Here is a 287,685-nt window from a genome sequence, read left to right as displayed (position 1 = left end):
AAACCCTCCCCTTTGCTGTTGATTGACAGGGATTTTAAGAGAACGGCATATGACGCAGAGGAGCAGAAGTATCAATCAAGGGGGAGGGGGTTGGTGAGGGTTTAGTGCTCACAATACATGACATGTCGTTATTTCTTGGACACGCTGAATCTCATTTGCATACGGCGAATGGAGAAATAAAACCTACTTTTTCCAAGTACTAACAGGTAAGTTTATGCTGCTTTACACCTTAGCTAGCTAGCGGTCTGGGGTGCTGACAGACTCCCTTTAAGCTGATCACAAAGTTGCCCCCTCCTGGGTCCATCAGCTTTAATCTGTGGGTACACCAGGCAGTAAGTTTTCAGTCTTTCTGCAGCGCCACCACAGGGGAAATTAAGTATTACACTGTGCCCATTCAAATCAATAGTGTAATGCAGGACAGGTCCTCCAGAGCGAGAGATTCTCTTTGTAAGGGCCAGTTCACACAGAGTTTTTTTTGACGTGGAAACCGCGTTGGAAAACGCGTCAAAAGACGACCGAAAATGCCTCCCATGAAGTTCAATGGGAGGCGGAGGCGTTTTTTTCCCACGAGCGGAAAAACCGTCTCGCGGGAAAAAGGAGGCGACATGCCCTATCTTCGGGCGTTTACATCTCTCACCACCCATTGACATCAATGGGAGGCAGAGAAAGCATATTTCACTGTGTTTTTTGCCCGCAGCGCTCAATGGCCGCGGGCGAAAAACGCTGTGGAAATCGGCCTCAAAATTCAGTTTGGATTTTCCGCCTGCAAAAAAAAGTGTGAACCCAGCCTAACCGTTCTCCACTCTGGCCAAGAAATGAGGATCCCCACTATCAGTGGCCCCCGGCATGAGGGGGCCCGTGTCGCCCGCCGGCACAGGCCTCCACCATGGCTGGAGGCTCCGCTAGCAACCTCTATGGCTGCTACAGCGCGACGCCACTGAACAGTACGGCAGAGCAGGGAGGTATCTCCCCGCTCTGCCATTAAACAAAATACATGTATCCCCTATCCACAGGACAGGGGATACATGTGTGATTGCTGGCATTGATAGGGAGAACGGGGGACAAAGTCCCCTGAAGTTCTCCATCACAAACCTCGGACTTCCGGGGTCTGTGTCGGCAGCGCCGTAGGAATGAATGGAGCGCCGGTCGTGCTTGTGCGCATGCGTGACCAGCGCTCCTTTCATTTTTATTGAGCTGCGCAGACGCCGGAAGTCAGAAGGTTAGTCATGGGGGACTTGGGGGGGACTTTAGGTCTCCCGTTCTCCCTATCGCTGCCAGCGATCACACATGTATCCCCTGTCCTGTGGATAGGGGATACATGTCTTTTGTAGGGGACACTGTAGGTCACATTTTTTTGGGAGGGGGGACGCTGTATGGCGTTCCCTACAGGGGGGGCCCTGTATGGCGTTCCCTACAGGGGGCGGGGGGCCTGTATGGCGTTCCCTACAGGGGGGGGGGGCCTGTATGGCGTTCCCTACAGGGGGGGCGGCGGCGCGGCTGTAGTATGGTGTTCCCTACAGGGGGGGGCGGCGCGGCTGTAGTATGGCGTTCCCTACAGGGGGGGCGGCGCGGCTGTAGTATGGCGTTCCCTACAGGGGGGGGCGGCGGCTATAGTATGGCGTTCCCTACAGGGGGGGGCGGCGGCTATAGTATGGCGTTCCCTACAGGGGGGGGGCGGCGGCTATAGTATGGCATTCCCTACAGGGGGGGGCGGCGGCTATAGTATGGCGTTCCCTACAGGGGGGGGCGGCGGCTATAGTATGGCGTTCCCTACAGGGGGGGGCGGCGGCTATAGTATGGCGTTCCCTACAGGGGGGGGGCGGCGGCTATAGTATGGCGTTCCCTGCAGGGGGGGGCGGCGGCTATAGTATGGCATTCCCTACAGGGGGGGGGCGCGGCTGTAGTATGGCATTCCCTACAAGGGGGGGGGGCGCGCGGCTGTAGTATGGCATTCCCTACAAGGGGGGGGGGCTGTAGTATGGCGTTTCCTACAGAGGGGGGGGGGGAATGTATGGCGTTCTTTACAGGGGGGGGGGAATGTATGGCGTTCTTTACGGGGGGGGGGGGGGGGAATGTATGGCGTTCTTTACAGGGGGGGGGGAATGTATGGCGTTCTTTACAGGGGGGGGGGATGTATGGCGTTCTTTACAGGGGGGGGGGGAATGTATGACGTTCTTTACAGGGGGGGGGGAAATGTATGGCGTTATCTACAAGGGGGGGGGGCTGTAAAAAAAGGCACTATCTACAAGGGGGGGGGGGGGGTGTTGTGTGACACCCAGTCAAAAGTTTGCTATGGAGCCCAGTATTTCCTAGTTACGCCCCTGCCCACTATTAATGGGGCAAGGGGGGGGGGGGGTCATTGATCTCAAGATCCATACAGAAGACAAGATGTGGAGAAACAATTCATATGGTCGTTAGGGAATGATTTAATGATTAGACACTTTCTGGCACAAAGTTTTGTATGACAACATTGCCACTTGGCACCAGGGTTAAAAGTTTAACATTGACACTTGGTATTGTCATCAGTAATGCATAACTTGTTCCTGTACTATCGCAGACCTTGGGTATGTTCACACGTAGCGGTTGAGGTGCGGATTAAAATAATCTTAAAAAGTGTATGTGTTTTTTGATGCAGTTATTAGCATAGAACAGAAAAAAAGTTCTGTTTCGCCTGAAATAAATAAAAATTAAAAAAAGGTACAGTCAATTACCGCATCGCAAAACTGTGTGCAGTCTATTGAGCTGCCGGTTTTAACTGCATATGTGAATATCCCCTCAACGGGGTTCGAACTGGAGAAGTGTGAGGGTTTATAACTTGTGTAACACATTCAATAGACTGTCAGAAAACCCATGTTTTATTCAGAATTTTTCTATTTTAATGTTAAAAAAATAAACCAACCAGTTGTAGACCGTAACAATGTAATGTAATAAGTGATTTCGATGATGCATGCGTCCCCTGGGGGTTACATGCGGGCTCCGTTGTTGAATGAGAGGGTTACACACATCTGCGGCCATCTCTCTATTCAATCGCCGCCTAGTCAGGGGATTGTTATTCCAGTAAGACTGAGCCGCCAAGCTTTCAGACATTTATGGAGTATCTTGAGCATATGCTTTAAATGTATATGTAGGAAAAACCCTTTAAGCTGGATTCACACACACGTTTAGTCACGTTATTTGGTGGTGTTTTTTTGGCGTGTTTTGCCCAAAAATGTTGTGTTCAGATGTTAATTTAAAATGTAGATTAAAATATGAGAAGGCTACGTTACACAGGTATGCTTTATGGCATTTTTGTAGTATTATTTTTTTTGTTACGCCCAGTTATGCGGCCGAACGGGTCACAGCGAGAGACGTGGTCAGCTGCATGACTGAACACGCCCTTTAAGTAAGCCGTGGTTGTCCAAAGACTTGGTGAACACTTTGGGGGCCTGCCTAAGCCGTTCCTCACCGCCAATCAGCAGCACAGATCGATCTATAGGCAATGCTGATTGACAGCAACTGACCCTTAGGGTATGTGCACACGGTAGCAGGCATTTACGTCTGAAAAGACGCTGTTTTCAGGAGAAAACAGCTGCCTCGTTTCAGCCGTAATTGCTCCTCCTCGCATTTTGCGAGGCTTCTCTGACCGCTGTAAATTTTGAGCTGCTCTTCATTGAGTTCAATGAAGAACGGCTCAAATTACGTCTGAAAGAAGTGTCCTGCATATAATGTATATAAGTGTCCCGCATATAATGTATAGAAGTGTCCCGCATATAATGTATATAAGTGTCCTGCATATAATGTATAGAAGTGTCCCGCATATAATGTATAGAAGTGTCCCGCATATAATGTATAGAAGTGTCCCGCATATAATGTATAGATGTGTCCCGCATATAATGTATAGAAGTGTCCCGCATATAATGTATAGAAGTGTCCCGCATATAATGTATAGAAGTGTCCCGCATATAATGTATAGAAGTGTCCCGCATATAATGTATAGAAGTGTCCCGCATATAATGTATAGAAGTGTCCCGCATATAATGTATAGAAGTGTCCCGCATATAATGTATAGAAGTGTCCCGCATATAATGTATAGAAGTGTCCCGCATATAATGTATAGAAGTGTCCCGCATATAATGTATAGAAGTGTCCCGCATATAATGTATAGAAGTGTCCCGCATATAATGTATAGAAGTGTCCCGCATATAATGTATAGAAGTGTCCCGCATATAATGTATAGAAGTGTCCCGCATATAATGTATAGAAGTGCCCCGCATATAATGTATAGAAGTGCCCCGCATATAATGTATAGAAGTGCCCCGCATATAATGTATAGAAGTGCCCCGCATATAATGTATAGAAGTGCCCCGCATATAATGTATAGAAGTGCCCCGCATATAATGTATAGAAGTGTCCCGCATATAATGTATAGAAGTGTCCCGCATATAATGTATAGAAGTGTCCCGCATATAATGCATAGAAGTGTCCCGCATATAATGCATAGAAGTGTCCCGCATATAATGCATAGAAGTGTCCCGCATATAATGCATAGAAGTGTCCCGCATATAATGCATAGAAGTGTCCCGCATATAATGCATAGAAGTGTCCCGCATATAATGCATAGAAGTGCCCTGCACTTCTTTGACGAGGCAGTCATTTTACGCATCGTCATTTGACAGCTGTCAAACGACGACGCGTAAATGACAGGTCGTCTGCACAGTACGTCAGCAAACCCATTCAAATGAATGGGCAGATGTTTGCCGACGTATTGTAGCCGTATTTTCAGACGTAAAACGAGGCATAATACGCCTTGTTTACGTCTGAAAATAGGTCGTGTGAACCCAGCCTTAGGGGTTTGCAGAAATTCATGCAGTTGCTGCAGAAACAACCCTATTTAGATGTATGGAATATACTTTTAAATCGCAGAAATTTCTGCAACAAGTTTGCTGTGTGTGAATTCACCCTGAGAGGGTCCACATGTGGAGGATCTTTTAGCTGTGAACATGCAGATTCACAGTGCATTTCACCTTTGCTACATTGAAAGGGGTGAAATCTGTATCAAAAATGGACATGCTATGGATTTAAAAATTTGCAACACAAGTCCAATTCCACGCAGAAAAATTCTACCGTATGTTGATATATGTTAAATGTCATCCACTTTGCTACTGTATTCAACGGTGTAATCAAAGGCAAGAAGAAAAATGAAATCCACTTAAGTGGTGCCGTTCCTCTGTAGATTACCTTGGATGTTCTTTACACTTCCATTTGGTTGAATTGGGTGATCAAGAAAAGCGGGTAATCCGTAGTATAAAATTCAATAGGTTTATTACAGTGTTTTTAAAATAGTATAGCTACGCGTTTCAAGACCGGACCGGTCTCTTCCTCAGGCTAAAAACACAATTCAACCAAATGGAAGTGTAAAGAACATCCAAGGTAATCTGCAGAGGAACGGCACCACTTAAGGGGATTTCATTTTTCTTCTTGCTTTTGATTATATCGCCAACGGAACCTTTGTGGATCTCCATACGAATCACCGGGCTGCAGTATCGTACATCAGGGCGTTGTGCTCCGAGCACAACGTCTCCAGGTGAGCATAACTTTATCATCTCTATGATCACTTCTCAAATCCCCTGAGATGATGCACTATGTGCGCCGTGTATTTTTTGTTTTTTTCCTAAACAGTTGTATTCAACTGTGGACCCAGCCTTGTTCTCTGCCCAAAGGTCCATTTCAATTTGACCCGGGCTAGCGGTCGAAGCACGAGCAACCATCTGTTTAACTATTCATTGGCATCTTGTAGACCCCACTATTTTACACCAAGCCGTTTTGATGTTCTGTTTTGTATTACACTGAATATGCGTCTTTTTCTGGTTCTTAAAACTTAGATGTAGACTTGATTTGCATTATCATGGAACCTTCTTTACAGTCATCAAGGGCTTAGACAGAAGGAATGATCCAAGTCTCTGCAAAAATATATTTGTATAAATTACACTCAGGCAAGTTTTATTTTTGTTTTAACTTGTTATGAAGACTAAACACATAAATCAGGACCTGCAGATAAGGCTTCGTTCACATCTGCACCAGGATCACGTTCCGACGGAGCTTTCCATCGGAATGGAGCCCTGACTGACACAAACCATAGGTTTCCGTTTCCATCACCATTGATTTCAATGGTGACGGATCCAGTGCTATTGGTTTCTGTCGTTTTGATGGGATCTACGCTATTGATTCCGGCAAAACGACAAGCGGAAACCATTAGCATAGGATCCGTCACCATTGAAACCAATGGTGATGGAAACGGAAACCTATGGTTTGTGTCAGTCATTTGGTTTACATTTGTGTCACTAAGGGTCCCGTTCCGACGGAAAGCTCCATCGGAACGGGACCCTGGCGCAGATGTGAGCGAAGCCTAAGGGTATGTGCACACACACTAATTACGTCCGTAATTGACGGACGTATTTCGGCCGCAAGTCCCGGACCGAACACAGTGCAGGGAGCCGGGCTCCTAGCATCATACTTATGTACGATGCTAGGAGTCCCTGCCTCGCTGCAGGACAACTGTCCCGTACTGAAAACATGATTACAGTACGGGACAGTTGTCCAGCAGCGAGGCAGGGACTCCTAGCATCATACATAAGTATGATGCTAGGAGCCCGGCTCCCTGCACTGTGTTCGGTCCGGGACTTGCGGCCGAAATACGTCCGTCAATTACGGACGTAATTAGTGTGTGTGCACATACCCTAAGAGGATTGGAGTGGAAAATGCACAATGTTGAAAAGGACTTTAGGGTGCAGTCACACGTGGCTTATTACGTATGCAACACCCGGACCTCCTGCATTTAATCAGAACTGGCGTAAATGCACCATAGCCTTCTATGTGTGGTGCGTCCATAATATTGGTACAAGAAAGCACCCGTATTACGCTCATCATCAGCGCATGCACAGTAGTGCCGATTACAACGACGGACATATTGTTTGTACTGCGCATGCGCCGACTAAGATGCAGGAACACACGCGTGTGTTCCCTGCACTACGGGGTCAGGCGTGAACTCGCCAAGTACGCTGCCTGGCCCATGTCAATCACATCCAGCAGTGAGGGGGGGGGTTGGGAGTTGGACAGGGCAATAACGCGCTAGCGGTTTGGTGCAACGGACACACCCTCGAAGCACCGAAATGCTAAATTGCATAAATGTAATGTGTTTTTAATGCAAAGCAGGCACCCTGGGGAACAAGGAAAACACATTTAAAATTAGTTCAGCATGAACTATATTGGCATACTGCTAGTTCAACACGAAGTTCTAGTGACGGACTCCGTCTAAGGGTATGTTCACACGATGAGAGGCATTTACGTGTGAAAAGACAGACTGTTAACAGCTGCCTCGTTTCACACGTAAATGCTCCTCGCATTTTGCGAGCCGTCTGAGACGCTCGTAAATCTTGAGCTGTGCTTCATTGAGTTCAATGAAGAACAGCTCAAATTACGTGGCAAAGAAGTGCACTGCACTTCTTTGCCGAGGCAGTCCATTTACGCGTCGTCGTTTGACAGCTGTCAAACGACGACGCGTAAATTACAGGTCGTCTGCACAATACGTCGGCAAACCCATTCAAATGAATTGGCAGATGTTTGCCGACGTATTGTAGCCCTATTTTCAGGCGTAAAACGAGGCATAATACGCCTCGTTTACGCCTGAAAATAGGTCGTGTGAACCCAGCCTAAAGCAGGAAAGTTACGTGAAATTTTAATTATGAGCTGCTGTCCATGAAGACCAGTCAACAGAATGCAGGTGCCATTTATCGTCCGTGTCCTCTGAATGGAGATCAGTACATTCGGGCTGTCTCGATGCTCATGCCATAAGGCAACGGCCAGTAATGAAGTCAGTGCAGGTTACAGGAGGGCCAGAAGTAATAAACAAAGTATGGGGTGTATACAGGTGTATACAGCGGATGGAGAAATGTTGATCGGCTTCATTCTGGAATCTTGTGTAACACGTGATCTCATCTACCTTTAGGCATCTTAATAAAGATTTTCCATAACCTACACCCAGTCATTGCTCATGCTTCTTCAAATTACATTTTACAAATGTCCTTTTTCAATTATCTTTATTTAGCCAGTGAGACTTTCAGACTACGACTGTCATGATATTTTTTTAGTAACTGCATTTACATCTGAAATTACGGAGCTGTTTTCAGGAGAAACCAGCTCCGTAATTTCAGACGTAATTGCATGTACTCGCGTTTTTTCGAGGCGTCAATTACGGCCGTAATTTGGAGCTGTTCATTGGAATCAATGAAAAACGGCTCATATTACGTCTCAAGAAGTGTCCTGCACTTTTGACGAGCCGTCTTTTTTACGCGTCGTCGTTTGACAGCGAAGCGTAAATGACAGGTCGTCGGCACAGTACGTCGGCAAACCCATTCAAATGAATGGGCAGATGTTTGCCGACGTATTGTAGCCTTATTTTCAGACGTAAATTGAGGCGTAAAAAGCCTCGTTTACGTCTGAAAATAGGTCGTGTGAACCCAGCCTTTGTGTTAAAAAACTTGTAGTGAAACCATCAACAAGCAGGTTCCTGCCTCTGATGGATTTTATGACTTTTAATTTTACAAGTCACAGTAAAAATGTCACTATTCATGCAGAATTTATAGTTAACATACCTGGTGCCCTACTGTTCAGTGTTGCTGCAACGGTTTGTTCCAATCCCAATCTCCTTTTTATGTATGTAAAATGGCCACGTACTTCTCATTCTGCCCTATACACAGTATGCTTTGTTAGTCTGAGACAAGCCCGTCTGCCCTCATGACTACATATTACTACCACATAGTGACTGAATAATACCCCCATACTGTTACTGAATAATACCGCCACACCATAACCACATAGTGACTGAATAATACCCCCATACTGTTACTGAATAATACCTCCACACCATAACCACATAGTGACTGAATAATACCCCCATACTGTTACTGAATAATACCGCCACACCATAACCACATAGTGACTGAATAATACCCCCATACTGTTACTGAATAATACCCCCATACTGTTACTGAATAATACCCCCACATCCTAACCACATAGTGACTGAATAATACCCCCATACTGTTACTGAATAATACCGCCACACCATGACCACATAGTGACTGAATAATACCCCCATACTGTTACTGAATAATACCGCCACACCATAACCACATAGTGACTGAATAATACCCCCATACTGTTACTGAATAATACCTCCACACCATAACCACATAGTGACTGAATAATACCCCCATACTGTTACTGAATAATACCGCCACACCATAACCACATAGTGACTGAATAATACCCCCATACTGTTACTGAATAATACCCCCATACTGTTACTGAATAATACCCCCACATCCTAACCACATAGTGACTGAATAATACCCCCATACTGTTACTGAATAATACCGCCACACCATGACCACATAGTGACTGAATAATACCCCCATACTGTTACTGAATAATACCGCCACACCATAACCACATAGTGACTGAATAATACCTCCATACTGTTACTGAATAATACCGCCACACCATAACCACATAGTGACTGAATAATACCCCCATACTGTTACTGAATAATACCTCCACACCCTAACCACATAGTGACTGAATAATACCTCCATACTGTTACTGAATAATACCGCCACACCATAACCACATAGTGACTGAATAATACCCCCATACTATTACTGAATAATACCGCCACACCATAACCACATAGTGACTGAATAATACCGCCACACCATAACCACATAGTGACTGAATAATACCCCCATACTATTACTGAATAATACCGCCAGACCATAACTACATAGTGACTGAATAATACCTCCACACCATAACCACATAGTGACTGAATAATACCCCCATACTATTACTGAATAATACAGCCACACCATAACCACATAGTGACTGAATAATACCTCCATACTGTTACTGAATAATACCCCCATACTATTACTGAATAATACCTCCACACCATAACCACATAGTGACTGAATAATACCCCCATACTGTTACTGAATAATACCGCCACACCATAACCACATAGTGACTGACTAATACCCCCATACTGTTACTGAATAATACAGCCACACCATAACCACATAGTGACTGAATAATACCCCCATACTATTACTGAATAATACCGCCACACCATAACCACATAGTGACTGAATAATACCACCATACTGTTACTGAATAATACTGCCACACCATAACCACATAGTGACTGAATAATACCCCCATACTGTTACTGAATAATACCGCCACACCATAACCACATAGTGACTGAATAATACCCCCATACTGTTACTGAATAATACCGTCACACCATAACCACATAGTGACTGAATAATACCCCCATACTGTTACTGAATAATACCGCCACACCATAACCACATAGTGACTGAATAATACCTCCATACTGTTACTGAATAATACCGCCACACCATAACCACATAGTGACTGAATAATACCCCCATACTATTACTGAATAATACAGCCACACCATAACCACATAGTGACTGAATAATACCCCCATACTGTTACTGAATAATACCGCCACACCATAAACATATAGTGACTGAGTAATACCCCCATACTGTAACTGAATAATACTGCCACACCATAACCACACAGTGACTGAATAATACCCCCATACTGTTACTGAATAATACCACCACACCATAACCACATAGTGACTGAATAATACCCCCATACTGTTACTGAATAATACCACCACACCATAACCACATAGTGACTGAATAATACCCCCATACTGTTACTGAATAATACCGCCACACCATAACCACATAGTGACTGAATAATACTACCTATTCTGATACTGAATAATACCGCCACACAGGGGCGTAGCTAAAGGCTCATGGTCCCTGGTGCAAGAATTCAGCTTTGGCCCCCTTAACACCACAAGACCCCTACACGTGCCTATGCCCAGCCGCCTTGCCCAACAGCCCCTATGTATGCCCACACAGTAGAATTCCCCCCACACAGAAGAATGCTCTCCATAGCTGCCTCCATTTCAACAGGGAGGGTGAGTATCCTTGCTCTCCAACAAAGAACTGGCCAGCCCCTTACCTGGCCCTCCCTTATCTACCCCCCCCCTATCCCCCACCCACTTTACCTGACTGACCAATCAAATGGTGGGCCTTTCCTGCCGAATGACCCCCCTTTTTACTCCAGATGGGCCACCTACCCAGCCCACCTCCACCATGCCGGCGCCGCAAACCATGTGGCCACAGCCATTTTAACCTTAATGGTGGCTAAAGGACACGCATAGCGAGCTCGTCGTTCTTTCTCGTCTGTATGCAGTGTGTTGAAATAACATCCGTGTGCGGTCCGTGTTTCGCGCATCAATTACATTGAAAAAAAAAAAAGTTCTTGCAAGTGCATGAAAAACAGATACCACACGCAAAGCACAGCGATGCAAAAACACAACGCACATGGTCAGATTTACACACGTTTTTATGCACGGAAATGTGTCACGCTCGTGTGAATGTAGCCTTAGGGGGTCAGGTGGCTGGATTGCACGGTTAGTGGGGTGACGCAACTGGATTGATGTGGCTGGATAGCACTGTTATTGTGGATGGACTACAGTTAGGGGGTGGTGTGGTTGGATTGCACTGTATGGGGGTGCGGGGTTGGATTGTACTGTAAGGGGTGCGGGGTTGGATTGCACTGTAAGGGGGTATGGGGTTGGGTTGCACTGTATGGGGGTATGGGGTTGGGTTGGATTGCACTGTATGGGGGTATGGAGTTGGGTTGCACTGTTAGGGGGTGCGGGGTTGGATTGCACTGTATGTGGGTATGGGGTAGGATTGTACTGTAAGGGGTGCAGGGTTGGATTGTACTGTAAGGGGTGCAGGGTTGGATAGTACTGTTTGGGGGTGCGGGGTTGGATTGCACTGTAAGGGGGTGCGGGGTTGGATTGCACTGTTAGGGGGTGCTGGGTTGGATTGCACTATATGGGGGTGCGGGGTTGGATTGCACTGTGAGGGTATGTTCACACGTAGTCAACAAAAACGTCTGAAAATACTGAGCTATTTTCAAGGGAAAACAGACCCTGCTTTTCAGACGTTTTTTTACCAACTCGCATTTTTCGCGGCGTTTTCGCAGCGTTTTTTACGTCCGTTTTTGGAGCTGTTTTCATTGGAGTCTATGAGAAAACAGCTCCAAAATCGTCCAAAGAAGTGTCCTGCACTTCTTTTGACGAGGCTGTATTTTTACGCGTCGTCGTTTGACAGCTGTCAAACGACGACACGTAAGGGTATGTTCACACGGCCTATTTACGGACGTAATTCGGGCGTTTTTGCCCCGAATTACGTCCGAAAATAGCGCCGAAAATAGCGCTGACAAACATCTGCCCATTGAAAGCAATGGGCAGACGTTTGTCTGTTCACACGAGGCGTATATTTACGCGCCGCTGTCAAATGACGGCGCGTAAATAGACGCCCGCGTCAAAGAAGTGACCTGTCACTTCTTTGGCCGTAATTGGAGCCGTTATTCATTGACTCCAATGAATAGCAGCGCTAATTACGGCCGTAATGGACGCGGCGTTCAAGCGCCTGCACATGCCGGTACGGCTGAAATTACGGGGATGTTTTCAGGCTGAAACATCCCCGTAATTTCAGCCGTAACGGACGCCCTCGTGTGAACATACCCTAAATAACAGGTCGTCTGCACAGTACGTCGGCAAACCCATTCAAATGAATGGGCAGATGTTTGCCGACGTATTGGAGCCGTATTTTCAGACGTAAAACGAGGCATAATACGCCTCATATACGTCTGAAATTTGGCCGTGTGAACATACCCTTAGGGGGTGAGGGGTTGGATTGCACTGTATGGGGGTGCGGGTTTGGATTGCACTGTATGGGGGTGCGGGGTTGGATTGTACTGTATGGGGGTGCGGGGTTGGATTGCACTGTTAGGGTGTACGGGGTTGGATTGCACTGTAAGGGGGTATGGGGTTGGATTGCACTGTATGGGGGTATGGGGTTGGGTTGCACTGTTAGGGGGTGCGGGGTTGGATTGCACTGTATGTGGGTACGGGGTTGGATTGTACTGTAAGGGGTGCAGGGTTGGATTGTACTGTTAGGGGGTGCGGGGTTGGATTGCACTGTATGGGGGTATGGGGTTGGATTGCACTGTATGGGGGTGCGGGGTTGGATTTCACTGTATGGGGGTGATTTGTTATGGGTTAATGTGTCTGGATAAAACCGTGCCCTCGGGTGCCGGAGCCTCTTTCCCAAGACATGTTTTCCAAGAAACCGAAAGTGACGTGACGTAAAGTCAGCTGGAGGCGGAGGGGATCCCGCATTACCACTGCCCCAGAAGTTTCTGGACAAGTGCGCCCCGCCACCAGCAGAGGGCGCTGTCACACCGAGGAACATACGGAAGACATCACCGAAGTGTGTGAGACCGGAGAACAGGCTGTCCGGGAGACCGTGAGAGCGGCCCCGCTCACCGTATAACACTGCCGCGTCTAATATACCGCGCCAGAGCCGCTGCTTCCGCTCCCTTTACTGTGACAGGCCCACGGGGGGCCTCGGGCTCTCCTAGAAATGCCGCTTCTCTTCCTGGAGCGCTTCCCGTGGCCCAGTCTACGGACATATACCGGCCTGAGCGGCCTACTGCTGGGCCTCAGTCTGTTGAGCGCCTACCGAAGCCTGAGCGGGGAACTGGACGACGAGGAGGAGGAGGGAGCCCCGGGGGAGGCGGAGGAGCGCACGGGGCAGCTGTCAGGAGACGCCTGGGAGGTGGTGGTCGAGTTAGGCCGATACCTGGTGTCCGATAGCCTGGGAGTATGGGTGAGTGTCATGTCCACCTGTGTATATCTATGTATGTGTATACATGTATGTCCGGCCTGTAACCTGTATATACTATGTACCCTACACCATGTACTCTACATATACCATGTATACACCATATACCGTACATATACCAAACATATACCATGTATACACCATATACCGTACATATACCATGTATACGCCATACACCATACATATACCATGTATACGCCATACACCATACATATACCATGTATACGCCATATACCGTACATATACCATGTATACGCCATATACCGTACATATACCATGTATACGCCATATACCGTACATATACCATGTATACGCCATATACCGTACATATACCATGTATACGCCATATACCGTACATATACCATGTGTTCGCCATATACCGTACATATACCATGTGTTCGCCGTATACCGTACATATACCATGTATACGCCATATACCGTACATATACCATGTATACACCATATACCGTACGTATACCATGTGTGAGCCGTATACCGTACATATACCATGTATACGCCATATACCGTACATATACCATGTATACACCATATACCGTACATATACCAAACATACCATGTATGCGCCATATACCGTACATATACCATGTATACGCCATACACCATACATATACCATGTATACGCCATACACCATACATATACCATGTATACGCCATATACCGTACATATACCATGTATACGCCATATACCGTACATATACCATGTATACGCCATATACCGTACATATACCATGTATACGCCATATACCGTACATATACCATGTATACGCCATATACCGTACATATACCATGTGTTCGCCATATACCGTACATATACCATGTGTTCGCCGTATACCGTACATATACCATGTATACGCCATATACCGTACATATACCATGTATACACCATATACCGTACGTATACCATGTGTGAGCCGTATACCGTACGTATACCATGTGTGCGCCGTATACCGTACGTATACCATGTGTGCGCCGTATACCGTACGTATACCATGTGTGCGCCGTATACCGTACGTATACCATGTGTGCGCCGTATACCGTACGTATACCATGTGTGCGCCGTATACCCTGCGTGTTCCATGTACGCCCCCTGTACCCCGCGTGTGCCATGTCAAAGTGACAGGTCAGAAGTTTGGATTGGGGGGTCCTGGGTTCAAATCCAACCAAGGACAACATCTGCATGGAGTTTGTATGTTCTCCCCGTGTTTGCGTGGGTTTCCTCGGGGTACCCCAGTTTCCTCCCACACCCCAAAAACATACTGATAGGGAATTTAGATTGTGAGCCCCAATGGGGACAATAAAAAAGGAGACCTCTGTACAGCGCAGCGTAATATGTTGGCGCTATATAAGTAACTGAAATAAATAAAATAATAAATAGAAGCAGCTGAAGAGCTCAGGTGAGGCTCAGCCGCTTCATGTCTGTTCGGCTTTTTACAGAAATAAATGTATCGTGTACGGACTCAATAGAAAGTCTATGGGCCTGTCTCCGATACATCGGCTTTCTGGAAAAAGTTGAACAGACACGAAGCAGCTGAGCGCTCATACAAATGCTTCAGCTGCTTTGTTCTAGCGATTGCTGGGGGTCTCCGTGCTCGGACCCCCACCAATCCAAACTTATGACGTCAATACGACATGTCAGAAGTTTGTCGAACATTTAGCTACACTGTAATCACTCTGGGGCACCCGTCTCCTGTCACCAGTGAACGAACATGTCCAGATAACCGCTTAAAAAGCAGATGAATTGTCTTCCCTATATACAAAATACCCGCAAGGGCAAAATAACATAAATAAAATAGTCTGTTTTACAAGTAATAAATTCTTAGAAATAATGAAGGATAGGACCCAATTACGAACATGTGTATTTAGACATCAGAGGGAAAAGCTAGCCATTGCCACATTGATGGCTGCCGTGCGGTAACGCATCCCGTAGTCATGTCTGCCTGGCCTCCTGAAAACAACCACTTACTAAGTGATCCCTCAAGTTCCTCCATCTACGAAATGGAATAATTGGTTTACGTACAGCCGTTTCAGACGAAACCGGATCGGATTCTAAACCAGGTATTCTGTATAACTTGTCTAATCTTGTTGGCTATACGACTAGGCTGGGAACAGAACACAAATCTCCTATTGTGAATGCTCTGTTTCGGGATTGTCTAGATCTATTGAGCGTGCTCTGATCCGGAGATCATGCACGATCTCTGGCTTGATTAATCTGGTCTATCGGATAACCTATCCAGAAGACGGTTTTTCGACTCATCTGCTTGTTTGATAAAATCTGATTTTGAGCCATTTATTCTTTGCTATAAGGTAAAGAACATTTAACGTGTTTTGTCGATAAGCTATCAAAATGAAGAAGCGTCATACGCGCAATTGATTTCCGATAACCTCGTGTTGTCCAATTAGGTTGAGGAATTCCACCCAATGGGAAGTGAACCTCCTATCGAATGTATTGTGGTTGATGTAATCCACAAAAGACATAAACTGGGATTTAATCCAATACATCGCAGACAAAATCCTTACATACAGCATTCTTATTGGTCATGTCCAAAAATCTCCTGACCATAGAGACCCCAAGCTTACGTGGTTTCCGTTTGTCACCGTTGTGTAAGGGTTCCGTCGTTTTGCCGGAATGAATAGCGCAGTCGACTATGATATTGATTCTGTGACAACGACGGAACCCTCATACAACGGTGACAAACAGAAATCATTTGCACCGGATCTGTCACCATTGAAATCAATGGTGATGCACACGGAAACCTATGGTTTCAGTTTGGATTCCGTTGATGGGTTCCCTTGCCTGAAAGCGTCGACGGAATCCATGTACGGAGTCCAGGCGCAGATGTGAACTAAGCCTTAGGCCCCATGCACACGAACGTGTTTTTGCGTCCGCAATTCCCACGGGAGAATTGCGGACCCATTCATTTCTATGGGCCCATACACACTTCGTGTTTTCACGGGTCCCCGCATGTCCGTGCCGCACAAACTCAGGACATGTCTTATTACAGCCCGCAAATTCGATACGGACATGCCCATAGAAGTCAATGGGCCCGTGGAAAATGCGGGTACACCTCCGTGTGTCAACCGCAGTTTGCGGATTTGCGGAAGTGTTGCTAGGCGACGACCGGGAATGAGTTCTGTCGTCATCCTGTTTTACCTAGGCTTTTTTTTTTTATCCGCATTTTGCGGATTACATACGGATGAACTGCGGAGGATATTTCATGGAACACGGTCCTGGAATTTGCGGACCAGAAAAACACTACGGTCGTGTGCATGAGGCCTTAAGGGGTTTTTGCACTGGCGATTATCGAACAGACAAGTATTCACAGAACGCTCGTTGCCGATAATTGACCTGTGTAAACGGCAGCGATCAGCAGATGAACGAGGAAACGCTCAATCATCTGCTGATCGTATAGTTTTAAAAAAGTTAAATATTATCGTTGTCGGCAGCACATCCCCCTGTGTAAACAGTGAGCTGCACGGCCAACGTCATGATAATGTATAGGGACGAGCGCTCATTACTCGTCCCCATCCATAGCTCCTCGTGACAGAAGCAAACGAGTGCTGATCAACGATGTCTCGTTTTAGTCTGTAATAGGGCCTTTAGGCCTTGTTCACACGGCGCTCCAAAAAAAAACGCGTAAAAACCGCTAGCACTTTTTTGAAAAGTGCTTTTTAAGGTACAGACGTTTGTGGGCGTGTAATTAGGACTCCCATTGACTATGGGCTTTAGGCGCGTTTTACGCACCAAGAATTGACCTGATGTGGCTTTTTTTACATGACTCGTTTTTTTTTAAACACGTGAGCGTAAAAAAAACAACGCATCGTATGCACTACAAGGCGTTTTTTCATTGATGTGAATAGGAAGCTTAAAGCAAGCATTTTTGACGCGTTTTTCAGTGAGTAAGACGCAGCAAAAAGGCGTGTCGAATACACGCCGTGTGAACAAGGCCTTACACGGGTTTGTATCTCTTGCACTTTGCATTTGCACAATGTCCTGTGTGAGTCATCGGAGTACATTGTGTATGTTACATGACGCCACCTGAGTTATCCCTGAGCCCCTGGAGATTATCATATATCGCGCCCTGGAGTTTGGTCACTGGAAAGGCTTTTTAGATTAGTGCTATGCTCTGATTGGAGCGTCCGGGATCTGTCTAGAATGCGTTGAGGTCAGACCACATGATATCTGAGGTACTGGAGCCAAGATCAGACACGTTCATCACGCTTATTGCTCTTATGTTCTTGTGCAGTTTTCCACCTGGGAATTAAAAAAAATTATTATAAAATAATTTTACATCTGGATTCAGACGTTTTTTTCATTCAAACTCCGAGAATATTCAGTGTGAACGTGGTCTTTTAAGGGACCCTGTCCAATAAGTACCTAAAGTATCACTGTGTAGAGACAAACACTATTGATAAGGGGAATGGTAACTCCCAGTTTCCAATGTAGTCATATATTTCCAGGAGGAATAACAGAGGAACAACCCTACACAAAGTTCTAAGAAAACCTCTATAATTTCATGACGAAAATACCTGTAGCCACCTCTTTCGGAAGACTAATAAAATTGGAAGGTCTAGAGTTCAATTTGGATCACGTCTAAAACATAGTTCTATGTCAGGGGTCAGCAACCTTCGGCACGCCATCTGTTGTGAAACTACAATTCCCAGCACCCAGCATGCGCTGACAGCTAAAGGCTTTATTTCTCCAGCCAACGGCTGCCAGGGCATGCTGGGAATTGGAGTCTTACAATAGCTGGAGTGGCGAAGGTTGCTGACCCCTGATCTATATAATAAAAAAAAACGACGTCACCAGACTGTACCCCATAGTGGAGACTTTGCATTTGTCTAAAAAACTCCTATTTTTTTTTTTCTATGGGAGTTACGGAAACAGCGTAGCTCAGCTGTTTCCGTATTCCTGGCCACCTTATTACTCAGTTGCCTGAACCCATCAATAGCGGGAGAAGGTACAACAGTGGTCAGGGTTTCCCGTTCTAGAGGCCCACATCTATCAGACATTTATGGCCTATCCTGTGGCTATGCCATAAATGTCAGAGGTGGGAAAACCCCTTTAAGCACATTAGTGACTCCAAAGAAACCTCCTCTATAGGAACATCAAAAGTGATGTCACCACAGTTTTAAAGAGTTTCTCCTTTTTGAGCGGCGTCTTTCTGATGATAAACTGATCCAAGGGTGTCAAATTGCTTTGACCTGCTTCGATCGGGTGTAATCTGTAGAGGGATGTGGCAGCAAGTGTTACATTTTCCTGCAGTGCCACCACAGGGCAAATAAAGCATTACATGGTGCCCATTGAACTGAGCGGTCTATGTAATTTTCGGACAGGCTGTGTCCTCCATAGAGTAAGAGACAATGTTTGTGGCTGCTCTCGGCTCACTTACTAATGATGGTCACGGATGAGAAATGTCCCTCTCTTAATGGGGTTCTCTGGGACTGTAACATTGATGGCACTCCTACATCACATTGCTTGACATGTAGACTGGCTGCTGTGCCTATGTAAACCATGAAGGGGATGTGCTGTGGCTTCTTCATTGTGTTGAGCGACGAGTTTCCCGGAGGTCGTTCCACCACTTGTAAAACCATCAATGTTCAAGCCCCGATAACCCCTTTATTTCAGAATTCCCTAACAGAGTATTAAATGTATTTTTTTCACCACCATTAGGCCCCATTCACACGAATGTGAAGAACGTCCCTGTGCTGCGCAGCACACGGACCCATTGATTTCAATGGGGCCATTCACTGCATGTCCTATATTGGTGCGTTTTCACGCACCTACGCGCCCATTGAAGTCTATGGATGCGTGAAAACCACGCATCGCACACGGATGCACATATGTGTACAGTGCGTGATTTGCGCATCCATTAGATTGAAAAGAAAAATAGATGTGCATTGCGAGTGTGCGAAAATCGCATGGCACTCGCAAAGCACACTGATGCATAACGCAACACACACGGACCCGATTCACGCGCGTGAATCTGATACGCTTGTGTGAATGAGGCCTTAGACAGGAAGAAGCTTCTGTAAGTTCAGGCAGAAAAGTCATATTTTTTTTCACAAGATGCAGATTTGATGCAAATATTGCATGTATTTTTAAGCCAAAATCTGTAACGGAACATAAACAGAAGAAATATATAAAGGAAGGCCTTCTAGGTCTGTTCTCCTGGATCCAATTCTGGTTTTGGCTTAAAAAATTCACGCAAAATCTGCAACAAATCTGCTCTGCGTGAACCAGGCCTGGTCCTGTAACTGGTGTCGGAAAGGATCAAATCGCTCATGCAACACAGCGGAATAGCCATAGTGAACTATTTTAAGATGCTCTGCCTTAAAAATAGCCCCTAGTGTGTGCAAGACGTGACCCGTGCTGCTGGCTATAGCTTTCATAGAGAGAGATTGTTGTATGGTTGGTTCCATTTTCTAAACCACGTAGCTCAGCGATCTCGACTTTTTCCGTAACTCCCGACCACCTAATTAGGAAGTGGCTGGGAGGTAACGGGAGCCGAGCAAGCTAGAACAGGGTTTCGGGTGCCCCGTTCTAGAGATAGAGGTGGGACCCGCATTGATTGGACATTTATGGCATATCTTGAGGGTATGCCATCGTTGTTCAAGATGGGAAAACCCCTTGTGTGGACTTTGTTAATAGACACCCTTATTTTTTATGCCCTATTGGGGATATGGATGTCAGAGTTTTCACCTCTAAGCCGGAACGTAGAGCTGCTTCCCCACTCTGGCCAACCTGGCTCGTCCATACATTACATGATCAGGCTGTTCATTTGAAACGTATGGCTAGATGTGGCTTCACCCTGCGCTAGTGGCTGATTTGTAAGCGTTTAGACTAGCCAGACTGTTTACCCTGCCAGCTTCAATTTAATATGGGGTTGTGCTGATGACGGTATGTGAAAAACTGGGAGATAATGGCGGTGAGCACGGTAATGGATAAAATTTGTTGGCGTTACCAATGATTATCAGAAAAGATAATCGAGGGAATGACCAGATCCATTTATCAAAGTGAACACGTTAAGGGTACATGGCATGAAAAAGATGGTGCCGTTAGGCCTTGTTTACACGGCGCTCCAAAAAAATCGATGTGTAAACGCACTTTTTAAAGTACAGGAGTATATGATGCGTTTTTCAGCATGTAAAGCGCGGCAAAAACTTGTTGAATACACGCTGTGTAAACAAGACCTTAAAAGCAAGGGTTATGGCAGAGGTACCCGTTCTCCTTTTTGTTTTTTAAAAGGCTTTATTTTCAATTTTGACGGTACAACAATATTATTCACAACAACTATCGTCAACCTATAGGCAATGAACCAGGCAACAACACTTATAGGAGTCGAGGGAATTCAAAGTGGACATTCATAAACTCCAATACCTCCGACCAAAAGGGCAATGTTCTAGGACATGACCACACACCATGTAGAAATGTGCCGACATCTGATCGACATCTAAAGCCGCTATCTGAGGCAGAAGCTCCCACTCTCTGTAGTCTGACCGGTGTGTAATATATCCGGGGCAAGAAGCGTGATTGTATTAGGAAATCTCTAGCACTTATAACCAAATTTAAAAAAAAAAGAGCTCCACATCCCTCCACTCCTCCTCCCTCAGATCAGAAATATCTCTTTTTCACCGCGCCCAGGCCCTATCAACGGGCCTATGTCCATCGGACAATAGCAGCGTATAAGCCTGTGTGAGAACGTTAGGGAGGTCTGGGGTACCAAGAAGGTCCTCAAGTTTAGAAAACCCCAGCAGTGGCTTTGGAGAGCCAAATTGGGCAGCACAATCATGTCGTAACTGGAGGTAGTGGAAGAAGGCCCTGTTTGAAATATTAAATCACTCCTGTAGGTTAGCAACATACACAAAAACAGAGTCTGCAGAGTATGACTGACCCAAATACTTGACCTACGACCACATCGCCACACTCGGCAGCGATCCAAGATGCGGCAACCAGGGATTATTCCATAGGGGAGTTCTAGGGGGGTGTAGGGTTATCGTAGTGTCCCGTATTTCTGGCTCCAGTCTGGAGCGGGAGTGATGCGTGACATGGGGATTTAAATCTAAAGAGGAGATTTGTGAGACTCTCGTAGGAAGCCGAGGCTGCGTTACTTAGGTCTATATCATTGAGCAAGTGCCAATTGCAACTCCAGGTAATACAAATACAGTTTTGGTGCCACCATCCACCCCAGATGTTTTAGGGGCCTGTAGTAAACCTAGAGTGAACCCAAGCATACCGCCCTGCCAGAAAAATGACCGTAAGACACTGTCAAGCTGCTTAAAGAATTGTTTATGTAGTATAATTGGGCAGGCTCTGAATAGGCACAAAAACTTAGGTAAATATATCATTTTGAAGAGATGAATCCTACCATATAGTGAAAGATGAAGGTTATTCCAGGTGTTGAGCATAGTAGAGGCTACCAAGGGGGTCAAATTAAGTTCACGGTACTGACGTAGATTAAGGGAAACCCTAATTCCAAGGTATTTAAATTGGGAGACGATTTGTAGCAGTACCGATCAGCTCTGCCGGGAGTTATATCCAGAGAAAAGGGGGAACATAACCGATTTAGACCAGTTCACCGATAAGCCAGAAAAGGCCCCAAATGTGTCAATTAGTTGTAATAGAGAAGCCAGAAAAGAACCATCATCCGCCAGGTACACCAGGGTATCGTCCGCTTATAAGGATGTTTTTTCGGTAATGCGTCCTCTAGAAATGCGCTGTATGGAGGTAGATTGGCGTATGGCCATCGCCAGGGGTTCCATAGCCAGGGAAAACAGCAGAGGGGATAGTGGGCAGCCCTGACGAGTACCACGTTCCAAGGAGAGAGAATCCTTATTTTGTTTTTTTTACATGGATTGCATCAAGTTCTCTATACAAATGTGATGTCTCTTCTCCCCGTTCAGGTCCTGGTGAACACCGTGTGCTGCCTGCTGATGCTTGTTGCTAAATTAATTCAACATGTGGTGTTTGGTCCATTACGTGTCAGTGAGAGACAGGTGAGCAGCGTGTAAATCTTACCTTGTCACTGTCCTGAATCTGTCTGAGAATTAAAGGGATTGTTCGGGAACTTATAAAAATGTGCAGAAAAGTGAATAAAAAAACCAAAACACAAACCGATATTAAACAGTTCATTCCCACGCCGCTCCGGTAGTCACCGCTGGTCTTTGTTGACTTCCTTCAGTGATGTCGCGCATGAACGTGGGAATGATTGGACAAACGCTCGTTCATCGGCTGATCCGCTCGATAATGCAGCAATTAGTATAGTCGTTGTCGGCAGCGCATCTCCCATTGTAAACAGGAAGACGTGCTGCCGACAAGATGTATGGGAACGAACGATTGTAGTAACGATCACCTGTCCCCATACATAACCCAGCGTTGCTCCTTGTGAATGGAACAAAAGAGCGCCAGTCAACGAGCTGCCTCGTTGATGGGCGCTCGTTTTCACGGCTCCTATCCGGTCGTGTAAATTACCTTTACTTGAGAACATTCGCAGAAACGAGGACCCACATAAGTGCCACATGGCAAAACCTTGTGAAAAAGAACAGCATTGCTGCACCTGAGTGGGTCACCCCAAGCTCCGGGTCCCATAACAGTCGCTATGCCCACCCTAACCAACTCCAGGCGCAGAAGACGTCACTGCGTGGCATCATCAATGCTTGTTTGCAGTGTTGTTTAGCTGTCCATGTCGGCGGATTTCTCCATGCCTCACTGTCTCTTGTCTTTGCAGCATCTGAAGGACAAGTTTTGGAATTTTATCTTTTACAAGTTCATCTTCATCTTTGGGGTCTTGAACGTGCAGACGGTGGAGGAGGTGGTCCTGTGGTTCCTGTGGTTTGCAGGCTTGGTCTTCCTCCATCTCATGGTGCAGCTGTGTAGAGACCGATTTGAATATGTACGTACAGCAAACATAAGGCTTGATGTAGGCAAAGAACACTGGCTCCTCAAATAACTTCACTTTTTTTCCCACCTACAGTTGTCGTTCTCTCCCACCACCCCAATGAGCTGCCATGTTCGTGTTTTAGTTCTTCTCTCCGCCATGCTTGGGGTGTGCTGCTGCTTGGCTGTGCTGTGTCTGTTTGCTGGATATGCCCATGGGATGCACACGCTGGCGTTCATGGCTGCCGAGGCAAGTATAGTAATCATTCGTATGTAATATGATTCAGAACTAATTATATCTGTGGTTATAGGTTCTTATTAAAATAACTATTGCGATGAAGGACATTTATGGCGCACGACAATGGCCTCCATCCTGTTCCTCTTCAGCCAATTTGAAACGACATCTCCTAGCATGCTGTGACAACCTGTGGCATGCTGGGCGTTGGAGTCTCACAACAGCTTGAGAGTATGTACTCTGCCTGTGCGCTACATTATCTATTAGGGTATGTTCACACGCAGTGTTTTCGGCCCATAAACGTCTGGAAAAATCGGAAGCAGAACACCTCCAAACATCTGCCCATTTATTTCAATGGGAAATACGACGTTCTGTACCGACGGGGCGTTTTTTTACGCCTCGTGTTCGGAAAACGGCGTGTAAAAAGACGCCTGTGAAAAAGAAGTGCCTGTCACGTCTTGGGACGTTTTTGGAGCAGTTTTTTATTGACTCCGCTTCAAAAACAGCCAGAAAAAACGCAGCGAAAAACGCTAGTTGCACAAAAAATGTCTAAAAATCAGGAGATGTATTCGCTTGAAAACAGCTCCGTATTTTCAGACGTTGTTGGTTAAGCGTGTGAACATACCCTTACTCTTTTTGGAAAGTTACAGAAACAGCCGAGCGTTGGCTTTTTAGCCAGCGAATGGGACTACTGTTTGCATGACTGATTGGGGCACCTGCCATTGAATCCCTAAAAGAATTATTTTTTTGGATACCCTATGGATTAAAATTCCTTTTATCAGGTGTGTTTTTGTAAACTGTGCAAGAAAACGTTTTATCTGGTTGCAGACGCTTGACGTCCGTGCTTGTCATGAGCGGATGGACTTTGGCGCGGCATGACGAGGAAAGATGTCATGCTGATCGTGCGGGCACTTTAAGTGTGCCAGTCTGGTCAGGAGCGGGGCAATGGATGTGGTACACAACCAGAGCCTTGCTCTAAGGCCTTATTCACACGAGCGGATTTCACGTTCGTGTTACGCGCGTTAAAACAACGGACGTCACACAGTCATATACAATTCAATGGAGACATTCAGTGTTTTTCGCGCAGCGTGTGTCCGCTGTGTGAAACTCACTGCATGTCCTATACTTGTGCGTTTTTTGGACATCGCGCACCCATTGAAGTCAATGGGTACGTGAAAATCACGGACAGCACACGGACGCACGTCCGTGTGCCATGCGTTTTTCACGCAACAGCTGCTAAAGGAATGATGATGAAAGAAAAACACCTCCTTCAGTTTATTTTGCTGATGTAAAAAATGCGTGACCTACGCGTGTAAAAAACGCAGACACTGTACACGGATGTCACACGGAACTGCAATGCAAGAAGAACGCTGCATTCTTTTTGCGCGCAAAACGGACCCGTTCGTGTGAATAATGCCGAATGGCGGAGATAAAATAAACCGCTGATCTCTGGCATTAACCCTTTGAATGCTGCGAGCAAAGCTGATCGCAGCATTCAAAGGGAAAATGAGAAGGGGGGAACCACCCTTTGATGTTATAAAAAAAAATATATATCAAAATTAAAAATCCCCCTATAGGATAAAAAAAAATACACACAAATGCAGTTTTACAATAAATAAACGTCATTAGGTATTCTTCCCGAAACATAAAATAATATAGACATTTGGTATCCTCGGGGTTAAGGTTTCGGTGTTTTCTTGTGGATCCCCGTATTTATTGACAACGTTTGAAGACCATCCATAACCATTCCGTCTCTTGTAATGAGCAGTGACATCGGCTGCCAGCCTGTATGGCCCTAATGCCGTGATGTCACACGTACTGCAGTTCTGTATTGATGAATTATTACATTTATTGTCTCTATTGCTCAGCGGACTGTGTTATGAGGGTGTAATAACATTATAAAACAATTAGACTTGTACTCACCATGTGATTCCCGATCAGTCATGCCAATTACACCATTCAAGGTTTTTAATTTACAATAATAATTTTCTTGTATTCCCATCATTTAGTAGCTCCGTCTCCTGCCAAATGTACCAGTGCTCTCATTATGGTTTCTTACTATTTTATATTTTTAATTCCGTGTATAATAATAGATGTGACAGACTGACTCTTGGACGCTCGGTGTCCTCCTATAACACGTGTCTGTTTTCTTCCACTAGTGTTTGCTGGTGACCACGAGAACAGCCCATGTTGTGTTACGGTAAGTAGTCTGGTCTCCTCCTCCTCCTCCTATATGGCTGATATCGGACAGTTGGTGCCGTTTCATGGTTTGTAGCGTTCTTCTGATTACATTCTCTATCATTAGTCCGTTAATAATCTGCTGTTCTCGCCAGGGGAAGCTGCAGGCGGCTGAACATTTCTTATGAAGTGGCCGCAGCAGGAGAAAGGAGTTTTTGCAGAGTTATTACTTCGCTGTGCTGGCTTATAGAGGGGTATACCAGAGACCCCCCCCCCCCTCTATAATGTCCTTTTTGGTTTATAGGAAATCTAGATTTAAAAAAAATTATAATAATGTATCAGTGTGTTTGGTGCAACTTTGTCATTACATCTTATTAAAAATAATTTGTACTTTTTGAGATATAGCTGCTTTGTATCCTGTGTACAGAGCAGCTGTATCTTGCGCTGAAACCTGTATCCGTTAGGTCAGCGGGAACGACGGGCTCCGTGACCGGGTCCTGGGTGTCTTTAACACGCAGGGTTAAGCGGTTAACAATCACATCTAAGTTCATAAGTTAGTGAGGGTTCGTTTCTTGCAGGATAGGGCTTAATAATGAAATCACAGAAGGCAGACCTGAAGAGCCTGCGCTATATTGTCGGAGCGCACAGCCGCCGTACATTTACAGCGTATGGCGCTAAGGCGTTTAAGAAAAACGTCTTCAGCTTTGATTGGTGTAGCCGATAGACGAGGCGAATGCAAATCCTTTCACCACAATTGCGCTGTCTTTTTTTGCGATGAATACAATACATCTCCGCACAGTTCTGTTTAGTACAATAAAATCAGACCACACATGTTTTATTTATTTTTTGCCAGCTATGTGATTCACCTTTGGGACCTAAATCATGAAGGAACATGGGAAGCCAAGGGCACTTACGTATATTACACAGATTTTGTAATGGAGCTCAGTCACCTTTCTATGGACCTAATGCATCATATTCATATGTTGGTGAGTGTCTTATATTCTTCGCATTTTAAAATGTCCCACCACTAATAAAGCGGCCGTATGTAGAAAGACGTATGGTGCTCGCAAATTGCTTATTGACGTTTTTTTTTCTCTAGTTATTTGGCAACATTTGGCTTTCCATGGCAAGCCTAGTCATCTTCATGCAACTGCGTCATCTTTTCCATGAGCTACAGCGCAGGCTACGCCGGCACAAAAATTATTTGAGAGTTGTTGGAAACATGGAGGCTCAGTAAGTTGTTTGTTTGTTTTTTCTTGTATTTTAAATGTGGAGATGTCCCTCAGGATGCTTTAGGGTCAGTTCACAGAGTTTTTTGACGCGGAAACCGCGTCGGAAAAGGTGCCAAAAAACGGACGAAAATGCCTCCCATTGATTTCAATGGGAGGCGGAGGCGTTTTTTTTTCCCGCGAACGAAAACAGTCTCGCAGGAAAAAGAAGCGACATGCCCTATCTTTGGCCGTTAACGTCTCTGACCTCCCATTGACATCAATGGGAGGCAGAGAAAGCGTATTTCGCTGTGTTTTTTTCCCGCGGCACTCAATCGGCGTGCAGGCAGAGCAAAATCTGCCTGCAAAAATCTCTGTGTGAACCCACCCTTAGGGTATGTTCACACAACCTATTTTCAGATGTAATTCAGGCGTTTTACGCCTGAAAAGACGGCTCCATTACGCCTGCAATGGGTTTTACGATGTTCTGTTCCCACGAGCCTTTATTTTACGCGTCGCTGTCAAAATACGGCGCATAAAAATGACGGCTCGTCAAAAGAAGTGCAGGACACTTCTTGGGACGTTTTTTGGAGCCGTTTTTCATAGACTATTGAAAAACAGCTCCAAAAACGGCCGTAAAAAACGAAGCGAAAAACACGAGTTGCTCAAAAAACGTCTGAAAATCAGGGGCTGTTTTCCCTTGAAAACAGCTCCGTATTTTTAGACTTATTTTGTTAATCGTGTGAACATAGCCTTATACTCCAATAGATTAGGCAGTGCTAGAAAATCTGTGTAAAAGCTAACAGGGGAAGCCACAGGCAGAAGGTTGAAAGAGCAGAGACTAAACATTTATGTGAAGCCCAGGTGACTCTGTGACTAGCTTCTAAAAATTGCTACTTTAACTCTGACATTTTCTGGAGAGAAAGCCCAGCATGTAGTTATAGAACAAGAAGCATTCTCAGTACAACTTAGTTTTCACTTCTGAGCAAAGATGTGCTTTAAAGAATACCTATTGTTAAAGAAAAAAAAAAAAAATCACATTTCCTCTTTGACCGTGTGTGTGTGTGTGTGTGTGTGTGTGTGTGTGTGTATATATATATATATATATATATATATATATATATATAATGTATATCTCTATCGCTAATTATTCCCATATGGTATTAGTCCCAAATGCATGTAGCAATATATAGCCAATTAGAGAAAAAAAAACCACGCACAACATTAACTTTTTGCAAGGATGAAATACTTTCTTTTTATTGATTGCTTATTTAAAAAAGTGTTCAACAACAAATACGTAAAAAATGTCATGAGAAACAGAAAAGAATGGATGCAAGACTAAAGTTAACCCCAAATACAAATAACGGTAAATATATGGTAAATACAGCAGTTAGAAAGTACAAGTGAATGGCTATAACCCTGTTCATCTAAAATAAGTGTCACCCATGATGGGAATAATGGCATGAACAGGATAAGAAATCCAAAGAAAAAGGTCCTACCATAAAATGAATAGCCAAGCTGGAAGCGACGGCCAAGGAGAGTATCAGGGAGTCCACCGCACCCGACTCGCGTTTCGCAAGGAATGCATCGTCTAGGGGTGAATAGGCGTCTCTAAGAACATGTGTCTGACATGTTTTGGGGTGTTTTTTCAACCCTCTGCGTGGCTTCTGACAGTGCACATGCTCTATCCGTACCGGTTGTGTGGATAGGCTCTTCCTGGTGTGATGTAAGAATTGTACTGTTATCTCTTCACCTGCTGCTTCCCCTGTCCTCTCCCCCTCATGATGTTTCACTGTAACACTAAGAAGCTGCAGCTGCATCCCCCGTCTCACTTTTTTGCTTTACTGTTAACCAATTTTTGGGGGTTGAGGTAGTTTGTGGGCATTTACAACTAAATTCTATCAAATAGTAAATGTCAATACATGAAGTTCTGTTACAGATGCTGTGCCTTTATAATGCTATTTTTACTTTAATAGTTTTGCAATAGCCACTGCTGAGGAACTAGAAGTCAATAATGACGACTGCGCCATCTGCTGGGATTCCATGCAAGCTGCACGCAAGCTGCCCTGTGGGCACCTTTTTCACAAGTGGGTGGTATTGCAGCTTAGCCACATTTTGCTTAAATGTTTTTTAGTTTTTTTTTTTTCTCCTAAAAGCTTTAAAGAGGCTCTGTCACCAGATTTTGCAACCCCTATCTGCTATTGCAGCAGATCGGCGCTGCAATGTAGATTACAGTAACGTTTTTATTTTTAAAAAACGAGCATTTTTGGCCAAGTTATGACCATTTTCGTATTTATGCAAATGAGGCTTGCAAAAGTACAACTGGGCGTGTATTATGTGCGTACATTATGTGCGTACATCGGGGCGTTTTTACTACTTTTACTAGCTGGGCGTTCTGATGAGAAGTATCATCCACTTCTCTTCAGAAAGCCCAGCTTCTGGCAGTGCAGATCTGTGACGTCACTCACAGGTCCTGCATCGTGTCGGCACCAGAGGCTACAGTTGATTCTGCAGCAGCATCAGCATTTGCAGGTAAGTAGCTACATCGACTTACCTGCAAACGCCGATGCTGCTGCAGAATCATCTGTAGCCTCTGGTGCCGATGTGTCCTCGCTGGTCCGACACGATGCAGGACCTGTGAGTGACGTCACAGCGTGATCTCTCGAGAACACGGCTGTGTCTGCACTGCCAGAAGCTGGGGGGCGTTCTGAAGAGAAGTGGATGATACTTCTCGTCAGAACGCCCAGCTAGTAAAAGTAGTAAAAACGCCCCGATGTACGCACATAATACACGCCCAGTTGTACTTTTACTTTTCAACACGCCCACTTGGACTTTTGCAAGCCTCATTTGCATAAATACGAAAATGGTCATAACTTGGCCAAAAATGCTCGTTTTTTAAAAATAAAAACGTTACTCTTATCTACATTGCAGCGCCTATCTGCTGCAATAGCAGATAGGGGCTGCAAAATCTGGTGACAGAGCCTCTTTAAACTCCCTGGATAATAAATGTCTGCCGGTGTCTCCCTCCACAGCTCATGCCTCCGCTCTTGGCTGGAGCAGGACACGTCATGTCCGACTTGCAGAATGTCTCTCAATATGACTGATGGCAGCCGACCTCGTGGAGAGCAACCGAGAGAAAATATAGATCAAAATATGATCCCGATAACCGTGACAGAGGGACGACCCCGCCTCAATCATCACAATCACTTCTTCCACTTTGATGGTAAGAATAGTTCAGTTATTTGGTGAGATGCAAAAATTATTATTTAAAGGGGGTTATCTAATCACTCGTATTATGACTGATTTTACTGGGGAGGGTCTCCAGGGACAACCCCTTTAATAATCCGCTGATCATTTCTCTTACAAATACAGGTTCAAGGTTTGCAAGTTGGCTGCCAAGTTTCTCAGTTGAAGTGATGCACACGACAAATATTCTAGGAATTGCACAAGCAAGTAACTCTCAGCTAAATGCCATGGTATGTATGGAAGGCAAAGATCTGGCTTACCATATTTGTTTGGTGCAATACAATTTAGTTGTAAATTATAAATTCACAGTCTGAATGATGACCTGTCATGTGGTGTTGGATATAAGATACGTGCTCCTATCTTCACAGGCTCGGCAGGTTTTAGACATGTTTCCTCAAGTACCGTATCACCTGGTCTTGCAGGATCTGCAGATCACTCGCTCTGTGGAGATCACTACGGACAATATTTTAGAGGGACGCATTCAAGTGCCTTTTCCCACACAGGTGAGTGTTTTTAATAAAAGGTTAATGAAAATCAGCAAATTTTATTTTTTTCCACTGTATAGTATACTGCTAAATTCTAAATGAGGAAATGCTAACGCTATGGAAGAAAGTAAGCCGAATTTCTTTATCACGCAGAGGCCTGATGAACCCAGGCCTGATGGTTCTCCCGATGCTAATGAGCAACAAGAAAACGATGAAGATCTCCAGGTAAGTGATAGTGAAAATGTACCTAACTTTTCCGGTTACTTATCAGAATAAGCTGTCATATGTGTACATAAGGAATAACTCTATTTCTGGCCATTATATCCTGCAATTTTTATAGCAGTTTTCCCCTCTGCAGGCTCTATCTCTAATTCTCAGTTTTTCTCTGAGCTAGTGAGTGAAGCCTAACGGCTATCATGTCTTCTATAAACTGCACACATAGAAAAGAGGAAAATCCTGCTCCTATCTATCACATATATAGAAGCAGAAGAATGGAGGAGATTACACACCAGTAATTAGCAGTGTAGCTGAGAATCCAGCACTGGGGTGAGATATAACACTTACTAGAAGCTGCAGCAGTGTCTGTCTCTCTCAGGGTATGTTCACACGAGGTTATTACGTCCGTAATTGACGGACGTATTTCGGCCGCAAGTACCGGACCGAACACAGTGCACGGAGCCGGGCTCCTAGCATCATTGTTATGTACGACGCTAGGAGTCCCTGCCTCACTGCCGGACAACTGTCTCGTACTGAAAACATGATTACAGTACGGGACAGTTGTCCGGCAGCGAGGCAGGGACTCCTAGCGTCGTACATAACTATGATGCTAGGAGCCCGGCTCACTGCACTGTGTTCGGTCCGGTACTTGCGGCCGAAATACGTCCGTCAATTACGGACATAATGACCTCGTGTGAACATACCCTCACTCTGCTCCTGCTCTCCTTCTCCCCCTCCCATCTCCATATACTTATATGGTAAGCTGTAACCAGTACGACAAAGCAGTAATATTAGAGTGAGGGAACAGTTGGGGGAGGGGGGCTGATAAGTGGAGAAAGTGACATTTCACGCTAATAAGATATTATATTCCTTTGTACTGTTGCTTTATTGAAAAGTTATTGACCATTGAACTTTAAGCATTCATCTGCTTTATCTAGATTTAGGGGATACATACAGGTTTTATAGCAGGTATATTCGTGTTACCCAGTGTACACTTTGGTGTCTGTTGTCCTCTTTTAGACTGAACGTATGGCATTAAATTTGACACCAAGTATGGAGGAATATGGAGACTTCAGTGAAGCAGAGTCGCAGCCCACCGATGCAGAAGACTTTGAGGCCAGAGGCAGCCGGTTCTCCAAGTCTGCAGAAGAGCGACAACGAATGCTAAGCCAAAGGAAGGAGGACATGGTGCAGCTGGCTAGAAGGTAGAAGATGAGCACATACATATAGAGCGAATACATTATCTCTTCTAAGTTTAGGCGGTCTAACGTCTGATATAAATTTGCCAATATCTGATTGAGCTGATTAAATGTTGGATTATGATGCAGTCCTCTATAAGATGCCTAAGGGTGGTTATCATAGTAGAATGCCCACTGTACAGCCCCCTAAACTGCAGTTCAGGTAGGAGGTTCTGTAAGTCCTCTGAAAAAGACTTGTGGGCAGCGTTTCTGGAGGAGTGCCCGGTCAGTCATCGACGTTCCTCCAACCATTGGTACCGAGCAATTCTACCAGTAATGCAGGGCTCTGTTTCAGAAGCCAATGGCTACTAAGTCTCAGGGGCCTCTAGGTCTGCTATGTTAACTACCCTTAGGCATGTTAAGATGTCTGTATATAAAGTGTCACTCCCTCGTGACAGTGGCACCTTAAATATTGATAGTAGAACATAAATTATTGTACTGACCCTAATCATTCTCCTTGGCAGAGTCCAAGTTGTTAACCCCTTTCATGCATTATCACGTATATGCACATTGTGGTAAGAGTCCCCTTCTTGCATTATGGTGATCGCATGGGCACAGAAGCTGTGCCCACACTATCACAGGGGAGGCCTGGCTGTGACTGACAGCCGGGCTTCCGCTATGGCAGCCAGAATCCTATTGCAGGCGTTTAACGCCTTAAATACCACAATCCATAGCGACCACAGCATTTAAGTAGTCTGACAGAGAGCGGCCGCTGATAGGTCCCAGTCTGCCATGGCAACCCAACAAAGGCCCCCAGGACTGTAATGCCTATTAGGCCATTCCAAAGATCTAGTGGGACTAAAAAAAGAAATAATTTATATATAAGCGTAGTTGTGTGTGCACAAGCCTTAGGACCTCAGACTCCAGTCCCACATATATATTTCCAAACGAATATGCAGCACCACACAGGACTCCAAAAAATACACATATATGGTATTGCCGCGATCGGAACGATCCGAACGATAAAGTTAACGTGTTTGCGTTGGTTTCCTCAAAAACACAGATAGGAATTATTTAGATTGTGAGCTCCAATAGGGTCAGTGAGTAAGGACAACCTCCTGTACAGCGCTGCCAAATATGTTGGCGCTATATAAGTAATGGAAATAAATAAATAAATACGAATTTTAAATCACGTGGTGAACGCCGTCCAAAAAAAAAGCACAACAGAATTTATTTATTTTTTTTAATTCCCTTCCCCAAAAAAGTTAATAAAAGAGTTTTATATGTACTAAAAAAAAACGGTTCCATTAAAAAAAATACAACTCGCCCTGCAAAAAAACAAGCTCTCATATGGCTATGTCAGTGGAAAAATCAGTTATGGCTCTTGGAATGTGACAATGAAAAAAAGAAAAGAAAAATTGAGGTGATAAAAAGGAAAAACATTTTGCTCTGCGATTGACACAAGTAATCCATGAACACAAGTAGCACCACCTAGTGGCAAAGTCATGTATGTGTTTGTTTCCGATTAACTTTCAATTGTAATCAGAGGCACATATATGGTATAATCTTTCCTATTTTTCTCAATTGTAAAAAGAATTACACCGTAAATGTGCCACGAAGATGCTAAATAATCGGCTAAAAACGTTCTGTTACGCTTTGCAGTAATTCCCATTCCTTGTGCTTCATATAAGAGTATAAACTAAAGGCTTGTGTAATGTTTCTTTAGGCTGTGTTCACACTGTGCAGGTTTTCCAGACAGAAAAAGTTGCATCCTAATGCAAAGTGGGTACTAGTCCTAATGAAGGACCATAGAGAACCAATCTAACGTTACAGCTATTTCTGCTGCATACAATGTGTACATACATTTCCTTCTTTCTTTTGGTGCTGTTCTACCAGACGCTATCTGAACAGGACTTCGGACGATGGTTCCTCTACATCATCAGAAAATGAGATTTCGGACTCAGTCGCCCTCCGCCGGCGTATGTTGGCAGCCGCTGCTGAGCGCAGGATTCAGCTGCAGCAGCCGCCTCAGTACTGACTGGAACACGCGCATCACCTGGCCTTGCTCTTCGTGCACACCATGCACACAGACTTGTTCTGACCCAGCACCTTCTTTAAGAGCTGCTCCAGCTCCACGGACAGAATTCAGCTTTTGTAGTCTCTATTCTTCTTCTTCTTCCTTGCAGGCCTTGTTTTTAGAACAAGAGGGGGCTGATACCAGGCTCTGCTGAACTAGATCTTTGTTAGATCTCTCCACAAAGAAAACTTATGACCGGTCTCAGAGGGGGGGAAACCTGACAGTATTTTAAATAGAGGAAGAAGCCTCGGGGGTCTATAGATCTTAAAGTAACATATTATTAAAAAAAAAACACCCGTCCTCTTCTTTATGCATTTCCTCAGCAGCAAGTAACATTTTGGCAGTGTTCGTAGATGAGGACCGTGCCGTCTGTACTCATGGCTGTCCCATGACGATGGCATTTGTTTACAATGTTTGCAGATTAAATATGTTTAATAAACCGCTACATCCCGCTTTGGTGAGAAAAGAGAATCTTGCACGTCCGTTAGATCCTGAGCGGGAGTAATGGAGATGTAATGCTCTATAATGAAGACTTGATGGATCATGATCTGCCACACCATCGTGTTTGACGAGTTTCTGTGCTTTATGGCAAAGTTTAGTGCAACGTTCTGTCATGTTGGTAGGGGCAACTTATGCAAGATGGGGATAGCACAGGTGTTCTAGATTGCAGGTAAGTAGCGAATAAGGAGTTGGTTTTTGTGCATTGCAGCTTCATAGAGACTTGGCCCTGATGAATGTGGTTCTGGATTCTGCATGGACTATTGCAGAACATGATTTGTGTCATTCTATCCAAAACATGGTATTTTTATAGTTTTCCCAACAGGCATTGTATATTGTCGTATTTGTTACAGGAGACACAAGACGTATATTTAAAGGAACACACCAGGCAGAAATGATCAACTTTGTTGTACTTAATACAGGGTATGACACAGGGATTCAGAGAATGAAGTCCTGTCATGCACCCCCCCCCCCCCCCCCTCAGACTGCATTAGGCAAAATGCAGGGTACCTGTTCTGCCCAGAGTGTTCCTTTTTAACTTGCTGTACTCCTGCGGTGCGGCTAAGGCTACGTTCCCACCTGTGGGTGTTTGGCTTTTGGCATCTCAAGAAAGTGCTACGTTACTGATCTAGTTTTGGGTCAGCAGTTTGTTGTACCTCAAGACCGCGGCAGACAGCATTCTCCCCATTAAATTGTCACCTGTTTTTTTTTTTTTTGTTTTTTTTTTTTCAATGGGAAGCAGAAAAAGAAACAATGGAGTTGTGGGTAATCAAAAACGAAAAAAAAAAAATGACAAATACTTAAATTTCACTAAAGAATGGTGTCAGATTAGAGCCAGATATCGGTTTTCTTCATCAAAATCCCTCAGAAAAGTCATAGACTGAAGTTCGCCAAACACAAGCGTGCACATAGTCTAAGCGAGCAGCAATGAGCGTTCACGTTTATGGAACGTGGATGTGCGCTGGAGACGGAGCCTGGCTGCTAGGAACAATTTTTTTTTTTTTTCCGATGCCTTTGCCCTCACAGGATGACTTGTGATTTGGCTACTGCAATTTCTGGATTTTATTCTTATAAAAATAAACTTTTAATCAGTGTTAATTGTTTTGTTTTCAGTGACATTTATGTTACAGTTTATGGATTCCTCAGCTGAGGGGTTTTCTCAGTTTAATGTGATTAAAGCTTCATTATTGTTTAATGAAAACGTACGCAATTACTCACCATTTTCAAGATTTACGCTTCCGGTCAGTGAATTGGAACATTCTTGTTTACATCCAAAGGCTGAAGACGCATCTGCATCTAATATCTCTCACAGCTGAGTATTTGCTTCAATTGTATAAACTTTTAGCAATACTCTGATCTATCTGTCATCAGCAGCACAAATCTGTCTCGTCTTGATCGTTTGCCTTCACTGACATATTTGTAGCAGTCGATCGTCTTGGAGTCCAAGGCTAACTAAGGCTTCGTTCGCATCTGCGTCGCTCCCGTTATGACGTTCCGTCAGAGCTTTTCGTCAGAACGGAACCCTGACTGAAACAAAGGGTAAAACATAGGGTTTCCGTTTGCATCACCATTGACTTCAATGGTGACTGATCCGGTGCAAATGGTTTCCGTTGTGCAGGGGGTCCGTCGTTTTGACAGAAGAAATACCGTAGTCAACTTGAAATCGATGGTGATGCAAATGGAAATCTATGGCTTCCGTTTGTTTGTCAGGGTTCCGTTCTGATGGAAAGCTCCGACAAAATGCCTGAACGGAGCCCTGACGCAGATGTGAACGAAGCCTTACAGAGAATTATCTATACTTCATTGTAACAGATCGTAATAAGCACTAGGTCTGTACATGCTTTCGATTTGCTTGTGGCTTGTTTTTATTGGGGGTGCACCTCTGTTTAAATGATATATATGAGGAAATGTTTTAGTGTCTAGGAAAATATCTAAATACTATAACAATAATGTAGGATTTTCCTTTATAGAGAAGCTCTGGCTCTAAATATTTAGGAATTGAATATATATGAAGTCCCTACAATAAGGAAAAGTGGGGAATTTCTAGTTCCTTCTGCTTTAACGACCCATCACCAATATACAGGTTGCGGTTTAATGCCGTTTTTGTTTCCTAAAATGACCTTGTATGGAATAACTATTTATGCAATTCTCTAATGTATTCATTGATGGGGTTTACCAGTCCTAAAAAAATTGATGACCTATCCTCCGGAGAGAATACCTGATCGATAGGGGTCTGACTCCTGATCGCTGTTTTGAAGGTGGCGGTTCACAGTATTACAGCCTTCCCCCATTGAAGACGGCTGTAATACTGTGAACCGCCGCTACTAGTGTGTCGGCGATCCACAGTACGAGCAGGTATGGAAGGCTTGTACGAACGCCGGGGCCACTTCAAAACAGCGGGTCGTTGGGGGATGTCAGACCACCACCTATCCGGTATTGATGGCCTATCATTTTAAAGTTGTCCCAAAGGTGAAGCATCCCTTTAAATACACTGAGATAAAGAACATTTACCAAGTGTGTGTTCCATAAGGCTGGGATCTCTCATTGAGGTTTAAATTGGCGGTGAGAGCCCAGCCTAAAATGAGATTCCTCTTCTATAATGTGAGTTCGATATCAATATGGCGAGACATTGTACAGCTTTCCTGTACGTTTTGGATGCAGAATGCTTTGGAGAACTGTCCGCTGCACAAACCTCATTCCCAATGCATTAGATGTGTGCAAATTCTTATTGTAAGTTTACCAGCTATTAGAATATGTTATACTGGTGACAGATGCCCGGACTCATTACTAATATGTGTTCAGATGAGAACGTTGGAGTAATAATGATCACAATATGGTGTCTTACTCATAATAAGCTGCCTCGGCTGTATCATACTATTTAAAGGGAACCTGTCACTAGATTTTCAGCCACTACAATGTGGTTTACACTGCTGGGGAATAGCTTTCTATACATGCCCCTATCAAGTGTCTGTTTTAGCATTATGTATAAAAAGGAACTGCTAATACAGTGCATGCTGAATGTAAATATCCAGAGTAGAGCCATGTGGGCGGTTCCAACTTCCTGAGGAGTCCTGCTGGGGAGTCCTGGCTTGATTGACGTCCCACAGATTGGGAGTCATCATTACAAGCCAGCTCCATTGTATGTGCAGATGAAACAGAGGCTAGTACACCACCTCGATTCACCATGCCTATGCTGGAGCTGGCTTGTATGAGGTATCTCGTCTGAGGGATGTCAATTAAGCCAGGACTGCATGACTCCTCAGGAGATTGGAACCGCCCACATGGCTCTTGGGTAACAAATTCATTGCGCACATTTTTATTTTATTTTTTATATACACAGGCATGTTTAGAACATTGTTTTTCCCCCGGCAGTATATCGGCATTGTAGTAGAGAATCTAGTGACCGGCTCTCTGTGTTCATTGTGCAAGGTTTGTCAATAATACTTCTAAATGCAGGTGATTTGGGCACACTGAAATCTCATTTCCCTCCAACCGTCTTCATGCATCGCCTGAGGTCATGGTGATAATTTTATAGCAGGAACTGTGCTTACCCCACTGGGTCAGAAGTTGATACGTGTTGTAGTGTGTATAAGAAAAATGTTGCAGGTGACGTGCGTCTTATTCGTGTAATGCATCTTTAATATTTCAAATCTGTCAAGTTTTGCCGAATAATATGCATCAAAAATTTATTTTAGACAGGCGCCATTTTTGGTGCGTTATACTGACTTTTATTCACCACCGCCATGAATTGTACCAAATGTATTATGTAGCATGCAACATGTCTATGAAAGCGGCACCATTCTTGTCCTTGGGCTGTATATGTATTCACTTGAATGGGGCTGACTTGCAATACCAGACATGGCCCATGGACAAAAGTTCACCAACCTCAGTCTATTGTCCTGCACGAGCTCCACCTACCCACGCTACTGCTTAAAGGGGTTGTCCCAGAATAATGAAAAAAAAAGAAAATTTGATATAATCCAGTGCATGACCATCTCTATCTAACAAAGTTAGAGCTGGTCCTGTATCTTACATGAATCCGTATACCTCCCCATTCATTGCTCCGCTAGATTTTCAGGGTGTGTCCTTAATGCTGCGGCTCCTCCCCCTCCTGGTAGCTTGTATAGGCAGATCGTTCTGTTTCACTGCCTCTGCCCCCTCTCTGGAAGCTTTAGAAATTACATGTCTTTTTTTTCGAGGGAGAGCCCATCCCTACATAACTGAAAAAGAGGGAGAGCCTGCAACTTACACACACTGAGAGGATGAGCAGAAGAGGAGAGAGCACAACCCTATAAGTAAGCAGGGCTGTAGGCAGGCTCTCTTCATCTAAGCAGACTGCTGACAAGTGTTTTTTTAAAACGGAGTTTTATTCAGAAACAACTTGTGCTGTGAATGGAAAGCTACTCTGCTTGTCAGTAAAGTAGTAGAGAAAACATTCTCTATTGGCTGGTGGTAGTTGGAGAGTGGAACTGAGCATGTGCGTCCACCGTCATTCAGCAAAGTAGGAGGATGTGCACATTACTATAAAGATTGAACACCAGGGGGCGCCATTATACTGAAGTAAAGGAAAACTCGCAACTGGAGCATTTTGTAGCATTGGGTAAATTGCAAAACAAATACATTTTTATTATGCTGAATTATATTGTATTAACCCCTTCCCTCTTTAGCCACTTTTGACCTTCCTGACCGAGCCTCATTTTTCAAATCTGACATGTGTCACTTTATGTGGTAATAACTCCGGAATGCTTTCACCTATCCAAGCGATTCTGAGATTGTTTTCTCGTGACACATTGGACTTTAAGTTACTGGCAAAATTTGCTCGATATGTTCAGTATTTAATTGTGAAAAACACCAAAATTTAGCAAAAAATTGCAAAAATTAGCATTTTTCTCAATTTAAATGTATCTGCTTGTAAGACAGGCAGTTATAACACACAAAATTGTTGCTAATTAACATCCCCCATATGTCTACTTTAGATTGGCATCGTTTTTTGAACATCCTTTTATTTTTCTATGACGTCACAAGGCTTAGAACTTTAGCAGCAATTTCTCACATTTTCAAGAAAATTTCAAAAGGCCATTTTTACAGGGGCCAGTTCAGTTGTGAAGTGGCTTTGAGGGCCTTATATATTAGAAACCGCCAAAAAGTCACCCCATTTTAAAAACTTCACCCCTCAAAGTATTCAAAACAGCATTTAGAAAATGTCTTAACCCTTTACACATGTCACAGGAATTAAAGCAAAGTAGAGGTGAAATTTACAAATTTCATATTTTTTTGCAGAAATTTTTAGTGCAATTTTTTTTATAACACAGAAGGTTTTACCAGAGAAATGCAACTCAATATTTGTTGCCCAGATTCTGCAGTTTTAGGAAATATCCCACATGTGGCCCTAGTGTGCTACTGGACTGAAGCACCGGCCTCAGAAGCAAAGGAGCACCTAGTGGATTTTGGGGCCTTATTTTTGTTAGAATAAATTTTAGGCACCATGTCAGGTTTGAAGGGCTCTTGCGGTGCCAAAACAGTCAAAATCCCCCAAAAGTGACCCCATCTGGGAAACTACACACCTCAAGGAAATTATCTAGGGGTACAGTGAGCATTTTGACTGCACAGGTTTTTTACAGAAATTATTGGAAGTAGGCCGTGAAAATTAAAATCAACATTTCTTCAAAGAAAATGTAGGTTTAGCGACTTTTTTTCTCATTTCCACAAGGACTAAAGGAGAAAAAGCACCGTAAAATTTGTAAAGCAATTTCTCCCGAGTAAAACAATACCCCACATGTGGTAATAAACGGTTGTTTGGAGACACGGCAGGGCTGAGAAGGGAAAGAGCGCTATTTGGCTTTTGGAGCTCAAGTTTAGCAGGAATGGTTTGCGGAGGCCATGTCACATTTACAAAGCCCCTGAGGGGACAAAACAGTGGAAACCCCCCACAAGTGACCCCATTTTGGAAACTACACCCATTGAGGAAATTATCTAGGGGTATAGTGAGCGATTTGACCCCACAGTTTTTTTGCAGAAATTATTGGAAGTAGGCCCTGAAAATAAAAATCTACATTTTTTCAAAGAAAATGTAGGTTTAGCTTATTTTTTCTCATTTCCACAAGGACTGAAGGAGAAAAAGCACCACAAAATTTGTAAAGCAATTTCTTCTGAGTAAAACAATACCCCACATGTGGTAATAAACGGCTGTTTGGACACACGGCAGGGCTTAGAAGGGAAAGAGCGCTATTTGGCTTTTGGAGATCACATTGAGCAGGAATGGTTTGCGGCGGCCATGTCACATTTGCAAAGCCCCTGAGGGGAAAAAACAATGAAAACGCCCAAAAAGGGACTCCATTTAGGAAACTACACCTCTTGAGGAATTCATCTAGGGGCGTAGTGAGCATTTTGACCCCACAGATGTTTCATAGAATTTATTAGAATTGGGCAGTGAAAATAAAAACAATCCTTTTTCTTCAATAAGACGTAGCTTTAGCGCAAATTTTTTTCATTTTCGCAACAAATAAAGGAAAAAAAAGAACCCAACATTTGTAAAGCAATTTCTACCGAGTACGGCAATACCCCATATGTGGTCATAAACTGCTGTTTGGGCACACGGCAGGGCTCAGAAGGGAAGGACCGCCATTTGGAGTGCAGATGTTGCTGAATTGGTTTCTGGGCGCCTGTGGGCCCAAAACAGTGGAAACCCCCCAGAAGTGACCCAATTTTGGAAACTACACCCCTCAATGCATTTACCTAGGGGTGTAGTGAGCATGTTAACCCTGCAGGTGTTTTGTAGAAATTAGTGTGAACTCGATGTTGCAGAGTGAAAATGGGATTTTTCCCACAGATATGTGGACAATATGTGGTGCCCAGCTTGTGCCACCATAACAAGACAGCTCTCTAATTATTATGCTGGGTTTCCTGGTTTTAGAAACCCCCTACATGTGGCCCTAATCTCTTGCCTGGACAGTCGACCAGGCTCGGTAGTGAAAGCGTACCATGTAAAATTGGCTAATTTGGCGATTTACAAAGTATTGGTTCACAACTGCAGAGGCTCAGATGTGAAATAATAAAAATAAACCCCTGGGAAGTGACCCCATTTGGAAACTGCACCCCTCAAGGCATTTATTAAGAGGTGTAGTGAGCATTTTCACCCCACAGGTCTTTTCCATAAATGAATGCGCTGTGGATGGTGCAAATTAAAAATTTATATTTTTCCCTAGATATGCCATTCAGTGGCAAATATGTCGTGCCCAGCTTGTGCCACTGGAGACACACACCCCAAAAATTGCTAAAAGGGTTCTCCCGGGTATGACGATGCCATATATGTGGAAGGAAACTGCTGTTTGGGCACACTGTAGGGTTCAGATGGGAGGAAATGCCATTTGGCTTTTGGAGCGTGGATTTTGCTTGGTAGTAGTTTTGTTTGGAGTCTTACTGATGTTTCCGTTTATAATGTAGGGCATATGTAAGCCGGGCGGAGTATATAAGGGGCATAGTCAGGTGGTATAATAATGGGGTAAAAAAAAAACAATAATCCATAGATGTGTGTTACGCTGTGAAGCAATCCTTTCTGCACAGGCCGGTGTCGCACTGATATATGGCATCCTTTATTATCCCCCTTTTGATCCACACTCCGCGCCTTTTGTAGTTTGGGGAATTTTGCTGGGAAGGGTTGTCCTGGTATAATACGGGCACCCTCGCTTCCAGCGGATATGTTTGGGCCCTCCCTTTCCTGGTTCCCTAATTTTAGGTCCTTGATAAATCGCCTCTTCAAACAGAAGAAATGTTCCCCTCGGGCACAACTGCATATTTTTTTATTACCTGACTTATTGGAGCCATAACTAATTTTATTTTTCATAGACGTAGCGGTATGAGGGCTGGTTTGTTGCGGGACGAGCTGTAGTTATTATTGGTACCATTTTGGGGTACATGTGACTTTTTGATCACCTTTTATCCTATTTTTTGGGATGCCAGGTAAACAAAAAAACGCAATTCTGGCACAGCTTTTTTCGGTTTTTTTTTATACAGCGTTCACCATGCGTTATAAACTACATGTTCACATTATTCTGCGGGTCAGTACGATTCCGGCGATACCTAATTTATAGAACTTTTTCATGTTTTACAACTTTTTGCACAATAAAATTACTTTTGTAAAAAGAATGTATTTTTTCTGTCGCCAAGTTGTGAGAACCATAACTTTTTAATTTTTTTGTCGACGGAGGTGTATGAGGGCTTGTTTTTTGCGGGACGAGCTATAGTTTTTATAGGTACAATTTTTGGATACGTGCGACTTTTTGATCACTTTTTATTCTAATATTTGTAGGGCAAAGTGACCAAAAAACAAACTCTGGTAACGTTTTTTTACGGTTTTTTTTACGCTGTTCACCGCGTGCAATAAATAATATAATATTTTGATACCTCCGGTCGTTACGGTCGTGGCAATACCAAATACATATGGTTTATTATTATTTTTCAATAATAAAGGACTTGATAAGAGTAAAAGGGGATTGTGTTTTATTTGATTACTTGAAACTTTTACTGTTTTCAAACTTTTATTTTTTGCACTTTTTTACACTTTTTTTTTATACTTTTTTTACACTTTTTCTCAAGTCCCACTAGGGGACTTGAAGGTCCAACGGTCAGATTTTTTTTTTTCTAATACATTGCACTACCTACGTAATGCAATGTATTAGATCTGTCAGTCATTCACTGACAGCAAGCCGATTAGGCTTCGCCTCCCGGCGGGGCCTAAATCGGCTTCCGTAATGGCAGAGCAGGAGACCATTGTGTCTCCTATTGCCATAACAGCAGTCGCCAGTCCCGATTGCCTGTCAGGGCTGGCGATCTGCTAGTAACCGCTACGATGCAGCAATCGCTTTCGATTGCTGCATCGAAGGGGTTAATGGCAGGGATCGGAGCTAGCTCCGGTTCCTGCCGTTACAGGTGGATGTCAGCTGTACAGTACAGTTGACTTCCACCGCTGATGACGCCGGATCAGCTCCTGACCCGGCGCCATCTTGCCGGCAGCTACGGAAGCCGATCAGGCTCCGCCGCGGGGCGGATCTTGACCGGCTTCGGTGCTAGGCAGACCGGGAGGCCAGTATTAGGCCTCCGGTTGCCATTGCAGCCACCGGAACCCCGGCAATTTCATTACTGGGGTTCCGATGAGCTGCAAACACCTTAAGTGCAGCGATCGCGTTTGAGCGCTGCACTTAAGGGGTTAATGGCGGGGATCGAAGCTAATTTCGGTCCCCGCCGTTACAGCCGGATATCAGCTGTAAGATACAGCTGAGATCCGGTGATGATGGCACCGGCTCAGCTTCTGAGCCGGTCCCAAACATTCGGCGTACATGTACGGCAAGATGCGGGAAGTCAATGCTTTCCATGACGTACATGTACGGCAAATGTCGGGAAGGGGTTAACATTTAACCCCTTAATGACCAGCCTATTTTAAACCTTAATGACCAAGCCATTTTTTACGTTTTTCCATCGTCTCATTCCAAGAGCTATAACCTTTGTATTTTTGCGTCGACATAGCTGTATAAGGTCTTGTTTTTTGCGGGACAAGTTGTATTTTTTAATAGCACCATTTTGAGGTACATATTATTTATTGATTAACTTTTATTAACTTTTTTTTGGGGGGGAATAGAAAAAAATCTGAAATTTCGCCACTCTTTTTCGCGTCTTAAATCTACGCCATTTACCGTGTGATATAAATAACACTAACTTTATTCAGCGGATTGTTACGATTGCAACGATACCAAATTTGTATAGTTTTTGTATGTTTTACTACTTTTACACAGTAAATGCTTTTTTTTTCAAAATTATTTGTTTTTGTGTCTCCATATTTGAAGAGCCGTAACGTTTTTATTTTTTTGCCGATGCGGTTGTATGAGGGCTTTTTTTTTTTGTGGGAAGACTTGTAGTTTTTATTGGTACCATTTTGGAGTAGATACGACTTTTTGATCACTTTTTATCACATTTTTTTTTAAGCCAGGATTCACAGAAAACAGCAATTTTTCTATAGTTTTATTACATTTTTTACGGCGTTCACCGTGCGGGTTAAATAATGTAATAGCTTTATAGTCGGGGTCGTTACGGACGCGGCGATACCAAATATGTGTAACTTTTTAACTTTACTTTTTTTTTTAATAGTAAAGCATTTTGTAAGGGGAAAAGCTGGGTTTTTCATTTTTTTTTAAAATTAACTTTATTAAACTTTTTTTTTACTTTTTTACTAGTCCCACTAGCGGACTTTAATATGAGATTCTCCGATCGCTATTATAATACACTGCAATACTTTTGTATTGCAGTGTATTACTGCAAAACGGACAGGCATCTGCTAGGTCATGCCTGGGGCATGATCTAGCAGGCATTCATTAATGGCAGACCTGGGGGCCTTTATTAGGATCGTATTAGTATCGTATTAGGATCGTATCGCCGGGTGTCGGTGGGAGAGAGAGGAAGCTCCCTCCCTCTCTCCAAAACCGATGCGGTGCACGCTATTGTGCACCGCATCGGAGGGGTTAAACGGGTGAGATCGATACTTATATCGCTCTCGCCCGGCAGAGCAGGGACGCCCCCAGCCCTCGGCTGCCTATAGCAGCTGAGAGCAGGGAGGTTTGACGCTCCCTGCTCTGTTTACTTTATCCTGATGCAGTGCCGTAAAAAGGCATATGCATCAGAATAAAGCCCGTTAGTGACCGCAGTTAAAAGGCGTATTGGCGGTCACTAACGGGTTCATTCTTCGACACCCCCCTTAATAACTTATTACCTTCTTTTGGACTTTTGTTTGTCATCAATAGGCAGCGACCTGGGCTTCTGAACAAGAAAATCCGTAAGGGGGAAGATCAGTAGGTAAACTTAGACTCCGTACCTTTGCTTATCCAGCACAACTATATTGTGATATGAAAGTACAATCTGACAATCTGTATCTGTGTGTTTTTGCAGTGTGACTGCGGATTTAAAGGGGTATCTTCAACACGCATTTAGGGGTGATTCACCGGTATTGCAGCCTTTTCTCCCATTAAATTGAATCGGAAAAAAGGCTGCAATACCTGTAGATCACCATATCGAAGATTCTCAGTGAGCTAGGAGAAATGAAGGGGAAGCAGAGCTCGTACGAGTTATGCGGCCCCTTCAAAAGAGCTGATCGGCGGGGGTCCTGGGAGTCAGACCCTGACTCATCAGTTATTGACGTTCTATCCTGACGATAGGCCATTTTTTATTGGCTGGAAAACCCCTTTAACCCCTTAACGACCGCCCACCGTCTTTTGACGTCAGGCGGTGCAGGTACTCGGTCTACCACGACGCCTTTTGGCGTCGCTGTAGTAGAGGGGGTTTAGTGGCACCCTGGTGAAGTCTGCACTAAAAACCGGCTGTAAGTAACAGGTCCGGTTCTTAGTGCAGCCATCAGGACCTGCCGATTTCGTCGTAACATCATGTGACCGCTGTGACAGCCAATCACAGCGGTCACATACTGTTACTGTGTACAGAGCCGCCGGGAGTGTCTAAATGACAGCTCCTGCTCTAAGAACGAGCTGTTGCTAGGAGCTCTGTTCTTAGACCAGTGATCAGGAGCCAATAGTATTGGTTCCTGATCTTTTGTGTTCACTATGAGATCCAATCATAGTGATCACTACTGTAAAATAAAAGTAAAAACATGTATCTGTTTCTCCTCACTGTTCTAGCTGTGGAGAGAAACAGATACAAGTGTGTCAGTGTCCCCTACACAAAATCACTTGTTCCTCACACACAGTTTAAAAAAACAAAACATTTTTTCAGTATTTTATAGTATATACATATATATAAGTATATTTACTGTATATACTAAGAATCGTACTATAAACTACTTTCTTTTTAGGGTACGCTGTTAGACGGCGTAGGGTGCTGTTCTGGGCTTGGGTTTACGGTTTGTGTTGGGCGTAGGGTTTAGGTTTGAAAAAAAAATTATTTAAAAAAATAAGTTTAATTCCTTTAGTGTTCTTAGTTGATAAAAAAATTTCAACCACTAGTTCCATTTATTATTTGCGGTTTAGACTGTATTATCATTATGGCTGCCAGAAGATACAGCGTTGAGGAAGCCTATCAGATGCTATGCTCAGATACGGATTCTGCATCTGAAGTTGAGCTTTTACTTGAAAGCGACAGCGAAAGTGTCGCTTCAATGGATATGAGACCCAGCACCAGTGATATGGGAGACGGCGCAGTTGCCACAACGTCCGTTCAAAGTGCAGCCCCTGAAATTGCACAACCCCACCAAACCGATTTAGTGTGGGAACCCACAAGTTTATTTTTTCCCACCATAAATGACTTTATTGCTACTCCTGGCATAAGTCCCAATGTCAGTAATTTTTCACCACTAAATTATTTTAATATTTTTATTACGGACCAAGTTTTGGAACATTTTGTGCTTGAAACAAATTTGTATGCCAGGCAGTACATTGCCAATAAGCCTTCGTCACCTCATGCCAGGTTGTGGAATCCCACAAATGCAATGGAAATAAAAAAAATTCTGGGCCTCACCTTTAACATGGGAATTATAAAAAAAAACCCCTCTATTAGGTCATATTGGGCATCAAGCCCTATACATGCCACCCCCATTTTTTCTGGCATTATGTCACACAGTAGGTACGAAATACTTATGCGATTTCTCCACTTTAGTGACAACCTACAGGCACCCCCTTCCAGCGACAGAAGCCGTGACCGGCTGTATAAATTAAGGCCTTTGCTAAATTTTCTTAATTCCTCCTTTTTAGGAGCATATACCCCTGAACAAAATTTAGCAGTGGATGAATCGCTAATGAATTTCAAAGGGCGTCTCTCATTACGCCAATTCATACCCTCAAAAAGTGCAAAATACGGGGTAAAGATCTACAAGTTATGTGAAAGCACTACTGGCTACACATGTGCATTTAAGATCTACGAGGGTAAAGACAGTGAATCCACCAGGGTGCCCTCCAAATATTGGTACCACTGGTAAGATTGTGTGGGATTTAATTGGCCCTTTCCTACACAAGGGGTATCATGTATACACGGACAGTTTTTATACCAGTGTGCCATTGTTTAGCGCCCTTCATTATGCCAACACCGGAGCCTGTGGCACAATACGCAGGAATCGCAAAGGTTTCCCACGTCAACTTGTGGATAAAAAACGACGAAAGGGGGAGTCATGCGCTTTTCAAATTGAGAAGATGGTGGCTTTAAAATTTCGTGACCGCAAGGACGTCTACATGATCAGCACTATCCATACAAGTGCAACAGCAACTGTTAGAGAACGTGGGGCCTCTGCAGATAGACAAAAGCCTGTGTGTGTCATCGGCTATAACAAATTCATGGGTGGGGTAGATTTGTGCGACCAGATGTTACAACCTTATCTGGTTAAAAGGAAAACCAGAACGTGGTATAAGAAAGTGGCAATACAGGTTGCCATGCACAATGCATTTGTCCTGTACAAAAAAATCAGCGGGCAGGGCGACATTCTTTGAATTTCAGGAGGAAGTGATTGAAGATCTCCTATTTCAATCTGCAGACCAGAGAGTAGTCCATGAGTCAGAGGATGTACGCCGACTTGTTGAAAAACATTTTTTACACCCCATCCCTTCAACCGCTAACCAAAAATACCCCAAAAAACGGTGTCGGGTCTGCAGCAAACGAGGACAGCGAAGTGAGTCAAGATATTATTGTTCCGCTTGTCCTTCCAATCCCGGTCTATGCAGAAGTCCCTGTTTTGAAATCTATCATACCGTCGCACATTACTAATTTTGTTTTGTGAGTTATAAAAGTTAAAATGCAGGATTTATTTTGGATTTTATTTTTCTGTACACCTCTTCTCCTTTTTTTTTTTTTTTTTTTTGGGAAGCAGCTTCGCTGTATATTTAGGAGATGCCAAAATTTAGGGTTCTTTTAGAGATTTCTTTTTTTTATCACTTTTTTTGGGAGGGAGGGAAATATACTTTTCTAGATTGAGTCATTTTGGGATATAACCCAGTTATATAAAGTGGAATAAGGCCCTGAAATTCATTCAAGATAAAATTGTGCCCTGAAAGCTTTTTATTTCCTTTTCCGTTATGACTATGTCCTGCCATAAATAGCTGTTACTGACTGGGGATACGGCATCATTTTTTCTTTTTATTCTGAGGATTTCTAATAATCGAGCTGTTCCTTATCAATACACTATGGGCTTTATTACAGTTTTGTTCGGGTTTTTGGTGGACCTCTTACACCCGACAATACTTCTACAAATAGCGACATTAATTTGGGGAGTAGCCTCCGGGTGCTCCCTCCCTTTTGGGTCCTGCCGTGTGTCCAGGAAACACATTAGGGCCACAATGGGGATATTTTTGAACACAGGAGAAACAGGGTGATACATTTTCTGGAACATTTCCTTATTCTCATGTCCTCTGTACAAGAAATCTGACCTTAAAATGACACATTTGTGAAAAAAAGTGAAATTAAATTTTCTTTCCACCTGCTTTGCATTAATTCCTGCTAAAACTGTGGGGTCAAAATACTTAGTACACACCTAGATGAATACCTTAAGGGGTCTAGTTTTCAAAATGGGGTCATTTATGGGGAGTTTCTATCTTTTTGGCAGCTCAGTGCCTCTCCAAATGTGCAGTGGTGTCTAAAACACTCCCTTTCGGTCCCTGCTGTGTGTCCAGGCAACGCATTAGGGTCACAAAGGGGGCATTTTTGAAAACAGGAGAAACAGGGTGATAGATTTTGGGGTGTGTTTCTTCATTCTCATGGTCGCTTTACAAAGAAATCGGTCTTCAAAGTGATACTTTTATGAAAAAAGTTAAATTATATTTTTTTACGCCTGCTTTGCATGAATTCTTACAAAAAAACTGTGGGGTCAAAATACTTACAACACCCCTTAATAAATACCTTAAGGGGTGTAGTTTTCAAAATGGTGTCACTTGTGGGGGTTTCCACCATTCTGACACCTATGAGCCTCTGAAAACCTGGCTTGGTGCAGGAAAACAAAATGTACTTCAAAATGTATAAAATCATTACTAAACTTGTAAGTCTTCTAAATTGCTCAAAAAAAATATTTTTTTTCAAAAGTGCTGCCAAAATAGAGTAAAGAGATGGAAATATATATTTTAATAAAAAAATTGTACAGTATGTATGTACATATGTGACATATTGCAGTTAAAAATAGGGAAAAATGATAATTTTTACAAAATGTCTTAAATTTTTCTATTTTTTAATTAATTTCCGCAAATCGTATCAGTCTACTTTTACCACTAAAATAAAGTACAACATGTGACGAAAAAACAATGTCAGAATTACTTGGATATTCAAAACTTTCGCAGAGTTATTCTCTGATAAAGTCAGACATACCAGATTTAACAAATCTGGCTTGGTCATTAAGGCCTTTTCAGGCCCGGTCATTAAGGGGTTAATGCGGGGAGGGTCTCGGGTCTAAGTGAACACATAGGGGGAGATGTATCAAAACTGGTGCAAAAGAAAAGGAGTTGTTGCCCATAGCAACCAAGCAGATTCCACCTTTTTTAATTAAGAGACCTTTTGTAAAATTAAAGCAGCAGCTTGGTTGGTTGCTATGGGCTATTTATTTGCTAGAGTGGATCTCCATTGCATTACATGGATGGCCAAATGTAATTCTTCGTTCCCCCTGTGGTGGCGCTGAAGGGGAAATAAACACTTGTTGCAAGGTTTTCCCACGGGTTACGAGGGTTTGACCAAAGCAGAGGAGCACTTTCGACGATGATGGATTTTAGTTTTTATTATCAATCACAACTGACACCTTTAGATCATGGATCTCACATTTTGATAATTTTTCGGTCATTTCTAGCATAATCTATAATTAACCTTTTGATGGAGTTCTGGAGCCTTCAGTAATGTTTTTCATGTCTTTTGGTAATTCCTTTGATCATGGCATAGTGAGCTGCTTAAATAATAAGGTTCAAGATGTAGTGAGGTTTATATTCCACAAAATTCTAACTCCCAGAGATCAACTGTTATTGCCATGGGAAGCCGGATTTGGCTTTACTTTATGGGAAATGTAGAGCTGCATACCAGCCATTGAAATTAATAGCTGTCCATGTAATTATTGAATGTACTGGGTAAGCCTGAGCGACTCAGAGGGGGGTCCAGAGTGGGGGACCCCTCTGATGATGTCCATATACTCTAATAGGGCGTATGGTTAAAGGTTGTCTTCCCGAGACAACAGCTTTTATAGCCCTACATTTAGCATGTACATTGTTAAAGCCCCCGACTTACACGCTACACGTGTCCATAGGGCTCCATCAGAATCGTTTTGGTCTCGGTCAGACCGGTATTTGTCAGTATACCTTCTATCTTTTTTTTTTTTTTTTTTTTTGGAGGATGGAATAGCGTAGTAGGCTATGCTTTTCTACTTTTCATGATCCCAGGAAAAAACACGTATACCGCGCGGTATAGTTTTTATATGGCAGTCTATGGGCGACATATGTCACGTGAATACTTTTAACGTATAAGTCATGGGCTTTCCAATTGCCTTTCATGACGTTTACGTTAAACTGATACCTTTATAGTCTATGGGCAACATATGCGTTAAACGGAGGCCTAACAGTGGCATCATCACCTATAGACTATAATGGCATCCATTTAATGTATATGTCGTGAGTTCATGATGTATTTGTTTAACGTAAATCATTAAACTATGGTCACATGTGCCACTGTTAAAGGCTACGTAAATCTTTGAGGCTTTTATTATTTTTTTTTTACTAAAACGTTGTACCTGTTATGAACTTAGATGTGATCGATAGTTGCTGGATCCTGCGTGTCACCGAAAGCCATCAGTCCCGCTGATTCGGGTTTCAGCGCAAGATACAGCTGCTCTTTATCCAGGAAAGACACGAGCTGGATCTCAGTTTTAAAACATTTTTCAATTAAAACAGATTACAAAGTTGCACTAAACAGTAAAATAAACTTTTTTTAGTTTAAAAAGAAAAAGTCTTTAATGGTTTATATAGGCTGTGACAGATGTCTTAAAGCCTATGTTTAGCGTATATATTGGGAGCTTTTCCCGGAGTATACGTTAAACCTACGCCAAAAATGTTATCTACACCGAGCCTAACTAATGAAACCAGGTTAGTAGTGTGATGGATTCACTAAGGGTTTGTTCACACAGTGTTCCACAATCTGCGTTCACCAGGATTTTGGATGCTGAGTGGCATTTTTTTTTTTATCGCAGTTTTTTTTTTTTAATAACCGCTCACTGGAGGTTTTGGAGTGAATGGAGCGGCGTTCGGCGTATCTAAATATGTCCAAAATCTGTGCTGATTAATTTCTTAATCTATCAGTATAGGGGTCAGAGCTTTGTGTTTTTCAGATATAACGCATCAAGCTCCCTCTAGTGGTGGCTACAGGATGTCGGAATGTTGTGTTGTAAATCTGTCTATGTAGGGGATTTAAAGCTCTATATCAGAAAAAACAGCACTATAAGGGTACGAACACAGCATATTCAGGCTGATACGCTGCGTCAAGCTGCGCAGCGTATCCGCCCTGAACACCGCAGGGAATGCCATCCGAAAAATCGCACCACATTGGTGTGTTCTTCTGGTGGAATTCCAGCAGCGTAACACCCTGTTCACACAGGTTTTTTTTTTTGCAGGAGGGAAATTCTGCCTCATTCCTTCAGGTATTTTAAAGGAACAGTGTCACGAAAAAAATTTTTTGAACATCAGTTTGATTTTAGTCTTTTATTAAAAACTTTTATATTTATTTGTGTTTTACTTTTTTTTATTTTACACTTTTTCTTCCCTATGGGGGCTGCCATTTTTAACGACACATACAGACATGGAGTACGGCAGCTCCAGTCCCATAGTGAATGCGAACGGGGCCCGTTCCTTCCACTATGGTGTACGCCGTCTGTGTAGGAACGGTGCATGCGCCGCTCCCACACAGTCAAAGTTGAACTGTGTGCCGTCCGGCGCCATTTTCCTGTGGACCGGAAGTCGCGGCCGGACAGTAAGATTACTACTTCCGGTCGCGGCTTCCGGACTTGTGCACATGGAGCAGCGGCAGCAGACGGAGCGGACGGACCGGAGGGAGCGGCGGCGACTGGAGCAGGTAAGGGATTTCTATGTATGTTCGTGTTTGTGTGTGTTTACTACTGTATGTAAACCTACTACACTGTGTGTTAGCTCAAAAAATGGCGACACACAGTGTAGGAGATTTGACCGTTCAATCCCCTCCTTTCTCCCGGCACTAGCCAGGATAAAGGAGGGGGGGATTCTGAGAGCTCACTAGAGCGAGTGAGTTTTTCCCAATTTTGCAGCATAAAGCAATGTGGTTGCTTTACCACATGCAATGCTGCAATTTTGGGAATTGCTCCATCTAGTGACCAGCACTGGGAAATATTATAGATTAGAATCGTGGAAAAAAAAAAAAAAAAAATTAGAACAATGTTTAATCAGCATTGTGAGAAACTAGACATGGACCGCACAATCCACAGTATATACGTTGATCTGAGCCGCTAGGCATAATTTAGAAACATGAACATGAGGTTCTTTGTAAACATTTTGATCAAACTGTATGTCAGTTGGCCACTGGGGGCGCATGGCAAGGTGAGCTCATTCCATCTGTTCACATGTTGTGGTGCTGTATGGTGGTGTCTGTTGCTGTAGTGCTGCACTTGTGGGGGGACGTGGCCCAGAGCCAAGGAGGCTTGGCACGGTCTGAAGGCATGGGTGCTTTTGGGCTGCTGGGTTGCTCCCTCTGCAGGAGCGGTGCTGCGGTGGTGGTAGCCGCCATGCGGTGCTGCAACCGCTAGTGTAGGGACCCACTTTAAAGAGGTCGCCGTGAAGTGGCAAGTGGGCTTATACAGTTTGATCAAAATGTTTACAAAGAACCTCATGTTCATGTTTCTAAATTATGCCTAGCGGCTCAGATCAACGTATATACTGTGGATTGTGCGGTCCATGTCTAGTTTCTCACAATGCTGATATTGTATAGTCTATCCTCCTCATTTCCTTTGTTTTACTTGGTACCAGCACTCCACGCATTTGAAAAAATACCCAGCTGATTTTAATTCCAGAATGACCTCATAAGTGTTCCTGCTCTTGCTTGTGCTCAGTTGGCCACTGGGGGCGCATGGCAAGGTGAGCTCATTCCATCTGTTCACATGTTGTGGTGCTGTATGGTGGTGTCTGTTGCTGTAGTGCTGCACTTGTGGGGGGACGTGGCCCAGAGCCAAGGAGGCTTGGCACGGTCTGAAGGCATGGGTGCTTTTGGGCCGCTGGGTTGCTCCCTCTGCAGGAGCGGTGCTGCGGTGGTGGTAGCCGCCATGCGGTGCTGCAACCGCTAGTGTAGGGACCCACTTTAAAGAGGTCGCCGTGAAGTGGCAAGTGGGCTTATACAGTTTGAGCAAAATGTTTACAAAGAACCTCATGTTCATGTTTCTAAATTATGCCTAGCGGCTCAGATCAACGTATATACTGTGGATTGTGCGGTCCATGTCTAGTTTCTCACAATGCTAACAATGTTTAATCACCTACACACTAATTGTTTAACTAAAAAAAAAACAAAACATTTTTTGCTAACAACACATTCCCTTTAAGGCTGGGTTCACACTGAGTTTTTTGCAGGCAGAAAATCTGTCTCAAAATTCCGGAATTTATAGGCAGATTTTGCTCTGCCTGCATGCCGATTTTCGCGCCGTCTTACGCCCACGGCCATTGACCGCCGCGGGCAAAAAACGCAGTGAAATTAGCTTTCTCTGCCTCCATTGATGTCAATGGGAGGTTAGAGACGTAAACGCCCGAAGATAGGGCGTCACTTTTTCCCGCGAGACGTTTTTTCCGCTCGCGAGAAAAAAACGCCTCCGCCTCCCATTGAAATCAATGGGAGGCATTTTCGGCAGTTTTTGTCGCATTTCCGCGTAAAAAAAACCTGAACTTACCCTAAGGGAGATTTTCACCTGCCGGCAGAACATTTGCCACGTGTTTTACCTGCGGCCATTGAGCGCCGCAGGCAAAATAAAACATGATCTCTGTCCCGCATTGATGTCAATGAGAGGTTAGAAGCGAAGACGCCCAAAGAAAGGGCATGTTGCTGTTCTTTCCTGCAAGCGGTTTTCACCATTGGGGGAAAAAAACGCCTCCGCCTCCCAATTAAATCAATAGGAGGCGACTTCAGGCGTTTTCCGACTTAGTTTCTGTATCAAAAACAGAGCCAAAATACTCAGTGTGAACTAGCCCTTCAGCAGCGCCGTAAAAATAAAAACGTTCATACTTACCCCCTCTCTCCTGCCCTGTGCGTGGTCCGGACTGGAGAGGAAACAGGGAACTCTGGGTAAATACATATAATTTTTAATTTTTTTTGTCTTGCGATTTCTGCGGCGGAATCGCTGTGATTCTGCCGCAAGTGTCGCAACACACCCTCCTTTGTTGCGTGTTTAAGCAGCCCATTGAATTCAGTGGGGAAAACCCGTAACAGAAGAGCTGCCATTCCGCAGCATAAGGCTATGTTCACACGGAGTATTTTGCAGGAGGAATATCTGCCTCAAAAATACGCTTTCTCTGCCTCCCATTGAAGTCAATGGGAGGTCAGAGGCGGAAACGCCCGAAGATAGGGCATGTCGCTTCTTTTTCCCGCGAGGCAATTTTACAGCTCGCGGGAAAAAGACGCCGACGCCTCCCATTGAAATCAATGGGAGGCATTTTTGGGACGTTTTTGCCGAGTTTTGCGACGCGGTTTCCGCGTCAAAAAAACTCGTCAAAATACTTTGTGTGAACATAGCCTTAATTGGCATGCTGCGGTTTTTGCGGCTTTTTTCCGCTGTGTAGGGGTGAGATTTGTTGAAATCTGACCCACACTGCTTCTACTGTAATACCCTGCGGATTTCCCGCAATGAATTAGTTGCGAAAAATCTGCAGTGTTTACGCCGTACGTGTTCTTACCCTTACTATATATTAAGAAAAGAATCTGCACAGTTTTGACAATGATATGGTCTGGGGGTAATGGACTTGGCTGGTTCCTTTCTTCATGTTCACATTATTGTGTCGTAGATGTATTGAAGGATATGACCAGGTATATGGCGGCTTAAGCTTTCATACAACATGTGGAGGTGTGAAGTCCTGAAGCATTTGGTTTCCAATGAGCAGGACGATTTGTTGATAAAGACGAATATATAATCCCATTTTCTGGGTGTACCGCAGGGTGTGATTACACCCATCTAGTGAGGAATGCCTAGTGCCACTTCTCTTGCCGTGTGCAGGGATGTGTGATGCCAAGGCAATTACTGTTTATCTGTTAATGACCTATGTAAAGGTTTTCTAGATCTCCTTAAGGTCCATCTTGTGTCTTTCCTGGGATTGCATAGCCGTCTTGAGCTTTTCATCTATGAATGCAGCGCCGGGATGTGTACAGAGCCGGTCAATCCATTGCCGAACAGCATTATGTGAAATGATGTGCTTGTTTCTACAGCAATAGTAAAAGAAGAGGTTCCATTGTGGTAGGAGACATTCTAACAAAGACCACGTGGTGGAAAATGTGATTTATTTATTTTTGAGACAGTGATGGTTTAGAGCCTTTTGTTGAGTTACATGGACAATTTTAACCATGTGTCTTCCATGATGATCATAATTTTACAATTTTTGTTTTTTTAAACACTTTAATGTTAAAGGATATGTAGAAGTGTATTATAGGATTTTAAGCACGTTTTAAATTGGGTTTTATTAAAAACAATTTTTACTTCTTGAGATATAGCTTCTATGTATCCTGTATGCATTGAAGCTGTATCCTGCTGTTGTTGAATCCGTCAGGTCAGCAGGACTGACGGCTTGACAGAAAGCTGGTCCTGCGTCTTCTGACACGCAGGATCCAGCTGTAATTGATAACATCAGGGTCTTCCATGTCAGAGACCCACAGACCCGCTCTCAGCCGAGCAGTTAATCCTGCTGACCGGACTGATTCGGCATTGACAGCAAGATACAGCTTCTATGTATACAGGATACATCAAAATGCCTTAAGAAGGGACATGCACTTTATTTTTTTGAGGCATATTTTTACACCGGTTTTTCAAACAGCAGCGCAAAATTAAAGAAGCACTCCACTTTTTTTTTTTTTTTTTTTTAATTACACCCCCCCCCCCATTTGTACATAGGTGTTTCAGTGGGGTGCTGTGTGCAGAAATACAGATCCCCGCATCTTGTCGTTTTTCGGTTCCAGCACCGCTCACATGATGTTCCCTCTGACTTGTCTGGAGTCACTGTGCTTTTGAGTAAACTGGAACTCAGGCCCTCGATGCATCTCTATAGGAGCCAGAACGAGGATCCGTAGGAATGAATTGAGCCGGACTTCCAGTTTTCTGAAAAGCAGCGATTCCAGACCAGGTCAGAACGAAGATCACGTGATGCAGGGATCAGTAAGGATTTCTGCAAACAGCACCCCACTGAAACACCAATGTAGAAATGGAGGGTGCAATAAAAAAAAAAAAAAGGCAGAGTGCTTCTTGTATGAGCTACACAGCTTTTTACCATTGAAAACAAGGGCAGGCTGTTTGCAGGTATTTCCATAATGTATTTTGGAGTGTTTACGCTCTGAAATATTCCGGAAAACAAGCCATGTGAACTTGCCCTACTATTTGGTTTAACTTACCTTGACAAGGTGTCCATCACCTTTGAAGGATGTAGAGAATTATCATGAACCCACCAACTCTACATCTAATTTTATATTTTCATTCTGATCAGATACACTCAAATGGTTTGCAGCTTGATATTTATCTGCAGCGGCGTCCGAGCACAGAAAGTGGATGATGAAATGTATTCAATATAAATCGTGATCCCGTTCTGTCACGGACACAGAAACTGCTGACCCGATTTTGGTAAGGGATGGATATCGCGTTTGGAGATTGATTACCAAGCATTGATTGAAAGGGACAACTCTCATTTTCTCCTAGGATTGGTTTCTATGTATATTGTCCCAAATGCATAACCTTTAAAAGCTATTCACACTTGTTAGTTTCTCCTCCAGTCCTTCTAAACAAACCAAAGCATCATATCCTGGCCTAGAAAGAACAGAACTGGTTGTTTATGATTAGAACAAGGTAAGGGCCTGTTCGCATCGGTGCTGGTTTCCGTTCGTCACCATTCCGGCAGGTTTCCGTTTTAACGACAATCAATAGTGGAGTTGACTGCGCTAGTGATTCAGTCGGAAAAACGGAAACCTGCCGGAATGGTGACGAACGGAAACCATTAGCGATGTTTCCATCACCACTGATATCAATGGTGACTGAAACGGAAGCTGTGGTTTCAGTTTGACTTTCCGTTGCGCGGTGCACTCGGCGGAAACCTCCGACGGAATTCTGTAACGGAAAGCCAACGCTGATGTGAACAGGCCCTGACTGAAAGGTTGAACGGAACAGATTAACGGAAGCAAAGTTATGAGGAAAGATTAAAAGAATAAAAACCTATTTAGCCTTGAAAAAAGACGACTAAGGGGGGGACATGATTAACTTATATAAATATATTAATGGCACATACAAAAAATATTGTGAGATCCTGTTCTATGTAAAACCCCCTCAAAAAACAAGCGGCCACTCCCTCCGTCTGGAGAAAAAAAAGGTTCAACCTGCAGAGGCGACAAGGCTTCTTTACTGTGAGAACTGTGAATCTATGGAATAGTCACCGCAGGAGCTGGTCACATCAGGGACAGTAGATGGCTTTAAAAAAGGCTTAGATAATTTCCTAGAACAAAAAAATATTAGTTCCTATGTGTAGAAATTTTTTACTTCCCCTTTCCCTTCCCTTGGTTGAACTTAGACGTGTCTTTTTTCAACCATACAAACTATGTAACTTTGTAACCCATTAACGGAAGCCCGACGCAGATGTGAACTAAGTCTAAAGGTATGTTCACACGCAAAATAATGACATAATGAAAACCGGCGCAAGAAGTGACATACTCCTTTTTACGGGGCAACTTTTACATGCAATTTAAAAAAAACAACAACTGCTCCGAAATACGCCTGAAAACACTGCGTGTGAACATACCCTAAAGGTGGCCACACAGAGATAGCTCTCGGCCGAACGCTTTTTCGGTCATCAGCTATTCTGATACCCCCCACCATACACTTGCTGCTAGAGAAGGGAATAAGCAGCTTTTCTCCTGAGAGAACAAAGGATTAGTGATGTTAAAATCCAACATGCCCGAACCTTCTTTCCCCCTACATCTGCTGTCGGGGGACTGTCGGGACTGCCGCTATTAATCTAATCTGTAAAAACGAGAGGTTGAATCCATCTCTTCAGAGTAAAACGTCCAATCTTTATTTCTGGTCAATTAAAAAAAGTTACAAGCCATGAGTAAAGGCCCTTTTACACCGGCTGATCAGCGCCGATCAACGAGACATCGTTGCTCGGCGTTCGTTTGCTCCTCTCAGAAGGAGCTATGGATTAGGACGAGCGGTCGTTACTCCGATCATTCGTCCCCATACATTATTATCATGTCGGCAGAGCGTCTCCCTGTTTACAGGGAGATGTGCTGCCGACAACAATATTTTACTTTTTTAAAGTGATATGCCCAGCAGATGATCAAGTGTTTGCACGATCATCTGCTGATCGGTCCCGTTTACACAGGGAAATTATCGTCAACGAGCGTTCTATGAATGCTCGTCTGCCCGATTATTGTCCAGTGTTAAACCCCTTTTAGCCACTCGCAAGCCATGAGTAAGAATGGAGGAACAGTCAGAAACACGTAGGCTCTCTACGCCCACCCCGTGATGTTGCTATACAATTTCTTTTTAATTGATAAGAAATAAAGATTGGACGTTTTACTCTGAAGAGCTGGATTCAACCCCTATATTTTCCATAACTACACGTCAGCCAGGACGTATATCAGAGCGCCATACAGGAGACCCGTGGCAGTAGTGGTGAGCTGGGAAAACTTGTTCTTAATAATCTAATGTGTATTGGCACCTTTTAAAGGCTATGTCAATCTTTTAGAAAGGAATTTTAGTTTATGTACATACTTTTGATTCAAAAAAACAAACACATTTGTAATTGACTCATGTTTAGTGAATGCATGGAAGCTGCATATTAAAAGTATATATAGACCATGCATCTCTGTGCCAACAGCCGAGTCAGTAATCTGCATTGGCGGCTCGGGTCAGCACTTAGTGATGCCTTCCATAAAGCGATTACCGATCATATCTTGGTTGATCAACTATGATATGATCGGTAATAGGTGGATGTGGGTAAAATATACATATATATTAGAAATCCCACAGCACTCCGATGGTTCCAAAAAGTATGTGATTTATTCAGTCAACAGTTGCAACGTTTCCATCCTGCTATAGGACCTTTTTCAAGCATAGTGACACAGCAATACATGCAGGTATATAAGACATGTGCCTCATTACCATAATGAGGAATCATTAACATAGTGCACAGACAAAATATAAGTAATCATATAAAAAACATATGCTGCTATTATAAAGTGTGTACAGTGATAAAATCCAGTGTAAATATAAACATACATTTAAAAACAAGCTTACTGTAACCTTATCATATTAATAAAAAATGTGACCATATGTGTAGGGGCGGAGCCATCAGGCCACTCACCAATCATTGACCTTGTATGCAAATCAGATATTCTAATCCGTACTCATGTGTAGTCTGACTATATGGCGTCTTCTGAACAGCGCTGCGCATGCTCGTGTCGTCATCCCGGAAGCGACATGTTGTCATGAATCATTAGTGCACAGACATTCCATTATTATATAAGTTAATATGAGCAAATAATAATTATTTTTATTTATATTTATATATTTTTTACTATTCTGTTGCACACGAGCACTCGGGCTCACAGATCCACATAACAATGGATACTGTAAGATCGAGACAAGGTCCGCAAGCCATCCCACTCCATCTTCATGATCAGGGATCGCTCCCGAAGACCAAATACTCCTGCGGAAACAGGCAAAAAAAGTAAGAAAAAAATGCTTTTTAAAAAAAAAAATGTTGATATTTATTAAATAAATATAAGAATGTGTACATGTCCCTCGTGGATTTAAAGGATCTACTGTGAGAAAGAACAAGATAACTTGTATTGAGTTATAATGATTAACGTGGACATACAGACTTGTCTCATATGTCGCACATCACGTATGGAAATGGTTTTAATAATTCTAGTAGAAAGATCCACTTTAATTCGCATTTATGCAATAGTGTGGACCTATTGCCCCCCCCCCCCCCCTATCGGGACTGGGGATTTGTTCCAATATCATGAATCTAAGATCTTTTTCTGTATGTCCTAGATCTGAGAACCGGTAAATCACATTTTTTTCCAACGTATAGAATATCTGTGATTATTCAAGCAAATCTTACCGAAATATAAAAGTGAACATGGGCACCACAAGACATATACTACCCAGTCAGAGTCACATGTAAGGAATTGTTTAACCTTGTGTTCTCTATGTGTGCATGGATGTAAAAAGACATTCCCCTTGTGCATAAGGCGGCGGTTGATACAATGGAGATAGGGGAAAATTACCCTTTTTTTTTCGGTCTGAGGAGTGTCTGTTGTTCCTTTCTTTTATATGTTAGACTATTGACTAACTTATCGCTTAAATTTTGCGGCCGTCTTACTAAATGACTCAATGTGTTTGTAACTGTTCTTAATAATGCCCCAGTGTCTATTAAAGATCTTTGACACTTCCCCACTCAGATCGTTATAGGTGGAAAAGGAAAGGAACCCGGGTAATGGATTTGCGCTGTCTAGAGTTCACCAGTAGATTACCTCTAGGGATACCCTTGACCTGATCTTTATATGAATGCAATAATTTTTTGGGATAGCCTCTTTGTGTAAAGTTTAGGACCATCTGATCTAGAGTCTGATCCAATTCAGACTCATCATCCACAATGCGCTTTGCCCTAAGCATTTGGCTATATGGAAGTGAGCGTACCATCTTTTTGGGATGACAGCTCTCAAATTTCAATAAAGTATTGCGATCCATCTGCTTGGTGTATAAACTAGTATACAGGACATTATCCTTAATACTTATTGAAACATCCAAAAATTTGATTCTCTCAGTCGAGCAAGTAACGGTAAATTGAATATCTGGGTCTATATGATTTAAAAAGGTATGGAATTCCACTAAAGACTCCACTGTCAGTCCAGATGAGGAAGATGTCGTCTACGTATCGCCACCACCTCAATACATGTGCGAAGTGGTGGGATACATAAATCGACATCTCCTCCATAATGCCAACAAAAATGTTGGCATACGTAGGGGCCATGTTCGACCCCATTGCCGTGCCCCTCTGTTGTAAATAAAATTTGTAGTCAAATGTAAAGTAATTGGAAGTTAGTACAAGCTCCAGGAGGGAAATAATCAGCTCACAACATGATGGACTATACACTGATGTCATCAATCTACGTTTGACAGCCTCCAACCCCCTGTTGTGATCAATAGATGTATAAACTGACACCACATCAAAGGAAGCAAGTATTGCACCCTGAGGTGGTGTCACTTGTTGGTGTTTACAAATGAAATCTGAGGTATCTCTGATATACGATCTAGTATCCGTAACAAAATCTCTCAACGTTTTATCAATGAATATGGAAATGTTATTCAGTATAGAGTCCCTGCCGATACAATCGGGCGACCTGGGGGATTAACAAGACATTTATGAACTTTGGGTAATAGATAAAGACAGGAGTTTAAAATTGAAAGTATGGTTTAATGCACGGGATGTAGACACTGATTGTAACCATGTGGATGGTGGCCTTTGTCTGAATAGTCTGGGATTACATAACAAAAGCAGTTTTCAGCCACCAGGACTAGAACATCCCATAGAGACATACATGGATCTAGTGAAAAAAAGATATTGATAATCTATGTATCGGGTGTCAAGATGTGGGTCTGAGACACCCAAATATAACATCTATGGAAATGTTGGCTATTGATGAATTGGTCCATAATCACTATCTGACCATAAAACCCACAGACAAGGGCGGTGCGATCGTGGTTATGGACACTACCATGTATATGAGGGAGGCATATAGACAGTTACATGATGGTAATGTCTATAGATTACTAATGGGTGATCCAAGATTTGAGATAGAGAAAAAGATTTTAAGCTTAGTCAATCAGGCTCATGAGGATGGGGTCATTGATCGTGCCCTAAAGAAATTTCTTGTTGTTGAACATCCTAAGACACCCTGTCTTTATCTATTACCCAAAGTTCATAAATGTCTTGTTAATCCCCCAGGTCCCCCGATTGTATAGGGCAGGGACTCTATACTGAATAACATTTCCATATTTTTGTTGGTATGATGGAGATGTCGATCTATGTATCCCACCACTTCGCACATGTATTAAGGTGGTGGCGATACGTAGACGACATCTTCCTCATCTGGACTGACACAGTGGAGTCTTTAGTGGAATTCCATACCTTTTTTAAATCATATAGACCCAGATATTCAATTTACCGTTACTTACTCGACTGAGAAAATCGAATTTTTGGATGTTTCAATAAGTATTAAGGATAATGTCCTGTATACTAGTTTATACACCAAGCAGACGGATCACAATACTTTATTGAAATTTGAGAGCGGTCATCCCAAAAAGATGGTACGCTCACTTCCATATAGCCAAATACTTAGGGCAAAGCGCATTGTGGAGGATGAGTCTGAATTGGATCAGACTCTAGATCAGATGGTCCTAAACTTTACACAAAGAGGCTATCCAAAAAAATTATTGCATTCATATAAAACATCAGGTCAAGGGTATCCCTAGAGGTAATCTACTGGTGAACTCTAGACAGCGCAAATCCATTACCCGGGTTCCGTTTGTTTCCACCTATAACGATCTGAGTGGGGAAGTGTCAAAGATCTTTAATAGACACTGGGGCATAATTAGGAACAGTTACAACCACATTGAGTCATTTAGTAATACACCCCTAATGTCATACAGACGGCCGCAAAATTTACGCGATAACTTAGTCAATAGTCTAACATATAAAAGAAAGGAACAGACACTCCTCAGACCGAAAAAAATGGGTAATTTTCCCCTATCTCCATTGTATCAACTGCCGCCTTATGCACAAGGGGAATGTCTTTGTACATCCACGCACACATAGAGAACACAAGATTAAACAATTCCTTACATGTGACTCTGACTGGGTAGTATATGTCTTGTGGTGCCCATGTTCACTTTTATATGTCGATGAGACTTCCTGTGATTTCAAGACTCGCTTGAATAATCACAGATACTCCATACGTAAGAAAAAATGTGATTTACCGGTAGCAAAACACTTCTCAGATCTAGGACGTACAGAAAAAGATCTTGGGTTCATGATATTGGAACAAATCCCCAGTCCCGACAAGGGGGGGGGGGGCAATAGGTCCACACTATTGCATAAATGCGAATTAAAGTGGATCATTCTACTAGCATCATTAAAACCAAAGGGCCTCAATGTGGAGTTTAACGTGACGAGACTCTCAACTTGATGTGTTGCCACCTCTGGGTCCCCTCACTCTCTGTGCTTGCGATGTCTTCCTTAATGAATGTATATATACACACACACACATGTGATACATGATCTGCATATTGATTTGTTTTTAATATATATCCTCCCTTTTCTCTTTCTACAGAGGATTACAGAATTTCAGGACCACTCACCAAGACTGGATCTAGGTTTCCATACGTGATGTGCGACATATGAGACAAGTCTGTATGTCCACGTTAACTTGTATTGAGTTATAATGAATATTATCTTGTTCTTTCTCACAGTAGATCATTAAATCCACGAGGGACATGTACACATTCTTATATTTATTTAATAAATATCAATTTTTATTTTTTTTTAATTCATTTTTTTCTTACTTTTTTGCCTGTTTCCGCAGGAGTATTTGGTTTTCGGGAGCGATCCCTGTTCATGAAGATGGAGTGGGATGGCTTGCGGACCTTGTCTCGATCTTACAGTATCCATTGTTATGTGGATCTGTGAGCCCGAGTGCTCGTGTGCAACAGAATAGTAAAAAATATATAAATATAAATAAAAAGAATTATTATTTGCTCATATTAACTTATAGAATAATGGAATGTCTGTGCACTAATGATTCATGACAACATGTCGCTTCCGGGATGACGACACGAGCATGCGCAGCGCTGTTCAGAAGACGCCATATAGTCAGACTACACATGAGTCTGGCATGAACACGGATTAGAATATCTGATTTGCATACAAGGTCAATGATTGGTGAGTGGCCTGATGGCTCCGCCCCTACACATATGGTCACATTTTTTATTAATATGATAAGGTTAAAATAAGCTTGTTTTTAACCCCTTAGTGACCACTAATACGCCTTTTCACGTGATTCACTAATGGGCTTTAGGCTAGGCTGACGCCTTTTCACGTCAGCCTAGTCTAAGTCCTGCACGGGTCTCCCGTGCAGGCAGGAGCCGGGGCTCTGCTGTCTGATGACAGCTGAGCTCCTGCTCTAACGCCCGTGATCGAAGTTTACTTCGATCGCGGCCGTTTAACCCGTTAAATGCCGCCGTCAATAGCGACCGCTGCATTTAACTTTGTTTACAGAGGGAGTGCGCTCCCTCTGTCACCCATCGGCGGCCCGCGAATGAAATCGCGGGTCTCCGATGGGGTGTCATGGCAGCCGGGGGCTTGATAAAAGCCTCCAGGTCTGCCCTGGACATATGCCTGTTAGGACGCGCCGGAGGCACGTCCTAACAGATTGCCTGTCAGATTTACACTGACAGGCAATAATGCTCTGGTATATCAGAGCATTATAGCAGCGATCGGAATATCGCACAGTAAAGTCCCCTAGTGGGACTAATAAAATAAGTCATCAAAGTGAAATAAAGATTATTAATAAAAAGTACAGTAAAAAAAAATTTCCATAAAAAGTACACATATGTGGTATCGCCGCGACCGTAATGACTCCATTAATAAAGTTAATATGTAATTTAAACCGCAAAGTGAACACCGTAAAAAAAAACGCAAAAAACCATGGCGAAATTGCAATTTTTTTCCATTGCCCCCCAAAAAAGTCATAATAAAAATGAATCAATAAGTCCCATGCACCCCAAAACAGTACCATTCAAAACTACGTCTTGTCCCGCAGAAAACAAGCCCAAAAAATCACTACATTGATGGAAAAATAAAAAAATTACGGCTCTTGGAAAGCGACGATGCAAAAGCAAATAATTTTAGTTCAAAAGTTTTTATTGTGCAAAAGTCGTAAAACATAAAAAAACCTCTACATATGTGGTATCGACGTAATCGTACCGACCCAGAGAATAAAGGTAACATGTTATTTACGTCGCATAGTGAACGGCGTCAATTTAAAAACGCATAGAACAATGGCGGAATTTCAGTTTTTTTTATAATCCCCCCCAAAAAGGTTAATAAAAGTTAATATAAAAATTATATGTACCCAAAAATGGTGAATTAAAAAGCACAACTAATCCCGCAAAAAACAAGTCCTCATACAGCTATGTAGACGAAAAAATAAAAACGTTATAGCTCTTTGAATGCGACTATAGAAAAACGAATAAAATAGCTTGGTCATTAGGGCCTAAAATGGGCTGGTCACTAAGGGGTTAAATGTATGTTTATATTTACACTGGATTTTATCACTGTACACACTTTATAATAGCAGCATATGTTTTTTATATGATTACTTATATTTTGTCTGTGCACTATGTTAATGATTCCTCATTATGGTAATGAGGCACATGTCTTATATACCTGCATGTATTGCTGTGTCACTATGCTTGAAAAAGGTCCTATAGCAGGATGGAAACGTTGCAACTGTTGACTGAATAAATCACATACTTTTTGGAACAATCGCAGTGCTGTGGGATTCCTTTAGTTTATGCATTATAATCCACGGATCTGGATTACCTGCTTGCACCCATTGCCGTGTTGGAATCTGTTGCAGAGTGCTGCTTATCTCGTGTGTGTGTGTGTGTGTGTGTGTGTGTGTGTGTGTGTGTGTGTGTGTGTGTGTGTGTGTGTACACACACACACGTTGAAAAGTTTAGGGTCACTCAGAAATTTCCTCATTTTTGCAAGAAAAGCAGTTTTCTTCAATGAAGAGAACATTAAATTAATCAGAAATACACTCTATTACATTGTTAATGTGCTAAATGCAATATCTACATAGGTGTATAGAGGCCCATTTCCAGCAACCATCACTCCAGTGTTCTAACGGTACATTGTGTTTGCTAACTGTGTTAGAAGGCTAATGGATGATTAGAAAACACTTGAAAACCCTTGTGCAATTATGTTAGCACCGCTGTAAACAGTTTTGCTGTTTAGAGGAGCTATAAAACTGACCTTTCTTTGAGCTACTTGAGAATCTGGAGCATTACATTTGTGGGTTCGATTAAACTCTCAAAATGGCTAGAAAAAGATGGCTTTCATGTGAAACTCGACAGTCTATTCTTGTTCTTAGAAATGAAGGCTATTCCATGCGAGAAATTGCCAAGAAACTGAAAATTTCCTACAACGGTGTGTACTACTCCCTTCAGAGGACAGCACAAACAGGCTCTAACCAGAGTAGAAAGAGAAGTGGGAGGCCCCGCTGCACAACTGAGCAACAAGACAAGTACATTAGAGTCTCTAGTTTGAGAAATAGACGCCTCACAGGTCCTCAACTGGCAGCTTCATTAAATAGTACCCGCAAAACGCCAGTGTCAACGTCTAGAGTGAAGAAGCGACTCCGGGATGCTGGCCTTCAGAGCAGAGTGGCAAAGAAAAAGCCATATCTGAGACTGGCTAATAAAAGGAAAAGATTAATATGGGCAAAAGCACACAGACATTGGACAGAGGAAGATTGGAAAAAAGTGTTATGGACAGACGAATCGAAGTTTGAGGTGTTTAGATTACACAGAAGAACATTTGTGAGATGCAGAACTAAAAAGATGCTGGAAGAGTGCCTGACGCCATCTGTCAAGCATGGTGGAGGTAATGTGATGGTCTGGGGTTGCTTTGGTGCTGGTAAAGTGGGAGATTTGTACAAGGTAAAAGGGATTTTGAATAAGGAAGGCTATCACTCCATTTTGCAACGCCATGCCATACCCTGTGGACAGCGCTTGATTGGAGCCAATTTCATCCTACAACAGGACAATGACCCAAAGCACACCTCCAAATTATGCAAGAACTATTTAGGGAAGAAGCAGGCAGCTGGTATTCTATCTGTAATAGAGTGGCCAGCGCAGTCATCAGATCTCAACCCCATAGAGCTGTTGTGGGAGCAGCTTGACCGTATGGTACGCAAGAAGTGCCCATCAAGCCAATCCAACTTGTGGGAGGGGCTTCTGGAAGCATGGGGTGAAATTTCTCCCGATTACCTCAGCAAATTAACAGCTAGAATGCCAAAGGTCTGCAATGCTGTAATTGCTGCAAATGGAGCATTCGAAGACCAAAAGCAAAGTTTGAAGGAGAAAATTATTATTTCAAATAAAAATCATTATTTCTAACCTTGTCAATGTCTTGACTATATTTTCTAGTCATTTTGCAACTTTTTTGATAAACATAAGTGTGAATTTTCATGGAAAACATAAAATTGTCTGGATGACCCCAAACTTTTGAACGTGTGTGTGTGTGTGTGTGTGTGTGTGTGTGTGTTTATATGTATGTATGTGTTGATAAAGCGTCTGAAGGACGTGAAACAGTCGGCTCTGTTGTCTTTTGAATCCCGTGTTGCCTGCCTCAATCTTGGAATAAAGAGAGACCTTTTGCAGATGGTGAGTGCCGTTCTGTCTTCTTTTCTACATGTTGTCATTTGCTGAAACTGACTTCAACATGCACTGAGCACTGCCAGACAAAGGCTGTCGAACTACAGGTCCCAGCGAGCAGAGTCTGTAACATTGCAAGCTAAGGCAGTGCCAACCATTTTTCATTTCTACATGTTGCACAATATATATGTATGTGTGTGTGTTTATGTACTGCATCTCGTAAAGTACACACAATTTAATAAGTCAATAACAAAGGCTCTTTTTATATATATATATATATATATATATATATATATATACACACACACACACACACAGATACAGATATAGATATATATATATAAAAACAAAATGGCCCCCAAAGGCCATGTAAAGTTAAAGAGGCTCTGTCACCAGATTATCAAATCCCTATCTCCTATTGCATGTGATCGGCGCTGCAATGTAGATAACAGCAAAGTTTTTTGTTTTTTAAAAACGATCATTTTTGCCCAAGTTATGAGCAATTTTATATTTATGCAAATGAGATTTTCAATGGACAACTGGGCGTGTTTTCTCGTTTTACCAACTGGGCGTGTATTGTGTTTTTACCAACTGGTCGTGTATTGTGTTTTTGCCAACTGGGCGTTGTGAATAGAAGTGTATGACGCTGACAAATCAGCATCATACACTTCTCATCGTTCCCACCCAGCTTCTTTCACTAAAGACACAGTGTGACGTCACCCACAGGTCCTTCAACCTTGTCGTCGGACAAAGAAGATACATCGGCTCCAGGCGTCCAAAATGTTAATATGCTCGTCTCTAGGGAGTTTGCTATGCTTACCTGCAGATGGTGATGCTGCTGCAAATTCAACTGTACTCTAAGACGCCTGGAGCTGACGTGTCTTCTCTCTTCCGACGCCAAGGTTGAAGGACCTGTGGGTGACGTCACGCTGTGTGTCTGGAGTGAAAGAAGCTGGCTGGGAATGATGACGTCACCCACAGGTCCATCAACCTTGGCGTCGGAAGAGAGAAGACACATCAGCTCCAGGCGTCAGAGAGTACAGTGCAGGGTATGTGCAGGTAAGCATAGCAAACTCCCTAGAGATGAGCATATTAACCTTTTGGACGCCTGGAGCCCATGTGTCTTCTCTGTCCAACGACAAGGTTGAAGGACCTGTGGGTGACGTCACGCTGTGTCTGCTGTGAAAGAAGCTGGGTGGGAACGATGAGAAGTGTATGATGCTGATTTGTCAGCGTCATACACTTCTATTCACAACGCCCAGTTGGTAAAAACACAATACACGCCCAGTTGGTAAAAACACAATACACGCCCAGTTGGTAAAACGAGAAAACACGCCCAGTTGTCCATTGAAAAGCTCATTTGCATAAATATAAAATTGCTCATAACTTGGGCAAAAATGATAGTTTTTCAAAAAAAACAAAACTAAAAAACTTTGTTCTCTACATTGCAGCGCCGATCACATTCAATAGGAGATAGGGATTTGATAATCTGGTGACAGAGCCTCTTTAAATTTTTTACTTTTTTTATTTTCAATATTCTAAACGTAAGGTATGTGTTCGGTGGGGTTAGATTTTGCATCTGAGGCACACAGGAGCTGCTGTCAGCCGAGCCGCCAGTCCAGCTGACTAACGGATTTGGCTCAGAGCCGCATTATGCAGCTTCTATGTATAGTGGATACATAGAAGCTGCAGCATTAAAACTAAATACGTTTTTTTATTAAAGGTATGTTAGGAAGTTTTTTAAAATCCCAAAAACACAAACATTTCATAAAAATAAAACCGCTTACATACAGATGTTTCCTCCCTTCTCTTATCTCTAAACCCAACATATCCCAAAATATTTAGACCACAGTACAGAGAAACAGGCGTGCCTACTGCTCAGAATAACAGAGCTGCAGTGACTCTGTATCCCCCTGTACAGGCTCTATACACATGACTTTGGCGTGTGCATGATGCTTGGTAGCGAACCCGTCCCGTTGAACATGATGTCCATTCTGCAGGCAGCAGGTTATACAACAGAAAGAGCTGAGCAGATTGAGATACAGTTTTGTGTAAAAAGATTCAGGATAACCTGAAAATGATTCATTTAGATCCATGCTCAGTGGGTTAAAGAGTCTAAATGAGCGGTCTCAGGAAATGATCGACTGCCCTCACTGTAGGAGTGCAAATACTTAAATAGCTGCCAATCACTGAGTAGGACCGCCCACTGGACTCTTTGACCCACAGTGAGCAGGGATGTAAAGTAATAAATGAAAGGTTATCCTGAATCTTTTCTCACACAACTATATAGCAATCTGCTCAACATCTTCTGCTCTATAACACGATGGCCATAGATCGGACTGGTTTTTTGACGTGACAGATTACCTTTTAAGCTAGACTGTTCACAACATCCAAACACAAGTGAGAAACTCGGAGTGAGAAGTGTATACGTAGCCTGGTACAACGTCTGTGGTCTTCTCTATGGCCATTATTACTGCAGTCAATTTAGTCTTTTAGATACTCATACTGGGTAAATTGCCCAACGCAGGAGGTACGAGCACCAAATTCCCTGTAAGATCTGCCAGCCATGGAACAATACAGTGTACGTTGGGAGTTATAGTTTGAGCTCAATGCCTATAAAGTGATTCAGTCCAAAAATGGCGCCGGTGGGTAAAAGAGCAGAATTTCCGAGACAAATCTGTACAGACAAACATTCTCTTTATTAAGCTACATACGAGTTTCCATTAGTTAACGAGAGTGGCTGGCAGCACCAAACTGAGCGCTCGTCAATACAAAGAACACACTCCGCTTCATTTCTCGCTCATTTATTGAATCATTAAAGTTTATTTTTTCTTTTTTTTTTTTTCTTTAACATTTGTGACCGCTCTTCTTCAGTTCGCAAGTGAAATGGTGAAGAAGTCTGACTTCTAATCAAAGTAGAAATGACAAAGGTTTGGTCATGAAAACGGTGGATTTAATGTAAACACTACATTCGATTAAATTTGTTGTTTTTTTGTTTTGTTTTTTTTTTTCCACTTTTTTTTTCCGTTTTGTTTTTCGCAGCACAAACATCCCACATGAGAGGAAAACACCATTCACTAAAAAGGAAGGGGGCGAGGAAAGATAATAGGGGAAGGGGCGAGAGAAGCAGCACTAAGCATTCATTTGGGAACATAAAGGAGACTTAAAGTAAAGAAGCCTATTTGTTATACATGGAATTGAGAGCAAAAATCCCTATTTCGGCAGCTGGAGGTTTAGTGAGAGCTGTGCTTTTTCTATACAAACCCAGAGAGTGCGTGGTACACAGTCCAGAGCAAGGAAACTTTCACAGACATCAAATCAGTACATTTCTATTACCCCAGAAAGTTCTTCATTTTTTTTTTGGGGTAATTTTTTTTTTCTTTAATTTTCTATGTAGGGCTTAAAAGTCCAACAGAAATCAAACCAATTCACCCAAAACAACATGGATTCCATTCTTTGCTGGAGGCTGAGCAGACCTCTCTGGCAGTGAAGGGGTCGTAGACAATTAAAAAGATGCCTCTTTACAATTGGTGCAAGAAAAAAAAAAATGGTTTCAATAAGATACGGGAGGTGTCATTAAGCTACAAGCACATGGGAAAAAAAGAACCATTTAGTTTCTTCTAAATGTACAGACTTAGCTAAACCAGATTTACAGCGTCCTATGCAGCCACTAATTCAGTGATAACGTTACACATCAACTTTAAGGAAGGCTGTGTTTTTTTTGTTTTTGTATATTTTTTTTTATATTTTTTTTTTTACAAAGGCCAAAGGTCATGCTACCAGCAGAACGTCAATTTGAGGGTCCCTAGAGCAGTGCGGAGAAAGGAGGGACGTGGTGGTGGGGGGGGGGTTATGGTCTCCTCTCAAAAATTGTAGACTGATCCCCCCTACTCCGCAGTTTGGGTTGGCACTGAAACCTTTTCAAGATAAATAGGGACCCACAACTTTGCTTTATACAGACTAGAGGGGCAATCCCTGATCCCTCACAGACCCTCATACGGCTGTAGCACCCACAAAAAAAGGTGAGCGCACTGTCCTGCAAGTGTCACAAACACTTCTACCTGGTTTGGAAAATCTTGTTTTTTTTTGTTTTTTGCGGTTTTGTTATCCAAGAGCTGAACAGAAAGGATATACCTGTGATGTTCTATTTAATGGAACTGCGGAGCGTGACCTTTACGGGAACACACACATCCTTAAAAAAAGGATTAAAATAGATGAACTTTCCATTATCAAAGATCTCCTTCAAACCTCATCAGTTCTGGAGAGAGATTGAAATTGCAACTCAGACTCTCCCAGAACCAAAGGGTTTTTTTTTTTTAGTGGGCGCTGAAGAGTCTGACTAATCAAGACTTCTTTTTTGGGGGATAGGAGATGCGGAGCTGTCAGGAGATCCGTTCTGTTGACAGCTCTTTGAGACAAACTAAAAAGATTGGTTTATATATATATATATTTATATATATATATTTGTCATGTTGCCTTCTCAGTTAACCAACTTGCGTTTATTTTCGTTTCACCAGCAGATAAATTGCTATACAGAGGAATCAGTACAAGCCGCAGCCTCTGAGGTTGTTGGCAATGATGATATCAGTAACGGCGTCAAATACCACCTGGATGTTATTCGTATCTGTGGCGCAGGTCATGTGGCAGTAAATCTCCTTGTTAGGTGAGCGGTTCTTGCTCTCAAATTGTGCTTGGATGTAAGCGGCTGCATCGTCATATGTGTTGGGACCTGCACAATAGAGAAATATCAGAAGATGTAGTTGTATGTAATATCCAGGCAACAAGGCATTACAGCAATATAATATCTCCTATATCATAAACAATGGGGGTCAGGGGGATTATAGAAAAATGTAAACACCCTTCAGCTGTACGGACTGCTCTATCACCATAGAGTAAAATGAAATAATTCTGTCAGGATGTAGCAAACACTAGGGAAAATTATACATTTCCCACTGAACTCAATAATGCGCATACATTAAGCTCCCCCTAGTGGTGGTTGCAGTCAGCCAGCATTTTATGCTTTAACTCTATGCCTGTGTGAAGGGAAGCAAAGAATTTGGAGCTCTGCATCGGAAAAATTAAGCTCCATCCCCTATAACGATACCTTATAAAATAAATAACCACATGTCCATTCTGATGCAATGGGGCAGATTTATTATTATGGGCTTAGGCCCCATGACACAACCGTGCCTGTAATCACAGTCAGTGTTTAAAGGCACGGCTGGCCGCTGATAGCCACCCATACTTTTTATGGGACGTGTGCCCATATAAAAGTATGGGAGCACGGCCCATAAAAAGCAAAAAAATAGTACATGTCCGGTCTTTTGCGGAGCCTTTATACGGCCCAGACCCTTCCTGTAAATATACGGGAAGGTGACTGTGGGCAATAGAAATGAATGTGTCCGTAATTACAGTCTACAGCTGTGTGCATGGGGCCTAAGACAGTTTAAAACTAGACCAGGCAGGCAGAAGATGCGCCAAATTTATCACAGTGGTGCATGTTGTATGATAAATTTGACACATCTTGCTGGACGTGTTAGGCACTTCCCTTCCTTATGCCACCTCCTGGTTGACTTACTTTAGACCAATATTTTATGCCAAATTTTTAATCCACACCTTTTTTTTTTAGACCCTTTTCAAAACGGACTATTGAGGCCTTAAAACGGTCATCTAAACATATAAATCTGATGCATGGCATGTACGCCAGTTTTTCAGCACAAATTGAGTCAGAATTCTGGAGCATTTTGCTTAATAAATATCCCCCATTATCTACACGAACAATATAAAATGCCGACTTTTTTTGTTGCAGGAAGTGTTCCCATTCAGGTTATTGAGCTCCGTGGAGAGCAGATGTCTAGAGAACAGCAAACGTTGCTCAGCGTAGTAGCACAGTAAGGGTCAGTTCACACGTTGCGTAAATACTGCGGCGGATTTTCCGCAGCGGAATTAGTTGCGGAAAATCCACAGCAAATAGAGTAGCAGAAAAGTGGATTAGATAAAAACAAATCTCATCCACACGCTGCGTAAATACGAAGCAGAAAAAGAAACGCTCAGCAATTGACCTACAGTGCAGAATTTTATTCCGCAGCATGTCAATTGTATCTGCGTAAACGCTGCTTATTTGTTGCGGGTTTTTCCCATTAAATTCAAAAGGTTAATCCCGCAACAAATAACAGTGGTTGTGTTTTTTGCGGCAGGTTCACAGCGATTCCGCCTCAAAACACACAACTCATCTTGGTAAGTATGAGATTTTTTTTTCCCTGTGTTGCTTCCTCCAGCGCGGCCTCCTGGGATGACATTCTATTCCATGTGACCGATGCAGCCAAATCACAGGCTGCAGCGGACTCCTGGGATGAAACGTCATCCCAGGAGGCCGGCCTGCCAGCAGACCGGCTAAGTGCTGCAGTTTTCCGCAGCGGACATTCCAGGCGAAAAACTGCACCTTGTGGTAAGTTTTTTTTGACCGGAATTCCCTGTGGCGCACAGGGCGGGTACGCTGCATGTTTTTACGCAGCGTATCGACCCAGTGTGAACTCAGGCTAAGGCCCCATGCACACTAACGTAAAAACACCCGTAATTACGGCCCGATAGACTTCTATTGGCCACGGGTACCTTACCGTTTGCTTACGGGAAGGTGCCCGGGCCGTTGAAAAATATAGAAAATGTCCTATTTCAGGCCGTAATTACGGCACGGGCAGGCCCATAGAAGTCTGTGCACCTGTAATTACGGGAGCGTTGCTAGGCAACGTCAGGGGATAATCACTGTCCAGGGTGCTGAAAGAGTTAAACGATCAGTGCGGGATAGAGAGAAGGGGCTGCACTGACAGGCAGTAACTCTTTCAGCACCCTGGACAGTGACTACTGCTGGACAGTGAGTACCATGCGCGGCACTCACAATATAGATGTCTAATGTTACCTTTTTTTTTGTTACGGGTTTTTGAAGTTAATACTTACCCAGAACACCCTGTTTCTTCCTCCAGTCCAGCCTCCTGGGATAACGTTTCAGCCCATGTGACTGCTGCAGCCAATCACAGGCTGCTGCGTCATCCACGGAGGTCGGATTGGATGTCAAAAAAGGGACGCGTCACCAAGACAATGGCCGGGGTACGTATGAACTTCTTTTACTTTCAATCGCTGCGTTCCGCTGCGGAAACTCTGCCCCTTCTCTCTATCCAGCACTGATAGAGAGGGGCTGCCGATTAGTGCAGTGCAATATAGCAGAGAAAACGGGTCAGTAAATACGGGTGACAAAGTACCCGTATTTACGCCAGTATTAACGGACGGGAAAAAACACATTCGTGTGCATGGGGCCTAAGGCTGGATTCACACGAGATGGAAATTCTGTGGATTTTCAGTGCAGAAAATCCGCCCTGGATTACAGTCCTAGCTATGTGGATCCAGACACATTGCTTGTTGGTGCACCCCTCATATGTCAGTGCCTCTTAAACAGAAAAATTTGCTACTCAATATTGTCTGCCCCTGTCCCATAATTCGAGGGGCAGAAATAGAAGCCTGCACGCTTGTTGCACATCGGAAGACATTGCTGCGTGACTAAGGGTATGTTCACACGCTTACCAAAAAACGTTTGAAAATACGGAGTTGCTTTCAAGGGAAAAACAGCTCCCGAGTTTCAACTCGTGTTTTTCGCGGTGTTTTTTGAGCTGTTTTTCTACAGTCAATGAAAAACGGCTCCAAAAACGGCTCAAGAAGTGACATGCACTTTTTCGCGGGCGTCTTTTTACGCTGCGTTTTTTTTTTTTTTAAATGAGGCATATAGCCGTCGGAGCAGAAAGACGTATTTCCCATTGAAATCAATGGGCAGATGTTTGTAAGCGTTTTGCTTCCGATTTTGTCTGTTGTTTTTCGGGACCTGAAAAACGGCCGAAAATAGCCCATGCGAGCATGCCCTTACATGTATAAATCCTCATACACATCTATGTGGCTTTACAGATTAGGTTCAATGATTCAGTTAAACGGAAACTTAAGAAAAAGACCATAAGAAAACATGAAACTTCTGAGATAAATCTTGCTTCTTGTCCTTTTCAAGGACGACGAATATCTTATCAAGCCATTCATCATCAAGAGATTAATAAGCATTAAACTGTGACATTAATAAATTAGGATTAATTACAATGCTGCGTAATAGGAATCATAGTATGAGTTAAAAATAAGCAGAGAGATGGCACGACAGGGGAAATAGCCTAATATTTATGTCTACCAGTAAACCTGCTGTTGCTGACAGTCTTTCTGAAGTAAAGCACATCTTTTCTAAAAAAAAAAAATAATAATAATTAAAACTTTAGCTCTGAGAATTTTTCTAATTCTTCCACTATGTTCTGTGGTTCTCCGCGTGTCACCAAGTATGGCTTTTGACCTAGTCTTCCTCTTATAACTCTGTCTAGATGGAAGTGGAATAACAGCAGCCATGTTTAACAGCTATGGAGCTAACATATAGTCACATAGTCACCCAGGCTTAAAGGGGTTGTCCTGTTTTGTTTTGTTTGTAGGAAATCATACAGTTTTCTACTTTACATGTATAAGGAATTCTGCTCACATACATTTCTTATAGTGCATGAGGCCCCTGTCACAGTAGAATTAATATATTCAGGCTAACTGAATATCTTTAAACATGGCGTCAGTCATGTGACTACCACACCCACCCACCCATTTTTTTCATTGGTTTAAAATCAGGGAATAGCTATTTTTGATTGGACAGAGGATCAGTTACCCATAGCAACCAATCAGAGCTCAGCTTTTATTTCTCAACTTCATTGGAAAAATGGAAGCCGTGATCTGATTGGATGCTGTGGGTAACTGCCTCATGTCTGCTGGGGTTTCTGTACAGGAGGAGGCCGGTTCTCTGACAGGATTGAGGCAGTGGCAGTCATGACAGGTGTTTCCAGTCAGTGGCACAGGTGCAGACTTCCTCTCATTACCACACAGAAGCCTGTCAGGATTGAACAGGCCTCTCTTCCCTGCTGAGAGAAAACACACTACAGGTTGTACAGTGAGAGACATTACTGACCAGTATTAATAACTGACAGGAATCTACTGTGACACGGATGTGGTGTCGGCTCACTGCGTTTTATGTGCGATGTTTCAGTGTTATATGGGTGAGAACTGTGACTGTCTATGTGGGGGGGTCACTGTGACTGTCTTTGTGGGGGGGTCACTGTGACTGTCTATGTGGGGGGGGGGGGTCACTGTGACTATCTATGTGGGGGGGGGGTCACTGTGACTGTCTTTATGGGGGGGGGGGTGGTCACTGACTATTTATGGGGGGGGTCACTGTGACTGTCTTTATGGGGGGGAGTCACTGTGACTGTCTTTATGGGGGGGGTCACTGTGACTGTCTTTATGGGGGGGTCACTGTGACTGTCTATATGGGGGGGGGTCACTGTGACTGTCTATATGGGGGGGGGGTCACTGTGACTGTCTATATGGGGGGGGGGTCACTGTGACTGCCTATATGGAGGGAGTCACTGTGACTGTCTATATGGGGGGGGGTCACTGTGACTGTCTATATGGGGGGTCACTGTGACTGTCTATATGGGGGGGTCACTGACTGTCTATATGGGGGGTCACTGTGACTGTCTATATGGGGGGAGTCACTGTGACTGTCTATATGGGGGGGGGGTCACTGTGACTGTCTATATGGGGGAGTCACTGTGACTGTCTATATGGGGGGGGTCACTGTGACTGTCTATATGGGGGGGTCACTGTGACTGTCTATATGGGGGGGAGTCACTGTGACTGTCTATATGGGGGGGAGTCACTGTGACTGTCTATATGGGGGAGTCACTGTGACTGTCTATATGGGGGGGGGTCACTGTGACTGTCTATATGGGGGAGGGTCACTGTGACTGCCTATATGGAGGGAGTCACTGTGACTGTCTATATGGGGGGGTCACTGTGACTGTCTATATGGGGGGGGGTCACTGTGACTGTCTATATGGGGGGGGGGTCACTGTGACTGTCTATATGGGGGGGGTCACTGTGACTGTCTATATGGGGGGGGGTCACTGTGACTGTCTATATGGGGGGGGGTCACTGTGACTGTCTATATGGGGGGGTCACTGTGACTGTCTATATGGGGGGGGTCACTGTGACTGTCTATATGGGGGGTCACTGTGACTGTCTATATGGGGGGGTCACTGTGACTGTCTTTATATGGGGGGGTTTTAATTGTACAAATTAAAAACTAGAAAGCGTTGGAATAGGAACATGCAGTCCTAAATCAACACTATATAAATGTGTAATGAATTTATTGCTTCATTTCATTTCTTTTATGCTTCCAATAACATTATTTACACTCTCTAGCAATTACATTCATACTGGGAGGTATTTAAATAGTGAGCTTTTACTCTATCCATACCGTAAGTCAACCTCCCGAGCAACGCCGGGTATAACAGCTAGTAGTTTCTATGCAGGCCCAGGTATCTCCATGGAAATAGACTACAAACAAACGGTGTAGTCTGACCCTGTAGTCATATTCCCTTCCAACTGCCCTTCACTTTTTACAGTCAGTAGGTTAACAAGAAGTAGGGGACGACAATATGACTACGGGATCGGACCACACAGTCTGTTACCGACACATACATCTGCATAGGTGCTGTATACATGAGAGGAGGACATTTGAAATCTATTGCAAAGTTGTCAAATTTTTTACTGTTATTTTATTAGAGCTATAAAAGAATGGTTGTGAAGGTGCAAATGGCTTTTAAAGAAAACAAAGTACAATCCTAAGAGGAGTTAGTTTGCATTGCTAGCTACCAATCTTATCTTTATGTGCTAAACCAAGTATGCATGACTATAGGTGTAAGAGGACTGACATAGAGGAAGAGGAGGGGATGATGACACGAGGAATACCTGTGTGTACACATTGGGTGACTCGGTAGCTAAAGCCTTCATGCTGACTATGGTTGCACTTCCCGGCCTAGCTTATAGTAGGAAGAGAAGCTCTGAAGCACTAACGTCCGGCCTAGCTTATAGTAGGAAGAGAAGCTCTGAAGCACTAACGTCTTATGAAACAAGTGAAATACTGTGAAAAGTAAAAATAGGAACATTCATGAGTATGTTTAGGTTAATTATTTGGGCAGAGAGGAGCTGTAAGCACAAGTAGACGCAGCCATAGTGATGGTATATAATGCCGTCTACAATAAACGACAGGTAGGTATAAGCCTCTCACGACCACTATCCACAAGATCATAGTAAACCTGTAGTGAAAGACTTGAACTTGGGTCACTATTAAGTGCTTTGCCTTCGGCCAGCAGAAATCCTAATCCATTACTGGATTTAAAAATATTTCACAGGATAATGTGTTCAGGGGAAGGAAAATAATCCCTTGAAGTGAGTGAAGGAGATTCTTCACATAATAACTTGATCTGTATGGGCGGTTGCAGCGAATATCTATCTACAGGCTCTTTCCATTGTACACTAGTAATGCTTACAAGACAAGCCGCTATTCTGTGAAATCCCACATCTTGCTTTGTGACATCTAGAAATGCACAAACTACATTCATTCTGATAGTCTCTGGATCAAGCGGCTGTTACATATGGCGATATCTGTACATCCTTATACAAAAGTCTGTCGCCAGGTTTATGATGTACTATCTGAGGGCGACATAATGTAGTGACAGACCCGGAATATAGCGGCGTATCACTTGTCAATACGTTGAAGCTTTCATAAAATCACGGTTTGTAAGGTGCAGCTCAAGTCTAGTGCTGTGTGAGCCCGGAGTCCTCTCAATCATGAGCACGCGCTCTGGAGTCCTCCGCATAGGCATGAGCTGAGGACTAACCCCGCCCACCTGCCGCTGATTGACAGCTTTCTGCCTCTGTACAGTAATAGGGGGGAAGCTGTCAATCAGCAGTGGGAGCCCGCTGAGCTCGGCTCGCGCTACACCTAATAAACTAATTTTATGAAAACGACATCATATTGACACGTGACACTGAAATCGGGGTCTGGCACTACTTTAGGCTGCCCTCAGATAGGGCAGCATGAACCTGGTGACAGATTCCCTTTAATTTTGAAAGAAATGGGAAAATAAAAGTGATCAAAAAGTTTGTATACGCTACCGATTACATCCTTCACTTCTTGGCTACTTTACTGTTCTCTTAAAGGGGAAATGCAGTTAAATGGATCTTCTGATATTTCATAGATGTAAGTGGGAAGATCACACTGGTGAAGGCTCTGGCCTCAGACGTCCACTGATTTCCATCATATTCATATTGGGCAAGTGAGTAAAATATCTAAACATTTAGATTGGATAGTAACGACATAAGTTGCAATGCATTGGGATATGTTGGTGCAAAATAACCATTCTACCCAGGGGTAGGCAAAGTAGGCAGCAACATAGGGTATTATTATAGAGATGGGAATCAAATAATGGATTAAAACACATTGCTTCTTCATTTCTTTGTACAACTAATTGGACGGTTTGTTTTTTTTTTGGTTTTTTTTCTCGAAATAGGTCCATAATGCTGTGCTGATTAATTCCTGAATACATCTTTAGTCTTGATATACACCCTTTTTGGGTGGTGTTTCTTTTGGCCCAAAAACACATCTAAACCTGAGCTCAGTTTTTCTAATGCATTGCTCCAAATCCCCTGCATACATAGCATTACATTATACAAAACTGCTGCCTGCAGCCACCACTAGAGGGAGCTTACCGCCCACAGTTTTATTATTAAAGCGACAAAATGATAAATGTGTTGGGGTATATGGAGTAATATTACCTGGTGCCCTCCACTTGTGCCCCTCTGCCGTGGATCCGCCATTTTAGGGTCCCTTTAGCGTGGTCTCAAAATGGCCACAGCGCTTTGAGTCTAAGACACTCCCTCTGTTTACAGATTGGCCAGAACTGCTCACGTGAGCAGTTCTGGCCAATCCGGAGAGCGGCTATATTAGTTCTATGAAAAGTGGGAGGTGAGCGTTTCAGTCAGTCGTGCTGATGGGACGTTCACTTTAAAAAACGTTTTCTACAAATGATCATATACAATGTAGAATGCATCTCCGAATTATCCAGTCATTTCTAGTGTAAGTAATGCTACTAGTCTATTCCTCCCCCAAAAATGAATAAATCTATTAGTGCATACGATTTACTAGATCTTTATAACTAGACCTGGTTAGAAATAACATCTTACAATACAGACCTAATCTATATATACCCTAATACAAGTCCAGTTTTGAGGTGCCTTCCAAAAACTACATGTACATAATATATTGTTCTTAATAGAAATACTGCCATTAGCTGTCATGGCGGGAACCAAAAGTGAAAAAAAAATCCGCTACAAAGAGCAACTCTAGGTAGATTCCCCCACAGATTACAGGCGATCGCTGGAGGTCTAAAGCATAGAATCTCTTTAAGGCTTCATTCACACATTGCAGATTTGGTCAGTATTTGTAAGCCAAAACCAAGAGTGGATCTTAAACACATGGAAAATAGAATGGAAAGATTTATACTTTTCTTGGCATCCACTCCTGATTTTGTCTTCATAATACGAATGCAAAATATTAACCAAATCTGCAATGTGTGAATGAGGTCTAAGTAGAAGTCACAACCACAAAAACAGTGCCCACTCCTCACCTGTGTACTCTGGGAAGCAGATGGTCAGAGGAGACTTTTTGATCTTCTCGGCAAACAGGTCCTTCTTGTTGAGGAAGAGGATGATCGATGTGTCAATGAAGAACTTGTTGTTACAAATGGAGTCGAAGAGCATTAGAGACTCGTGCATTCGGTTCTGCAGCAAGGAGGGAGGAGAGACAGGAGGTGGAAGACAGAAAGAAAAGGAGAAAAGGAGTTAGGCTGAGGAGAGAGGAATGGTTACCAGCGTAAATAAAGAAAAAGGAAAACATCATTATTAGTCTTAAGTTTCCGCCAAAAAAAAGTCTTGCATTTAGTCGACGCAAGGTGAAAGTAGCCGGGTGGCCAAACCATCCACTGAGAAGGAACAGTAGAATAATAATATGTGTTATAGTAAAGTATAACCCCAGAAATCAAAATCCTCTATACGTTTTAGTTAAAAGTGGAGAGAGATTCAGCAGCACATGAGAACATTCAACATAACAGCAATAGCACAACATTCATGATCAGTGGCTCCAGTAGTGAATGGCTCGTAGTCACCCGATACAGCCAGCAGACATGGACTGTATATAGTAAAATGCTCTATGTATCATGTAACAAGCTGTGGTTTGATGAGGACCGCAGAAGAACACCGTAACCTAGACGTAAAGACCAGTAAAACCTGACGATCTTTGCATTATGGCGGTAGATGACATTGTAACGCAATCTTCTAGGACTGGAGATTGCATTATATCAAAGATTTGACAATAAAAACGTAATCAAACATAGATCAAAGAATCACAGGGCGGGTTGTAAACTATGGAAACCTGGTTCTTTATAAGTGAATTAACTCTTAACTTGTGCTTTAAGGGGAAATTCTAAGGGGAGTCCTATCTGAAATACACCCTGAAATAGTATGACTTTCTAACACCACAACTGTCCATTTAACTAGAATATTTTTAGTCTTCTTAAGATCCTTGAGATCACTGTGGGTGCCAAAACATCACCGCTGATTGATCAATATGCAGCATTCTGCCGCTTAGGACATAGTCAGCATCTTGAGCTACGACTCAATGCAGCAATTGCGGGTACGCCCAAAGTAACCAAATCTGCATTGCTCGTGGGCAATAAAGGGAAAAATGGAAAGCATCTATCAAGACATCTCTATTAATCGGAGGCAGCAACTTAAAGAGTACCGGTCACTATGACAGACCTCTTTAAATTAGAGCATTAGGCCAAGAAGAATGTTAGTAATTGTCACATATGGTGTATTATATGACCAGCTCTAAAAAAGTATCCTGACATACACGACTCTCCAGAAACAATAGTCGCAGATTACATGATCCTTCTCTGAGCTGCTGACTGGCTGGGAGGGACCATGTGATTCCACACAACCAGGAAGTGCTTTCTTTACCGCTAACTTTTGGGGTCTATTTTCTGGGTGTAAGTTATACGTGCAGGTATAACTATTAGGTTATCATACTCATGCTCTTATTTCAACAGGTCTGAAATACTGACATGTTCTCTTTAAGTGGTGGGCTGGCATTAAATATTTAAAGGAACACTGCGTTTACGCCTCGAAAAACGCCTGAAAAAAAGGAAGCTGAACGCCTACAAACATCTGCCCATTGAAATCAATTGGAAAAACAGCATTTAGTTCATATGGGGCATCTTTTTACGCCTCTGTTTTAAAAAACGGAGCGTAAAAAGAAGTAGCAGGTCAGTTCTTGGGATGTTTTTGGAGCCGTTTTTCATAGACTCTATAGAAAACCGCCATAAAAAAAAGCAGCGAAAATTGCAAGTGGCTTAAGAAAAGTCTAAAAATCAGGAGCTGTTTTCCCTTGAAAACAGCTCCGTATTTTCAGACGTTTTTTGAGTTTGTGTGTGAACATACCCTTAGAGGGCCTAAAAAGGGCGGGTGCACGACCCCGGGATTCTGTCTTTGATGTTCTTTATATCCCTGTGTCATGCACTTCCCCTTCATGCCCTGCACTTGGCAGAACACAGTATATACCAGCACTACTTGGAGTGTTCCTTTAATATGTTGAAAAGATTGTTTTTCTGGTTAAGACCTACTTGAGGTCTATCCCTAGCCTTAACACCCCTGCCAGGCAATTTAGATAACAGAATGCCTCGGCGTCACTGCACTTCAGGGCCTTCTACACTGCTCAATAAGTGGCCGAGCACCGTTCAACGAGACAGCGGCGCTCGTTTGCTCCTGTCACACGGAGCTATGGATGGGGATTAGCGCTCGTTACTCCAATCGCTCGTCCCCATACCTTATCATCATGTCGGCAGCGCGTCTCCGTTTACACAGGGAGATGTGCTGCCGACAATTTTAATATTTAACTTTTTTAAAACGATACGACCAGAGGATGATCGAGGGTTTGCTCATTCATCTGCTGATCGTTCTCGTGTTTATACAGGGCAATTATCGGCAACGAGCGTTCTATGAACTAATTATCTGCCCGATAATCACTCAGTGTAAAACCCCCTTTGCGATGTTTCAGACATGGAATTCAATTGAATTGCACATCGGGTGAGGGCGCAACTAGGGGTTGTGGTCAAGTTAATGTTACAGCATGGTTATTTGCCAAGTGGCACCCACCATGCCACATAGCCAGGCTACAATTGGCTTAAGTGTCTGGAGCCCTGAGTTACATCTGTTAGTTCATACGTTTCAGAAAGAGAATGAAAGAAAAATCGATGAAACGTTACAAATGACACCGCCAGTACTTAGACATTCTTCCCATTCATTTGTCTCGTACTTACAGTTGAAGGAAGACAAATACTACAGTATATGCAGAACATTCTTCCATTACCAGATAGCACTGGAGGCCGCGACTATTACACACAGATCAAAACTCTTCATATTCTAGTGTTTTAAAACTTTATTAACATACACAAGGCCGGAATTTCACGAGTGTCGTGAAATTCCGCACAAATTTAAAAATATAACAGTTATAATAAATTCATAATTGGCAGCAGTATCTGAGGCGAGAGACGGGAACATCCATCCATTGTCCTAATAGACTCCCCCTGTATTTGTTAAAGCGCAGGTATCGATACGAACCACTAAATTTATTAGATCACAGCTTGTTGGAGCGAGAACCTATGAATCAATAGAACAGAATCCAGCATATAATTTGGCACTTAATTTAAAAAGAAAAGTGAAATACAGAAGGTATGGTTCATGTGATTCGGAGATCATGTTGGCACAACTGCTGAGGCACATGTAGGCATAGACCATTAGACTATAGTTAAAGGGGTTTTCCACTACCGGACATCAGTATATGACCGGTGGGGGTCCGACACCTGGACCCCGCACCGATAAGCTGCTCTGGTGGCCTCCGGACGTCCATGCCGGTAGCAGTTGGCTCCGGTCACGGAATAGCGGTCGACCTGCAATACTTCAACTTTGCTCCTGCTCAAGTGAATAGGGGCAGAGCTGCAGTTCTGCTGCTATGCAATGTACAGAGCAAGATGTTTCCGGCTCCGTACACTGCAATGACATCCGCTGCCCGCAGGCAGCCGGAGCAGCTGATCGGTGCGGGGTCCGAGTGTCTGACACGCACTTGTCATATACTGATGACCTATCCGGTGGATAAGTCGTCAGTTGTCTGTCGTGGACAACCCCTTTAACCATTTTATCTTCACGATGTATAAATAGGTGAATACAACTGTTAAATACTAGGCAATGTAAAGGTCCGTTTACATGAAGAGGTTGCAGAGTAGCCATATTGTTCCGATCGTCAATACATCAGTTTACACGTTACAGGCGTACAACAACCTTAATGTATGGCTGATCATGAACAATATATTCATGGTACTGACTAGATCAGGACAAAAGTTTCTTCATGTAAAGAGGCTTTTGACAATGTGAACATTTTTGAATGGAGAACATCTAAAAATAAGGCACAACGTAGTCTTTGATTGAACGAGTGAACAGATATCTGAGCAGCACACGGTGGGTGTGTGACACATGCCCTGAGCGACAGTGTTTTGCACATCAAGCCCGCAAACACTGTAGGCATCTAAGGCATGTACAAACAGGGCACCAACAGTCAAAAACACAAGGTGCTACTGGCGGTGTCTGAAACATTTGTTTGGGTCATAGGGAGAAAAACCCATCTCCATACAGGTGGCCGACCCCTGGCCACTAGGCAATAATTTCCTAGAAACAGCAAATCAGTACAAGCCACAACCACGCAGGTTATTGGCAATGATGACATCCGTGACGGCATCAAACACAAACTGGATATTGTTGGTATCAGTAGCGCAGGTGACATGTGCGTATATCTCCTTGTTCGGAAACTTGTTCCGGCTCTCATATTGATGCTGTATGTAGGCTACACCCTCAGTGTATGAACTAGGACCTGCAAGAGAGGAGAGAGCAGCAGGTTTCTTCATACATATGTTTCATCACACATATAGAGGAGTCAGAAAAAAATATATACTGTGCATAACTAACTTTGCCAATGTGATTTGTGTACTGGTTTTCCATGAAGGGTATATCACTATGTAAACAAGTATACGTCTTCAATGTGTATATGCACAAGTAGTCAAATTCATCTAGTCCCGAGGAAACAAGGTTTAGATGGCATATGTTTTATTTGGGCTCATTTATTACATTTTCTAACTTGTAGAGCAAATGTTTATATTACTATGCTCATGCAAGGACTCCTAGATCCACAGTCCAAGTTGTGACATCCATGTGGCTCGAAGGTTTCCTCCATAGAGTAAAGATGGGTATTCTAGATTATGGGTATTCTTTCCTTTCTCTAGTGCAAATCTTTAATTTAAAAGGGGTTATCTGGGAAGTGAGAATGTTTTCTTAGGGGCTGCAAATGAAATAAACCAAAAAAGCAATACTTACCTATCCTCACCCCTGAGGATCAAAGCGCTGACGCTCTGTCGGCACTCCCGATGGGTGTTTGCATGCATGTAGCATGTGAGTGCTGCAGCTAATCAGAGGGCTCAGCTGCCATAGGTTGTATTTCTGGCAGTATTCCAGAAATACGATTCGTCACTAGTGAGCCCCACTGAGCCTTCTGATTGGCTGCAGTGTTTACATCCTACGTGCAAGTAACCAATCACCGGGAGTGCCGCTGGATCGCCGAAAGCTAAGATAGGCAAGTACTGCTTTTTTTTTGCTTTGCAACGCCTAAGAAAAATATTTACTTCCCAGATAACCCCTTTAACCCTAGCTGGGCCAGTGCCAGATCCAGACAAACCTTAGCAGATACCCAGGTCCACTGGACTTTGGGGGCCCATGGTGATCGGGGTAAACATCTCTACATTTGTCACGCAAAACTGTATAGTAGAAAGGGGGCTCACTGTAACTCTGCTGCCCAAGGGCCCACATACACCTGGAACCAGCCCTGTAATCCATATGTAAGAACACCTGATAGTAGACATTATACGCTATAGAAGATCTGCAGGGCACATTAGAAGGGGGTGCTTGTGGCCCTGCAGGATGGCATGTAGCTTTTATACCCATGGAAGCACTTGACTCTTTACATCTCGCACTGTACTTTGAGTGACGTTTCAGTCTTGCCGCGAGGCACTTCCTAAGCTTATCCTCAATGCCCACTGGGACTAGTTCCATGCAAGGTGACATTTTACTTGAAATCCCCTAGATAACCAAATAACATGCTTAACAAGCGACACATAAACCGTGCTCGGTGAGCTTGTCCACAGATAACCCTTGCTGTTTGCACATTTGAAGACATATAGATCCAATATTTATAAGAATGCAGCCAAGTAATTTTCCACCTACAATGAACAAGTGAAAGTTAAGGCTACAAGATGGCTGCGGTCACCAGACCCTTAGGGCAGGTATACATTAGGGGAATACGTGACCTACATTTAGATTTATTTTTATCTTGTGGGCAGTAAAGGCTGTAGCACATCGGCCATGACGATGTCTTGTTTGCTGACATTGCTGTGGGATCGCGTGTACCTTTGTATTCCGGAAAGCAGATAGTAAGTGGAGATTTTCGGATTTTGTCCTGGAAGATATCTTTCTTATTCAGGAACAGGATGATGGAAGTGTCAATGAACCACTTGTTGTTACAGATGGAGTCAAACAGTTTGAGGGATTCATGCATTCTGTTCTGTAACACAAACAAGAGCTGCACGTCACACAGGCTCGGAAGTAGTCTGCCCCGAGTACACAAAGTGCGCCCAGAGATGAGGTCTATGGCTACACAGTATGAGGTGTCTGCTCCTCTGCAAGGTCTGATATTTGAAGCACATGCAATGTAGTGTCATCAGCACATTTACTGGGCTCCGCATGGTCTATCCCCTTCTACTCTGACTGGTCTTCCCTCTCTCGGCTTCTTTTTCATGCTCATGCTTCTCGTACGGACCCCATCATGCTTATTCTGCACTGTGTGTGCTGTTGAGTGGTCTTGCAGTCGTCTCGTTCTCATGCTGTCCGGTGTGTACACTCATGCCCGATTACTCACTCTTGTGTGACCATTCCCCTTTATGCAAGAACGTCATTAATGCCACGCACGCTGCCCCTTCCCATCTTTCACACACTGTACAATGTCTCGTGTTAAGTCCTTACCATGCGTTCTCTAATATTTCTGCAGGTCCTCATTTCATGTTCTTCTCATTGTCCGTCCACACTCATTCTGCATTTATGTTTTTCAGCCAATTTGTCAACTCCATCCTCTCCTGCCACACACTCCTCCGAGTCTTTCTCTTCCCATTACACTGCACCCATTCACACTTGTATATTCTGGCTCCTCAAAACTCCTAATCGAAATACTTGCCAACTTGTTCTCTACATTTCCGTATTTCGATATGTAGCATGTGATCTACTCAATACCAGAGAAGGGTTGTAATGACAAAGCAGCAGCAGGAGCAGTAAAAGACGACATGTAATGTTATGGAGAGGTTTCTTCCGGTTCAGTGCATGCATCATGCGTTGCTAAACAGTGTTAGATTTCTAAAGGATGGAAAGGCCAGGTAGATCCTTAATATTGCAAAGGAACATTAATTCAGGACATTTCCGACCCTGGAATTAATGGAGAATTGGACAGGTGTCGAGTGACCTGGGAAAAACCTTGTCTTATGATTTCTATAAGGGATCAGAATAGTTTATGCAAGTCATTATATAAAAAGAAGATTGAGCATGGACATAAGGTTACAGCTCATACAATTAAAGCCAGAGAAGAACCAGAATCAGACTATGAGGCCATCTGCACAAGACAAGATCCTTCAACACAGGGCACTCCCCACTGTGACTTCTAATGTACGGCTATCTAAACATGAAGCTTCATACCTGCTGAATTTGAAGGGTCTCTCAATGTCTGCAGGATAAGTAGCGGTGTTAGAAAGGGCCGGACGGCAGAGGAAGAAAAGTGCTGAAGACGCAGAGGTGTTTGGAGAAAGAGAACCGTGCAGGCTGTGCGAGTTACTCCCCAGCAGGACCATGAGAACAGAAAGCAAGTGACCAGAGACGCCAAGCACCCAAAAACACCAGACGGCAGGCCACACTAGGATCAGTTACGGCGTGCGGTTAGTGACGAAAACCTGACGAAGGGACCCGTTTACTTCTCTGCCAAGTTGCTGCGCAATACTTGACAATGGGAGAGGTGCAGGTCAACATTACCCAAGATAAATAGTAGGACAGAAAGGACCTGTATCGAAAAAACCCGCATTCTTTCTTTTGTGCAATTTTTTTTAGAAGAACTTCTTATGGAAATATACAAAAAACATGTACAAAATAAGCCTGGCGTGTGAATATAAAACAAACACGTATCAATACAGGTTATTACAAGATAATCATTTATGTCACATACACGACATCAGTTACTTTAGGTTTAATTCAGATACCAGATTAGAGAAACAAGCTAAACTTTGACCAAACTCGGATTGTCGCCTCTCCTCCCCCAAACGGTTGCAGAGATCTGACCATTCTCCACCAAGTAGGGTGGCAGTCCGCTAACTGGACAACCACCATATATTTTCAGCTACGGAACCATATACTTTCCTAGGATAATGTGCAACCAAGGGGAGAGTGCGTGGAGTTCACGGATGTAGCGCTTCATGGGTGTGGTGGTCATCAATATCATTTCTAAAAACAAATTTTGTTCTCATATTTGCGCTACAATCCGTTTATTCTCGAAAGCCGTAATCCCGCCAGTGGAGAGAAGGAGATTTACAGTAACACTTGCTGAGACAGGACATCATTTATTAACTAATTTCATTTGGAATCCAACGTGAGAAATGAAGACCTAACAACCGTTATATAGTAACTACCACAAGGCCCACAAAGATTGACACATTTTGTAAAGACACATTCACAAAAATAAATTCGTACAAGTTTCGTCTTTTTTTTTTTTTTTTAAGAAAATAACATCAATGTAATAAGACATGCAACATCAAGACCATACCTGTAAATATTAGCTTTTGCTTGTCCGGTTTAGAAAACTCATGTTCAAAACCCCATTAGGGAGACCCTCATATTAGCCAGAGCAGCAACAAAAAACGTCTCTTTAAATCACATACATACAAATGTATGAATTATATCAAATCTTTCATATAATTTGTACTGTAGTTGCAGCGCTTCACAGGAATAACTGCACACAGAACAATTAATATGACATATTTACGCAGAATCTGTGTTCATTACATGGAATCTAACCAATAAGGCCCCATTCACATCAGGTTTTTTCTCTACTTACAGTGTATACGCCAGGAAAGCACACGGAGGCCAAAAGAGTGTCCTTTTAGCCTCTATCGGGCTGGTATACATCAGTATACCGTTTTATTTTAGGTATGGACTAGTGTAGTAGACTACTCTATTCAATCCAACGGGATCCCGCAAAAAACTAATACTGCGCTGTTTTTGCATGGGAGTCTATGGGCGACGGATGCCACTGTATGGAATACGCTACAAGCATCCGTTAAACATATACGTCATGGGCTTCTCAATGGCATCTGTCACCTATAGGTTATTATGACATCGGTTTAAAGAGGCTCTGTCACCAGATTATCAGATCCCTATCTCCTATTGCATGTGATCGGCGCAGCAATGTAGATAACAGTAACGTTTGTTTTTTTTTAAAAACGATCATTTTTGGCCAAGTTATGAGCAATTTTATATTTATGCAAATGAGCCTTTCTAATGGACAACTGGGCGTGTATTGTGTTTGTAACATCTGGGCGTGTTTACTTGTTTTACTAGCTGGGCGTTGTGAATAGAAGTGTATGAGGCTGACATTTGATGCGGACATACACTTCTATTCACAACGCCCAGCTAGTAAAACAAGTAAACACGCCCAGATGTTACAAACACAATACACGCCCAGTTGTCCATTAGAAAGGCTCATTTGCATAAATATAAAATTGCTCATAACTTGGCCAAAAATTATCGTTTTTCAAAATAAAAACGTTACTGTTATCTACATTGCAGCGCCGATCACATGCAATAGGAGATAGGGATCTGATAATCTGGTGACAGAGCCTCTAACGTATACATCATAAAAAGGTCATGAGAGTTCATGACGTATCCGTTAATAGTCTATGGGTGACTGATGCCACTATTAGGCTTCCATTTTTAATTTTTCCATTGACATAGCCGTTATCGGGCATGAGTTGTACTTTTTAATCGCATTATATTCTACCATATAACTTACTGAAAAAAAAATATTGGAGAGGTGGGACGGAAAAAAACAAGTCCTCCATTATTTTTGGGATTTTACTTTTACGGCGTTCACTGTGTGGTAAAAATTATATTAACTTTATTCTGTGGATCAATGCAATTATGGAGATACCAAATTTATGAAAAATATAAATAAATTATGTTTTACCACGTTTACAAAATATAAGACATTTGTAAAAAAAATAAATAATAAATTTATTTTTTGGGTCGCCATATTCTGAGACTTAGTTTTCTGCCGATAGAGCGGTGTGCGGGCTTGTTTTTTTTTTCAGGGCGAGCTGCAGTTTTTATTGGTACAATATTGGGGTGCATATGACTTTTTGATCACATTTGAAAAATGGGAAAAAGGTTTTTCTTTATACTTTTGATATTTTACTTAAACATGTGATTGTTAAACCAAACCGTCAATACTTACCACCTATCCTTCCCCCCCGGTGATCCAGCACTAAGGCAGCGGCAGCACTGCCGATGGTTGTTTACATGCACGTAGCATGGGACCGCTGCAGTGAAAGAGGGGGCTCAGTGGTGACTAATCGTATTTCAGGGATAATACAACACATGACCACTGAATCTCACTAGACTGATTGGCTGCAGCGATCACATGCTACGTGCATGTAAACAACCACCAGGAAAGCCGCCAGAGTCTCAGCGCTGAATCGCCCAGGGCTAGGTTAGTATTTTTTGTTTTTTTTAATTTCCAGCCTCTACTTAAAAAATTTCACCTCCCGGATAACCCCTTTAATGGGAAGACAAAGATGGCAGGCTCTGGGGACATTAATAGGCCCCCAGTTTGCCATGACAACCATCAGCACACACCCCCCTCTTTCTAACGACATCTAAGTGGTAAAATATCCGGGATCTGAGTTATCTCCGATCTTGGCTGTTAGAATGAGGTGTGGGCTGTATCATTCAGCCCACACCTGCTGGAGCGGGCTCAGCTCATCAACCCGCTCCCTATAAAGGTGGTCTGGTTTAGCAAACCTATTTTTCTATTATTTTTGGGGAATTATCAGTTATTCAGAACCTTTATCAATTAGTCAGAGTTGAGAGCAGCAACAAAGAGCGTCTCTCTCTCTCTCTCTCTGTGTGTAGGATCTAGCACGCCTGTGCTGTACATGGGGGGGTCCATAGCTAGGATATGTCATCAATATCTTATCAGTGGAGTTAGGAAAGCAATGTGCCCTTTTGGCTTTTTTGCAGTGGCCCCATTGCCAGCCCATTTATATTTAATATTTGACTACGTGGCCATGAAAAAATACGAAGTGGAGCTGAAGGGGCACCAAACGTTCGCAATCAAAGTACAGCCCTGACGTAATAAACCTATAGATCATTAAATAGATAGAGAAGATTATATGATTTCCCCTGATCCTTACATTTACAAATATTACCAAGTTATGGGGTCATATCCACAGGATCCAGATCACTGCTCAAGACAAATCTTAGGCCAGTAAAATATACACTTCTAGGACGAGTCAAAAAAGCAAATATATACATGGATTGAACAAAAAGTTCTATTGAAAATATAAGACTCACCGTGGTCTCATCTTCATGAAGAACCTGATCGTACCCACTCAGAGCCACACAAAAGATGATCGCTGTCACGTCTTCAAAACAGTGAATCCATTTCTTCCGTTCTGATCGCTGTCCCCCGACATCAAACAGCCTAACAGAAGATCAACAGGATCAGTTACCGCAAATAAACACGAATAAATCACACAGATTCTCATCTTCTTAATCTTCATGGGGTTCTCTCATAGAGACTTATTGTCTCATGAATCCCTGGTGATCAGCTGGGGAAAGCTACAGCTTGCCATACATTGTAGAAATGTTTTATTACATGCAGAGGTGTAGCTTCACACAATCACACATTGATGACCTATCTCAACAGTAGTCCCTGTATGATATATCACTGGAAACCCCTTTAAAAAATAAAATAAAAAACATTTCAAAAATATAAAAATGTAATAGAAATTTTGGCCACTAGAGGTCAGAAGCGCTTATGCCCAGTGAAGGACAAGAAACAATCACACATCATAGTCTGATCCGTTAATCTCTAAAGTCAATCATAGAACAAAGTCTTTTTTTTTCGTACAATGTGCTGAAGTGAAGATTATTTAGAAGACATTTAAACAGAAAATTAATATTAGTTAATGTGCCAGGCAAAGACTATTACATCCATCTAATGACATGTATAACAAGGTCCGATAGCAGAAATCCTGTGCGGACGTCGTACCCCCTGCTAAATGCTGCAATTATTACAAAGGTCTTAAACCCTCTGAGGATTGTCTCTCTAAAACTCAGTCTATCCTCGGGGAGTTTACTTTTTTATTATTAGGGGGGGTTTGTTGCGTCTGTAGGGTTAATTTATTTATAATTTATTTTTATTTCTTCCTTCCTAGCAGCCCCATTAATAATTCAGAATTCCTTGTGTAAGGCTTAGGGGCTACACAGTAAAATTCGGTCACACGAGTAGCAATAAAATTGCCGGATTTGGGGTTTCAGAGTGAAACACTGAGGTCGCATTGTGGTAATCCTGCGATTATATAGCATCTCGTGCACAACCAAGTGTCGCTATGTAGTCCTAGCCTCGGCCCGGGTATTCATGGACACTTGTATGTATGACTGGCAGTGACATGGATAACAGGGGTAACCGGCATCAATGAATTAACGCCTGAATATCTAGGTTTTGGGTGTAGCTAAACTTTAATCAACAGCCGATGATGTACCAATAACTAACGTAATTTAATTGCCAACATTTTATTTTATTCTTGATAGGCTGTTCTGCTTAGTTTTTAACACTATAGGTTTTTCTATTGCAGATCCCACGGATATTGGTGTGATCGACCAGCAGACCATCCCTTACCGTTTGTCATTAGGGTAATTTGGATTGGACATATTGGATTTCAACCCATTCAATCCTATTGTTTTTCCTGCTGCGTTTTGTGGAATCTTTAGGGGTTCAAATGTTCCAACAATAGCACTTGTCCACCCTCTGTTTCCACCGCCATATTCACTATTTTGCAGGTTCCTGGCAATCCTATTTTCCTGGAACCTCTACTGGGTGGGGAAGGTTTCCCTGCCATCTGAGAGATTTTAGACATATATAAATGGTATACCTTAAATTATAAGGGTCCTCTAGGAGGGGTTACCACCGTAAAAAAACTTGAAAGGAAAGAGGCTGCGAAGTTGTTCCGGTTGTAACAAGTTATCACCTATCCACTGGAAAAGTTGTAATTGTTAGATCGGTAGTGGTCCGACCACTGGGTCCCCCACTACTTGCCAGAGCGGGGGTCCCGTGTCCCACAATCCTCTCAACAGCAGGACCGCTTGCAGGGAGGAGATGAATAAATAGAATGGCAGTGGAGAACGCACCATGCCGCTCTTTACGTACGCTATGGCACTGACGCAAATTTCTGAGCGCTGTGCTCGGCAATTTCCGTCACTGCCATGGACTTTGAACGGAGTGGCAGGGCGGATGCTCGGCCGTCGCTCTATTCAACTTCTGCCAAGCAGTCTTGCTGCTGGAGGGAACAGGAGACCCCTGTTCTGGCGATTGGTGGGGGTCTCCGTGGTCGGACCTCCAGTTGTCGGACTTCCACCGATCTGACCGTTATCACTTATCCAATGGAGGGACAATAACTAGTTACAACCGGAATACCCCTTTAAGGAACAACTTCTCGTGGTGAGGAATTTTTTTGGGCTTTCACTTGACCAAAGTTGTAGTCAACCATTCACAGCGTGTTTTTTGTTGTATCACAGAAATATAAAACTCTATTCACACCACTGACCTGAAGTGAAGGTTTTTGAAGGTGAAGTGGGTTTCTACAATGCCAGTGGTCTTCACTCTGGTCCGCAGAATGTCTTGCTCTGTGGGTTGGTAGTCGGGTGCTCCGATCCGATCTAAGCTGTCTAGGTAGCTACAATGATACAAGTAGTTACTTCAGGACATGCTTCATAGGTGTATAAAATCTTGGAACAAGGTCCAGTAGACAGAACATTAGCATCACATTCAAGCGCATTATAAAGTGATCTATTAGGAATGAAATATACATCAGATCGTCCCCAGGTGACTGGATTACCATATCATGCAGCACTAATAAACCATAGGGACAAGTGTATGTAAAGCAGGGAATGTACTTGGATTCATTCATATCCAAATCTTCTTCCCATACAATGAAATCTCTTCATAATCATCTGCAGGTGGCGCTGTTACTACTTCTGTCCATAGGATAACGCAAAAGTGTCTTATAAGAGGAGCTGATGTGTCATTTAAGTCTTTGGGGCTACTTTTTTTTTTTTCTGCCCGGTAATACATGTCATGGTTCGGAACAATGTGGTTCGTTTCCTTGCGGCGCTACGTGAAAATCAGAAATGAAATACTGTGATATCATAGAAATATACCAAATGTAAGACTCCACTCCATCCATAACCATGATCTCAAAATGTGCTTGTAATATAACTGTTCCAATATGTATGACAGGTTTGTGCGGACATGAAGTGTCCCAAAATAAATAAAATGACATGTCAACAATCTTTACCTTCGAGGAGTTGAATAATATTAAAAAGGGTCTGCCTTTAAAAACAACAGCGCCACTCCTGTCCATAGGCTGTGTCTGGTATTGCAGCTAAGGCAAAGTTCACACTTGCGTTGTATAATCGTTTACTCGGATCCATTTTTAGATCAGAATATGGATCAAAACCGATCCGTTAAAAATCCCATTGAAATCAATGGGATTTTTAATTACATCCATTTGCGCCTGTTACGTTAGTCATCGGTTTTTTCTTGTTCCAAAAAATTGATGTCTAATGGATAGGTTATTTTTATCATTGGTGTCCATGTAACACGGATACAAATGGACTGTAATCCGTTTGCATCCATTATTTTGATTTCAATGGGATTTTTAACAGACCCATTTTGATCCTTATTCTGATCTAAAAACGGATCAGAGTAATGGATTATACAGCGCCAGTGTGAACTTAGCCTAACAAGAAAAATGAAACCAGCCAGGCGCTATATAAATATGTGCATGTTCTACTCCACATGTAACCATCTGCGCCTGTTTTATAAATGCGTCATATTAAATCCCAGTATTGCTTGCAGCTATTCGCAGTAGAAGCGTGCCCTCGTAGCGTCATTAATGTCAATGCAAATTCACAGGCAAGAAAAAACTCTTCTCTTTACAATCTACCTGCAAAGTGTCAGCAAAATACAGACGACTCTTCTAATAAAAAGTACCTGTCCTCTGACATTAACAAAATAGGTCATAAAAATAATAATAATAATAATAATACAATTTCTGTTTTTTTTAAACTTACGTACTGTTTGGCAAGCTAGTAGTCAGGAGACGGGTCAGGTGATCCATCTTGGCCAATAACTAAAGAAGTATGTGCTTTGCATATAGTGCAGCTTTTATGTTAGCCTGGGCCATTCAGTGGGCGACATTGTACCCATTAGGGAATTTGATAGATGCCATAATGTAAAGATAGAGGCCACAAAGCTACTATAGGAAAAAACGATTGGGATGTTAAAATCCGGCCACCATAGGACCGATTGTAGATTAATTATTTAGTCCACTTTGCCCGATGTGGCCCCATCAGCGCTATCACTTTATGGTTGGTGAGGTTACTAGAGTGATGGGACAACTTGCATCATTTTGTGTTGTACTGGGCACGAGAAGTATAGCAGGCGACAGTATTGGCTACCAGTTGCCTGTGTAGGCCTCGCATTATAAATAAGGCAACCTACACAGATGTAGCAGAGCCGAATCTGACAGTGGGCACAACTGGATTAAAAGGTGAATCTACAGAGTTTTGTTTACTCAGTAGGGGTGATTTATTAATATTGGGGCAAGAGGTATAATAGATTGTCTGTACAGAGTGTGGCAGATTCATCAGAGGGCAGGGGGCACACCGGCCCATGAACCTCGTGTAGGCTTAAAAATCGGGCCTGGCTCGGCTGAAGTATAATAGTGGTTGAAAATGTTGATAAAGGGGTCGCTCTTGGCATGAATCTGGAGCAATATCCAGCGCCACAGTGGCTTAATAAATATGATGTCCAGCCTGAGCTCCATATTGTTTAATCTATTTATACCAGAAATGTGGCATAAATACATCGATAAAATCTGCCCCTATCATTGTGGACAAAAAAATTCTGCCAGAGGACACCAATCCACTACCCCCCCCCCCCCCCTCCTGAATTAAACTGTATTTGCACAACCAGGAAAACATAATTGATAAAACAGAAATTCGCAAGATGACATTGATGAATTGTGCTGAATTTCGATGATTTTTCGGAGAAAGCAGCTTTGTGATGATAAAGATAGTCTGGGTGCAGACCGTCGAATACCAATCCAGTATTCAAAACAGTATAGAGAGAGCAAAGAACGGCAGCACTTCTACAGGTTCAGTGAAAGCGGTGGACTTTATTCACCTCGCAACGTTTCAACCTGTTGCAGTGCTTCGCTTCGCCTCTCCCTCTATTTACTATTACCGCAAATCAAGTACTCCTTGACTTAAAACAATCCTACGAAAAATGCTGAAAAATATTTAGTACGACCTGTAGCAGACAGCAGCGGGCCCCCGGGAAAGAACACTATGTGGGCCCCTTACTCTCCATTAGCTCACCAAAGAACACCCCTTCATGTCTCTCTAACAATTCATCAATCGCCCAGACCATACATGCAATCCAATAGATAGTACAAAGCTGCTTTTAAGTTTGCAGTGGGCCCCCTACCTACTGGGCCCCTGTGCAGCTGCACACGTTGCACCAATGACATGTCCGCCCCGGAGTACGACCTCCGCATTCAGCTACATCTGTGGGACTATTTTGCCAGTGTTCGCTGGATGCAAAACATTGTGACTGTAGTTATTCTGTAACATTTTCTCATTTTACCAGAGAAGCTTCGAATCAAATGACAAAACATGAAAAATAAAATCGATACGACAAACACGGAGTTCTAGATAATGGGGCAGATTTACTATTCAAAATGTGCCAGGACATCCTGTGCGCCACATTTACTAAACGTTTTAGACACTTTTGGCGCAGTGCCCGACAAGGGGTGTGGCATAGCAGGAAAAGGTGCGTGGTCTAATAAAAGGACATGTACGCCAAATTTATCATACAGCGTTTACCACTTTCAGAAATTTGGCGCATCTTCTGACTGCCTGGTCCTGGTAGGTTTACACGGTCAAAATCGTCAGTATTCGTAAATGTGCCCCATTGTGGTCTTCTAATTTGTGAATCCACCAGTCATTTTATATAAAACAAATAAAAATCTCCTGGTCCTGGCCTTGAAAACACCATAAACATGGTGCCTTACATATCAGAACTATCTCATAGTTCCCATAGCAACCAATCAGAATTCAGCTTTCATTTTCTAACCTGCACTGGGAAAATGAAACATGGAATCTTATTGGTTGCTATGGAGAACAGGGACATTCCACCTCAATAACAACACAGAGTTTATGGTAGATACAAGGACACATATGTGATGTATGAAAATTACTGTAAGCAAAAGGTGGAGGCATTGCCCATGGCAAACTGGAATACTGCCGAATGAAAGATTACAAGGAAAAAAAATAAATGGGAACGTCTCAGTCAGGAGGACACCATTTTGGCATACATTTGGCTAATGATGGGCTTGTCGGCACATATGTTTGGAAGTGCCCACGATATATATGCTGAACGCGCGTCACAGCCATGATATGGTTTAGTGCTGTGGTACATTTAGGCCAAATGCACACGCGCATATTTTCCTGCGACAAATCCACAGTGCAAATTAGTACCAGAAAAGTAAATGAGATTTCAAGTAATCTCATCTACATGTTGCAGATTTTCCGCACGTAAATTGACCTGCGGTGCGTATTTCAAAATCTACAGCATGTTGAATTATCTTGTGTTTCTGCCTCAGAATTGTGTGACAAGTTTATAAGAAAAAAAACCACACCAAAATCCACAGAATTAAACCGCATCAATACGTAAAAGCTAAATTAAAAAATGCATCAAAAAACGCACCATAAAGTGCGGATATATTACTTGTGTTTATCTGCGGTTTTGATGCAAATTTTCTGCACGAAATTCCACACAGTGTGCATGTAGCCTAAGGTTCTCTTCACACGACAGGGTCCGAGTGTCGGCCGATAAAACTGCTGTTTTGCATCCGTTCCGGGCCGTGTTTCCGTTTTTTAACGGCCGATTTTGACCCATTTTTGCATTCGCTTTTTTTTCTCTGTCCGTTTTAAAAATGGATAAATTTCATTCGTGAATTTTTTTTGCCACACACTGCCCTCTGTACATTATGCCACACACTGCCCTCTGTACATTATGCCACACACTGCCCTCTGTACATTATGCCACACACTGCCCTCTGTACATTATGCCACACACTGCCCTCTGTACATTATGCCACACACTGCCCTCTGTACATTATGCCACACACTGCCCTCTGTACATTATGCCACACACTGCCCTCTGTACATTATGCCACACACTGCCCTCTGTACATTATGCCACACACTGCCCTCTGTACATTATGCCACACACTGCCCTCTGTACATTATGCCACACACTGCCCTCTGTACATTATGCCACACACTGCCCTCTGTACATTATGCCACACACTGCCCTCTGTACATTATGCCACACACTGCCCTCTGTACATTATGCCACACACTGCCCTCTGTACATTATGCCACACACTGCCCTCTGTACATTATGCCACACACTGCCCTCTGTACATTATGCCACACACTGCCCTCTGTACATTATGCCACACACTGCCCTCTGTACATTATGCCACACACTGCCCTCTGTACATTATGCCACACACTGCCCTCTGTACATTATGCCACACACTGCCCTCTGTACATTATGCCACACACTGCCCTCTGTACATTATGCCACACACTGCCCTCTGTACATTATGCCACACACCGCCCTCTGTACATTATGCCACACACTGCCCTCTGTACATTATGCCACACACTGCCCTCTGTACATTATGCCACACACCGCCCTCTGTACATTATGCCACACACCGCCCTCTGTACATTATGCCACACACCGCCCTCTGTACATTATGCCACACACCGCCCTCTGTAGATTATGCCACACACCGCCCCCTGTAGATTATGCCACACACCGCCCCCTGTAGATTATGCCACACACCGCCCCCTGTAGATTATGCCACACACCGCCCTCTGTAGATTATGCCACACACTGCCCTCTGTAGATTATGCCACACACTGCCCTCTGTAGATTATGCCACACACTGCCCTCTGTAGATTATGCCACACTGCCCTCTGTAGATTATGCCACACACTGCCCTCTGTAGATTATGCCACACACTGCCCTCTGTAGATTATGCCACACCCTGCCCTCTGTAGATTATGCCACACCCTGCCCTCTGTAGATTATGCCACACCCTGCCCTCTGTAGATTATGCCACACCCTGCCCTCTGTAGATTATGCCACACCCTGCCCTCTGTAGATTATGCCACACACTGCCCTCTGTAGATTATGCCACACACTGCCCTCTGTAGATAATGCCATATATGGACAGTGATGTCAGGGACTTCTCCTGGAGCTGAATGCTGTGGCCCAGGGATTAGGGATTACGCTCCTACAGGGAGCAAAAAAATCTCCTCCTCCTCCTCCTTACATGCACTTCGCACTGTGAAAAGGAGAAGAGAGCGAGTGGCAGAAATCACGGCCATCACTCGGATCACATCCAAGTGGCAGCCGTGCTTTACTCTGCCCCATAGACTTCTACGGGAACCGTGCGGCCGGGAGATCGGCCCAAAATAGGGCACGAACCATTTTTTGATGGCACGGTTTACCGGGCCGTTAAGAAAAATCTGCCGTATGAATTGCCCCATTTGGGGTCGATTGTTCCTACTGCGGCCGTGTGACGGCCCTTCAAAGAACGGTCGTCACACGGCGGAGAATCCCTGTCGTGTGAATAGGGCCTAGGGCTATATTTAAACAAGCATCACACTTTTTAAACAGAGCGAAACGTAAATAATGGGACAATCATGAATCTCTTAAACCTGTTTTTTCAGCATATCAGGAAAATGCCGGGAAAAGCAGCGTTTTATTTTGCTATGAAGTAACCTATTTTATTGGGAGAAAAATCCTAAAAATAAAGATTTTTCCTGAATTTATTATTCTCCTACAGTGTGAGCCGCACTTACTATACCACGGATATGGTCCGGCCTCCATTTTATCTGATGACATGTAACACAGAGGTGCATGAACTAGTTCATCTTCACAGGCGGCCTGTATTTTACACAGATCCATGCAGTGACAGATCCAGTACGGGCATTATTTGTATGTGCGGCAGATGACGGGAGATACAGCTCGCCAACATATGAGTACACAGATTCACATCTTTTCATATGATCTTCATCTCTTGGCAGCAGTCATCGAGAGATCTCAGGGTTGCTACGGAAACCAGGGATTTATTAAGATGCTGAGGGATTGGCTCGGAGCAATGGGGCAGCCTCTAACAAGGAAATATTACAGCTGGGCAGCCATTGCCTTTCTCCATGTTATTTGTATTACAGGAGGGAGGGGGGGGGGGGGGGAGTATGAGAAAGTGAGCCCCCATCCCCCATGCTGCTAGTTAAATAACCCCTTGCTTGATGAGAGAAGAGGAAAGGGCAGGAGAATGGAGGAAAGAGGAGGCGGTGGCAGCAGAATGATTCACGGAGAGTCGTGGGCGGTGTTGTGGGGAGTGGTTGGATGATGGAGGAGCTGTTATCGCCAGTATGGAAGGATTACAGCAGAGCTCTGTCCCCGTATGTTACAATAAATACCGTAATTTGCATCCAAATGCCTCGATTTTCCCCATGGCAACTTTTATATGCCCGGTCTGCGCAGCGGTAGAAAATCTAATCCCTCAAAAGCAAATCATAACCCGTTTTTTATGCTTATAGATACAATGCTGTGCGGTTTAGAGGCCCTATACAAAACATTTGCGCATCTACGATTATTATGACTATGTAACAAATTTGCTGGTTGCTTTCTAGTAGTGAGGAGAAAAACACTGCAGTGTAAAGGGGGCTGAACACCCCCCACTGACCCAGCTATAGCACCATTAAACCCCTTGGCACTGCCTGACGTGCACACAGAACATGTCATGTTTTGCTTTGCCTAAAAGACATCATGACATAAATGTACATCAGGGTGATGGCGCGGGCACAGATGCTGTGATTGACAGCCACACTATTGCTGGAATTGCCAAATTCTAAAAAAAACGATGCCATTTAACTCCTTAGATGCTACAATCAGTATTTATGAGAAGTATAAACAAAGCGAGGGGTCTGCCTTACACACCCGTCAGCTCAGGCATTGCGACCGCCACAGCGGACTGTTCATAATAAAGGCCAAAAGGAGTTAAGCGCCTCACTTTTGCCTGTAAGGGCAGAAGCAGAGGGGAAATGATCAGTCAGGGCAATCCTCCCCAGCAGACCTGCAGTCTTCAACTGAAAATAGTTTCACCGGATTGATCTTTGGAATATACAGTCTCCAGTGACAAACATTGAACTGCATTCCCCCCTCACCCAAAGTCTCCCAACTTATTTTGTTACTTAAAGAGGCTCTGTCACCAGATTTTGCAACCCCTATCTCCTATTGCAGCAGATCGGCGCTGCAATGTAGATAAGAGTAAAGTTTTTTTGTTTTTTTTTTTTAAAACGAGCATTTTTGGCCAAGTTATGACCATTTTTATATTTATGCAAATGAGGCTTTCTAAAGTACAACTGGGCATGTTTAAAGTTATGTCCAGGTGGGCGTGTATTATGTGCGTACATCTGGGCGTTTTTACTTCTTTTACTAGCTGGGCGTTGTGTATAGAAGTATCATCCACTTCTCTTCAGAACGCCCAGCTTCTGGCAGTGCAGACACAGCGTGTTCTCGAGAGATCACGCTGTGACGTCACTCACTTCCTGCCCCAGGTCCTGCATCGTGTCGGACGAGCGAGGACACATCGGCACCAGAGGCTACAGTTGATTCTGCAGTAGCATCGGCGTTTGCAGGTGAGTCGATGTAGCTACTTACCTGCAAACGCTGATGCTGCTGCAGAATCAACTGTAGCCTCTGGTGCCGATGTGTCCTCGCTCGTCCGACACGATGCAGGACCTGGGGCAGGAAGTGAGTGACGTCACAGCGTGATCTCTCGAGAACACGCGGTGTCTGCACTGCCAGAAGCTGGGCGTTGTGAAGAGAAGTGGATGATACTTCTATTCACAACGCCCAGCTAGTAAAAGAAGTAAAAACGCCCCGATGTACATACACAATACACGCCCAGTTGTACTTTAGCAAGCCTCATTTGCATAAATATAAAAATGGTCATAACTTGGCCAAAAATGCTCGTTTTTAAAAAAACAAAACGTTACTCTTATCTACATTGCAGCGCCGATCTGCTGCAATAGGAGATAGGGGTTGCAAAATCTGGTGACAGAGCCTCTTTAACTAAGCCGATAGCGCATCTGATGGAAGATGGGGCACCTAAAAATTTTCATCCAGCAAGTAACATGGCTAGAGAAGTGTAAAAACACAGTCCATTTCAACCTAGTCTCCTACAGTGTTGGTCTAGAGGACGGCAAAAATAGACCCCCTGAGGCAGAACTTTTCCGACCCCAAATATAGCAATCAGAATAAATCCCTGTATCAATGATCAATGTCCAATCTAGTGCTCATATCTTGTAATATTATATTTTTCAAGAAAGTCCTCCAACCCATTTTGACCTCTTTCAGTGAAAAACCCATCCCAACATCTTGTGGCAGGGCGTTCCATAGAACGACTGCTGTTCCAATAAAGAGTCCCCTTCTATGATGATGGCAAAAACCTCCTTTCATCCAGACCAGGGGTCTCAAACATGAGGCCCCTGAGGCAGTCATCTGCGGCCTGCACGGCACCGTGGCTCCCGAGACATCCCCGGGACAGCAGAGAGCAGACCAAAGGAGGAGCACCCCACCCACACCCTGTAGAACGCCCCACACTCCCCCTTCCTGTAGATAGCTCCATTAGGGCTCTCTCTAGGAGTGGAATTCCCAGGCAGTGCATCGCAAAAAAACGCTCTGGCCGGGGATTCCTCTCCTGGAGGGGCCCCTGACGTCACTGTCCTGTCAGGGGCTCCTCTTGGACCAGACTCCCCAGCCAGAGTATTGTTGACACTCTGGCCAGGGGTTCCGCTCCTAGAGGTGGCCCCTGACGTCACTGTCCATATATGGACAGTAACGTCAGAGGCTCCTCCACAAGAGGTATCTCTGGCCAGAGCATCGGCAACGCTCTGGCTGGTGATTCCACTCCTAAAGGGAGCCCAATGGAGCTATCTACGGGGAGGGGGGCTGTAGCTCTGTTGACAGGGTGGGGTGTGTGGGGCACCATCTACAGGGGGCACAGTGGCACTATGTAAAAGTGGCTGCCTAATCTTAACATTCTTCTGTCTGCCAACTGAGCGACCAAACTGCAATTAGCGTCACTTAAACTTGAAAACTGCATTGTTAAAATAAGCACATGGGGTATACTTGCAAATTTCTGGTCAAATTAAACCTAGCGGTATTATTATATTAACGTAATAGTGTTATAGTAATGTAGTATTATAGTAATGTAGTATTGTTATAGTAATGTGGTATTGTTATAGCAATGCGGTATTATAGTAATGTAGTATTATAGTAATGTAGCATTGTTATAGTAATGTAGTATTGTTATAGTAATGTACTATTATGGTAATAATTATTGTAGTATTGTTATAGTAATATAGTAATGTGGTATTGTTATAGTAATGTGGTATTGTTATAGTAATGTAGTATTGTTATAGTAATGTGGTACTGTTACAGTAATATAGTATGGTTACAGTAATGTACTATTATGGTAATGTAGTATTGTTATGTAATATGTTCACACGGAGTATTTTGCAGGAGGAATATCTGCCTCAAAATTCCGTTTGGAAGTTTGAGGCAGATTTTCCTCTCCCTGCACGCCGATTTTCACGCCGTTTTTCGCCCGCGCCCATTGAGCGCCGCGGGCATAAAACACCGCGAAATACACTTTCTCTGCCTCCCATTGAAGTCAATGGGAGGTCAGAGGCGTAAACGCCAGAAGATCGGGCATGTCACTTCTTTTTCCCGCGAGGCAGTTTTACTGCTCGCGGGAAAAAGACGCCGACGCCTCCCATTGAAATCAATGGGAGGCATTTTAGGGCCGTTTTTGCTGAGTTTTGCGACGCGGTTTCCGCATCAAAAAACTCGGCAAAATACTCAGTGTGAACCCAGCCTTATAGTAATGTGGTATTGTTATAGTAATGCGGTATTATTGTATCAAATTTGAACGGAATGCGGCCAGTCAACGTCACATTTTTTCTATATGCGGCCCATTTACCCGGCCGAGTTTGAGACCCCTCATCTAGATGTAGTAGATGTACCCTTTTTATAGTCCCAGTACTTTTATATCTTTGACGGATCTCTGTACTGACATTTACACATATTGACTAGGACATCTAATCCCCAATTTAATATTCTTACTGCACGGGGCATGTGGCTATCAGGAAATGTTGAATGGGTGGGCTATGATATACCATTTCAGCTGTTATATTGCTTTTTATTGTACCAGGTTAGCCAGGTTGTGGAGGTACCTGAAAGTATTTTTAAAAGGAATTGCTATCCAGGTGTCATACCCTGGAAGAAGTAGGGCAAAAGAGCCCTTGAGATGTAGTCATGATAGGACCCCTTGTAAAAGATTTAAGGGTGGGAGACTACTCATCAATTGGGCAAAAAGTTATTAAAAAAACAATTTGTTATTCCAATATAAGATTTTGTTCTAGAAGAAGAGCAGGTCACTTACTATTTAGCAGAGTCGTTAAGTTGATATTCCCTGGATCGGTTGAAGCACTCCTGGATTCCAGAATCTGACCACAGTCTTATCATGGCTGAAAGCAGCTCAGGAGAGAAAGGTTCCGTGTCTTCCATGCGACTCACCACATCGCAGACCATCTTAGCATCAGCCTATGATATAAAGGGAAAAACATTCAAATAACCGATGAAACAAAATACATGAACCCACCACAAGGGGAAAGAAATCTATGACTTATAGATCTAGCAGAGTCTGGGGGTGACCATCAACTAGAAGCAGCAAACAAGCTGTAACCATACCGTAGTATTAGATAACCAATATAATAAAGATCAAAATAAACGGCCATATTAACATAGCTGGGAAATATATAATTGATCAGCCGCACACCATTATAAGGTTTTTCCACCCTCACGCAAATGTTTATTAGAGATGCAGCCTGAAAATGTGGATCATTTATCAAAATTCAGCTGGGAAAACTGAAGATGGAAACTGTATGAGGATTCCACAGAAGTCGGATAATTAGACCTCATTTTCCAAATGAATTGACTGTAAACCGCTATCTTATAAGAGTACGTTCACACGCAGAGTCGAAAACGTCTCAAAATACGAAACTGTTTTCAAGAGAAAACAGCTCCTGATTTCAGAAATTTTTTGTGCCACTCGCAATTTTCGCTGCGTTTGCAACAGCCGTTTTTTGAGCTTTTTTCAATAGAGTCTATGGAAAACGGCTCCAAAAACGTTCCAAGAAGTGTCCTGCACTTCTTTTTAGCGGCTGTTTTTTTACGCGTAAAAATTACACCACGGAAAATGTCCGTCGGAACAGAACCCCTGCTTCCAATTTTTTTCGGCCATTTTTCGGGCATTTATGGGCCGAAAAATGGCCGAAAATAGGCCGTGTGGACATACCCTAACCGTGCGGCATTCTGAGCTGTCATTTTGCATCCAATAAACTCAATCTCCAGGCTCCAGAAGAAGAGAGATTTATATTCTAACCAAATACTACCATGAACTATTCTGCTTAAAAGCTATGTACACCTATGTAAAGAATTGTTTATTTTTTTTCTTTTATAAATTCTTTTATTTTCCATTTTTCAAACACAAAGAAGAAAATGCAGACATAATCAGCATTGACATCGGCTCACAGGCCAGCATTTGTAGGTACAATAAATGTTTATGTTTTATTAAATCAATGGGTTATGTGTTTTAAGCAACTTTCAAATTGACTTTTATTTTTTTTTTTTAAAACACGTTACTTTTTACGATACAGCTTCTCAGCCAATTCATCTAAACTGACGGCCCGGCGGAGAGCGGGTCGCGCCTGTCTCTTACACACAGGATCCCTAAGTTATGACCTTAGATGTGATCAGTATAAGCTGGATTCTGTGTACCAGAGACACGAAGGACCCGTTCTCTCAGCCGAGCAGCAAGTTCAGCTGAACTGACGGATTCGGTGGAGAGATTGATACAGCTTCTATGTATACAGGACACATAGAAGCTGTAACAAAAAAGTAAAACATAAATAAATTTATAAAACGTTGATTAAAAACAAATTGATTTAATTTAAAAAAAAATCTTCCAAAAGGTGTACATAGCCTTTAAAGACATAAGGAATACCGACACTTTGGAGGCCAAGAGTCAATAGTGGTCCAGGTGGCATGGAAATTGAGAAACAGTGACAGAAATCTCCACTTGTTTATCCATTATACTGTTGCACATCACGGTGGATCTAAAGTTTCCCATTTTCTCAGCAAAGAAAGCATTTCTGAGAATAACCTTATTCTATTTATTCTTTAAAGTACCTACAAAGTTGTAGTTCCGCTTCCAAGTAAAGCCATACTACATAGATGGAGTGGACTGTGTCCCAAGGTATGGCAGCTAAGGAAGTCCATAGACCAACCTCCTACCCCATGCAGATGAGAGAACCCAATGGTGGACTAATGCCAGGATAAGTCATTGGCAAGAAAAACATTGACACTTGATATTGAGAAAGGAAGATTGAAATCTCATAAATGCCTAGACATCATTTTAAATGGCATCACCCAAAATCACTTGTTTTAAGCTTGATCAAATCTCAAGGAACCGCATTAAGCCAAGTACATGAAAACAAAAAGTATATTAAATAGAGATATTGGATTTCACCACATGTAGTGTAGTCGTCTATGTAACTAAACCGGCAACCGGTACCTAAAGCACCGTGTGACATTCAGCTCTCCAGGCCGCAGTCGCACTGTGGGACGACTACATGGTACATTACAAGTCTTGTGTGTGACATTCAAGTCCCGTTAGAATATATGTCGCAAGTCAGGTAACGACAGAAACCTTTCTGGTCAAACAAAATACTTCTCGAGAGACACGTCTAAGATACATTTTCCATGTGATATCTACAGATACGTCCTGCCATGAATTTTTATCCATCTACATAGAATTCCACAATCGAAAGTTAATGCAAAAAAAAAAAAAAAGGGCACCTATCAAAACATAATATAACAGGACACAAAAATTCTGTTTCTAGGCACTGAATAGATTTGGAGCACAGTTCCAACACTATGTTAAAGTGAATATGTGCCCATTACTATGTTGAACCCCCGGGAAAACTAGAACAATCACTGAGGTAACAGAGCATCTGTCACATGACAGCTGCTCTACATTCTATGATTGGACATAGCATACATGAGTTGTTTTACATAATAAGTAACAGAGCCAAACCAAAATGTACACCTCACCAAGCTTCTGTACCCCCGTTTTGGGTTAGCAAGCCAAAGATTCAGGGCACAGCACCTAGATGTTATAACCTGCCAATTTGCTCATGTTACATCAAGCCTGGACTACGATCTTATCCTTATATTACAAAATGGACTTCTAACGTTGAGACCTGGCACTTGTATGAGTAACATTGTATAATGACTTCAGATATACTCTCTCAGCTGCTTCCACTTCTCAAACACCCAAACTCAGATACAAGTCAAGGAGTGGCCACCACGTCCAGACATCAGATACCCTCCTGCCGTGACACCACACAACCTCTGGGCACCATCAATTAAATCCTCGAACTACATGACTCAATCTAATAAATTATTTATCAATTTGACCCTAAATGATCATAGTAACCATATCTGATTCTATACTAAACACCAAGCAAGGGTGCCAACTGGACATTTATGGAAAAATTAGATCATTTGGGACCGGCCTACAGTCATCTGTTTACATGACCATAATGGACAAACCCCAAACTACCTAATTTATCAGACTGTCCTTCATCGACAGGCTTGAAATTACCCAATTTTTCATGTATGCGATGGGTTGGTGACCTCAAATTAAACTAAATCCTAATGGAGATAATGGGTCTTGCACACAAAAAACATGAATATGAGGTATAGAGAACCACATCCATGACCATGTCACCACCACCATAGGTAGGCATCATTCAGCACACAGGACAGTTGGTGATCAACACGTATCCACTAATTTCATTAGCGTTCAATATCTTACAGTCTGGAGTTTGATGGACCCCACCATAGAGTGCCATACGGTGGAGTCAAATACATCGACTGGCCCTTTAAATAATGCATTTCTGTACACATTTAATTAAAAGGTACAGTGTTAAGTATCATATTCTATACAAAAGACAGAACCCGTGTGGCAGCGATGAGAGTTAAATGACGTAACACCAGCCCCAATTCCCAGCACTGACACCTCGATGAGTGGCTTCATTAGATCCCAGAGTCCAATTAATTGTGAGTAAGCGGCACAACTCAAACGCTTCTCTCTGCAGGGCCGACTCCATGCTGGGTCTAACCTTTAACACAAATCCCCCTCCCTGAGCACAGTGGGCATAATTTACATTTGAAATATGTATCTTGCATTGGGCCTTATTTCCAGCTTCCTGTCCCCTGTGTGCCGTCAGGCTGCCCCTCCTGCCTTAGAATGTGCCCTCGCCATCTGTCTGCCAGCCTCTCCAAATATGGAGGTAGGGGTCCATTTAATGAAAAGCTTAGAGGCAGCAAACTTACAACAGGGAATGTGAAGAGATGTGAACAGGGGGAACGTGGAAGAAACAACACAAGGGTAATTAGTCTTATGAACAGTATTGAAAAGCTAACAGATTCTGCTGATAGCAGAGAACACTAGCCTTCTAAAATGATATATAGTCTTCTGCTTAACTGGGAATTGAACAAACTGGGTTACTTTTTTAAGGTGTTTGCTAAGGAATTCAGAGATTAGCGGTTTTACTATTAATTTTTCCCTAACACTATTGACTTAAAGGGGGACATCAGAAACAAAAAATTATAGATTTAAAGGGATTGTCCGGACATTTTTTTTATTGATGGACTATTCTTAGGATAGTAAATCAATATCGGATTGGCGGGGGTCTGATACGTGGCAGACTCCTGTTTGTCGCCACAACCTCTTCAGTATTTACCAGATACAGCGGCGTACACATCGGTAGCAGACGTGCCTGGGATTGCAGCTCAATCCCATTCACTTGAACGCGACCAGAACTGCAATCCCAGGCATAGCCGCTCCGGACGTATAGGGCGCTGTGCCTGTAAACTGGGAAAAGGCTGCGGTGACGAATGCTGCAGCCCCATTCAGCTGATCAGCGGGGGTGCCAGGAGTCAGACCCCCACCAATCTGATATTAATGTTTAGACAACCTCTTTAAATAGATTGTACAAGAGAAAAAAAATTGGTCGTCTTTCCAAAAAAAGCTCCACTCTTGTCCACGGGCCATGTCTGGTATTGCAATTTAGCGCCATTGACTTAAATACTGCAATACCAGTAACAGCCCACAGACAAAAGTGGCACTGTTTGTAGGATAAAAAAAGAAAGCAGACCCTTTTAATAATCTTGTACAAACCCCTTAAGAAGGCCATCAGCAATGATTTCCCAGCAATTAGCCCTATTCAACCATCATATTGTTAGGGATAATGTTCATTCAGGGTAAGTGCAGTACAATGCAGAAAATGACGATAGAAAGTGGAAACACACTATGCTTTTCTACAACCCCACTTAAAGACCTGTGCTCTTACGTTCCCCACCACTAGGGTTGCACAACTCCCAGTTGTCACTTGGAGCTTGTGGGCTCTATTTTTTCCTATCTTTCTTCAGCTCTCTGCCTTACCCTCTCTCTTATACATTCCCTTAACTCCCCGCCCCCCTCCCCATCCTCTGTCCCTGCTCCTCAAAACCATACTCGCTGTTCCACCATGGCTAATCTTACTATTGACTCGTTAAACGTACGTCTGAATGTTCCAGAAAATAGATCCTCCTTACTCCACCTCCTATGGAAGAAAAGGGCTCACGTGGCCTTCCTTCAGGAGACTCACTTCCGCACAGACCAATCCCCGTCTCTGCTGAACTCTAGGTTCCCTGAAGTCTATCACAGCACGTCCTCGGACTCTAAAACCAAGGGCGTATCCGTTCTCATTTCCAGTTCCTTACCTTGGAAACTCCTGGGATGTCACGCAGATGATTTGGGCAGATACCTCTTCGTTAAAGGTAAGATTGCGAACTCTGCTTTGATGTTTGCTAATTTATACCTTCCCAATTTGGGACCGCGGTCACTCCTGGAGGAGGCTCTCACTGCACTGGAGGAGTTTGCAGAGGGGACTCTGGTACTGAGGGGTGACATTAATCTTCCACTAGACCCATCATTAGATCCGACATCACCCCACCTCAACCCCTCTAGACCCCTAAACTGTCTCCTGAGCGGCCTTCTTCATACACATCAGCTAACGGACCCCTGACGTATACTCTTTCCCAAAGGATGATTACTTCCTCCTCCGTCATTCCCAATTATCGCTCCTCTCTTCAGCCTCAATAGACTGCATATCGTTCTCTGACTATGCCATGATACTCTTGTCCCCGTCCTTGCCCTCCCTCCACCCCACACACTGGCGATGGTGTCTAAATTAATCCATGGTACAAGACCCGGAGATCCTAGAAGAACTGGCGACTGACCTCCACTTTTTCTTTGACATGAACACTACAGAGGACTCTAACCCTTTCTCAGACAAATGAGTCATAAGAGGCCCAATTATACGTATTGGTTCCCGACTCAAGAAGGAACGTTCTGTCATCATCTCTGAACTAGTAGAACAAATCCATACCATGGAACAGTCACATAAACGATCCTTAGACCCCGGGATTGGCGCAGAATTAATTTGCCTACGGGACAAACTGCGCACTCTGACACTCTCCACAGAAAAAAGCCACACTAGCTAAGTGCCGCCGACACTACTTTGAATTTGGCAACAAACTGGGCTGGACGCTGGCGAAGGCCTTATGTGTACAGAGAACTCACACATATGTCCCATTCATTAATAACCCCAATGACGCATGGGAACATACCCCTGAGAAAATAGACACTTTTCGCTCTTACTATATGCAGTTGTACAACCTGCGCGGAACACCTAGAGATCTACCCACCGACCATAGGCTCAGTACCATCAGATCCTACAGACCTCCGGTTTGAGTCATATCCCACTGGAAGCTTTAGCAGCACTAGACTCTCCTATTTCAGAGGAAGAGTTTAATGTAGCTCTCAAATCATCCCCTCCGGGTAAAGCCCCAGGCCCTGATGGCCTATCATTGCCATATTACCAAAAATTTGCCTCCCGCCTCACCCGTCCCTTCCTAGCTGCACTTAATGCCATACCTGAAGGCAGAACGATACTGACAGACACATTGAGGGCCCACATAACGGTGATCCCCAAAGAAGACCAGGACCATTCCCTCTGTAGTAACTACTGCCCCATCTCCCTCCTCAACTTAGATCTCAAATTGGTTTCAAAGATCTTAGCAACACGACTCACTCCCGTCCTATCCACACTTATCCATGGGGATCAGACCAGTTTTCTGCCAATGAGAGAGGCCAAGTACAATACTATCCGGACCAGTAACTTAATAGCACACATTACTGCCTCCTCTGCCCCAGCCTTCTTGCTCTCCACGGATACCGAGAAGGCATTAGAATGGATTGACTGGTCGTTCCTATGGGAGACTATCTTACATAGGTCTAGGACAGCATGCTTAGCTGGATCTTGAGCTTATACTCTTCCCCCTCGGCATCTGTGAAGGTCATACATCCTCCTCTTTTCCTATCACTAACAGGACCCGCCGGGGCTGCCCTGATTTTCATTCTGTGTCTAGAACTATTCCTCTGTCACGTCCATAACAACCCAGATATTGCAGGGGTCTATGTCGAGGATACATCACACAAAGTGGCAGCATATGCCGATGACCTCTTGTTCTTTATATCCCACCTCCGTATCTCGCTGCCAAACCTACTAGCCGAGTTTAAAGAATTTGCATCTTTGTCCAATTTCAAAATAAACTTTCAGAAATCAGAGGCACTCAATATATCCCTCCCAACTCATTTGGCAACAGACTTGGCAGATTCCTTTCCCTTCAAATGGACCCCCAGCTCAATCAAATACCTAGGGAAACGCCTTACCAACAAGACCTCCCAACTTTACTCGTGAAACTATCCCCATCTCCTGCGGTCAATGAAGGGGGATCTCGACAGATGGTCCAAAGCGACCTTTACCTGGTTCGGCCGCTGCTCCGTGTTCAAGATGAATGTGCTATCCCGCCTGCTGTACTTCTTTCAAGCTCTTCCCATCCGGCTGCCACGCCTATTCTTTTGTCGTATTGCACGCACGACTCTCACCCGCCCAAAATTTTACCGAGGCCTGGGGCTACCTGATATCCAACTCTACTATCAGGCAGCACATCTGGTTCGCATTGTTGACTGGTGCAGGCATGGCGCTCGCAAAACATGGGTAAAATTAGAACAATCCTTTTCGCCCCTCCCCCTTTATGCCGCCCCTTGGATGCTAGAACACCTTACAACACATAGGAGATCCAATCCTCTTCTTGGACCCACACTACGGGTAGCGCTACTCAAATTCAAACGCTGCAAAATTTCTCCTACCCAATTACCTTTACATCCCATACTAGACAACACCTCTTTCCCGCCAGGCTGTGAGCAGGGTCCCTTTAATGAACAGCGCATCGCCCAGGAGACCCATGCCAGTCACTACATAGTCAATGCCAGTTGGAAAACGGTCTCAAAACTAACTGAAAACACTGACTCGGGATGTCTCCCTCAATGGCAGGCCACCCAGCTCCGCCACTTTTTTCTGTCCCTCCCCCGTCCACACAGTTTTCCCGACCCACTACAGCATTTGAAACCTTATGAATTATGACGGGGCACTTGCGACACACCCTCTGACATATAACCTACTTAACTCACCAGCGGAAGACTCAAGCGGAAGACTCACACTCCCCGTACTTGTCCAAATGGGAGACGGGCCGTAATCTTACCTTGATCGCGGACCACCGTAACCGGTTATACACCATGACACACCAGTCCTCAATATCGAGTAGAATACAGGAAGCAGGCTTTAAGTTTCTGACAAGATAGTACAGAGTTCCCTCCAAAATCCACTGTTTTTACCCCGAGGTCTCCCCAATGTGCTGGAGCTGTGGTACCCAGGTTGGTGATCTCTTGCACACTTTCTGGAGCTGCCCCAGGTTGACAGTCTTCTGGGACAATGTTTGGCGCGTCACTTTCAAATTTACCGACTTCACACTCCCCAAGTCACTAGACTTTTTCCTGCTTCATCTGTGTGACATCCCTCTCTCCACAAGTGGTGCGTCACTTAGTGATCACAGCCCGGGCGTGTATCCCAGCCTTGTGGAAGCAATTAGACCCACCTACAATGCGCCTTTGGAGAAGATCCAGGCGTTGAAACGCATGGAGGAGCTTACGGCATCCTTACGAGAGACACATGACAAATTCACGCGTTCTTGGCATCACTGGGTGAGTTTTGAGAACTCCTCTGAATATATTTCCTTGTGGTCCTAAAGTCCTTCCCAATTCAAGGCAACGGATTGTTAGGGGGTAGTTGGGGAATGCCCTTCCTCCCCACCCTCTTCCCTCCTACTCCCTTTCTTTCCCCTTTTTCTCCTCTTGGAGGATTTGCCTAGTACAGTCTGAATGGACTGTTCAGCTGATTGCACTGCATAACAATCTGCATTATGGTTGATCTACATAACTCGTTATTAGATCTTTGTTATGTGCTAATAAACATAGAATTAAAAAATAAAATAAAAGAAAGTGGAGACACTAAATCTAAAAGAACATAAGTGATATATACATAAGAGAAAGCAGAATGATGAATAGAGTTACACCACCATACGAAGGCACAAGGTCACAGGACGGCACAGTATGGAATTCTTTCTTGACGTCTCATATGCTTAGTACCTGCAGTAGGTGGTATATTCTTCTGTATAGTACACACATTTCACAACGATTACGGCATTATTTTAATTACCGAGAGCTAATGAGGGGATAAAGAGAGACTTGTGGAGGTCAGTGACCATTTTAATGGCTTAAAGGGGTATTCCCATCTCAGACATTTACAGCCGTCCATCTGGAGAACAGGGGTCTCCGCTGTTTAAATAGCGCCCATAAAAGAGAATGGAGAGATGTGCCTAGCCACCTCTACACATTCTTCGTCTGGATGCGGCCTCACCGGCCAGGTCGGCGGCCCCTATTCTTCAGATAGGTGTGGGTCCTGTGTATATGCCATCAATGTCTGAGATGGGAGTACCCCTTTAAGGCTCCAAGACCAAGTGTTCTTATACAAGTGAAATACCAATTTTCCATTTTATTTCGTACCCAGAAGGTGCGTTACATTACAGGGATTCTACATTTATATGGCTACCGGACCTGCACCAGCAGTAAGCAATCAGGCAGACCTGCACCGGCATATAGAACGTATCTGTAATGCAAAAATGTGCCTATTCCCTATAGAGGGACAGATATACTGTAGGGGCCTGCCTGAAAGATGGGATATGAAGGGCCCCTTATAATAAGCGTATATCCTGTATTTGCCTAATTAGGTCTGTACCTAAAGGGGTTGTTCAAGATTAGAAAAACAATGCCCCTCTTCTCCATGGACTGTTTTTGGAATTGCAGCTCAGTCCCAGTGACTTGAATTCAATACCGGACACAGCCCATAGACAAGAGTGACACCGTTTTTTTAAGTGAATAAAAAAATAAAATAAAGCAGATCCTTTAGTCTAAACCTGGACAGCCCCTTTAAAAGCGATTTTTCGGTTTTATATAAATCTCCCATTGTACAATTATTACATCTTGTGAAACTTTCTAATATATTTTATGTTTTAATCCCTCACCATTTTTAATATCGCTGCTTGATGTTGGTGAACACATTCTTGTTTACATCCGGTGGCTGAAAACCTGTCCTGGTCATTTCTAACGGACAGAGCACGGCTCATTACAAGAGTTACACTTATTCAGTCCATCCACTGGCTGCAAGCAGAGATCTTGACAGCCTTGAAACACACTGTATAATAAGACGTTTCCTAACCTTTCATTATATAATGGTTACTTCGCAAAACAGGAAAACCACCTTATTGTAACTCGATCACTAGTTTGTAGCCAGGACACCTCAGAACACCAGTCGGACTGTCCCTACTGCAGCATGGCATTCTGCCACAGGGTAACACCCATGCTGCTTGTATGGGCTACAGGCGTCATCTATATCCAGGCAGGATATATTACTCAGTAAGAACAATATAACGTTTCTCCACTAGAGGCAGTGTTGTTTCATTTGTCTTCATCGGTTATCACTGTTGAGTTCTGCCCTATTTTAGTATGTAAATCTATAGAATCAGAGGTCGGCTAAAGCCCCCGCTTACATTGCCATTGCCATACAGACTATACTTGGTCTCAGCTACAAGCCACATTTTGGAAGGAGTCTCTCTGGGAATTCCTGGGTGTATAAGTGTAGAATAAAATGATTGATATAATTGGTATTGGTCTCACAGTGCGCACATTACAAGGGGCTGAATACCAGGCCTCTCTGTCCTCATCACCAGAAAGAACTTGGGTGCAGACTCAAGAAAAGCTCCATTAATGAGCTTCGTTACCATGACAACATTTCTATTTCATCTCCCAGCCACCCGAGCCCAGCGGAAGATATGTGTGAAAAATGAATAAGGGGAAAAAAAAAAAGACCGAAGAGGAATGATGCATAGAGGAACAGCATCAAAAGAAAACTACAAGAAGGGTGTGTTCCAGTAGCTTAGATGATATGGTGACACATTCAGAGCTGCGCTATTTGTATCAAGTCACATTAGTCCGTTTTAAAGCCACCTTTATTTAAAGGGAGGTAGAGGGATACGATGACTTGGCTTTTCCCATACCTCTTATTGAGATATCACTGCTCTCAGGAATACGAGGACCCCAGTTGTCCAAAAATACTTATGGTATATTCCGTCAACAAGCAATAAATGTCCGGGATTGTAAAACCCCTTAAGGGTAAGGACACACACAGCGTAAACACTGCGGATTTCATTGCGGAAAATCTGGAACGTATTACAGTAGCAGCAGAGTGGATGAGATTTTAACAAATCTCATCCACAAAGAGGAAGAAATCCGCCGAGAAACCGTTCAAATTGACCTGCGGTGCATTTTTTTTTTTAAAAATCCACAGAATGTCAATTTATGCTGCGGAATCACTGCTCTTCTGTTATGCGTTTTCCCAATTAGATTGAATGCAAATAGGCAAATGTTGTGTTTCCACCACAAAAATCTTATAAAAAAAATAAATAAAAAAAAAACGCTTTCTTTTTTGCTAAAAAAGATTAATTCTTACAGCCCGGCCGTTGTCACAGCGACAGACCTCTTTTCTGAGCGCAGACCAGCCTCCTGGGATGACATTTCATCCCATGTGACTGATGTAGCCAATCAAAGGATGCACCGGTCAAATGGACTGCAGCGTCATCCCAGGAGGCCGGAATGTACTCAGAGAAGAGGGATGCGTCGCTATGAGAACGGGGTAAGGATGACAATTTTTTTTTCCTAGAGCTATTTCCGCCACAATTTGGTGCGGTTTTTGGGCTGGAATTCCCTGCGGCTTCCAGAACGGATATGCTGTGGTACTTTTACGAAGCGTATCCGCCCTGTGTGCACTTACCCTCAAGAAGAAGGACATTTATAGTTCTTAAGAGGAGACCTCGGGGGCCCCCTCTTGGACTGTATAGTTGTTACAATATTATTCCAGGAAGAGAAGCTACCTGGCCAAAACACACGCACATATTGGTTAGGTACATATGCATATGTTGGTCTTGGAGATAGATCTGGCACACGGACTATATTACAAAAACCCTGAGGCAGTAAAACTGGACAACCCCTTTAAGAATTTGGATTTTTTATTTTTTTTTGCAAGCCATACAGCATCATTTTATATATTTTTGGGGGAGCACGGGGTTCATGTTAATACTTACATGATCACAACCATAATCAGTCTTCGATCTGCTGGGCTTCCAACCCCCTATTTGTCAAATAAAATATACTTACGGCTGTGTACACTGACCACATATACAGCCCTAAAAATTAATTAGTAGTAAATATTGGTCCTAGCAGTCTATTAAGATGACCAATATATCCATCACTTGTCATCCAGCTTTCCAAGGCTTCTGTAAGCACAAATTTACCTAGCAGTAGGTGGACAGAGATCCAATACAATAGCCAGAATAATTTGCTGCTCAGGGTCAGGAAAAAATGGATGACACCCCCTTTGGGAGCAGTCACGGCAGCAATATTGGTTGATGCCAGACTTGCCCACAGTCGACTGCGCTATTGATTCCATCAAAACAACGGAACCCTGGCACAACGGTGACAAACGGAAACCTTTAGCAACGAAATCATTGAGATCAATGGTGAGGGAAACGGAAGCTAAGGTTTCAGTTTGCCTTTCCATTGAGGGGTTAACCCGACGGAAACCTCAGACGGAACCCCGCAACGGAAGGGCAACGCTGATGTGAACACAACATAACTGAGAAACGGCTGAACAAAATTGTTAGAGGGGTTGTCCAAAATTAGAAAAATATGGCTACTTTCTTCAAGAAACGGCACCACACCTGTCCATGGGTTGCGTCTGGTACTGCAGTTAAGCTCCATTTAAGTGTATAGAGCTGAACTGCAATACCACATACAACCTGTGAACAGGTGTGGCACTGTTTTTGTGAGAGAGAAAAAAGCCATGTTTTTCTAATTCTGTAATAAAATGGGACAACTCAATGACTTATTTTAGTAAATGCTCTTTAATATAAAATCAAAATGCCAGGTTTTGCCTGATCATGGCAACCTTTACTCTACCACCCCGAAGGCACCAATCTATCATTAACCTGAAATGGAGGCCTTGAATGGAAACATAAAGCCATCGCCTCTGCTTTTTGAAGCCTGGCCGCCTCTCGCAGACGCTCGTCACTATGCATTTGCTCAGTTCGCTGGAGATTGATGAGAACGCTGCACCTGATGACCTGATTTTATTATTTTTTCGTCAGAAACAACAAACATTCATGAACATGGAAGGCTATACTACAACATATGCATGGGTGAAGAAGCAGGGAGGGCAGGGGGGGTGTACAGGATGGACCTAATGACTAATATCTGGAACTAAGAACTGCCCTGTGGTCGGGGCAGCTTGGGCACCGGGCTATGTATATCACCTTACCACATACTGAATTTCCCATTTACTGTACTTGCGAGTGCAGAGCTAAAAGACAAAACGGGACAGAGATGAGCAGGGTATCCATGACTGGGAACGATGGAGAAGAGGAGCAATGAAAGACCATCACAAAATGACTTATTACCACAGGTTGGATCACACCACCACCACCACCACCACCACCCACCACCACCCACCACCACCCACCACCACCCACCACCACCACCACATAACCAGTCCCTTGGCTACGGAGGGACTTTATTTGGAGCCATCTCAGGAACGTCCAGTCTATACAAAATATGAATGACACCAAGAACCACAATACGATCACAGACCACAACCTTCTACAGTATACATAGAAATATACTTATCACATCAATCAAGTTGGCAAAGGGGAGGGAATGACAGTAAGTGACAGGATGCTACGCTCATTGGCATTAAACAGGATATAGCCCTTTAGAGTTGACGTAACAGAGGCGCACTGGTGGGTCTGCAGAGGGCGAGGCATATCCTGTACGGTCGAACAAGGATGTTGTCAGGATATATACTTGGCAAAAGAGTGAAAATCTGGTACTAGCTGAGGCCCCAGGAGAGGACATTCAGTACACTGGCAGATGAATGCTTGCCCTGTTTGATAGGCACATAGTAATTCTTTGTGAATGGCATAGTAGTTACTAATGCAAGGTTTACACATCACCAAGGAAAATTCTCTGTTGCAGCACCTTCTCTTACCAATACAAACCTGGTGTACGTGGAGCAGAGTGTTAAAAGGGGGACATTGCAGACAAATAGCTCCTATGTGGGCACCGCTGTAATGAAATCTTAATATATTTTAAAATTATCTTAAAATGTCCAGAATAATAAAAAAAAAAGGTTGACTTTTTTTTTCCCCAATAAACAACGCCACCCTGGTTCATGGGCTGTATCTGGTATTGCAGATTAGCCCCATTCATTTGAATGGGGAACAACTGCAATATCAGACAGCCCAAAAACAAGAGTAATGCTGTTTCTGGAAAGCAAAAAAAAGCCCTTCTTTTCTAATCTTTGACTCCCTTTAAAAGCGAAGCCCCCTCTTTGGAGCCACTTTAAAGAAAATATTGGGCAATGGCATAAAACAGTTCCCGAATATCAGTTTTTCTATCAATCCAGGTAACATGTGAGCAGTCCAAAAGTAACGGAGTGGAGTAAAAGTAGTAAAATTAAAAATCCTATTAAAAGCCTTCCAAACTAATCAGCAAAAAACGGGCCATTTTATGGCAACCTGCACACTGCAGCTCAAGGACTTACTACAGGCTGCCATAAACAGCATCTGGATTTCTGCAAAACTTGAAATTCCTTGCAATCGTGACATTTCTGCAGTGCAGGGAGCGATTCCAGTAAGGAGGATATAACAGGAGTTGTCATTTATGCAATTCTCTAATACATTCTTTACAATGGCTGTAAAGCTGGGGCTGCAGTATTAGAACGTCTCCTTACATAAATACATACTGAAAAGAAAGCAAAAAGACATGAAAAGTGCTGATGTGTAGATTTCCTTGCCAAATATTTAAATAAAACTATTTGCCAATGACCGGTACATTTCACACGTCCCGACACAATATATTCCAATGTATAAGTAATGCGGAGATGTGTTTAGATGGCAGTTCTGTTCTGTGTGTGCAGCAGTGTCTTGTAATTGATCTTGGTTCTGTAGAGTCATCCCCTAAGGTTCGGACCTCGTGTGCCAATCAAACCTTTATTTAAAGAGTCAGTGAAAATCTTACAGCTCCATTCAGTCACTTCAAGGACACGGAGTAACCCTTTCAGCTGCACGTCTCATTGTGCTACAAAATGCTACAATTCTCTGTAATCCTCACTATGAAGATATTATGTCCTCAATCTCACATTCTTAAAGGGAACCTGTCACCAGCATGTCACCTATTAAACCAGCAATACCTGGTGGTAGTGGGTGAAATCCATTTTTATGTAACCTTTAATGATTCGGCTCTGCACCTTCACTATTCAGTTTTTTTAGTGTTCCCGCACCGTATGCTAATGAGCATAAAAGAGTCATATCTTCATTCCTCAAGCCTTTCCGAGTTAACCCCGCCTCCATATTTTTGATTGACAGCTCCTCACCTCCCCCTAGCACATACTAAATCCTGCTCTTGCAAATCGGTGTCCTGTTCTGGTGCGTGCGCACAACAGGACACCATAGCGGCGCATTCGCAGTAACTAGATTTGAGGCCTGGAAGGGTGTCGGACCATACATGACGGGCGCATGCGCGCTATCTTAGAGGAGATTTTAGCATTCAGGGCGGGCATAAGAAGAACGAACGAGAATGACGGATTATTATCATAAAAGGCGTGAAATGTTTGCAGACGTTATTTACCGTCAGATGCGTTTAGGAGAGGGGATAACAACGATGAACTTTTAACAGCAACGGCCAGCAAAGGGTGAGTAAAGTCAATAGGCGAAGTGCTGATGACAGGTTCCCTTTTATATTAATTTTGCATGCTGCAATCTCATACAGTACAAACTATATAGAGCTAAACCGTATATGACCCCTTCTAGCCCAATTACACAATCAGAACGCAGGGCATGGGCATCATAGCAGAAGCTCATGAGACTACTAAAAAAAATGGAGGATTCAGCCCAGGTTTGCCCATTTTCTAAACAGTGTAAACATCCACAGGACTCTCCCTGTCTTTGGGCACCACAACATTAGCAATCAAGGGGGGGGGGGGGAGCATTTTCTTGTACAACGGATACTTTTTCGGGTGTGGGTTGTTATAGGGTAGGATGGAGAACCAGCAGCTGAAGGAGGCTACCATTTACATTTTTGCAATAGAGCCCAATTTTCTTTATAGAAGCCCATACTGAGATGTTGTTTGCCAGCAGTCAGGAGGCACAAGCAATGTCGTAACCCTCACTATTTGTCCTAGATGGCCAAGGTTTCGCTGCGCAGTCTCGAGAGGGATTCAAGTGTTAAAGCCTGACCATCACATGCTCTACTAAGAAGTAGAACTTCTGAGCCTTAGATCTGGACTTCATCCAAAATCTGAAAATTCAGATCTGGACTGAGGTCAACACACAAACTCTCACTCTCTGGTTTAGAAGCCAACCAAACAGCCCCATAAATCTCAGCTACCAGGACACCAGCGTTGCCCCACACACAGTATAATGCCCCTATAGTGCCTCCCCACACAGTAAAATGTTCCTAAGTGCCTCCCACACTGTATAATGATCTCTTAGTGCCCCCCAAACAGTAGAACACCCTCTAAGTGCCTCCACACAGTATAATGATCCCTTAGTGCCCCCTCACAGTATGACGCCCTCTAAGTGCCCACCACACAGTATAACATCCCCTAAACAGTATAACACCGATATAGCTACTCCCACAAAGTATAATGGCCGGCATTACATAGTGAATAGTGGAGCAGGGAGCTCCCTGTACCACAATTGGATTAAACTGCATCTGTGTCCTGAGAACGCAGATACAGTTGAAACTGGGACATACCACCGCTGAGGTTCCAGTCCCTGGGCCCCACCATCTCACCACCCCCTCTGCTAGCTACGCCTCTAAGTCTTTTGTGGGATGGAGATATCTACCCTCATACTATAGTTTCAGATTATTATATGACACATTATATTACTGTTTATTTCATGACGCTTCACATCAGCCTGAACAGTTCACAGCTGTGATGAAAATGGAAGAAAGACAAAATTCTGTGTGACATAGAAAGGAATATCATGCAGAAGGAGGCCTGGAGACGCATCCACATGCCATCACTGGATAAGGCTGCTATTCTGAGTTAAACCCACGGGAGCCCGCGTAAGGACAGTCAGTTGCTAGGGAACTAGAAGAAGAATTAAAATCACATCATACGACGTCACTTATACTGGAACCGTGATCTGAGAGTGCAGCAGTTTTGGTGATTGGAGTCAGAGACAATGGCGCAGATTGAAGATTTAGACAGTATAAACATAGACCAGGCAGTCAGAAGATGTGCCAAATTTACCACAGTAGCGCACGCTGTATAATAAATTTGGCGTATATAGTTAGACACTTATCTCTTCCTTATACCACCTATTGGTCCGCTTAGTTTGTAATTTTTTGAGCCAGAATTTTAACTCAATATTGGCACATAGCACATTTTAAGCCCCACCCCTTTTTCTAGACCACGCCCTCTGAAGGACGAAAGACAAAAAGGGTCTAAAACAGTTGCAAATTGTGGCGCACAGAACTCTGACGCATTTTGAATAGTAAATCTGCCCCAATGTGTATAATACGACGTTTGTAGAACCTCCCAGTACGGAGAAGATTAATGTATGAGAAATGCAATGTTAGTCCATTACTGCGCTCCTGGTCGGACAACTGACTAAGCACAGACGTTTAAGATCCATCTAGAAACACAGGAAAAAATATATATACCCATATATTACTAAGGAAAACATTACTGAGCTTGGAGAAGAAATTGTACCCATTGACGACCACACATGACAGATAATGGCCCTAGTAAGTAATAGCAACAAACATAGAACTTTATGCAGTACCACATGGGCACACTTGCCAACAAGCTACAGCTGCTCAACTCCCAAGAACAGAACACCAGCTGCTAGACTGGCAACAAGCTCATCACATGACCCACATTACCCATCAAGATGCTGGTCAAAAACTCCAAAGAGGTTCTTCATAGCTACAGGTATACATTGAGACACTGGTTATTCTTTTCTAATAGATATTGTGCCTTCTCGTTTACCAGATCGAACACAAAACACCAGTCCATGTGCCACTTTTCACTTGAGATCTTCCCTTAGAGAATGCGTGATGTCCACTCTTCTGACAAGTATGGCTCATAGAAGGGCTCTTGGCTGCCAGAATACAAGGACATGGCTAACCCGACCCTTCTACAATACATTAGTGACACTGTGAGGTTAACATTGTCGTCCCCCAGCATCATGGTTCTGAACAATGCGAACTCTGTAGACATTGTTTAATATTCCCAATACATTTTCATGGACAAGAACACACAGATGGGATAACGGGAATCGACAATAGTCAAACTAATTAGAAGCATTTGGGTGACAGAAAATTTAGATTGCAAGCTCCACTGGAGTAGGCGATGATGTGAATGATGTATTCTTTGCAAAGAGCTGCATAAAATGTTGGCGCTAAATAAAAAACAGATAATAACCATAATTAGCCGTTCCCCCTACGTCCGTACCCATGCATGCCAATCACTTATGCTAATTACAAGCAACTAGCACTAATTTACCACAGATTTTTTTTGCGAGGGTTGACAGGACTGGTGATATGGCGCAGCTTCTATGGCATGACGGCAGCTTGCTGTTAGACAGATTTAGTAGTTGAGTTTTAGCTTCAAGAAGATGTCCTCTAATAATGCTCTGGTTTTTAGCTGTATTCCCTAATATATAAGGCTCTGTTGACATAGCATTCAGGCTTAACATTCTGCGCATAAATCTCTCGGCGTATGCGCTGAACGTAGAGCCCCAATGTATTTCTCTGTATTAGTCTCCTAAAAAAAATAAAAATAAATATGCTGCCTGATATATGTTTCTTTGCTAGGTCCCTCTGTACTAAAAAAGCTTAGATCAACTACATTTTTTTTTAGTACAGTTGAAAAAAAAAACTATGCCAGCACTCATCGTACGTATGCCAAAAGGACACTCTTGGCACAGGTTTGGTAAATGGCCCTACGTGAGCTTTCCTGGGGCATACAGTGAACATATACTGCAAACGTGAACCTAGCCTTGTTCCATTGGTGAGGAAGAAACTATAAAAACTAAGTCAAGACTTTTTGAGCACCACACCGGCCTTTGTCATGTAAGAAATAATATAAGCATTCAAAATAATGTAAAATACAACAACCAACACAACCATCATAGGATAAAACCCAATATTCATGAGGAATGCCTCATTTACATGCGGCAAGGAAACACAATTTACAGTCTGCATTCTGTTGGTCCTGAGGATAAACATGCTGCCCGAGGGGTGTCAGACTTGTGGAGCAGATGTAAGGTCTCCAGATTAATCTACATACTCTGCTTTTGTAATTAATTTTTAGCTATTTTAATTTGGTGATTAATCTTCCTACTATGCCCAAGAGGTCATCTGGTGCTTAACCAAATCTCCTGGGGGGAAAACAAGGGTAGCACCCCCAGCATGTGCCCATATAAAAACCAGAATTCCATTTTTCAGTAAGTGGAAACCTCTGGTAATCCTCTTGAGAAGATGTAAATTGGGTCATAATTTAGTATACGCAATACCACTTTGTAAATTCTATCAAACCACGAGTTGACATATGCCTCATATCTCTTTATAACATAGGACTGGGCAAAAAATGTAGACAATGGGGTATTCCCAATCATCGCACTCATTTATGGCATATCCACAGGTTATCTCATAAATGTGTGGTAGTTTCAGGTCACCGCTCTGAATAAAGAGGGGGCTGCGCGCGCACGTAGCTCTCTCCATTCAGTTTTTTGGGACTTATGGAAACAGCTGGAACTCACATCTACGTGGAGAATGTAGGTCGACCTTCCTGTCCGGTAAGGTGGACACTAACTGCCAAATCCAGGCAGAGAATGATTGGCCAGTGGCCACCTCACCAGGCGGAACGGGGGTCGGGGGACCCGCGCCTATCACACATGTATGGCAAATCCTGTGAATATCCCTTAAATGTGTGAGATAGGAATACCCCTTAAAGTTACCAAATGTTGGAGTCATTCGTAAAAAGTTAAGCACCAGCAGAATTTGACAAGTGATACCACCCAACAGGAATTGTCTCTGAAGTTAGATTATAAGTAGGAAAGAGTCAATGCAATGAATGGCTTTATAAGTTAACATTGTGATCAACTATTTTAAATGACTAATCCTAATATTTAGGAGCAGTGATGAATGGAGCTTCCTTAGGCACACCAGAGAAAATAATTCAGAGGGTCCACCCTCCATCTATACAGAACATTTGCACATGTCGGAGCCTGGGCCTACCAGACGACCCTTTGGTTGACCTGTCCGATCCTTCTTAGGAGATGTCTCGATTTACAAAAAGTCTTTATCTTGCAACCGTATGGATTTAATGACAATTTCTCACATTCCTGGTTTAGATTACGGGTCTTCAAAATAAACCAAATATGTACATGGAAGAACTGACTGTCATCATTCAAGCAAAACTGTTTTGAAGACTAATCTAAAAGACCACGATTCTTAGGAAGCAGCATGAGGTTATAATGAGGAGTGGAAGTCTTTCTGCTCAGAACATGGCCTGTCAGTCACACCAAGCCAACAGCTCTGAAACCAATACAATCAGCTGGACCTCTAGGGAGGAAAGGCAGGCGGACATTTTAAATAAGCAGCTATTTTTTCCCCGACCAGCCAATTTTCGACATCCCTGAAGGAACAAAATGTCAGATGAGCCTTGCTACAGATAGAAAAATCCACGGGAAGCTTTCTGTAATCGCTTAACATTTATGCACAGACATAGTATTATAGGGATCCATCATGTACAAGCCTATATGAAAAGGTGGGCAACCAACTTGTAAATGGTCATAATCTCTGACAAGTTCTTCTCGAAGAATATTTTTACCTCTTGCCTATCAGTTATGAAAAACATAAATTTTATTCAATCACACACAAAATAATTCAGACAAATTGAAGAGCCAGATGGACGCGTTAATCTCTTGTCGCACATTAGATAATAACCTCCAGGTTTATACTCCAAAACTGAAGCTTGATCCCAATAAAGTCTGTGTGAAGATGGTGTCTAACAACAGTCACTACTATACTCTATCCACCAACACGAGCAATGTGGCCAGGAATTACTTATTTGGCCACCCTGGGCTGATCATTCATGGCTTAGGGCTACAATGCTAATATGGAGGGTATTGGCATAATACAACAAAGCTAAAAATGCATAAGAAGTTGATTTTCTTCCAAGATTGATTTGTACTACGTCTGAGAATGAACGTTTCAGGGTTAAAAAACAAAGGATTACTAGGCATGGTGGTTTTCAGGAGAACATCCCATCTGGAGCATTTCCCGATATTGGCTCTGGTATGGTATAATGCATGACCAAATGAGGAATAGTCACAATAAAAATTAGACCATAGCAAATAACAGAATAATAATGTATTTATATTTCCAAATTAAAGGATATGTTCACCTTTGAAGACTTCTTTTCAGTTTATATATAGAAATAAACATAAAAAGTAAAGAAACTTTGGACAATCATACAGGTTTCTAAGTAATAAAATGTATTTACAAGGTTGCATTTAAAGTTCTGCTGGTCGTCATTGGAAACAGTCAAAAAGCTTAATGTCAGACACACCCCTAACAGCTTAGTTGAGCACCTAGAATACAGTAGAATATATAGATTTTACATCACACTACTGTAGATACAGTGCCTGTTAAGCGTTCACATTCAGAAAGGAGAATGACCAGAGCACAGTTTTTGTAAGCAGCGGAAAATCGAGGAATGCTGGGAGATTTGAGCTCTGAAGCCTGCAGAATTACGAATGCAGTTCTGGACTATAATACAGTCAATAACAAGAAAAGCAATGCTCAACTTTTTATGTTGCATATTTATATATGTAAATGGAAAATAATTACAACCTATCATTTTTTAGGCTGTGGACTTAAGAGAATGTGCTTAAAAAAATCGTATTGCTGTCCTAATTTTAGGGTTGTTATCTATTAAAGTCTATCTGCGGAAGCTCGAATTGCCTTACCACTAATAATAATAAAAAATCACTGGCTTCTTACCGCCTCCAGTATTCTGTCCACCACTGTTCTAAGGACAATCTTTTTGGAACAAAAACACTTCAGTAAGAGGGTCCCCAAAAAGTTTTATGATCTGCCATCTTTGTAGTCATGCTATTAATACTTAGTACTTAGTAGCCTTTGTTTTTAAAAGTTATAAGAAGTTCTAGGACCACAAAAAGGATGGTGTGGTTGGGTTTCGTAGACTCCTAATATGAGAAATCCTATCACCCATAGATGTTTAAAGTGTCCTTCCAAATGCAATATACCACCTGATCTGAAATGTGGCGTGGAGAGACGCTAGTGCACGCCGGGTAGTTGACAAGACAACCGTAATACCCCCAGAAAGTATAATGCATGGGTCCTATTAATTACATTTTCAGTCATTCATTTATCTTCTACATATTCTTCACCTTATTTGCGGAGGTCATAATATACTGAGCAGTGACCATATAAAATCACTACCTGCTACTATTGGCTCCATATGTTTGCGTGTTCGAGTTTATTACGTTACCCACATAAAGTTAAAAAAAAAAAAGTATGTGAACTCTTTTAAGTTACCTGGATTTCTGCATTGATTACTAATAAAATGTGGTTTGAAAGTTTAATGTCACAATTATAAACAAACACAATCTAACTACACTAATTGGAAAAAGGTGTTTCAATTACGGTGATGAGATTAGAAGTGTGGGTTTCCCAGATGAATTGCCTATTAAATAAAGGCACACAAAGCCCGGTTGCTGACAAATATGTTCCTTTTAAAGAAAGATTGGTTAGTGTAAACCATGTCTAAAAGCAAACATTTTTTAATAGACATGCAGGTTATAGAGAGGTATGACGTTGGAAAAGGCTACAAAATCACTGCTAAAGACCTGGGTGTATATCAATCCCTAATTAGACAATTGGTCTACAAATGGAGAAAATTCAGGACTGTTGCTACTCTCCATAGGAGTGGGCGTCCTGTTAAGATCACTCCAAGTGCACAACAGGCAACTCTAAAAACAGATAAGAACCAAGGGTCAAAGCAAAAAACCTACTAAAGACCCTACAAACTCCGAAAACCTCTGTTCATGTCTCCACTAGTAGAAAAAAAACCTCAAGAATAGTGTTCATGGAATGACACCCCAAAGGAAGTCTTCATCCCAACTGTGAAGCAATGGTGGACGGAGCATCAGGCTACTTTACTGCCTCAGGACCTGAATGTCTCTTGCGGTCATTGAGGGAACAAGGAATAAAAGGGCTGGAGGGGGTGGGGGGGGGCATTTTACAGGAGAATGTAAGAGCAGCAGTCCAGGACCTCAAGCTAAAAGAGAAGTTGGATGATGCAACAAGACAACGACTCATAGCGCACAAGTAAATCAACTAAAGCCTGGTGGAAAAAGATGATTTGTGTATTGGAATGGCCAAGTCGAGTCCTGACTTTAAAGGTCTTATCGGAAGAGATAAATTTAAAATTGCCTATCACTTGAATGGGAGAAGGCTGTAATACTGTAAACCGCCACTACAAGTGTGTCAGCGGTTTAGAGTACCAAGCAGTGAAAGGAATGAAGGGGAAGCAGCGGATGCACGAGCACGGCGTCCCCTTCAAACAGCTGATCGGCGGGGTTGCCGAGAGTCGGACCCCCACCGATCAAGATATTGATGGACCATCCTGATGAAAGCCCATCAATTTTAGCTCTCAGGATAGCCCCTTAAACCCTACGGAGATGCTGTTGCATGACATGAAGTGGTCTGTACACACAATTCACCACAGAAATATCAATGAACTGTAACACATTTGCAGGGTATGGTCAAAAATTTGTCCTCAACGTTGTGCAAATCTCATTTGCAGCTACAGGAAACGTTTGGTGGAGGTGATTACTGCTAACGGGGTATCTACAGGTTATTAAAGGGGTCATCCGGGTTGCTAATTCTTTTACAAACTGCTGCAAATCTCCTAAAAGAAATCCGTGATCGACCTATTCTTTCCCCCGGAAATACAGCACGAATGCTCCGGCGGTCCTCCCGATGTTTATTTACATGTGGGAAGCTTGTCACCTCTGCAGCTAATCAGAGGGTTTATTGGTGACGTGTCATATTCCTGGCATCATGCCAGGAATACAACACATGACATGCCCACTAAGGCCTTTGATTGGCTGCAGCGGTCACATAACACCCACACAAACAAATACAAAGAGGACCATCAATTGCCGGGGGAAAGAATAGGTGAGCACGGATTGTTTTATTTATTTTCGGCCGTTTGTAAAAAAAACAAAACAACCCAAATAGTCCCGTTAAATTCAAAGGTTAAATTCAAAATGTTACTTTTTCTCCCTGCACTGTGGATGCTTACTCCATGTGATTGTGTTTCTCTAGAATTCTGACTTAGAAAAAAATCAGACCATAATAATAGTAACCAATGCAGAAATCCAGGTAATTCCAAAGGGTTCACTTACTTACCTTTTATTGCAACTGTAATACTTTTCAGGACTTTTTTTTCACAAAATAATTGATTATATTTCATCTTATTTTTTAAGAATGTTATAAATATGGAAAACCCACGTTCCTAGCTCTTTGCCCAAAAATATTTTTTCATTGACTAATTAATTTGTGGGATGCATACTCATTGTAATTTCATTGTATCTTTGCAAAGATTATGTGATAACAAATGTTACCTATTATTTAGTGATGTGGTTGGCACAAAGCATGGCAATGCCACAGACTTTCCATGTGGCCCTACGAGAATCTCTAACATTCAGAAGGAGCAATTTTGCACATAGAGCTCCTAAGAATGTTGTCTTTCCTTCTAAGCTACAAAGCACAGATTCCTTGCCAGCTCCTTATGCCAAATCTGTATTTGGAAAGGGTACAATGAAGCTTGCTGCCCATTGGCCAGAAGAAACAAGCAACGATGTCACACGCTGAGGGTGGGGTGGGGAGATCTCCCTGCTCAGAAAACAAGCACTGTGGGTAAACCTTTTACTCTAGGCAAATCTTGTTAAACCTCCTTAATCCTCCGTGTCTGGATACGCAGAGGTTTAAAAGAAAGCCTTCTGTACAGAAGCACCAATAAAATGCTGGATTTGTTCTAATCTGTATAAAAAAAAGAGGAATTTTACAACTGTCAAGAATAGAAAAAAATATGCTTTGAAATTAGCCGCGGACTGCTTGTAATGTTTGGTGTGTAACAGATGTATGGATAAACCCGAATATTGAGTCCATATGGAATTGAACTTCTGAATTGTAAGCAATAGGATGAGCACAAAGCGCCGAGAGCAATATGCAAAATACATGAAATCGAATGGGAAAACAAAAAATAAAATGCATAATATGGCATTGAAATAAGAGCTAAAGGGGTATTTTGGGTAAAACGTAAAACTTAGTCCCCTTCTTTGTAAAACCATTTGAAAAATAAAGATATTAGGGCAAACGGAAAACATAGAGGGGAGTACCCCACTCAGGACCCCTTTTATGAAGCCAAATGGAAGCTACTGCAAAAAGCAGCGCCCACTCTAGCGGGAATATTAATTTCAATAGGTGCCATGTAATATTACATTTCTCCTGCACTGGCCTCTCCAAAGGAAATAAGCACCCTCGCCGGCAACTTCCTTTGATGAGAACAGCTGATCACCGGGGTTTAGGGAAGCTGGATCTGCGGCGATCAGTTGATCGCCATGGAGGATTCACGTTAAGTGATCACCGAGATGGGACAATTCATTTAAGTATATTTGTCCCTATGTGAACCCTTTAAATTTGGTGTCTAATAATGTTAAATTATTGGAAGCAAACCTATCCATTAAAATGGCCCTCGAAATGTGGAATATGAGACTGATCAGAAATGTGCTGCAAGTGGTTTCTTCATTGCAGTCATCCTTATTGGGGAGAGTCGGACCTGCCTTGAGGAATCATGTGACATTCTCTTAGACTCCTAGGTTTTGAAGCATTACATTTCAAAGAAATCTCCAAAAGTGCTAATAATAGAGGGCTATAATACAGTGTCATAAAATAGCGCTGAGAGGGTTCATGCGACAAACTTCTGGACTTCTTCCAACATAAAGCATAAAATCAGTCCAAAATCTTAGACTCTCTGGTCACTTTAGACCGGTTCAGAGGGATTACTAAAAAAACGGGAAGCTGAAAACTATGTTCATTGGCGTAAATGGAGCAGTTTATTCCAAATAAATAGAAGCAGTTGTAGAAACGTTTAGCGTTATCGAGGCTCATGTTTATGTATACTTACAGACAGAAGGAGAAATATTCTCGTTTGCAGGTTAAGCTAAAGAAAAATAAAGTAAGTCTCCAGGCCAAGAAATAACCAATTTCTGCATGAAAAACAGAGCGTAAAGAGAAAGGGCGTTTACGAAGATAAAAAAAGCAACATTGCAATTTTCTCAGGTAAAAGATTCTCCACATGACACTACAGAAGTGTAAGCCCTTCAAAAAAAGAACATCAATTATCACTGGTGAATCGCAGCATGACACGGCTCTGTGAGATATGAGTTTCTCTAGATTCCCTTTAATACGTTGGACCATCTAGGAAGAAAGCAAGATGAGAAGATTCTTATGTTCAAAATTACCACAAGACTTAGTGTAACTAAAGTTTCACAAAATCTTTGCCATAAAGGGACATGTCAAAAGTTTCTTTCAGTAGAGGTCTGAGACCCCCAACGATCGCTGAATCGAAGGCTTAGAAGCGCTCAGGTGAGCAATGCGCCGTTCCATTTCTGATTGGCTCTCCTCAAAGCAGAGCAAGTGGTGTACGGACTCAGACTTTCCATTGAGCCTGTATTCGGATTAATGAGGAGAGCCAAGCAAAGATGATCAGAAACAGAGGGGCATAGCGCTCACCTAGGCCCTTCTGCCCCTTTGTTTTAGCGTTCGGTAGGGTTTTAGCGCTCAGACCCACACTGACCAAAACTTTTGAAATGTCACTATATGTCAAAAGTAAGCTTTAAAATACCACTGCAGCAGGGGACCTGGGTCATATATTTGGGGAATATATTGCACAGCGTGGGCAGGACCATAAAATAATTTATTAAGGAGTTCAAAAACAATTCTAAATTATTCAAATCAGAAACTTAAATGCCATTGAGACCTTTGATGCCATTTTCTTCTTTATGTAATGTAAGCATTTTGGAATACCAAACATTTATTTTTTTTCAAAATTTTGCTTAGTCTCGGTCATGCAGCTTTTTTGTGTCCACTGTACATTTTAGTAGTATTAGGGATAGATGAGCTGTCAGAGGCACACAGGAGCCGTTGTCAGCTGTGCCCTCAAACCAGCTCACAAACAGATTCGGGTGAGGTCATCCTGCAAGCTTCTATGTACAGGGGATACATAGAAGCTGCAGAACAATAGATGGAACCCCATTTTTACATTAGTGAGTTCAGTCATTTCAGCCACACTCTTTACGAACAGGTGCATAGAAAAAAGCAATAACCACACAAATACATTAGCCAAAGTACTGAAGTGTTCAGTGACTTTCAGTGTGGCACTGTCATATGACGCCAAACATCTAAAAAAGTCAGTTCATCAAATGTCTGACCTGCTGGCGCTGCCCTGATCAGCTGTAAGTGCTGCTATAATCAAGTGGAAACATCAGCTAGGCTGCAGAGTTGTGTCGTACAGGCTATACCCAGTGTATGTAAAAGTCCTCTGTTGTATCACAAGGTTCGTCGGTGGATTGGGTTTCCTTGGCCATGCAACCACACGTCTGAGGTCACCAAACGCAATCTAAGTGTTGGCTGGAGAGAGGTAAAGCTTGAAACCATTTTTATGGAACTATGGACAGACACTCACACAGTCTGAGGGTGGAAGGTCTCTGGGTTTGGTGAATTCCAGAGGAGACCAGCTGGAAGCCTTGGCGGAGGAGGCATGGTTTGGCTGGGCACCTTGGTTCCACTGAAGGCAAATCTTAATACTACTGCATATATAAAATGTAGTTTTGCCTATTGGTGTAGAAGTACTTGACTGACCAAGAGAGCCCTGACATCAAACCCACAGAAAACATTTGGGATAACCTGGACAACAATGGCAAGCCAGAACTTATCGCCCAACATTAGTGCTAGACCTCACTGGACTTGTGACTGAATGGACATGGATCCGCATCAAACACATAAGGATGTATGTGCAGGTGCCAAAATACTTTTGGCCATATTGTGTATAAAATAGATTTATACCATTATCTTAATATGATATTCCGAATTGCAAAGACGAAACAAAGTTGGTTTCTCCACATAGGGACTTCTGAGCTTACAGCCATAGACCAAACGTGGTACTTGAACCCTTGCAATGGACAAACCTTATTTGGAAGCTTTATATGTTGTTTCGGAATAAATTGTATAGATGCACACACTTAAGATACAATAGCGAATGAGAATGCATTTAAACTGCATATGGTGGATAACACCTTCCCTCGGGCCTCCATTACCTTTACGGACATTCCTTTATTATTGCATTGATTTTGTTTAAATATTGATTCAGTTTAAAAGTGCTTCATACATTATTGCCCAATATGTATATATAATCTAAAACATACATACGTATTAACTGTAAAGTGGGTATCCCAAGAGATCTTAAATGGACTCAGTCCATTCTATTTTTTGTAACTAATGGGATCTAAAAAATGGTTGGCACGATGGTTTGGGTAAAGAAAAATTTTAACAGGAAGATTTAAAAAAATATATATAAAAAATAATTGAAAAGGCCATGAATTCGTTCCCCATGTATTAGCGCACTTGTATTTTTGTAAGGAAATTATGAACAGTTCAAGAAAGGCCGATGGCTCTTAGTATAGTGAGGTGACAGACAGCTGGGATTCTCGAGAGACAGGTGGTAAGGGTCAAAAGAGATTCCTATCAAGTACACCCACTGTATGTTGGCTTCGGGTCAGTTTCTTTAATAAGATCTGCATTAAAAATGGGTATAAAACCCCACAAAAATTCTCTACTACACAGTGCCTGAGATTTCTGTATCTCAACTCTATATAAATGAGAAACAAAAATGTTTGTGTCATAGTTAATCGGGAACCAGTAAGGGGATATAACACAGCCATCTTTGGTCTATCCCCCTTCCAATGGTAGATGTGAACTCCTTCCATTTTTAAGAAACAATATTGATTAGAGAACGGGCATCAGGCCAGACAGCACCAGGATGGAGAGATGCGGAGAAAAGAACCAGTACAAGGTGGGGGCCCCTCTACTCTATATATCCATTACTGAACTTATACAGGGATATTACATATATACCGCCCAGTGTGTATGAAGTCATACACTTTCAAAAACATTGCAATTCGGGATAGACCTGATACACAGACTATTGTAAAGCAATTGAAAAATTTCTAAGAATTAAATACTAAAAAAATTTAATAGACAAATAAATACATGTTTATGTGTTCGGTACATACAGTAGATGTTCTCATCGTCAACATTCAGTGAATAAACGTTTACACCTGGTGTTGGAAATGACGGGATATTGGGCCACGGCTGGGAGTTTACATAAGGATTGCTAACAAGGAAGAGTCTGAAGCCACGACAGCTACGAAAAGGTTTAACCGCTTCAACAATAGAGCGTCAGGCGTGATTTGACCTAATGGGCTTTGACTAGTGATTAAATCGCAGATGGCTGATAATGATTCAGTGAGAAGACACAGCACAAACTCAGACCCAATCCAAGGTCACGGGTGAGGTCATGAAGCAAGCATGGGAGTTGCGCACCTAGTTCATTTAATGCCAGCACTCAAGAGGTTAAATAAACATTGGCAAGATGTCCATCATTGACAGACCCCTCCTTTATCGAAGGACAACTCCTAAGTAGTGGCATGTGTGGGTGGCTTATATGGAAGCCGGCAGAAAACGGCGCTTTATAGAAAAGCCACGAGCAGTAGAAGACTGTGGTACATATGTAGCTTCCCCTGCTGAGGGCAAAGACAGGAGCAATCGTCTTACCTAAGACAACGTAGCACTCATCTGGCAGATGGCATTATGACAAGGAGGATTCAGGCATGACAGCTGGAGGGGAGGGAGGCATATGAACATGAAAATCATGAGAACGGGAGGTGAAGAACGTGAAAATGGCCACGAGCTGAAGGTCTACAGAAGGGAAAGAGGATATACGGCTGCAGGCAACGAGGCAAGCAAAGTAGACAAATGTAATTATATGAGTTATGTAAAATCAAGTTACACAGAGCAAAATAAACAAAATACAATAATATGGAACGGTTTACATAAGAATAATGGAAAGTAAAATCTATTCCAAAAACTATACTGTAATACATCTTGTTGAAATAATTATATGTTCGATGTTGAAATAACAGAAACTTGTGAAATGTTTTTGAAAAACGTAAGTTCTTTAGCCTCAGAAAACATTATCTATAGGGACGAGCATGTAACCTGCACTACAATACAACTATGTAGTTTGCATGGCAGCTCTAGACTTTATAGGTGACTTTGTGCACTTAAAAAGTACTCAGACCTGACACCAGACATGGCATTTGGAAAATTTAAGAGAAATCTAATAAAGCATGCGACCCAATCTTGGCTTCTTCATCAGAATGACACCTCATTACCAGACACAGCTGGTATCTCGGAAGCCATCTAACCAAGAAATGGAGGAGTGTTAAGGTGAATAGGATCTGATGTCAGTGCCACATACAGTTCTACAACGTAACCCGACCACTAGCAGAGGACACACTGGAAGCAAATTGGAATTTTTAAAAATTTTATTTGAAATGCTAAACCAGCTGTTCCATTCACCCTTTGGATACCCATTTACTGCGGCTCTAGGCTTCTAGAAATGAAGGAAATAGAACAATGTGCTTCAACTTTTAAGTCATTTCTATAAAAATGTTGCCACCAACAATGAATTTTGGAGACACACAGAATATATTGTTTCAGAAGAAAACCAGGACTGTGGAGTAGGAGGAGGTTGCCCTGAAGGATTAAAGGTCTTACTTGTATCTACATCACCTATCCATGCATGTGGCAAACCGCCCTTCTTGCCATCTCCGGGCCTGAAATTCCACAATAAAGCTTCATCTATGGAAAAGAACTAAGGCCGCATGTCCTATCTTTTGCATTACACTTCTATGGCCCGGACACCTTCCCGTAAATAAAAACGGGAAGGTTTCCGTGAACAATAGAAGTGAATGCGTCCGTAATTGTGGTCCACAATTACCTAAGATTTTTTACAGTTGTGGGCATGGGGCCTAAGGCTGCTCATTCTGAATTTACCTGGTGGTGGTAAATGTGGATACTACTATATTCTTATCATATAGGATGAATTCTTGACCATATACATTGTCATTTCAACATACAATTTTATTATTCTTTCCATACACTTTTTGGCTATATGTAGGTACGTATGCACGAATATACGATGGACACCCAAAGCTTAAAGGGCTAGTCCACATTAGACAGGCGCTATCCGCATTCCCTATTAGAGAATCCATTTTGTTAGATTGTAACCGTTTAGCAGAATTCTTGGCTCTAAAGGATCGCTGGAGTTCATAGTCATCAGTCGGTAGCGCATATTTCTACATTTTCCCTGTAATGGTAGTGCCAGCTGCTTGAGGGGGCTCCCAACAGTGTCCCCTCATAACCATGTTGTCTAAGGGGGGTCTATTCTTTTAGATGGGGTTGTGTTAACATTAATATAACATTTAACCCCTTAAAGTTCAAGCCATTTCTTGATTTTTCATTTTCGTTTTACACTCCCTGCCTTCTATGAGCCATAACTTTTTTAATTTTTCCGTCAATGGAGTGGTGTGAAGGATTGTTTTTTGCAGGAGGAGTTGTAGTTTCTATTGGTACCATTTTTCGGTACATACAACTATTACATTTCACCACCAAGTTGACCAAAAAAACAGAGATTCTGGCGTTTTATATTTTTTCTTTTTACAGCGTTCACTGTATGCGTTAAATAATGTTATATTGTAATTTTTCAGACTTTTATGGACGCAGCAATACCAATTTTGTTTAATTTTTTACAGTACTTCAGAGGAAAAATTGAAAAAGGGGAGTTTTCGAACTTTTAATTTTTATTTTATTCACTACTAAAAACTTGACTTGTACCAGCGATCGTTAGATCTCTGGTATAATACACTGCAATACTAATGTAATCAACAGAGGCATATAGAAGGAAGACCTGGGGGCCTTCATTAGGCCCCTGTGCTGCCATGACAACCAACAGCACCCCACGATCACATGGGGGGAGCTGTCGGGGGGGCACACCACTTTAAAACGCCTCAAATGCTGCGGTCGAGATTGACCGCAGCATTTGAGGTGTTAAATGGCCAGGAACAGCTGGCCATTTAACAATCGTTGTTCCTGGCGGTTAGTGCCAGGTGTCTGCTGTGATACACAGCTGACACCTGAGGTGCATGGAGTGGACTTAGCGTGTGAGTCTGATTAATACATCACACTCCCCCCCCCCCCCCACCAAGATGAGCAGTTACGTCATGGTGCCTTATGGGGTTAAACAATTTAGATTAGAAATCACTATATATATGTACACATATATATATATATACACACACACACATATGTACACACACACACACACAAAATAAAAAATAACGTATATTTGGTTTTAGTAGCTACACATATAATAACTGGGATAATGCACCATGCCTACACAGACCATGCAAACTACATTACAATTTTTTTCAATAATGGTCATAGATTGATCTGCAGTCCTATGCAAGATCACAGCAGGACCCCCATACACACGACCGTAAAATCGCCTGTAATTATGGTCCGTAATTACGGACCCATTAATTTCTATGGCCAACGTATGTTTACGGGAAGGTGTCCGTGCCACAGAAACTTTCTGAAAAAAATAGGACATATCCTATTTTTTTATTTTACGGACCGTGCGCCCATACTTTATAATGGGGGCACGGCCCGTAAAAACGGACGGCTGTCTGCGGCCGGCAGTGCCCATAATTACAGGCCGTAATTACGGGCACGGTCGTGTGCATGGCGCCTAAATCAGAATAAACTGTATATATGACAAGCTCAGCTATCAGTGAAGCATTACATAGGACGTTGGTTTATATAAGCAAAAAGGATAATAACAAGGACGCCATTCTATGTTGGATATTTCATTCTCATGTTTTATATCCAATATCTGGGCTTAGCTTCCGGTCAAGTGTAGGAAAGAATTCATTCTCCAAGAGGAGAACCTAAACCTTACCACCGTCTCTCAACGGTAAATTGCAGTCCGTCTATATGTATGTATTCTAAAATATCGGCTACCTGGACTTATTTCTGCCGTTTGGATCAAAATAGCGCGATGGAATATTCAACAGTCATTCCCATTTCAACCAGATAAATATAGAAGTGCATTAGCAGTTGCCAATGTGAGATGCTAAAGGGAAAATAATTTAATTTTCATGCTCTCAGGTTTCAAGAATGTGCCCATTATTTGAGTTTATTAAAATAGAGCTGCCCAGTCCCATTTTCTGGTATATACAGATTATGCTCTCCCATTCGATATATTGCCCTCTAAGGATTTTAATCTATCCCCCCCCTCCCCCCAGCTTGGTAATGGGACTAAAATAACATAATTGGGACTTTTTAATACACTGCAATACAGTATGTGCTCAACAGAACATAGCAGTGTCATATGAGAGCAGGCTTCTTTTTCCTGGACCCAAGCCCATCAGATCAACATTTCTTTTTTTTCTATATAACCGTTTAATTTAAAGTCTGAAAGATACAGAGATTTGCTGCGACGGTTTTCAAGAAAAATTATTATCTTGCGTTCCTGAATCACATGAATGTGAAATGTGCTAAAAACTAAATATCAAAAAAAGATTCTCCGGTCTGGGCATTCGCTTCCTATTAGAAGGGTCCTGTGATAAACTGACCACAGCAATCAGCTGTAATCTGTGGGGAAAACTGACAGTGAGTATTCAATTTCCCTGCAGCGCCACCACAGGTGAAACATAGCACAATCCATTCATAGTAATGGGTTGTCTGTGTAATCCAGGACAGGTCCTCCCGAGCAAGAGGCGCTTAATGTAACCGCCCTCCACTCTCTCCCAAGAGATGAGGATCCTGAAGAAGGAACACCCCTTTATTAATCTGAATTCACTAATCGGGTATATGAAAGTGAGTTTACTAAACTGGACAATCCCTTTATGGGGGTAATTTATTTAAATTTAATACTGAAATGGACATTTGACATTTTCCTGTGTGGAGGAGGCCCATGCAAAAAGCGTGTGCAAAATTTTCAAGGAAAATAACTCCAAATGGTGAACAATGTAGAATGTGGCATTGACAAATGTGACATCTCATTTTTTACACTCCAAATAAGTATATTTTGCTCTGACAGGTCTATGTTAAAAAGATTGTCTCATAAAAAACAACCCTATTTGGGCACAAGGCCACGACCACTCGAGTTAGAGCATTTAGCACTCCTGAAGATATAATTTTCGACTTTCTTAAGTAGTCATCTGCAAATTTTTCAGATATCACTGAGTAAGGCCCCATGCACACAACCGTAAAAATTCTCTGTAACTGTGGACCGTAATACGGTCCGCAATTACGGACCCATTCAGTTCTATTGGCCGCAGACACCTTTCCAGATCACTACGGATGGGTGTCCGTTGGCGGCCAGCCGTGCCCGCAATTGTGATTACAGGCACGGCCGTGTGCATGGGGCCTAAAACCTAGATTATAGAGTTTAGGTCAATGCAAAAGCCATTTAGGAGGTATGAACACTACATTGGATTAGTAAGGAGGTTTTCCAATGTAAACAACTGCATCTCATATGTCCCATTAGGGCATGTTGAGAAATACATATGACCACCTGAACAGGATCCCCATTTTAAGCACATCTCTTCATGGACCACTGGGGGCTATTTAAGACAATGGACCCTTCAGGGAAAATATAGAAATTAATTTTCCCATTCTCTATTAAATCAGCTGACTTCCAAAACCAAGCCCCCTTCAATCAGAGTCTATGGACCCACTCTGTGTGTTGACTTATCCAAATCAGAAATTCACTGACAATGTTTTAGGTGGCAATGCTCTCTAACCTCAAATAAGGTTACAGATTCCAGAATAACTTCATTTGTTGGTTACTCATGTGTCCAAAACTGGCCAGTGACTGGTACAAGAACCCCTTCCTGTAAAGCTGCAGTGTGTACTCATTGTATTGGTAACACTAGCTTATCAGTATTGTATTTGATATTGAAATATCAAATTTCCAGTTGCCCTGGAACCCTCCCTGTGACCCGGGTCGGAAAGCCCTCACATACAATTGGACTTAGTTGTATCCGCATCCTTAGGATGCGGAAACAATGAAGTACAATTTACAGCGCTGACGAGGCAAGGGAACCATCCCGCCATTCACCACTTTTATTGTGATGTAGGTGCACGAGGCTGTCATCGCGCCATCTGCGTGGTTTCTCTAAAGAAGGCCTGGTCAGAAGAGACCAGGCCTGCATCGCCTGAGGACAGTGTGCAGACGGGGACAGGGGAGTGTGGCACAATCTACATCTGTGGCATTATCTACAGGGGGCAGTGTGTGGCACTATCTACAAAGGGGCAGTATCTACATAATGTGGCACTATCTACATTGGTTTTTATGCCATGAGTATTGGTCAGCACGTATCCACTAGCCTAGCCCTTTATATTATAGATTGTAAAATAAAGAGCTAGGCGGGTAGATACGTGCAGGCCAAAATTGACAGCGTAAAAAAACAGAGGGTATCGGGAGCGTGGCGAAAATAACAGTTTAAAAAGTATGCATTTGTAAACCCATCTTTAAAAATCCTGCGCTTGCCCCTGATATTTAGACGTGCTATTCGCAGAGCAGTATAGATATATTGGCTTATCCTGGTACGGTTTGTACATATGTTTCCTGTGGTTAGAAAATGCCAGTGTCGCTCAGTTACTGTTGCAAAAACCTTACTTGCAATCAGCTTTATCAAATTATCAAGACTATATCGGAACAAGATACGTCCTCATCACATGACCATTCACAACAGAAGATTCATCGTTACTTCGTGTAAAAGATCTAACACTAAAAGGAACATTCCGGGCAGATCTTTTACAGTACAAAGAGGTCATTCAGTGGCTCTAACACATCGAAATCTGTTGTATACGAGTTCTTTTTACCCAAACTCCAACTATATGACAAATACAGAAAACGTCCAATGATTCTAGAAATAAGCAACATGCTCAAGTTAGATTATTGTATTTTTCAGACCACTGGATATCAGTATATTAAAAGGGACTGATTGCTTTATTTAAAAATGGGTTTTCTAAACCAGTCTCAAGTAGAGAGCAGCCCCAAACAACATCTCTCTCTTTGGCGGAACCGGCCTGCCCGTGCATTACACAGATAACCCATTGATTTCAATAGGCACCACGTAATACTCCATTTCTCCTGTGGTGGCACTGCAGATTAATTAAACACATACTGCCAGGATCCCCTTCAAAATAACAGCTGGTCGTTTGGGACCCCAACATTGTGATCAGACCGTTTTTTATTTTTCAAACATTAAAGCCTAAAAATGTAGCAGATTACTAATGATTTCTCAAGCTGGTTATAAGGAATTCTACTTAATCCCCCCCCTCCCCCATAGTACATGCATTCCTATTGTAAGAAATCGGCTGTATTATACAAAAACAATTTAAAACCTCATTTGAAAGGGAAAAAAATGGGCATACAGCTGAAAAGACACAGGAAGAAAAAAAAAAACAGGATGTAACATTAAAGGATTGATTCCCTTTGTCAAAACAGGATTTGCTGGCATTCATCAAGTTCCTGTTTTGTACGTGGCAAAGTACTCAATAGGTTTTACTATTGTTTTATCCTTGGATGTGCCCCGAAAAATATTTCTAGTTGGTCCTTTGGTTGTTAACACTTTTTTTTCACAGATTATATGCTAGGAATTTAAACAGACGGGAGGGATGGAAAGAGTTGGGGCATAGAGTGCCCTCTGAACCAGCATTTTTGGCACAGTGGCGGACAAGCCCTCCTGCCGTGATAGAACTAGTAGACTGCATATTATTATATAACTAGATATACTGTAGAATTGCCCGATTGTTAATGAAGTCACAATGTTCTATAACAGTCATACAGAAATTTTTCTCCGAAAAGATGATGAGGCCAAACTCATGAGTCACGATAATCATGCAGGAGAACACGTCTCTCGGACCCTTTATCAATTCTCGTTCCCACTATTCTTACAATGTTAAGATAAACTTAGAAGGTGTCCAGCTGACGAAGCTGTGGTGAAACGCACGTCAGGCTCGCGGTGGTGTATCCTGGATTTGGACCTCTTAAATTAACGTCTGTGTAGGGTTGTCACGATACCAGAATTTGGACTTCGATACCGATACTTTGTGTAGTATTGCGATACTCGATACGAAAACTATACTTTTCTAATCATAATTTTAAAAAAAAGGTTCTTCCATTTTCTAATGTGAGGCACGAGGTGTGATTAATTTTGAACTTCCACGTGTCTCACATTTATAGTAATTAACCCCATCATGTTCCTCACAGTCATAATGGACAACATTGGGTTAATGTGTGAGGAACATGATGGGGTTAATTAGTATTAATGTGAGGCGCATGGAAGTTCAAAATTCATCACACCTCGTGCCTCACATTAAGTGAGAGAAAGCAGTTTCTATTTTATTTTTTAACAGCGTAAACATCGTAAATTAAGCAATAAATTTGTTATTCCGGTCGCGACGATACCGAATGTGTGAATATTTTATGTATTGAGACTTATTTTAATGTTTATTGTAAAAAATGTGTGTATTTTTTATTTTATTTTTAAACTTTAATGTGCTGGCATATATTTATATACTGATCGTACACAGGCAGTTGTTAGGACATACCTAAATATGCCCTAACAACAGGAAATCTGGTCAGACAGCCCTGGGGTCCTTCAATGGACTCTGGGCTGTGTACCCATATATGGTATGTCCCTCAATCGCGTCACATGGATTTTTGTTGTCAGGAGCGGGGCAATGGCTGTATTACACAATGTAGCGGTTTGTATTTGGGATGTGTTAATAAAACACTAACACCTTTGCCATATGGATGCTGTCCTCAAGTTTTTGCACATGCACGTTTTTGCACTTGTCAGGAGCGGGGCAATGACTGTTATACAGCCGCAGCCCTGCTCTAACTACATTCATGTGTTACAATACTAAGCTGTGTGGCCGCACAGCTTAGTATTGAAATATATGAATTAACAGTATTGAACCGTTTGAGGGTGCACGACATTGAAATAGTATGGATATTTCGATGCATTGGGCAACCCTACGTCTGTGGTAACATTTGTAAGTATCTGTTCACGGTTTGGGTGTGGTTTATGACCCACTATGGGTTCATATGGCTATATCCCTGAGGCCTTGACACGGTCTATATATCCGGGTTAACCACCATGTTTGTTTTTATTCCCTTGCTTGTGAAGTTTATGATTTTTACTATATGTCCATCGAAGTGCTTGGTCACTTACTATTTATATATATGACAACAGAAATTTTGATATGCGATTTCCTGCATTAAATCTTTGTTCGTGTGATCTATGTAGGTTTTGTTTTATAGGTTGCACACTGCATACCCTATTATATGGGTTTTTGTTCGATTTCATTGTACTAGATAAGGCCTTTTAGGAGCCTTCATGTGACCTACACCCCCTGATTGTCCCCAAGCAAAAGCTAGGAGTAACTGCTGATGGATATCACACAGTAGTCTAAAGGACCTTTTATACATTCTAATACTCGTATGAACACTCAATCCCGACCATCGGCCCGTGTAAACATGGCAGCATTCAGCCGATAAACAGGCAAACGCTTGTTCATCATATGATCGGATCTTTTAGGCCACCATAAAAGAGGGCCAACAATATGCAAAATGTAGTGCAACGAATAAAGTGTCCCCATACTCCCAAACGCTGCTCCATGTAAATGGATCAAGCGAGCGCCGATCGACATGCCGCTAAAGTAGTTTTATCCAGGTAGACTTTCTGCCCGATAACAAGCACGGGTCAACAATAACAGCATGTCGTTCTACTCTTAGTCTTCTGACCGATTTATGAACGGCCGTAATCTGGGTAATCTTCACTAATTGACGATGGGGACATTTAATTCTAATTGTATAAAAGTTGTGGTGTCCACTACCCAGTAAAAAAGTTCTTTATTATTAGATTCATATTCCTACTGCAGGGATGAAAAGGCTGGTTAGACCACTCTAGGGGCCAATTTGACTTGTTTTAGTAGTCAAACCATAAGTTCTACCACTGATATCAATAGAAAAAATAAAAAAAGGTTAGATGTCAGGAACAAATTTCTAGGTGCACTGGATACATGGCTCCTGGGATTCGTCCATCCCGGACCTACTGGACTTCTTATCAGATGTAACCCCTTAATGTTTGCCCATCATTCTGCTTAGAAATATCCTGCACCTCAAATACCCACATGACCCAGTTAGTAGGTCTTCCCATGAGAATAGGAGTAAACCGTGAAAAGGGCATTAATCCTATTCTAGTTTTGGAAGAAAAAAAAACAAAACATCACATGTTCCTTTACTAGGCCCTCAGTAGAAGGCCTAATGCGGTTTGCAAACCATGGATCCATTGTCTGTATGCGGATTTTTGCGGCCCGTGAACATCACGGTTGTGTGAATGGGGCCTAAGAAGATTATACTCAATGTTTGCCATAAAAAAAATGTTTTGAACCACACTGATGAACATGATATTGCAGCATGCAAATGCCAGCACAGTCACATACTACACATAATGTGGGCATCAAACCTTCTGTCTATCTATTGCTCAGTAGAACAAGTTAATGCCATTTGTCACTTTGAATTTCAAACTTATGCTAATAAATACAATTATAACCAAAAATGGAAAAGAAATGTTCTACTATACAAGACTCAAAATTGTAATCTGGGTACGCACAAATACAAGCTTATTTAATGCCTTACCCAATGGCATCGGCCACCACCTTTTAGAATTATGCCACTGGAGCTGAAGTCCAATTTGCTGTCGGATAATGTCAGTCAGAATCTACTAATTGCTGTTTTGTTTTGTTTTTTAAATTTATACCTATAAGTAATTTAAAAAAAACGGGCATGTACATTAGAATAGAATAGGGCTTGTTGGCGTTGGTTGGTAGAATATCTGAAAGCAGCTATAGCGAAATGCCACGTTTTTTTCTTGTGAATCAAACAGCCTTGTATAAAAAGCTGCCGGCTGCGCTTCAATAAGTAACAATGATTAGCCATGAAAATGTAGGATGTTTTTCAGAAAAGGTAATACGTTTCTGAGAAAGCCATTTGCAGTTACAAGCTGGCTGGTATTTGTACGTACAGATTCATAGGTTTAAGTTACATAAATCATGCGGTTACGTAACTATAGGGAGTGTAGAGATAGCAATTGTGCCCGGGCCCTGGATTCTGAGGGTGCTCAAGAGGTCCCTCTGCTCCATATGAGATAGATCAGCGCTATTTATTACATATGATAGGTGGAAGCCATCAAACAGACCTTACATTGGGCCCATGAGCGTGTGTGTGTGTATGTATACATTATATATATATATATATATATACACACACACACACACACACACACACACACACACACATATATACGAATATAATGATATAAATATGATGAAGAATAGATGGACAGCAAAGAGAAAAAAAAAAACAATGCTGGGCATATTGGACGTATGTTGATTTATGTGTACCTGAAATGTCACAGCTATTATGTACCTATTTATCGCCATTCGTTTGGTCCGTCATCTTGAAAACGGTTTAATCTTTTTACGGTTTTCTAGTCCGACTCCAGCAGCGTGGTTACGCTTCCCCACGCACTGGCCTGCTTTCCAAAAAGTCCCAGAATGCCCTATTCTTTTAGCTCATTGAGCGCAGATGGGAGGAGAATGGGAGCAGGGTGGAGAACGGAGGGAGCAGAGAGCGATAAATTACATGCACGACATGCTGTAAAAATTCCATCTGCGCATGCCATGCTACGTCCAAAAGGATTAGGGCCCATGCACAAGACCGTAAAAACGTCTGTAATTGCGGGCCGCAAGTACGGACCCATTCGCTTCTATTCTTCACCGACACCTTCCCGTTTGTTTACGGAAAGGTGTCCGGGCCATAGAAATGTTCAGAAAATTATGTCCGTTCTTTTGCATTTTACAGGCCGTGCTCCCATACTTTGTATGGGAGCACGGCCTGAAAAATGGAGGCGGCCGTGTAATAACGGGCACAGCCTAAGGTCGACCAAGGCCACACGCATTTTCGGGCCGAGCTCTCATACAAAGTATGGGGGTACGGCCCGAAAAAATGCAAAAGAACGGACATCTTCCATAATTTTTGGAACATTTATACAGCACAGACACCCATCCGTAGCAATACGGAAAGGTGTCCACAGCCAATAGAACTGAATAGGTCCGTAATCGCAGACCGTATTACGGCCTGCAATTACGGACTATTTTTACGGTCGTGTGCATGGGACCTTAGCCAGGAGACAGCACTGCCCAATTGAGGCCAGTGGATTCACTTCAGGAGTGAACGCTTTATAACTTTTCTCCAGATTTAATTTTCTGAGCTAATGATTCTAATTCTACCTGCAATACACAGTCTGACTGCATTACCTTTCAATGCCTATAGGGGCATCTTTTTGGGCGATAAGCACAATACTATAGTTGTGGGAAAGGTGGAGTCAAAACGAGGCTTCGTTCAGATCTGCGTCGGGACACCATTCATGGGTTCCATCGAAGCTTTCCATCAGGGGAACCCATGAACAGAATCCAAACTGAAACAAACGGAAACCAAAAAGGTTTCCAATTGCATCACCATTGATTTCAATGGTGACGGATCCAGTGTAAATGGCTTCTGTTTGTGTAAGGGTTTCATAGTTTTGACAGAATAGCGTAGTCGACTATGGTATTGATTCTGTCAAAATGACGGAACCCTTACACAACGGGGACAAACGGAAACCATTTGCACCGAATCCCTTACCATTGAAATCAAAGGTGATGCAAATGGAAACCTATGGTTTCGGTTTGTTTGGATTCCGTTCATGGGTTCCCCTGACTGAAAGCTCAGACGTAACCCATAAACAGAGTCCCGACACAGATGTGAACGAAGCCTGAGCTGTATACTGAAAATACAAAAAAAAGAATGATGTGCCCTATTCTCCATCAATAAAGGTGCCCACTTAGAAATATTAGGTTAATGCAAAATTAAGACTGTAAAGTGACTCCCTACAACAATTACTCATAAAGACAATACTAAGGAAAGAAGGAATTGCCATTCATGACATTTATTGCTGTAGAACATTGGTTGACTGAAGCCCTAATACCATTCACCACAATATATTCACTAATAATTTGTTTCTTTGAATGGTTGAATGGTTCTATGGATTTTTTCACAACCATTCTTATAAAAAAAAAAAAGTAATGCGAGAGGTCGATAGGCATCACCATATGGAACATTACATGGCAGATACCAGCTGAAAAGTCCATCAAGTTTCCGCATCATTTCACCCACTTGTCACAACAAAAGCTTTATTGCTCTTTTTCTAAATCCCAAATGAGCCTTTTGTGTTTCTCATTGTTGAGATGGCTGGGCCTTATTTTCGCATTAACTCAGTGTATAAATATAGGCGCTCAAGATGAATATATTTAGCAATCTTTGAGATTACCAGAGGACTCGGAATAAAAACTCTGCCAACAGCTGCTGTGAAATTGTTATACACATGGTGAAATATAGAGCACAAGTAGGAAGGAAGAAATTGGATTTATTTCGAGGTAAGCAAAGGTAATGTGCCATAAAGCCGAGAAACTCTCACTGCAGAATGGATACCAAGGGATGAAGCATTCTACTTCATCCGAAGAAAAGAACGGGAACTAGGAACGTATGGAGGTCATGTCTCGGCCAACCAATTATAAATCAGACAGAAAGCCAATGGGTATATGGTTTCCTGGAGGTCCATTATACTGAAATTCAAGATGATCACCAATGTAAATACCAATGGTTAACTGCCAGTATTAGAAAGGCTTTACCGTCACCCATTTGGCGCTCATTTAACATGGTGAGCAACATTTATTTCTAAATGTTTCTTATTGGTTTTAAAAAGCACAAAAACTTTATGCCTGAACAAACAACAAAAAAAAAAAAATATATTGAATTGTCAAAACAATTTATGTTTTTCTGAAGAACTAAGAATTCGTAACTTGTAATCGAAAATGGAATTACCATTACTATTGAAGGCAATAGTTATAACACAGGGTTAAACAAAATACAACTTACCCTTCGTTCCTTATCACCATACTCTATACCCAAGGTGTCCATGGCACGAACAATGGCTGCCAGGGATTGGATAGTGTTACTATAAACCACAGGCTTGTACTGCTTGACATCTTCACCTGAGAAGCCATCTTCGTGGATAATTCTGCAAAAATAACAAAACGCATTTCAATAAAAAAGGAATAGACTATATATATATATATATATATATATATATATATATACACACACACACACACACACACACATAGATATAACAGGGTCGATTACGTATTCTATCAAGTTGGTTTACTACACAATTTATACCGAAAGCAAGCATAAAATATATGATTTGCTTCCTGTAGAGGCACGCAGGCAATAAAATGAATAGAAGTCACAGCGCTGCCTCCCTGCACCAGCCATAATAAAGCTTTGTATGAATTATTAATTGTGGCGGACACCCCATTAATCCAAGTGCTTGAATGAAGAAGCTCAGATTACAGGAAACTGGGTCCATCAACATTATGGGTTAAGAGGTTTTATAAATATGGATTAATGGCCACTGTGTAAGTGCTTTGAAACCACTTAAAACGTCAATCTCCGATTTATAACTATATTGGAGACGTAGTAGAGACTATACAATCATACGTGGAGTTAAGACTATGCTCAGACGGAGATACTGGAGGCAAGTGATGGACAAACGTCTTCTGCTCCGGACCGGTGACAGGTCATAGGATGCCGAGTACTAGCGGGTGACACGAACAAGAGTCTGAACGAAAGATTCAAGTGACAGAAAGTGCAGTGGAGATATAGATAGAAGAAAACCAACGGAAACCGATCAAGAGATATCAGTAACGGTGGACGCTAGAACTAATGAACTTAAGACATTACCAGCGTGATCTGTGCTATTAACTGTACAAGCAATAATTCCAACACATTGCCCAATGCCATCACTACTTCCATGTCCTGGTAACCCCAGTCTTCAACCTGTAAGCCTTATGAATACATCAATGAAAATGATCCGCACAATCAGTTTTTAGTCCAATGTGGATGGGTAGAAGCCTAACCCAAAGATCGACATCTTAGTATAAGCGTATGTGATCATGTTTATAAATTAGGTCATAGACAAAGAGCAGCCAGAGTGGATATATACTGGTGGATCTCTACATGGTCATTGACCTTAAAGGGGTTTCCGAGATCTAAAAAAAAATAATTCTTACTAGTCGGGACGTTTTTTTTAGCTATAAATACACTCCCCTAAATACCTTTTTGAAGTTTTCTGTTTCTTTCCGTGCTGTAAACGTTCTCTCTTTACATTCCGCACTTTGTTTACATGCCTCCTATGACCGTTTCTGGTCCGCTCCCAGCATGCATCGCTTTTCTCCCAGCATGCCATTGTGCCGGGAGCAAGGCCTGTCGTACAAGCTATGAGAGCAACCACGCATGCTTAGACGCCGCAGAAAGAGTATCCGGTCCACCTCTCTCAGTGGGCAGTGACGTCAGGAATGACGTTCCCGTACATGGAGCAGGCTGGAAAACGGAAGTCAAAAATTATGTATGGGGTAGCACCAGAAGTAAAGATTTTGCTGCTGGAGACGATCGGCGCTGGAATCGGGTGTTAGGTTTTGTGTTCATTTTCTAAGGATATTACAAATTACATTATTTTTATATGTGCAGTGAAATAAAAATTAGTTATTTGGTTTTGGAAAACCCCTTTAAAGAGGACCTGTTACCTCTCCTGACATGTCTGTATTTCAGTAAATAATTGTAGACCCCATTAAATAATTCTGGAGTATCTTTCCTTAAAACTCTACCTTGTTCTGTTCCTCTGTTATTCCTCCTAGAAAGTTATGAATAAATTGACAACTGGGTGTTACCAGTTGGGAGGGGTTTCCCTACACAGACTCACACTGTCCAATAAGAGTGACAGAGTGAAACTGTGTAAGGACACGCCCCTTTGACCAGGAGAATGGTTACACCCAGTTGTCAATGTATTTGTAAATTTCTAGGAAGAATAACAGAGGAACGGCACAACGCAGAGTTCTACGAAAAGGAGTCCCAGAATCGTCATTTCATGAGGAATACAAGTAGTTACAAAAACAGACGCGTCAGGAGAGGTGACAGCCCCTCTTTCAAAAACCTTACAGCACTGCTCTGGGTGGAGTTTTTATGGAGTTCAGCTCTACCATAACCCTACTAGTTATACATTACAGCCACGCAGCCCACGTTTCAGTGTCATCTCCCCATTCAGAAAAATTCCAAAACTCCTTGCAGGACCATGTTACCAAGTTAAAGCCCCTTTGTCGCAAGCCCATAGAGGTTAGTGACTTTTCCTTGACTGAAGCAATGCATTCATACCAGCAATTGTCGCAGGTCAGCAATGGTCCAAGAAAAGCCTTTATCTGGGCACTTTTGTAATGCAAAATGAATGAGGAATCCTGCCAGTCACGTCGATTCTATCCAGACCAGCAAGTGTCTTCTGCCTTCAATGTGACGACAATGAACACTGTGTGTACAGGAGGTTGTCAATAGAAACGCTCCACAGTTGGGGGTGGGAGAAGACCGGCAAAGGATGGCGGTTTGGGCAATAGGCTGAGGATAATAGCAAAACTGGGAGGGATTGATAGAGGAAAAGGCTTTAGAGGATTGATAGGGCTTGAATAGCATACAGCCAGAAAATTGGGAGCTGGATTAAGCAGACATGGATAGAAATCTCGCTGTAAGGAGGGAGCTGGGTTTATAGGCTTTTAGTTTTCGTTACAGAAAAGACATAGATAAGCTTTCCCAATCATCTGTCACCAGGAAAGTTCTAGCCAGAGCTTCCACAATACAAGCAAAAATGTGGCATGTGCCATTGGAAACCTAATGTATACCGGCACCTGCACGTAATCATTCTGGATTGACTGCATTTCAGATAATTAAAGAACGATTAACATACACTGCTTTAATCTAAATGTTAATCCAGTGATCTAAACCGCCTCACTTCTTCTCTGCATCATGTAAATGTGAGACAAATGATGCTCTCAGAGTCTGGTTCTAGGGTGAACGGAACACAATCAACACTAGGGGCGTTTAAATACTAGATCAATAGGGCAGATTTACGGCATGTGTGGTCGGCATTTAATGGTGGAAATTGGTTTGCAGCAAATAAATTGTAAGGAAAAAGCTGCCGTCTAATAATCATTAGGAAGCTGCAGACACTACACCGGCGCTTTTTAGGACATTGGTGATTACTTTAGTATTTGTGTGTTAGTTGAGGAATCCATGCCTTCATCTTACCTCAATTCACACGTAGCATAAATACTGCAGATTTTAATACAGTAGCAGTAGAGTAGATGAATCTCATCCACACGTTGCATAAAAAATAAATCAGCCGATAAAAAAAAAAAAAGTTCATAAATTGACCCGCAGCAAGGAGTTTTTATTCCACAGCATGTCAATTTATGCTGCGGAATCGCTGCTTCTCTGTTGCGGGTTTTCCCCATTGAATTCAAATGGGAGGTAAAACCTGCAAAAAATAGCAGACTTTTGCAGCTCAGAGACATATATTTATTACACTTACCCAGATCTCTCTGCTTCTGCGTACAGCCCGGCCTCCAGGGATGACGTTTCATCCTATTTGACTGCTGCAGCGGTCACATGGGATGAGACGTGATCCTCAGGGGCCGTGTTGCAGGACATCAGAGGGACATGTCGCCATGCCTACGGGTAAGTATAGACATTTTTTCTTTATGAGCGGTTTTCTGAAATGGACATTCCAGCTGAAAAATTGCACCATCATTTGGTGCAGATTTTCGGTCGGAATTCCCTGCGGGGACCAGGGCGGATACGCGGTGTGCTTTTATGCAGCGTATCTGCCCTGCTTAAACATACCCTTATTGTTCTTTGCCAAATTCTTTAAAAGCAATAACCTTTAAAAGCTAGATTGTTTTTAGGGTCAACGTGCTCTCCTGATTAAGTTCTTAACCCCTTCACGCAAAATCACGTAACTGTATTTGATGAGGGTTAAGGGGAAGTATGGAGCGAGCTCACGGGCTGAGCTCGCTCCATACACAGCGGGTGACGGCTGTTACACGCTGCCGACACCTCCCTGCAATGAGCGGAATCAAAGTCCACTTTGATTCCGCCCATTTAACACCTTAAATGCCGCAATCAATCGTGACCGCGGCATTTAAAGTGTTAGAATCAGGGGGGCGCCCCCTCAAACTCGCGATCGTGCCCCCCCCCCTGCGGCACGATCGGCCGGTTACAACGGTTGCTATGGCAGCCTGGGGGCCGAACAAAAGCCCCCAGGTCCGCCATCTTTGTACTCCTTTGAAGATCTGCCTCCGTCAGAATCACGATATATCATGCAAGCGATCCAACAATCGCTCCTTCATGTCTCCTAGGGGGACTAATAAAAAAAGTAAAAAACAGTTAAATAAAGATTTTTGTTATGTTCCAAAAACAAAGTATTAAAAGTTCAAAAAATCCCCCTTTTCACATTTTTCCCCTAAATCAATGTTAAAAAAAATAAAAGTTAACATAACTGGTATCGCCGCGTCCGTAAAAGTCTGAACGATAACAATATAGCGTTGTTTAATCTGCTCGGTGAATGCTGTAAAAAATATATATATAAAACACGCAAATTGCTGTTTTTTGGTCACCTTAGCGCTCCAAAAAAATGAAATAGAAAATTATCAAAAAGTCGCATATACCCCAAAATAGTATCGGTGAAAACTACAGCTCGCCCCGCAAAACTTAAGCCCTCACATCACTAAATTGATGGAAAAATAAAAAAGTTATGGCTCTCAGAATACGGCAACACAAACGTTTTTTTTCATTTAGCAGATGGTAAAGTGGTAAAACATAAAACAAAACATATCAATTTGGTATCGCCGTAATCGTATCAGCCTGTAGAATAAGGTGAATACGTAGTTTTTACCGCCTGATGGACGCCGTAAAAACAAAACCCCCATTTCACCCCACAAATAATTTTTTTCAGCTTCCCAGTACATTATGCGGTACAATAAATGGCGCCATGAAAAACTACAACTTGTCCCACAAAAAACAAGCCCTCATATGGCTATATAGACGGAAAAATTAAATAATTATAGCTTTTGAAAAGTGGGGAGAAAGGAACAAAAGTGAAAATTTGAAAAAGGGCTGCGTCCTGAAGGGGTTAATATATCTTTACAGTGGTCCAAGCTCGGTTTTTCTCATACCGAGCTCCAAATTCATTGCATAGACAGAGTAAAATGGCTGGCTTCCCTGACAACTAAGGGGAGTTTAAAGGGAACCTGTCACTAGCTTTTAGGGCACTAAACCATCAGAATGTCATTATACTGCAAGGAGTCCACGTCCTAAACATGCCCCAAGGCACACACACCGTTCCGATGCCGTTTGTCCCTCAGATTTTTTTTATCCAAACACAGAAATGCCTACAATAGAATGGAGATGCATCAGTCTTTTCTTTATACCTTTCCTTCCTTTTGGATCTACTTCTGGCTTCAGCTAAAATAACTGAACCAAAAACTGCATCAAAAAGGTGTGTGTGATCCTGGCCAAAAGAAGATATAATACAGAGATGAGTCCAGGTGTACTGGCCTCGGCTTCATCTGAGTACTGAGCATGTGCAGAACGCCATTGGACTCATCTCAGGACTCTTTGGAAATGTACATATAGCGACGCTGTATTATAACTTAACTTAAATGCTAAAATGGACAGTCTCGTGAGGGGCATGTTTAGGACGCTAAACTCCAGTAGTATGATGACCTGCTGGTGGTTTTAGTGCCCTAAATTCTAGTAACCGGTTCTCTTTAACAGCTTACTGCAAACGGAAGATCAATGGTGGACATTCACTTTAAAATTATTGTAGTGTCTCAACACTAGTTATAAAAAAAAGTCTATTGTGGTCAGACTACAGAGATGTTGATTAAGAATTTCCAATATGGTATACAAGCCAGTACCACAAGACCATATCGGCATTCAGAAATGCTATAAAGGTGGTACTGTGAAAAGAAAAAAGTAATGTCACCAAAACACACATCCTTGCAAAATGGCCAGGTTCCAAAGCGGTTCTCCTGTAGGGGGTTAAAATAAAGACCTCCCATCCCCCCCAACAAAAACAACCCACATAATTAGCACTACACATAAAACTTGCTCTATTCCTCTCCTCTTCAAATCTCATTGGACAAAGCAGTTTTGGAATATATATTTTTATTGTACCCCAAACAAGATTTTAATTCACGAGCCTCTTTATTCGGAGCTGGCAGCATTGCAGGCAGTGAATTGAAGACTGATTTGCTGCACAGAAATAAGACAATGTAAAATGATTGCCGGAGAACAGAGACGGCTTGGATCCTGCTGAACGATCATTTCTCATCCCCGCAGCTATTTCCCAAAACCTGCAAAGATTTTACCATACAAAAGGCCTATTTCTATATATTACGGACCAATGAGCAGTTCAGGAATATAGTGTTTGTCAACAGGCAGTTATAAAATGAAGCTTAATCTTCTGTGATCGTCTTACTGTCCGGTTACCTGCACCCGGAAGCGGTTTATAGGAAAACTCCAGTAAAATATGTATGGAATTTCCACCTATTCAACCAATGGGCTCAGATCTATTTATTAAAATGAAGACGTGGTCACAGCCCATCGCTGGCAATGGAAGAGTCTAGTTTGAGAGTAATGGCTCGGATGTTACCACTCTGCTAGCCAGACTCTTATCTATCAGCTATCTCGTCCTTCTCCCGCTTTCTAAAACTCAACACGGAGAAATCTAATTTGCCATCTTTCCCTTATCTCACATAAACCCCTTACCAAAACTATCAATCAGTTATTTTCTCCACACTTTCCCTAGGAAAGCAAGCAAGTCCGCTGCTTTGAGATAACTTTTTATTCCATCTTTCAAATCACACATCCAAGTCTTTATCATCTCCTGCAGCCTCCACGGGAAAAACCTCTCTCAAATGTCTGGATAACTCTCTTTCCTCAACCTCAAGTCAACAAAAACGCTAGTACATGCCCTCATCATCTCCCACCTAGATTACTGCAGCCTTCTCTGCGGCCTTCCATCTAACACCCCTAAAATTGACCCTCAACTCTGCTGGCCCATTAATCTACCTCTCTCCCCTTTGTTCACCTCTGCCTCTCCCCTCTGCCAATCCTTTCACTGGCCAACCATTGCCCAGCAAATTCAGTTCAAAATATTAAAGAGGCTTTCCCATCTTGGATATTTATGGCATATCCACAGGATATGCCATCAAAGCGCCCGATAGATGCGTGTCCCACCTCTGGGACCCGCACCTATCTCTAGAATGGGGCCCCTTAAACCCCGTTTTATCTTACTCGGCTCCGCTGACGGAAACAGCCGAGTGCTCGCTGAGCTGTTTCCGTAACTCCCATAGAAGTGAATGGGAGTTACTGAAACAGCGTAGCACGTCGAGCTACACGGTTTCTGGAACTCGGTACTGTAGCTACGGAAACAGCGTAAATCGCCGTGCTATGATGTTTTTGTAACTCCTATTCACTTCTATGGTAGTTACGAAAACAGCACAGCTCAGTGAGCTCGGCTGTTTCCGTAACGCCTGACGACCTAACCAGGAGGTGGCCGGGAGGCAGTGAGAGCAGAGTAAGCTAGAACGAGGCTTAGTGGGCCCCATTCTAGAGATAGGTGCGGGTCCCAGAGGCAGGCCCACATCTATTTGACTTTTATGGCATAACCTGTGGATATGTCATAATTGTCCAAGATGGGAAAACCCCTTTAACAAGGACATACAAGGCTGTCCACAATCTCTTCCCTCCATACATCTCTGCCCTAATCTCCCTATACGTAATTTCTGGTCCCCACAAGACCTTCTGCTTTGCTCTCCCCTTTCCTCCTCACATCATTATCTCCAAGATTTCTCAAGTGCATCCTCCATACTCTGGAACGCTCTACTCCAAAACAACTGACTCTCTACTATCATCCAAACCTTCAAAAACAACCTGAAAATCCCTCTTCAGAAAAGATTATAACATGCAATAAATCTATTGCCACTACACTACCATAGGAACTGCTTCCACCCTCACCTACTGTCCACTTCCCCCTTGTAGACTGTAAGCCCTCGCAGGAAGGATCCTCTCTCCTCTGTAGCAGTCTGTCATTTATTAAAGGGAACCTGTCAGTAAGTTTGGAGCTACTTAACCCACCAGCATGCCATTATGCTGCCTACCTCAAAAATTGACGTTTAGGGAATGGTTAGTAAACTACAACTTACCGAGATGAGACCAGGAGCAGTCCTTACCCAGACTCCTTTCAGTAGGTTGTATTTTAGTTTACTAACTACTCCCTAAACATTTGTTTTTGAGGTAGGCAGGTTTGAAAAAAAACACTAAACCCGAGCAGCATAATGGCATGTTCCCTTTAAGCCAACAGGTTCCCTTTAAGCTCATGTTTGTTGTACTTATTGTTTTTATTGTCTCGTGTTATGTACTTAAGTACCAGCCTATTTCGGTAGTTAACTCCTTAGATAAATGCACCGTACATGTACGATGTATATGCGCTGTTTAGAACAGATGACACCTGCCTGCAATGGCCAGGATCGGACATAACTCCAGTCCCGTCCCATGCCGTTTAACCACTTAGATGCCACGGTCAACGGAAACTGCAGCATCTGAGCGGTTAGACAAAGCGAGGGGGCTCCGTCTCCCGATGGCCTTCCCAGCTACAAATTTGCAGGATGCCGACTGGTTGCCATAGCAGCCAGGGGCCTTTTGAAAGCCTCCAGGTCTGGCATCAGTGCTCTATTACTAAGCCTTGCCAGAGGCAGGGCTTAATAGTAGAGTACAGATAAAGTCCATTATTATTTCTGTTACTTATCTAGTGCCAACATATTCTGCAATGCTGTACAGTGGTCCTTACATACTGTCCCCATTGGGGCTCACAATCTAAATTCCCTATTGGTATGTTTTTGGGGTGTGGGAGGAAGCTGGAGTACCTGGAGGGAACCCACACAAACACGGGGAGAACATACAAACTCCATGCAGATGTTGTATAGTGCTAACCACTGAGCCACCGTGCTGCCCAATACACCGCAAAACGTGTAAAACAAGTATTGCAGTGTATTGCATAAGTGATCAAACGACCACATGGTAAAGTTCGACATGGGGACTAAAAAAAATTATAAAGAAAATATTTAATAAAGTTAATAAAACCTTTCCCCCTTTTTTTGCAAAAAGGAATGTTAGCAATACAAAAAGTAAACCTAGATGGTATCGCCGCATCAGTAAAAGTCCAAACTAACAAAACATCACATTATTTCATAGGGTCACTACAATTCCCACCAAAAATGGAATAAAAAGTAATCAAAAAGCTGTACCTCAAAATGCATGTAAAATAAAAACTAAAGCTCGCCCCACAAAAATACAAGCGCTCACAGGGTTCAAGAAAGATAACAGACTAACAGCCCAAAATGAGGCAGGCATCGCTGGTAGGTGCCCACCAGTCCTTTGGGAGGCAGTTTTGACAGAAGTGATCATACAGACGTGTGCTTCTCTCCAAATCCAAAATAACCCGAGATATATGGCACGAGATGCTAAACATGGAAAAAAATAGAATAAAACAAAACCTTTCGATGGATGGAAGCCATCAATCACCAATAGATTCCCATGTTAAAAATAATTTAAAAAAGTATACGACACATCAATACAGTAAAGAATAAATATACGTTAAGCACATAGAGATTTTTTTTAAATGATAGTCTATAGGCAACAGACGGCATCCAGCAGAGGCATCCGTCGGCCATTCGTTTCACATAGACTCCCATGTTAAAAAACATGCACACGTTTAACATATACTTTTTTTTTTTTTTTACTGGATGGCTGTGGCGAATGCCTTCCGTCGGCCATCCGTTGCCCAAAGACTACTAGGTTAAAAAAAATGGATATGTTTAACTTATACTTTTTTTTACTGGCTGGCGTGATATTGTATTGAATTGGTATCATGACAAATTTTATAACTGAACGTAATTTAAGAAAAAGTAAGGGTGGACACATCTATATGCTGTATAGGCTTTTCTCTGGCTGCACCAATCTCTGTTTGGCAATGTAACGGACTACTTTTGAGCTCATTTTAATGTTATACTGGATGCAGAAGACAAAATTAAAAATCATCCATGCTGTGGTTGGTGAGGCCTCAGCAGAAAAATGTTGAGAAGCCCTCGACTAAACCATTTAACCCCTTTGCGACAACTGCATTATAAATAGTGTATACGGCGCTGTTGCCAAGGGGTTCGTACATCCCAATTACTGCACGGGTAAAGAGCTGAACCCCTGCAATTACTTGTGGGTGGTGGTTGTATTATGCCAGATGCAGGAACCAGTAGGATGTACTGGAGTGAATTCTAGAAGCGATCAACCGATTGCATAGTCTAATACCCTATTTGGCCTAAAAAAAAACATCAGAAGTTTTGATTGGTGGGGATCCAGGAGCTATGACATATCAATTGTTTTGTGAAAGTACAGTTGCTCTTTAAAAAAAATTATTAAAAATCTAAAAAAATAAAAAACAAAAATATGTATATGACAGAATTACAGTTTTTTGTTCATGCTGCCGCCCAAAAAAGGCATAAAAAGCGACCAACAAGTTGTAGGTTGTTGACTCGTCCTGCAAAAAACAAGCCCTCTCACAACTCTGCTGACTGATCACTACAAAAAAGTTCTGGCTCCTAGAATATGACAACACAAAAACGTGTTTTTTTTTTTTAAAAAAGTGTTTCATTGTGAAAAAGTAGTAAATCTTAAATAAAAAATATATAAACCTTCGATAGGGGTCCGACCGCCGGGACCCCCATTGATCTCTAGAACGAGGGACCCTGGTTCTTGTTTCGCCCCATCTGCAAGACGGCGGCTAGAAGGAGTTTGAATGAAGTAAAGGCCGGTATGCGATGCCACTACATTCAAAGTCTATGGGGCTGACCGAAACATTCGAGCGCTGTACTCGGCAACGTCCGTCACTGCCATGAACTTTGAATGGCGTGCCAGGCCGGATGTTCGGTCGCCGTTCCATTCAAACTCCTCCTAGTCACCCATGTGCGGTTGGGGGAGGGCAACAGGGGACCCGGGTCCCCTGTTCTGGCAATCAGTGGGGGCTCCAGCAGTCTAACCCCTATCGACCTGGCATTTTTCACTTATCCAGAGGATAGGTGAAAAATTTTATAGGGTGGAATACTCCTTTAGAATTCTCCCACCATGCCATTATGGATTCATTAGAACTTCACCAAACTAGTCTGAGCATCCAGATGTTGGATTAAGAATAAAAAAAAAAAAAAGTATGAATGAAGAGGAAATGCAGCTGACTAGGAAGATGGTCCCCAGGCTACTGAATATTCTTTGCAAACACAGGGAAGGAATCATCTAATGACTGTTCACCCTCTCCCAGTTTCTGGCATCAGGGGGGACTCCATTGTTCCTCCTGGCAGTATCCCATCTGGATATCAGCAGACTTCCAGCAGGACTAGAAATGTCTTTCAGCACAAACTGAACAGTATTTTACTAATAATATCACAGAATGCCTTTGTTGTTTTATGGTTATAAGTTCACACTAATTAGTTAGGTAAGGTGTCCCCTAGGTATGTCCACGCAGCAGCCTCAGGCATAACTGCAGTTGCGTACAGAAGATCCGCTGGCACGTGGTGGTTTTATCAAACTTGCACTTTGCAGAGGAATTCCGCAGGGCTATTTTTATTCAGTGATATATATAGTACAGGCAGATTAGATTCTCTAGTGCAATGTTTTCACATTATACAGATCCTTCCGCAGAACTGAAGCCTCAATGTTTGAGATCAGCCGTCTCCTCGATGGGGTAAAGTACAGACCGCTGACAGAACTATCAATGACCGACTTTACCATGTGGACGCACTTCATTCATTGCTATGAAAATAAAATGTGTTAGTGGCACTAGATCTCTATCCCAGACCACAGGCCAGGTCAACATTTGTTATATATTTTTCGAGCAAAGCAATTCTCTACCATCTTAGGTCATGAAGGAAACTTCTGTTTTTTTTTTTTTTTTTGCAAACAGGATAGTTGACGTTGAGCCAAGCACTACATTAACAAAATCACCAGTGAAACGCTCAAAAGAATTGGGCTAAACCTCTCCAACTGTTTAACGTTCTGCCGCATCATTTACAGAATCTCTGCAAGAAGCTTTTTCTGTATGGATTGTTCAAAACCACTAATATATTGTAAGACCAGAAAGATAGATTGGCTTTCTGGAAGTATTTAATGGCTTTAGCGTAATTACCAAATTTCCTACAATCACACCCAATGACTGAGCACAGCACATGGGCAAGAAAACACTGGTGACATTAGTGGGGGCCACAAAGGATCCTGGGGAAGAGCAAAACTTGGCACCACAAGGATTCCTGTTAAAAGGGGTATTCCCATCTTAGGCATGTATGGCATATCCACAAATGTCTGATAGGTGCAGGTCCCGCACCTATCTCCAAAACAGGGGTCTCCAGAACTCTGTTCAACCCGGTGAGGCAGCGGCTGCACCCAGGCGATGGACGAATGGAGAAGTGGCTTGGATTTCGTACATATTGTTTCGGTAGCTTCCTTCTACAGCGAGCTCGGCTGTTTCTGTAATCACTCTTAACATTGTTGGCACGGATTGGACTGCTCCAATGTGTAGGGACACGCCCCATTGACCAGGGCAATGGCCAGTTGTCAATTAATTCATACATTTCCTGGAGGAATAACAGAGAAATGGCACAATGCAGAGTCTAAGAAAAGATGCTCCAGAATTTTTATTTTTATGGGGACTACAAGTATTGATAAAAACAGACATATCAGGAAAGCAGACAGGTTTTCTTCAAAGCCAAACGGAAAACCGTTAAGGCCCTTTTATACGGGCCAATTATCGGGCAAACGATAAACAGGGCAGCGATCAGCCGATGACCGAGCAAACGATTGTTCGCCGGCTGATCGTATCGTTTATGCAGCACAAAATATTATCGTTATCGGTAGCACATCTCCCGGAGACGTACTGCAGACATGATGGTAATGTATGGGGACGAGTGATTGTAGTAACCATTGCTCATCCCATACGTCGCTCCTTCCGAAAGGAGCGCCGATCAATGAGCTGTCTCGTTAAAAGTCGCTAATTTTCACGGCCAATAGTGGCCGGTGTAAAAGGACCCTTCGAAAGCATATGACACTGCCACAAGAATGCAAAGCCTTTGGCACTAACTGCGCGTTTCGGCCACAAGAGTATGTGAAGTATAAATAATTAATGAATCAAGACCTGCTGGTACAACAAAAGCAATGGGAAATCATGTATGATGTGGTCATAAGATCACTAAGAACATGGATGTACATATTAAGAAGACGTCATCAAAGCCATGGATCAGAATTGTACATCTTGGATTGAATACTGCATAAAGCACAATTTATAATTATACAAGCGTCCTTCGTGCAGGCTATAAGCAGTAGTCTCTAGCATGCTGATTAAAACGCAGTGTAACTGTGGGAAATTTGTAATTCCCATGGCTGCAGTGCTCTATATTTGGAGTTCTCCCATGGCTAATAGGAACAAATCAGTTACTTAGATTATATGATGGAATTACAATTCTTTCAATTATCTAACAATTTCGGTAAATTATCTCCAAAAACGTAGGAACTTTTTGAAATATGACAAGCTAAAAATGAGCCCAGGAGGAGGCTCAGAAGAGTACAGCAAAAGAGGTTTACCTGGAGATGCGGGGTAGCACAACAATCTCTTAGGGCAGGAGAAGAGGAAGCCGTCAGCATCGTTCAAATGACAGCTCCAGTCTTCGTGACAGCCAACAGCCTGACAGCAAGCGTCACATCTTTACAGAATCACACCAAATAAAGGCTGTTTGCTTGTCTCCACAAGAAACTCTGAGCCACCACAAAACAACAGGTTAAAAGGGAATAGCTTACTACAGGTACAATATAGCAATATTAGGCACTGTATGGCACTAATACTAGGAGTGTGTACAGGACTAGTTTAAGAGGGGAGTCCTTCATGTTCAGGGGGTGCAACTATGGCGTATCCACATATGTATGAATGCATTTTTGCATCTCCCGCTACTTCACAAAATTGTCAAGAAAAGAGACTGACATTAGCGGGAGGGGGTGGGCCATCATTAGTCTACCATATTTACCATAATATATGCCATAAATTGGCGTAAACTATGGCACAAGTCTACGCCTGCTTATAGCGGGTCTAGATATCAATTGCTGCCATACAGAGAGCCATAGATGTGCCAAATCAAGCATGGATTTCTTAATAAATTTGGCGTATCTTACTCCAAACTATTTTGGTTTTAGACTGGGGTATCAAACCCCAGTCTAACTAAATCTTCCTCATAGTTTTGTGACCTACAACGGTTACATTTTATGTTAGAGCCTTAGTCGTAGTTCTTTAAAGGGGTTTTCCGGGACTAAGAAGATTGGTGGGGCTCTGACCCTTGGGATCCTCACTGATCAGCCGAATGAAGGAGCCTCGCCACTCCAAAAAGCACCTTCATTCCTTACACAGGCACAGGGGTTCATCTATACTGAGCGGCAGTACCAGGCACAGACACATTCGTACGTACAGCGCTGTGACGTTGTGAACAAGGAAGGGGCTAGGATGCTTGAAGCCCTTTCATTCTGTAGATGTTTAGGTTCCAGAAAGCCCCTTTAACCCTAATGGTCAGCCTACTTTGGCCCTTAATAACAATTTTTTCAGTTTTTTCGTCAGATTCGAAGACCTATAACTTTTTAATTTTATCCGTCAACATGGATGTAAGAGGGCTTATATTCTACGACATGAGTTATATTATTATTATTTTTTTAAATGCCACCATTCTTCGGTACATATACTGGTAGTTTATTGATTAACTTTTATTAACTTTATCTTGAGGGGGGGAATGAATTCCGCCATTATATTTTTAATGTAAATTTACACCATTCACCGTGCAGTGTAAATAATATGTTACCTTTTTTCTATGGGTCGATAGTAATACGGCGATACCACTTATGTAGTTTTTTTTTAATGTTTAACTAGAACATAAATGTTTTTGCATAATAAAAATACTTTTAATATAAAATTATTTGTTTTTGCATCGTCACATTTAAAGAGCCATAACTTTTTTCCGTCGTTATAGCCAACTGTGGGTACGTTTTTTGCAGGACGCGATGTACTTTACATTGGTACCATTTTGGGCTACATTGGATTTTTTATTTACTTTCATTACATTTTTTGAGGGGAATGTGAATGAGAGGGTTTTTACGGTGCTCACCTTGCGGTTTAAATAACATGTTGACTTTATTATTCGGGTCATTATAATCACGGAGATACCATTTATGCGTCGTTCTTAATTTTTCTTAACACTGACAAAATAAAACCACTTTTTAATGGAAAAATGGTTTATTATAAAAAATATTTTTTACTGTACACAGTTTAATTTTAACATTATTTTTATAGTCCCACTAGAGGACTTCTTTTATCACTTCTATAATGAATTGTTACACTTCGTCTACCAAAGCATTATTGCCGGTCAGTGTAAAATTGACAGGCAATCTATTAGGCCATGCCTCTTGCACGGTCTAATAGGCATGCGTCCGTGTGACAGCCGGTGTTTTAACAGCTGTCACACGGACGTAATCTATGTTCGTCTGAATTCGGCCTTAGACTGCAGAATCTAAGGCTACATTCACACGAGCGTGTGCGTTGCGCATCAGTGTGCTTTGAGAGTGACATGGGTTTTTCATACACTTGTGTGCATCCGTGTGCTGTCCATGGTTTTCAGGCACCCATTGACTTCAATGGGCGGCTAGGTGCATGAAAACGCACCAATATAGGGAATGCAGTTTCAAACAACGGACACTTGCTGCTTGAAAACGCACGCATTTGTGAATATGCACAGCACACGAACGAGATTCACGCTCGTGTGAATGAGCCCTAAGGAGTTAAATGACTGCAATCTAAGTTAACTCAAATCACAGCTGTTAGAGCTGGAGCCCGGCTGCCAGACAACTTAGCATCCGGTCTTCCCGACACTGATTTTCTTACTTTGATACGCCGTAAAATAGGCTTATGTATCGGAATAAGACCCCTTAGTGACCGACATAAAAAGGCGTATTGGCAATCACTAAGGGGTTAAATATGTTGTACAAAAATTTACACTTTGTTATTTACAGTACATGGGACGAAGAGACAGTTTGTGATCAGTTGCTGAGAAGAATTCCAAAATAGTATCAGAATATAGTATAGCACTATATAGAATAATACTTATTAAAAAGAAATAAATGAAGAACTTCTAATTTACTAAAATATGACCAACTTTAAGTTTACGTTTTGCTCAGTAGTTTCTGTAACCTTCGCGGAACAGAATAGAGGGGCCTGCACACATGCATGGCCACCTTTCCATTCATTCTCCGTCTGGAAGCGTCAGCTGCCGGTGGGTTGGGTGACCTCGGTTCTGGAGATAGGTGCAGGTCCCAGAGCTGGGACTCACTTCTATCAGAAATTTATGGCATATCCCATGGATATGCCATAAATGTTTAAGTTGGGGATACGCCATACCTCTTAACCATCCCGGATTCAGCAGGACTGTCCCACATTCCGGGCAGTGTCCCGCTGTCCCGGCGGCCGAGGGTATGTCCTGCTGACAACTTTATCTTCGTCCTCAGGACGCAGATACAGTTGAACCCAATTCTGAAGCAGGGACAGCGACGTCAGTGGCTACTCCTTGAGCGGAATCCCCGTTACTGATGATCTGGCCGGGGATTCCGCTCCTAGAGGAAGCCCCTGAGGTCACGGTCCATATATGCCAGAGTCGGCAACGGGGATTCCGCTCAAGGAGTAGCTAATGATGTCATTGTCCATATATGGACAGTGACATCAGGGCTTCCCTCCAGGAGCGGAATCCCCAGCCTATGCTCCTAGAGGGACTCCCAATGGCGCTATCTACGGGGGGGGGGGTGCCATCTTCAAGGCGGCTGTGGCACTATCAACATGGACACTGTGGCACTATATAGGGGCACCAACTACAGGGGACACTGTGGTCCTATCTACATGGGCACTGGCACTAGGGGCAGCTAAGGGGGTATTATACTGTATAAGGGCAGCTAGGGGGCAGTTCTGGGGGCATTAAGCTGTATGGGGCAGCTATGGTGGCATTTTATTGTATGGGGCCTCAGTCTGGCAATTATACTGTATGGGGGCAGCTATGGGGGCATTATGCTGCATGGGGCAGCTATGGTGCATTGTACTGTATGGGGGCATCTGTGGGGAGGTATACTGTATGGTGGCAGCTATGGGGGAATTATACTGTATGGAGGCAGCTATGGGGCATTATACTGTGTGGGGGCTGCTATTTGGTATTATACTGTGTGGGAGGCACTATGGGAGCATGATACTGTGTGGGCTGAACCGGATGTGTATGGGCGGGGATTGGGTGGGATTAGAGGCGTGGCTTAAAAAAATTGCCGCATCGGTTGTCCCTCTTTGTGATACTTGAAAGTTGAAAGGTGTGGATACGCCTTTAACTGCATGACAAAAGCGTCTTTTGGGAATGATGGAAATTACCTTCTAAAAAAAACAAAAAAAAAAACCGGTTGCTACAAGTAAACAGACATTTTAAAATGAAGCGGACAGGGTTCCACAAGACAACAGATCTCATTGCAACTTATCCTGAGCTTTTAATTCACTCCGACGTTGTGCATTGCATAACCTTATGTTTAGGAATCTGATGTAAATACTGAGAGCAGTATAAGACATGTGGGCCGTGGCACTCCCACACTTCCAGATTTAAAATCCTCTCATGCGGACAGCTCATTGTTTTGATTGTGAGGTAGTAAAAGTGTTTAATGCCTTCCTCCCATAAAAAGAAATCCATAAAGAGGAACAGATTTTGTCAGTGCTGGGAGGCTGATTTCAGAGTTTCCCGGTAATACTAAGAGACATTTAGCGAGCAGAGCAGACCGCAAAGCTTCCAGGCAGCCATTATATGGGAGCTTTTAGGATGCGGGCAGTTTATGGCATGTGATTATCACCAACACGCCAACAGTCTACAGAGGTATAACAGAAGCATATTGTGGCGATGTGCCAGGGAGCAGGAAAGAACTATTCATTTGAACTGTAACACCAATGCATGTAGTCTAGAATAAGAACAAGAAATTCAAAATACTGAATACTGTTCTAATTTTAATTGTACCTCTGCTCTGTCGTGAATAACCCCAAGAGGCACATTACAGACACCTAACTGAAAAAACCCACGTGCCTGTCTTCCAAGATGTTCCGGGGCGAGTGGATCTATATCTATCAGCATTGTACTAAACAAGGATACGGCTTGCAAGCGATAGGTCCATATCTATTAAAGGTGTTTTCCAGTCCCATAAAATTTTTCTCCAATCCCCAAAGAACTTCGCTGCCCCCCCCCCCACCCATCTACACATTAATGCTACAACTAATAACAGCCCAGTAAAAATGGCTGGGGGACCAAGTAACCAATTACATCCCCCATTGGTAAGGTAACCATCACTCCATTTGTTATTTTAGATCCTTGTCAACGGTTTGGGAAAATCCCCTTTGAGGGGGCTTGGCCAGCTATGGGAGAGTGAAGACACGTCCTCCTGAGCTCCCTAATTGCACACTAACAAATCTACTGGCATCCAGCCTCCAACATGGGGAAAGCTTCCAAAAAACCAAGGACAAAGCCCACAACTCGCTCATCACCGCAAGGTGATACATATTTTGGGTAGACTGTGCCGCCACAGATTCAAGACTCACTCCTACATAAGGCCCAAACACAGGCCCAAGATGGTCGCCTGTCTTCATCTATACCCCCCTCATCCCAACCGTCAAGCCCGCCTGAATCACCCACCCATGCCGTACATCCACCAGCTCGAGCGGGCCTGACGGCAGTGATTTCCACTCTCCCGCACTGGGGATAACACTGCCCATCAAACCGCGGCAGTGGCAGCCGCACAATATGGCCGACCGTAAACCTGTGTCCGCTGGTTCGCAGCTTACCCTTGAGGCGAGTTCTCTCCACATGGCGATCCTGTCTCCGGCCCCGCTGGATGTTCGGGGCTCTAGCTTCTTGCATCTGCCTACAGATCCAACAGTCAGGGATCAGGTGTCGTCTGCTGTTGCGATTCCTCCTGACGGCCGCCAGCACCCAGATGCATCATCTCCCAGGCCGCAACCATATGCTGCGACTCGGTCACCGGATACAACGCTGAGGATGGATCCTCTGTTGATTGCAGCTTGCCTCCTGCATGTGGGAACCCCGTGAAAATCCACCACCAGGCTCTGAGGCACCATCTCCCCCTATGAGGGGAATTCATCAACAATCTCCACAGCAGATGACATTAGCACCAGACTGAGTACAGGGGTCCATTACCCCCAATGCTTCTATCTCCCAACCACAATGGGGTGCCACACCCAATATCCCACACATCTCAACAGGGTCAGCAGGTGGCTAAGGGGACCCCCCACATGGCCCTCTGCCACTTCCTGGGGGAGCCCACCACGCATCTCCCCCTGCCATACATGTAGCCTGCCTGGGAATGCCCCCTCCACAGTGGAAAATGCCGACCTGTCACCGCCGGCATTTTGGGTCCACTACCGCCACTCTGCAGTCCCCTCAAATAGACTTCCCCCAGACCCCTGAGCTCCCAACTATCTCCCAACAAAGCCAGTCTGTTTCTACACCCATGCCTACATATGACACGCTATATCATGGCACCGACAGGTCAGCAACCTTATCAGATATATGACCAGTATTTTGCACCTTATGACTCACCTTGCTCACCAGAAGTTCCTGGACATGGAGACTCAATGAGAATCCGAGCCTGTACGAGGTCTGTCTCTCTCACCTGAAGCAATCGGTCGATCATTTTGTATCCGACCATTCCCACGACACCACATCTCATGGTACAGTGGGAAACCCTCAAAGACGTACTTAGTGGAATCCTTATAAAACACGGCACCCGACTTAAGAGAACGGGCTCACACTCTTAAACTTGCCCTCATAAAACTGCACGCTATAGGTCTCGCAGAATTGAAATAGAATGTGCTCGACAGGAGGCCAGACGTCTTTTAGACTTGGCCCATAAACAAATTGTACAAATTTGTCGTATTAGATTATACGAATATGGCAAGAGTGGGCGCATGTTGGCCAGGGCGATGAGAGGCCAGATCTCTCAATCTCACATTCCTAGTATCAAATCCACAATGGGCCTCTTAGCCCACACCATGCCTGATATCGCTAAAAACTTCCACAGTTTCTACTCCAACCTTTATAACCTACGCCCTCCTCCATCCGAAGTTCAGGACTGTCCTCCCTCTCCATTTCCTCGTTTAACTGTGGAAAACAACAGATATGGAGGATGACTTCTCCGCTCCAGAGATCCTTGCTGTCATAAAAGATCTCCCAGAGGGAGTGGGGGGGCCCGAGACCGGATGGATACGCTGCCGAATTTTACAAACTCTTAGCTGTCTAACTAGCACCCCTCTTACTCAGATCATTTAACGCAATTTCCCCTGAGATCCTTTTCCCTTCTAACGCTACCTTGGAGCATGTCGCTGTCCACCCTAAGCCAGGCAAGGACCCCCAACTGTGTGCCAGCTATAGGCCAATTTCTTTACTCAATGTAGATCTAAAAACGTATGCCAAACTTCTGGCCAATAGAATAGACAAACACCTATCCAGCTAGATACACTCAGATCAGGTGGGATTCGTGCTTGGCAGGGAAGCCCCTGACAACACGCTCAAGAACCTAGGCCTCAACCATCACGCCCACTCCCACGAAACCCCTCTCATGATTCTTTCACTAGATGCCAAAAAGGCATTTGACAGAATCTCCTGGCCCGCTCTCCGTACCACCCTCCAACATATAGGACTAGGACCCTACTTTACTACAAATATTCTAGCCTTTTGTCAGTGTCTTCCGCACAACTCAAAATGTCAAAATGAATGGCTCTCTTTCGGAGCCATTTACCATACACAATGGCACTAGGCAAGGTTGCCCCCTCTCCTATACGTACTTGTCATGGAACATCTTATGGCTTCCATTTGAGGCAATTCGGACATTCAGGGCATTTCCATAGGGGCAGTATAATAAAAAAAGCTCTGCATTTGCTGACGACCTGCTGGTCTACTTCACGAACCCACATATCTCCCTTCCTTCCCTGATGTCGGAACGGTCTCCATTTGGAACATAGTCCAACTTAAAAACTAACCTTTGAAAATAAGAAGCCCTCAATGTGTCATTCCCAGACCCACTGGTCGCCACCCTCAAAACCAACTTCCCCTTCATGTGGCCTTCCAAAGGCATAACCTACATAGGAATACGAATTATGGCTGATTTCTCGCAACTGTATTGCTCTAACTTCCTTCCCCTGTTAGCCTCCTTCCACAGGGACCTGAACCCCTGGAATAAACAGGAATTTTCTTGGTTTGGGAGGATAAACATTTGAAAATGACACTGCTCCCTAGGCTACTGTACCTCCTGCAGACCATCCTCATCCTTTCCTCCTTTTGGCTCCGCATCCAAAGATGCTTGTGATCCTTTGTGCCCTCAGGTTGCCCTAGAATAAAATAGAGCTGTTCTCACTCACCCTAAAGATGCAGGTGGGGTGGGTCTGCCAGACTGCCGTCTCTATTTAGTGGGAACCCATCATCGCATGCTCGATCTTTCACAACCGAGACGCTAAACTATGGGTATGTCTGGCTCAAGCCACCTGCACCAATGCTCTTTCCACCCTCCCTTGGACACATCACTCAGAGGTACACTTCAACTATTTCACAAACCCTTATGGCATTGCACCCAGTAGGGTCAGGATTGATCCCTCATAGATGCTTTAGGCACGCTAACACCAAATACTGACAAATCGAGATTTTCCCTGTGGTCGAGCCCACCGCTCGTTCCTTGGCAGTTCCCTCCAGCATCCCCTCCACTTTACACATCCACTCAGATTCCTCTTTACTCCCATTAACAACGATATTATCTATTCTAACCCACTTCATCCGCTCGACCATAGAAATACAACCAGTTGAAACATCTTTACACTACCACGAAGAAACATGCGAACCTCCACCGCTCACTAACTGACTTTGAGCAAATTTGAACCTCTCCCGCACATGCTATCTTCACACTCTACCATCTGATTCTCACCCAACGATCATAACAGCATCCCCTATACTGCACAGCCTGGGAACAGGAATTAAGCAAACAATTCAGTAATGCACAGTCGAAACTATGTTTCTACTTTTCGCATAAGACCTCTGTAGCCACCCACCATGCTTAAGAAACCAGCTTTAAAATTGTATCTTGATGGTACTGTGTCCTAACCGCACTCCAAAAATGGTACCCCTCTGTCCCTGATAACTGCTGGCGGTGTGGCACACCTGGCGGCTCTATGAATCACATTTGGTGGGGTTGCCCTTTACTGAGGTCTTTTTGTAAGTGTGTGATTAGAGACTTATCTTGAAACCACTGGAGTCTTGGTCCCCGACTCCCCTGAGGCGACGTTATTGTTTACGTTCCCCATGCCCATGTACGCATATGAACGATCCCTCACCAGACGCTTATTACAAGCAGCGAAATCAATCATTCCACGCAAGTGGAAATCAACGGAGCCTTCCACCCTAGATGAACGGTTCCAGGAGATTGCATTGGTCTAGAGGATGGAGGATCTTATTGCCCAAACCCCAGAGGCAACTATATATTACATAAATATTTGGCTCCAGTGGAACACTTTCGTTTAGTTTTCCACATGCCACACATTAGTTCGGCATAGATAACATCAGCTCACCAAACATTCTTGCGGGGAGTAATTTTCCCACGGACCCGTTCTACCTTAAAGTACTCGGCTCCTGGCAGCTATACTCTTATGTTCTGTTGGATCCGCAGCTACCAGATGATCGTCTGACTTTTCTCTATATTGTCGTTGCAAATAAGAGTTCAGGTTCGCCATGCTCTTCCTCCCCCTACCTCACGGTCTTGTGTTGTCTTTTTTTCTCCCTCAAAGCAGGCGAGGTTCGTGTCCTCCACCAGCGGCTACCTGCACCAGCATTTACCTGTAAGCGAAGCTTACTCTACATTGGTAGCATTAGAAGGTTCCTACTTCTACTTTCTGCTCCACATCATCTCACTACTCCTGATTGATATGTTGGACTGTGTTTATATTAGAACCACCAAGGAAACCTGCCTGTTATCAGAGTCTTTTTATTATTGCAAAGGGGATGCATCAGTCTTTTCTTTATAATTTTCCTTTCTTTCTGAAAAAAACTTTGCCCAAACTTCATCAAAACGGTGTATGTGAGATAAAGACAGGTGACCTATTGGACATCAAAGAGGGAACCATCCCCTTAGCAGTCACTATATAAAAGTGTGGCTCCAGCTCTGGCAGGTATGTAATACTGGTATGTAGTACTAAATTTCCTCTGTAGCGGCCACTGAACTAAAAATGTCTGGCAAAGCGGAGCTCCCTCCCACTGATAACAGCGGATTGCTGTGGTTCTAGTCGAATAGCTGATCACCGAGGCAGCTGTCTTTAGAGAAGGGGTGGTCTTGATGAAGCTATCTAGCAAGCAAATATTTCACACTCTGCAAGTTGACAACAAGGGAAGTATGATAACTTGGACACAAGTGGTCAAAAATTGACTTGGATTATGCAACACTCGTTTAACGCTGGGATACTCAAGCAGATCACCGAATAAGCTAGGGCTGGGCGATTATGACCTAAATCAAAATCAACGTTATATGTTCAATTAATCTCAATTAATGAACGATTATTTAGGCCACACCTCTTTTTGCATGCTATGCCCCCTATTTGCATGCTACGCCATTAAATTAACATTTATCTCCTGAGCCTGCTGTATACTACTGTATATAAAACACCCCGACACTGCCACCACACAGTATATTGCTACTATAGTGCTACCCACACAGTAAAATGCCCCCATTGCTGCCCCCACACAGTATAATGCCCTCATAACTGCCCTCCACACAGTATAATGCCCCCCAAAACTGCCCTCCACACAATATAATCCCCCATAGCTGCCCCCACATCCCCAATAGTGCCTGAGCAAAATAATAATATACATATTCACCTAACCCCGTTCCAACGATGAGTGGGGGAGATCCCTCCGTTTTTGGTCATTGTTTTTGTGTGAAATGAAAGAGAATGTCAGACACCGACCAAAGGCAGATGATGGTCAATAATTGAATCTGGATACTTTTTGTGGTCACTCTATGTAACCTGTGTTATATTTCATAAATCTTCTGTAACAATGGACATATGCCCAGTTTGTGACGACAAAAATGGCACAATTCTTGGGGCAGCCAAGACTACACTACACAGATATTTAGCATGACTTGACCACACAACTTGGTAGGCTTGGTCTAAAAAGTATTTCCTCTGACGTCACAAGGCCTCAATATCTACTTGTTCTGCCTAGTCACAGATGTATACAGAGCTCTTTCAGCGTTTTGTCGTCATAATGAATGGTACGGTCATCCTAGAGTTTGGCAAGCTTTCATCTGGACTTTGAACAGTGTTTCATTGGAATATTTCTTGGCTGTCCATATAAAAAATATTCCATTGTGGAAACATACACGTAGGGAGGACTAAATGGCAGCTATGGGTAGTTAATAAACTGGTCACCATGCTTTATTCACCATTTGCCGATTTATTCAGTCGAGTGAATAAAAGTGGCGTAGATAGTAATCGTCCAACAGAAGGATATTCTCAAAACATGACGTGGTCTGGAACAGATAGAACCAAAGGAAAGCATGGATATTTTTCAACCTTACAAACTATGTAACTGAAGAACAGGGGCACTTCTGATGTTGACGTATGTTAAAACCACAGAAAGACCTTAGGGTATTGTGTCCCGTAAAAACAAAATCGGATATGGTCCTTTTAGGCTTTTGAATTTTTTGCACCTCCCAGCAGAACAGATTTTTTTTAATAATGAATTAAATGCATGTCTATGGCAAATGGATATGTTGCACACGTGTTATCCTTAATTATTCCACTAAAGTCAGGGACACATACAAGTTAAATGGAAAAAAAACTAGGGAGACACAGACCAACTCTCCACAATCTTTTTGTACCAAAGCGGCAAGACGAGGCTTGTGTTGTTGATGTCATGTTATATGTCCCTCAAGACCTCTTGTACCTTGGGCTCAGTCACCTTCTGAGCCTCTCGTGGGATTATAAAAGTCCCTAATGGAACATCCCATGATATAGAGAGGTACCTTGGGATCTGGATGGATGTTCCCCAGGTACAATCAGGCAGGTGTCTCATAAAACAATAACGCACATGCCCAAGTGGTATGATTGCACAAGTTCACTGCTGAGGGCAGGACTGGCACGGATAACAACCGAGCTCCAGTATGACAATGCAAAACGAAATCACAGGGCGGAAGCAGACAACGGTAGTTATTTTTATTAACGGCATATGGAAAAGCTGCATATATGTTGGAGTAATTTGCAGTGAGAGTTACGGAGGATATCAAGAATAATCTTTAGCAAAAACAGCTTACTCTATTTGAGCACATACTTCTGTAACAGATCACAAAATGCACCTGTCTCCTCTCACTTCTGCAGTCAAAATTGTAGACCGTGAAAGTACTTCGTTAAAAGATATCTCATCACCGCTGTATATTTTTCCGTCCACAAAACATCTCACTTGACAACAATGACACAGCCATTATGGCTTTCACTGGGATTCCAGGACACCCTTCTACCCAAGTAACAAAAACATGCAATTAAAAAGTGAATTTCTATAGACAAAACCGATGTCTAGCCATGATCCTACTAAGAAACCACAGATTATATTAGACACTGAGAAAAAGGAGTCAAACACTATTAAATATTAAAAAAATAGAAAAATATCCATTTTATTATACTCCTAAAAAAAACTAGAGGATCTAAAGATAAAATTTGTATATGGACCACATTCGTTATAACAGTCGCACCACAATGGTTACAAAACATAAAATATTTATGTTTATGATGCAAAATAAATACTGTTAAAGGATAGGCATTACCACAGCCAAAAATGCACACATATTAGCCAAAGAAACAATGTTGAATATCCAATTTACTGAGTAAATAACCACCCTAAGGATTCATAGGTGTAGATAATCAGTATGTGACAAAGGTATGATCATGGACAAAAATGAGCATAGCCCCAAAAGAGATTATGAGAAGGTCAGTGACCTAATGGGGTACTGTGTAAAAAATGTCCATTGAAGAAATTGAAAAAATATAAGTAAATGGTCAAAAGACAATTCCTTACCCATAAATATGAGTAATCAAGTGGCCCAGATAGTAAGGGAGTGCCCCGACGTGCGTTTCGCCAATACAGCTTTCTCAAGCCCTTGGCGAAACGCGTCACTGACCTTCTCATAACCTCTTTTGGGCTATGCTCCTTTCACACAGAGTTTTTTTACGTTTCACGCGGAAACCACTCCAAAAAAACGGCCAAAAATGCCTCCCCTTGATTTCAATGGGAGGCGGAGGAGTTTTTTTCCCGCGAGCGGAAAAACAGTCTCACGGGAAAAAGCGGCATGCCCTATTTTCAGGCGTTTAAGCCCCTGACCACAAATTGACATCAATGGGAGGCAGAGAAAGCATATGCCGCAGCGTTTTTGCTCGTGGCACTCAATGGCTGTGGGCGAAAAACACCCCGAAAATCGGCGTCCAGGCAGAGCAAAATCTGCCTCAAAATTCCAAACTGATTTTTAAGGCAAATTTTCTGTCCCTCAAAAAACTCTGTGTGAACCCAGCCTAACAGTATTTATTTTGCATCATGAACATAAATATTTTATGTTTTGTAACCATTGTGGTGAGACTTATTACGAATGTGGTCCATATACAGATTTTATCTTGGCCCCATGCACACGAACATGCTTTTGCGGCCGCAATTCCCCCGAAAATCCACGGGAGAATTGCGGCCCCATTCGTTTCTATGGGGCCATGCACACGACTGTAGTTTTTACGGTCCGTGCACGGCCCGGGAGCCCGCACCGCAGAAAGAACGGACATGTCTTATTACGGCCGTGTTCTGCGGTCTGGGCTCATTGAAAATAATGCATATGCATGTCCAGCGATTTGCGGGCGGCTGACAGTCCGCAGCCGGCCGACCCGAAAATCATGGCCGTGCACATGGCTACGGTCGTGTGCATGAGGCCTTAGATCCTCTGTAGTTTTTATAGGAGTATAATAAAATTGATATTTTCCTATTTTTCAATATTTATAGTGTTTGACTCCTTTTTCTCAGTGTCTAATATATGATATTTTTGGAGTCTCTATTCTTGTCCTCTTTTTTGAACTTGTGGAGGTGGTTGACACTATGTTGGTATCGCCTAGCCAGTAACCTGTGCTGTGAGACTTATATTAATTAACAAACCACAGAGTTGCACCCATTAGCCACATTGGATCCAACACTATGTGAAGTGGCCAAGATTCCCGTGCGATTTACTAGGTTATTGCTTAGGGTGAATGACTAATTCATTATTACAGAGCATTACTGCCACTATGCTACCCTCTTCTTTGCTGACACGGCTTAAGAAAGGTCCAGAAGACTGAAACGTAGATATTTTCTACATTGCTATATGTATCAAAGAATCCTTCCACTGATTAATAATAAGGTACCAATATTATTGACACTGGAATTAAATGTACAGATGCCATCACCGGGTAGTCAAGCTCATCAGCGCCGAATCCCTTCTTACCGCTTTTTCCATCGTCAGTAACACAGCGGCTACACATGGCCTCCTCTAAGGTCCCACGTCGTCCTCTCCTGCATCCGCCGCAAGTTGCTAGATGAGTGTAACCATCTCGGAGGTGTGTTGGGTATCAGCTCGGCTACTAAGCACGACTAGGATATTGTGTGACACTAGGCTTCCTCTGATCAGCAGTACATCCCTCTCTGGCTCAGGACTCGCAGGGATCCTGGTCTCCACAAGGCACCTGGGCCTTACTCTCTGATGTGGACAGCGGCTGATCGCAGTAGCCCTGATGACCCGAAAAGAAGCTCCCCACTTATTGTTTTGCTTCAATACTTTGACTTTGTTGCTGTACATTTTCATGGGTAAACATCTCTACAAAACTTTTTAATCTACATTATATTCCAATGGTAGCGCCTGAACCTATTGAAGCATAACGCAGGGATGGTCAAAATACCAATGTGACTTGTCTATGATCAAACATTGTACAATACGATTCTATTAGCACAGCCCACATAATATCAGACTAGGCTAACCACAAGTAAATTTAATATCAATCGTGTTTAAGTTACCTCTGTGACCGAGTTAGAGCATCAAACATGTAAGTGGCCATAGAGAATCAGGGACTGGGTACTATTCAATATATCCCCAAAAACTACAGGATCATCAGAGAGCCATAAGGTCACAGTAGATCACCAGGGAGCAGAGGTTGTAAATACCGCTGGGCCACCAGGGAGCAAGTGCGGTTATCCCTACAGGGACAACAGAGGATGTACGCTGCAATTTCCAATAGGGAACTTGGCAGCCTAAGGCCTTATTCACACGAATGTGTTATACGTCCGTGTGACGGACGTTAAAAACAACGGTCGTCACACGGACCTATGTAATTCAATGGGGCCGTCCACACGGCCATTGTTTTAACGGACCGTGTAAACGGTCCGTGAGAAAATCGGACATGTCCTATTTTTTCCCGCTTCACTCATCCCTCCATAGACTCTAGTCTATGGGGGATGCGTGATAACGTGACCCGCAGCGTACAGCATGGATGCACCTCGGCCGTGAAAACCGGCCGTTTTTCACATCCGAGATGCGTAACTCTGAATCTAGCCTTAGGCCTCACTCACACGAGCTTGTGCGTTTTGCAAAAGGCACTTAACGGCTCCGTGTGTCAGCCCCGTATGATGCGCGGTTGCGTGATTTTCGCGCAGCCGCCATCATTATGACACTCCGTTTGGATGTTTGTAAACAGAAAAGCATGTGGTGCTTTGCTGTTTACATTCATAGTTTTACAGCTGTTGTGCGAATCATGCTCGTCACACGGAAGTGCTTCCGTGTGGTGCGCGTGATTTTCACGCATCCATTGACTTCAACGGGGGCGTGATGCGCGAAATACGCACAAAGAACGGACATGTCGTGACTTTTTCGCAGCGGATTCACGCTGCGTAAAAATCACGCAACTGTCTGCACGGCCCCATAGACTAATATAGGTCCGTGCGACGCGCGTGAAAATCACGCGCGTTGCACGGACGTATATCCCGTTCGTCTGAATAAGCCCTTTGTCTGCTATCTTTGCTGGGTTGTTAGGGCACGAATATCGATAACACACGAGAAGCAAATTTGCTATCCCATGGAGCAACCAGGAAATGTATGTTATGTATAAATTTTTTAAGGTCCCGATAACACATCATAAAACGGATCATAAAATACAAAAATGTAAAGCTGTCAAAACAGACAATTTCCATACGTTTCCCCATGAAAACCTGTGAAACTGTTACATTCTAAGCTTTTATTTCGTATGCAAACTTATATATATTGGATTCATTGCCTAAATGTGGTGTAACCAACAGCGTTGTGTTTGAGAGTGGCCCATCGGGGTAAATGGGTGTTCCCATTTTTATTTGAAATATGTTGGAGGTCGTACACTAAGCAGTTGCTTGTCAACATTTCGGGTGCTTCTAAACATCACAAAATCTCTTTTAAGAACTTTATTAAGCCCTTTTCACCTCAATGTTCTCGATGTGCACGCTAGACGTGTCCAAAGACTTACATTAGCCTGACAGAGGTCAAACGAGTGTCCTTTTGGCCTCCGCATACTGCAAAAAAAGTCAACTAAGTTATCGTATACAACAAAATCCTGTAAAAAAAAAAAAAAAAACGGTCAAAAAATGAATACCACACGGCATAGTTTTTTTTTTTTTTTTTAAATGGGAGCCTATGGGTGACGGATGCCACTGTATGGCACATCCCTCACAGGCATCTATTTAATGTATACCTCATGAGCTTTTCATGACTTATAGGTGACAGATGCCACTGTTCGGCATCTGTCACCCCCTCCGTTTAATGTATACGTCGGGAGCTTTCCCTGGCGTTTATGCTAAACATATGGCAAAAACATGATGTGAATGGGGCCGTCTGTTCCGCCTCTGATCAGTTTGTGCAAATCTGCAACAATAAAAAAAACAATGGGACCCTTTACATGGTCATTTGCATCAGGCATACAGATCCCCTACATTTTAGGGTTTCCAGTCATTGTATATAACATAAGTAGAACCCGAGACCCCGCCGAACACAACAACTACAATTCTCCTGGACAATTCCTTTGTGTTACACGGTGACCTGGATGCTTGACAGAAGTAAGGCGGTCATTCCCTGGAATGCGTCTGTGGCATGTTCAAACATGAGTTCCCCTTCTGTCCTCTTAATACCTCAGCCAAAATAAATTCTGGATAATTCGTTCGCGATCTTTTAAGCCCACACCAGCCAGAAGGACACAAGCCAATCTTCTTTGCCAGGAACCTGCTGAGCCCAGTGCTTGAGGGGTTAACATGGCCATTAGCACGGACATTCCCCTCCCATAGCTCCCGAGAGGACGAGAAGGAGGAAAATAGGTCAGTGCAGACATATTGCACGGAGACAATCTCAACAAGAGTCTGTTCTAATCCAGGTCTGGATCGCCTTTCACATGACACGAGAGCCGTTATATTCTACAAGTCCGTCCTGGAAATTCTGAATATTACCCTGGTCAGCCTATACCAGCTGCAGTTGTAAATATCCACCAAATTTCACCGGATTATTCATTTACTTTTCTAGTATCCTCTAAAAGGTGCCCAATTTGCACGTTGAAGGTGACAACATAGGACGACAAACAGGATTTTCCCAAAAATCTGGCTACCTCAATAGGAAAAATGTTAAAAGTACTAAATGAAAATTGGATATTGTATTGGTTTAATCCTGTATGTGCATCCTATAAACCCCCTTATTTTAAGAATCACTGACCCATGACAATGGCACTTGAATGCAGGCTGGAGGGTGGTGACTGTATATAATTTGCTCATAGTATGTCACGACGGTTGCCAGAACATGATTATGGGGTTCTGCAGCTTAATACATCTGGAAGCAAAGACAACCCCAGCTGTGTGAGCGCATTTCACACGAAAAGTCAGAATTTCCCACAATTCACTGGGAGAACTCTATGTTACTAAATATAGGAGACTTTGCAAGAGATAAAATGGGCTAAATAATTAAACTATATACAGAATACAATACATTTTAAAGCCCATTTCTTACACTATATATAACAAGATACAATAAAAAAATGTGGTTTTTTTTTCAAGTTCTTTAGATATTCAGTGGCTACCTAGAAACCATCAGCAAGCAGACTATCTACACAGTAATATATGGTGTTTATTAACAAACTACTGGAAGATTCGGATTTACCTGTAAATACCTACTATGTATAATTGGTATTTATGTCATAATGAGTTGAGCTGTAGGGTGTATATGAAGTTAATAAGCCACGACCCAACAATTGGTGCAGGATGTGAATCATGAAATGCCACCGAGGTTATCTTGTGATATGTCTAACATACGACAGGTCACATTATTAGGAAAGGGCATAATTATAAAGGTTTAAAGCAGGGGTCTCAACCCCGGCCAGGAAAGTGGGCCACTTATAGAAAAAATGTGAAGTTGGCGGGCCGCATTACTTTTAAATTTGATACATTACTATAATACTACATTACTATAATACTTTCTTCACATGCTTATTTTAACAATCCAGTTTTCCAGTTTAAGCGTCGCTAAATGCAGTCTGGTGGCTCAGTTGGCAGACACACGAATGTCAAGATTGGGCAGCCCCTTTTTAGATAGTTCCCCAGTGCCCTCTGTGGATAATGCCCCAGTACCCTCTGTGGACAATGCCCCAGTGCCCTCTGTGGACAATGCCAAACAGCCACCTCTAGACACTGCCACACAGCCACCTGTAGACACTACCACACAGCCACCTATAGACACTGCCACACAGCCACCTGTAGACACTGCCACACAGCCACCTGTAGACACTGCCACACAGCCACCTCTAGACACTGCCACCCCCTAGATAATGCCACAGTGCCCTCTCTATATAATGCCACAGTGCCCTCTCTGTATAATGCCACAGTGCCCTCTCTATATAATGCCACAGTGCCCTTTGTAGATAGTGCCCCACACACACACACCTTGTAGACAGTGCCACACACACACACACACACACACCCCTTGTAGATAGTGCCACACACACACACACACACACACACACACACACACACCCTGTAGATAGTGCCACACACACACACACACACACCCCCCTTGTAGATAGTGCCACACACACACACACACACACACACACACACACACACACACACCCCTTGTAGATAGTGACACACACACACCCCTTGTAGATAGTGCCACACACACCTTGTAGATAGTGCCACACACACCTTGTAGATAGTGCCACACACACCTTGTAGATAGTGACACACACACCTTGTAGATAGTGACACACACACCTTGTAGATAGTGACACACACACCTTGTAGATAGTGACACACACACCTTGTAGATAGTGACACACACACCTTGTAGATAGTGACACACACACCTTGTAGATAGTGCCACACACACCTTGTAGATAGTGCCACACACACCTTGTAGATAGTGACACACACACACACCTTGTAGATAGTGACACACACACACCTTGTAGATAGTGACACACACACACCTTGTAGATAGTGACACACACACAGCCCTTGTAGATCGTGGCACACACACACCCCTTGTAGATCGTGGCACACACACACGCACCCCCCGCCCTTGTAGATAGTGCCACACACACACACACACCCCTTGTAGATAGTGACACACACACACACCCCTTGTAGATAGTGGCACACACACACACACACACACACACACACACACCCCTTGTAGATAGTGGCACACACACACACCCCTTGTAGATAGTGGCACACACACACACACACACACCCCTTGTAGATAGTGGCACACACACACACACACACACACACACACACACACACCCCTTGTAGATAGTGCCACACCCACACACACCCCTTGTAGATAGTGCCACACACACACACCCCTTGTAGATAGTGCCACACACACACACACACCTTGTAGATAGTGACACACACACCCCTTGTAGATAGTGCCACACACACACACCCCTTGTAGATAGTGCCACACACACACCCCTTGTAGATAGTGCCACACACACACACCCCTTGTAGATAGTGCCACACACACACACACCCCTTGTAGATAGTGCCACACACCCCTTGTAGATAGTGCCACACACCCCTTGTAGATCGTGCCACACACACACACCCCTTGTAGATAGTGCCACACACACACCCCTTGTAGATAGTGCCACACACACACCCCTTGTAGATAGTGCCACACACACACACACACACACCCCTTGTAGATAGTGTGTAGTGACACACACCCCTTGTAGGTAGTGACACACACACACACACACACCCCTTGTAGATAGTGACACACACACACACACACACCCCTTGTAGATAGTGACACACACACACACCCCTTGTAGATAGTGACACACACACACACACACCCCTTGTAGATAGTGACACACACACACCCCTTGTAGATAGTGACACACACACACCCCTTGTAGATAGTGACACACAGCCCTTGTAGATAGTGACACACACACACACACACACACACACACACACACACACCAGTAGATAGCTCCATTGGGGCTCCCTCTAGGAGTGGAATACCCAGCCAGTGCATTGCCAACGCTCTGGCGGGGGATTCCTCTGCTGGAGGAGCCATGAGCAGTGACGTCAGGCGATCCTCCTGGACCGGAATGTAATGTTAGGGGCAACAACAGAGCGGTGTCCCAGATGAGAGCACTAGTATAGGCTCTGCTCCGGAAAACACTGGGGAAGCCGCTTATATCAGTGTCCATATATGGACAGTGAAGTCAGAGGCTTGCTCAGAGCTAGAGTCCCAGAGCAGATCTGCTTCTAGCACTCTGCCTGGAATAACAGCTCTGCTCCTGACATCACTGTCCATATATGCACAGTGATGTCAGGGCAACCCCAGAGCCGGAGTCCCAGACAGAGCGATACTAGCGCTCTGCGATTCCGGCTCTGGGGAAGCCCCGGACATCACTGTCCATGCATGGACACTAATGTCCCGGGCTTCCGCGAGTCCCGGTGCAGAGCTTATACTAGTGCTCTGCCCGGGACTCCGGCTCTGTGGAAGCCCCTGACATCGTGGCCATAAATGGACAGCGATGTCAGGGTATTCCACAGAGTCCCAGAGCAGAGCCTATACTAGCACTCTGCCCGGGACTACGGCTCTTGGGAAGCCCCCTGACATCGCCGTCCATATATGGAAAGCGATGTCAGGGGAATCCAGAGAGTCCTGGAGCAGAGCCTATACTAGCGGCTCTGTGTCCCGCGGGCCGCAGATGACAGCCTCAGGGGCCGCATGCGGCCCGTGGACCGCGTGTTTGAGACCCCTGGTTTAAACGACCCTCCGGTCCTGGGACAACACTTTAAATAGGATTACCATGTGCCCTCCAGTTGCCCCCCTATGCCATGGATCTGTGTTTTAGAGTCCTCTCTGTGCGGTCCCAAAATGGCTGAAGCCCTTTTATAGACTACGAGTCTCAGACACTCCCACTATTCTCGGATTGGCCAGAGCTGTTCACATGAGCAGGGAGTGTATTAGACTTAGTCTTGAGACAACACTAAGGGAACCCTAAAACAGCGGTCCCACGGCATAGGGGGCAACTTGAGGAAACCAGGTAATATTACTCCACATACCCACATCACATTTATAATTTTGTCCTGAGACCGGAGGGTTGATTTAAGAATAAAAAAAAGGAGTTTAGCAAATTTGATAACCTTACTACTTACTGGTACCATTGGGGACAATATTCTTTATGAAGCAAGTAGCATCTTATACCAATATGTAAATGGAGTTATAGTACTGAGCTACGTTAAGTGGCTGAAACGTGTTTGCGACTCATTGCATTCTTATGGCGAATATAGCCTTGTGGACTGGGCTTTACACTGAGCAATTCATTTTACCACTCTGGATCCTATCAGATACCCTTAATTGGAGATTTTGTGGTTCTTTAAGCTACAGGCCATGTAATATGTGCTATGTGTGCATATAAACGCATAAGCCCAAGATTAAACAAAAAAATTCCAAGAAAAATATCTATTTTGATTTTAGCAAATGCAGAAGCTTAAATATTACAAACAGACGTACATATGGAAGTGTAGAACAGAGGTGGTAGAAGTATCAAGTCCTCTGTATCACCCAACTACTGCATATAACACGCCTGAACTAATCATAGACCTTTCTGAAAAAAACTAAGCAGAAACTGTGCAAGGCAGAGGTTGTACTACATATCCCTATGATGCTTGAAACGGTATAAAAAAGGAGCTTTAAAAAATAAAAAACACCTCACTGCACTGACCATAAGGTCCCATTCAGACAGGGTATTGTACCTTTGTTTACCAGCCTGTATTCCAGATGTAACATCTGGGTACCTAACTTACAGCACCCTTGGAATCTATGATGATATAAGTTTGGTTCGGTGGAACCATGGTGAGTTATACACCTCATATCAAACCCAATGTCTGGCTGGGAGGAAGCCTCCTGATGTAGGAACCTCCCCTCCGATGCTGCAATGGGAGACCAGATAGACTAAGCCCCCCCCACCTCTTTAAAGAGGCTCTGTCACCAGATTTTGCAACCCCTATCTCCTATTGCAGCAGATCGGCGCTGCAATGTAGATAACAGTAACGTTTTTTTTTTTTGTTTTTTTTTTTTAAAACGAGCATTTTTGGCCAAGTTATGACCATTTATAAAATATAAAAATGGCCATAAACTTAGCCAAAAATGCTCGTTTTTAAAAAAAACAACAAAAAACGTTACTCTTATCTACATTGCAGCGCCGATCTGCTGCAATAGGAGATAGGGGTTGCAAAATCTGGTGACAGAGCCTCTTTAACTAAGCCCCATCCCAGTTTACGACTAGCCAAATTGGAGGGGATTCCATGGAATGGAACCCGGTTAATTTCTGACAGACTTTCTGGCAAGATATCAGCAAAATTAGAACGATTGAGGTCCACTAACTTGTCCAACTAAAAGCATAGTTTCGACAGATGGAAATCTAATTGTTTTGTCACAGAATACACACCGATTATCAAGCTCTGGGCTCATTATCAGTCAGACTTAAGAAATTATCCATGGATAACTAAAGTAGCTCATTAACTTATATTAAAAATAGAAAGTACTATTTAACCGCCACACCTCATCTAAGCACTGGAAAAAGCTTTAAAGAGGTATTCCAGCTAGAAAAACTATCCACTGGCTAGTTGATAAATGTTAAATCAGAGTAATCCGACTGCTGGGACCCCAGTCCTCTTTTCCCCAGAACCACGGGGAGGAGCAGTGCTCAAGATTGTGTGCCGCTGCTCCATAGTCACTATGTTGCTGCCAAACACCGATAGGAATAAAGACATCTTAACCTCTTAGTGACCAGCCCATTTTAGGCCTTAATGACCAAGCTATTTTATTCGTTTTTCTATAGTCGCATTCAAAGAGCTATAACGTTTTTATTTTTTCGTCTACATAGCTGTATGAGGACTTGTTTTTTGCGGGATTAGTTGTGCTTTTTAATGGCACCATTTTTGGGTACATATAATTTTTATATTAACTTTTATTAACCTTTTTGGGGGGGATTATAAAAAAAAACTGAAATTCCGCCATTGTTCTATGCGTTTTTAAATTGACGACGTTCACTATGCGACGTAAATAACATGTTACCTTTATTCTATGGGTCGGTACGATTACCGCGATACCACATATGTAGGTTTTTTTATGTTTTACGACTTTTGCACAATAAAAACACTTTTGAACTAAAATTATTTGTTTTTGCATCGTCGCTTTCCAGGAGCAGTAATTTTTTTATTTTTCCATCAATGTAGTGATTTTTTGGGCTTGTTTTCTGCGGGACAAGACGTAGTTTTGAATGGTACTGTTTTGGGGTACATGGGACTTATTGATTCATTTTTATTATGACTTTTTTGGGGGGCAATGGAAAAAAATTGCAATTTCACCATAGTTTTTGGCGTTTTTTTTTTACGGTGTTCACTTTGCGGTTTAAATTACATATTAACTTTATTAATGGAGTCATTACGGTCGCGGCGATACCACATATGTGTACTTTTTTTTTTTTTTACACTTTTACTAAATAAAACCACTTTTTATTGAAAAAAAATGGTTTGTTTTTTTTACTGTACTTTTTATTAATAATCTTTATTTCACTTTGATGACTTATTTTATTAGTCCCACTAGGGGACTTTACTGTGCGATGTTCCGATCGCTGCTATAATGCTCTGGTATACTTCGTATACCAGAGCATTATTGCCTGTCAGTGTAAATCTGACAGGCAATCTGTTAGGACGTGCCTCCGGCGCGTCCTAACAGACATATGTCCAGGGCAGACCTGGGGGCTTTTATCAGTCCCCCGGCTGCCATGACACCCCATCGGAGACCGGCGATTTCATTCGCGGGCCGCCGATGGGTGACAGAGGGAGCGCACTCACTCTGTAAACAAAGTTAAATGCCGCGGTCGCTATTGACGGCGGCATTTAACGGGTTAAACGGCCGCGATCGAAGTAAACTTCGATCGCGGGCGTTGGAGCAGGAGCTCAGCTGTCATCAGACAGCAGAGCCCCAGCTCCTGCCTGCACGGGAGACCCGTGCAGGACTTAGACTAGGCTGACGTGAAAAGGCGTCAGCCTAGCCTAAAGCCCAGTAGTGAATCACGTGAAAAGGCGTATTAGTGGTCACTAAGGGGTTAAAAGTGGCAAACCATAAGAAAAAAACTAAAACTTTAAAGGGAACCTGTCACCAGCATTTTAGCTATAAAGCCAGCAATACCCGGTGAAAGTGGGTGAAAAATCATTGTCATCTAAGCTATAAATATGTTCTAAGTAAGCTCTGTAGCTTTAGTATTCCGTTTTTCAGTGGTCCCACGCCATATGCAAATGAGCAGAAGAGAGTCAAATCTTCATCGGAGTCAGATTTTCATTCCTCCAGCATCTCAGAGTGGACTCCACCTCCTTCTTTTTGATTGACAGCTCCTTAGCCAGTCAGGGCCAGACAGGTGGCAACGGTGGACGTGGTTAAGAAGCTGCATCCCAGAGGGAAAAATAATTACCATAAAAGGCGGGAAGAGTTTAAACGACGATATTTACAGACAGAGGAGGACTTCAGGAAAGAAGAGAACAGGAACGCACTCTGGACAGCTGCGGCCATTGAGGGGTCAGGCTAGTTTAACAGGTAAGATGTTGATGACAGGATCCCTTTAAAGGGAATGTGACGCTAGAAAAAATGTATTTTTTTTTTTTAGTTAAACAATTAGTGTATAGGTGATTAAACATTGTTCTAATTTATTTAATTTTTTTCACGAGTCAGGAAATATTATAAATTAGTTTCTAATTTATAATATTTCCCAGTGCTGGTCACTAGATGGAGCAATTCCCAAAATTGCAGCATTGCATGTGGTAAAGCAACCACATTGCTTTATGCTGCAAATTTTGAGAAAACTCACTCGCTCTAGTGAGCTCTCAGAATCCCCCCCTCCTTTATCCTGGCTAGTGGCGGGATAAACGAGGGGATTGAACGGTCAAACCTCCTACACTGTGTGTCGCCCATTTTTTGAGCTAACACACAGTGTAGTAGGTTTACATACAGTAGTAATCACACACAAACACGAACATACACAGACCTAACTTACCTGCTCCTGCCGCCGCCGCCGCCTCCGGTCCGTCCACTCCGTCTGCTACCGCCGCTCCAAGTGCACAAGTCTGGAAGCCGCGACCGGAAGTAGTAATCTTACTGTCCGGCCGCGACTTCCGGTCTACAGGAAAATGGCGCCGGACGGCGCACAGTTCAACTTGGACTGTGTGGGAGCGGCGCATGCGCCGTTCCCACACAGACAGCGTACAGCATAGTGGATGGAACGGGCCCCGTTTGCATTCACTATGGGACTGTAGCTGCCGTATTCCATGTCTGTATGTGTCGTTAATCGACACATACAGAAATGGGGAAAAAAATGGCAGCCCCCATAGGGAAGAAAAAGTGTAAAAATAAAAAAAAGTAAAACACAAACACACAAATAAATATAAAAGTCTTTAATAAAGCACTAAAATCAAACTGATGTAAAAAAAAATAATTCCGTGACACTGGTCCTTTAAGTGTTCAAAATAGTTTGTGAAATCCATTACTGGGGCCACATTACTGAAAGATTCTGATGAAAAGATGTCCCCTTGTCATGAAGAGCTTGTGTATATGCAAATCCTAAAACACACAAATATCTATATCCTACCGGACTTAAAAGGGGTTCTCCGTTTTGGACTGTCCATACTTGTTAGAAGGGTCCGTTGACAATAAGTTGTGATCATCTAATCTTTGGTGAAACTGTCAGTAAGTGTTCAGTTTCCCAGCAGCGCCACCACAGGGTAAATTAAGCATTACACAGTGTCCATTCATATCAGTGGGTTCTCTGTGTAATGCAGGACAGGACAGGTTCTCCAGAGCAAGGGATGATGCCCTTTGTAAACGCTACCCACTCTGTCCAAGAGATGAGGATCTTGAACAGGGGACCTCACTCTAGTAACTCAAAATTCCCCAATAGGGTGCATAAAAAAATAACTATCTAAACCTTTAAACATTGGAAAATGTGTGCACTTACACAGGGACATCAATGTAACTTGTGACTTAGATCCACACAAGATCTCCATGACAACACTGCACTTAAAAAAAATCAAAAAAGGGGACATGTTTTCATAAGGCCCTGTTCACATCCCGTACGCTTAGCATGTACATCCGCAAAAGTCCTTGACATACAAGCTCAGCGTACCCATAGGACTCCATTAACCCGACGAAGGCCAAAAGCGTGTTCTTTTGGACTCCGTTGGGCTGGTATAATGCAAAGAAGAAGAAGAAGAAGAAGAAAAAAAAGGTATGCAATATAGCACAGTAGACTACGCTATTCCATGTGACTATTTAAAGAAAAAACGTATACTGCGCAATGGGAGCTCATGGACGACGTATCCCAAAATTATTTTTACAGTGGGATACATCGCTGTCTACTTTCAGACGTTTACGTCCGTAGCTTTTCTCAAATAGAGGGCCATAGCGTGAGGTGAACAGGGCCTGAGAATTTTCCAGTAGTGCAGCTGTAGGCCTTGAGCCTGTGATCTGATTTCCACATAGATTTTCCTCTGGTGTCTCCTGTAAACTCTAAAATGTGTGGACCAAACTCCAAGAAAAAGTTCCTCATATCTCAGTTTCCGGGTCCATGTAAGTGTGACATGGTAAAGAAGAGGGATATTGAGATTAGGTGAAGTATTACAGGGGCCGGCCAGTACCAGGGAGACACCAGCTGTGCCCCTCAGCGCCATCCTTTCATTGACATATACCAGACAAGAACAATCTTCCCTTCTATGAAGGGACAAAAGAGAGACACACCCAACATCCAGACAAAGGGAAGGAAAAAAAAAAAGTCCGCAGACAAGTCAGGATGTGATGTGCAGAACACGCGGCTATGCCGATCCATAGGGAACGGGAGCGCAGCCGCAAACCCAACAATAGCCAATTATTACGTCAATTCATTAGACATGGTAGGATTTCTCTCCAGTGCTTTCTATGTCTTTCCATTTTTTACATCTGGCTAAGCAATAAGCATTAATGCAAATCCACATCATGGTAACAATGCAATTTATGGACATGTAATGTACAATATCGAGAAACTAAATAAAACAAACTAAATATTGGAGAGAATTTCCTCTTGAATAAAAAATTTATAAATTAGGATCAGGCCACAGCGGTTTCTTAGCATATTTCTAGGCGACGATTAAAGCCATTATTCATGCTGCAAGTAAAGGGGTTCATGGTACGATCTCTAAAGTGTCACTAGGCTCTTCCACTCCTGTCACTAGGCTCTGCCACTCCTGTCACTAGGCTCTGCCACTCCTGTCACTAGGCTCTGCCACTCCTGTCACTAGGCTCTGCCACTCCTGTCACTAGGCTCTGCCACTCCTGTCACTAGGCTCTGCCACTCCTGTCACTAGGCTCTGTGTGGTATTGCAGCTCAACTTCATTCTAAAAAAAACAACCATGCTTTTCTAACCTCATACAACCCCTTTAAGTGGATTATAGCATGATAGTGATAGGGGCACCATTCATTTAGTTCGCCGTCACCCTGTTTTCGTGCTTTTTATTTTTTCTGCTTGTTTTTATGAAGCCCAAATACTATCATGAATGAACGGTTCCAGGCCATGACTTGCAAGATTTAGTAAAGGGGCCTTAGTAAGAATAATCTCTCAGCCGTTAAACCAGTACAAAGTCTGTACAGAAATTAAAAAAATGGAGAAATCAGTCAACACAGCGTTGTACAGGCGGCTCCGTGGACGGCTGTTCAGCCATGAATATTAACAAGGTCTCTGGCCGGCTCTGCGGTTTCACCCGCTGGACCTGAGCTGATGTTTTCTTCTCCATGAGCTGCATCAGCAAAAAATTTAACTCACAAATCAATGTATTCCTAATGTGGAAATGATCTACATTTTTACTGCAGATTTATCGAGCACTCATGATAATATAAAAGCAAAAAAATCACTAGTCTGCCAAAACCTGTAATCAGGACAACCCCCATCGTGGCATGGAGTAAAATAATGATTTATGCCCAGAGCCTGCAGTTGTGGTGCCCTGGTGAGAAGTACAAATTATACATATCTCCGCCTGCTGTCGGCAGACATTTGGCCAATTGATACTTATGGAAGCTGATGTTTAGCAAAAACTAGGAAGATGCTACAGAAAGACCAGTTGTATCTGAACAGATTTAGAAGGAAAGTGGGGGAGGGGAGGAGGATGACAGATTCCTTGAATAAAGTAATAGGACGTTAAAAATAGTTGCCAAGCTTGGACAAGGGAGGGCTTCCATGCTATCAGCAAGTTAAAGAGGCTCTGTCACCAGATTATAATTGCCCGGTCTCCTACGTAATCTTATGCTAATTATGCTAATGAGTTTCTTAATAGACAACTGGGCGTGTTTTTACGCTTTACCAACTGGGCGTTGTACAGAGGAGTGTATGACGCTGACCAATCAGTGACCAATCAGCGTCATACACTTCTCATTGTTCCAGCCCGACTTCTTTCACTGCACAATCACACTGTGCTGTGGATCATGCTGGGCTGGAACAATGAGAAGTGCAGGACACTGATTGGTCAGCGTCATACACTCCTCTGTTCAACACCCAGTTGGTAAAAAAAAGTAAAAACACGCCCAGTTGCTTATTAAGAAACAAATTAGCATAAATCTAAAATTGCTCATAACGTGCTCAAAAATGATCGTTTTTCAAAATAAAAACCACTGTTATCTACATTACAGCGCCAATCAGATTATGTAGGAGATAGAGCACTTATAATCTGGTGACAGAGCCTCTTTAACCAGTGTAAATTCGAGCCCCCAGTGAAATCAAGGGACACAACAGCTGGATGCAGCTCTAAAATTTGGCTAAGGGTGCAATCACACTTTGCAGTTGAGGTGCGGTGATAAACGCACACGTTTTTATATAAATTTGATGTATTTTTAAAATACAACCGTATTAAAAAGAATACATGAAATCGCACGAAAAAATACCACACACAATTTTTCAATGTGGTTCTAACCGCACCTCAACATGTGAATGGACCCCAATAGGATTCTGATCAAGGGACACTTCCATGATTTTAGGGTTTACAACCAATGGTAAGCAAAATGTTTACGCATTAGGATGCCGGTACCCGTAGTAGCCTGCGCGGTCGGTGGTGAGCCACACAGCCAAGAACCGAGCAGCAAAACCCCAAATTGCCTTGGTTTTGTGAAGCAGATTGAATCCATGGAATAGGTGTTTAGAATCTATAAAAATGATTCAGCGTGTTAGTAATCATTACTTCTATGGTCAACTTAAAGAGTCTCTGTCACCACATTATAAGTGGCCTATATTGTACATGATGTGATCGGCGCTGTAATGTAGATTACAGCAGTGGTTTTTATTTAGAAAAACGATCATTTTTGACGGAGTTATGACCTATATTAGATTTATGCTAATGAGATTCTCAATGGACAACTGGGTGTGTTTTAGTATATGACCAAGTGGGCGTTGTACAGAGGAGTGTATGACGCTGACCAATCAGTGACCAATCAGCGTCATACACTTCTCTCCATTCATTTACACTGCAGATAGCGATATAGCTATATCGCTATGTGCAGCCAAATACACACACTATAACGTTACTAAAGTGTCCAGACAGTGAATAGACATTACCTCCAGCCAGGACGTGAGGTCTATTCAGAATCCTGACACTTCTGTAGCGTCTGTGTGATATTTACAGCAAGGCAAGCGTAATCTCGTTTTAAATGACAGGTTACATCGTAATCTCGCGAGATTACACTTGCCTTGCTGTAAATATCACAGACGTTACAGAAGTATCAGGATTGTGAATAGACAACGCGTCCTGGCTGGAGGTAATGTATATTCACTGTCAGGACACTGCAGTAACGTCATAGTGTGTTTATGTAGCTGCACATAGCGATATAGCTATATCGCTATGTGCTGTGTAAATGAATGGGGAGAAGTGTAGGACGCTGATTGGTCACTGATTAGTCAGCGTCATACACTTCTCGCAACAACGCCCACTTGGTCAAAAAGTAAAACACGCCCAGTTGTCCATTAAGTAACTCATTAGCATAAAGCTAAAATAGGTCACAACTCCATCAAAAATGATCGTTTTTCTAAATAAAAAACACTGCTGTAATCTACATTACAGCGCCGATCACATCACGTACAATATAGGGAACTTATAATGTGGTGACAGAGCTTCATTAAAGCATTTGTACGAATACCCGTAGACTAAACTCTTAAAGGGAGACTCCAGTCAAAAACAGAAAAAAAAAAATCATCTATCACATTATGTTTTTATGTAAAGGAGTCATGTCGCTGTACTCAATGTTATGGTATGGATGTAGCATCTACAGCCCATTATGTATATGTTCAACATAAGCCAGACTCCTGCCCTTTATATCATTTCCCTTTTGCTACACAGGAATTTTTGGGTGACAAGCTCCACCCACAGTAGGGAAGATTTAAAACTGGCTACCGCTACTGATGCATCATGGGACACTAAAGAAACATACAAATGAGGCTATTTTTACAATTACATTGCACAGTTCTTAAGTGGTTTCATCACTGAGATCTTACGTGGAGGGGACAGAGGTCATCAATGTAACATTACGTGATTCCTGGAGTTTTCCTTTAAGTATTTTTTTTTTTATACAACGTGAAGAATTTACGGTGGATTATGGACTAAACTCTTCCCTCTTCATTCACACTCCACTTATCAGCACATGACAGGACTCTCTGTTCAAAATCCTATACACACAGTATCTGGCAGAGAGCTGATTATGTGTCGCTCTAAAACTATGGGATATCAACAGAACGTTGCGAAGTCTCCAAGCAGCTTGTAGATTCCTTGTAAACTGCGATACCTTTTATGGACGGTGGACGAGACGAAGATAACGGTTTTTCCTAACCCTACATCTTTTCATCAAGTACGTTCTTTAAAAACAGCAGCTGCTGAAAGGGACAAGGTGCTAGACTTACATTTTAAGAGTGAGACAAGGTTACACAGTGAAGAAACTTGTTTTACAGTTAAAGAACATTTTCACCTAAAGTCCAAAAATGACCCGGAAATATCTATTAGGATCTGTTCACATCACGTACGGCGCATGGGCCACGGAGATTTACACTAAATTAATATGGAGGGCCCTATGTATCCGGTGTCTACCAAAAGGTCAATGTTTTGCCTTCTTATATAATTGGCCCAAATGTGGGTAGCTCGGAGACAGGGAAATTAGATTGTGAGCCGATTGGGAACAGGGACTGATGTAAACTGTGACAATCTGTGTACAGTGCTGTGGAGTATGTTGGCGTTCTATAAACAACGAGAAATAAATGCATATTGTATTTGGTAGGCTATGTCAGATGGACTGTCCTACTAGAATGTGCAGGTATATTGGACCACGTCAGATGGACTCTAGTAGGGGAGTGTCCAGCTTGTTAGAGTTCCTCATTGTAAATACACTAGCAGGTTATTTGGCAATAGTACTATGCTTAATTCACTCATATTCTAAGTAGGCTGATTGTATAATGTGGGGATGCTCAAGCTCTTCTAAACGGCCAATAAATTTGGTATCCGTAATATTGGTAGAAAAAAAGTGATATTTGCCATAGTAGTTGATATATATGGACACATAACTAGATTGTTCACACTACAGCTGACAATCCAGTTCGGAGATTTTCTTTTGTGAGAACAGTCCCCCAAAAAAAGGTTTCCAACATGATGAAGGGCTCAATATCTACCCATTTATTGGATTAGGTACCTTAACGGTATTGGGTTTTGTTTTGTTTTTTAAACCAGACAACTAATTTTCAAATACCCTATTAACGAATCGTGAGTTTAGGACCCTCTTCTATTAGCCAGAGTGGAGAGCTGCCATAAAGAGAGTTTCTAGCTCTGGAGGACCTGGGACATTCATGTATTGCACATTCAGCCCATTGATTTAAATGGGATCTGTGTAAAGCTTAATTTCCCCTGTGGCGGCACTGCAGGGAAATCAAACACTTGCTGCTGGGATCCCCAACAGATTATAGCTGATCACTGGGGATACCAGCAGCTCAATACCCCATGATAAACTCTTTAATTGGGGACCCTTCTAACGAAAAAGGGATTGTCTGATGTGAACAAACACCTTCAAAAAGGTATATATGTTATAAAACACTTACCGGTAAGTGTGACATATCACCGCTGCAGTAAAATAATCTGCTACTCGATCCTTCTGAATTGCAAAGAACAGTTTATTTTAGTTCATGATTCTTGTCTGACAGATCTTCTCAACAGCCAATGAATGAAAGCCAACCTAAGCAATCTGCGTGTTATCAGTCTATGAGGCAGGTAGTCCACTCACACCAAATTGGTTTAACTAATGACTTCAATTCATTGTGCAGGACAAGCCTGATAAGGACTGAGAGATAAAACAAATCAGAGTGGCCTGAGAAAGAGGAAACCCATTTATCGCATGTCAGGGCCAGGAGCATCAGTGGAAATCAGCTGGGGCACATGAGAAGAAGAGAAGGTCATTCCCGTTGCTTCAGTTGCATGCAGAATATAAAGCAAGCTCTAAACTGGGACATCGATGACTATTTTTATATATGACATAACCGGGCTGCACAAAATACTGTAGATTAGACTAATAGACGACACGTGTCCATTGGCTGCTCCTGGTATTACAGTTGAGTTCCATTCAAGTGACAAGAGTGGTGCGGTTTCTGGAAACAAACAACCTACTATCACACAACGCCTATAAAAAAACAACAACTATCTTTCATAGACATCAATAGGAAACAAGCCAAAAAAGTTGAATAAGCACTCCACTTTTTTATTTTTATGGCCCCTGTAGATGTACATAGGTGTTTCAGTGGGGAGCTTTGTGCAGAAAAACTTACCGATCCCTGCATCATGTCATTTTCAGGTCGGGCGGTGCCCACGTGATCTTTAGGGTATGTTCACACAGCAACGTCAATTACCCCTGAAATTACGGAGCTGTTTTCAGGCGAAAACAGCTCTTAAATTTCAGACGTAATTGCATGTGCTGGCGTTTTTCGCCGCGTCTTTTTCGTACGTAATTTGGAGCGGTTCTTCATTGGAGTCAATGAAAAACGGCTCCAATTACGTCCCAAGAAGTGACATGCACTTCTGTGACGCGGGCGTCTTTTTACGAGCCGTCTTTTGACAGCGGCGCGTAAAAAAGAAGCCCGTCTGCACAGAACACCGTAAGACCCATTGAATTCAATGGGCAGATGATTGCAGCCGGTTTGGAGCCGTATTTTCGGGCGTAATTCGAGGCGTAAAACGCCCGAATTACATCCGTAAATAGGGCGTGTGAACATACCCTAACTCTGACCTGTCTGGAATCACTGTGCTTTTCAGAAAACCAGAACTCAGGCTCTCAATGCATTCCTATGGGATCCTCATTCTGGCTCCCATAGGAATGAACTGAGAGCCTGAGTTCCGGTTTACTGAAAAGCACAATGAGCACAGACCGGTCAGAGTAAAGATCACGTGGGCAGCGATCGGTACGTTTTTCTGCACACAGAACCCTACTCAAACAGCGATGTACAAAAAAAAACTAAGTGGATTGCTTCTTTAAGCTCCAGCTTCACAATAGCTACCTGGTCCAGGGCTGACATACTACAGTGAAGGAAAGAAGTATTTGATCCCTTGCTGATTTTGTAAGTTTGCCCACTGTCAAAGACATGAACAGTCTAGAATTTTTAGGCTAGGTTAATTTTACCAGTGAGAGATAGATTATATAAAAAAAATAAACAGAAAATCACATAGTCAAAATTCTATATATTTATTTGCATTGTGCAAAGAGAAATAAGTATTTGATCCCCTACCAACCATTAAGAGTTCAGCCTCCTCCAGACCAGTTACACGCTCCAAATCAACTTGGTGCCTGCATTAAAGACAGCTGTCTTACATGGTCACCTGTATAAAAGACTCCTGTCCACAGACTCAATTAATCAGTCTGACTCTAACCTCTACAACATGGGCAAGACCAAAGAGCTTTCTAAGGATGTCAGGGACAAGATCATAGACCTGCACAAGGCTGGAATGGGCTACAAAACCATAAGTAAGACGCTGGGTGAGAGGGAGACAACTGTTGGTGCAATAGTAAGAAAATGGAAGACATACAAAATGACTGTAAATCGACATCGATCTGGGGCTCCATGCAAAATCTCACCTCATGGGGTATCCTTGATCCTGAGGAAGGTGAGAGCTCAGCCGAAAACTACACGGGGGGAACTTGTTAATGATCTCAAGGCAGCTGGGACCACAGTCACCAAGAAAACCATTGGTAACACATTACGCCGTAATGGATTAAAATCCTGCAGTGCCCGCAAGGTCCCCCTGCTCAAGAAGGCACATGTACAGGCCCGTCTGAAGTTTGCAAATGAACATCTGGATGATTCTGAGAGTGATTGGGAGAAGGTGCTGTGGTCAGACGAGACTAAAATTGAGCTCTTTGGCATTAACTCAAATCGCCGAGTTTGGAGGAAGAGAAATGCTGCCTATGACCCAAAGAACACCGTCCCCACTGTCAAGCATGGAGGTGGAAACATTATGTTTTGGGGGTGTTTCTCTACTAAGGGCACAGGACTACTTCACCGCATCAATGGGAGAATGGATGGAGCCATGTACCGTCAAATCCTGAGTGACAACCTCCTTCCCTCCACCAGGACATTAAAAATGGCTCGTGGCTGGGTCTTCCAGCACGACAATGACCCGAAACATACAGCCAAGGCAACAAAGGAGTGGCTCAAAAAGAAGCACATTAAGGTCATGGAGTGGCCTAGCCAGTCTCCAGACCTTAATCCCATCGAAAACTTATGGAGGGAGCTGAAGATCCGAGTTGCCAAGCGACAGCCTCGAAATCTTAATGATTTACAGATGATCTGTAAAGAGGAGTGGCCCAAAATTCCTTCTAACATGTGTGCAAACCTCATCATCAACTACAAAAAACGTCTGACTGCTGTGCTTGCCAACAAGGGTTTTGCCACCAAGTATTAAATCTTGTTTGCCAAAGGGATCAAATACTTATTTCTCTGTGCACAATGCAAATAAATATATATAATTTTGACAATGTGATTTTCTGTTTTTTTTTTTAATATAATCTATCTCTCACTGGTAAAATTAACCTAGCCTAAAAATTCTAGACTGTTCATGTCTTTGACAGTGGGCAAACATACAAAATCAGCAAGGGATCAAATACTTATTTCCTTCACTGTATGTTGAATGTCTACCAAGGCTACAATGATTCAGGTTGAACAACACATTCTCTGTTAACACACACATTATCTCCGTTATCGTATGCAAGGGATGGACCGCAAAAAAACGCAAGGACATCTTCATAAAAAAGGTAAAAAAGATAATTACACCGTGTACGGTCAACTATTAGTCTCTTCTTAAGATTAGAAGTCCATAGTAGCTGGCCATAAAAAGTAAATTTCTGAAAAATCACCACATTGGGCAAAAAACACATTCAGTTCATGAACTATGGTAATTAAAGGGTTAGGGTCCTCTTACACCGGCCCATTTTGTCCGAAGCAATGAGCGGCGATCAACGAGACATGTCGTTGATTGGCGCTCGTTTGCTCCTTTCACAAGGAGCTATGATCAGTAATGTATAGGGACGTGCGCTTGTTACTACGATCGTTTGTCACCATACATTTCTATCTGGTCAGCAGCGCATCTCCGTTTACACAGGAAGACGTGCTTCCGACAACGATAATATTTTCTGCTGCAGAAAATACGATCAGCCGATGAACGAGCGTTTGGTCATTCATTGGCTGATGATTGCCCTGTGAACGCTCGTTATCCCAATAATTGGCCCGTGTAAGAGGGCCTTTATTCCCATCTAATAAAGTGACCAACCTCCGGGACCCCCTACCAATCCCTAAGGGAGTCCATAGAAAAGACTAAAATGAATCTACTTTCTGGAGCTGGTTGACAAGCCGGGACAGAACGACTTGGTGCTTGTTTGCCCAATCAGTACCTTTCAAGAGCAAATGCTATGCTCACGACTGTAAGAAGCGCTGAACATGTCACATGAATGGGGGGAGTGGTAACAATAATCTTATAAATTAACTTACAGGATTTTTGGTTTTGTCTATGTGGAGTTGGTGTGAAGCCAACAGAGGAGTGTCCACAGTCCACAGTCCACACAATGTTCCAAAGAAGTCATTTGTGCGAACTGCTGAATGAAAGGGGCAATTTCCAAAGTTTTCATGGATTGTGATAGGATCACCATGTGCAAAAATTGCAGTGAAACCAACAATTACATGTCCCAGCGTTGTGGTTTCATTCCACATGACAAATCCTACGATAGATGGGAATATTCCTACTCAATCTAATCAGCGCTCCAATAGACACCTTTGCAAATGCAGCTCATGAGCAACTCTACACATGTCCCACAGCGGATTATACTCGGTAATAGAATTGATCAATGCCGTGGAATATGTTCTGTTCAGCTTTTTCCGGAAATCAATGGACGGGCTCATAGACTTTCTATTGAGTCCGTCCTCTGATACATTGATTTCCGTGCAATATTTCTAGAGGGTAAAACAGGGCCTAACGGAGGCACCATAAGATGGCATATGTCTTTTGCCAGGTGTCGGAGTCCAGCCTGCTCTTGGGATTTTTTTTTTTCCCAGTACACTTAATTGAAGTTGTGTCCTCGCCGTGGCCATGTCATATACCATCAGTTTGTTACGGCTGGAGCGGGGGGACACTTTGTGCAATTTATGGGTGTCCCAGTGTTTACATGCAGCGGCACTTAGGTCAGTGGGATTTTTTTATAAAACATATAACTGCAAAAAAAAACAGACAATCCCTTTAAGGTCTACGGCAAGCTTTAGTAACAGGATGTGGCCAATTTGAATAGATCCTGCACTCAGATTGAGCTGTTGAATTTATTCAACCTTTCCCATGTTCAACAAGTGTAATGGTTTATGATTGACGTGGGTCAGACATAGGCCAAAAACCAAAGCACGTTACAATAATCGCAACGTATCAAACCAGAAAAGGGCAGAGGAGCGATGTGTTGGAATAGACAATGAGCTGCACAACTTCTGAGAACATTAACCATTAACTTCATAAACTTTAATTGACTGTAGAGAAGAACATTGTGAATGTCAAGTGTCCATGTCTGGACAATGCAAATGTGAAGTCGGCATCCGTCATCTCTCCTTTAACTTCTCATGCATTTCAATCAAGCAAACGTGTCTGGAAACGGAGACATTATGAAGAATTTGGGGATGAGGCAAGACACAGACAAATTTATTACTTATGTATGAACATCAAGATCTGCAGAGGACAAGTCATAATTAAAAAATATATATTTTGTCTGCCCTGTCCGTCTTTTCCGGCATAGTAACGTTCAAAATAAGGGTGAACGCCATTGAGGTGGCCCCTTGCAATTGATTTGGAGGCCATCGACCGGAGGATCCAAGCTTAGGATGGCCCAATTCCCTTTCCTCATTAACCTGTGCTGGGATCCCTCTTTGCTTATACCACAGAACTAGTAAAAGAGGGAACCTGCCCAAAGGACATATCACCCATCTCTTTTAAAAGCAATGTGGGATCGAGCTGTTCACAACTTATATGTGAACGATAACAGGTGGATTGAGGACCCGCTGTCACTGAACCCGTCAATCCCGCTGACCTGACGGATTCAGGTCTCAGCGCACGATAAAGCTGCTCTGTATACAGGGTACAAAGCAGCTGTATCTCAAAAAGTAAAAATAATTATCAATAAAAAAGTAATTAGAAAGTTGCACCAAACACACAAAAAAAAAAAAACTTGTTTTCAAAGGGGTACATAGTTTTTAAGGAAATTGTTACAATTTATTTCCTGAATGCAAATCACCAGAACCAGCTTTCCCGATGCATATGTTAAAGGTGTAGCTAAAACGGTGTGAATAAGCAATTATTGCTGCGGATTCCACACGGAAAAGCCACAGATTAGTTCCATACAATAACAATAATACTAATCGGCGTGTAGATCCTCTGGCACATCCACGCCAGAAATAGCGCAATATAAGTAACGTAATGTATTTCCACTTTGCTACTTTTTATGCAGAACCATTCTATAATGTAAAATAGTGTTAAAAGCTGTATATGGGATTTAAAGGGGTTATGTCATAAAGGTCTAAGAGGTGAGGGTCCTATCTCTGTGACTCCAACTATGGGCACAATGGGGGTCCCCTGACCCCGTTATGAAAGATGAGGTGGTCAACATCAGCCTCAATCAGGCAGAGGCTCAAGGCTACATGTTGCATAATTTGATGCGGAAAACCCACACCAAAACCGCAGGTGTACACACGTAATTCCGCAGCTGAAACTGCACATAATGGTGTGGGGTTTTTTATGCATTTATAAATGCGGTATTTAAATTATGATGCGGAAATAGGTGCGGTTTTCTTTCAAAATAGTCACATACAATTCGTAATTGCAGGATAAATTGACATGCTGCGGATTTTGAAATATGCACCGCAGGTCAATTTACGCGCAGAAATAATCTACACCGTGTAGATGAGATTTCTTGAAATCCCATTTACTTTGCCGTTACTGTATTACGCTGAGGATTTGCCGCATAAAAACACGCGTGGCAAATCCGCACATAAGGGCCTGTTCCCATCAGTTTGCTTTCTGTTCCGGTGTTCCGTCGGAGGTTTCCGTCGGGTGAACCCCGCAACGGAAAGTGAAGTGAAGCCACAGCTTCCGTTTCAGTCACCATTGATATCAATGGTGACGGAAATATCGCTAATGGTTTCCGTTCGTCACCATTACGGCAGGTTTCCGGTCGAATCAATAGCGGAGTCAACTGCACTATTGATTCTGTCAGAAAACTGAAAACCTGCCGGAATGGTGACGAACGGAAACCATTAGCGATGTTTCCGTCACCATTGATATCAATGGTGACTGAAACGGAAGCTGTGGTTTCACTTTCCGTTGCGGGGTGCACCCAACTGAAACCTCAGACGGAACACCGGAACGGAAAGTGAACGGTGATGTGAACAGGCCCCTATACGCAACGTGTGCATTCAGCCTAAAGGGTTTTTTCCATCAGAGACATTTATGACATATCCACAGGACACCTCTGGGACCCGAACCTATCTCTAGAACGGGGCCCCCTAAACACTGTTCTACTGCTCTGTGTTGTGGCTGAAGCGTGCGATTTCCGACGACTTACACGGTTTCCGTAAGTCCCATAGAACTGAATGGTAGCTATGGAAACAGCGTAGTGGTATACTAAAAAGGGACTGGCGCAGAGCAAATGTGGTGCCTATTTTCATAAAGGGCTCTAGGTCTTCCCCCGGTAATTATAGACCAGTAAGCTTAACATCCATTGTGGGAAAATGTTTGAGGGGCTATTGAGGGACTATATACAGGAGAACGTGACAGAAACTAGTATTATAAGTGACAGCCAGCACGGATTTACTAAGGACAGAAGTTGTTTAACCAACCTGATTTGTTTTTATGAAGAGGTGAGCAGAAGCCTAGACAGAGGGGCCACTTCAGATAGTGTTTTTGGACCTTGTAAATTTGACACTGTCCCCCATAGACGCCTAATGGGTAAATGAAGGACTATAGGTTTAGAAAGTATAGTTTGTAATTGGATTGAAAATTGGCTCAAGGGCCGTATCCAGAGGGTTGTGGTCAATGATTCCTACTCTGAATGGTCCCCGGTAATAAGTGGTGTACCCCAGGGTTCAGTGCTGGGACCACTATTATTCAACTTATTTATTAATGATATAGAGGATGGGATTAATAGCACTATTTCTATTTTTGCAGATGACACGTAGCTATGAAGTATTGTTCAGTCTATGGAAGATGTTCATAAATTACAAGCCAATATGGTCACACTGAGTGTTTGGACATCCACTTGGCAAATGAGGTTTAATGTAGATAAGTGTAAAGCTTTGCATCTGGGTACTAATAATCTGCATGCATCATATGTCCTAGGGGGAGCTATACTGGTAGAGTCACCTGTTGGGAAGGATCTGGGTGTACTTTAAGATCATAGACTAAATAACAACATGCAATGTCAATCAGCTGCATCTAAAGCCAGTAGGATACGGTCGTGTATTAAAAGAGGCATAATATTATCGCTTTACAAAGAATTAGTGCTGCCTCATCTAGAATATACAGCTCTGAACTCCAGTTCATAGAAAGAATGCCCTGGAGATGTATAAAATACAAAGAAGAGCAACTAAACTAAAAAGGGGCATGGAGAATCTCCGTTAGGAGGAAAGCTTAAAATAGTTAAATGTATTTAGTCTTGAAAAGAAACATTTAATGGGGGGGCCATGATTTACTAGTATAAGTATATAAATGGCCCACACAAAAAATATAGTGAAAATCTGTTCCAAGTTAAATGCCCTCAAAAGACAAGGGGGCACTCCCTTCCGTCTGGAGAAAAAAACAAAACGGTTTAATCTCCAGAGGCCAAAAACCTTCTTTACCATAAGAACCGTGAATCTGGGATATAGCCTCTCAGGTGCTGGTCACAGCAGGAATAAATTCTTAGATAAAGAATATCAGCACCTATGTCAATATATAGAGGTCTTGTTTAAATGTTGATCCAGTCTGATCGCCACTTGGGAACGGGAGAGAAATTGTTTATTTTTATGGCAGATTGGTTTATGCCTTATGTTTTTTGTTTTTTTTTTACTTTCCTTCAATAGGGGTAAAACAAGTTCCAAAGTTACCTACCTCCCTTCCCTTTAACTTGATGGACAAATGTAGTTTTTCAACCGTACTAACTCTGCAACTACTGAAGTCTAAGGGTGTTCCAAAAACAGCCGAATAAGATTTGCGCGGCAACTTCTAAGCTTCTAAGTTAATGTTCTGTTCACATACAGTTTGAGCCATCCGTCAGAGGTGTTTCCCATGGACGGCTGCTATGTATACCAATCAGCTACCATAGCAAAAAATAAAGTATACTAGGAGGCAAACCAGCCCGGCTTATGCCAAAAGAGCTTTGTTTATGATCCAATATAAACAATAACGTGACCAGAGCCTAAATCAAATGGAAAAATGAATGTCTGTTTTTAAAAACCTGGTCATTTAAAAAAAATAAATAAAAATATAGAATATGTTAAATGGACCTTGGGAATCTTATGCATTGAACCGCAGAATATTGAAGACTTGGAGTGTGTGGAATTACATTGTACATTTTTAATGAACGGATATAAACAGTCATCAATCGACAGCAATGACAATTGTGTCTTATACAACTGCGGACAACAGGCACAATGTGACAAACTGTAACTGGTCCAGATCTCCCTTCTCCCGTTCTCTGTAGAATTGAACTCTGTTTAGATTTATTCACACATGGCAGATTTGTTGTAGAAAACATATGCAATATTAGGACATATAAATAGGGGCAGTCTAGACCATACAACCACTTTATGGATAGGTTGGGCTCCGTCATTGACACAAAATGCCACCATCGGGTTTACTATAATTATTGTATGTGTACCATGGGTTAGCTAAAATGAATCGGAGATACAGAAAGAACCAAGTAAGCATGCTCGGCTGTTTCTGTAACTCCTATCCTATAAAGTGGATCATAGGCAAGCTCTTCTCCAAAAAGAACTGTGTTGGTGACAGGGGCTCAATCTCAGGATCAGTGGAGATCCCAGTAATCTGCGTGACTGTCTGCTGAGCTCCCACAATGCATTGTACCCGGGTAACAGGAAACCATCAAAATTCTTACTGTAGCTTTCCATGTGAACAGAGAAGAAAACGTCTAAATCGGTACAAGAAAAGCAAAGTATTTCCTTAAATTATTGTTTTCTTAATTTTATGGAGACGGTGAATATTGTAAATAACGGAGCTCAGAATGGGAGTATACCTATCTTTAGTCTTTTTGTATTCATTGGGCTTCCTTCACAGACACTTTATGGGTGGCTTTTTTTTTGGGCATCTAAAAAATACTTTTTAGTAAAACGATACATGAGGTGCGAGGTAGCTTTTTTTGCAAATTTGCATTTCACTACCTGCTTTTTTTTATGTGGCGTTTTTGACATTGCAAACCATGTGATTAAAAGATCATGTGATGTAAAGATTCCTCTTTGCAAAATATAATTTATGTTAAAAAAAAAATAGTACAAAAAAAAATTGCCAGGAAAAATGTTTTTGGTTTTTTTAGGAGGAAAAAAACGATGGACGTCTATAGGAGAAAAACGCCACCAAGTGCTTGAAAAAAAACAAAAAAAAACACCAAAGCCAGCATTACTGCGAGTTTGAAAAAATGCCAAATTTGTGGTGCGTTTTATATTTCCCCATTGACTACAAGCAAATATCTGGCCGTAGCGTTTTTTGCCGCAAAAAAACACCGGGGAAAACCCCACAAAAGTACTTGGTGTTTTTGCTAAAAATGCTGCGTGTAAAGCCTTACTGTATTATTAACATGTTACTAACCTGCACACCTGGGATTTATATAGCCCTATAATTCATACAACCCAAACCACATTTGAAGGGGAAAACTACACATTTCTTTATTATAGTATGGGTTTCCTTGTAGGATTTCTGCTGTGATACTATTTGATGGTAATGACCATTTGTGTATCCACTGACTGATGTGTTGTAGAAGTGTATCCAGCACTTTCAGTCATCACATCCCTCCTACAAGATGAAGTAACGGCATGGAACGCCCACAAGCTGACATCGACAGTCACAGAGTGGGTGTTTGGCGCTAGAGAATTGACACACAGTGATCATAGCGCATAGTGACACCACTGCAGAGATTATGACACCTACATAGGCACCAATCATATACATATTAAAGGTACAGCTACTACAACTGAATGCTGTCAGGGAACACGACATAATAGGGGCATATTGTATTACAGACAACTTATTAGTTAGATACCTTGTATCGCTTTTAAGGGAAATGATCCATGAGCATCGTTATATAGTACACATTAACAACAATGGCTAACGTTTACAATGATTCAATATTATTTTCTTTTGGTCAAATTATTTACAGTAAAATTCTGTTAAAGGGGTTCTTTGCTTTTGACAATCCCAACTTGTTAGAAGGGTCCCTTGACAATAAGCAGATCACAAAGTGTCCCCCTGCTGGAACTGCTAGCAATCAGCTGTAAATTGTGAGGGAACCTGGCAGTAAGTGATTTCCCTGCAGCACCACCACAGGAGAAATGAAACATTACACAGGGCCCAATCAAATCAATGAGATGTCTGTGTACTGAGGACAGGACAGGTCCTCCGGAGCGGGAGATGCTCTTTGTAACTACTCTACACTGACTAAAGTCGGTCATACACTTTATAAAGTTGTTGACCGAACGATCGGCTCCCCCATACGTACACATGCTCGGCTGTGCGTGTATGTGATTTCAACAGGGAGAACGCAGTTGCCCGATTCTTCAGGCAGCGGCTTATCTCCTAATAAACACAAGGATCTGGCATGTTGTAATTCAACATGCCCGAACCCTTCTCTTTCCCAACATTTGCCATCACTGGCCGGTCCCAACGAAAAAAAAAAGGTTAGTGGGCTGTGTGTAAACATCTGCCTCAAAAACCACGTAAAAAAAATGCTTGCATTTTAAAAACCGCCTTTAAAATCCTGAAGGAAATTTGGAAGATTTTTTTCTGTTTGACAAAAAAAACACGCAGCAATTCCGTTGAAAAACGCAGATATTCCGCTGCAGCAAAAACGCACCATTTCCTGCGGTTTTTACGACAGAAAACGGTGTGTATTTTGCTGCGTTTTTCACAATGCTGGGTGATGGAGACATCTCCTCTGAAAAACACAGCACTTCTGACCACTTTCCGCAGCAGGAATTGACCTGCTGCAGTCTGAAAAATACGCACCGCAGGTCAATTTGTGCTCTAAATTTTTACGCAGCGAGATTTATTAAATCTCACCCACTTTGCTGCTACTGTATTCTGCTGCATTTTTTCCGACCGAAATTCTATCTGGAAAAAATGTGGCAATTCCGTAGCGTGTGGACGAGCCCTAATAGTAATTATTCATAGCCTGTCCGAAAACAGAATATCCACATGATCTTGATCTCTTCGTTTTTGCAAAGGCTGCCACTATAGACCTTCCAGCCCTCCAAAAACATGCTTAGCTCCTATAAAATAGGATTGTAAGCCTCATTATGGACAGAAAATTACTGAATCACCTTGCTGAGATCCAGCTGGTGGGGACTCTTAAAGGAATCTTTCAGGACTTTTAAAATCGGTAGGAGGGCAGGGGAAGGCATAACATAATAAATTAGCAGATATTCATCCTCTGAAGTGCACCCCGCTCGAGCGCTGAGGTCCCAGCTAATTATCGGTCAGGTGCTGATGCAGCCAATCGCTGGCCTCAGTGGCACTAACCAATGAACAGCACGTGACCGCTGCAGGAGCTTTCGGGACCGGAGCTGTGAAGAACGGGACCCCAGCGTTCACGAGTATCCGTAAGTTTATTATTTGTTACGCCATACACTGCCCTGCTGCGGATTGTAAAAAGTCTAGGGTAAACCCCTTTAAGGGCAATGCTCCCTGGGGAAAGTTTGCAAAATAGTTCACCTGCAGAAGGAAGAAAACTGTCTCTCTAATGCCACCTATAGGTGACTACCCCATGTAAGTTAATTTTCGACCCTTAAGGTGGTTTTCCCATCGGGGACATATATGACATATCCACAGGATAGATGCGGGTCCCACTTCTGGGACTTGCACCTATCTCTAAAACAGGGACCCCTAAACCCCGTTCTACCGCTCTGTGTTCCCGCTGACTCTTGTGATTCCCGACCATGAAAGTAGAAAAGAGCATATCTGTTTCTGTAACGTCCATAGCAGTGAACGGCAGCTACGGAAACAGCGTAGCATGTGAGCTACGCTGTTTCCGTAACTGACATTCACTTCTATGGAAGTTATTGAGACAGCGTAGCTCAGCGAACTACTCTGTTTTCATCTAACATGGTCGGAAATCACACGCGTCAGCGGGAACACAGAGCAGTAGAACGGGGTCTAGTGGGCCCCGTTCAAGAGATAGGTGCGGGTCCCAGAGGTGGGTCCCGAATCTGACATTTATTATATATCCTGTGGATATTTCATAAACGTACCGGATAGTAAAACCCCTTTATTAGAGCCTTGAAACATGACTCAAGTTAATAGCCAAACCAGAGACACCCAATTGTAGACAGCACTGTTTCGGAGTTGTTTCTCCTCTTCGGTATAGAGTAGCAAGAGCGTTTTCTTCCTTTGTACAATGCAGAATATGTTGCCAATATATAACGAAGGACTAATAAATAAATCTAAACCGGTCTATTATGTTTATATAATATATAAGAAAATAGATACTGCTAATACTAATATGGGTCTTTAGTAATAAGGGCATGGCTATTAGAACGACACATGGACAGGTCAACATCTTCTCATTTTATAGCGCATTGTTCCATTGGTCTGTAAATATAAGTGCAAGACCACACAGATTTAGTACTATAACAATTAATATAGGGCGCATATACCTAAATATAGCCATAGTTTTTCCTTGGACTTTACTGGAGATCAACAATCATAGAAAAACCTTTGGTAATGTCAATATCCTTGTCGTTATAGAAGAGACACCACCGCCAAAAGTACATGTGCTTGGCAAGAGGTCATGGAGGGAATTCTTGCCCGAGACCAAGATTGTAGCTGAAGCTTCGGGGAGTACCTGCTACCGTACTACTTCAGTTAGGCCAATCAAAATATTTAAAGTGTAACTAAAAACTTTTAAAAAACTTTTGACATATCTTCGTGACATGTCAGAAGTTTTGATTGGTGGGGGGGCCGAGCACTGAGACCCCATCGATGTTGCAGAAGTTGCAGAGGAGCTCGGGTGAGTGCTGTGCCGCTTCGTTTCCTCGGGGCGGTGTTTGGGCTCAATAGAAACTTCTGACATGTCACTATGATATGCCAAAAGTTTTTAAAAGTTTAATTAACCTTTAATAAAATTGGAAACTAAATTGAAGGAGTGTTGCAGACTAATGATGTCTACCTACAGCATTGCATCAATCATATTTGTAAATGTAAGCAAACGTAATGCCCATCGATTTTTGCCACTCAGCAACAATTTGGCCGTATTGATCGCTTCTGTATATCATTTACAAATGTCGTGTCATGGAGAAATAGATTCTATGGTCAGTTTTAATTACAGAAATAAAACGTAAGGTGGCTAGGCTAAAGTTGAAGGGCTGAATGTTGCGATACCTTTCTTGTAGAAGCATAAATGTCAGTGTCACCCCCCCCCCCCCGGGCCACAGGAAGGGTTTTATTTGACCTCTATCCGTTCTGCTGAATGGCTGCGGGGCTCACACCGGAAAGGGGATAGAACACTCACCAGTTAAGCATTTTTGAGGACCACTATTCCCTACACAGCTAATGTAAAAAATAGACCATATTAGTTAGATCTAGATTAATCGTCGCTACCTGGAGACCATCAACAAGCTGGTCCACTGACATTGACAGGTAACAGTCACCAACGATAAAACTCAGATTTGCATTCGTGGTGAATGGGTATGAATCTGGTGAATCTGCCTAGCAGTGAGCATTTCTCAGAAGCATGTGTAAGGGCTGAATTAGGCTGCGTTCACATCTGCGTCGGGGCCTCTGTCGCAGCTCTAGTGAGAAATGCTGGAGGAAATAGCGCAGGATGCGGAGCTATGTGTTCCGGGAATACATTAGAACCTCTAATGGAAAACCGTTAAAGTCAATAAGTTCCGTCAGGCACCGTTAGTGTCCATGATGAAACGGCTCCGGTACTTCCATTTTTTTTCGTTCTTCTGTTTCTATGACAGAACTATTGAAAAATTTTGCGCAGATGTGAACAGTGCCATAAGGCCCTTTCACAGGGGCCAATGATCAGGCAAACAAGCGTTCATATGAACGTTCGTTCCCTATCATTGCCGGGTGTAAACAGGGCAACGATCTACCTATGAACAATAAAATGCTCATTCATCAGCTGATTGTATCTTTTATACAGCACAAAATATTATCGTCGTTGGCAGCACATCTCCGTGTGTGGACAGGGCATGATGGAAAGATATGGGGACAAACGATCGTAGTGACAAATGGTCGTCCCAATACATAAAAGGACTATTTACTTCAGTGACTTCCGTGGCTGCTGTATGATGAGTTATATGGATTATATGAGAGATATAGATAACAGATGTACAACCTCACCTGTCTAGTGTTCCTATACCTTACTGCTATATGGAACAAAACCAAAATATACGAGGGTTTTCACCTACAGCCCTTCACCTGCCTCATGAACCTGGCTCTTCTACAAGTATGGAAACCCTTGTTCACCAGCTTGGTCCCCATTTATGTCAAATCCAACTTACAATGTAATACTATAGCAATTTACCTATACTTTGATTATCAAAATTCTTGACTTAATATTCTCATGGGTCGATAAAGTGTTTCAGAGCCTTCAATGGGATGTGCCAACAATATAATGTATATGGGGCCTGTCAAACCATTGAGTTGCCATTGCAGGACACAAAGATACAACAGGAAACCTACAACCGATAACGGTTGACCTGAAGTTCATCTTAGATCTACGTCTGCTTTACAGCCTCTCAATTCAAATTCTATGGGACTGACGAAGGCAGCCAAATACAGAACTCTGCTGTTTGTCAGTCCCATAGACATGACATGGAGCAGGAGGGCGCGTGCTCATCCTCCACTCAAGCACCTCCTCACCCTGGGGTTGCGCAGTGAGGGGAAACGTGGGATTCGGGACCCGGTTGTAGTAATCCTGGGGGTCGCTGAAGTCAGACACTTATCACCTATCCTGTGGGGAAGTTATAACTGTCGATTCTGGGAATACCCCCGAAGGCCTTGTTCATATAGTGCAGAATTAATGAAGATTTTGCATATATTTTTTTAAGCCAAAACCAGGAACGGAACCTAAACAGAAGAATTATATAAAGGAAGGCCTTATAGGTCTGCTCTCCTGGATCTAGTCTTGGCTTAAAAAATGCATGTCAAATCTACACTGTGTGAAAAGGCCATAGGGCAAGGATCTCACACGCAGCATTGATGCAGTTTTTTTGGAGATTTTTTTTTTAGCCAAACACAGGGAAGGACACAAAAGAAAGATGCATCTGTCTTTTCTTTATACCTTTCTGTCCTTTTGGATTCACTTCTGGCCTTGGAACAAAAAAAAAACTGCATCAAAACGGTGTGTGTGATCCTGGCCTTAAGAAAGTTATCAATCTACATGATACCATTAGCATCCACATAGCGTACATGTGCCGCGACACGGACATCCTTCAGACACCGTTCAGTAATCCTCTTACAAGGAGTGTGCGTTACAAAAATACACTAACTGCTAGAACAATTTGGATGTATTACACAAAAGCTCTCTCAGCAAGTATTATACTGCATTAGTGCATTTTCACTGCATACCCCCGGCCTGTATTTCATACCCTAATGCACACACTGTCTACAATCAGAGCGTGTAACACTAATGCACTGTCATTTAAGCCAGCCAAAGCGAGTGTTACTATAATAATCTCACCCCAGTACTGCCATGAAGGTGCATAATACCGTCTCTCCTCACCGGAAATTAAGCAGTTACTACTTCAGATCAAATAAGTATCTATAAAATAGATAGTAAATACTAGGAGTGCATACATAAGACAAACGCCATAAGGGCGGCCATGGGACCGATCTCATGCTGGCTCTGTCCTCGTCCCCATGTGTCTGGTGTAAACCAGTATAGGGTTCCTTGTCTTCACAACGGCAAACAAGGTAGGGGTGAACCAACACAGATCAAGCGGACCTCCATACCTACATGGGTTGGAACGGTGGTACATAAGACAATCCTAAAGGGAGAGCCCAAACTGCCCTCTAATTTATATATATGCCCCCTGGTTGTATACAACAAATTAAATGTTCAATGTAAAGGGCCTTTTAGACGAGCCAAGAAATTGTAACGATCGAACGATTAGCGATTTGTTAGCGAGCCGTTCCATAGCGAACGATCGTTATTTCATTGCATCTATGATTGTAAGAAATAGTCGTTATTGTGATCGGTGTTTAGGTCGCTTGTCTGGCATCTTTTGTGCATTTGCGATACCTGTTTAAACTTGCACATATAGTGGCTACGAACAATAATATTTCTCTCATTCAAAACGATGCGATTGTCGCTACATACAGTGAAGGAAATAAGTATTTGATCCCTTGCTGATTTTGTAAGTTTGCCCACTGTCAAAGACATGAACAGTCTAGAATTTTACCAGTGAGAAATAGATTATATTTAAAAAAAAAAAAAAAAATCACATTGTCAAAATTATATATATTTATTTGCATTGTGCACAGAGAAATAAGTATTTGATCCCTTTGGCAAACAAGATTTAATACTTGGTGGCAAAACCCTTGTTGGCAAGCACAGCAGTCAGACGTTTTTTGTAGTTGATGATGAGGTTTGCACACATGTTAGATGGAATTTTGGCCCACTCCTCTTTGCAGATCATCTGTAAATCATTAAGATTTCGAGGCTGTCGCTTGGCAACTCGGATCTTCAGCTCCCTCCATAAGTTTTCGATGGGATTAAGGTCTGGAAACTGGCTAGGCCACTCCATGACCTTAATGTGCTTCTTTTTGAGCCACTCCTTTGTTGCCTTGGCTGTATGTTTTGGGTCATTGTCGTGATGGAAGACCCAGCCACGAGCCATTTTTAATATCCTGGTGGAGGGAAGGAGGTTGTCACTCAGGATTTGACGGTACATGGCTCCATCCATTCTCCCATTGATGCGGTGAAGTAGTCCTGTGCCCTTAGCAGAGAAACACCCCAAAACATAATGTTTCCACCTCCATGCTTGACAGTGGGGACGGTGTTCTTTGGGTCATAGGCAGCATTTCTCTTCCTCCAAACACGGCGAGTTGAGTTAATGCCAAAGAGCTCAATTTTAGTCTCATCTGACGACAGCACCTTCTCCCAATCACTCTCAGAATCATCCAGATGTTCATTTGCAAACTTCAGACGGGCCTGTACATGTGCCTTCTTGAGCAGGAGGACCTTGCGGGCACTGCAGGATTTTAATCTATTACGGCGTAATGTGTTACCAATGGTTTTCTTGGTGACTGTGGTCCCAGCTGCCTTGAGATCATTAACAAGTTCCCCCCGTATAGTTTTTGGCTGAGCTCTCACCTTCCTCAGGATCAAGGATACCCTACGAGGTGAGATTTTGCATGGAGCCCCAGATCGATGTCGATTGACAGTCATTTTGTATGTCTTCCATTTTCTTACTATTGCACCAACAGTTGTCTCCTTCTCACCCAGCGTCTTACTTATGGTTTGTATCCCATTCCAGCCTTGTGCAGGTCTATGATCTTGTCCCTGACATCCTTAGAAAGCTCTTTGGTCTTGCCCATGTTGTAGAGGTTAGAGTCAGACTGATTAATTGAGTCTGTGGACAGGAGTCTTTTATACAGGTGACCATGTAAGACAGCTGTCTTTAATGCAGGCACCAAGTTGATTTGGAGCGTGTAACTGGTCTGGAGGAGGCTGAACTCTTAATGGTTGGTAGGGGATCAAATACTTATTTCTCTGTGCACAATGAAAATAAATATATAGAATTTTGACTATGTGATTTTAATTTTTTTTTTTTATATAATCTATCTCTCACTGGTAAAATTAACCTAGCCTAAAAATTCTAGACTGTTCATGTCTTTGACAGTGGGCAAACTTACAAAATCAGCAAGGGATCAAATAGTTATTTCCTTCACTGTACGAAGGACCTATCATTAATCGTTCGATCGCTTGCAGTGTTTACACCTGGGCTGATCGATTGAGCAAAAGTGATCAAACGATTATTCGAACGAGAATTGACTCGTCTAAAAGGCCCTTAAAGGAAAGCTTTCTAGTCATAGATCGTCCATTCAAAGTCCATTCCAACACCTGTTAGCCCACACACGAGTGTCCAAAGTGAATCGGCACCTAAGCTGCTAGCTTATGGCCTGGGCAAATATGACTAGTCTCATTTATATATTGACCTCTGTTCCTAGAATAGACGACGGATAGAATGATATTAGACAAGGATTCCAATATATGAATAAACCACATCATTTCCTGGGACACCTGGTCTGACGGGGTCGTGGTTAGATAGGCAACATAAGCAATACGCCATTACTTCTTGATCATTGCACATGACCAGCTCGACCCGAAGTAGTCTCAGAGGAGTTGTTGGGGTTATGCAGAATTTTAAAAGACATAGGGTGAATGGCCTGCGTAGGGTACATAGAGATGGCATAACGCATCAGGTGCATGGCCCATATAGGGTGCGCAGATAAATCGGCAGTCACTCAAAGCTCTAAAACGTAAAGTAACTCAAAATCCCCTCTAATAAAATCATTCATCATCGTTGCCAGGCGATTTCAATCTAAATATACCTACTAGATCCCAATCTGCTACCAAACGCCTCATCAGCCGTGTACTCTCCTGCAATAGTAACATGCCAGTACTGCTGCCGTAATCGAAGCAGAGTGCCCTCAACGCTACACTACATCCCGAACACAAATCCATGCATGTAATAACCCTCTGCTGTCACATACACCAGTTTTTAACCCTTTAGCTACGAGAAAAGATTAACATTGTTTTTCAACGTATTCTTGTCCCTTCAGGCATACTGGAGTACTAAATAATACAGCGCCGATGCTCAGGGACGTCGCACCGCCCAGTATAACCTGCCAGGCTCAGGCTAAGCACACTCAGCATTATGTGCCAATAATAACATTGGGGTGACTCATGGCTCTGTGCTTAGGAAGCCCCCTCTCCAGTAACTGCTCCTGGAAATCAGGCGGCTGGTTAAGTTGTCCTAAAGCATTTTATGAGCCCGTTACAATCCTGATTCTGTTAGCATTGATTTCCATGATCTTGTTCGGGCTTGTCACTAGATAATTGCATAGATTGCACTTACAGGACTTAATTGTCACTGTGGATCACTAGAGAATTGATGGAAGTAAATTCACCGAACACCAAGCTGCCTACAAGGTGGACCTGAGCTGCAAAACACAATAAGATAGCGTCCATTTATTCTAACGGTATAACATGTACCTCACCAAGCAACTTAGATAACGGGCAAGCTTGTGTCTATAGGTGCTGCCAGACAGTCGTCAATGTGTGGTATCAGGGATAACATGATATGGGCAGGTGAGATTTTTCCTGTCAGATCCTATCGGAGATAAGCGTCATAAGATACGTCAGGCAGCCACCCATCTCCCCTCTATTAAAAAAACGTGCACTTACATTGCAGTTACAGATGATAATCACTTAATTTTATTAAAATAATAATTAATCTTACTATTTAAATTCTGTCATTATCTCTCCTACCTCTATTCTATACATTGCACCGGAGGCTCATACACTATCTAGGCATTATTCATTAGGATTCTCCGGGTTAATGAATAAAATGTCATAACTGCAGTCAAGACTGACACAAAGGCCCCATGCAAACGACCGTAATTTTCATCCGTAAATACGGATGAAATTGCGGACCCATTCATTTCTATTGGCCACGGACGCCATTGGGTATATTTACAGATGTGTCCGGGCAGTTGAAATGATCCGCAAAATACAGAACATGTCCTATCCTTGACCGCAACTGCTGCACGGACCTGCCCATAGAAGTCTACGGGCGCTTCCTCAATTGCGGGTGGCTACGAATGTGTATCCATAGCCGTCGGATCCGTATTTGCGGACAGTAAAAACTATTACGGTCGTGTGCACGAGGCCTCACATAAGTAGCACAACCTGCACTTGAGATTGCACGGTGAGGGTATGTTCACATGGCATATGCGTGAAGTAGAAAAATATGGCCGATCTCAAGCTTTGGAGCTCAATTTCAAAGCTTTTTTTTTTATTTTTTAAATGCATTTTGAAGCGTTTTTTAATCACATTTCGAGGCATATTATCCAAGCGTCTATTGTAGTGTCAATGGAAATGCTGCACTTGTGGGGGGACATGGCCTAGAGCAAAGGTGGCTTGGTCTGGCAGCAGGGGTGCTTCGGGGCTCCCTCTGCGAGTGCCGTATTGTGGTGGTGGGCACCGCCATGCGTTGCTGCAACCAATAGAGTAGGGACCCACTTAAAGGAGGACGCCGTGAAGTGTCAAGTAGGTGTATACAATTTGATCAAAACGTTAACTAAGAACCTCCTGCTCATGATCACTCATTAATATTGTGGATGTGCGGTCCTTGTTTCTCCTCTCCAATTTGCGTATATCAAATGGAAAATCCGCTGGTTGTGTTTCAAGAAGTGACATTTTAAACGAGGCAATTTATTAAAATACACTTTATATGAACTACACAGTGTATTCCCCATTGAAATCAATCAGAAGCTGTTTGCATGTGTAATTTAAGTGTATTTCGGAGCATAATACGAGCATTTTACGGTCCTAAATACGCCTGAAAATACGTCGTGTGAACATGGCCTGGAAGTATTCATGATACTAACAATTGTATTGTTAATTACCAGTAAGGCCTGTTTTATAAAAATGTAATAAATCTTATATATTTAATAAAAAAGGAATAATTTACAGCAATTATTCAGAGACTTAGATAGAATATCGATATTTACAGTATGGCACGTATCAGGCCTGGAAATACCGGCTCCAGCTATAGAACTGGCTCAGAGGAAGAGGAAAACAATCAGAATTCATTTTCTAAGGTGAACTGAAACATGGACTCTGACAGGTTGCTATGGGCAACAAGGCAGCTTTTGCTTGGAGACCATTTTCATACCTTATCTGTGAATAAGAATATCTCTTCTCCATGTATATGATATATATATATATATATATATATATACACACACACACACACGTGTATATATATATATATATACATACACACACACACACACACACACACACACACACACACACACACACACACAAAGCAGCCATTTTCTATACATAACCAAGATTCAATTCAACATGGACCTGTATTGATAATTATGTATTGCCACTCATGGATGTCCAACTTTCCAACCACCAACATGCCCTGTCAGCGAGGTCTCTACAGCTGGAGAGCCATGCCCTGAAGTGGCAGATCACTGGTTTGGGCCACATATACAAGCATTTTTGGTGGCGTTTTTTCTATTCACAAACCAAAAAAAATGCACTAAAAGGCCAGAAAGGCATTGTTTGCAGCTTGTTTAATATTTCATTATTGACTTTAGATTACATCTGGCTGCAGAGTTTTTTGCCAAAAAAAAAAAAAGGTGTAAAAAAATATCACAAAAAAAAATAAATGAAGTTTTTCCCAAAAACACTATATTCATCAATGTGTCACTGCTGAAAACTGGCCCAACTGACTTGCTCCATTATCAAGCAATATGCCTACGTGACTGCTCGTCTAAGGCCTAGTTCACATCACGTTAATACCTTCTGTCGGAGTTATATGTCGAGAGGACATCGGTATACAGTGGAATACTTCGCCTGAACCCCCTGGGGAAGAGTGCTACCTGAAGCGTTGTGCCCATGAACAGTGATATCAGAAGCTTTCCGCCCCGGAGTCCCCATTCAGCGCTCTGGTCAGTGACTCCAGTCCTGGAAAAGTGACCGATGTCAATGTTCATATATATGTTGGTAAAAGGTGTCAAAGGGGCTTTACAAATATGGCGTCAGGCCTGAAAGCAATAGTTTTGAATGCGTTTGCACCAGATAACTGGTGTATAGACATAGACACTAATTTTGTGTAGAGAATGTCATATTCTCCTGTTGACTAACAGCAAACATCTGGCCAATGTGTTTTTAAGTAAATAAATAAAAAAAATACCACAAAAACCTGACCTAAGCACTGTGTGTGAATTCAGCCTATGACTGGAATCCCCTAGAAGAAGCTGACTGACGTCAGCGAAACGCGCGTCGGGTAAAACCCGGCTGTAGGTTAGGGACAGCTTAATCGAGGGATAGTGACACATGCTCGTAGCTTTGAACCATATTGATCCCGCTCTGCTTAATTCACAGTGTTTGCATAGCGGGGTCACCACACCAGACGAGCGAGAAATTACGCTACTCTGTGAAAGCCAGTGCCATGTATGTCGGATGCATATACTGAATAAACTGCAGCTGATGATCTGCACGCCCGCTCGCAGTGATCGTATGGGGAGAGAGCGGTATACATAACCGCCGCTCCTCCTATAAAACAGCTGAATTGCTGTGATTTTTGCCTGACACGCAAGCTTTAGGAGTCTTCTCTCACTGTCCAATGAGTGAGAGCGACTCATATTACTGCTGAATTTCTGTTTTGCTTCTCCATAAGTTGGCTCACTGTGATCAATGCCTGAAATCTAGGCAGACACTGATGAGTCTGCTAGGAATACAACATAATAGGAGAACCTCTAATACAACAGCACTTGTTCTACGGTCTCTGTGCCAGTCCTAAGTGTAACCCACTAATCACGGCCATGTTCTAGCTTCATGTAAAAGAGCAACAATTTTTTCCAACAAGACACAAGTGTGCGTGTTTATATTAGGGCCTGTTCACATCACTGTTGCTCTTCCGTTGAGTGGTTCCGTCGGGTTAACCCCTCAACAGAAAGGCAAACGGAAACCTCAGCTCAATGAACTCAATGGTGACGGTAACCTAGCTAATGTTTTCCGTTTGTCACCGTTGCGACAGGGTTCCGTTGTTTCGGACGGAATAATAGCGCAGTCGACTGCGCTATTGATTCCTTCAAAACTACGGAACCCTGTCACAACAGTGACAGACAGAAACCTAGGTTTCCGTCACCATTGGGATCAATGGTGCGGGAAACGGAAGCTGAGGTTTTCGTTTGACTTTACACTGAGGGGTTAAGCCGACGGAAACCTCCTACGGAACCCCTCAGCGGAAACGAACGGTGATGTGAACACACTATACTCCCTTTTTTGCTTTTATTAGGGCTGTTCACATCTGCTTTGAAGGCTCTGTTAGGGGTCTCCGTCGCAAATCCGGCAGGGATTACCAGAGGCTATAGCGCAGCATGCTGCACTATTGTTTCCGGAAAGTCACGGACACCCCGACAGAACCTATTGAAGTCAATAGGTTCCGGCAGTATTCGTTGCGCAATGGAACCGTTTGATGCGGTATTCCCGTGTTCTGCTCCTCTGATGGAACGGAATACCCGCAACACAGATGTGAACAGCCCCTTACATTCATAGTGTGTCCTCTTGAAGGAAGTCTGAATTCATACTCGTTTGCTCAGTGCTCAGCATTTGTAACAAGCGTTGCCAGCGCTCGCTCAAGCGATGTTCTAACGGCACTTTACTGGTTCAACTCCCTATCCCTCTCTATTCCCACGTAGCATTGGATGATATATAAAGCTTTATAGAAAAATGCCAAGTGGGATTTGATATTTTATAGGGTGTTCTACAAGGGACTGCTCACCCTATCCCTTTATGGTAACCCATAATTACCACAGCCGGTCTTTTAATAGAGATCGAGTATCTCAACTTCTTGCCCTATTTTCTCTTTTCCTCATCCCTTTTCCCCTATATCATTTCTACTATCGGTGGTGTACATCAGGGCAATGAAATACGAAGTCTAAAGATCCCAAAGAGGGACTTTAAGACTGAAAGTAGTTTTATTGCAGTTTTTTTGCCAAAGCAAGGAGTGGATCCTAAAAGGAAAAGTACAAGTCATTCCTTTCGAATCCACTAATGGCTTTGGCTCAAAAACGGTACAAAAAATTGCATGTGTGATTCCAGTATAAGGCCCTGTTCACACGGCGGATTTTGCGAGGCGAGTCACGTGGCAAAATTCGCCGCAGAATTATTCCTGCCATCGCCAGAAATATTCCTTCTCCCATTGACTTCAATGAGAGGTACGGAAGGAATCCACCCGCAGGTCGAGTAGGACGCTTTTTTTCCTAGTTAAAAAAAATTAGCTAGCGGGAAAAAGTAGCGTCCGACTCCCATTGAAATTAGTGGGAGGTGGAATTTTGCGCCGCAAAAAAACATTCAGAAACGAGTGCCGAGGGCCTTTTCTGCCTCCCATTGATCTCTAGGTCTTAATGCACATAACACATACCACGTGCGGTTTTGCCACGCATATTTGCGTGCAGCAAATTTGCATGCACGTAAATTGACCTGTGGTGCGTATTTTCAAATGTGGACGCATGTCAATTTATCTTGTGTTTATACTTATGAATTGTATCTGTCTAGTTGTAAGGAAAAACCCACCAAAACCTGCAGCATAAAAACACACCGATTAACGCAAATTGTAAAAACCGCACCGAAAAACGCATAGACAAAAACGCATGATTTTTTGGGCCAATAAAAAAAAATAAATGCAAGGAAAAACGGCACAAAAACACACGACATACTTTGCTATAACACTAATTCCGTGGTAAAATCACTGCGGAAAAAAACATTATTTGGTGCGGATTTCTGTGACAGATTTACCAACACTTTTCTTTAAGATTCCGCAGCAGAAAATCTGCAGCATATCCTATGTGTGGGAACATGCCCTACGGCCTTGTTCAAACAGTGCAAATTTTATGCAGGTTTTGCACGCTTTGTCTAAGCCAATACCAGAATTAGAACTAGAAGAGATATAAGGCCGGGTTCCCACGTATCGTAAACGCTGCGGAAAAAAGTCGCAGCGTAATCGTTAATAAATTGACCTGCGGTATATCCAACTTTTGTTGTAATTCAATAAATTGATTTGAAACAAATTGACCCGCGGGGCGTAATTTAAATCCGCAGCGTGTCAATTTATGCTGCGTTTTCCTTGCTTTTCTGTTATGGGTTCCCCCATTGAATTCCATGGGGACTTCTGCGGCAGCTTCGCAGGGATTTCGTCACAAAATGTACAACTCGGGGGGGGGGGGGGGGATGGGGGTTATCACTTACCCAGAACGCTCTCCTTCTTTCTGCAGTCCGACCTCTTGGGATAACGTTGCATCCCATGTGGCTGCTGCAGCCAATCACAAACTGCAGTGTCACATGGCCTGACACATCATCCAGGAGGGCTGGACTACACGCAGAGATGAGGGAGGTGTTAAGTATGATAGGTTTTATTTTTTCTACCCAGGGCTTTTTTCCACAGCAGAAATTCTGTTAGAAAAACTGCACCACAATGTGGTGCGATTTTTTTAGATGGAATGTACTGCAGGTTCCAGGTCGGATACGCCGCGTGGTATTGACGCAGCGTATCTGACCCTTGGGAACCCAGCCTAAGGCTTTCCTTTAAATATCTCTTCTGTTTTAGGTTCCATCCTGGTTTTGACTTCTAAAAAAAGAAAATGTAAAAAAATATATATATATTTTTTAAAATGGACATCAAATCTGCACGGTGTGAACAGAGCCATAAACTTTTGTCACTATGTTGTCTTAACACCCTGGAGAAAGCTGTTCTGTGGGTTGACGCCACGTTTTGCTGCTATTAACTAGGAATCACAGAATAATAAGTGTATATATATATATACATATGAATAGAATTTTGTCCGGGCCCACAAAACAGCTACCCCTACTGTGCTCAAAATAGCAACCAGAATCCATGTTTAATTTTTCCTGCGCTGGAAACTGAGCGCTAATTATGTATTGGTTGCTATGGGCAACAAAGTAACTTTTTCTCTAAAACAATTTGTTAAATGAGGCCTCCAGAGTGGACCATAGGGATATTTGGCCTCGATTTAAAAATTAGCAGGAATTTTTTTTTTATCCCGGTAAAAAAAAAAAGAAAAAAAATACAGAATTTTTTTCTCAATAATTGATCATTTTGTTTGGATTGTAGTGAGAATCCTTATGAGAAAACCCAAGCAGAGACCACAAGTAGTCAAATCCGCACATGAATAGCGATTGTTTATACATAGCAAAAACATGGGAAGGAAGTGGCAGAGGAAGGATGAAATGTTATTATATAGCAAGAACTCAAGATGAAAGCAACATTTTAAATCATCTCCGGTCATTGGGGTGCAGTCACACATGGCACAAAAATATGCCACAAAATACAAAAACAGTAAGGGTCGGTTCGCATTTTGTGTAAATACTGCGTATTTTTCCGCAACGGAACTCGTTGCTGAAAATTTGCAGCAAATACAGTAGCAGCAAAGTGGATGAGATAATCTCAGCTCTTCTAGCGGTTTTCTTGGCGGCGGGTTCGCAGCGATTCTGCTGCAAAAAAACGCAACTCCAGAAAAAAAAAAACCTTATACCCAGGAGTCCGTGTTTCTTCCTCTAGGCAGTCCTTCTGGGATGACTCCTCATCCCACGTCTCCAAGGGTAAAACATCATGCCAGGAGGCCGGCTGAGTGCTGCTATTTTTTGCAGCGGACATTCCGGCCGAAAAACGGCACCACAGTTTGGTGCGGTTTTTCGCTCGGAATTCCCTGCGGCGCACAGGGCGGATATGCTGTGTGCTTTTGCGCAGTGTATTCGCCCCGGGTGAACTTAGCTTTATTCTCCAGCCAAACTTTTTTTTTGCGGATTTTGTGGTAAATTTGTGCTGCTTATTTCAGTACGGAATTTTACTAAATTCGGCGGCATCCGAAATCTGCAACACAAAGGCCGGGTTCACACGTAGCATAAATACTGCATATTTCCACAACGGATTTTGTTGAGATTTTTGCAGCGGAAAAGCAGCGATTACGACGCAAAAAATCACTACTCAGAAAACAAAAATCGTATAATTACCCAGAATTCTATGCTCCTGCATCCAGACTGGCCTCTTGGGATGACGTTTCATCCCATGTGATTGGCTGCAGCGGTCACATGGGATGAAACATCTCATGAGGCCGGGCTGCAGGACGGCAGAGGGATGCTTTAACATGGCTACGGGTAAGTATTATTTTTGTTTTTTACGTGCAGTTTTCCGCAACAGATATTCTGGCCGAAAAACTGCACCACAATTTGGTGTGGTTTTTCACCCAGAATTCCCTGCAACAACCAGGGCGGATACGCGGTGTGCTTTTACGTAGCATATCCGCCCTGTGTGAACATACCCCCGTACCGTATGCGTTGCGGATTTTGTTTCCACCCCAAAGGAATACATGGTGTAAATTTTTGCGGCAGATTTTTGTGCTACGGAAAATCACGACATGTGTGACTGTAACCTCGAGTCACTGTGTATTTAGCAAATTAAAAAAATTCAGAAATGCTACGAAACCGGACCTCAGCGCTGTGTTTTACTAAAAAGCATAGACAAGGATGGCACAATCTGGAAAATGGTGCCACTAGAGATGTACATGGCACAGGGCCAACACAATTCTTTATATAAGAAAGTAGAGTGGATAGGAAGGTAGGGGGGGGGGGCAAGGTTGGCACATACAGATCAATAGGGAAAACTAACCAAAACTGGTGTAATACGTGGCAACCGGAGTCCACTTTTTAGTTTTCAGAGGCCCTTTGCAAAATTAAAGCGCCATACGGATTGGTTGCTATGGGCAACTACTCCACTTTTCCTTTGCACAAGTTTTGATAAATCTCCCTCGATATATCCCGTCAGTTAGTTGCAGCAAACAGAAGACTAGATATAATAAATTTATGACATTACAAAAATAAATGGACATACCCCGCTTTTTAGGGCAATGCAACGAAAACCAGTGTATCATAAAAAGCATGACCCTCAATATGTTCTTCTGGAAACTCTACCATTATGATAAAGCAGTGCGTACCCCAAACCTATTATTGCCCTTTTTATTTACAAGGCGTGGTAAAGACGCTACCGGCAGTCCGTGTTTTGAATCAATCTCTCTATTAATATTGAAAAATTTGGCTGGCAAAGCTCAGTATATGACACGGCACCTGCAGGTCAACGGCACAGGAAGAAAATGACATTCACGTCTCCTATTTGAGGCTTTAAAAATGGATGAATAATTACATGCAAACCCCATCCTGTGGGAGCAAAGAGAAAGGAGTCAGTAATGAGATCCCCCGGAGAAGCAGCACCTCCTGAATTATCCGGGCCCACAGCGGCTCAGCGCCGGGGGAGGGATCGCAGCGCACACGCATTTCATGAATTTCAACAAGTTTTCAGATTTGAGGTAACAACTAGGAGATAACAAATGTGTTGTTAAAAAAAACAGCTCCACGTGTAGCACTGGTACCAACCTCAGAGTCTACATTGATAGGTCTGGAACACTACATTGCGCATAATATGCAAAAACTCGGCCCCAAGTGTTCACTGCTTATGTACACACACGCTAAAGGGAAGTCTATATAAATTCTCTTCATGGATATCCCAGGTCTAAGGGCTTATTCAGACGAACATATAATAGGTCCGTGATTTTCACGTGCCTCGCACGGACCTACGGGGCCGTGCAGACTGTCCGTGAGTTTCACGCAGCGTGTGTCCGCTGCGTAAGACTCACGACGACATGTCCTATATTTGTGCGTTGTTCGCGCATCACGCACCCATTGAAGTCAATGGGTGCGTGAAAATCACACGCAGCACTTCCGTGTGACGTGCGTGATTCGCGCAACAGCAGTAAAAACGATGAATGAAAACAGAAAAGCACCACGTGCTTTTCTGTTTACAAACAGAGTGTCATAACGGTGGCGGCTGCGCGAAAATCACGCAGCCGCGCATCATACAGGGCTGACACACGGAGCTGTTAAGTACCTTTTACGGATTTACACGAGCGTGTGCGTTTTGCGCGCGCAAAACGCACACGTTCGTGTAAATCCGGCCTAAGGGTCCTTTCACACAGGTCCATTTTGACCGGTACAACGAGCGCCGATCAACGAGACATCTCGTTGATCGGAGCTCGTTTGCTCTTTTCACACGGAGTAATGTATGGTGATTAGCACTCTTTAGGCTGGATTCACACGAGATTGTTTGGTCCGTAAAGGACGGAACGTATTTCGGCCGCAAGTCCCGGACCGAACACACTGCAGGGAGCCGGGCTCCTAGCATCATACTTATGTACGACGCTAGGAGTCCCTGCCTCGCTGCGGGACAACTGTCCTGTACTGTAATCATGTTTTCAGTACGGGACAGTAGTTCCACGGAGAGGCAGGGACTCCTAGCGTCGTACATAACTATGATACTAGGAGCCCGGCTCCCTGCAGTGTGTTCGGTCCGAGACTTGCGGCCGAAATACGTTACGTCCTTTACGGACCGAACATGCTCGTGTGAATCCAGCCCAACTCTGATCGCTCCTCGTACATTTCTATCACGTCGGCATCACGTAAATGTGCTGCAGACAACGATAATATTTTCGGCATTTAAAACGATACAATCAGCTGAACGCGCGTTTGCTCATTCATCAGGTGATTGTTGCCCTGTTTACAAAAGGCAATTATCGGGAATGAGCGTTCTGTGAATGCTCGTTTGCCCAATAATTGGTCGGTGTAAAAGGGCCCTTAGGGTAGGTATGTTACTACAGGCCATGAAAAACTGCAGCGGAATCTCAAAAAGCGCCGGTAAATCAGTCACAGAAATCCACAGCAAATATTGTGTTTTTGTTGCGCATATTGCTGCCGAAACGCAACGTAGCTGCAAAAATCTGTACGGATTTTCCTCGGTTTGTTTACCTGCAGATTTAGTGTGAAGCATTGATTGTAGCAAACGTTACGCGCACCTGCAGATTTCCAGCAATTTTTACAGCGTTTCTGCTGCGTTAATGCTTTATAACCCGCAACTTGTGTATTTTAGTGAGGGATTTCTGCTCCCCATTCAAGCTTATGGCCCTAGTACGCAGCATCTCTGCGCAGAATACACAGTATAAAGATTTTAAAGTCACAAAAAATACATGCAAAATCTCAATCAAATCTGCACTATGTGAACAAGGCCCTAGAGCTGCCTATATGGACCTTACCAAAAGCAATAGTCCCTGAACTCAGTCCTCTGTAACTGAACTGAATCAAAGAATGAGACATGCTCTGAAGATCTAATCTTAAAGGGTATATACGCCTCTATAATCAAATGTAATGTATTGTACCAAAACATCTAAACTAATATATGAAGCAACTTTATAAAATCTTTAATTAAAAACCTATGCAGGCTTGTGTCCATGGTTACAGACTTCAAACAACGCAGTGTGGTCTGATCCTGCAACTGTACTCTTATTTAGGCGCAAATTTTTGTTGGGCTACTAAATGTATTTTAGCAAAAGGTAGGGGACAGATGGAAAAGAATATCACTGCAGGATCAGACCACACAGGGTTCGTGTGCAACTATGGAGACAGGTAGGTCCGCAAGGGAGCGGAATACAAAACAGTTGGAATTTTTCGAATCAAGATTATTTGCAAAGTTGCTCTATTTATTATTTCAGATGCTTAGGCACAATCCAAAAAAGTTGGACATTTTTCAGCAAAAATATTTGCAAAGTTGCTTTTTTATTTTGAATGAAATGAAACAATAAAAAAAACAAAAACGTTGCATGCTTTGATGTATAATTTCAACAAAAATAAATAAATAAAAAGTACTCTATCCATAAAACAGTTCTCCAAGGGCCATTCAAGGGTGCATAATGTTAAAGATCATATATAGTGGTCCCGATCAGCCAACTGGCAGTAACAAGAGGGATCACATGACCTGCTACCTTGAACTTCGAGATTGTCCAGCTTTAGCAAATTATTATTTATTTTTTATATAGAAGTCATACAATTTTTCAATATATTTTCTATATTAATTTGTCATGGTTTTCAAGATCTCTGCTTGTTGTCATTTAGTAGCTAAATTCATTGTTACTTCCAGCAAATAAAAATGTGTCCATGGTCATGTGATGGACACACAGGTGCGCGACTCGTTCAAGTTACAGTCTGTGTATCAGAGCTGTGTCTTCTAACGTTCCCAGCACCTGTGTGTCATCACATGACCATGGACAGAATTTGATTCAATGAATGTTCCTACTGAATGACAACAAGCAGAGATCTTAAAACCAGTGAAGACTTAATACAGAAAGTATATACAGAGCAGCTGTATCTGTCAGGTCCGCAGGACTGATGGGTCAGTGTCAACGGGTCTCTGACACGCAGGATCCACCCGTAATCGATCACATCTAAGTTATGAAATTAGGCTTCGTTCACATCTGTGTCAGAGCTCCATTCAGGCGTTCCAGAGCCCGACTGAAAAACGGAAACCATAGGTTCCCATTTGCATCACCATTGATTTCAATGGTGACGGATCTGATGCAAATGGTTTCCATTTGTCCACGTCGTGCAAGGGTTCCGTAGTTTTGACGGAATGAATAGCGCAGTCGACTATTGTTTGTTTCAGTCAGGGCTCCGTTCTGACGGAACGCTCCAACAGAATGCCTGAACAGAGAAATGTGAACAAAGCCTTAGATGTGATCGGTAACATCTCGATCCTGCATGTCAGAGACGTGCAGGACCTGTTGACACTGAACCCGTCAGTCCTGCGGACCTGACTGATTCAGGTTTCAGCGCTAGTAGATACAGCTGCTCTGTATACAGGATACAATTCAGCTGTATCTCAAAAAGTGAAAATTGTATTTTGAAAGTTGCACCAATCACACTGATAGATATTTTTATTTTAAAAAAAATTAAAAAAACGATTTCAAAAAGTGTACATAGCCTTTAATTATGTAACAACAAAAAAATCAACATTCAAATTTGCTAAAACCGTGCAACCCCTTTAAGAATTGTTGATTCCTTGGGAATTCTAAAGAGTCACATGATCCCTTTCAGTGTTGCTGATTGGCCCAGAGGGGTCACTAAAAGTGGCTATTATCATATGTTGGAAAGCTTCATTGTGTTCCCCCAAATGCCACTTTATGGGGCTGCTCTGCACCCACCCGCTAGATTAGTGCTGCTGAGAATCCTAATCCAAAGCAAAAAACAAGATAATAACCCAATTAATAACGTGCAGTATACTAAGGTTATTAAAATCCATAGCCCAAGAAACACTAAAAGAAGCACTATGACCTCCAGCACTAAATCATCATATGAGTATCCTCTAAGGGTATGTGCACACACACTAATTACGTCCGTAATTGACGGACGTATTTTGGCCGCAAGTCCCGGACCGAACACAGTGCAGGGAGCCGGGCTCCTAGCATCATAGTTATATACGATGCTAGGAGTCCCTGCCTCTCTGCAGGACAACTGTCCCGTACTGTAATCATGTTTTCAGTACGGGACAGTAGTTCCACGGAGAGGCAGGGACTCCTAGCATCGTACATAAGTATGATGCTAGGAGCCCGGCTCCCTGCAGTGTGTTCGGTCCGGGACTTGCGGCCGAAATACGTCCGTCAATTACGGACGTAATTAGTGTGTGTGCACATACCCTAACTGTTTCCAAAAACGCTGTCGAATTTACAAAACAGCATGTTACAATGAATTAGCAACGATCTGAGCTGGGAAGAACACGCAAGACCACACTGCCGAGATTCTCCGATCTCATCCGGAAATAGCCGAAGCTGAACGCCTGCTTTCGAAGCCTCCACGTAAATACACGAAAGCAGCCGAACCCTCAGACTCCGCCCACAATACTTCCGAATCCCGGTTGGGCGCTGTCCACCTCCTGAACCGCTTCAATACGGCTTGTGTAAGGAGCGTGGGAACGGGGGAAGACGGCAAAAATCACGACAGTGGAGCCAAAAGAACAATTACATATGCACCGATATAACGATCAGCAGCTGTATAGGCATCCTGATCAAATTATATATCATTGTAACATCGCTCCCATGTAAAATCGTGCAGAGCCGTGATCGATCACCTATAATAAAAGCATCGCTTCCTCTGCGCAGAGAAACACCAATTCTCCCCCACTACATTCAATCATCTCTGCAGCACAAGGATTATCCTATGGCTGGCAGACCAGCAGAGAAGAAGGATGGAGCTACATTCATAGGGCGGCCATCTTTAATAAGGCCAACAAATTACTGGAATTCAGCAGCTCTGCTGTCACCGGAGCCTATAACACATAGACCCCCATAAATCAGACCGATACATTAATACTGCATAGGGGGATAGATTGCAATGCATTTACAAAGCAAACACATTTCTATCTGCATATTCATGTATATATATATCCTCCCAGTCACACAGCAGTATACAGATCACCCAACCACAGATGCTGGTATTATAGAATCCCATCATGTAAGATCTAGGACACAATCTGTACTTTGCAGTGATAACAAAGGATGGGACACATTGTATAGACAATGGACTTTCTACATAGATCAATTATTGAATTATTGTCAATATGAACGATACTGAGCGTTTGTAATTATTATCAATGGATGTAAATAAAGAACAAAAGGACAAAATTTGCATTTATCATTTAATAGATTGACTAAGCATGAATAAAAAATGAAATAACTGCAGTTGGTTCAATATCACTCATGGAAATAGGCCTTTAAGGATTAGTAAAGAACAGAAAATAAATAACATCTTATACTTTGCCATGTAGTCATATACTATATAGGGTGATCTCCAACATGCTGATCAATCCATAAATTAGTACTCATCATAGCCCCTTCCCCCTTCTATGCATCCACCCAGCTATCACACACCCTGCAGTGTCTCCCCCTGCTGGCCACCCACAGAATGATGGGGCTGGAGACTGCTCTAAGATCCCTGCTATATGTCATTATTTCAGCAATATTGTCAAAGCCATAAACAGACATTACCTATTTACAGGAGGAATAATGAGGATCAGTGTTAATGTGAAGCCTGTGTTGTGTGCAAGGAGATCCAGGGCATTAATGGCTGCCACACACATCTACAATGCTAAAGGGAAGCCCAAGCCCTCTGCCCACAACTAGACTAATAAAGAGGCAGCCAACAGTGTGATAAGAATAGCAGAGCTCCAGACATTCACATAGTAGATTCAGCACCACAAGCTGTGAACAGCTCCCTGCAATCAGTGCACAGGGCCAGGCACAAACATGGCGGCTCACACAGCATAGAGAGGGGAGGGGGAGGAGGAGGGCACTTACTTCATCTGCTTCACAATGGTGCTCTTCCCAGATTCCCCGGCCCCTGTAGGGTCAGAGAGGAAAAAAAGACTTTCCATCAGGATGAATAGATGGAAGCCAGCACAGGCTACAGACAGAAGAGATACCCCTGTGCACTCCACAATAACATAACCTCACACCCATCCGACTCCATGTATAATCCTCATACATCAAATATAGGCAAGCAGCAAAATAAGACAATCTGTCACCATGTTGATGCATTTGACAGATTGCTGCAGGCATTTTCTTTGAAATAGACCACAGTGCATTAAATGCAGCCCCCCAACCCCTCCCCCAATATATCAAACACATATATATCTAGGTAACAGACACAGAGGATTCAGGCATCAGTTATAATTTGGACATCCTTAGCTGCTCACAGATCATCCCACATCAGGGGTGTCGGTTACAGAAAATGAGGGGTGTCTGCCATACAGAGCACAGAGAAGGGGATCAGCCATGGGTTTGGGAGAGTATATATAATATATACATTTACAAGGATTTAATGAGATGTGCAGTCCATTTTATAGTGTGGATATGATGGTATATGTAAGTCACGCAGGAAATCAGATAAGGATACAATGTATATGTGTGGATGGATCCAATGTATATGTATGGATGGATACACTGTATATGTGTGGATGTGTCTATTTGGATGGATCCAATGTATATGTGTGGATGGATACAATGTATATGTGTGGATGTGTCTGTGTGGATGGATACAATGTATATGTATGGATAGATTGCATACACACATACATGTACAGTATGTAGCACGTATGACGGGGGTCTCACACACAGCACAGGGGTCTCTTTTTCTCGCTCTCTCTCTCACACACAGTAGGAGGATGTCTCACCTAGCAGCAGCAGCTTGACATCCTTGGCCGCGCTGATCCCATCCTCCTTCAGGTTCTTCTCGATCTGTTTGCTTCTCTCCAGCGCAGCTCTCTCCTCCGCGCTCAGGGTGCAGCCCATGACTGCTCGGGGGGTCCCGGGTCCGGCGGGGTGGAGGGGTCCCGGGTCCTTTTTCCCGGTGTTGATAAGGGAGGGGGGAGGAGGTGGGTTTGCTTCCTAGGACCGGTTGGAGGGCGGCAGGGAGTAGATCCCGCTAGGTGTAGCGCCGCTTCTCACTGTCCGTCAGTCTGTCGCTCTCGGTGTATCCCTCCCGCTATCTCCCGGCTCTGTCTCTCCGCTGCCGCTCTGACGTCACTGAGCGCGCGTCCGCGGTAGCGACCAGACACAGGGGGCGGGAGCGCGCACTGGGTCCCGGAGAGGCCCCGCCCATCAACCAGCCCATGTCACGTGAGGCGAGCTGTCAGGGATCAAGGAGGAGCCGCAGCGGTGGACGGTCCTGTATTGATGATACTGCCGGCCGCTCCGGATATCACACCATTCATAATACTCACATCACGTAGTACATTTATATGGAGAACAATAAAGGTTTACAATGTCATACTACCATACGTTTCTATTCAGGAAAATATGCTGGGAAAATCTTGAATAAACGTCACTAGTTTGCTGCAGGGATCCTTTTCCGTGACAATGGGGTTGAGGTGCGGTTCTTGCCACGCGACCTAAAACCGCACGAGAAAAAATGCACAAAGTTTTACCATGAATTTGCACGGTCTTGCAGTTTTAGGTTCCGTTCACACTCGGCGGATTAGCTGCGTATTTTCCGCAACGGATTTCATTGCGGGGAAAGCTGCTGAGAAGACCGATAAATTGATCTGCGGTGCGTTTTTTTAATCCGCAGCATGTCAATTTATGCTGCGTTATCATTGCACTTTTGTTGCGATATTTTGCATACATTTTTTAAAATAAAACCAGGAATCGTGAAAAATCTGGCCAAGGCTGGTGAATGCCACGACATGCCCGTATACCCACGTGATCGATGCAGCCAATCACTGACCTCAGAGCTCTCGTGACGTATACCACTGAGGCCCCTGATTGGCTGCAGTTAGCACATGAGTATACGGCATGTCATCACTGCAGCACAGTAAATAAAGAGCACCGGAGCAGCTGCGCTGGAACGGCCGTATTTTGGTGCTGATTCCAACGCGGTTTCTGCTTCAGTGCCAAAAAACTCTGTGTGAACTGGGCCTAAAGTTACTGGACAGAGACGCGTTCAAGTTATGTTTTTTCCTTTTTGCAGTAGAAATCAGTGGGCAGACAAATCAATGTATAGCCTCATATATTTGTGTACTTTATGTTCAGCTACATCCGAGAGAGAGAGACACAGAAAACATGAATGCAGTACACAGATCTGATCCAATATCAAAAGTATACCAAACAAACGCTTTATTTTTGACAGATCTGTATATAAAAAACCTTTAAAAAACATTTAAATGTATTCCTAAACATGCACTAGTTTACATCCTTTTATTGCAGTGTACTTGGACACAAACACCTGGGCATGTTATAAACTCACAGTCACAGCTTGTGCCATCTTCACAGTCCCCATAAAAAATTCCAGCCTTAGTGCCCCATCACGGGCAAACATACCATAGATATAGAACATGCGGTTGGAATGGGACATTTACTTCTGAAATTACGGAGCTGTTTTCAGGAGAAAACAGCTCCGTAATTTCAGACGTAATTGCTCGTCTTCGCATTTTGCGAGGCGTCATTGACGGCCGTAATTTAGAGCTGTTCTTCATTGAATTCAATGAAAAACGGCTCAAATTACGTCCAAAGAAGTGTCCTGCACACAATGTATATAAGTGTCCTGCACTTCTTTGACGAGGCAGTCATTTTACGCGTCGTCGTTTGACAGATGTCAAACGACGGCGCGTAAATTACAGGTCATCGGCACAGTACGTCGGCAAACCCATTCAAATGAATGGGCAGATGTTTGCCGACGTATTTTAGCCGTATTTCCAGGCGTAAATCGAGGCATAATACGCCTCGTTTACGCCTGAAAATAGGTCGTGTGAACCCAGCCTAAGAGGGAGGGGACCCAGTCCTGCTTGGTCCATTTGCTATGGGGCTACCTCTCTTCTGTGTATGTCATTGTGCCTCACAGCGATGCCAGCCATTTGTTCCTTGATAGTGCAGCAACTTACTATATATCAATGTCAGCAGGTGCCTCCTTAAGACCAGGATCTCACACACAATTTTGATGCCGTTTTAAGCCAAACACAGGAGTAGACACAAAAGAAAGGAGATGCATCAGCCTTTTCTATATACCTTTCCTTACTTTTTAATCCACTTCTGGCTTTTGCTCAAAAAACGGAGCCAAAAACTGCATCAAAATTATGTGTGATTCTGGCCTTAAGGCTGAGTTCACACAGGGCGAATACGCTGCGTAAAAGCACGCAGCATATCCGGCGTGTTCGCCGCAGGGAATTCCGGCCGAAAAACCACACCAAACTGTGTGCAGTTTTTCATCCGGAATGTCCGCTGCGAAAAACCGCAGCACATAGCCGGCCTGCTAGCAGGCCAGCCGACTGGAATGATGTTATATCCCTGGAGACCGCAGTAGCCTGTGACGCCTGAAGCGTCATCCCAGGAGGCCGGCTCCCTGACATCATCCAGGCCAGCCTCTCCGGATGACGTTTCATCCCATTTGACCGCCGCTACAGCCTGTGATTGGCTGCAGCGGTCACAAGGGATGAAACGTCCTCCCAGGAGGCCGGCCAGGAGGAAGAAACACAGACTCCTGGGTAAGTATAAGATATATTTTTTTCTGAGTCGCGTTTTTTGCGGCGGAATCACAAAAGTCACAAGCACATAACCCATAACAGTACTAGCCACGTCTCCTTTTAATAGAGCCGTCATGTGCCACTTTATCTTGGGTCAATGGTGCTCTACTGTCCTAGGGTCAAGTGTCATCCAATACGACCATGACATGAGGGCTGCAACTTTTGTAAACACAATAACATTGAGGCCGGATTCACACGAGCGTGTGCGTTTGCGCGTGCAAAAAACGCGGCGTTTTGCGCGCGCAAAAGGCACTTGACAGCTGCGTGTGTCAGCCCCGTATGATGCGCGGCTGCGTGCTTTTCGCGCAGCCGCGATCATTATGACACTCCGTTTGGATGTTTGTAAACAGAAAAGCACGTGGTGCTTTTCTGTTTTCATTCATCCTTTTCACAGTTGTTTCGCGAATCACGCACGTCACACGGAGGTGCTTCCGTGTGGCATGAGTGATTTTCACGCACCCATTGACTTCAATGGATGCGTGATGCGCAAAATACGCCCAAAGAACGGACATGTCGTGACTTTTGCGCTGCGGACTCACGCAGCGTAAAAATCACGCACCTGTCTGCACGGCCCCATAGACTAATATAGGTCCGTGCGGCGCGCGTGAAAATCACGCGCATTGCACGGACGTAGATCCCGTTCGTCTGAATAAGCCCTGAAATGGGATTTTGCTCCAAACATTTTGCTCCAAACATTAAAAAAAAATTTAAATACTTCGGCATGTCATTACCAAATGATAATTTATTTTTTGGAGGTCGGTAAAAACTGTGGATATCTCCTGTATCTTTTGACGTGTTCAAATGATAGAAAATTATATTATAGAGTCCATGAGCGCAGACTTCCACTGATTCCGCAGGGTTTGTGTCACTCTCTGAAGTGCTCAAACTATTTCAGAAATCGTCACAAATGTTACAGTTCCATCAACATTCTTGTGTCACCGCGCCATTGACATATTGTCCCTTGTAACAGGTTTAATTTTTCTATTGATATAAAAAAAATCTTCTCTAAAACTTAAATTTTCTAAGAAATAGCTATTTTCTTATGGTTAGTTGGGTGGAAATCTTCTTTACTCTTATGAGTGGAGTGGCCATTGAGATTGGGTGCCAATGTCTCAGAGTGCATTATTGTGGTTGTCTTTATTGCACCCTGTCCATATGTCCTATTGAATGACAAAGCTGATAATTACCTCACTATTGTTATAGTGATCAATATACTGTATGGGGTTCATGTCTACTTTTACTTCTCATTACCTGCATAATAAGATCACCAGCCAATCTCTTTCCATTCAGTGGGCCAGATTTGTCATGTTCATATGCCTACTGGATTTAACATGCTCATATGCCCTCTGGACTTTTTTTTGCCATAACATTGTCATATGCTGCCTATTTATGTCCAATACTATGTGACTTACAAAGCTGATACTTTATTATTGTTCCAGTGCTCAATATATCATCCAAATACACTCCTCAACATTGAAATTGCAACACAAAGAAGGACCAGCCGTAAGGTTATGCAAATCGGAAGTAGCAGTTCTTGCTAAGATCTGCAAATTATCAAATTTTCAAGCGCTGAGCTCCAATCTGTGGCATGTGGGAGGCATAAAAGCCAGAAGGAATGTTTTTTAGCCACATGAAACATCAAAAATCGGATCGAGTGGTGTGGGATGATTGTGCGATGCCTCCGGTTCGTCGATGTACCAGTTATCGCCACTTGTCACAAACTGACATGAATAGAATCCTTGAACTGAGAGACCTTTGTTTATCACTCCGGCAGATCGCTACGCGCCTAGGCCGAGATGTCAGCACTGTTCAACGTTGTGTGTCCCAGAGGTTGGGAGAACAAGAATGATGGAAATGACAGCAAGAGTTGGGGGAGGCGAACATCTGCACAGACGGATCGTCTGATTGTAAGAATGGGGCGTAGTGATCCATTCTGTTCTGCAAGTGAAATTAGACATCACATCCCAAGCCTAGGGCAGCAACCATTGGAGATACAACCCATCAGAAGGCGTTTGCACGACATTGGGCTACGAGCCGGACTTGCAGCTGCAGGTGTTCCACTGACCACACGCCACCGCTCTCAAAGGCTATCATGGTGCACAGCAAGACAGAAATGGAGGCTGGAATGGAGGTCTATCCTCTTCAGCGATGAGTCCGACTTTTTTCTTGGACACAATGATACCTAGAGATTGTTCTGGAGACCACGTGGGCAATGCCATGAAGAGGCCTTGACAAAAGAACATCACGCTGGTCATACTCCCGGGATCATGGTGTGGGATGGCAGAATCTACGGTAGACGGACCCTTCTAGTCTTCATTTCGGGTACACTAACAGCTCGGCTTTACATTGATTTGGTTGTGGAATCAGTGGTATGGCCATTTCTCAAAGTGTCCCTGAAGCCGTTTTTCAGCAGAACAACGCCAGGCCGCATTTTGCTCGTGCTACTTTGAGCAGCCTGTGTGGCCTAAACATGCTACCTTGACCTGCAGCGTCTCTGGACTTGTCTCCTATCGAGCACATAAATCAAGATGTTTGGAATATTTTGTTTTTATTATTTGCATATCATTAACATGTCTATCGAGCCTGTGATTTCCACAATTCCAAAACCTTTCCTTCTTGGCGTTGCAATTTCAATGTTGAGGAGTGTACATGTCCATGTCACTCTACAATATTCTATGCTCAGCTGTTTCCGTAGAGACACAGAAACCCTTGTGTGGGCTCCCACTAATCAAACAATTATGGCTGTTTTTATGAATGTGTATAATAAGTCTGAAGGCAAAGGGGCACAGAGCTCGGAGGAGTATCATGACCCCATCATTCTAGTAATCTATAAGGGTCACAGAGGACACAGAACCTCACAATTTATCTTCTGACATGTCTTAATTTCTGATAATGCAGTTCCCTAATGTATGAGTCCAGGAGCCTTTAAACTGGAAGTACTATCCTGTGTTGTAGTGTTGCTTATACTGGATACTGTGTTGTGTTGCTGGTAAAAGTGTTATGTTGTTCCGGTGTTGTTCTTGGTTCCTGTATTTTGTACTGCTGATAAAAGATCCTATGTTCTGGTGTTGCTTGTATATTAGATCCCGTGTTGTGATACTAGATCCTGTAGGTGTTTATGATACTAGATTCTGTCTTGTTGCTGATACTAGATCCTGTATTTTAGGGTTTCTGATACTAGATTCTGTCTTGTTGCTGATACTTGTTGATCTTGTGTTGCACTGTCCCTGGTACTAGATCCTGTGTTCTGGTGTTTCTGATACTAGACCCAGTGTGCTGGTGTTGCTGGTACTAGATCTTGTGTTGTGATGTTCCTGGAACTAGATCCTGTGTTCTGGTGTTGCCGGTACTAGATTGTGTGTTGTGATGTCCCTGATACTAGATCCTGTGTTGTATTGCTGATAAAAGTTTTTGTGTTATGTTATTCCTGGTGTTGTTCTTTGATCCTATATTGTAGCGTTGCTGATACTAGATCCTGTTTTGTGGTGCTGCTGATACTAGATCCTGTTTTCTAGTATTGCTGATACTAGATCCTGTTTTGTGGCACTGCTCATACTAGATCTTGTGTTTTGGTGTTGCTGATACTAGATCTCTTGCTGTCATGTTGCGGATACTAGATCTTGTGTTTGGGTGTTGCTGATACTAGATCTTTTGCTGTGATGTTGCTGATACCAGATTCTGTTTTCTAATATTGCAGATACTTGATTCTGTATTTGTTAATGCTTATACTAGAACCTGTGCTGTGTTTTTTCTGATACTAGATGCTGTGTTGTTGTGTTTTTTTAACCCCCTTGGAGACACGGCCAATTTCAGTTTTTTCATTTTCGTTTTTTCCTTCCCGCCTTCCAAAAGCCATAACTTCTTTGTTTTTTTGTTGACAGCCGTATGAGGGCTTGTTTTTTGCAGGACAAGTTGTAGTTTGTCATGGCACCAATTTTTGTACTGCATAATGTACTGGGAAGCTGAAAAATAATTATTTGTGGGGTGAAACAGGGAAAAAACAACGATTACGCCATTTTTTGGGGGGTTTTGTTTTTACGGTGTCCATCAGGCGGTAAAAGCTACATGTGCATCTTATTCTACAGGTTGATACGATTATACCAAATTTATATGTTTTGTTTTATGTTTTACCACTTTTTTAAAAAAAAAACAAAATCTATTTGCTAAAAAAATAAACAACGTTTTATGTTTGCCATGGGAGACATAACTTTTTTATTTTTCAGTCAATTTAGCGATGTAAGGGCTAAATTTTTTGCCAAGAGATCAGTAGTTTTCACCTATACCATTTTGGGGTATATGCGACTTTTTGATCACTTTTTATTTCATTTTTTTGGAGAGCTAATGTGACCAAAAACAGCAATTTGCGTGTTTTAACATTTATTTATCTTTACGGCATTCACTGAGCCAGTTTAACAACACTATATTGTGATAGTTCAGTCTTTTACGGATGTGGCAATAACCGTTATGTTAAGTTTTATTTTTTCTAACATTACTTTAGGGGAAAGATGGGAAAAGGTTTTGTTTTTTTTTACTTGTAATACTTTTTGAAACATTAAAAAAACCTTTATTGAACTGTTTTTTACTTTTTTTATTAGTCCCCCTAGGAGACTTGAACCAGCGATCATTGGATCGCTTGCATGATATACTGCAATAACAATGTATTGCAGTATATCGTGATACGGACAGTCTCCTTTGAAGCCCTGCCAGAGGCAGAGCTTTAAAAGAGTACAAAGATAATAAAGGCCCCCAGGCTGATAAAACAACCATTGTAAACGGCCGATCACACCGCGGATGGGCGCAATAGCGTGTTTCAACAATTTAAGTGCTGCGGTCATGATTGACCGTGGAATTTAAGGTGAACTTTTATTCCGCCCACTGGAGTGAGGTGTCAGCTGTGCAACACAGCCGTCACCCGCCGAGTATGGAGAATACTCAGCCCATGAGCGCGCTCCATACTTCCCCTTGGCGACAGCAACGTAATATGTCTCGTTGATCGGCGCTCGTTAGTTCCTGTCACACGGAGCTATGGATGGGGACGAGCGGTCGTTACTCCGATCACTCGTCCCCATACATTATTATCATGTTGGCAGCGAGTCTCCCTGTTTACACAGGTCAATTTTCGGGAACGCTCATCTGCCCAATAATCGCCCAGTTTAAAACCCCCTTTTACACTAGATCCAGTGATCTTAGTTACATAGTTACATAGTTAGTACGGCTGAAAAAAGACACATGTCCATCAAGTTCAACCAAGGGACGGGAAAAGGGAAGGAAAAATTTCTACACATAGGAGCTAATACTTTTTTGTTCTAGGAAATGATCTAACCCTTTTTTAAAGCCATCTATTGCCCCTGATGTGACCAGCTCCTGCGGTGACTATTCCATAGATTCACAGTTCTCACAGTAAAGAAGGCTTGTCGCCTCTGCAGGTTGAACCTTTTTTTCTCCAGACGGAGGGAGTGCCCCCTTGTTTTTTTGAGGGGGTTTTACAAGGAACAGGATTTAACCATATTTTTTGTATGTGCCATTTATATATTTATATAAGTTAATCATGTCCCCCCTTAGTCGTCTTTTTTCAAGGCTAAATAGGTTTAATTCTTTTAATCTTTCCTCATAACTTAAATTCTCCATGCCCCTAATTAGCTTCGTTGCTCTTCTTTGTATTTTTTCCAACTCCAGGGCATCCTTTCTATGAACTGGAGCCCAGAACTGGACTGCATATTCTAGATGAGGCCTCTCTAATGCTTTGTAAAGTGGCAATATTACATCCCTGTCCCGCGAGTCCATGCCTCTTTTAATACACAACAATATCCTGCTGGCCTTTGAAGCAGCTGATTGACACTGCACGCTGTTATTTAGTTTATGATTTACAAGTACACCCAGATCCTTCTCAACAAGTGAATCCGCCAGTGTAGCTCCCCCTAGGACATATGATGCATGCAGGTTGTTGGTACCCAGATGCATAACTGTAAAGGATCTGCCAGGCACAGCTTCGGGGTTAACTCCCATAATTAATCAGTCAGCACCTGAATCTACATCCCTGAGACTGACTCCAGCTTCCACCACTCAGGCTGGCAGGCTTAGGAGTGGGAGAGCCTATCGCAACCTGGCCAGACTTAGCTAGCTCCCGCCCTCGGTCTATTTAAGCCTGCCCTTCCTGTCCCTCGGTGCTTGTGATTCTTTTCGTGTGGTTTCCTGGCCCAGCTACAGCTCCTTCTATTTTGATCCTGCTCCATACAGACCCTGGCTTACTGACTACTCTTCTGCTCTTCGTTTGGTACCTCGCACACTCCTGGCTTGACTCGGCTCGTTCACCACTCTGGTTGCTCACGGTGTTGCCGTGGGCAACTGCCCCTTTCCCTTGCTTGTATTCCCTTGTATGTTTGTCATGTTTGTCGTGCACTTACTGAGCGCAGGGACCGCTGCCCAGTTGTACCCCGTCGCCTAGGGCGGGTCGTTGCAAGTAGGCAGGGACAGAGTGGCGGGTAGACTAGGGCTCACTTGTCCGTTTCCCTACCCCCCGTCATTACATAATCACAAGCCCATACCTAGTCTACCCTGGTCCCTGACACCACTATGGACCCCCGTGAGACCCTGGCTCAGCAAATGCAGGGTCTCTCCCTACAGGTCCAGGCCCTGGCTCAGAGGGTCAACCAGCCTGATGCTACCTTGGTAGTTCCCCTCACCTCACCTCTTGAACCCCACCTCAAGTTGCCCGACCAGTTCTCAGGGGACCGGAGGGCTTTTCTCTCCTTTCGGGAGAGTTGTAGGCTTTACTTTCGTTTAAAGCCTCATTCCTCAGGTTCTGAGGGCCAGCGGGTGGGTATAATTATGTCCCGGCTCCAGGAAGGGCCCCAAGAGTGGGCCTTCTCCTTGGCTCCTGACGCCCCTGAACTTTCCTCCGTTGATTGTTTCTTTTCTGCTCTCGGACTTATTTATGACGAGACTGACAGGACTGCCTTTGCCGAGAGTCAGCTGGTGACCTGAGGAGTATTGTTCTGACTTTAGGAAGTGGTGCGTAGCTTCTCGGTGGAATGACCCTGCCTTAAGGTGCCAGTTTAGGTTGGGTCTGTCGAATTCCCTGAAAGACCTGCTAGTTAGCTATCCCTCTTCTGACTCCCTAGACCAGGTTATGGCTTTAGCGGTACGACTTGACCGACGTCTCAGGGAACGACAACGTGAACGTTTATGTGTTTTCTCCTCCGACTCCCCCATGATGCCTCCCGAAGCTCCGTTGCTTCGTTCCTCCCCAAAAGACTCAGAGATACCTATGCAACTCGGGGCCTCCGATTCCCCCCAACAACGTAGAGAATTCCGCAGGAAGAATGGTCTCTGCTTCTACTGTGGGGATGACAAGCATCAAGTGAACAACTGTCCTAAGCGTAAGAATGCAGCCAGAGAACTTCCGCGCCTAAGTGATCATCGGGGAGGTCACTTGGGCGCACAGGTATTTCCCGTAAATAGGAAACATACTAAGATCTTGCTTCCCTTTCAGGTCTCTTTTGGTGGTAGGTCTGCTACCGGCAGTGCCTTCGTGGATTCAGGGTCCTCTACTAATATCATGTCTGTGGAATTTGCTATGTCTCTTGCTATGCCTCTGATTGATTTGCCTAAACCTGTCCCGGTAGTGGGTATCGACTCCACTCCTCTTGCTAATGGTTATTTTACACAGCATACCCCTGTTTTTGAACTCCTTGTTGGCTCCATGCATTTGGAGCAGTGCTCTGTACTGTTGATGCAGGGATTATCGTACGATTTGGTTCTAGGCCTTCCCTGGTTGCAGTTGCATAATCCCACGTTTGACTGGAATACTGGGGAGCTAACCAAATGGGGTAATGAATGTTTTACGTCATGTTTTTCTGTTAATTCTATTTCTCCCCCTGAGGAGGCAAACACGCTACCCGAGTTTGTTCAGGACTTCGCTGATGTTTTCTCTAAGGAGGCCTCCGAAGTGTTACCTCCTCATAGAGAATACGATTGCTCTATCGAATTGGTACCAGGAGCTAAGCTTCCTAAGGGTAGGATATTTAATCTTTCTTGTCCCGAACGTGAAGCCATGAGAGAGTATATCCAGGAATGCCTGGCCAAGGGTTACATTCGTCCCTCTACTTCTCCGGTAGGTGCAGGCTTCTTCTTCGTAGGGAAGAAGGATGGTGGTCTTAGGCCATGCATTGACTACCGTAGCCTGAATAAGGTCACGGTAAGGAACCAGTATCCCCTTCCTTTGATTCCTGATCTCTTCAATCAGGTTCAGGGGGCCCAATGGTTCTCTAAGTTGGATCTACGGGGGGCGTATAACCTTATCCGCATCAAAGAGGGGGATGAGTGGAAGACTGCGTTTAACACGCCCGAAGGCCATTTCTAATACCTCGTCATGCCCTTTGGGTTGTGTAATGCCCCTGCGGTCTTCCAAAATTTCATAAATGAGATTTTGAGAAATTACCTGGGGATATTTCTTGTAGTGTACATTGATGACATACTGGTGTTTTCCAAGGACTGGTCCTCCCACATTGAGCATGTCAGGAAGGTGCTCCAGGTCCTTCGGGAAAACAAACTGTTTGCCAAAACCGAAAAATGTGTGTTTGGGGTACAGGAAATACCATTTTTGGGTCAAATCCTCACTCCTCATGAATTCCGCATGGACCCCGCCAAGGTTCAGGCTGTGGCGGAATGGGTCCAACCTGCCTCCCTGAAGGCGTTACAGTGTTTTTTGGGGTTCGCTAATTATTACAGGAGATTTATTGCTAACTTCTCGGTCATCGCTAAGCCTCTTACGGACCTCACTCGCAAAGGAGCTGATCTCCTCCACTGGCCTCCTGAGGCTGTCCAGGCTTTTGAGGTCCTTAAGAAGTGCTTTATCTCGGCCCCGGTGCTGGTTCAGCCCAACCAAATGGAGCCATTTATCGTGGAAGTTGACGCATCTGAGGTGGGAGTGGGGGCTGTCTTGTCCCAGGGTACCAGGTCCCTCACCCATGTCCGCCCCTGTGCCTACTTCTCCAGGAAGTTTTCGCCAACTGAGAGTAACTATGATATTGGCAACCGCGAACTCTTAGCCATTAAATGGGCATTTGAAGAGTGGCGCCACTTCCTGGAGGGGGCTAGGCACCAGGTAACGGTCCTTACCGACCACAAGAATCTGGTTTTCCTAGAATCTGCCCGGAGGCTAAACCCGAGACAAGCTCGATGGGCGTTATTTTTTACCAGATTCAATTTTTTGGTTACCTATAGGGCTGGGTCTAAAAATATTAAGGCTGATGCACTGTCGCGTAGCTTCATGGCCAGCCCTCCTTCGGAGGAAGATCCTGCTTGTATTTTGCCTCCAGGTATAATCATTTCCTCGATCGATTCTGATTTAGTCTCTGAAATTGCTGCTGATCAAGGTTCAGCTCCCGGGAACCTTCCTGAGAACAAGCTGTTTGTTCCCCTGCAATTCCGGCTAAGGGTACTTAGGGAAAATCATGACTCCGCACTATCTGGTCATCCAGGCATCCTGGGTACCAAACACCTCATTACTAGAAACTATTAGTGGCCTGGGTTGCCTAAAGACGTTAAGGCCTACGTCGCCGCTTGTGAGGTTTGTGCTAGGTCCAAGACTCCCAGGTCCCGACCAGCGGGCTTACTGCGTTCGTTTCCCATTCCCCAGAGACCTTGGACACATATCTCCATGGATTTTATCACCGATTTGCCTCCATCCCAAGGCAAGTCGGTGGTGTGGGTGGTAGTAGACCGCTTCAGTAAGATGTGCCACTTTGTGCCCCTCAAGAAACTACCCAACGCCAAGACGTTGGCTACCTTGTTTGTCAAACACATCCTGCGTCTCCATGGGGTCCCTGTCAATATTGTTTCGGACAGAGGGGTACAATTTGTTTCATTGTTTTGGAGAGCCTTCTGTATGAAGTTTGAGATTGATCTGTCCTTCTCCTCTGCCTTCCATCCTGAAACCAATGGCCAAACTGAGAGGACTAATCAATCTCTAGAAAAATATTTAAGGTGTTTTGTCTCTGACTGTCAATATGATTGGGTCTCATTCATTCCCCTCGCCGAATTTTCCCTTAATAACCGGGTCAGTAACTCGTCAGGGGTCTCCCCCTTTTTCTGTAATTTTGGGTTTAATCCACGGTTCTCCTCCGTTTCACCTGGTAGTTCCAACAATCCCGAGGTAGAGGTCGTTCATCGGGAACTGTGCACAGTCTGGGCCCAGGTTCAGAAGAACCTAGAGGCTTCCCAGAGCGTACAAAAAACTCAGGCTGATAGAAAACGTTCTGCTAACCCCCTGTTTATGGTCGGGGATCTGGTGTGGTTGTCGTCTAGGAACTTGCGTCTCAAGGTTCCGTCCAAGAAGTTTGCTCCCCGGTTTATTGGGCCGTATAAGGTCATTGAGGTCCTCAATCCTGTCTCCTTCCGGCTGGAGTTACCCCCGTCTTTTCGTATACACGACGTGTTTCATGCCTCCCTCCTTAAACGCTGCTCCCCGTCCTTGGCTCCCTCGAGGAGACCTCCTGTTCCCGTCCTCACCCCTGAGGGGGTGGAATTCGAGGTGGCCAAGATTGTGGACCGCAAGATGGTCCAAGGCTCCCTCCAGTACCTGGTCCATTGGAGAGGATACGGGCCCGAGGAGAGGACTTGGGTACCCGCCCGGGATGTTCACGCTGGGGTATTGGTCAGGAGGTTCCACCTGCGTTTCCCCAGTAAGCCAGGTCCACTTAGAAAGGGTCCGGTGGCCCCTCATAAAAGGGGGGGTACTGTAAAGGATCTGCCAGGCACAGCTTCGGGGTTAACTCCCATAATTAATCAGTCAGCACCTGAATCTACATCCCTGAGACTGACTCCAGCTTCCACCACTCAGGCTGGCAGGCTTAGGAGTGGGAGAGCCTATCGCAACCTGGCCAGACTCAGCTAGCTCCCGCCCTCGGTCTATTTAAGCCTGCCCTTCCTGTCCCTCGGTGCTTGTGATTCTTTTCGTGTGGTTTCCTGGCCCAGCTACAGCTCCTTCTATTTTGATCCTGCTCCATACAGACCCTGGCTTACTGACTACTCTTCTGCTCTTCGTTTGGTACCTCGCACACTCCTGGCTTGACTCGCCTCGTTCACCACTCTGGTTGCTCACGGTGTTGCCGTGGGCAACTGCCCCTTTCCCTTGCTTGTATTCCCTTGTATGTTTGTCGTGTTTGTCGTGCACTTACTGAGCGCAGGGACCGCCGCCCAGTTGTACCCCGTCGCCTAGGGCGGGTCGTTGCAAGTAGGCAGGGACAGAGTGGCGGGTAGACTAGGGCTCACTTGTCCGTTTCCCTACCCCCCGTCATTACAATAACTTTACATTTATCTACATTAAACTTCATTTGCCAAGTGGACGCCCAAACACTTAGTTTGTTTAAATCTGCCTGCAATTCATGAACATCTTCCATAGACTGAAATATATATTACATAGCTTGGTGTCATCTGCAAAAATAGAAATAGTGCTATTAATCCCATCCTCTATATCATTAATAAATAAGTTGAATAATAGTGGTCCCAGCACTGAACCCTGGGGTACACCACTTATTACCGGGGACCATTCAGAGTAGGAATCATTGACCACAACTCTCTGGATACGGCCTTGAGCCAATTCTCAATCCAATTACAAACTATATTTTCTAAACCTATAGTCCTTAATTTACCCATTAGGCGTCTATGGGGGACAGTGTCAAATGCCTTTGCAAAGTCCAAAAACACTATATCCACAGCGGCCCCTCTGTCTAGGCTTCTGCTTACCTCTTCATAAAAACAGATTAGGTTAGTTTGACAACTTCTGTCCTTAGTAAAACCGTGCTGGCTGTCACTTATAATACTATTTTTTGTCACATAATCCTGTATATAGTCCCTCAATAGCCCCTCAAACATTTTCCCCACGATGGATGTTAAGCTTACTGGTCTATAATTACCCGGGGAAGACCTAGAGCCCTTTTTGAAAATAGGCACCACATTTGCCCTGCGCCAGTCCCTTGGCACTATACCAGTCACTAGAGAATCTCTAAATATTATGAAAAGGGGGACAGAAATAACTGAACTAAGCTCTTTAAGAATTCTAGGGTGTAACCCATCTGGTCCCGGGGCCTTGTGCACATTTATTTTATTTAATTTAGCTTGGATCATATCTACATTCATCCAATTCAGTATATCAACTGGTGTTCCTGATACTAGATCCTGTGTTGTATTGCTGATAAAACTTCTTGTGTTACTTTGTTTCTGGTGTTGTTCTTAGATCCTGTATTGTAGTGTTGCTGATACTAAAACCTATTTTCTTGTATTACTGATACTAGATCTTGGATTTTGGTGTTGCTTATGCTAGATCCTGTGTCGCAGTGTTGCTGATACTAGACCCTGTATTGTGGTTATTTCTGATTCTAAATCCTGTGTTGTGCTGTTGCTGATACTATATCCTGTGTTCTGGTATTGCTGATAATAGATCCTGTTTTCTTGTATTGCTGCTACTAGATCCTGTTCTTTAGTATTGCCAATACTAGATCCTGTGTTGTTGTGTCACTGAAAATAGATTTTGTGTTGTTGTGTCGCTGAAAATAGATTTTGTGTTGTCGTGTTTCTGATATTACAGTCAGTGTTGTGATGTTGGGGATACTAGATCCTGTGTTCAGGTGTTCATGATACTAGATCCTATGTAGTGATGTTGGTGATACTAGATCCTGTGTTGTGATATTCGTGATACTAGATCCTGTGTTGTGATGTTGGTGACACTAGATCCTGTGTTGTAATGTTGGTGATAGATTCTGTGTTGTGGTGTTGATGATACTAGATCCTGTGTTGTGATGTTGGTGATACTAGATCCTGTGTTGTGTTGTGGTGTTGGTGATACTAGATCCTGTGTAGTGATGTTGGTGACTCTAGATCCTGTGTTGTGATGTTGGTGATACTAGATCCTGTGTAGTGATGTTGGTGATACTAGATCCTGTGTTATGGTGTTGATGACGCTAAATAATGTGTTGTCCCCATTCTTAGGTAGAAGTGAAAAAAAAACAGTCCTCATATTATGCTCCTTGATTTACACAATATATATAGTCTCATCATATCCCACAGCATTGTACACAGAATGTATTCCTTTACATCAGTCACTGTCTCCAGTAAGGCTCACAATCTAATTTCCCTATCTCTGTGATATATGTAAAGGCATATACTAGGGCCAATGTCAGTACTTTACCCTTACAGTATTTTTTTTAGTTCAATGGAGTGTATACTGTTGAGTTTACTATGTAACATGCAATGCTTATTGTATAGGAATTAACCATTTGTTTTCTTTATTCAGTACCATGGACAGTGTCCTCTGTACATTCATCCTGTACACTCAACAACAAAGTTTTCATGGGGACTGTAAAATGTTCTGTGCAAATGTCAAGCCCTGTGCATTAGGAAATAGATGATAATAGAAGCCACCTCAATTATTTTGCATTGTGACATTAGCACTTGTGTTCTAAGAGTTTATACTAAGGATTAATTAAAGTAATGTAACAACATAATTTATGACTAACCGCTACACCAACGCCTCTAATCTGTGCCAGTCACTGCCCTGGTTGCCCATCCCCTTCAGAATAAAATTCAAACTTATTACTCTCACCCACAAAGCTCTCCACAGTGCTGCACCTCCTTACATCTCCTCCCTCATCTCTGTCCACCACCCTACTCGGGCTCTACATTCTGCCAACGACCTTAGATTAAAGTCCTCCATAATCCGAACCTCCCACTCCCGTCTCCAGGATTTTTCTCGTGCTGCACCCGTCCTCTGGAATGCGCTACCCCAGACAATCAGATTAATTCCCAATATCCTCAGTTTTAAACGTGCCCTGAAAACACATCTTTTTAGACATGCCTATAACATTCCCTAATCTGACTCCTTTCCATGGCCCTTCTTTTAGATTAGTCATCAGAATAAGATTCCCTCACACTCCTTCTCTTCATGTCCGTCATACACGGATACTGGCTGGTGACCGGCTCATGCAGCTTTATGTTACCACCGCATGTGTATAAAAATGGCCGGACCATTGTACAGAACAAACACTGTTACACTTTGTGTCTCCCTTATTTCCTCATAGATTGTAAGCTCTAGCGAGCAGGGTCCTCACTCCTCAGGTTTGAATTGTAAATTAACTTTGTCACTATGTAATGTCTGATATTGTTTGTTTCATGTTCCCTCTAAATTGTAAAGTGCTGCGTAATATGTTGGCGCTATATAAATAAAGATTATTATTATTATTATTATTACATAAACCATGATTCCTATTCATTTTAGTGGATAGTGGCCAAGAATTAGAAGGCACCTATCCACCAATACTGGCGAATGGTACTTCTTTGTTCTCAGGGCCTGTGAGGGTCCTATAAGTTTGACTTTGACTGATTACACTTTTATGAATTGTATAGTAGACATGTCAAAGAGGGGTTTTCCTGGAAAACAATAGATAGTAGATTGAATAGGTAATAGATAAATATATAACTAGTGACCATACTAGCCTAATAAGGGTACCCACAGTGTCCAGCTATAGTAGTGGCTAGTGTCCTATCTGTGTACAAGCAAGCACCTATTTTATTGCTTTTACCTATTATTTTCTGGTCTCTTTATTATTACAGTTTAATAATATATGATTGACTTCTCCTGCTGGGAAAACACTGTTGCTCAACTGATAGTATAGTGAGCAGTGCTAGAGTTCCTCAGTGTAGGCACTTCTGACTAAATGTCACCGTCCCAAAGAATGAGGTTATGGTCAGGAACACCTAGAATATGATTTTAGAAAACCCACATTTAATCACCATTTTATGTAATTCTGAGTTTATATACGGGGTCTCCTTTACAGAACCCTCGTCTACTAGCCAGTGAGCAGTTACAAAGAGCATCTCTCAGTCTGGAGGACCCAACGCGTCAATGCATTGCATGGACAGCTCATTGTTTTCAATGGCCACTGTGTAATTCTTCAGTTCCCCTGTGGTGGCGCTGCAAGAAAACAGTTGCTGCTGGGTTTCCCTACAGACTACAGCTGATCGCTGGTGGTATCCTAACAGCATAGCACCCTGTGATCTGCTTTTCGAGGGGACAGTTCTAACAAAATGGGATTGTCCAACATGGGCAAACCCTTTAACTCACTATAGAAACATTGGACCAGGATAACGTCCTGTTCTATGCTAAGGGGCGGGGAATGAGCAAGAATAAAATGATCTGTCAGTGTGCATTGAAGGTCATGAGCCTTCAAAATTTGAGAAGATTAGAGGAGCAGAGGATGCTGGGAGTGCAGTCATCAGTGCTGAGAGAAGCCACTAACGTGCCCATATTTTAGTATATCAATTGTGATTAGTTATATTTTATAGTATAGTTAATAGTAGATGTCTTATATGAAGTATCATAAGTCATTATAGTTATCAGAATAATTATTCAAGAAGTGCTTCTTTTTTTATCATTTTCATTGGAATTACATTTTAATATCCTTGGGATTTGAGAAGGGCTTTGGTGTTCCTTTTATAACCTCAGATAGGAAATGGCACAGTGTGTTAATACCTAGCGACAGCAACATTATTTCCACATGATCATAATTCTCCAATTCTGCAGCAGTCAGAAAAGCTCTTATATATATTTCTGTTTCACATCCCACTTGACCTTGCCTTCAGATTTCACTATTGACATGTATTAGTCATACTTCTGTCTGTCACGGAGCGGGTTAGTGGACCCACTAGGCCGTACCGCCGTAGCGGGAAGGCAGCTGGCCAAACCACAGGAAACCCCAGAAATACAATGTCCCGCACAAGAGTACCTGGATAGTCCAGATGGTGACCGAAGCTCTGGCACAGATGGAGATGGTTGCAGCAGACAGCGGCAAACGTGGCGGATGACACAGGAGCCGCAAGTTGCGCCAGACGTGGCGGATTCCTCGGGACGTGGCAGATGACACAGGACGTGGCGGATTCCTCTGGACGTGGCAGATGACACAGGATGTGGCAGATTCCTCTAGACATGGCAGATGACACAGGACGTGGCGGATTCCTCCGGACGTGGTGGATTCCTCCGGACGTGGCAGATTCCTCTAGACGTGGCAGATTCCTCTAGACGTGGCAGATTCCTCTTGACGTGGCAGATGACACAGGACATGGCAGATTCCTCTGGACGTGGCAGATTCCTCTGGACGTGGCAGATTCCTCTGGACGTGGCAGATGACACAGGACGTGGCAGGACTTGATACTAAGGCAAAGCACGGGAAACAACAGGAACGGGAAACACTAAGGGACCATTTGTAAGACAGACTGGGAAAACTAACAACGCTCAGGCAAGGATTAGTAGGCCAGGGGCCTTCTTATAGACCAGGAAATCGTGGCAGTTGATGATGATGACTTCCTCCTATTTGCGCGCGCTGGCCCTTTGAAGCCGGCCACGCGCGTGCGCGCGCACCCTACGGGACACAGCCGAACGGAGCGGAAGTGAGCGCTGGCGTCTCCTAGGAAGGAGATGGGGACCAGCGCTCACAGATCCATGGCTGCGGGCGTCGGGAGGTGAGTAAATCCGACGGCCCACGGCCATGGATGCTACAGTATCCCCCCTCTAACGCCCCCTCTTCTTGGGGCCAGAGTGAGAGAGGAACTTTTTAATAAGAGCAGGAGCGCTGAGGTTCTCTTCTGGCTCCCAGGACCTCTCCTCAGGACCAAACCCTCTCCAGTCCACCAAATAGAAAGTCCTTCCTCCTACCCTTTTGCAGTCCAGGATCTCCTTTACCTCGAATACATCAGAAGGACCGCTGGGAGCAACTGTGGAACTAGAAGTCTTGCTGTAGCGGTTCAGGACCACTGGTTTCAGGAGGGACACATGGAAGGAGTTAGGGATTCTGAGGGTAGGAGGCAGCCGCAGCTTATAGGAGACAGGGTTGACTTGTTGCAGGATCTCGAAAGGACCAAGGAACCTGGGAGCAAACTTGTATGAAGGCACCCTCAAGCGAATGTTCCGAGAGGACAGCCAGACTTTAGTCCCAGGAAGATACTGAGGCGGTTCTCTTCTCTTAGTATCTGCCTTTCGCTTCATGCGATCTACCGCCAGCAAAATAGAGGACCGGGTTTGTTGCCAGATTTGCAGGAAGTCCCCATATGTGGAGTCAGCAGCGGGTACCTGAGATGAAGTTGATACAGGAAGAGGGACTCTGGGATGTTGACTGTACACGATGTGAAACGGAGTGGAAGTGGTGGACTCACTAGTGTGGTTGTTGTAAGAAAACTCAGCCCATGGAAGAAGCTGTACCCAGTTATCGTGCTGTGAAGAGATGAAGTGGCGGAGATAATTTTCCATGATCTGGTTGATCCTCTCAACTTGCCCATTGGACTGGGGGTGATAGGCAGAGGAAAAGTCCAAACTCACATCCAGGAGTTTACAGAGGGCTCTCCAGAACTTAGAGGTAAACTGAACACCCCGATCTGACACGATGTGTAGAGGCAAGCCATGCAAGCGAAAGATGTGTAGAATGAAGAGACTCGCCAGACGAGGAGCAGAAGGTAGGTCGGTCAGCGGGATAAAATGAGCCATCTTAAAGAACCGGTCCACCACCACCCAGACAGTGTTACATCCTACTGAGGGGGGAAGGTCTGTGATGAAGTCCATCGCAATGTGCTGCCAGGGGGCATTGGGTACAGGCAGAGGTTGAAGAAGGCCGGCAGGCTTGGAGTGAGTCACTTTGTTAGAGGCACACACCGTACAAGAAGAGACAAAGTCCAGAACGTCTTTGGGTAGCGTGGGCCACCAAAAGTGACGAGCAATCAGGTCTCGGGTTTTACGGACACCAGCGTGCCCAGCAAGTTTAGAACTATGTCCCCAGCGGAGAATTCTTCTCCTGTCTGCCAACCGAACAAAAGTCCTCCCCGGAGGGATGTCTCTAACCTGCAGAGGATTAGCAGTGACAATGCAGGATGGGCCTATGATGGTCTGAAGGGACTCCACCGTGTCTTCCGTCTCAAACGATCTGGACAGGGCATCGGCCCTCACATTCTTGTCCGCGGGACGGTAGTGGAGCACAAACAGAAAACGGGTGAAGAACAGCGACCACCTGGCTTGACAAGGATTCAGTCTTTGAGCGGACTGAAGGTAAGTAAGATTCTTGTGGTCGGTGAAGATCAGGATGGGGTGAGCAATGCCCTCCAGAAGATGTCTCCACTCCTCCAGAGCCAATTTGATGGCCAGCAGCTCCCGATCTCCAATGGAGTAATTGCGCTCAGCAGAAGAAAACAGTCTAGAGTAGTAGCCACATACTACTGCCTTTCCTTTGGAGCTCCTCTGGAACAGAAGATCACCTGCACCAACAGAGGAAGCGTCCACCTCCAGTGAGAACTGCCGAGATACGACAGGATGATGGAGGATCGAGGCTGAAGTGAAGGCTCTCTTGAGGCTAATAAATGCAGACTCTGCCTCTGGAGTCCACACTTTGGCGTTCACACCCTTCTTGGTAAGGGTCGAGATGGGAGACGTCAGAGAAGAGAAGTTAGGAATAAACTGGCGGTAGAAATAGGCGAATCCCAGGAACCGCTGTATGGCCTTAAGCCTTGGGGACGTGGCCACTCCAGGACAGCCTTCACTTTCTCAGGATCCATCTTGAGGCCTTGATCCGAGATGATGTAGCCCAGGAAGGGCAGAGAACTCTTCTCAAAGACGCACTTCTCCAACTTGGCGTATAAATGATTCTCCCTCAATCGTAGTAGAACCTGACGGACATGCCTCCGATGAGTCGTCGGATCTGGGGAGAAAATCAAAATATGATCGAGATAAACAACAACACAGACATAGAGTAGATCCCGGAAGATATCGTTAACGAACTCCTGAAACACTGCAGGAGAGTTACACAGTCCGAAGGGCATCACTAGGTATTCATAGTGCCCGTCCCGGGTGTTAAATGCCGTCTTCCATTCATCACCCCGGCGAATCCGTACTAGATTGTAAGCCCCACGCAGGTCTAGCTTAGAAAAAATTTGGCCCCTCGTATGCGATCAAACAGCTTACGCCCAGCTAGTAAAAGTAGTAAAAACGCCCAGATGTACGCACATAATACACGCCCAGTTGTACTTTTACTTTTCAACACGCCCAGTTGTACTTTTGCAAGCCTCATTTGCATAAATACAAAAATGGCCATAACTTGGCCAAAAATGCTCGTTTTTTTAAAATAAAAACGTTACTGTAATCTCCATTGCAGCGCCGATCTGCTGCAATAGCAGATAGGGGTTGCAAAATCTGGTGACAGAGCCTCTTTAAAGGAGGCTGTCATTAGACTGAAAACACAGGGCAAACCTATCAGAGAGATGTCAGAAACTTTAGGAGTGGCCAAATCAACAATTTGGTAAATTCTTCAAAAAGAAGAAATGCAATGGCAAGCTCCGCAACACCAAAAGTCCAGGAAGACCATGGAAGACAACTAAATTGGATGATTAAAATAAATCCTATATACAGGGCATACATGCTGCATCATCTGACACAAATTATGTATATCATCCCTTATAACTTACGACTGTACTCCCAAAATATATTGCACCAAAAAGAAGAACCAAGGAGTCTCTAAGTCAAAAATTACATAATCTTTTTATTAGACAATATTACACTGTTTACAAAAAACAAGTTTCTAAAAATGAATCACAAATAAAAGCATGGCCGCCACATGGGTCAATATACATCAGATATGGTCATATATGTAAAGACACATTACAGTATACCTCAAAGACAACAATGTAGGTAGTGTGATGTAAATAGGATGAGGTATACAGGCTACAGGTAATATGTTAAACTGCTTCAGGAAAACGGTAAGAGGGATGAGACTCCCATGTATGGAAAATGCAAAAGAGAACAGGACTGAGAAACAACGTGTTATAATGTCCAAAAACGAAAAGCTCAAATATGTGTAAATATCGGGGAGTTATTCATGCATATATAAGAGAGCCCAAATACCATGAACCAGCAAACACTGAACCAAGGAGCACTATCAAAGTACTAACCCATGTAGCTGAGACTCCAAGAATGGCGGCCGGCCCCAACGCGTTTCGGCTTCCGCCTTCGTCTGGGGGTGACATCTACAAATATGTCCCTCCTATTTATCTAGCCTAAGGACCAATCAAAAAATGATTGGCCAGGTGAAAAGCATTGTATAATACACATACCTCAATCAGCTGTGGCGTCATGTCCGCGTTTGTCAGTAGACAAACATCACATGGTGTGGGCATCATGTGATACGCGATGAGTGCGCCGCGTGATGATGTCACAGCGGCGCCCTTCATCCCGCGCACATCAAGATGCCGACTCCTAGTGAGTTGCCAAGGACGCCAGCGCATGCGCACTAGATTGAGGCATGTTGATAATAGATCCACCAAGTGTAATATGTACGTATAGAGAAAGATTACACATCGTGCAGTGAGAATTAGATGTTCAATGTTCATAAATGTTTATAATTATACAAAAACCATAGTAATCTAGGAATATATATGGTTTTTAACCCAAAGGAAATACCCATGTGATATATCGCACAAAATCTTCAAGAAAATGCATAATAGATTTATATTAAAATACATGATTTTATATTAAGACATAAAAAAGAAATTTTTGTTCTATATATATCAATCACTGTAACACAACGCTTCAGCATACATTGTTGTCTTTCACTGTATAGATAATGCATCACTGTATATCGATGGTATTTCATACACATCTACATCTGGTAGACTAGGGAAGAGAAACTAATGTATGCTGAAGCGTTGTGTTACAGTGATTGATATATATAGAACAATTTGTTCTTCAGATGTTGTCTTACTTCTATAGGAATCTATATATGGCAGCGTAGAATAATAATAAAATAATGAAATGTATAATTTTTAAACAATTTTGTAGATTTTATGAATTTTTGCACTATTGCACTTTAGTATTGAAATATATATTTCTATACTCTTAAGTACTTATTATGTTAGCACTTTTACATACAGAAAATTTCTATACATATATACATATATATATATCTTTTCACCTGACTATATGTGCATATGATTTATGTACATACAGATACATGAGCATGACAATAAACGCATATATATTTATCTCTATATTTACTTTATATGGTATGGTGTTATGCGTTTGAGATATATACTTGGATGTATGTGTATGTATGTGTATATAATAATTTTTGTCTGTTATATATAACACTTACTCATTTATTTATTTTATTTTCTTTCTTCACTATAAAAGATATATGTACATACACTAATTTGTACTGTTCAACACAGTATATTTTGTGACATAATGGTTTAATTCACGTTTAATTTCTTTTTTAATTTCTTTTTTATGTCTTAATATAAAATCATGTATTTTAATATAAATCTATTATGCATTTTCTTGAAGATTTTGTGCGATATATCACATGGGTATTTCCTTTGGGTTAAAAACCATATATATTCCTAGATTACTATGGTTTTTGTATAATTATAAACATTTATGAACATTGAACATCTAATTCTCACTGCACGATGTGTAATCTTTCTCTATACGTACATATTACACTTGGTGGATCTATTATCAACATGCCTCAATCTAGTGCGCATGCGCTGGCGTCCTTGGCAACTCACTAGGAGTCGGCATCTTGATGTGCGCGGGATGAAGGGCGCCGCTGTGACATCATCACGCGGCGCACTCATCGCGTATCACATGATGCCCACACCATGTGATGTTTGTCTACTGACAAACGCGGACATGACGCCACAGCTGATTGAGGTATGTGTATTATACAATGCTTTTCACCTGGCCAATCATTTTTTGATTGGTCCTTAGGCTAGATAAATAGGAGGGACATATTTGTAGATGTCACCCCCAGACGAAGGCGGAAGCCGAAACGCGTTGGGGCCGGCCGCCATTCTTGGAGTCTCAGCTACATGGGTTAGTACTTTGATAGTGCTCCTTGGTTCAGTGTTTGCTGGTTCATGGTATTTGGGCTCTCTTATATATGCATGAATAACTCCCCGATATTTACACATATTTGAGCTTTTCGTTTTTGGACATTATAACACGTTGTTTCTCAGTCCTGTTCTCTTTTGCATTTTCCATACATGGGAGTCTCATCCCTCTTACCGTTTTCCTGAAGCAGTTTAACATATTACCTGTAGCCTGTATACCTCATCCTATTTACATCACACTACCTACATTGTTGTCTTTGAGGTATACTGTAATGTGTCTTTACATATATGACCATATCTGATGTATATTGACCCATGTGGCGGCCATGCTTTTATTTGTGATTCATTTTTAGAAACTTGTTTTTTGTAAACAGTGTAATATTGTCTAATAAAAAGATTATGTAATTTTTGACTTAGAGACTCCTTGGTTCTTTTTTTTTAAATTGGATGATTGTAGAATTCTTTCCTTAGTAAAAACAAACCCCTTCACAACATCTAGCCAAGTCAAGACACTCTGTAGGAGGAAAATCATTGTCAAAGTCTACAATCATGAGACGCCTTCATGAATGTAAATATAGAGGGTTTATCTCAAGATGAAAGCCACTGGTATCACTCAAGAACAGAGCGGCCAGATTAGACTTTACTATAAAACATATAAAATGAGAATGATGAGAAGAAAACAATATGGAGAAAGAAAGGAAGGGCTCATGATCCAAAACATACCACATCATCTGTCGAACATGGTGGAGACAGTGTTATGGCATGGGCATGTATGGCTGCTAATAGAACTGGGTCACTGGTGTTTATTGATGATGTGACTGTGGATAGAGGTATCAGGATGAATTCTATAGTCTATAGAAGTCTATAGAGCGAGATTTTCTGCTCGGATTCAGTCAAATGCAGCAAAAAACTGCAGGATGGCACTTCACAGTATAGATGGATAATTCTTAAAGAGGCTCTGTCACCAGATTTTGCAACCCCTATCTGCTATTGCAGCAGATAGGTGCTGCAATGTAGATTACAGTAAAGTTTTTATTTTTAAAAAAACGAGCATTTTTGGCCAAGTTATGACCATTTTTGTAGTTATGCAAATGAGGCTTGCAAAAGTCCAAGTGGGTGTGTTTAAAAGTAAAAGTCCAAGTGGGCGTGTATTATGTGCGTACATCGGAGTTGTTTTTAATACTTTTACTAGCTGGGCGTTCTGATGAGAAGTATCATCCAGCTTCTGGCAGTGCAGATCTGTGACGTCACTCACAGGTCCTGCATCGTGTCGGCCACATCGGCACCAGAGGCTACAGTTGATTCTGCAGCAGCATCAGCGTTTGCAGGTAAGTAGCTACATCGATTTACCTGCTAACGCCGATGCTGCTGCAGAATCATCTGTAGCCTCTGGTGCCGATGTGTCCTCGCTCGTCTGACACGATGCAGGACCTGTGAGTGACGACACAGCGTGATCTCTCGAGAACACGCTGTGTCTGCACTGCCAGAAGCTGGGCGTTCTGAAGAGAAGTGGATGATACTTCTATACACAACGCCCAGCTAGTAAAAGTATTAAAAACGCCCCGATGTACGCACATAATACACGCCCACTTGGACTTTTGCAAGCCTCATTTGCATAACTACAAAAATGGTCATAACTTGGCCAAAAATGCTCGTTTTTTAAAAATAAAAACGTTACTGTAATCTACATTGCAGCGCCTATCTGCTGCAATAGCAGATAGGGGTTGCAAAATCTGGTGACAGAGCCACTTTAAGGCAAAGAAACGGAATATTCTTCAATGGTCGTCAGTCACCTGATCTCAACCAGATTAGGAATGCTATTTACTTCCTGAAGGCAAAACTGAAGGCAGAAAGACCCACAAACTAAAGGCAACTGCAGTAAAGGCCTGAAAAACAGCTCAAGGGAGGAAACTTAGAACTTGGTGATGTCCATTGGTTCCAGACTTGGGAACCTGCCATCACAATTTTCACTACTAAATGAGTCCCAGTGTTTGGTAGGCCACTTTAAACCATGTGCACACATACCTTTGTCTGCTTTCCTAGCATTTTCTTCTCTGATATAATGCACTTTGTAGCTGTATGTAAATTGTTTTGAAGTGCTACGTGGCCGAGTCCAATCCCGGAAAGTGCTCCTGGTCTCACCATCTAATCCTGCCCAACTCCTCTCCCTTCCTCATGATTGACGGGGCCAGTCTGTGGCGACGTCACCGTTACCTACCCAGACATGTCGCGCTTGTGGAGGTATTTTTCTGTCCGGCGCATTCACAATTCGCTCCCTGTTGTGGGCAACGTTCTTAAAGGCCTACAGCGCTTGCATCGCACCATCAGCAGTACACTCGGAAAAGGCCGCACAGAGGACTCAAGAATTAAAGAGGTTGGGCGGATCCAACACAACTATGCACTGTAGGCCTTTGAGAAAATTGCCCACAGTATGAAGCGTACTGAGCATGCGCTGGACAGATAAAGCACGGCACAAGCGCAAGATGTCTGGGAAGGTAACAGTGGCGTCTCCATAGCCTGGACCCATCAATCATGAGGGAGGGAGAGGAATTAGGCAGGGTTAAATGCTGAGACCCTAGAGCACTTGCCAGGATTGGGACTGCCCATGTGGCACTTCCAAACTCATTTACACACAGCTATGAAGTGCATTATATCAGAAAAGAAAATGCTAGGAAAGCAGACAAAGGTATGTGAGCACGTGGTTTAAAGTTGCCTACCAAGCGCTGGGAGTCATTTGGCAAGGGAAAATTGTGATGACAGGTTCCCTTTGAGGCAGTCATTTACCGCGAAGGATTTATAGCCAAGAATTAAAAGTAATTCTTATATTTATAATTATGTTAGTTTGTTCAACTCTTAAACCTGTGAAAATGGAGGAACTCGGTAAAAAATGGTTGTAATTACTAAATCGTTAATGCAATAGTGAGTGAAACCTAAAAGTCTACTCCTCAATCACATCTTCATTGCTTTAAGATTTATTGTGGTTGTGTATAGAGGCTAAAATATGAAAATTGTGTCACTGTCCAAATACTTCTGGACTCGACTGTCGATTATTTGTGAATCAACCCTAATTAATAGACCCTAGTGGTAAGTGATTAGCTCAAAATTCAGCTAAAAATGAGGATATCTACTGCCGGACCTATGGGGCCCATTATTATGTCAAAGCTTGGACCCACCGGGGGATCCTGAGGCACTCTGATGGGCTCTGAGTGTAATGTTGGCTTGTGGGAAGTAACTGGAAACTGCAGCCTGTATTCTGCTGACACCTCTGCAGGGCAAGAACAGGGATTTAAATATGAAATTGATGTATAGGATAATTTTCTAATAATAAGATTGTATTATGGAATTGTTATTTTTGCCATTCTCCAATGTAATCTTTGTTATAAAATATGTTGTGTATTATCACTCTATATAAACTATAACGTGTTAAAGTGTACCTGCGGCCACAAAATAAAAGGGGAGCATCACTGACATACACTGAGCTAGGATGGGTTCATTTCAGATGGACCCCAGCAAGCAGTGTTAGGTATATCTGATATCCTTGGATGTACCTATGATACAATATGCCATTCTATATTAGGTTTACATGCGACAGATTCATTGCAGAAATTTATGTGACTGTAAAATTCAAGACATGTGAATGGGTTTGATTCTGCAGCATGTGCGTAGCTCATTCTGATGAATGGGCAGTCACAGACATTTCTGCAACTAATCTGCCGCGTGTGAATTTACCCCTACTGTGCGAATAATGTAAATTGGTGCGTACAATTTTGCAATTATGACATTAATGTGTTTCTGATTAGCATATATTGTAATCCATGTATGGATTGCTGATCCCTTCAATGATTGGTCCTGAACCTCTGTATATTATACATTTGGGATTTCTTGCAGAGTCCTTGATTGGTTGTGCAGATTGTCAAACCGGAGAAGGGTTAAGGAGGGCAATAGTTTTGTCAGCATTGTGCACTGACGCTAACCCATAATGACATATTTCAGCTGGGGGTTCTGCTATGACCTACTTTATTTGTTTGGTATATGTGACTTCACGTGGCCTTGCAAACCACTCTAAGAAAAGGACGTTGGGGCATCCGGTCACCGCCAGGAATGGGAGACCCCGGGCAATGTGCTAACAGTCATTACAAACACTCGGTTTCCACAATGCCATGCTGTCTTTAGGCCCAGTGTCCCAGGGGTAAATACAAAGATCTCATAAAACAAGCAGCACGCAATACATACCCAGCACATGCACAGATGTAGCAGTGACATTCAAAGGCCTGTAGCTTCAAAGTCATGAGCAGCAATTTTCGGATCATATATAGAGTGTATGTGCATTACCTGCATTAATAAATGGTGGTAGTTCAAATGAATACAAATACCTGAAGACAACGCCAGTTGTGCATCGGACTCTATACACATTAAGGGCACATTTAGACGTAGCAGATTTGCAGTAGAATTCCGCTGTGGTCAGTCTGCAGAGGAGATACGCAGAAGCCTTTTTTTTGGGGGGGGGGGGGGGTTTTCTATTGTTTCTTAATTTACTTAGTGCAGATATTGTGGAAAAAGTAGTTGCAGAAAATAATCTGCGGTGCTGAATTATCATTCCGCAGCATGTATAGCGTGTTGCGGAATAGCAGCAGGTTTTGCACTGAGAATTTCTGTGGCCTGAGATCTGTGGCAAGTCCGATTCGAAACAAACTGGACAAACTGTCAAATATGCAAATTTTGCTGCAGATTCGCTGCGTAATTGCCGCAAATTTGCAGCAAAATCTGCAGCAGAAAATTTCCGCCACGTCTAAATGTGCCATTCGTTATCGATTTTCGGTCCGAGATTGGAAGTGCCAAACGGGCAGTCCCAATCATGTGTATGATGCCTCAAAATTATTTCACATTGGTTACCTAGCAATGCACAATGGAAAAAGTAAAATGTCTTATTAAAGTTCATCCACTAACCAGATTTTTCCCTATTATTGTGTGGAACTAATTTTTTTCTTATTCCCTTTTGTAAACTTATATGGATATATTAGAGAATTGCATGAATAAACAGCACCTAATATATACTTAGTACTGAAATTACTCTCTTTAGAGGCATTCCAGTGGGGCTGTGGGATAATTAAAATGCCCAGCAGATTTCCTGGCAGCTTATTAGTGCGTGTTATGTCATATTCACACGTGGTGTATTTGTCAAATTTTTGTGCACATTCCACACTGAAAAATCAGAAACAAAGTACAGTCCATTGCATGTGGTTTAGAAAACCCCATTCACATGCAGTAGAAAAAAAACCAGCATAGATGTTGCAGCTTTTAAAATCTCTACTTGCAGTTAATTCATAGAAACTTTCATTGTTTTCTCCCAGGGAATGCAAACTGTCCATGGTCATGTGATGGACACACAGGTGCACGGCTCGTTACAAGACAGCCCTGATACACATAATATAACTGTAATCAGTCTTGCACCTGTGTGTCCATCACATGACCAGGACAGATTTTTATCCACTGGAAGTAAACAATGAAGGCTCCTATTGACAGCAAGCAAAAATGCAAAGTACTGATACAGAAAGCATATTGGAAAATGTTATCATTTTTCATTTAATTTATTTTGAAACATAAATACCTGTTTAAATGACTAAATTCTGGCTGCCTACATCCACCACTAGGGGGAGCTGATGTGTTCAAGGGTGGGCATTCACTTTAAAGGGGTTGTCCACTATCGGACAACTGATGACCTATCCACCGGATAGGTCATCAGTACATGATCTGTGGGGGTCCGACAACCGGACCCCGCACCGTTAAGCCGAACTGGCTGCCTCCAGGCACCGGATGTCCATGTCGGAAGCAGATGGCTCCTGTCATGGAATAGCGGCCAAGCTGCAGTACTGCAACTCTGCTCCTGTTCAAGTGAATAGGAGCAGAGCTGCAGTTCGGCAGCACGGCCGCTATGCAATGTACGGAGCCAACTGCTTCCGGCTCCGTACATTTCATAATTTGCCATAACATTCGGTGCCCGCAGGCCACCGTAGCAGCGGTGCGGCGTTCAGGTGTCGGACCTGCACCGATCATATACTGATGACAGTGGATAGGTCATCAGTTGTCCGGTAGTGGACAACTGCTTTAAGTCTGTACGCTTCGTCCCAAAAGCAACTGTTTTTTTGCAGCCTTTGCGTGTCTTTTATAAGTGGACATTTGCTGTTGAAAATATGTCTTATTACAAGTTTAGGGAGGAGAGAACTTCCATTTAAATGTGACTTTTCATTCTTTATCTCATCTGAATAATGTCACCTTGCAAATTCAAATAAAATTTTTGCAGATTTTGTTTGCAAGGTTATATATAGTAAAGTGCCCTTAGCAAGGAACAGAATAAAACTCTTCAATCCTTCCCATCACACAGTCAAAAGAGATGCATCCTGATAAACTGCACTAGTATGGCATGAACTTGTGACTGGATCAAGGTCAGGGGAGGCCTCTGGGTATATCATTTTTATGTGCCCTTCGTTGGTTTTGTGTAAAAAGAGATTAGCTAAAAATTTAGACTGCGCATAAAAGATGAAAATTAGGCAGGAGATATAAGCCTGCTTTACAAAAGTGAGAAGCCTACAAATGCTCAGTCAAAGGTTTTCTAGAACACATAGAGTTTGTTTTTTATAAAGTGCACCAACCCGCTGGATAGGCTGGGACTGTTAAAACGGAATAGCTGCACTGTCCACATGCTTGTTGTGGATGGGGTGGTGCAGACTCCATAGCAAATGCCCCTTTTACACCAGCTATATAATCCAACCTGCCTAAACTGATACTCTGTATCACTGTACAATTGTACAAAGGGAGTTCATTATGTGCAATAAATAAAGCAAAGCTATACAATATTGAATTTTGACAATAATTACATTTTACATTATTATTGTTTCACCAGATATTAAAGAGAACCTTTCACCTCCCCATACATGTGCAGCTGAGTGCAGCATGTATTGGGCAGGGCTGCACAAACCCTGGGGCACTTTACATTTTTTTTCTACCCTCTTCCGTTATTTAGATATCGGTGCCGTTATATTTGGCACCCGATATTTAAATAACCCCCTGAACTGTCAATGGGGCGGGTACTGGCAAGGGGGCGTGTTACTATGGCTGTGACACTGTCCAATCAGCTACGGACAGTGTTACAGCAAGAGCGAGGAGGAGTGTGTGCATGCGCACTCTCCTCTCTCCAGCTCTTACACTGTCCGTAGCAGTGATACGCCCCCTTGCCAGTTCAGCAGACCAGTACAAAACTGTGTGACCTCTCGAGAGATCAGTCTTGTCCTTGTCTGCCGACAGCTAAAGAGTGAGAGTTTGCGTGCGGGCGTGCGTACACTTTCTCTCCTCGCTCTTGCTGTACCACTGTCCGTAGCTGATTGGACAGTTTCACAGCCATAGTAACACGCCCCCTTGCCAGTACACGCCCCATCGACAGTTATGGGGTTATTTAAATATCGGACGCCAAATATAACGGCACCGATATCTAAATAACGGAGGAGGGTATAATTTTTTTTTAAAGTGCTCCAGGGTTTGTGCAGCCCTCCCCATTACATGCTGCACTCAGCTGCACATGTATGGGCAGGTGAAAGGTTCTCTTTAAAATTAAATGACAAATTTATTTAGAGGTCAGCAGACAAGTGCACCCAATGTGATGACATTACTGCTCTATGCTGTCTGTGCTAGGCCGCCGTCAGCACCGATAGAAAGAGAGCTCAGCCACTCTACTTGTCGTGGGAAAGGGGTTAGGTGAGTATGAGTTATTATTTTCAGGGCCACTATTGCTGCCTATCAAACCTTTGGACCCCTAAGGTGGTGCATGGACTGCACTACTGGTCTACACTAGGTACCCATAGGCACTTTGTGAGGCACCATATTCTACCCTAAAGCCAATGCTATCCATGTTAAATTAGATGCCTGTGATTAACTCTACAGTATATAGAAGACACAACCAGGTTATTCTATATACAGTATGCATATAAACAATAATTCTGCAATCCACAAGAATTGTACATTATGTGACAAATTATTAGCAGTCTCAATCTGAGACATCATGTAGTGATTCCTACTCCTGCATTCATAGCTGTCTTGTAACTGTATTGCTATTGTGTGTACAAAGAAGACTCATGTACAGTACGTACAGCAGATACAACATAAGTGGCAATAATGCTGTGTGTTCAATAGCTACTTCTAGGTTCATTGTGACTTGAGATGCTATTTGTGCCGTGTTGCATGGTCTGACTTGTATTCAGTGTTTGAGGGGTTTTCCTGACACTTCCACATTGTTGTGATATCGATGCAGGTATCTGGATATTCCTGGGTGTGGATATATCTAAATAGACTTGATCTTTAGAAAATAGTGATTTGTTCTGATTATTTAAGCCAGAGGCTCCAATGTTAACGAAAAGGTCTGTCTCAGATGGGTGCCATAGCCAGGCCTACCTCAGCTCCGCGCATAGCAAAATACTACACTTAGGCTGGATTCACACATCAAATATTTGTTGTAGATTTTGATGCAGATTTTTTAACCAAAGCCAGAAGTGGATCCAGGAGGAAGGAGAAGTATAACTTTTTCCTTTTTATTTCCTATTTCTTTTTTTTTTTTTTTCATAATCTAAATTTTTATTAAGAATTTTAGCAAATACAAAAGCAAACAAGCCAAAGAAAACATCTCAATATACATACATGTTATTATTTGCATTGTCTATAGTTCTCTTAGGTAAGACATTAGCATGTTTCAACATATTACACACACACCTTATCTGCGAAATTCACATCCCAGGCTATAGGCATTGTCTCTCCTTGATAAGATCTCATCATAAAAGTATATCCAAGGCTTTGTGTAAAGTGTGTGATATCATTCTAAGTCCCAATAAAGGAGGGAGGAAGAAGAAGAGGGAAAGAGAGAGATAGGGAAAGATCAAGGAAAGAGATAGACGCCCAGAGCTAAATGTCCTGGGCCACCCAGAAACTCCCCGTGTCCCACCTACCCACCTACCCAGTGGGGGCAATGAGAGGATTGACTGGGAAGGAAAGAAGGGGTTCCCTTCTCCCAGACGGAAGCCCCTGAATTAGTAGACTGCTCATGATCGACCCCTCTATGGGGGGGTTCCGCCTAGCCATTTAGCAAAGTGTGGACCAGATTTGAAGGATGACCATGCACTCCACAGAGAAAGAACCGCACCAAAGCGATCACTGTCCTCTGCAACCAGAGATTCCATTCGACATAAAGAATCCATCTCCGCTACCCATTCGACAACTGAAGGCGGCACAGTGGACTTCCAATGTCTAGGAATAACTGTTCGTGCCGCAGTCAGAAAATGCCGTAGTAGCCCCTTCCTAATACTCGGCAAAGGGCCCGGAATTAGGGATAGCAAAGCCATCTGAGGAGTGGGCACCATCTGTGTACCTTCCACTTCTGTATAGATTTCAAAAATCGCTTTCCAGAAGGTCTGCAATACTTGACATGACCACCAGATGTGCAACATTGTTCCGGTCTCAGTCCCGCACCGCCAACACAAATCTGACACCTCAGGGTACATTCTGCTCAGAATCTGTGGGCAACGGTACCATCTAGTCAGTATTTTGAAGTTTTTTTCCTGTGCATGACATGCCACCGGCATTTTGTGAGACAGAAAAAATATTCGATCCCAATCAGCCAGTGACAGGGTTACTCCCAGTTCTCGCTCCCATGCGCTTACGTATGCAGGAGGCTGATCATCACAGGCCTCTAGAAGTAAGGTATACAGGTTAGATATCACCCGGGCCGGAGGCTCGGTTTGAAGCAACAACGACTCAAATGCAGTGCTAGTGACGATATGCATCCTGCCCGGTAGGGCCGAAAGTAAGAAGGTGGACAATTGGGCATGTTCCATCCAAGAAAGCGTCCTCCCCGGGCAAGTCCCGCGCAACTCGGACAAAGGAGGGAGCCTCCCCCCATCCGACATTACCTGACATAATCTCGTGTTTTCAGAAGAGGACCAAATCATAAACTGTTTCGTATTGACAGCTGGTAAAAATTCTGGGTTATCAAACAGCGGGTTAAGGAGCCCGGGTCTATGTGAAAGGCCCTTTCTAACCATCAGTCTGTCCCATAAAGTGAGGCAGTGCTGGGTTAGCAATGGCAGGGTCGCAAGCGCCGGCCTATAATCAGGAAGAATCCATGGCAACGATCTAAGTGAGAGCGCGACTATGGACTGCTCAATCTCTACCCACTGTTTCTTGGATCCATTATGAAACCAGTCCACCACCATTGCGAGTACTGCGGCCTGATGATAAGTGATCAAGTCCGGGAGTCCAGCTCCCCCCTTCAGTTTTGGACGGGACAATGACTTCAGATTAAGGCGTGGCCTCAAAGTGGCCCACACAAAGTTCCGAAAGGCTTTCTGCAATGCCTTCAAAAAATTTCCGGGGATTAATACTGGGAGAGCCTGAAACAGATATAAAAAAAGAGGGAGGATGTCCATTTTGATAGCGTTTATGCGACCAAACCATGAGAGCTGCGCTCGATCATATGAATGTAGATTTTTAAGAGTGGTTTGCAGTAAAGGCTGATAATTGAGAGTGTAAAGATCTACTAGGTCCCTAGGAATCTGGACTCCCAAATATTTGATTGACCTCGCCTGCCATTTAAAATTAAAAGATGACTTTAAGAGCTCCAGTGTCTCAGAAGATAAGGAAATGTTGAGAGTTCCCATTCCTTTTAAAACCATTTCTGGTTTCAACAATCTGCAACAAAAGCTACAACAAATGTGTGAATCTTAGTCTACATTCACACGACAGTGAAAAAAGATGGCCATTAAATACCGATCAACTGTTAGCTTTTCGTGGCCGTTTTGCATCAGTGTGTCTCCAAATTGTCATCCATTTTCAGTCCGTCTGTCCGTTTTTTTAATGGTCGTTTGACATCCATTTTACACCCGTTTTTATGGCCGTTAAAAAAAACTGATGAATTTCATTGGTCAGGCTTTTTTTGTCCCAACCCCCTGAAAACACCCAAAGGAAGGTCATTGTCATGATGCCACACAGACCCCCTGTATATGATTCCACACAGACCCCCTGTATATGATGCCACACAGACCTCCTGTATATGATGCCACACAGACCCCCTGTAGATGATGGCACGCAGACCCCCTGTAGATGATGGCACGCAGACCCCTTGTAGATGATGGCACACAGATCCCCTGTAGATGATGGCACACAGCCCCCCTCTGTGTAGTAATCTTCCGGGACTGTCTCTGTAAATTCAGGACAGTCCCAAAAAATTTGCTACAGTTGACAACAATGCCCCCTGTACTAGCGCCGCACTACCCTTGTAGTGAGCGCAACAATACCCAACATTTATTCCGCCTGAATGCCCTACATACTTACCGATGCAGCGCTGTCTACTTCACGTGTGGTCTCTAGTCTCACGGGTGGCGCAATGACGTCATCTTGTCGCCTTCGCAGAACCCATGAGACTAGAGACCACACGTGAAGTAGACTGCATCGGTGAGTATGTGTCATTGCGCCACCGATAGCCAGCAAGGGAGCCCATAGTTCCCTTGCCTCTTAAATCCCCATGTCACAGATCCGTTTTTAACGGTTGTTACATGTATTGACAGCCATTAAAAATGAATCCATTGACTTCTATGGGGGCCGTAAAATAGGACATGTCCTATTTTTGACGGCCCATATTCACGGGCCGTTAAAAAAATAGCCGTGTGAATACACCCATAGAACATCATTGTTCTGAAAAGGGCTGTTTTTCGCTGTTGTGTGAATAAGTCCTTAGGCCACTTTCACACGGCAGTTTTTTGGTCAGTATTTTGCATCAGTATTTGGAAGCCTGGTGAAGCGTGTGATTTCCAACCATGAATTAGAAAACAGCGTAGCTCACTGAGCTATGATGTTTCCATAAGTCTCATAGAACTGCTACTGCTTCCGTAACTGCCATTCACTACTATGGAACTTACGGAAACAGCGTAGCTCAACGAGCTACGCTATTTTCTTCTTCATAGTCGGAAATCACACACTTCAGCCACAACACAGAGTGGTAGAACTAGGTTTAGGGGGCCCCGTTCTGGAGATAGGTGCAGGTCTCAGAGGTGGGACCCGCATCTATATGACATTTATGACATATCCTGTGAATATGTCACAAATGTCCCTGATGGGAAAACCATCTCTTTTTTTAAGTATTCAAAGCTTTATTGATAAATAAAAATGGTATGAAACAGGGTTACAAAAAATAAAAATGAGGAAGATATTGGGGCCAACAAAGTAAGAGACAATTGTAGAATACACTTAAGGCAAATTACCTTTCGCAGCAGGTATAGAGCCATTGACTGTCCGCAATAATAACATATGTTCAAATCAGCACGAGATATTAGAAAGACGTTAGAGTGTTTGTCAACTTAGGCCCCATTCATATGGCGTTTTTACCTACAGTGGGAGGTATACGTTGGGACTCTCGGCGTATTGAAATCCCCAGCGATCGCAGGGGGAACTTGTAATACATGGACGGGCCAGGTATACAGCAGCCTTCTGCACTGGCTCTTAGAGTGGACTCCTGAGTGGGGGGAGTCCTGACCTCCATAAGCCCTAAACCGGCAGATGGACAGGAAATGTCTTGATAGGAATACTCCTTTAACAAAACGAATAATCCATATTTATTGATGATTTTTTTTTTATTTAAATAGCAGAACATTGGAAAGAGCTAATGAAATACACAGCATTAGGTCATGGAAATACTGAAACCAGACTCTTACTGTTCTAATACATGACTGCAGACAGTAGACTGTTAAGCCCACAGCAACATGGTATTCACTTAAAGTGTTTTCAGCTTGTAGGACTTAAAACAGAGAAGAACACCCACACAACTTCTGTTTAATATACCAAATTTGCTTCATGTCTTGTATTCATTTCCAAGACCCTCTCCATAAACTGTACAAATACATATATACAATAGGCTTCATATCAGAAAAAAAGATCAGAATGTGGACGGTAAATGTATATCCAATGTCCTGGATAACTTCACCCTTAGGAATCCGGGTCTATTTGCTTTATATAATAAGACATCTGACCGCGATTTGAGCTCAAGATTTACATCTATATATGAATATATACACACACAAAGCAATTTGAATGGGGAGGAGCTGCAATACCCCACACAGCCCATGGACAAAAGTGGCAATATTTCTGGAAGAAAGTAGACCTGTTTTTCTAATCTCATACAACCCCATTAATGCCTGAAATAGCAGCACAAGCTTGTATCATTTGATTTGATTTTAGGGGAATTTTTATTTGTAATGCATCTAGTTATATCCTAGAACCTTGAAGATTATTTCTAATATGATCCTTGACCAAAAAGGCTGATCCTACTTGAGCGCCACTGCAAACCCCATGGTTGGGTTATAATAAGCCTCTTCACATTGGGTGCACAGTTTGCATACTTCACACAACTGCACCATAGGGAGCCACAGACGGTTTTTCTTAGTTTAAGAATTTGTCTGGTTTAGAACAGTTTTCAAATATCCTATATGGGAATTCTGATGAAATGGTGGGGGCATTCAAAGAAAAGTCCATTACACTGACAGCCGTTGATTTCAGTGGGAACTGGGTAATGCTTTATTTTCCATGTGCTGCAGGGGAATTGAACATTTGCAGGCGGGCTTCCCCATAGATTATATTGGATCGCTAGGAGTCCTACTTGTTTCACCAACGACAAGCACCTAGAAATATAAGCCCCTGTGTTGTTCTCTTGTGAAACGTCTTTAAATATTCTATTCAACCTTCATTTATTTTATTTTTTTCCTGAAAAGATACTTGTTCTCCAAAGGTGACAACCACTAATGACACCATTACAATGCTCATGGGTTGTCACCCAGCCGTGACATTATGTAGACCACAAGGCGTCTGATATCAAAATTAGAAATAGGGCCCCCTGCTGGTGCTAGTTCTTGTCATAAAAATTCACTATGGCCAGTGCTTCCCTTCCTTTTTTCATTCCTTGTTGGAGAGAAGGACATCATTATTCTCTGGCCATTTCCCCATTACTTGTTTGCAATATTGCTGTGATTATAGAGAAGGGAAGCCCTGTTCAGGTTCACACATTCCCTATTGGAGGGCTCGGGTCAACTTGAGCTGGAGCCCCTTTTTTCAATGGGCCTTTTTGCAGCTGCATGGGTTGCCTCTATGGTAGGTACACCATTGTCACACACATTTTCACAGACCTTGATTGGCATATACATTTGGATTGCTCTGCAGAATATATGCATCTCTTCCTGCTCCTTCTGTGATTATCAATATGTAAATATCACACTATTTTATTAAATTGGAAATTTAGGCATCATATTCATGAACCGATCAGGATGAGCGGTAATAAAGATCAACCCCAAATAGGGTAGTGCGGCAGTGTATAAAATTGTTGGAAAACATAAAAAAGTAACTAAGTATGGCCCCATGCACACGACCATATAAATCATCCGTAATTGCGGACCCATTCCCTTTTATTGTCCACGGACACCTTCCCATTTATTTACGGGAAAATGTCCAGGCCGTAGAAGTATACTGCAAAAGATAGGACATGTCCTATCTTTTGCGTTTTACGGGCCGTGCCCCCATACTTCCTATGGGAGTGCGGGCCGAGAATGAGGGCGGCGGCCCACGGTGCATGGGGCCTAACTCTATGTTCATAGCTACAATATATGGGGAAGGGGCTCATGTTAGTCATAAGTCTTAACACTGTAGAAGAAATAATGATTTGGAATAGTTGACATTAGAGAAATATTCTTTTCATAAGAGATTTTTGCCGTGCATTGTAATATACGGCTGGTGAGTAAACTTGTATGTCCCAGAATTATACATCTTTAGGCATCGTGTATTAAGAATTCAACTCAAAGACTGAACTGTAAACTGCTGAATTCAGATTTCTCAAGACAAGGCTCATTGAACTCACAGAGTCAGCTAATGTCTCAATGTATCTATTTACAGGGTAAGGAGTTTGTACGGCTCCCTCAATGTTATCTCATTTCTGATGTGTTGCTAATTGTGGCCGGATGTAGCAAATATAGGAAATTATTCAACATGAAAAGTAATCGGTGAGATAGCACAGAGAATGCACAGACGGATGCATGGACTACAGAGTAACGGACATTTTGGTGCAGTGTGTTATTTCATGAAATGCAGGTTTGGAAAATTCTGACCGTCACCGCATAGAGGGAAATTAAACCGGCCTATTTCCCTGGGTGGTCTGTAGCCATCGGCCTTTATTCTGTATGCCTTTCTTCACGGCTGATGCATGTGACAAGGACAGGGTTGTGTATATCACACACGTTCAGTAATCTGAGCACTTCCGATTTCTAATCCCGAATTTCATCAAATTATCACGTAGGAGCAATCTAATTGGTCTACATATAGCCAGCCTAATGGGTGTAGTGTTTCTTCATGAAAGACTTTGAGAAAGAAGTATGTAAAGGGGTTGTCTCATGAGAGATATTGATGTCATGTCACTATGATATATAGGTATAGATCAGCAGCACAGGATAAATTTTTCAAGAGGGTGCACGTCTCCTGGGTCACAGTCCTGTGACCCAGGAGACGTGCACCCTCTTGAAAAATTTATCCTGTGCTGCTGATCTATACCTATCTATTGCTGAGTCCCAAAAGCGTGCACGGATACTCATTTGCAAAGATCCTGAAGGTTACATGGAAAGTCAATCCACCTTATTTTCCTACCCTGAGGAGGATGTGAGTAGAATTTTACGGGGATTACCGGGAGAGGTGTCGTTTCTCAGTGTACCGGCTGTGGAAAGCATTAAAAGGAAATGGGAGAATGAGTCCAAAAAGGCCATTACAGTGGAATTGCATTTGATTACCTTGGGCGAGTATTGCAAAGTCAATCGCATACCCCGTGGGATGCGTTCACACCTGGCACCAAATCTATTTTCCAATAATGCGGATTTCTGTCAAAGATCAATACAGATCGCAAATAAATATTCACGAGATATTATGTTGCTGAATATTGAATTTCTCCAAAAAGAGCTATGTGAGATCAGGATGCGGATGCAAGCTGTGGATGATACACTCAAAACTCTCCTGTCTGAAGATGATCTGAAGAATTTCAAGTTACGTATAGTGGAATCAATGCAGAAATTTCGCCTAAATGGTGAGAACGCCAAACGCCAGAAATGGCATCGAGACATCGAGGATTATGAATCCGGGAAGATCTATAATTGGCAACGAGACCCTACCATCAATAAGGGTAATACAAATACCAACTATATGAAAAGAAGAAAACGCTTCTCCAACACGTCCGATATTGATAATATTGAAACATCTACTGGTTTTTTAGGTGTCAATCTGGACATCGACGTCCGAGAAGAGGGGGACACAAACACAGAAGGTGGCGCAAGGACCCGAGCCTTCAGAGCAAAGAGGGACCGTCAATTTGTCAACAAGGAACACAAAGTCAGCAAAAATCCATAGAAAATCTTGTGGTAAATATATCATCACGTGACTTATCTAATGTGGAAATTTCAGCCCTGAATAAGGGATTATCATTTAGTCCTACTTCCAGTGTGGATTGGTACCAATTAGAACTGGATCTTTTTGATTTTTTTCGTAAAATAAAATTCAAGGTATTGTTTGCCGGTAAAAATTTTGACACTAGATCTGTACATCATACTGAAATCACACTAAGGCCTCATTTACACGAGCGTGTGCGTTTTGCGCGCGCAAAAAACGCAGCGTTTTGCGCGCGTTTGTATGGCGTATGCACTGCGTATACGCAGCCTTGTTGCGTTTTAAACGCGCAAAAGGCATTTGACAGCTCCGTGTCGGCTGCGTGATTTTCACGCAGCCGCCATCATAGAGATGAGGTAGTCGAGGCCCGTCACTGTCCAAGGTGCTGAAAGAGCTAACTGATCGGCAGTAACTCTTTCAGCACCCTCGACAGTGAATGCCGATCACAATATACACCAACCTGTGAATACAAAAAGACGTTCAAACTTACCATGAACTGCCTGCTTCCTCCAGTCCGGTCTCCCGGCCGTTGCCTTGGTGACGCGTCCCTCTCTTGTCATCCGGCCCCACCTCCCAGGATGACGCGGCAGGCCATGAGACCGCTGCAGCCTGTGATTGGCTGCAGCCTGTGCTTGGCCTGTGATTGGCTGCAGCCTGTGCTTGGCCTGAATTGTCATCCCGGGAGGTCGGACTGGAGGAAGGAGCCTGGATTTATCGGTAAGTCCGAACTTCTGTTTTTTTTTACACGTATATGTAGATTGTGATCGAAAGTCACTGTCCATGGTGCTGAAACAGTTTAAGTCTTTGAGCACCGTGGGCAGTGACTGTCTCCTGACGTCGCGTACCCGAACATTTTTTGCCGGGTTCGGTCAAAACGAGTTCGGCCGAACCCGGTGAAGTTCGGTGCGCTCATCTCTAATTTGACACTCCGTTTGGATGTTTGTAACCAGAAAAGCACGTGGTGCTTTTCTGTTTACATTCAGCCTTTTGACAGCTCTTGCGTGATTTTCGCGCATGCAACGCAGGACCGTCCGTGTGGCATGCGTTGTTTTCACGCACCCATTGAAGTCAATGGGTGCGTGTTGCGTGAAAAACGCAAGATTATAGAACATGTCGTGAGTTTTACGCAACGCACTCACGCAGCGCAAAATTCACGCATCGTCTAAACAGCCCCATAGACTATTATAGGTGCGTACGACACGCGTGAAAAGCACGCGCGTCGCATGCACGTATAATACGCTCGTGTAAACGAGGGCTAAGAGAGATTGGGCTACATAAAAAAAGTGTACATCAACCCTTTATTAATGAACCTGCAATTGATACATTTATTGATATTGTGAAAAATCGTATTCGTACCTTGAGAGAGAGTGACAATGGTAGATTCGTAGGTCCTCCCAACTTGACGAGGGATGAGATAGTGGCGGTTGATGGCCTTTCTCGTGATGTGTCCCTGACCATCAAGCCCGCGGACAAGGGTGGTGCCTTGGTGGTCATGGACACCGCGCTATTTGGCTGAATTAGCTAGACAATTGTCAGATATCAATGTTTATGAGCCACTTCCCGGGGATCCTAAATTTAGAATCAAAAATACCATTGATACAATATTGGTTGAGGCCCATAATGCGGGTATCATTGATGGTGACTTGTTGGATTTTATGACGGTGCGGCATCCGGTGGTTCCTGTGCTGTACTGTCTTCCAAAAATCCACAAGTCATTGGTAGACCCCCCGGGCAGACCGATTATATCGGGCTGCGGTTCCATTTTTTCACCGATAGCCATTTTTCTAGATAAAATGTTACGTGATTTTGCCACCAATGCTAAATCATATATTCAGGACACCACTGACTTTTTGACTAAATTGAATGAGGTTGAGTTGATGGGGGACTGCACACTTGTATCATTTGATGTGTGCAGTCTCTATACCTCAATCAACCACACGAGAGGCCTTCATACTGTATCTGAAGCGTTACAACAGTCTAACTATACCCATGAATGTATTAACTTTCTTATGTGTCTCTTGGAAATTGTCCTTACAGAAAATTACTTCTTATTTGGTGACTCCTTCTATGCACAGAGGAGGGGTACGGCCATGGGATCTAACGTGGCTCCCACATACGCAAATATGTTTATGACAGCTTTGGAGGAAGGCGCCGTCTATGTCTCTCCCCACTTCACTAAGGTTTTGAGGTGGTGGAGATACATAGACGACGTCTTCGTCATCTGGACAGGCACTCAAGTGGAGTTGGAGTGTTTCTTTAGCTTTCTGAATAATATAGATGATGATATTAAATTCACTATGGATTCTTCAACAACATCTCTAAATTTTCTTGACACTAGAGTTTATATTCAGGAACATAAACTTACCACAGATTTGTACAGTAAACCTACGGATCGTAATAATTTACTGAGGTTTGAAAGCTGTCACCCCCACCCTATGATCGCTTCTCTCCCTTATAGCCAGATGTTGAGGGTGAAAAGGATTGTGCAGGATCCTTCAACTCTCGACGTCAGGTTGAGTGATATGTCTCAGAAATTCAGGAATCGGGGTTACCCTAAAAAACTATTGGACAATAAAAAATCTAAAGTGGAGGGGATTTCGAGATATGATCTTCTGCAAAATCGTAAACAATCGCCCTCCCATAGACTAACACTGGTGTCTACATACTCTCATAAGAGCAATGATATTGCCAACATCATTAAAAAAGAATGGGGGATACTTAGGAGTTCTTTTGATAAAATCCCGGAATTTGAGGTCCCACCACGTATAGCCTATCGCAGGACCAAAAATTTGAGAGATCGTTTAGTACATGCTGATGTGGGCTCTTTGACTAAGAATTATCAGTCTTTATTAGCCCCCCAAAAATTTGGTTGCTTCCCGTGTTTAGGTTGTAATAATTGTAGGAATATGGTTAAGAGCGAGGTGTTCACCCATCCTATTAAAGGTTCTACCTACAAAATTAAACATCATCTTACATGTAAATCGGACCATGTAATATATATCATCCAATGTCCTTGCAAATTATTGTATGTAGGTGAAACCTCTCTAGTTGGCAGAAAGCGTATAAACAACCATAAGTCCACCATTTCGTACCAAGAAAATTGACCTACCATTACCTAAACATTTTGTGGAAAATAACCATGGTGAGAATGACTTTAAGTTATATATTGTTGATCATGTACCGCGCCATAGACGAGGTGGAGATAGGATCTCCAAACTGAAAAGATTGGAGTTGGAATGGATTTTTAAATTAGACACCTTATCCCCTAGAGGTCTTAATATAGACTTCAAAATCTTTCCAAGTTTCTCTAGATAACCGAGTGGTACATTCTGATTTGAACATCTGCCCGTGCATTTATCATCTTCCCCTTGTTCCTCCCCCTCCTCTGTGCATTAGGAGAATAGGAAATAATTTGACCATATCTATATTATAATTATATTTTATATGCTATTTACAATGTTTAGGTCTGATATATATTGTCAATGTCCTATAAACTATTTTATATATTTTTCTCCTTTTTCTCTTTATCCTAGATATTACTCTCAAGATTTGCCTCAAGGATCGGTTGAGGCTGTATATTTGCACTACTCTTATACCTGATTATATGCATCCTATTTTTTGAAAAGTTTTCCCATATATGTTATTCATGTCTTCCGTCCACAGTATCTCTAAGACGATGTGTAAATCTCTGTGTCTGTATATTATGAGCTTTATATATACCCATATGTGCTCCTAAATCCCCATCATCATAGATGAGGTATAAGGATTATTGGTCTGAGACATAATATTTATTCTCAGTTTACGGAGATAGTATATATAGTTCACATCGTTTTATATTTGACCAATTAGACTCTATAGTGGATGGGATGTATGTGCAACATATGGAGTGATGTTGCCCTCTTTCAAAATGGGTCCGACGATCCTTTATGGGCATTGCGCAGATGTGAATCTACGATATGTCCAATGACTCATAGTTGAGACGGACAGGATCCGACGTCATCCATGGGAAACATTTATGGGTGTATAGCACTCTTTCAACATGGCGACTAGCGCCTCTGGTAGACAATGCGCATGCGTATAATGACGTATCATGCGATGACTCATACACACAGGTGCTAGGATTACGCAATGCTTAGTTTTCATGTAGTAAGAAAGTGCACAACGCTATCAGCCGATCCAGCGAGGGTAAGATGTTTTTAACTTTATTTTATACACCTGTTTTTTTATATACTATCACATGTCATTATACACATGTAGCCCATCTGACTGATTGGCCTTATTACAGTGAATGCACTATTTATACTATGTATATGTAATGTTTTTTAATTTATTTTTCTATTCATGTATTAGCACATTCATAGGGGATCCTATTGATATAAAAATTTTGTATACCTGTTGTAGCATTATTGCACAAGTTTATTATATGTATGTAATTGGCTTTATGACCCTGTATTGCATATATATGCGCTCTGTGTGTCACATTATTATGCTTGAGAAAGGCTCGTATTGAGCTGAAACGTTGCACCGTGGAATAAAAGGATCTTCACTTTGAAAATTCGGTAGTGCTGTCTCCATTTCTTCTTTGTCTTCACTATGATATATAATGTCAAAACGCCGGGTGTCCGTTGTGACTCCCGATCACCGCTAGAAGGTGGTGGCAGCAGTGCTAGGAAGGTGCCATGCCCTTTTGTATCCTGTAGGTTCCGCTCCGCTTTTACAGGTATGCCACACCATTGGCCATTGGCTATACTGGGCCAACCATGCAACCTCCAGGGAAAGCTGAGAAGAGCCAACAGAAGACAAAGTGAGACAGTCCTTTGCTAGCTGTACTGCCACTTTGTTCTAGCGATCCTAACAGTCAGACCTCTGACAGTATTAGTATATCCTAGTGATATTCCATCCACATCTCTCTCTCTCGACAATCTCTTTAATATCAATATTCCAAGATTCCCCCTCTTACTAAGTCTCAATTACCATAGTATATGTGTTTTAATTACCTGATAATCTGCATGATAAGCGTGGTGTGAACAGAGCCTGATCAGTAGACCGAGATTCATAAACATTCTGCCTGGAGTTGTGGAATTCTGCCTGAACTTATTGTACACTTTTGATGGGCTGGTGTTAATACACAGAGGCCATTCTGAAGAGGAAGAGCTGCAGTGACGAAGGAAGAAATCCTCAACTAATAATGGAGCAGGAGGTGGATTTCAGACTAAATCCTTGTACACGCTGTAGTGGAGCTGCAGTCATAGATCACAGCTCTGTCCTAATGGAGCGAAGCTAAAACTCAGCCAAGTAGCAAGCAGGAAAATAAATAGCAGACAAACGGCACCTATATGTCCTGATGTATGTCATTTATAAGCTCAGAACTGGAAATCTGGGACCGTAGTGCTTAGCTGCACTCAAACCTGAATTCTCAGGTTTTGAGTTTTATGAGAAAATGTAACCAGTCAGGTGCCTTTAAAAAAAAGAGCATTCACGTCAGTCGGTGCAATTGCTTCTAGGGGAGAATACCCCCGTAATAGGGTGCCACGTGGCGACACCATACATCAGCACATGGAGTGCCTATGGCTCGTAATATGGAGCCATATGAATGCTGTGTGCCATTGTACTAGCTCCGTGCATCCAGCTCTGCTATATGCTTGAAGCCTTAAGTATAGTTACTATGGTTAAAAACAGACACACTATATGTATATACTTATTTTATATTTATTTATTTTTTAAATTATTTAAAAAAAAAAATTTTAAGCTCCAGAAATAGGAGGAAGTTCTTCGTTTACCCTTGCTGATCCAATTTTTATAAGAACAATAATACCTATAAAGGAAGAAATTCCTACAATAGAAACATATTTGTACGGTATATGCATTTCTCTATTGTATACATGTAGGATTACCAAAGGTGAACATACAATTTATTCCTTCTTTTGTCCACCTTTCCTATAGTGATGTACAGTGATAAAATCCAGGCAGGCTGAAGTCCACGTGCCACTGAGAATTGATAAGCATCAGACGCAGAGCGTGGCATGGTGACATGTGACTAATTTCAGAGAGATTTAGTATGTGCTTTTTCTAAAGAGAATATCATTAACCTAAATAAAGAAAGTGAGGACGTTGCTACCCCTGGGATGTAACTGGGGATTCCCTCTCTGCTGAGTCATGTTTCTGCTGATCTCAATTTTGCTTGAATGGCAATTTATGTTCCTAACTAGTGCTGCCCATTAAAGGGTTAACTCCTTCCCTAATGGCGTGCTGCCAGCTTATATGCAGATGGCATGATTTAATCCTTATAATGCAGTATTAACAGCAAAGAACTGGCACAAGGTGCGGGAGGTGCATGCAACTGGCATTATGAACACAAAGCAGGCACTTAGCTGTGAGCTCCATATATGCAAATACACAGAGGATAGAAATGGCTGGCACATAGTGTATACAGAGTTTATAAGGTCGTTATTACTTGCCGGTTATCGTAAAATATCATCGCAAAATAAGGAGCTTCTGGGTGCCCATTGCATATGCTGTACCTGAGCCCACACCTACCAGCTGATGACTTCAAATGACACTGTATGTGATAACACACTGTATAGCATCAGTATACACTCAACTGTTTATAGCACACATCAGGGGTGTATGTATAGAGGGGGCACAGGTAGCAGTCACATTAGGGCACTGGTGCTTAAACGGGCCAAAGGCCCTTCTGCTACATAAGAAGTCACCAGTATTATGCCATGGTAGGTGGAGGGTCCTGTTACAGATTTTGCATTAGGGCCCCGAGCTTCAAGTAACTCCTCTGGCACACATACATAAGTATTCTAATCTGTGTGGCCCCTGGCCAGTCACAATACACCATGGACCTGTGCATTAATGTATTTTAATACTTAGAACTGTGCATTGTATCAGGCCCACCTTCTGAGGGCCACACAGAGAAGGGCCTCTCACAAGCCACAGAAAGTCTTTAACCACTTGTTGTACGTTTACGGTGTTGGCTCTATGTAGCGGGTGCAATGCCCAGAATTTGAGATGACGCCGATCCCGGCCATTTAACCCCTCAGATGTCGTGGTCAACAGCGATTGTGGTATCTAAGTGGCTTCCTCTGTCTCCCCATCGGTGCCCCATGAGTCAATCACTGGGTACTTAAGGGTTGTCATGGCAGCTGGGGGACTTAAGAGGGTTCCCAGGTCTGCCATATGTCTGTAGGCCTATTCTTTTCCCTTTGGTGTAAATGGAGCCATTCAAAAATATGACTCATCCGGCAATAAACAAGTCCACATATGGCCACGTTGACGAAAAAATTAAGAATTTATTGCTCTGGGAACGCAGGGATGAAAGTGCGAAAAAATGGTTGTGTCCTCAAGGACCAAAATGCTACGACCTTAAGGTGTTTAAGTGTATGTTCATGTTTGAACACCATCTTACAGTTTACCTATAGAATTAATAAATAAATGAACAACATATACTACAATCTTTAGCTTTCTCTGCGAAAAAATTGTCTGCACAAAGCTCGCTCTCGTGATTTGAGTTCTAGGAAGTGTCATCTTGACACCAGTTCAGTATCTGATCTGATGTTGGAAAAACTAAATGTCCCCCCCCCCTGCATTAAAGAAGCTCAGCTGATTGTTGACGGTTTCCAATAGCAACTAGTAGAATTGTGAATTTAGCTCTAAGCTACTATAGCCATAGCATACTTACCAACAGTGGAAAATGAACAGTCACATGGGTTGTGTTTGGTATTGCAGCTTATTAGCAGTCAAATAAATGTGGCAAAGCTTCAATACCAATCACAACCCATGGACAAGAATGACTCTATTTCTGGGGGAAAAAATGACTACCATGTTTGACTGTAAAATGCTTATCTGCTCCTCTTATTTACAAAGAAAAACAGGGCATTGCAGCGTGCTTCTCACAATATCAGGCCCACACCGCAGCCTTCACCTTGACCAGATGCGGACATCGACAGCAGAGGGCCCACGTGCAAGAACAGTATATTGGCTCTTTGCTGTCAAAAAATTCAGCATAGAGCACCCGTATGTCTCTCTAACAACCCACCAGTAATTGTAAGCAATGAAATTCATCAGCTCAGTCTCTTACGAGCGATCTAAAAGACAGTAGGAAGCTGTTTTTAAGGTGACAGTGGGCCCCCTTACCTCCTAAGCCCCTGCACAGATTGCACATAAGGTATGTCCGCCTCTGCCCTTGTCGATCTCTTGTCCTCCTTTGAACCACACAGCACTGTGACTGCCTAAATAACATGAAAATACACACAATGTAGATATGAATGTGCACTCGTATGTAAATTACCCTTCAGCAGACACCGTTCCCTCAGGGCTGCCTATATAAAGGTAGAAACCTACTCTGCCTACAGATAAATCCATGATGACATTGCACTGTGCCTGGCTCAGACCTCCAGAATGGATTTATAGTTTTATAGTTGTAATTTTATAGTTAACTAAGAATTAAATGTTACCCAGGATTTTTTTTTCTTTTAAACTGATTTACTTTTTGACACAATTTGCGCAAATGCATCAAGATCTTTGCTTTGACAAAGCAATATGGCATTGTTTCTGGGGATCTAAAAGTTTACATGGCAGGAAGTCTAAAATAACATCGGCCTACTTTATCTTATATATCCCCCGTTTAATTCCTGAAACATTTACGTAAACTTAAGTGAATTCTATTAATAGCTATTTTGTTTCTAATTTAGTGGTCATGTTGGTCGAGGGGGGAGGGGCACGACACCCAAGCATATGGTTCCATTACATTATCTGTTAACATAACAGGAAGACAGATTGATGCAAACAATTCTGTAAAACTACCATTGTTTAATATGTAACGGTCGCAATAGATATAAGATTTTGGCTACAAGTAAAATAAAATCCGATAATGAACATTCATCATTAAACAATGTAAATGCATATAAAAAGTGAGAACATTGGCAGTTCTCAACTGTTGTGATATTCCTAAACATTAATACAGTGGGCACACAGAAGGGGTGTAATAGATAAGCCCTAAAAAGTACAAAAGAAAAGCCTGTACTGGGTAAAGCAGCGGGGTGGGCACTAAGTGGCCTGAGTCCCTTCCCCACGCGTATCGTATCTGGCGTTTTGTATTGTATATCTGTCATATTGAATGATTTTCGCTCTTTTAAGGAATACTCCAAGAAAAATTGATACACTGTTAATAGGGTTGGGCAATTAATTGGGAAAAAAAAAACTGAAACCGAAATTCAGCGCAATTAATCAATATCATCTTGCACATTTCGTTTTTTTTTTCAATTAGTTGCCGAATTTAAACTGTATCTGCATCTTCAGGACGCAGATACAGTTGAATCCAACCCACTTAGTAAGTATGACCTTTTTTGTGGTTTTGAAGTTATCTATGTCGCATTTTTTCTGCTGGTCTTTTTAAATTAGGAACGAAAAGTTCTAGTTAGGGACTCGCAAGGCACTGGGGACCCTTGACGTTGGGTTGCGAGCTTTGCGTATTTTGGCCAAAATAACAACTAATACCCCATGTTTCATGGATATGTTTACTATGTATACTTTTTTTCAGGACGCAGCCAGGTCTTATATGCTGGGAGGGCATGATGTGCTGGCGTTTGGCTTGGCATGCCGAGCAGCCCGCCTTAGCTAACAGTAGCGGCGTTACAAATAGGCTGTGATTCGATTACACTTAGTACTGACACCCCATGTACTATTCACAGCGCTGACCCCCATTCATCACACATTTACTTTTTATTACATTATCACACATTTCTGACACTTCCATACATACACTTTTCTTTTTTACCATACATTCACACCTTAGCACTACAATAACACAGACATTCATTTATCGCACACTTGTGAGCACTTAGTTCGCCACTCCCCCCAAGACTAGTGGGAGTGGCTATCACTATTTAATGCACCCTCCTTCTGCAGCATTTTTTTACCTGTCTGCGTCCTGCTGGGAACGGGTTTTCACCCACCCACTTAGTAAGAATGGCCTTTTTTGTGGTTTTGAAGTTATCTATGTCCCATTTTTTCTGCAGTTGAATCCAATAGTAGAGCAGGGGGCCATAAGGTCCCTGCTTTACCATTCAGTATGTATCACCAAACGAAATGCAGTGATGTCATTGAGTCTGTCTGCGCCAAGCTGCACAGACCAGAGGGATCTCCTCCACTCGTCTTTGGAACGGGGTTAGGTGAGTATGTATATTATTATTTTTATTGGGCACTATTAGGGCTGTGTGGGGGCAGCTGTGTGGGCATTATACAACGTGGGGACAGCTATGGGTATTATACTGTGAGGGGGCAGCTACAGTGAAGGAAAGAAGTATTTGATCCCTTGCTGATTTTGTAAGTTTGCCCACTGTCAAAGACATGAACAGTCTAGAATTTTTAGGCTAGGTTAATTTTACCAGTGAGAGATAGATTTTATTAAAAAAACAACAGAAAATCACATAGTCAAAATTATATATATTTATTTGCATTGTGCACAGAGAAATAAGTATTTGATCCCCTACCAACCATTAATAGTTCAGCCTCCTCCAGACCAGTTACACGCTCCAAATCAACTTGGTGCCTGCATTAAAGACAGCTGTCTTAAATGGTCACCTGTATAAAAGACTTCTGTCCACAGACTCAATTAATCAGTCTGACTCTAACCTCTACAACATGGGCAAGACCAAAGAGCTTTCTAAGGATATCAGGGACAAGATCATAGACCTGCACAAGGCTGGAATGGGCTACAAAACCATAAGTAAGACGCTGGGTGAGAAGGAGACAACTGTTGGTGCAATAGTAAGAAAATGGAAGACATACAAAATGACTGTCAATCGACATCGATCTGGGGCTCCATGCAAAATCTCACCTCGTGGGGTATCCTTGATCCTGAGGAAGGTGAGAGCTCAGCCGAAAACTACAAGGGGGAACTTGTTAATGATCTCAAGGCAGCTGGGACCACAGTCACCAAGAAAACCATTGGTAACACATTACGCCGTAATGGATTAAAATCCTGCAGTGCCCGCAAGGTCCCCCTGCTCAAGAAGGCACATGTACAGGCCCGTCTGAAGTTTGTAAATTAACATCTGGATGATTCTGAGAGTGATTGGGAGAAGGTGCTGTGGTCAGATGAGACTAAAATTGAGCTCTTTGGCATTAACTCAACTCGCCGTGTTTGGAGGAACAGAAATGCTGCCTATGACCCAAAGAACACCGTCCCCACTGTCAAGCATGGAAGTGGAAACATTATGTTTTGGGGGTGTTTCTCTGCTAAGGGCACAGGACTACTTCACCGTATCAATGGGAGAATGGATAGAGCCATGTACCGTCAAATCCTGAGTGACAACCTCCTTCCCTCCACAAGGACATTAAAAATGGCTTGTGGCTGGGTCTTCCAGCACGAAAATGACCCGAAACATACAGCCAAGGCAACAAAGGAGTGGCTCAAAAAGAAGCACATTAAGGTCATGGAGTGGCCTAGCCAGTCTCTAGACCTTAATCCCATCGAAAACTTATGGAGGGAGCTGAAGATCCAAGTTGCCAAGCGACAGCCTCGAAATCGTAATGATTTACAGATGATCTGCAAAGAGGAGTGGGCCAAAATTCCATCTAACATGTGTGCAAACCTCATCATCAACTACAAAAAACGTCTGACTGCTGTGCTTGCCAACAAGGGTTTTGCCACCAAGTATTAAGTCTTGTTTGCCAAAGGGATCAAATACTTATTTCTCTGTGCACAATGCAAATAAATATATATAATTTTGACAATGTGATTTTCTGTATTTTTTTAAATATAATCTATCTCTCACTGGTAAAATTAACCTAGCCTAAAAATTCTAGACTGTTCATGTCTTTGACAGTGGGCAAACATACAAAATCAGCAAGGGATCAAATACTTATTTCCTTCACTGTATAGGGGCGTTATACTGTTGGGAGCACTATAGGCGCAATATATGTGGGGGCAGTTTCGGGGTATATTATATACTGTAGTATACAGCAGGCTCAGGGGTTAAATATTAGTTCAATGGCGTAGCATGCAAACAGAGGGCGTGGCATGCAAAAAGGGGTGTGGCATAAATAAGCGTTTATTAATCGTAATCGAGGTTACATGTTCAATTAATCGTGATTACAGTACGGGACAGTTGTCCTGCAGCGAGGCAGAGACTCCTAGCATTGTACATAACTATGATGCTAGGAGCCCGGCTCCCTGCACTGTGTTCGGTCCGGTACTTGCGGCCGAAATACGTCCGTCAATTACGGACGTAATTAGTGTGTGTGCACATACCCTAACTGTTATGCCCGGTACAGGGCCTGAGGGGGCAGTGGATGACAAAAGGGCTCAAAGGACGTAAGCCAATTAATATGTTTTTTTCATTTAGAATTTTCTGGTAACTGTAGGATTAATAGATCACTCTATAGTGGCACCATCCCACTACCGCCAACATGGAGTAGAAACAGTGGTGTCCAAAGAGGATGACAGACCCAATAGCAAATAAAAAATAGGCTCCTTTTGGGTTCGGCTTGATACCACCACACTCTTAAAGGGGTTGTACAGTTTGGGGCCTGTTTTTTATACTCATCACCTATTTACAGGATAGTTAATCAGTGCAGGATCAGTGGGTGTCCAACACCCGTGCCCTGTACTGATCAGTTCTGTCTGCCTCCGGGTGCTGGACGTTATGCAGGGGTCGGTGCCTGAAACAGAAGGTTTGACCACCATATAGCACCTGTGCTGCAGTACGTTTCCTATTCAAATGAATTGGAGAAGAGCTGCAATAACCCAGCATGGCCACTATACAGTGGTAGGAGCCTTCTGCTTCAGGCACCGACCCTTGCATAACTTCTGGTGCCAAGAGACAGCCAGAACAACTGATCGGTGTGTGGGGTCCAGGTGTCCCACCTTATTACATAAACTGCCCAGATCCTATTGCCCTTGTATAAATTATGTCCACTATTGCTGTCTGTAGCATCCATGGCCCGGGCCGCTGTTCCTACTCAACCCTCGGCGGCCGCGCCCATGGATCTGTGAGTGCTGGCCGACATCTCCTTCCTAGGAGACGCCAGCACTCATTTCCACTCCGCTCAGCACTGTCCTGTAGGGTGCGCGCACAAGCTCATGCCCGGACATACAAGAATTAGCCCCAATCACTCTGGACTTTTTAAGGAGCCCTGCACCTTCTCTCCCTGCCTGAGCGTTGTTAGAAATTCCCATGTTAGTCTTTGCAAATGGTCCCTCAGTGTTATCCTGTTCCCAGTGTTCCCGTGTCCTGCTACCTGTATCCTCTATCCCGTGCCGTACTTTGTTCCTGAGCCTGTCTAGTGCTGGAGTCGGGTCCTGCTGTACCTAATGCCATCTGCCACGTGTGGCGCACCTGCCACACCTACTGTCATCCTCTACATCTGGAGCAACCTGCTGCACCTGCTGTCATCCGCCACGTCTGGCGCAACCTGCCACATCCAGCCCCATCAGTGCTAAAGCCTCTGCCACTGTCTGGACTATTCAGGTACCCTTGTGCTGGACTTTGTATTGATTGGTGGCTCTGTTTGGCCAGCTGCCTCCCCGCTACGGCGGTGCGGCATGGTGAGTCCACATACCCACAGACCGTGACACTGTCCTAATACTAACTACAAGTTCCTATTTAATAATCCAACATTACACTCAAAGCTAATTATTTCGTACATATTTTTTGTGACCATTTATGCCGTTTTTAATCAAGGAGAAAAAGAAGAATTCTTGCATCAGTCCTTGAGCGTGAAAATCGATAGACGATGAGAGCAGAGTCTGGTTTTTCCTTTGTGTGTATACATAATTCAGTAACCGCCTTGAATGACACCTGCTTCCTTTCATTCTTTAACTCAACCTCTTCTGTGCACCAGCAACCAGAGCTGCGAATACCACGTCTTGTGCTGCCAGCATTTGATTTCTGAAAGTGATTACCTATAGCATGACCACGAACATTGAATGCAATGCGTACCTGTGGTTTTGAGGTACCTAAAATATTGGGGTACAGCATTATACACTATCCACTAATGTATTGTTATTAGCATACAGTGACAAAGGTTTGAACAAAAAACAGGGCAACTATTATGACCAGCAGGTTGCCTCCCGGTACTCACCCTTTAATCCCTATACAGGGATCTGGTCTTTGATGGAGGGCGGCTACAAGATCGCTACTTTTTCAGGTAGTCCCAGCGGTGTAGCTGCTGGCCAAAAAGACTAGAAACAGGCATTGGCAGATGGTACCTTGAAGGATGGAAACTGATAGCGGGTCACTGGTCACAGGTGGATAGAAGATAGCTGGACTCAGGCAGGTAGTTGGACACAGGCAGGTAGCGGGAAGATGGACACCGGCAGACAGGAGATAACAATAGCAGACTGGATACAGGCTGGTAACGGATAACTGTATACAGGCTGACAACAGATAGCAATAGTGGACTGGAATCAGATGCACACAGGTACCTTCACAAGATACAACTAGGTTGTTCCAATGTTGCTCAGGCACCAGGTGGA

At 43.0% G+C, this 287,685-nt stretch overlaps 2 protein-coding genes across 3 annotated transcripts; one reads left to right on the top strand and one right to left on the bottom strand.

The window, feature by feature from the left end:
- The first annotated feature begins 13,325 nt into the window (after positions 1-13,325).
- Positions 13,326-36,164, top strand: AMFR (autocrine motility factor receptor). Its single transcript, XM_075838712.1, has 14 exons — positions 13,326-13,835; positions 22,773-22,865; positions 23,597-23,761; positions 23,843-23,995; positions 26,140-26,180; positions 27,012-27,144; positions 27,258-27,391; positions 29,343-29,453; positions 30,399-30,589; positions 30,739-30,842; positions 30,981-31,115; positions 31,251-31,322; positions 32,334-32,518; positions 34,388-36,164. Exons 1-14 carry the CDS (start codon positions 13,590-13,592, stop codon positions 34,527-34,529), a joined length of 1,905 nt encoding a protein of 634 aa, XP_075694827.1. The 5' UTR covers positions 13,326-13,589; the 3' UTR covers positions 34,530-36,164.
- Positions 36,165-71,443: 35,279 nt separating this feature from the next.
- GNAO1 (G protein subunit alpha o1) lies at positions 71,444-232,309 on the bottom strand. Of its 2 annotated transcripts, none has more exons than XM_075838710.1 (8): positions 231,936-232,301; positions 231,061-231,103; positions 150,445-150,586; positions 106,854-107,014; positions 95,796-95,924; positions 93,541-93,670; positions 82,353-82,506; positions 71,444-73,492 (listed from the first exon to the last, which is right to left on the bottom strand). In XM_075838710.1, exons 1-8 carry the CDS (start codon positions 232,051-232,053, stop codon positions 73,305-73,307), a joined length of 1,065 nt encoding a protein of 354 aa, XP_075694825.1. In that variant the 5' UTR covers positions 232,054-232,301; the 3' UTR covers positions 71,444-73,304. The 2 variants fall into 2 exon arrangements, with proteins under 2 accessions (XP_075694825.1, XP_075694826.1); XM_075838711.1 differs by lacking the exons at positions 71,444-73,492; positions 82,353-82,506 and adding exons at positions 85,202-86,704; positions 88,291-88,444 and having other exon boundaries at positions 231,936-232,309.
- Between the last annotated feature and the right edge of the window lie 55,376 nt (positions 232,310-287,685).

Source organism: Rhinoderma darwinii, chromosome 9 (genome assembly GCF_050947455.1).
Source record: "Rhinoderma darwinii isolate aRhiDar2 chromosome 9, aRhiDar2.hap1, whole genome shotgun sequence".
Classification (NCBI taxonomy): Eukaryota; Metazoa; Chordata; class Amphibia; order Anura; family Rhinodermatidae; genus Rhinoderma; species Rhinoderma darwinii.
Note: the sequence above shows the minus strand (reverse complement) of the source record. Positions and strands in the feature narration are given on the sequence as shown.

Coding starts and splice junctions, on each gene's coding strand:
- GNAO1 (XM_075838711.1), bottom strand. CDS start 232,053: ATGGGCTGCACCCTGAGCGCGGAGGAGAGAGCTGCGCTGGAGAGAAGC. Junction 93,671..95,795: donor TTCAAAAACCTTCACTTCAG/GTCAGTGGTGTG, acceptor ATCTTCTGTTAG/GCTGTTTGATGTCGGGGGAC. Junction 86,705..88,290: donor CTGCTTTCCGGAATACAAAG/GTACACGCGATC, acceptor CCTCTCTTGCAG/GTCCTAGTTCATACACTGAG.
- AMFR (XM_075838712.1), top strand. CDS start 13,590: ATGCCGCTTCTCTTCCTGGAGCGCTTCCCGTGGCCCAGTCTACGGACA. Junction 23,996..26,139: donor TGGCGTTCATGGCTGCCGAG/GCAAGTATAGTA, acceptor TTCTTCCACTAG/TGTTTGCTGGTGACCACGAG. Junction 32,519..34,387: donor ATGGTGCAGCTGGCTAGAAG/GTAGAAGATGAG, acceptor CTGTTCTACCAG/ACGCTATCTGAACAGGACTT.